General features: G+C 41.3%; 6 protein-coding genes and 1 pseudogene across 12 annotated transcripts in view; 5 read left to right on the forward strand and 2 right to left on the reverse strand.

Annotated features, from left to right (window-relative positions):
• Positions 1 to 33,974: 33,974 nt before the first annotated feature.
• LOC144536434 (somatostatin receptor type 2) lies at positions 33,975 to 34,997 on the reverse strand. The gene has a single exon (XM_078279577.1). It carries the CDS (start codon positions 34,995 to 34,997, stop codon positions 33,975 to 33,977), a length of 1,023 nt encoding a protein of 340 aa, XP_078135703.1.
• Positions 34,998 to 40,863: 5,866 nt separating this feature from the next.
• On the forward strand, positions 40,864 to 190,236 carry slc39a11 (solute carrier family 39, member 11). The gene is made up of 11 exons (XM_078278849.1): positions 40,864 to 40,962; positions 42,940 to 43,057; positions 43,833 to 43,871; positions 75,237 to 75,395; positions 132,675 to 132,816; positions 169,363 to 169,530; positions 174,213 to 174,226; positions 186,149 to 186,204; positions 187,628 to 187,726; positions 187,857 to 188,015; positions 189,393 to 190,236. The coding sequence occupies exons 2-11, from the start codon at positions 42,950 to 42,952 to the stop codon at positions 189,469 to 189,471; spliced, it is 1,023 nt and encodes a 340-aa protein (XP_078134975.1). The 5' UTR covers positions 40,864 to 40,962; positions 42,940 to 42,949; the 3' UTR covers positions 189,472 to 190,236.
• A 666-nt stretch (positions 190,237 to 190,902) lies between these two features.
• On the reverse strand, positions 190,903 to 198,738 carry LOC144535987 (ankyrin repeat and SOCS box protein 12-like). 3 transcript variants are annotated; one of them, XM_078278845.1, is made up of 3 exons: positions 198,649 to 198,738; positions 196,290 to 197,060; positions 190,903 to 191,199 (listed from the first exon to the last, which is right to left on the reverse strand). In XM_078278845.1, the coding sequence occupies exons 2-3, from the start codon at positions 197,050 to 197,052 to the stop codon at positions 191,048 to 191,050; spliced, it is 915 nt and encodes a 304-aa protein (XP_078134971.1). In that variant the 5' UTR covers positions 197,053 to 197,060; positions 198,649 to 198,738; the 3' UTR covers positions 190,903 to 191,047. The 3 variants fall into 3 exon arrangements, with proteins under 3 accessions (XP_078134971.1, XP_078134972.1, XP_078134973.1); XM_078278846.1 differs by having other exon boundaries at positions 196,290 to 197,057; positions 198,649 to 198,728; XM_078278847.1 differs by having other exon boundaries at positions 198,587 to 198,679.
• A 3,186-nt stretch (positions 198,739 to 201,924) lies between these two features.
• pkd1b (polycystic kidney disease 1b) lies at positions 201,925 to 252,435 on the forward strand. Its single transcript, XM_078279956.1, has 40 exons — positions 201,925 to 202,000; positions 203,702 to 203,882; positions 210,651 to 210,865; positions 210,970 to 211,088; positions 211,477 to 211,624; positions 211,711 to 211,976; positions 213,315 to 214,082; positions 214,932 to 215,063; positions 215,262 to 215,407; positions 215,579 to 215,715; positions 216,790 to 220,448; positions 220,980 to 221,120; positions 225,410 to 225,692; positions 225,845 to 225,947; positions 226,087 to 226,215; positions 227,101 to 227,251; positions 227,399 to 227,536; positions 228,443 to 228,587; positions 228,684 to 229,391; positions 230,095 to 230,248; positions 232,183 to 232,348; positions 232,475 to 232,670; positions 233,280 to 233,447; positions 234,243 to 234,383; positions 234,479 to 234,689; positions 235,732 to 235,855; positions 237,478 to 237,621; positions 238,159 to 238,576; positions 239,712 to 239,835; positions 239,918 to 240,132; positions 241,867 to 242,069; positions 242,515 to 242,712; positions 243,898 to 244,052; positions 245,640 to 245,840; positions 246,965 to 247,139; positions 247,261 to 247,443; positions 249,150 to 249,313; positions 250,159 to 250,347; positions 250,816 to 250,927; positions 251,009 to 252,435. The coding sequence occupies exons 1-40, from the start codon at positions 201,925 to 201,927 to the stop codon at positions 251,894 to 251,896; spliced, it is 12,174 nt and encodes a 4,057-aa protein (XP_078136082.1). The 3' UTR covers positions 251,897 to 252,435.
• A 3,535-nt stretch (positions 252,436 to 255,970) lies between these two features.
• Positions 255,971 to 260,063, forward strand: LOC144536157 (pepsin A-like). Its single transcript, XM_078279140.1, has 9 exons — positions 255,971 to 256,043; positions 256,899 to 257,049; positions 257,142 to 257,259; positions 258,295 to 258,413; positions 258,647 to 258,843; positions 258,951 to 259,067; positions 259,336 to 259,477; positions 259,631 to 259,729; positions 259,822 to 260,063. Exons 1-9 carry the CDS (start codon positions 255,988 to 255,990, stop codon positions 259,957 to 259,959), a joined length of 1,137 nt encoding a protein of 378 aa, XP_078135266.1. The 5' UTR covers positions 255,971 to 255,987; the 3' UTR covers positions 259,960 to 260,063.
• Positions 260,064 to 262,247: 2,184 nt separating this feature from the next.
• LOC144536724 (PI-PLC X domain-containing protein 3-like) lies at positions 262,248 to 266,346 on the forward strand (annotated as a pseudogene). The gene is made up of 7 exons (XR_013503770.1): positions 262,248 to 263,414; positions 263,528 to 263,647; positions 263,995 to 264,120; positions 264,215 to 264,396; positions 264,725 to 264,891; positions 265,024 to 265,232; positions 265,394 to 266,346. The product of XR_013503770.1 is annotated as a PI-PLC X domain-containing protein 3-like (transcript).
• A 90-nt stretch (positions 266,347 to 266,436) lies between these two features.
• spata20 (spermatogenesis associated 20) overlaps positions 266,437 to 288,358 on the forward strand; it is a 64,329-nt gene continuing 42,407 nt past the window's right edge. For 2 of the 4 annotated variants that reach the window (XR_013503717.1, XM_078278906.1), the window contains exons 1-12: positions 266,437 to 266,642; positions 268,155 to 268,283; positions 268,384 to 268,448; positions 269,565 to 269,719; positions 270,871 to 271,014; positions 272,678 to 272,879; positions 272,985 to 273,115; positions 275,149 to 275,253; positions 276,631 to 276,705; positions 282,196 to 282,408; positions 282,854 to 283,046; positions 286,000 to 286,168. Coding sequence is in view for 3 of the 4 variants with exons in the window: in XM_078278906.1 (XP_078135032.1) it covers positions 266,437 to 266,642; positions 268,155 to 268,283; positions 268,384 to 268,448; positions 269,565 to 269,719; positions 270,871 to 271,014; positions 272,678 to 272,879; positions 272,985 to 273,115; positions 275,149 to 275,253; positions 276,631 to 276,705; positions 282,196 to 282,408; positions 282,854 to 283,046; positions 286,000 to 286,168 (1,787 nt within the window). In the remaining variant the exon portion in view is untranslated. Of the gene's footprint in view, positions 266,643 to 268,154; positions 268,284 to 268,383; positions 268,449 to 269,564; positions 269,720 to 270,870; positions 271,015 to 272,677; positions 272,880 to 272,984; positions 273,116 to 275,148; positions 275,254 to 276,630; positions 276,706 to 282,195; positions 282,409 to 282,853; positions 283,047 to 285,999; positions 286,169 to 288,358 lie in introns of those variants that run through there. The other 2 variants (XM_078278907.1, XM_078278908.1) reach the window with 2 other exon arrangements.

Below are 288,358 nucleotides of genomic sequence, written 5' to 3' on the forward strand. Positions count from 1 at the left end.
AACACTATAGCCTACCTTTTAAAAGAGAGGAATAATATCCTGTCTCCTTGGTATAGCCCCCAGTTGGGGCTCTCTGGGCATCGGGTCATCTGGCTCCAGAACCCCACAGGCTAAAACAATGTTGCAGAATTTTTCTGCCGTGTATAGTAGGGTGCCCCCCCCCGCTGATGCAAGACCATGAGCCATCTGCCCTTAATCAATCCGATGGAGCGCTCCACCGTGGCCCGTGCGCGTACGTGTGCACTGTTGTACCGGCTCATAGAGGTCCTCTAAAAGAGCCAGATCTGCCATTGCTGATAAGTGATCAACTGATGACTTCTCCTTCTCCTGTTACACTGATTATATGCTGCACCGCAAGTCCACACTGACTCGAAAACCTGCGTACACGAGTTCAGACCAGACGTGAGATTTTATCGCAGCCTACGCTCACGTTCAAATTGATAAATGCCTTGCTTTGCGTAGAAATTGGCGTACGCCCGTCCTACGCCTGTTTTAGGTCGTACGCACGTTTCATAAATGAGGGCCAATATGATCACTTTAAAGGTTGAGTTTGACATTTTTGGAAAAACGCTTATTTGCTGTCTTGCTGGGAGTTAGATGAGAAGATGGACACCACTCTTACATGTTTACGCCAAATATGAAAGGAACCGTACAGCCGACAGCCGGTACTTTCATAATGATTGGAAACAGCTACCCTAGCCCTTTCCAAAGGTAAAAAAATAAATAAAACACACCCATACCATCACCTTTAAAGGTGTGTTTAGACAGAAAACAAAGGAAATTTCGGCCTTTCTTCTTTCACACAAATTTGACCTTTCATTTGGCCCAAACCAAGGTGCTGACTGTGCAGACATTAGCTGTAAGCTAGCTAGCACCGGCCGTGTCTGTGTGTTGTGTTTAGCTCAGCCTCTAACTGAACTCCATTTGCCAGGAAGTCAGGGTCTTTCTGTTATTTCCCTCCAGTCTGTGTCCTTTTTCCTGTCGTGTCTGTTTGTTTATGAAGCAGACTCATAAAGCCTCAGGACAAGTGTAATTCTTTTGCTTAAGCTGAAACATTTTTTACCATGCACCCTTTTACCACCCTTTGCAGATTTGCGTATATAATCGCTTCTTCTTTCCACTGACTTGGTATGCAATCGCACCACTTCTAAAATGTTCCTTGTGATTAGTGGTGGGGATTTTTGTATTGTTTGGCAACAGCAGACAGAGAAAAGTTGACTTCCTACATCCCCATCAGGAGAAACTTGAAATGGTGTCCGGCAAGAGTAGGAGGAATAGGAATAGCGAGGTCTGGGTTTTGACAAACAACAGCTCTTATTTCTTTATAGAGTTTATTTCATTCTATAAAAGTAATTTTGCAATTTCTAAAACTGCTTCAGATCACACAAATGAAGTTAAATAGTCAGATTTCTATGTGTGTTATCAGTAAAGCAGTACTCATAAAATTGATTTTACTGCTCAATACCAGCGCCCACAGAGTATCTTGCTAAAAGAAAATGATCAAAGTGAAGTATAGTACATTTGGCCTTCAAAAAGCTCACACGCAGTATGATGAATCTCAAACTTTCCCTTTGCTTTTGGCTCAACACAAACACACACATAGCCCTGAACGTCATCGGTCAACAACTCTCAACTTGGCCTATAACTCCGACCCACGTCTAAGTCAATATCAAGCCTTGTTTCAGGGTCAAGGTCCATATAAAGCGTAACTCTCGCCAAATTGCAACCTAGGGTCTTTTTGTGAATGTACCCAAGTCAAACTTTCGTTTAAAAGCATAATTAGGACGGAAGCGCCACTTTTGAGACTGACCGTATTTTCGTTTTCGGTCAAATGGCCTTTTGAATGGGAGTGCTAGGGGCACTACTATGATTGCATCAAAATCACTGTTTTTAAAACACTAAGAAGGCTCGACACAACATGAAACTTTGCTCGAAGTATCACCAGGGGCTCTACACATGAACTCCAGCATTGAGAACATTGTGTGTGTACTAAAAAGCAGTTGGTTTTTCCGCTCACCGCCATCTTGCCAGTCAAAAAGTGTCGATCTCCAAATACAAATGAACAGACTCCATACGAGGAAATGTCGTTCTTATATGAGGCTCCTTTTTTCAACTACAAGGTCAATAGTGTTTTTCACTAACGACAAAACAACGAATAATCCGTGCATTTATATGGAACTAAGCTTTAGGAGCTTTCCATCTTTACTCTCCTCCCTGTTACGTTGCATTCGGAGATCGATACTTTTTGACTGGCAAGATGGCGGCGAGCGGAAAAACCAACTGCTAAAGTGAGTTGTTCCTAACCTTTCTTTTTAGTAAACTGTGTACACAAACAATGTTCTCAATGCTGAGTTCATGTGTAGAGCCCCTGGTGATACTTCGAGCAAAGTTTCATGTTGTGTCGAGCCTTTTTAGTGTTTTAAAAACAGTGATTTTGATGCTATCATAGTAGTGCCCCTAGCACTCCCATTCAAAAGGCCATTTGACCGAAAAAGAGAATACAGTCAATCTTAAAAGTGGCTACTAATTATGCTTTTAAACAAAAGTTTGACTCGGGTACATTCACAAAACGACCCTAGGTTGCATTTTGGCGAGAGTTACGCTTTAAGACAAGGCTTGAAGTTGTCTTATTCTTTCCTTTCTTAATTTTCATAGACAGTAGAATCCAGCTGTCTAATCTATACAGCCAAGTTTATGATTGTGTACTTTGGGCTGTGAGGTCTGTCAAATCTGTTCAAACAGATCGAAGACAGACACTGACGGAGGACTGCAGCTGCTCACCTAGACAAGGTGTTACTGGAAAGAGTGAAGCAGCTAGAGAAAGGTGTCAACCTATATATGCCTCCTTTTCCATTTGCGGGCAGCCCAACGCCTCTTGCCTGCTATCCTGTCATAAGCTGTTCTTTCGCCTTCTTCTCAAACACATATCATGGCCCCTGGAATACTAAAAGCACAGACACATCTCCAAAGTGTGACTGATTAGATGCTGCTGCAAAACGCAGAGCATTGATTCTGTGCTTGTCGTGGAACTCTTCCAGAGAGAAAGTAAGCATTAATTGTGACATGATTTATCTGTTGTTTATTAGCGAGTGGCTTTGGGAGCTGAAGAAAGGAGCCAGAACCCTCAGGTGGACGGCCTGGGGGCAGGGCAGAGATAGAGCAGGAAACACCAATCAGACGGCCTGGGAACTGGACAGAGGGCCGCTATGGAGGATGGGCAGGAGGGCGGTAATCTCACGTTGCCAGACCTATTTCCTCAGCACTGCGGAAGAAGGTCTGGCTAGTCCATGCAGCATTTCTTGAAAGGAGAAAAAAAGTGCTCTGGTTTATTGGCATTTCTTTAAACCAATTACAATTGTCTTGGGCGGTGCTAAGCGCCGGTTGGAGCAACGGTGCCTCTGCAAAATAACCTCGGGAGGGAACTTGTTTTGGTGGAACATGTGTACGTTCAAAAGTTCTTTTAGTCGTCCAAGAGAAAACTCAGATTGGACAGATAGTCTAGCTAGCTGTCTGGATTTACCCTGCAGAGATCTGAGGAGCAGTTAACCATAGTCCTCATAAACCCACCGGAGTTTAGAATGCCAACGCAAAGAAAGTGGAAGGTGAGGGACATCTGGCCAAAAATGAGGGACATCCGGCGGAACCTCTGGCGGCACCGAAACTATCCCGTGAATGAAACGTCGTCGATATAGACTAGGCAGCTGGTAACTGATGACCATGCTGTAAGTCGGCCCCATGAAGAGCTAAGCAGGAGAGTAGGACTGAAGTCTGGTGGCTGGGAGACAGGCAAGTAAGCCGGTGGAATTGGGGAAAAAGGAGAATGAAGCACAGCCACAGGAGACTGCTGCAGCTCTGGAACTCTGGATTGCTGCAGAACAGCAACTGCCATAAATCAAAAAACAATTTCAAAGACTCAAAATATTTCGCGACTCTTGACCTAGTCTCGCATTGCCAGACCTTACTCCACAGCGGTGCGGAGTATGATCTGGCTCCTCCACACATACATTGCAGGATAGGAGAAAGAAACGCTGTGGGTTGTTTGCATTTCTTTAATCACAATCGGCCTGCGCAGCGCTAAGCTACGCAGCAACGGTGGCTCTGCAGAATGGACTCAGGAAGCAACTTGTTTTGGTGGAATATTTGAATCCCTCTCTCCTTATCAACCTGCACACAGTTTGATATCAGGCAAAAAAAAACCCCGGTTGGCTGTTCCCATAGCTAGATTTGCTTAACATAAGGGGACAGAGCTTTTGCTTTTAGGGCATCCCAACTGTGGAATGACCTGCCGATAGGGGGCCGGTTTCACCGTACCACTAAAAGATTCAGTGCCGGTACACTGTACTGGGAAGACGGGACAGCAGCTTCCTGCCAAAACCTACATACAACAACCGTCACAATCACATTTCCAACACGAAAAAGCAGTTAGTTTTCTTATCGATTGCTTCTAAATTGTTCTAGTGTCTGTGGGTATTAGCCCAGCACAGAGCTGTGGGCTTTTAAACCCTACTGGGGGGAACCGCACTGGCTTTCCAAAACTGTTTAGTTAGTGCTGGCTAAAGTCAACCTCTGCTGCAGCTAACTCCCTGGCATAATAACGGTGTGCTTTTTACATTTTGTTATTCAAACCACGCCCTTTATTCCTGTCATTTGCACTGGCAAGGACAAATGATAAATGCCCCCATCAAAATTCTAAACATTTTGGTGGTTGGTTGACATTCTTTTCACACCAAAAAAAATGGAATGCGTGTGTTCAAGGATGCATAGGCTGGGGACGGGAGGAGAACAATATGAAGCGATGAGGGTTATGGCGTTTTTCCATTACGTGGTACCTGCTCGACTCGCCTCGCCACACTGTGCGTCCGTTTTCCATTGCAGATTTTAGTACCGCCTCAGCGTGGCTGGTCGTCTTATATGCCGGCTCGACGCACACACCAGCGCACAAGTATAAACATCAGGCCACTTGAGCTGGTTTTACAGTTCTGTGGAGGCTCCACGCAGAGCTTTCGCTTTTGCGCTTGGAACCTCGACGGAGGTGGTACTAAAAAAAGTACCTGTTAGCAGGTACCAGGTACTTTTTTTCGTAATGGAAAACCAAAAAAGGCGAGAAGAGTCGAGGCGAGTCAAGTCAAGCAGGTACCATGTAATGGACACAATGTAATCAAATTCACCCCTGCCTGCCACACCAACTCTTTAGTATCAGATTTGAAATTGCTTCGGACAAAACGACCTGTTTTCACAACCAAAACAAGACTAAAGCAAATTTAAAAAAATACCTTTCAAAACAAAGAACTATGACAAGATGTGTCAGGTTGCATCATTGTCCTATTTAACGACCTGCATGCATCTGCGGAATCACATACTGTATTTTCGAGTAAAACAGAATCCTCTGACACCCACAATATAAAATAAGTGATATATAATTAAAGTTTATTTTTTTATGTTTATAAAATATACATATAATTCATTCTGAAAGATAGTGCTTATGCACCTCATATAGTTTGTAAGTAATTGTACGTATTTTAGATGTTTATGGTGTGATCCATGTGAACATGGAAGTCGGAAATGTACAAGTTTCCAGTCGGTAGAAGCTCACCAACTCTGACCAACGGCAACCTTAAAATCCAACATGGCTGCTCCGGGCACAGTAGTGAAAGCTGTAGTAGGCTAATATACTGTTTAGTAGCACTTCTGCTAATACAACTAAAAACTTGTTCCACATAGGTGGTCAGATCCTTTATGTAACTTAACATTAGTTTGAAAGTACTTTCAAAGTATTTCTAATGTCACAGAAACCACTTAGGGCCAGATGTACTAACGCTTTTGCGCCCACTTCAGGCGGATTTGTTTCGCAACGTGCGCGTAAAAGCATGGCGAGGTATGTACAAACAGGCCGCACTGAGGTAAAAACGCAGACTGCCTGTCGCAGGAACTGAAAATGGCAAATTGCGCTTTTCCGTGTCATGGGCAAAGTGGGAGTTTCCCATAAAGAGATGGGAGGGGAAGCGTAAAGTGCGCCTAATTATGTATTCCGCGCTATGTACAAAAACCACCCGTGACAGCTCGCCTATATTTTGCAGTGAAAATTCTCCGCCTCTTAAAAGCAGGTGTAAACCTGGAAGCGGGTTTCCTCGCATATGCCTCCTGTTGAAATGGCAGCAGTAATCCGAGCAAGACGAAGACATGGGCCAAGGAGACGAGCTGAAAGGATTTTTGCCACAAGGATCACATTTTTTTCAGTTGAGTGAACACGAAATCATTAAGCGTTACAGATTAAGCAGCAATGCAATATTACAGTTAATGGAAGAAATCAAAGATGACACTGAATCTCCGACTCAGCGTTCGCATTCCATTCCAGCAGTTGTTAAACTGCTCGCTACATTACACATATTGGCATCAGGATCATTTCAAACAGTCATAGCATCAGCAGTGGGAATATCGCAGTCTGCACTCAGCCGTATCATAGCACATCAAGTACTTAATGGTTTGCTACAGCGCAGTTTACGGTATAGTGGGTAGAGAAAGGCGCTGATTACCCGATGAACTGCAGGTTTGGTAAATACGACGTAAGCTGAAGTATCACAGCATGCGCTTTCTGCGGGTTGGACATGGCCCTGAGAGTGAAACTGTCGGTGATGTGTCTGTGTTTTTGTTCCGGTGCTCTGCCCAGATCTGACACCCACCCGCCTGCTCTGATCCCCGGCTCTCTGGAGCTCTGTGCGCCCCTTTGCCTGGAAAAAGCAGCAGTGTGTTTGTGTGTCTAAAAAATTGCTGTCTGAAAATGTGGAGTTTTCAGCCTGTGGCGTGTGATTGGAAATGACTCTGCTGTCTTGTTTTCAGTGGGGAGTTCATTCACCCAGAACAGAGATGAGCCTTGTTAAAGATCAGTGTCCACAGGGACCTCAGAGCAAAGGAGCGGTCATCAACCCGCAGGCAGAGCGCTGCACCGGTCGCACCACAGTGTAGAGTTTGACCATGGCTTGGAGGCAGTAGCAGTTCACGTCATTGTGTTATAATAATAATACAGAAACAAAAAGACAAATCTGAACAGTACGATACAAATGATGAGCTAGAATTTTTCATAACAAAAGCCCTATTCTGTGCACATATTTTTTTATTTACTTTTTTAAACCTAATATCCTCATCTCCGCACTCCGTAAGCAAGCTGTAAGCTTACATAAGAAATCTCCACTCAGCCGGAAAACATGTGATGATATCATGACCACTGAAATCTGTTTCAAGCACAAACCTCCGAGGCCGTGCAGAAACATTTCTCAGAACGTGAATCATTCTTCAGATGACATGCTACTGTGTAATTGCTGTGGACAGACTGTGAGCTGAATGTGTCAGTGGACACATGTTTGGATGGCCTGCACGGTCACATGCTTGGTGCATTGATGTATAGTACTTAGCTGAATAATAACCATATGCCATCACTTTTACGATCCCAAACCGGAATCCATAGAAGGTTGTCAAGAAGCACACCTGCAGTATTGACAGTGAATGGAAGATCAACAGAAGGAGTGCTGGAGCCTTTAAAGCCTGTTAGCCTTCATTTTAACAACAGTGACAATCTGTGTGAAAATTATAGTCCTTTTCTGACCTCGGGTGTTATTGTTATCTGCTTTTATTTTGTTCATTATTTCAATTCATTCTCAGCAGAGCAGTACATCAATGTGGCATTGTAGACCATAGGCACAGTTGCAAGACAAACACTTTCCTCCTGAGCTCTAGGAAACACTCAATCAATATCATAGATTGTCAAAAAAAAATATGGATGTAGTCTCCGTGATGTCACCCATAGGTTTCTCGAAGAGCCAAAATTAAGCTCAAAGTGGATGGCAAAGGCATGGCAAAGGTATGACCCACCCTACTCTCCCTCTGATTGGCTAGCAGTCATTGCCTTCGTTTGTTGGGTTACTTGGGTTAGGGTTAGTGGAGTGGAATTGGTTAGGGTTAGGGTTAGGGTAAGAATTTCACGGTAAGCCAATTAGATTAAGGCAGAGAGGGGCAGGAAATGCCGTTGCCATCCTGGGAAAAAATACTCCGTCGTTATCTTGGCAGCGTCTGAAGTCGCCTAACTCCCAAGTGTAGATGGAGTTGAGACGGGACTGAAGGGAATGAAGCCTACATATTTATGCCATAGACTGCAAAATTCATGGACAGAGGTTCCAGGGCCTGAAAAGTACACTGGATGGTGTCGACTTCAAGACAGTGCTGCGACCGTCGACTTCAAGGCACCTAACCCTAACCCTAACCATTGCCTAATCCTAGTGCCAGGCAGCGCTGCCTGGAAGGCGCCGTTGGGGGCTTAAAACACCGAACACCGAAAAGTCCAGTCAATGTGGAAATGCCTTAAACCTGTATTCTATTTAATTTCCAGCAGGGGACGACTCCACGGTTTGCAAAAAGAAGTCTGTTCCAATAAAAGTCTATGGGAAAGTGACCCGTCTTCTGCCTTGATTTATCACCTCAATAAACATTTCAGGCTTCAAAATGGCAGACCACACACCAATGGGGTACGTCACGGATGCTACGTCCACTATTATTTCTATGGTCTATGCTCACCTCCTGTAACAGCAGAGACCTGTCGTTCAAAGTGGCACACCCTTAATTATGCATCCCCCCCACAGCTCTCATGAAGCTATAGAGACCAAACCCTTTTTTTTTTTTTTTTTTTACCAGGCTGTAAATGCTTATTCTGCTGTAAAATTGACCATTTTAACATGGGGGTCTGTGGGGATAAAATTTTCGTTTTTGGAGCCAGCCTCATGTAGCCATTCAAGGAACTGCAGTTTTTGGCACTTCGGCGTTGGCTTTATTTTTTTTAACTTGACTAACATGAAGCAAACTGTTAGGCAGTGGTTCATATTCTTTAGTAGCTTTTTAGCTTTAGTGTGCTCTTGCTGTATTCTTATGCTGCCGATGTGAAAACATTCAAATTGATAAATTGACTTGACGGAAAAGCTATTTCAAGCATAATGGACTTTAACCATGTTCACCTTCATCATTTTGTGTTTTTAATTCAACTGAGATTGTAACCTTCGAAGGTTTGCTGATTAATCATTTACAGTTTCAGTCAAGATGGTATTACTTTGATTGGCTGATTCAACTTGATTGTTTAGTTTTGATGAAATAATGAGAGAAGATTAGGGAGTACAAGTATGAATTGATTCACAAAGACAAATTCACAAAAGAAAAACTATATTTTTGGATCACACCACAAGTGGTACATTGGGTGCTGTGGCAACCTTCATAGTGGCCTACAGCTAGATGCTTTACATGTTCTATTTCTCTGTATGTACCAAACCAATACCAAAGCAAAACAACGTATGTCCTAAGACTCCATACAGAGAGCTTTAGAATCAACGCCACACTAACCACAAGGATGTCTTTCGCTCTGACCATGGATTGTTCAACGCTGCAATGCTCAGCTATCATTTTCTTATTCTTAGCATTAGATTATGCACAGCCACAACGCAAGTGGCATTCAAATTCTGGCTGGCCCATTACACTTCAATAGGTACTTTTGAATGTAATTAGGTGTAAGTCTGTCTTTTATGTGTATACGTGCAGCATCATGGCTGCGAAAGAGACAAAAAAAACACACAATGTATCCATACTTGCCTCGGTAAAATATTCAAATTACACACAGATGTTAGAAAAAACATTTTCCGTCGGACCAAAAATGTTACTACAAATAATGTTACTCGTATAAAGATAAAGTAAAAAACAAAACAAGGCTTATCAACTGGAATTGATTTCTCTTTGTATTTTAAACGTGCTGATAGTGATTAACAATGTAATTAGCCACAATTCCGGTTTTACAAAACCAACTAGACACAGGTGACAGGCATACATACTGTACATTAGTACAAAGCTGTCTAACCCACAAGGTTTACTGTTGAGCACAAAAGTTAACTCATGACTTTTGAAACTAGTTTCTCTCAAAACTCAAGGTCTACTCTTGAGCTTTTTCCACAGCTTTCAACCCCATCTCGCAGTCAGTGTCACCTAATGGAGCTTGTGCAGTTGTCATGATGATTCTTGCTGTATTCTTATGTTGCAGATGTGAAAACATTCAAATTGAAAAATGGACTTGACAGACAACCTTTTTCAGTCCTAATGAACTCTAATCATGTTCACTTTCATCATTTTGTGTTTTGAATATGACTGAGATTTTAACCTTCAAAGGTTTGCTGACTAATCATATACAATTTCATTCAAGATGGTATTACTTTGATTGACTGATTCAACTTGATTGTTTTGTTTTGATGAAATATATGAGGGAAGATTAGGGAGTACAAGGATGAATTGATTCAAAAAGAAAGATTCGCAGAAAAAGATGTGTAGATGTCATGGCAATTGTCATACTGTAGTTGTGTCAGGGTTTTGGTATTGTTCTATCTTATTGTGGTAGTCTTGTTTTTCTGTTATGTTCTGTTTCCTGTTTTTATTTTGTAGTCTGTCTTGTCTGTCTTGTCTAGCTTTCTTCCTGTCTTTGTTTGTTTCCCGCCTTTTTGATTGTTCTGCCCGACCCTGATTTGTTTCACCTGTTGTGTCACCTGTCCAGTGTTAGTCCTCGTTACCTGGTGTATTTAGTTCCTGTTCTGTCTTTGTCTCTTGTCGGCTCATTGTATTTTGTTGTGTGCTGTTTCTGTATGTTGGAGTCTGTGTTTCGTTTGTTTCCTGCCTGGCTACCTTCCGGAGGACATTTTGTGTAAGACTGTTTTTGTTTTAATAAAATACTTCTAAACTGCATTTGCGTCCAATCCTCGCCACACACTTGACAGATTGTGACAAGTTGACATGATACACTGACAGTGTCTTTGTCGATAGTTAATAGTTGATAGCTCTTTACAGATGTTGGGATCTGTCACCTTTTTAAAATCACCCTGTATCCTGCTGTCTTTCTCCGATGACTCGTCATGAATCTGTTAACTTTAGACTTGAGATGACAAAATCAAAAAAGACTTGACAATGATTTTTGACTTCACTTCAGGCCATATAATGACATGTATAGGACTCAAAGCACAAAGTTTAAGACTTCGACTTGACTTGGGATTTGACGTGCGACTTGTTGGTCTTGACAAAGGCTGGGTATCCTTATAGAAAAGGACTATAATGTAGAGTAAATAAAGTTATACACATACCAATAGAGTACTTCATTTGACACCCTTCTTCTTCGATCATTTCAGTGGTAGCATCTCGGCACGCTACGCTCGACTTCACCACATCACAGACTGTATGGGTTGTAGCTGCTGCGATAGTGGACCAAAGGATATAAAAATCCTATTTTTGAGATTTAATTTGACCAGACAAAATGTCACCTTTTAAAAAGAAATTCTAAATAAAGTCACACTAGGAAGGAGAGTTATTCAATACATGTTTGATGTATGATGATGTTTGATTCCATCCTCCACAGAACATTCTGTCAAGGCTGTGCAGGAAGTGAGAAAATGCCAGACTGGAATCAAAAGAGTCAGCCATGCATCAACTTGTATTTAATGGTGGTGGTAGAACATAGAAAAATGACATACAAACCATCCGCTACAAGGACAGCATACAAAGCACTGCAAATTATGCTTAGTGCGACAAAGCAGCCAGTAACAAAAAGAACTCAAGACACATACAAGATGCACTGGCTGGTTCTGAAAGGAAAGTAAATCAATTAAAAATGTTGAACCAAAATGCCCAAAAATGACATGGATGCATGGGTTCTTTGCAGGTAAAATAATGATTACGTTCATTGAATTTTGGCTGTTTTATTCAAATTTAATAGCATTTGAAAAAAGAACAGTATCCTGACTAAACTTTGACATAAACCAGTCTGTGATCCACTCAGCATCCTCTGATCATGTTGAGGACAACAAGGTCATGGTTGACGGGAAGACAAGACAAGGGTTAAACCACATATTGGAAAGAAATAATGGTTAAAGCTATAGTGCGTAGTTTGTCTCCCCCATGAGGAAATGTATTGGCGCTTACCCACTGCTAGTACCAGCTCGGCCGCGCTGCCCCGTCCTCCATTTTCCATTGCAGATTTTTAGTACCACCTCATGCGTGAGGCGAGTGTGGAACGTCGAACGTGTGTTTTTGATTCTCAGTATGTGGCTGTTGCCACAGCTGGAAGACATTTTGTTTCAAAAGAAGCTGGTGGCAGCAAAAAAACAAAACACGCTGGCTAAACTATTTAAAAATGGCGGGTTTGTTCAGGACACCCCCGTCTGTCGGTAGCAATGATGACGCAGTGATTAGTGACGATTCTCTCCGACCAATCAGTAGTCTGCAGGTTTTCACGTCACCTTTTGGTATCGCCTCAGCTCGCTCGGAACCTCGACGGAGGTGATACAAAAAAAAACAACCTGTTAGCTAGTACCAGGTACTTTTTTAATAATGGATAAACAAAAAAGGCTAGTAGAGTCGAGCAGGTACCATGTCATGGGAAAACGGCATAAGTAATGACAATTCTGTCAGTGCATCCACATGATACAGCCTTCCGTGATCACGCACCACCCCCGACCCTCCCCCACTCAGTTGCTAGTAGCCAAGGAGGACACGGAGGATTAAAAAAACACATGATGGACTCTTCAGAAGAGGTCATTATCTTCACTCGAGTTTCTGCGCGTGAAAGTCGCCGGACGACATCCTATTCTAAACACAGCCATGCTGATAAATACAGAGTTTGGTGAAGCTGTCTTAATTAACTTTGTAGTAACTCATTTGGCAACGGCTTGAATGGAACGGACGTTCATTAATATAAAACAAAAGTTACGCACTAAAGCTTTAAAAATTAAAGGCAAAGAAGTACTGGAAACAAAGTACGACAAATTTACAACATGTACAAGAAAGAAACAACCATTGTTCAGATAGTACTGAATGAAAACCCCCCCCAGAGAAATCAATGAGAAAGTATTGATCCATTGGAGAGGACCTGGCTTATACAGACAGAACAGGGAGGTCAGGGTGTGTTCAATTTGTAAAGGAGTACCTCTGACTGCACTGTCATGGTACAAAGAAATACGAACAAAGTACTTTGATAAGATAATTTCCCCCGTCTTCAAAAAGATCCCTCTGGAGATGAAAATTAAGCTACTGTGTTTGAGGACTGTCACGTAGTGAAAGACAAATAAAACTCCAAATAATCCAGTGTGTCCCAGTTATGCCTTTGTCACACTCTGCTGTGATTACATGTCTGTAACTCTGACTGAGGTTAGCCGAGTTGGACCGAGATGACAGAGAGGGACAGGTGGGAGTTTTGTTTGACGTAAAATCCAACCCAAACATGGCAGTGTCTTGTTATTGCTCTACAGTTTGAATCAATAGTCGAGATCTCTCCCATGCCCTCTAAAAGCACCCAGCAAGTATTTAGATGTTGAAATGATAAGTACCAAAGTGCAATACACTGGTAGATGTCGTGCTACAATCTGAAAACTGAGATGATTAACTGGCAATGTCCTCTCTCTCTCTCTCTCGCTCTCTCTCCAATTCAAAGGGGCTCTATTGGCATGAAAGGTTCAATATACAATTGGTCCAAATATTTGGACAAAGTAAACAGTTATATGAACATTAACACAATATTAGAATGATTTATATTAATTCTATATATTGGTATGGCAAATATGAAACACAAATATGGAACCAAAAGTTCTTAAGCAATATGAAGGAAAAAAACTAAAAGAAAAAGACAATAATGAAATAAATTAAATTCTCTCCCTGTCTCTTTGTATGTTTCCCTTTCAAATTGTCTACATTTTTTCTATGTTTGAGCTGATGTTGAATATTATTTTCACTTCTGGAAAAGGGCAATCAGAGAAGATTTAGACAGGCTCAAAAAGTATTTTTGGTGCATTTGAGTAATCTCTAAAGATGGGCAGACACTCTGCAGTATTATTGATCTTGTACATTGTGTTTAACTGGCCTTTCTGCACAGTCAGAACCTGGGACTTAAATGCTCACACTTAAATGATCACATTAGATCAATTGACTGGCCAACGTGGAGCTCACATGTAATTGTATCATCTTTCAGATTACTCAGTTTGAAGGAAAATGCCTATGCAATCCTAGTGCTCTCTTCTGCTCATTCATCTCAGTGTGGCTGGGTTGGATCGGAGGGGAGGGGTGTATTGGCATGGATTGCCATCTGGATTTTTTTGCGATACTGACAACTATTTATAGAGGCAAAGGCCTCATCATAAACTAACTACATTTTTAGGTTAAATAAATACATGATCAGGACTGGAACATCAACCCTGTGGCAGCCAAGATCAGAGTTTAGAGTAATGACAGCATTGCATTAGCCTATCCCCTCAGTTAAGCAGTGTTGGGCAAGTCATTTTTAGTAAGTAATTAGTTACTAGTTACTTCTTCCAAAAAGTAACTACATTAGTCAGTTACAAATTATGAAAGTAATTAGTTACTTCAGAAAGTAACTATTGCGTTACTTTCAAGTAAATTTTTAAATGCTCAAATGTGACCCCACCTCCACCTACCCCTCTTTAATGGAACTTAAAATACATGTGCATGTTCAATTATTTATGATAAATCTGATTATAATGAAATGGACACTTAATACATTATTAACAGTACAATACATTAACTATTGTAATGTTGCTGTGGGACATAGTGAGACTAGCCTCCAATCAAATGCCATGTATGTAGATATTATGTTTATATAGTGGATCGATACAAATAAAACACCTCAAACAGGCCACAACTGGGCAAAATTAAATTATGCTCTATACCAAAAATAAATAAGTATATACACTCTGTAGTGCAAATAACGTAAGTGGCCTGATGTTTATATTTGTGCGCTGGTGTGTGCGTCGAGCCGGTGTGTGTGTGTTATAGGTGATAGAGCGAGGGAGAAGTGAGAGTGTGATGGCGATTAGCTTTGGAGCGAGTACCAACTCTAGAGTCATAGTGAGAGAAAAAGTGTCTCCCCTGTTCTGACCACGGTGGAAAATCTGTAGCAGGAAATGTTAACCCTCTCCTTGATTTCATAACGCCATACCCGTCTCTCTCTCGTTGACTGACTCGCTTGTGTTGTGTGTCCGACTATGCGTGCTTTCGAACAACCGCCCAACTCTACCTCTGATTGGCTTACAATGACATTTTACTCAACCTCAGCCAATCGTCAGCATTTATGCGCTTGCGTCGTGCACTGCCCACTAACCAAGGAAGAACAGTAAAAAAGTCTTTTCCTCTCGGCTCAGACTCAGATCTAGTTGGAAAAAACAGCTTCAAATATAGTAACGTGCCGCATTTTTTGGCAGTAATTAATTGAAGCGTTATTAAAAGGGGAAGAGTAATCAATTAGATTACTCATTACTGAAAAAAAAAGTACCATTAGTAACGTCGTTATTTATAATGCCGTTATTCCCATCGCTGCAGTTAAGGCTCGGCTATATCCATGCTCCGACGTATCAGTCGCACAAGTTCCCATTCATAATACAATTGAGGGTGTGTATCATTCTAGTGTTCCACGTATGCCCATTTTCCCACTCCTCGATCCATTTGCATGACTTCTGGCCAGGAGTCCAATACCAGTTGGCTGTCTGTGTATTCTTTTAAAGTTGAATTATATAAATGTGGGTAATGGTAGATATCCTCACACAACCGCTCTCCAAATCAAGCATTTAGTTATCTTCTTGGCAAACAAGCCAGCGCTGCAAACGCCACCAACTGGAATGGAGTGTGGAACGAGAGATGGAGAATTCAGTTGGCGTGCATGCTTTGAGTCCACACGGTCACAAATATTGGGCTGCACGCGGGCGTCCACATAAGGGTTTGTGCGGACCCTTGCGGACATGGGCGAATGACGGCCTTCACGTCATGCGGACCCTTGCAGAAAGTATGAAGCTTGTGTGGCGAGGAGTGGAATATTTAAATATAAATACTAGAAGGGGGAACTAAAGATAACTAAGGAGAGAAACTAACTTAGGAACCGACAACGCCACCTGGGGACTTGCACCCCGGGATATGAAAAACAAAGTCTGATAAGGACACAGGGTCGAAACTGATGAGGCAGAGACAGTAGGTAAAACAGAACAAATGTTTTTATTAACAAAAATAATCTAAAAGAAGACAACTATAACAATACTAAAAACTCTAGTGAAATACATAATAAACTCAAATCAGTGGGCTGGGGCTTCAGTGGAGGCAGACTACTGAAAGGATACCCCGTCTCCGTAGTCTGGGGGGCAACACTACAACAAAACATGCACTAACAGAGTCCCAGTGCCTACTTGCATGCAACGGGAGCAAGGTTCAACACGGTGCCTAGCCACCCACCTGAGGACACCCAGGCCACACCAAAAACAGCAAGAGAACAAAAGAAAGACACTCCTGAAACAAAGAATCAAAAATTAACAAAAACCAACAACCCCATTGGTAACTAAACAATCTCAGAACATATACTAACAGAAATATATTCAAAGTAAACAAACTTATTAAATAAACTAAAGAAAAGAACAAGCAAACCTAACAAAAACAAAGTAAAACAGAACAGCAACAGGTGAACCTAAAACACATGTTAGTTGGGGGTGGGACAACTTTAAATCACCAAGAGAGACTAAAAATGGGGACCCTACTCACCACCTTCAGCAGGCAACCACCACCAGGGACCAGCAAAAGGCTAACCTGAGCCAGCTGAGGGCTTTTATACTGCACCTGGGCAGGGGGAGGAGCTAAGGGAGGAGTTTTGCTGGACTACTGGAGTTGCGTTCACAACACCTCACTGTGGTTTACTACACTAGCTTAATTCCTCATTCTCAATTCCTTTTGTCCTGTAAAAGTGAAACATACCCTTTTGAAAATATGACCATTAAAGCATGAATAACTAACTACCGTGTTGCCTGTCCAAGTATGTTTTTCTAAAGTAATCATCCAAACCACCAAAGAGTTATGCTAGAACGAATAACTCTTCAATTACATTTCATATAATACTGTCTCTAATACAACTAGCTTTACCCTGCAATAGATGAACAGTGACACTCTTTCTGTACATGTCCTCTGGAAGACTTTTTGCCTGGGACATGTAGCTATAGCCTCATTCTTTTAGCATTATATCGCAATGTATGTAGACAGCTTATTTAAGACCATTTTACAGGATTCTAGCTTGAGGACAAATGCACTGTAATCACTGCAATCACAAGCTGCTGACAGCGTCTTTTCAGCCGACACAATACACGGTTGTTGGCTGTAAAGAGGCTTTTGTTTTTTTGTGGATTCGAGGACCCATTGTTTCAAAAGATGATGTGAAATTTGAGGTGTAGATCTGGTTATCATTGTAAACTGCATATGTGCTGTATTAGAACATAAAACTGGACAGTTGTAGCAACAGTAACTAAGGGGTGTAGCATTTAGCGAACCGTCGTTTGGTAGCTTAATTGTGTGGGAAAATAAATCTTTCCCGCACAGGAAGGGATGAGACGTGTTTCCGGTCTACTTTGGCTAAACCCGCCTTAGAATTCGACGGAAGACCAGTGAAGTCAATTAGAAGCACTTTTCCGGTGAGGGCTGAGCGTTACTCCAGCTTGACGACGTAGATGTGACGTGAGCAACATGTCTGAAAGTTGTAAGCCTTCTGGTAGCTGTGCCAAGAGAAATCTCAATCATTCCCAATCTAGCAGAGATGGAGAGCGTAGGTATAAGATATGTAAGGAGATAACATAGGCACAGGCTAATTATTGCTAACTAAAATGCTAGTTAACATTAGTAATTAAACTTAAACAGCTAATGTAAGTCGAAACTGCCTGCGAGCTTCTCCTGTACTGTACAGTAATTTCTCTACTATGTGACAGAAAGTCGCGTGGTTATGACACAATTGTTAGCCTATTTTTACAAAAAAAAAACGTCTGCTACGGAGCCATAACGTGAGGTACAAGGTAATGGAGCCCTTTATACAATGTCGTGTTTCTTTAGCAATAAATAGTGGACAAATAGAGTCTTTGAACGCTTCCGATGTAAAGTTATTCTCTGTCACAGTGACGCCAAAATGAATGGGAGTCAATGGAATGCTAACGGCGGGTGATGGCTTGTTAGCCTAAGAGTCTCCCCATAGGAGGTACGCTTTTCGGATGCTCGCTTACCCTCTTGTAACTCTAAGATCAAATATCATCAACAGAAAGACATCACAGTGCAGCCTACACATATTGAGAAGTGATCTCTGAGAAGTGTAGTGCAAAAACAGCAGATAGAGAGAGAAAAAAAACAGAGGATCTCAGCACTATATTTACCATATTATCTGGACAGCCTCTGTACCTTCTGACAGCTGAAACGAGTGGAAAGTTTTTCAGGGTGGATCAGTAGGTCATATGCGGCAAAGCAAAATATGTTTTCTGCAGCTGTTTCTGTATTAAGCATAGACTGAAGAGCCCATGGACTCTTATAGGGCCAATTTAAACTAATCTCAGTACCTTATCGCCTGTGAGAGTCAACCCATTGCCGGATCCCCATAGCACCTAAAAACAGCTCATTGATAAACCTAATTTGGTCCTGTGCTCTGCCCTTTGCGTGATCCTGGGACAATTTCCAATGGGAATCTAGATTTTGTCGTTTCCTGGCTGAGAGGCACATTAATTGAGATGGATGGTTTAAGATGCAAAGTGAAGTGGAAAGATATGCTTTTAGATTATGTAAACAGAAAACAAAAACCACCACACAGTGTCCTTGAGCAAAACACTGAACCACTGTGCCTGCTTGCAACAAAAGGAATACAATGAAAATCCTCTCAACCTGAATCATTTGTTGAAACATTGATTTAGTTTATCTATGCAGCAATGGTTGCATTGTCTGGGTCCACCTCTGAATTAGCAAAAAAAAAAAATTAAAAAAAAGTTATTTCTGTAGTTGAAATGAGTGCAGACATTTCTAACTTTGCCGCCCTGTCTGAAAATAAAAGTAACTCTCAGGTCCAAGTTAGCCCCCTCTCCAGTGCATTTTGGCATTTTATGATATTTCATAATTCTTTTCATTTCCTAACAATGTAGACTAACCACACTGTTTACTAAATATTTTTAACAAATCACTAGGTTTGGGAAACAAAACTACTTAGTTACATTTAAGATACAAAACGTGGTTAGATTTGGGCAAACAAAACTACTTGGTTAGGTTTAGGAAACAAAACTTATGTTATGTTAGAAACATAGTTATTTAACCCAAATCTGTTTTGTTGGCTCAACCTAACCAAGTAGTTACGTGCGTAAGTTAAAATAAGTTCAACGTTGACTTTTGGATTCACAAGGGACCTGGTGAAACAGCGGTCTTCTGGGTGAAAGTCCCATGTTTGTTTGACCCATCCTTCCATCCTGTCCTCCTCCCAATGTGAACTTTGCCTCTCTTTATACTACGCCATCTGACTTTCTCTATTGCTCCCGCCTCGCCTCCTTACAATAAAATTGTACAGATGACCTATACTGCCTTTTTTTGTTGTGAGAACAGTCTGTTTTAGATGGTAATCAGTTCTTTATAGTCTCGCTTTGCCAGACCCTCCTCCGAAGCACGCTGGTACTTTGTTCCCGTTAATTCCTCCTAGGAATAAATAAAAAGGGAAACTATGTAAATTGTGTAGTTGTATGTAAAATGTAGTAGTTTTTAATGAGTACAAATGCAGTCATTTCTCCACTCCGCTCTGAAGCAGCAACCCGTTGGGGGTGGTGGATGGGTACACAGGACTTTCACCCAGGAGACCGGGATTGGTATCCTGTTCTTGACCCGCTTGTCACTGAAACGTACATTTTGTAACCCCACCCACGATCTGCTCCTAAACCTAACTGTCCCATTTTTGTACCGCATGTCAGTTAAACGTACAGTACGTCCCGACCCAGAGCTTCAAAAAGTGGCGCCGAGAGTCCCGACCAAGTGCGTCTAAATATGACGCTAGAGGAGACTTTTGGCACCTGACCAACCGTCACCAATGAAGTAGAACAGTGCGGCACCTCGCTTTTGAAGTGGTGCTCGTGCACATCTGTGTGTGTGGGGGAGCGTCATGGGCAGAGGGAGCCCAGTGGAGATGCTACTTTCAAATGTCACTATAGCTTTTCAAGCTTACCGACCCTGCCTTTAAGGTTGATTTAACATTCTCTGATCCTTTGTATCCCTCCAAATGATTGACAACCCTCTTCGTTCTCTTTGATGCTCATCTTATGTCCACATTAAACACAAGGTTACATGACAAGATGAAGCAACAATGACCTTATCCATAAATTACAAATGTAAAAGAACAATTACATGAACATGCCTGACCATGATGACCATGACATGTGCAGAACTCCAACTCCTGAAATAAATACCTATCTATCCATCCATCCATCCATCCATCTATTAATGAATAGAAAGCTGACCGAATAAAACAGGCAACAAATACGAAATGTCACCTTTAAAATGTAATATTTTTAAAGCAATACATATTGGAGCAACCATATATGGAAACCTTCCAATGACACAAAAACACAACCATAACGATTAAAAGGGGCATTGGGAGTTTTTCTTCCTATATGCTCTCCACTTTACTAAATCTGGGCCTGCAGATGCAGAAGCAGCCTCTGCAGATGACCATCATCATCCACTCAGTCAGAAAGCATGCACAGAAAGCTGAATCTGTACTATGTGCCGAGTGAAACTTTGACTAGACCCGGAATCCTTTCCTTTGTGAAAAGTAATTAAAACCTTTGGTAAAAGAGTTCTACAGAAAAAAAACATGAACATGAAAAGTGATCATAATTCCTGGCTGGTTCTGTTTGCTGTCGCCTGCAATACAACCCTGGCTCAGCATTGTCTTGTTTCTGTCATTAACATGTAAATGTTGGCCAACTGTCAGCCCTGTTGCACAAACAGAATGAAATGGGAAGTAGACATTTAAAAAGAAATGAAATCCATTGTTGGGAAATGAGCTGAGGGAATGACAGGAATGGAGGAGGAGGAGGAGGAGGAGGAGGGAGAGAGAGAAAAAATGAGTGGGAGGAAATTGAAAAAGAGACATGTGACAGAAATGAAGAAATGCCCGACACCGAATCGTATGTAAATTGCGTAATTGAACTTTATTGATCTGTTCCTCTAATCATGTCATGGACACACACACACACACACACACACACACACACACACACACACACACACACACACACACACACACACACACACACAATCTCTCTCTCTCTCTCTCTCTCTCTCTCTCAGGGGTCCCATCAATATTATTTACTGAGAAACCTCTCAGGCAGTTTGCATCTGGTCCTAATCACATGTAAAGGGTGAAGGTGGGATCAGTCAGAGTAAAGAGGACCAATGAAAATAACTCCTGTCTGCTAGTGCATTAATTAGGACCAACACACACACACACACACACACACACACACACACACACACACACACACTGGCCCATTCAATTAATTTGATCTGTTGGACCGTGGCTCAACAATACGTCTTGTATCATTCGGCACATTCGATCGAATGGTGGTTGATTGAACAATCTAGTTATTCCTGTTTTTGTCACTACAGTTGGTTGTTTTTAAAGTATTAAAAAGCTGATTCTAGTTTGTGTCATAGCATGTGTGTGGAAAAAAAACACTAAATAAGCCAAGAAAACCCCATTTCTTCATTTTTAGGTCTCAAGATTAATACCACTCTTATATTTATCCTTTAAATATAACCCTACAGCCAGCTGCTGCTTAGCTTAGCTTAGATAGCGTTTCACAGGAGTCACTGCAACTCCTGCCCGAAGTCCTACTTGAAGCGTAGAGAAAATAATCAATTTTCTTGTGTTTGAATACAAGTCCGTGATGGTTTACAACAACACATTCTCACTCCCAGCTTGTCAAATACTCGACAGGACCCGTTGGCGTCACTTTTATAACGTTTAGTGTCAGGACCCGTTGGCGTCACTTTTATAACGTTTTGTGTCGGGACTCCTTGGCATCATTTTTCAACGCGCAGGGTTTGGAAAAGATCGTGGGGGGACAATCATCAGTCAGGTGGGGTGGCCGGGGGGCATTTTATCAGAATACAGCATAGAAAATCTGTTTAGGAATAAAGGAAATATTGGATAGGATAGAACAACACAATGTAATTATGTTAAATAAAACATAACAATGACTATTCATTTCACTTGTTTTCATTTTAAACAAATTGTATCTGAATCATGTTCACAAGTCATTTTTTGGAAGTCCAAGTCGAGTCTCAAGTCTTTGAGCTCGAGTCCAAGTCAAGTCTCAAGTCTCTGGTCGTCTGATCTGTCCCTAACACTGTATTGTTAAATCTTATGAATTCAAAGCATGTCCTGTCGCTACCATCCATACAGTACACTATCAAAATCAGTTTTAGGATAACGTCATGGGGTCTACATACAGTTTTTCTCAGTCGCTTTGGTGCGTTTTTCACATCATGCCTAACGTGCAAAATAATAAGTGCATTTCTCAGAACAATTTGTACGAACTGCAATATACATTAGATATGTTTCTAAAGCTAGTCAGTCACTACAAATCCTTAGTACATCTCTCAAAAGTAAATATTCATGCCAGTGATCATGTCAGTGTCATCAGAATGATAAGTCATTGAGTCATTGTCTGTCAAGTCAAGGTCTGATGTAAACTTAGGCTACAGTTTGGATGACAGTTACTGTGTTGAAAATGCAGAAGGCTGCACTTCTATGGCATATATCAATTTCAACAGTACTATTTACATATTACTGTATGTGGGTTATTGATTGAAAGAGACTGGACAGGATTTTGTTTTTCACAGCTTCTACTAGTGCTACTTTATGAAAGAAAAAAACAAAATCATTTACAGTAAGAAAAAGACAAGGGGCACAAAGGAAAAAAAAATAAATTAGAAAGAAACACAGGAAACACCCCTAAGGCAAAACTTTGCCCGCAGCACTGTTCTAGTGCTGTCTCTACACTTCCAGACGTTCCTGTCTGTCGGCCCACATATTCTCATCCAGATCCCACCGGATATTTTCGCTTGCAATGCAACGTGGAAAGAATCTTTTTGGAATGCCTTATCCATCCTCTGCATGCGTTTACTGTGATGTCCTAACATGCTGCATCCATTGTAGCCAGCAGGGTCACCTTTGTGTGTGGCTGACAATCGTACACCTTCCACCTCCATGCTGAAAATAACTCCTCAATTGGGTTAAGGAATGGTGAATAAGGTGGGAGGAATTCTATGAGCATCCTCGGGTGGGTCGATGTTTGATCGATGGAAACTCACATTATCACAAATGACCACATACTTTGGCAAATACTCTCTAAACAGACCCCTCTCAGGGATGAGAGCCCTGTAGACAGTCTCTAAAAAGTTGAGCAGATGCTGGGTGTTGTATGGCCCTATAAGGGGGATATGGGTTAGGACACCATGCTCCGAAATAGCAGCACACATGGTGATTTTATTTTGGACTGGCAAATCCACAGTAGCTCTGTGACCGATGATATTCCGACCCCGTTTTCTGCATTTGGTCAGGTTGAAGCCAGCCTCATCCACGTATACAAAGTTGTGAGAGGGTTCACTTGATTCCAACTATTCCTATTCCTATATCCCAGAACACACAGTTGAATTTGTTTTGGTAAGGAAGAGTGACATAAAATGTACATATATTGCATGTTCCTTCCACAGCAATGGAAATGTGTGCAGTTTATGCTTACTGTACTATGTATAACTATAAAATGTTGCTGTAAAGTAGTTACATAGATATATGTTTTACCTGTACATACTGGTACCGTAGCTCCTTAACTCTGTCCTCATTCCTTTGGAATGGTACACGGTAGGGTCAATTTCACCTGCACAATTCATCAAATCACGTTTTTGTACAAAATGCCTAATAGAAATGTGTAAAACTATGCTTGACAGTTTATGACAAATAGTTCAACAATTTTGCATGTAATGGCTTATGCAAGGAACTAATGCCTAGATGTTTTGACGGGTAAGACTATTCAACAGAGAACCATCTACTATATTTTGAAAAAATCTGACACTTGTACATTATCAATTGCTATATGTACAAAAGCAATTGCAATTTGTTCAAAGGAATAAGAAATTGCTTTAATGATGTGCACAAGTGACTAGATGATTTGGAATTTGTACAAGTAGTATCAAGAATTGCACTTTTGATCTAAGAAATGCACCGAAGCGACTGAGAAAAACTGTAACACATCCCTCTAGCCCTCGGACCTGGTGAAATATTAACCCAAGTCTGTCACATCATATGAATACAACTATAAATATACAATTTGCTCGTTCCCAGCATTAGTACAACACTTTGCGATGGTTAGCTTGTTACCTGTGATTATATATGCTAAATGTAACGTCTCTTTCACTCAAAAAAATGTCCAATGTCGAAGTGGAAATCAAGAGAACAGTGGCAGCGCCACACCAGTTAAAGAACAACATGCATCTCAGTGTCAGTCCAAATTACGCACAATAAGCAGTTTGAACTCACTGATGTAATGCCATTTATTTATTTTCTAAGTGTTAGTAGGCTCAGTGAAACTGAGTCCAGCGCGAGGGAGATCCGACTCAGAGGAGGAGAGGTTAGTGTGCAGCGTCTCCACGGCAGGTGACAGTGTGCACGGATCTGCTGCGCCACGCATGGATGAAATAATGAAATAGTAAATAGGACTACAGTAACAGAAATATGTGCAGAATTAAGACAGTCAAGACGACCCAGTGTTTGATGGACCGGGTACACCTTGTTCACTAAATAGCATACAAATCATCCACGGGATCAATTACGCATCACGTGCCCCCCCCCGACACAGCGTTTGTTCCTGGGGAGATGGATTTGTGCGTCCCAGAATTATCACAAAACATTGCGATGGTTAGATTGTTACCTGTGACGATATATGCTAAACGTAACGTCTCTTTCACATTTCAAGTGACTGACCTCGTTATACGTTTTCCCAACGTATATGCGCCAATAAAAAAACAAATAGAAATACATGAATAAATTTAGATTTAAAAAGCAATTATTGCATGAAAACAGGTTGTTGACGAGTCTCGAAGCTTGAGTTTGAGTCAAGTCTGAAGTCTTTTGGGTCGAGTCGCAAGTCAAGTCTGAAGTCAGCTGTTTGTGCGACTTAAGTGCGACTCGAGTCCAAGTCTCAGATTCAAGTCTCCATCTCTGATCTGAATATAATACACATTTTCTATACTATAGGCTCAGTCTGTCACAAAATTCCAGTGCCGGTTCCATGGTATCAGAATTTCGGACAGTCATGACATGAAAACATTAATTGGTCATGGTGACAAGGACTAGGAAGACTGGCAGAACAGGCAGCCAAATGACAGTACTCTGATCCAATGGAAATCACAATTGTCAGATTGACAGCACTCTGGCCCAATGGATTGGAGGGGGTGGGCAATCCTATTTCATGGGAGGTAGCCACCCTGTGTCCCCCTTCTAGCCCCACCCCCGTTTAACGTTTAAGTGACACACAGGAAAATAATGGACACAAACCCTGTTCTCCTTGTTTTAATACTACTCTTTACCGCCATACTACGTCACCACACCATGCCATGCCGCTGCGTCCCATAGAACGGCTTGTTTATAAATGATCACAAGAGGATACTGTGGGTACGCGATCTGTGCTGCCTGCCTGATTTTCTTTTTTTTAGGGACATTTTGCACTTTATTTGATGCTTATCAATGCAAACAACTCCTGGGACCAATTCAAACCCAGATTCCATCATTTCAGGCAAATTAGAGTATGTATGTTATGGATTAGTTATTTCATATGAATATATATATATATATATATATATATATATTTATTACAGTAAGTAGTAACAGTGTAAGCAGGTTCCAAGGTGAAATTATCACTTAAAACCTGATCAAATATTTAAATATATAATATATATATTTAATATTAATATTTTAACCCTAACCCAAACACCAGATACTGACTGGTTTTCAGACCCCCCCAATATAGTAAAACTGCACATTTTAGAGTGGCCTTTTATTGTGGCCAGCCTAAGGAACACCTGTGCAATAATCATGCTGTCTAATCAGCATCTTGATATGTCACACCTGGGAGGTGGATGGATTGTCTCGGCAAAGGAGAAGTGCTCACCAACATAGATTTAGACAATATTTGAGAGAAATAGGCCTTTTGTGTACGTAGAAAAAATCTTGGATCTTTGAGTTCAGCTCATGAAAAATGCCCTATGACGTTATGTCAAAACTGTTTTAAAATGATATATATTCTAGCTGTGCAACAAAACCCCCCTTTGGGCTGACACTGAACTCGGTTCACTCTTATTGTCTGTCAAACTCTTCTTTTCCGTTGGTACACGAGCATCGTTACAACTTCCCGGAGATGTGGGGTTTATTAGCTAGCCGGAAGACACAAGTGGGTTTCAACAAGCAGGCATTACATTTACAGTCTTTCCAGTTCAAAGGATGCCCATCAGCAAAAGAAGACGCTCCAGAACACACTCAGTTTGCTTCTTCGTCTCACAGGAGCAGACCGTAGTGTATAATCATTAGATTCACCAGAGAATTTCAGTATTTTACCAACCTGCTATTTTTCACATAGATCCTCCATATAGTGGTGGAACGCATACTGAGAGTCTTTGCTTGAGTAAAAGTAGGCCTACAATACAATAATGTGGAAAGACTCTGTTAGTTAAAGTCCTGCATTCAAATAGTGCATATGTATCATAAGGGGCTTTCCAACCGGAGGGATTTTTGCAGTTCTTAGAACTAAACGTTCCTAGAACACTTGTTTCGTCGTGTTTCGACAGGAAAAATTTGGGGATTTTTAAGTTCCTCTGGCCGCAGTAGCGTACTTTTTTAGCTCCTACTTCAGAGCAGGGTCTTTTCCCTTTTCCCTTTTCCTAAGTGTACTTGGATTGGTCGAACTTATAAGTCACGCCCACTGCCAACTCGGAACTTGAAGACAGAGCAACAACCAACAACAGGACATTTGTAACAATTTTCACCATCTTATTCATCATTAAATTCACTTCTGACAACGTTTTAGGCGAGAAATTAACTGTTTAGATTTCGAATATAGGCAGTCTTGCAAAAATTTGATGCCGAAGTGACAATTTGCTTAAAAGTTTTCGGAGTTGAGAACCACCATGAAGTGAGGCGACAGCCAGCAAGCGCCTGCCCCGGCCTCTAGCTCGTCGCTCGGCCAGTCTTGCTCAGACACCTTCGCTGTGAGCTGGAGGTCTCTCAGACCGCTCTCGTAAATAAGAGGCTTTTGACGGATCGTTTGTTTAAATATCACAACACATGTCCATCATAAGATTAACGGGAACCTGTGGTTAACTGTCTTTTCGGAGTTAAACTCCACAAGCGTGTCCTGCGGCTCACCGGCCGTCACACACACACACAGTCACAGTCACACACACACACACACACGTCCACAGCGCAGCAGGCAGAGGCGGGGTCTGTTCCGAGTATAATGAAGCCCCGTCTGTGTTGAGCAAAACATTACGTGAATTACTACGAGAATGGACGGAATGCTGCTTTGTTGTTGTTGTATGTGGCGCTAAGGTCTAGTGTCACCTCCTTACCCCTCCTACCAGTCCCATATGGCCACTTGGCCAGTGGGAATGCAAACGGAAAAAAAAAGATTTTGGGGGAGAGTAGTTTTTAGAACTGCTTAGAAGTGTACTTTTCCTCTAAAAAGTACAAGTACTATCCGGTCGGAAAGCACCTATTATCAAAACAGACCTAAAGTATTGAAAGTAAAGTACTCGTCCTGCAGGAAAAACAACCCTGTGACTGACATTTTATCGTAAATGTTATTTTTTAGATTGTTAGTGCTGACGCATCAATGTGAAAGCAGTATTTCACTGCTGTAGTCGGTCAAAGTGGAGCCAGTTTACAGTCAGTTTATGTCAGTGGTTCTCAAACAACGGGTCGGCCTCCGTCAAAGGGTCACGCAATAAATCGGAGGGGTCGTGAGATGATGAATTGGCTCGGAAAGAAGATAAAACAATTGCTATACAAATCTCTATAATAACAATCTCAATAATTTCTTTCTGAGATTTCGGATAATGTCACCTCTTTGAACCTCAAACTGTTGTTTTAATTAAACGTCGAAGTTTAGAGCAGAGATCTTCAACAGGGGATCCGAGACCCAACACATTCTCACTTCCATCGCGTAAAATAAAGACGTATGGCCATGTGCCTTTGGTGTTGTTATTGACGCTAAAAGTCTCCTTTAGTGTCATATCTAGACGCGATTAATCTAAACGCGCTTGGTCGGGACTAATCGCGTCACTTTTGGCGCTCTGGGTCAGGACGTACACTTAACTGACATGCGGCACAAGACAGTTATGGAAAAGATGACTGTTTTAGTGACACGCGGGACAAGAATGGGACACGAATCCCTGTCTCTTGGGTGAAAGTGCTGTGTGGTTTGACCCTTCCACCATACCTCCCTACGCGGCATTTCAGGCTTTCATACTGCTCACTACCATTGATTTTTTTTTTGGCCATTTTAGGCCTTTATTTTGATGACAGCTTTAAACACGAAAGGGGAGAGAGAGGGGGAATGACATGCAGCAAAGGGCTGCAGGACGGAATCGATCCCGGCGCCGCTGCGTCGAGGAGTAAGCCTCTGCATATGGGCACATGCTCTTCTAGGTGAGCTACCCAGACGCCTAGTACTACGTCATCTTAAAGCGCCGCAGAGCTGCTTCTCTGCCCTGTGAGTTCCATACAGACGCTGAAGGGTAATTGATTGATGAAAAAAAACTTTGAAAACAGGTTGAATTTGACCCGAGGACAACAGGAGGGTTAACCCTCTGAGGTCTAAGGGCATTTTTTAGATGTCTTCTTGAATTCTCATTTTAAGGGTATTTGCATATAACCTGATCCCAATGTGTTTCATATCAAAATGTTCAGAACAAACTCACCTTTCTGTATGGTGACGCCCAAAATTGTTCCAGAGCAATGTAAAAAGAGATCATTTGGCCCTAAAGCGGAAATATGTCTCAAACCTCTTGTGAAAAAATACCTACACTCAATTGTTTTGGTGCTTGAAATAAGTCTGGGTTCACAAAAGTAGCGTAAAACATGAATAAAATAGTAAATAAATGTCTAAAATGAAATTTTTGACTAGGAGTGTATGCGTCTTTTGTCCTCAGAGGGTTTAGTACAGTGCTTGAGTAAACATACTTAGCTACTGTAATTTACACTGCTATGTTTTGTATGTTACATCTTAATCTGTAACTGTAACTATGGATGTCCAACAATGTACTGAGGATAAAGGGCAATATTCCCCTCTGCAATGTAGTGGAATAGAAGTATCACAAAATGTTGTGGACCAGAAGTATCACAAAATAGAAATACTCAAGTAAAGTCTGAGTACCACAGAGTTGTATTTGAGTAAATGCACTGAGTAACTTGCCACTAATGCTGTGACGTCAAGAGTGACAGAGTGGTCAGAAATTGGTAAAGAATCATAGTGGTATTTCCCAACACTTGTTTATGAATATTTTCAAAACATTTCCTTGCATCCACATAAGAAAACTGAGTATGTGACACGGATGTATGCCTGGTTCACTCCATACTTTGCACTGGAATATAATAACAGAAACAAATCAAACACAAGCAACTATGTTTATTTACAGTCAATATAGCAATAGCAATGTGAGAAATGCTCATACACAGAGTGACTATATGATTAATACGTATAAGTAAAATCCCAAGCCCGTGTCTTGATCAACAGCCTCAATAAAACTCATGACATGACATTTTACAAAATGTGTTTTTGTGTGTTTTGGATGCGGCGTGAATGGATTATAATGATGCACTCGCATCACCGATACACACTCTAACACTATGTTTCTGTCAACAATATACAGATTGTCACACACACATCATTTTCTCATTTATATACAATTACTTCGCTGATAATTGACAGCCAACATTTGTTCTGACAATCCGCTTTTGACAAGGGTGTTTTGTATATGATCTGCCTGTTTTTGTGTCTACTCCTCTTTGCATCTGTGTGCACAAACGTATTTCTGTCAATGTATCTCCTGTTTGTTGATTGATGAAATGCTGTGATTGGATCTATTTTGTGTGTGTGTGTGTGTGTGTGTGTGTGTGTGTGTGTGTGTGTGTTTCATACCAGATTTTATGTGATCACTGTTATTTAAAGTGCTCATATTATGCTCATTTCAGGTTCATAATTGTATTAAGAGGTTATATCAGAATAGGTTTACATGCTTTAATTTTTTAAAAAAAACTCCATATTTTTGTTGTACTGCACATTGCTGCAGCTCCTCTTTTTACCCTGTGTGTTGAGCTCTCTGTTTTAGCATCTCACTTCTGTTCCATCTTTGTTGGGTGTCGCACATGCGCCGTAGCTAGGTAAGGACTACTAGCCAGTCAGTTGCAGAGTATGAGGGCGTGCCATGCTAGTATGGCGTTATATATGTGTCACATTCCTGAGCGAGTAATTGTATGTTTTGAGCACAGAGAACTATATTTTGCAAGCACATTACATTACATTTTGAACAGAAATTAACACTCGCAAAAAATAATTTAGTTTCATGCGCTCCGGTCATGTCTCCCTCGCTCTCCACCTCTTCTCTCTGCGCCCTCAACTCTAGACACGCTCGCTCAGATTTTCACAGCGTTACAAATGTGCCACAAAACCAACCAATCGGAGAATTAAAGGTCAATTTAGATTGTCTGTTTATCTCCAATTAGATCGCAAGTAGCAGGAAACACATCTACAGGGAAACAGTCTTTGACACAACACCTGCAGTGATTCCCCAGCAAGGGGTATCTCTGCTGTAGCCAGTGGGTACTTGGAAAGATTGTGGAGCAGCTTAACTAATCACAATAATAATTGAATTATGATTGATTTAAAAGAATATATCAGCTAAAACAGCTCAACACATATGTTTATACATATATTGGGAATTTATAGGGTGGGGTATGTGAGTTTATATGACAGGGCTGTGGGGGAACCTCAGACCAGAAAGGTTGGAAAGCACTGATCTACAGTATTTATATTATTGACCGACCGGTATATTACAGACATGCCTTAATAGTTGTGTTAATCACAATACCGTCGTTTGAATTACATATCTCCGTGTGTGACTAACGTCATCCTTCCCAAGCAATCTAACATTAGCCCAGAATGGATAAAGTCTATGCATCCAACATATTCATCCGAACACAACTAAAATGTCACAATACAGCTACTTGTAAGAAGTTTGTAATACTGGTTACATAGCTAGTTATCATGTTTTATTAACCTTAATTCTGTTTGCCAAGGCTATATTTTATTGGCTTGCAGCTCTCCGTTGCTAACGGTAACGTTAGCTAGCTAATTTATGTCAAAAAGCAGTAGCTAACTAACGTTACTGCCAAGATATGGTTTCATTGTAAGACAGTGTAAACACATGACAACACTGCTTTTTGAGATAAATTAGCGTTAGCAACAGATAGCTCCTTCGCAAGCTAATAGAGCAACAGAATTCAGGTTAATAAAATACGGTAATGTAACCAAAGTATTAAAAACTACTTAATGTGGCTATAGTGTGACAGGCCCGCTGCTGTTAAGTCTTGCATTGCGTGACCCAACTAGCTAGCTAGCTAGTAACTAGCTAGCTAGCTAGAGCTAGAGAGAAGAGGTTGAGAGCGAGGGAGACATGACGCAGCAGCGTTTACCTGTGAGCAGAGAAAGACATTACTGTGCACAAAATAGGTTTTTGTTTACTCAAACAAAATTATTTTTTGCGAGTGTTAATTTCTGTTCAAAATGCAATGTAATGTGCTTGCAAAATATAGTTCTCTGTGCTCAAAACATACAATTACTCGCTCAGGAATGTGACACATATATAACGCCATATGCTAGCAGCTAGGCAAGCATTATAACGTGTGTTACAAAGTGAAGCACGTTCATCACGGAAGTAAAGGCTGGACTACAATAGAGCTGTTTGGAGCAGTTTGTGAATAGTGTTTTCTGTTGGAGATGGTAAGTTCCTTTGTGGATGTATGTGGAATGTATGTGTATGTGGAAAATATACTTACTTAAAGTAACTTATATGTAAAAGTACTCAATGCAGAAAAATCCTCACATTTTAGAAACCGGAAAGGATCCAAACAGTCCAGTGTTTAATCAGCTAATCTTTTTTAGCTGTAAATGTAGGTCATTCTATTGCTGTGTAGTTTAATTTATAATACAACATTGTGTTTTATAAACTACTTGTGTGTTTGTGTGCAAAAATCTTAATTTGTAAAGTAACTAGTAACTAAAGCTGTCAGATTAATGTAGTGGAGTTAAAAGTACAATTTTTTGTTTTGTGTGGCAGGGCACCTTTAAGTACAGTACTTGTAGTAAATGTACTAAGTTACATTCCACCTCTGCCACCCAGGCAGAAACACAATGGTTGGATGGTCTCCCACACCTGAAAGCACTATAGGACACAATGCAGCTGTGAGAGTCTGGGAGCTGTCTGAGCGTGTCCTTGTGCCAGTGTTTGGCCACAGGCATGTGTCTCATGTTATTCTGTTTACACTCCACCCGTCCGCACTTCATCCCTCTTGTGCATCATTGTATTAGTTCTGTCCAAATGCCGTCTAACAGGAGATACAGTGGAAGGGGGGTGCCTCAGCCAACTGAGTTGTTAGAAGACAAATTATACAACAGGCGTACACCGGCGAGACAGGGGATTTGTGTTACGGAAAGTCAAATTGTATTGTGCTGTTCAGTGGTGGAAGAAGTATTTAGATCCTTTACTTTAGTATAAGTACTAATACACTGTAAAAAATACTCTGTTATAAATAAAAGTCCCGCATTGAAAATATGTATGTATCATCAGTAAAATGTACTTAAAATATTGTAAGTAAAAGTACTAAAAGTACTATAAAAATCCTCACATTTTAGAAACTGGAAATGATCAACAGTTCTGTCGATCAACTGAGTGTTTGTAATCTTTTTTGCTGTACTTGTAGCCCTGTACATTGTTGGGTAGTTTAATTTAGAATAAAACATTGTATTTTATAAACCACGTGTGTTTTGTGTGCAAAAATCCTAATTTGCAAAGTAACTAGTAACTAAAGCTGTCAGATTAATGTAGTGGAGTTAAAAGTACAATTTTTCTCTCTGAAATAGAGTAGAAGCAGAAAGTGGCATGAAAGGAAAAGACTCAAGTAAAGTACAAGTACCTCAAATTTGTACAGTACAGTACTTGAGTAAATGTACTTAGTTACATTCCACCACTGATGCTGTTTGAGCTTTTTTTTTTTTTTTTTTACCTGTTTGGCTATTCTGTGAAAGAAACTCTGAGAAGAGGGAACATTTTTCAGCCGGGCAGAAAGATTCAAGGGCAGTACTCAAACAGTGAACTGTGTGATCGACCGAAGTGTAAAAATCTCTTAATCTTAACAGACACCTGGTCGGACATACATTTGAGACAGTGATTAACAAAATTCCCTAAAAGTCTGCATAACAAGGACAAGAAAATCTTTAAAAAAAACATGTACGACCTCAATCTAGGGTTGGGCATCGTTTGGATTTTAACAACTCTGATTCCAATTCCGATTCTTCCTTTCGATTCCGGTTCTTATTGATTCTTGATTCTGATTCTTTGAGGTTTGTTGGTTTGCAGTTTTACAGCTTTTTCAATGTAAAATAAGGCCACATTAGAGCTCCAAGGCTGCAACACAACAAACGCCTGGCCGCTTTGGGAACCAAAACTTGCTCGTGTTAAATTGGGAAGCGATGATCGGATTTGAAACCAAATCCTCCAAACGATTCTACTGGAATCATAATTTTTGAAACGATTCCAAATAGGAATCGGTTCTCGATGCCCAATCCTACTTCAATCCCTTCCAAGTTTAAGTGGAGAAGATTAAAGAAAAAGAAAACGAAATCAGAATGTATCACATATCTACAAACCATCAAATGAGTGAATAAGTGGCGAGAAGTTGACAAGTATCATGCGGTGACATCGTGACAGGCAATTGAGGAAAATAAAGAGTCAGGTTTTTTTATGCAGTGTCTCTATGCCAGAATGGTCACATCTCGCACACATGTGTCACTTAAGTCATACCGTTCAGTGTTGCAGTGCATGCTGGGAGGCGACTTGGCGGCGGGGCAGAGGAGTGTGCGGAAGTGCCTCCTGAAGGTGTCAGAGAGGCAGGCGTAGAGGATGGGGTTGGCGCAGCTCCAAGAGTACGACAGCAGCACCACGAAATCGAAAGCTCTGGTGAAGCTCAGGACCAGGCCGGTTTGAAACAGAGAGTAGAAGTTAAACGTGTAAAATGGCAGCCAGCACATCCCAAACACCACCACCACCGCCACCACCATGTTGGTGACCTGTCGCTCTAGCCGCTGGCTCTCGTGGTTGGGCGGCGTCGTCGCCCGGAGCCGCTGGGACCTCAGGGTGAGCAGCAGAGCCGCGTAGGACGCCGTCATGACCGTGAACGGCAGAGCGAACCCCAAAACGAAGGTGTACGACAAAACGCCGAGCCACCAGGCCTCGGAGACAAGGTACGGCATGCACAGGCCTCCGTCGGCCGAGAAGTGGAGCGCCATCGGGAGGATGGTGAGCAGCGAGAACAGCCACATGAAAGCCGAGACGATCTTGGCACTGCGCGGAGTTCTCCAGCGGGCGAACCGCAGCGGGTCGGCCAGAGCCATGTAGCGGTCGAGGCTCATTGCCGTCAGACAGAAGACGCTGGTGAACTGGTTGATGCCGTCCAGCACCATAACCAGTTTGCACGCCGCATCGCCAAACATCCAATAGTTCTGGAAGTTCTGGCTCACGATGAAGGGAAGACCGACCATGAAGAGTCCGTCGGCCAGCCCCAGGTTGAAAATGTACACCGTCGTGGAAGACGACATTTTGTCCAACTTCAGAATGGCAACGATGACGAGGGAGTTCCCAGCGAGGCCCAGGATGCAAACCAGCAAGTAGAGTACAGCCATGGCGATGCCAAAGCTGTCCATCTTGCCCTCGAAGAAAAGATGCTCATCCATGTAGGTATGATTGTAGTCGCCGTCTGTTAAAAATGAGGCCTCCATTCTGCCCCCCCCCCCCAGCGCGTCGAATACTTGATCAAAAAAAGAGAACAAAACCACAGATTACAGTCAGAACAGTGGCAGCGCAAAGGGAGAAAAAACTTGGTTACACTTTACTTGAAGGTATCTACATAAGAGTGACATGACACTGTCATAAACGTGTCATGAACATTACAAACAAGTCATAAACGTTTATGACATAACGCTAATTTTAGTAAGTGCCATTTGGTTTTTGTCATGACAAGTTATGGTTATGGTTATGGTTAGGGTTAGGGTTAGAGTTAGGGTTCATGTGTCATGATAGTGTCATATGTTCAAGACAGCGTCATGTCACTCTTATGTAGATACCTTCAAGTAAAGTGTTACCAAAAACACTTCTTCTGTTTAAATTCCTCAGCAGTCACCTCTTGACTCCTCACGGTGAAGGTGAAAAGTATTCAGACGGAGAGGAGTAAACAACCAAAAAAAAAAAGAAAATCCTGCAGATTTTTTTTTTAGGTTCAAGAGCAGCCAGGTTTCAGCAACTCTTCAACTCTCCCCCCATCCAGTCAATTCTTACTTTCCTTTTATCTTTTAAAAAAACCTTTGCGGTGGAGTCACCAGCACGCTTGTCTCTGATACCCATGCACACACGCGTGTAAACACACTCAGTGACGCACAGAGTTGTGGATGTGAGCAGGACAGCCACTCGGACGCTCGCCTGACCACTCTTTCTCCCCGGGAGCCCTTTTATATCTCTTCCTCCCACAGTGTGCAAGCCAGGGAGTGTGTCTGCTGCTGTGGGTGTGTGTGTGTGTGTGTGTGTGTGTGTGTGTGTGTGTAACCCCCCTTGTTCATCACTCTCCACAGATTGTGATAAACTCCAGCTTGGCTCACGCCCCTTCTCAGTGCTCCCCCCCCCCCTCCAGTCCCTCTGCCCTTAATGCTGTTTCCAAGGTAAACCCTGGCCCCATCTGCTACAATACTTTTGTTTTCATAACTTTTTTTCTCTCCGCTCTCTCTTTTCTCTCCCCTCTGCTTCTGTTTACTCCCCCCCAACACCCCACCATCATCCATTTTGTCTCACTCCACTCCCACTCCTTCACAGTTCAGTGGGGGGTCATGCAACTAGACCTAATAACACTATCTCTGTGCTCGGGGCCACCCACCATTACAACCTTAGACTGAGTAAATCTGCCGAGGAAGGAGAAGTCTGTTTTTCCAGGGCTTTTTGTTTTTGTTTTTTTGACATTCGACATGAGATGCTATTCATTTCCCTCCACAAAAGGAGGAGGTGAAAGAGGAGATGCAAAAGGTGAAAGTCAGACGAGAGCAGAAAGGGAAGGGTGGAAAAAAGAAAAGAGGAGACAGAGAGACGGGTAGATTGGAAAGAGGACAGGGGAGCAAAATTAAAGACTCTGGATGAGCGATGACTTCCATCCTGTTGCCGCTCTGACACGCATAGCTAGAATAACCCGGGAACTTCCCTCAGAAAACACCTCCAGTGTGTTCCGACACCCACCAACAACACTGCAACAAAAGGCTCAATTAAAACAAGTCAATCCCACACCCCACCCTTTTTTCATGTTCTCTCTATTTGTTTGTTACTTACTTTGCTTTAAAACTAAATAAATAAGAACTGGAAAAATTTAATATTTATATGGGACATAGTCTCGCATTGCCAGACCTTCCTCCACAGCGCCGCGGAGGGGGGTCTGGCTAGTCCACACAGCATTCTGGGATGGGGGAAAAACGTGCTCTGGTTTATTGGCATTTCTTTAAAGCTTTAGTGCGTAACATTTTGATATAAATGAAAGTCCGTTACGTTCAAGCCATTGCCAAATGAGTTGCTACAAAGCTAATTAAGACTATCAGCTCCACACAACTCTCTCTGTATTTCTCAGTATGGCTATGTTTAGAAGATTGTGGCGTCCGGTGACTTTCCTGCGCAGAAACTTGAGTGAAGAGAACGACCTCTTCTGAAGAGTCCATCATGTGTTTTTAATCCTCCGTGTCCTCCTTGGCTACTAGCAACTGTGTGGGGAAGGGGACGGGTCACGGAAGGCTGTATCATGTGGACGCGCCGACAGTGTTGTTGTCATTACTTAGAATTCCTCATGGGGGCGGCAGAAACTACGCACTATAGCTTTAAACCAATCACAATCGCCTTGGGCGGCACGGAACCCCGGTGCCAGTACAAAATAGCCTCCGGAAGGAACTTGTTTTGGTATGCATGTGTCCAGCAGTTAACCATAGTCCTCGAAAAGAAGGACACAGAACGGAATTTCTGGCCGCAACGGAGCCATCCCGGAAGTGGACGGCCATGGATATAGACTATATGGGACATTACACCAACTAAATGAATACTTGATGATAACTGCATCGGTATGAATATTGTAATATTCCAAGTCAACTGTTGTTGGTAATCTTATTTTTTTTTCTTCCTTTATGTATAGTATTGTTTTTGTGTTTTTAGATGTGTTGTATATTTGCAGAGACCTTATCTGAGAGCTCATTCATCAGATGTCCCAGCTTTCCCCAGGACATACAATCTCAAGACATACCTTCACTCTGGCTTTTAACTGGTTCCAATTAACTGGGAAAAAGAAATGCCTTTGTAGTCCCAACTCCTGATTAGGTTGTGGCTTAACGTCCCCCTGGAGACTATAGCACTTCATAAAGAGAAGCCCACCTCTCCACCCCCCCCCCCCCCCACCCCAGCTTCCCGTAAAAACATCACTGCAAACACTGCTCCGTGGTGCTAAATTTGGAGACTTTGACAGCTCCGTGTTTCACGGGCAGTATTTCACTCTGGTGTTCAGACAGACACGCTGCATGGCAGAGCTCTCTACAGCAAAAAAAGGACGAGCCATGTGGAAACAAACGTATGACATCTGTCACATTGCCAAGGCTACTTCACTGTTTATCACAAAAGAAGCTTTTAAGAAGTCTTCTTTATTATTCTTTATTAGAACATTTGAAAAACACACTTAAGAGAATCCAGGTATTTAACTACTGCAATTCCAGGAAACACACTTTTTAAGATGCACAATCTCCACCTACAACATTGCACAAAGAGAACAAAATTCTGCACAAAATATGACAGTATAAGTTATCAGAACTTACATAAATATACACTGTATACATAAATGTGCCAAAAATATTACCATGTTTGCCATCTTAGTTTTGTGGGTTAGCGTGCTAACACTTTTTAATAGGCACCAATTGGAATGTCCCTAGTTTTGCAGGTAATTCTGCATTTGTGTGTATTTCCTGTGTGTGTAATATATATATTTTCACAGCCCCTACAGCTTGCATACAACAACATAATTCCAGTAAAATGGGAATCAGACAGTGTTACTGCAGATTTGCCAAAACCGTTTCACAAGAAGGCATTTTAAGTAAAAGATATTATGGAATAGCATGCGGCACCAAATGCTTTCAGCACACTCTGAAGTGAGAGGAAGCCACAGAAGACATCTGGAAACTCTACGTCTTGCTTATTGTTTCTGGGTATCAGCTTATTTTTCATCTTATTGTTTTCGTGCGACACAGAATCACTCATGAGCAATACAAATTCAGGCTTCCTGCAACTGCAACACAGAAATGTAAACATGTTAAGGGATTGTTGGTCCCAACTGCACTTTAACATCTGTGTTGCATTAATACAATAGATAGGACTGTCATAACATAATCTAAATGCATTAGTGGATGGATTTATTGTATCCAGGTGGACATATTTACATGTTCCCTCTTGGTTAGTGATTTTAGAAATTATTTTAAAGCAGTACACCTGATTAGAAACAAATACTCAATATCTTTTTGACACTGTAAATAATAAAAATAAAAGGCTAGGCTGTTGTTGATGTTTTTCTTTGGTGGAGTATTCCTATTATTATGATGCAAAACTGCCCGAAAATATGCAGCGTAGGATATTTCCAATGCAGGTGTTTTGAAGTTGTGTTAAGGATGAAATAGAAGGGTTTTTTTTACACATCAGTCAGGTCCCCTCAATCCCGTGAGGACAGAAGTCCATTGGAGAAAAAGACTAACTTATCCTCAGACAGATCATAATGCAATGGATATTTAAGATATTTAAGTGTTTGGATGGCGAGTTGTGATGAATATACCATTTTTATTACACGTAACCATCAGTGTTACAAAGTTATTGCAGCAGCGCTTTACAGGCAACGTTCAAGAGGTGGACGATGTAGAAACTTTGAGTAGGAGGTATTGGAAAACAGGAAATGGAGTGCTTAGTGGAAGAGTGGAATCACTTACTGCTGATTTAGCTGCGGGTCAAAGGTCAACATGCTTAAGAATTACCACTGAGAGGTGAAAGAGAGCAGCATACCTGGAAAAGGAACATCCCAGAATCTGTTACTTGTCAGAAGCCAGTAAAAAGTCCACACACACACACACACACACACACACACACGCACACACACACACACACACACACACACACACACACACACACACACACACACACACACACACACACAGAAACATTAGAGTGCTCATATTATGCTCATTTTCAGGTTCATAATTGTATTTAGAGGTTATATCAGAATAGGTTTACATGGTGTAATTTTAAAAAAACTCCATATTTTTGTTGTACTGCACATTGCTGCAGCTCCTCTTTTCACCCTGTGTGTTGAGCTCTCTGTTTTAGCTACAGAGTGAGACATCTCACTTCTGTACCGTCTTTGCTGGGAGTTGCACATGCTCAGTAGCTAGGTAAGGACTACTAGCCAGTCAGTTGCAGAGTATGAGGGCGTGCCACGCTAGCAGCTAGGTGAGCATTATAACGTGCGTTACAAAGTGACGCACGTTTGTCTCTGAAGTAAAGGCTGGACTACAACAGAGCTGTTTGTGAACAGTGTTTTCTGTTGGAGATGGTAAGTCCCTTTGGGAATTGTCACTTTGTGAACCTATAAAGTGCACAAAAATGATATATAACACAATAAAGGAAAGGGAAAATGACAAAAAGCATAATATGAGCACTTTAAAGTGCTCATATTAGTAAAACTTGTACTGCCACCGTGTCAAAATACACTAATACAAGTCCATTATTGAAAATGTTACTTGAGCAAAGTAGTAAGTATTGTTGACAATGATGATGTTCTTAAAAGTATAAAGTACCCAATGCCGAAAAAATGCCCCTGTGTGTGTATACCATCCATATTAAGGAATTATTACTGCTTTATTAATGTGTCAGTAGCATATTAACATTGTGGTTGGTCAAGGTGGACCTACTACTGTGACTACTGTGGCGTAGTTTAATCTATAAGAATGCAACATATTTAAAAAAATTTTTTTATAATTTCTGTTAGTTTACAGTTTCTGTCAGTTTTAAATGAAGAGTCTTAATTTGTGAAGCTGTCGGATAAATGTAGTGGATTAAAAATCACAATATCTCTGTGAATTGTTGTGGCATCAAATGGAAACTCTAAAGTACACGTAGCTCAAATTTGTACTTAAGCACAGTACGTAGTTACATTCCTCCACTGTCCACACCATACATACATACACATGCACCTTGTAGTTGTCACAGACCTGTGACAGAGTGGTGCATGCATACATGAAACTGCTCGTAGCCTTTTGCTGTCTTTATTTGCCATCTTTTCTCCTGTGTATTCTCGTCAGATCCTGACAGGTTTAAAAATCAAGTTTCAGATTTCATTTTTGTTCTAACCAACTGAAATATGTTTGATTTAATCCCTGACAAGACAGTAGAATGTGGTTGCACTTTATATTTCTTATATGTAAAAAAAAAAAAATAATAATAATACTGAATTCAGCTTTCCACACTCCTCTGTGGTTTTTCATAATATCTTCAATGAATTAAGTCGCCCCCAATGCTATCGCTGCGATCAAAGTGATTGACCAATAGGCTGCGAGCAGAGGCGGGTCTTAAACTGTCATAGACACGTGTACCGGGAAGTAGGAAGTAAATACAGAAGAGTCGTGGTGCCACTGGAAAGAAGTGAGTAAACCTGATACTAATGCAACAAATTAACCGATATCATAAACTAAGGGTAAAACTAAAACTTGCCGAATGAATGCATGTTGTTTCATAGTACCGCAAATAGAGTTTGAGTGAAATATAAGAGCGTTTTTGTTTTATAATATCATTTTAAGTTAGCCGGTTGGCTCTCATTTACAGGTTAGACACACGTCAGTTACCTGTACACTATGAACTGTATGTCTGTGTTTGTAACTCCGTTACACGAAGACCAGTTAGGCTATATACCACACAGAGCAGTGTTAACTTGTCATTGGAAATGTATTGCGCTTTTATGAAATGAATAAGTACATTAGTAAGTCATATTTACCATATTGAGTTGTCAGCCGTCAATACATTAAAGCAGCTTTCCCGGCTACTGTGTGGTAAATATTCCCATTGCATGTTTTTTTTTATTTATGTGCTCATGAAAATTCGATAAATACATGAAAGCAGTTCCTCCAGCTTACATTAGTAAATACACATGTTTATTTATTGCATATGAATGTGAGAAGTTGCAAGTTCAACTACTTTAAAGTTGTAACTTTTGAAAGCAGAAATAGAACTTTTTCAGGACAGACATGTTGACATGTCATAGTAGGAACAGCACAGGTGTATTCAAAACCATTAATGGTGGCTGCATTCCACTTAGGAGAGGCCCTGGTGTTGTGTATGCTGACTCACTGAGATAGCTCACTGGGACACTTGATGGAACTGAGCCATCGTTAAGGTTATACATTTCAGCTGTGCTTTTCCTACTATGACAAGTCAACATGTCTGCTGTGAAAAAGGGCCATAAGACAAGCTCATTGTGGCTAATGTTAGCAAACTTCATATTGCTGACATGCCATGACTTTATGACGCTTATCTTCTTGTGCTACTGTTACACTATTGCACTAAAACACTTACCTGAATGCAAACTCATCTGTACCTCCAAATAAACACATTGTAGGGCTTACGCTAACTAACATGAATGTAAAAGTCCCACTTAAATCATTGGAATTAAAAAAAAAAGTGTGTTTTGGAGTAGAAATGACTAAGTCACATCCCTAGTATTCACAGCACCTTCTGTACATTGCATGTGTTGTGTGAGAAACATATAAATCATCAACATTAATTTAGGCTGTACTATATAATCTTCTAATTGGAAAAGTGATGGGCCAACCCCAACAGGTTTAGCTACACCAATTACAATTCGAATTCCAGGATATTCAAGTCCTGAGCAAACAGGATTTTGACTCTCTGTTGACTTATTTAGTTTAGTGTGCTGAAACAAACACGGCGGGTGTTAGTGCCAGACTAGTAATGTGAGGGCGTAAAGGCACACATTTAGGATGAGTCAGCCTAAGCACATTTAGCCCTGTTGTTGGGTTCTGTTGTTTGTTCTCTTGTCATTCTTGTCTAAACTTGGGAATCACAAATATAAGCCTAAGCCCTGGTAGCTCACCTGGTTGAGCGTGCGCCCCATGTACAAAGGCTCAGTTCTCACCGCAGCAGCCCGGGTATGAGACTAACCCATGGCCCTTTGCTGCAGGGTAGTTACTGAAAAGATTTTCAGACTCCAAATTCTCAAAGTGGTTCCTGGAAAGATAAGAGCGAGATATTATCAGCCAGATCTTCCAATATAATGTGAATGTGCCGTGGGATTGCGTTGAGTGTATGTGTGTTGTTTGTGTTGAATGCTCAGAAATAACCCCTTAAATCTCAGACTATACTGATATTGCACTATTCCTTCCCTCTCTTCAATTGTTATTGTATATTTCTTGTAAAATTGTAAATTGTATTGTTATACTGTATACTTAACATTATTTTTTTATATTTCTTACTGTCCTTTCTGTTTTTTTTTTTATATGTTAAGTGAGTGTTGTACTTTGAGAGCTAAGATTAACCGGAGTCAAATTCCTTGTTTGTTTACGCAAACCTGGCCAATAAAGCTGAATCTGATTGTGATTGGTCCAGGTCTGGCACCATGCTGGAAGGCTACAGCCCTGTGACCCAGGCCCTGCTGGGGACTCTGTTCACCTGGGGTCTGACTGCTGCCGGAGCAGCCCTGGTCTTTGTCTTCTCCAGTCGACAGGTATTGTCCCGTATGAACCCAGAACCCCCATACACGCACAGCTCGAGTAAACACTTTACACATTGTTTTAAAGGAAAGGTTGGCATTTTGGTATGTGCTGTACGCTTATCCACTGACATGGCAAGAGTTGGATGAGAAGACAGCGCTCCCCCACCCCTACCAACTAACACATTGTATCTAATTTGTACAAACAAAATGAGGTCCAACATGTTGATTAGTGAGCTCTAGAGGTGCTGGTAGGTGGATTTAGTTACCCCTGGACCCCCCCACCCTGCTTCCAATCTTCATGCTAAGCTAAGGCCACTGTCTCCTGGCTAAAACATCAAATTTAACAGACGGACATAAGAGTGATATCTATCTTCTCATCTTACTCTTGGCGTGAAAAACTATTTCTTTAAATGTGTGGATGTTCTTCATGTTATATATATATATATATATATATATATATATATATATATATATATATATCATGCCTTGGCGGCGCTCTAACTCTTCGAGTGCTCTTCTAGTTTTAAATGTTCTTTGCCACGGAGCAGCTGATGCCAAAACTGAGATTTTCCAATATTACCGCTGGAGTCAAAGTACATCACGTGAAACAACTCATGACAGAATGGTTTCACTGGTTGATTGAGTTTTTTTGTTATCGCTGGACTTCTGACTCTCGGGACATGTTGCAGTTTTGTCGCTTATGTCAACAATAAGAGGTTTATGGAGGGGTTTGAAGATACTGATTTGACTGACTCGCACAATCTCTCTCCTTATCTGCCTTTTTCAGAAACGCATTCTGGATGGAAGTTTAGGCTTCGCAGCTGGGGTGAGTTAGATTTCTTTTGACGCGCGCACACACACACACACACACACACACACACACACACACACACACACACACACACACACGCACACACACACACACACACACACACACACACACACACACACACACACACACAGCACAGGTAGGAGGATGCTGCTATGTGATTGGTTTTTGGACAGGCAGGCTGACTTTCTTCCAGAGACAGACAAAGCCTGACATTTCCAGATGGCACATTAATTCTTAAAAGTTTGAGATTATCCCCCCTCAAAGGAGTTCTTGGCCTTATCATGCCTAAAGAGGTATTATGCTGCAATAGAAAATACACTGCGTAAACCTCACTATGTGACTCTTACAATTACATATTTGATTTCCTGAGGGGTAAGCAGTTCACGGCCGATATTTATCAAGTGTGTCAGGGTAGGGAATCAGTGGAAAATTGGCAAAGTGTGAAGTCTCCGAGAGACGTCTATTAAAATATTAAAAATGTAATAATAAAAGCTGTCATGTACTATATCTCTGCTGGGATTTAGGCGAGCTGCAAAGCTGCTTAACTTATTATAAGTTCATAAAAGAGGGAAAATTATAGGATGAACAGCTCCACACAGTGTGTGAGGTGCAGTACAGAATGTAAAACATAATTTTTTGTAACCTATAGGCGGTTGCACAACAGAACAAGCGTAAACAAAACTTGGCTGTAGACCTTTTTTCACGGCAGACATGTTGACATGTCATAGTAGGAACAGCACAGGTGTATTCAAAAGCATTAATGGTGGCTGCATTCCACTTAGGAGAGGCCCTGGTGTTGTGTATGCTGACTCACTGAGATAGCTCACTGGGACACTTGATGGAACTGAGCCATCTTTAAGGTTATACATTTCAGCTGTGCTTTTCCTACTATGACAAGTCAACATGTCTGCCGTGAAAAAGGTCCATTGACGCGTATAGCAGACAGATGAGCAGAGGGCAGAGAGCATACCAAAAACCAAAGAAGTGTAATGTCATTTTTAATTTTGATTTAACCTGTGTGGACTTAGTTGCAAAACACTCGCATAATTTCCATACACCACAAAAACTAATTTAGTTTTTCCTACATTAAGATTTACCCTGTACGTTATATCTGCCCTTCAGTCTTTTGAATGCATCCACTGAGAAAACTATAATGGCGTGTTCACACAGAATGGGGAAATTTGCATTTCTCTACTCATGCAAGTTTGATTGCAGGATGATATTGGGATCATTTGTGTTTATATGCGTTACTCACACCGGTGCAGAGCTGTAGGCACCGACAGCATTCCGGCAACATTTTCTTTTACAGCCATTGTTTATTTCCTTTTAATATGTTTATGTTTATGTATGCACCATCCACCATGGCAAATTCCTTGTAAGTGTTACTGACTTGGCAATAATTCTTTTTCATGATTAAGATTTCTTTCCGTCGTCAACCTAGCCGGTACCTGTTGTGGAATTCCCAGATACGTCAAACGCCGTCGTGTCTTGATCAAGATTATAATCGTTAACGAAAACGAATGAAATAACGAAAACTAGATGGGGGGAAAAAACATTGTCGTTAACTGAAATAAAAATAAAAACGAGGCATTACAAAAAAACGATAACTAACTAAAACTGTAATGTGAAAAAAAAAAAATTAAAATGAAAGTTTTCGTCTTTGTCAATGTCTTTCATAGAGCAAATAACGTTATATCTTTCAGAGTTGACATTTCCGACCATAGACCTGTTTTAGACAGTCTATGCCATAGACGTATATAGTTTCCGACTGGGAACCCAGAAATTCCGACATTCCATGTCCATTTGAACACAACATAGTCCATGCCCCTTGCCTAGCATCAGGTACCGAAAGTCGGAAGAAAGCGGCAGAGTCCTATTTGATTATGACTGTGTCAGATAAAAGCAAGTGCCTTGCAGTGGAAGGTGGTAAAATATGTGGACAATTTATTAAAGGGAAAAATCGCACAAATTTTAAAGTACATTTGAGAAGCGCACACAAGGAGGCTAACCTAGCTTACTTTAACAAGGTAAAGGAGAACGCAAAGCCCCCTTTCCCCAAAACAGAAGCTAACCCCGGTACAGCCAAGATGGGTAAGCGAGCATCTGGAAAGCGTACCTCCTATGGGGAGATTCTGAGGCTAACAAGCCATCACCTTCCGCTAGCATTCCATTGACTCCCATTCATTTTGGCGTCACTTTGACAGCGAATAACTTTACATCTGAAGCGTTTAAAGACTTTTTCCATTGTTTATTTCTAAAGAAACACAACATGTATAAAAGGCTCCATTACCTTGTTTCTCACGTTATGGCCCCGTAGCAGCCGTTTTTGTCCAATTTTGTCATAACCACGCAACCTTCTGTCGCACAGTAGAGAAATTACCGTATAGTCAGGAGAAGCTCGCAGGCAATCGGAGGGGGAGGACGTGAAGGCATACAGTCAAGGGAGAAGCCCATAGAGAGTCCATGAAAGCATCGGAACAAAATATTTCAGCAACGTTTTGCTCCTGCTCCTACGCTCATGGACAGCTCCTACTCACGCTCTCCGTCTCTGCAAGATTGGGAATGATTGAGATTTCTCTTGGCACAGCTACCAGAAGACTTACAACTTTCAGGCAGGTTGCTCACATCACATCTACGTCGTCAAGCTCAGTTTGAGGCTGTGCAGTACGCTCAGCCGTCACTGGAAAAGTGTGTCCATTTCTTTTACTGTATGGGTACAGCGCATGGATGTATGGGTACAGGGCCAGGCAGCATGACGGAGACAACAGTAGGACACGCAACAATACAGGCGTGCTTTCACTGGCGACCTGATAGCTGCTGGTTAGTAAATGCGCAGGAACACCAAAAGCGGGAGGAAGCGTGGGTTAATATGTGGATTGATACTGGGATGTCTACACAACTGTGTGAGTCGACACTTTCCCTCGAACCAAAGTTCAAAACACCTGTTGATGTATGTCTTCTTTAGTCTATTGGCTGTTTAGGTTTTTTTCCTGGCACACTTACACATTTTGCACTTACTGCGGCATCATATGTACATTTTATGTACCGGTGTTATTGTTGAATACATTATGAATAGCCTACATATTTCTAAAATTGTATGATGTTTTTGTTGAGTTATAATTACGCAATACTTTTTTTCTGACCTTTTTGAATCTTGCTCCTACCACATTACAAAAAAAGACTAAAACTAACACCAAAACTAATAATAAAAATTTTTCAAAAAGTGAAAACTAAACTAAACTTGCAAACTCGCTTTAAAAGCTAATTAAAACTAAACTGAATTTGAAAACAAAAAGTCAAAACGAAATAAAAATAAAGTCTAATGAAAAATGCAAAACTATAATAACCTTGGTCTGGATACAAAACATCATCCAGAGGAGCTCACAGCTCGGCAAATTTCCCCACCTTCCCCAGAATCTCCCTGTTGAAACATAATTGCGATTCCTCATAGTGATTCTCAGATTGTTTATAATGGCCCAGATGAGTGATTTGATAAGTCTAATGCCAAATGATGAGAGATTGTCCACGCTTCCTTAAGGAAAGAGAATGGCAGATAATCTAGATTCCATCTCAAATTGGCCCTAATCTTAATTATCTATTCTTTGGTCTTAACTACTTTTCAATTATGTCCCAGGCAGTGCTGATGCTCTTACACATTCCAATGACATGATATAGACAGGGAAAAGCTGAGGGGTGTTTCTGTCTGATTTTTGCTTAACGTCTTTCCAATTTTGCGAGGAGCATATCTTTTTTTTTATCTGTTTTTGATGAATTTAGCCACTCAGCATGAACACTGTGCATTATTGATACGGTCTCTCCAGTTGTACAGCCTCTTGTTGGCATAATATGCTTTGCAGTAATAAGTAAGTAATAAGAAACTCAATTTTTCATTCTGTTCCTTGCATATTATATTTCGTTTTTTGGCTGTGATAGTCCTGTAGCTAGACTCAGTTATAAATAGCTGGGCCCGTAACAGCATATACATATGTAGGACTGGTAGAAGTACTAATTAGGAAAGTATGTGCAGTATACTTCTCTACCTTGGTTGCAGTTTGGGTTCTCTTACTGGAAGTGTGTGCTTTAAATTTAATGTTGACTTCTCAGACATCCAAAGGTTTTGTAACAATTAAGATAAGAAATAGGAGCTGTTGTTTTTACTGTGTACCTGGAAAAAATGCTAAGAAGCTATCAGTATTAATAATACGGGATATATGGATGGAGAGAGACTAAGTGATGCGACTAAAGGTACCCAACTTATGCAATTTTGTGCTTGTTGAATGCAGGCAGTAAACGGCAGTCCTTTGCACTCCCAGATGTTGTGCCTCTGCGATCTGGCTGTGCTGAGTGACAAAGTTACTGCTCCATTGGGCATTCATATTGGACAAATTCAACTATTCAGCTATATCAGTTTCAGAGAAAAAAAATGCCTGAGGGGCTTGAATGGAAATGGAAAAAGGAGGGAAGTAGATATCTTCTCCCTTTATGTTGTTTTCAAATAAGAATGTCCTGAGCAGCCTTGGGATTACTTTCTGGCTGCAGATGGAGAATAAAAGAAGTTCAAACAGATAGGAGGCAGATACTGACGGAGGGAAAGTTACATTTAGTGATGGGGATTCTTTTTCAGTCCTTGATGATGGTCAGCAGAAGCAGAAATAGCTTTTTATCATTCGTTAAACAATTTCTTCCTGCCCTTTATTCCATAATTTTCTCTTTTCCTTGTGCAAAGCATAGCAAATACACCCAGCTGCCAAGCGTTGTACCTCTGTCTCACATCTACTAGCATGGAGTCTCACCTAAAGAGGGATTTCGAAAACGTCAGAGTAGGGCTAAACGATTTGGGGGAGAAAATCTGTTTGCGATTATAGCATTATAACATGAAAACTGAAATTTCTGAAATAAATGAAATAATCCACTGAGAAAAAGGACATTTCTGGTAACAATCTGTGATATGTAACATTATTCCAGCATTTAACTTATGAAAAAACAGTAAATATAATAATAAAAATAGGAATAAAAAATGTTAAACCAAATGTTACACCAAACTAATTTTAGTTAAATATTGCACATTCTATTGATTGCGGTCTTCACCATTAGCTAATTGCACTCTTTCAAATTTCGATTTGAAAACGAGAGGGACTATGGATGACGAATGAATTGAAAGAGATGTCGTTGACCCCGCTCTTGTCCTTTTGCAGCTGTTTTCAGAGTTTTAAAGTTGGAGGAGCAGAGATACTCAAATTTGTTCTTGCAATGTGATCAAAACAATTCAATTCATTTCATAATTATAGCAGTTGGAATGATGAGCAGTGGCAGTTATAGTAACAATAAAGATAGTGGAACTATGACTAGAAATAATAGTTGTAGCAGTTCAGGGTGTGGCGTGGCAATGCAGGGCGTTGCGGTGCATAGTAGGGCATAGTAGGGTATACCAGGGCATTGCATGGCGCAGTAGGGCACAGCAGGGCGTCGAGCAGGACCACGGCGGCAGCTGCCTGCAACCAGGATTTAGGTGTCAACCCAAGCCTTGCCTGCGAGGCGAGAAAACATAAGGACTCCGGGGAATAAGCTCCCTGGAGATAAGTTAGTGACAAGCATTTCTGGGACATCAATGCACGCAGATGGAAAGAGGAAGGAGATCAGTGTGTCAAAGGAAGTCCCCCGGCAATCTAGACCTATAGCAGCATAACTATGAGCTGGTCCAAGGCAAACCTGAGCCAGCCCTAGGTTGGTAGATGAATCGGACGACTATGAAGAGAAGCAGAGAAGAGGAGGGATGCCGTGTCTGTAGAAATACACTCTCCCCCGCCAAAACAGCATACCATATTGCCCCAGAATTTTAAAGGGATGTGTTAAAAAAAAAGCTAAATATATTATAAAATATTTGCAAGAATTTTAGCTTTGATTTTTGTTTTTTTGTTTTTTTGTCAATGTGTGATGTAGTCAACTCCCCCTTTACATTTTAAAGTACTGTACACACGCTTGCCCCTTGGACTTTTTTCAAATCACAAACACCAGGGGCCTCATGTATAAACGTGTATGCACAAAAAGCTTGCGTACGCTGGTTGTCACGGACACTTTGTGATGTATAAAAAATTAACTTGACGTGAGAATGTGCGGGCCGTCACGCAAACTGTTGAGCAGACGTTCAAGGCCGTCCGCAAAGTCTTTTCTGGCTCTGCAACGTGGCGAATTCTAACTGAAAAGTGCCGAAAATCACCAAACCTCACAAAATAAAGTTTCTACTTTTTCTCATTTATTGGCACACGTCTGTAAGGTTGTCTATGAAAAAACATAATTTTATGCGCTGATACTCCATAAAAGTTTGATCATTTATGTGGATAATGTTTCACATTTTTCACACTATTAACTGTTTACTTCGCAGGCTACTTAACCTCTGTTAAACATGAGGACGGGAAATCCACTTAGAAAATACTTTCAGTCATCCTTTGTATTTCCCATAGATGAAATATCTTATTCACTGTGCAACAAAAAGATCGGCACGGAAAAATGCAATAGTGCCTGGGATTCTGTAGTTGCTGAGGCTCAGACATCCATGGCGCACAGCAGGTGGGACGCACGGCTCCATCTCCCCAGGAACAAACGCTGTGTCGGGGGGGGGCAAACTCACGTGATGCGTAATTGATCCCGTGGATGATTTGTATGCTATTAAGTGAACAAGGTGTACCCGGTCCATCAAACACTGGGTCGTCTTGACTGTCTTAATTCTGCACATATTTCTGTTACTGTAGTCCTATTTACTATTTCATTATTTCATCCATGCGTGGCGCAGCAGATCCGTGCGCACTGTCACCTGCCGTGGAGACGCTGGCGTCACTAACCTCTCCTCCTCTGAGTCGGATCTCTCTCACGCTGGACTCAGTTTCACTGAGCGTACTAACACTTAGAAAATAAATGGCATTACATCAGTAAATTCAAACTGCTTATTGTGCGTAATTTGGACTGACACTGAGATGCATGTTGTTCTGTAACTGGTGTAGCACTGCCACTATTCTTTTGATTTCCAGTTCAACATTAGACTTTTTTTTTAAATTTTTTTTTATTTCTGCCATTGTTTGGTGCATTCACTGCCCGGTCACCATTTTCCACTCTGGGCATTTTCTTTTATTGCTTATCCAAGACGACAAACCTCCAAACAGAACTTTTTTGTTCTCGCTTCTACCTCCGCGATCAGCACCTCAACCTCACAGTCGGTGAAGTTTTTTTTCCCGTCTGCAGCGGGATAACCCGTTGTGATTGGACGAAGAATGACGTCGGGGGCGCATTTATAGTAATTTCCATATTAATTTATGGGAGGAGGCAAGGCGGGGTCGGTGGCTCATTCATGTGCGCTCAATTTCACGTTGATTGTGATGTATAAAGGAAAGGTGCGCAGGACCTGGCGTACGCCCGGTTTTATACATGTGAATATTTCTGTGTGTAGGTACTTTTCAAGTTTTGGCCGTACGCCATCTTCTGGTATGAAAGCTGTGCAGTTTTTTATACATGAGGCCCCAGATATTTTCTAATGTCAGCACTAAGTTTATTAAAAAAAATGAATAAATGAATGAATAAATCCAAGTCTCACACATGATTAAACCAGAAGAATTTCACATGTATCCAAGCCTTGTAAGTGTTCCAACTTCCAGTCACTCAGGCTACATTTACATTGCTAGGTTTTTGTTTTTAAGCGGAGTTTTGAGCCAAAAGCGAACTCCGTGCTCACAAGTGTTTTTAGCTCCAGTAGAATAACTAATCTCCGTTTAAACTAACACCCCCAAGCCGCATATCTCATCAACATTCTTGTATACTGGGCATGCACGTGCCAGGGTAAACAGGAAGCATCATGTATACCCTGCCCGTTGCTGGTAGTTGCCATGGTAGTTTAGTCTCAGAGTTGGCATGACCCAATCAGGCGGCAAAACATTGGCGTCAGTGTTGCCAAAGGCCTCTGTTTGCTGCCGTTGAGAGTGCAACACAACCCCGGAGGTTCCAAACCAAAACGGGGTCAGAAGTGTTTTCAGATTTCTCTGATGACGGGGCAGTGTGAATGTGAGGTGGAAACGTAGCAAAAGATAATCGCTTTTAAACCAAAACGTGTTTTCTTTTTTTCTTTTTTTGAAGCCCTTCTGAGTTTGCAGGTATGTCCATATATGTGCGCCTGCTCTACCAACTGAGCTAACCCGGCCACACAATACAACAGGAATACCTCCTCCCACTTCACAACGTTATTGGGCTATAGAGAACTTTCAGCTCACCTCTTTTAGTCATTCAGAATGCTCAGAGGAAACCACAAGTATTCTGCTTTCAGAAATGAAAATCCCACTTTAGTAAATATTTACAATATCCTAATCCTTAGCTGAGTGTGTTGAAATGGCATATTGGAGAGAATAGATGAGATAGAATCCATCAATCAAATCAAATGTTGCAGATAAAAATCTTGAGGTGACTCATGAAGATATGGCTTTCTCAGAGAGACTGTAATGTACAGAATAATTGTTAGTAAGATGAACAATAGTTCAAAAAGTGAGAGGAGAACCTACAGATAATGGTCTCTGTCAAGCATATATGCAGAAAAAGAAAAAAAATGAGTAACAAAAATCAACATAACACAAGCCCTGTTAGGTAGAGGCCTAAAGTCCTACCCCCAGTCTTCACCACAAACACAATCACAATCCAAGTTGATTAACCAAACATCAGTTTAACTATTTTAAACGATGCAAAAATATTCCTCCAATTTTTGTTTCCACTTGATCAAAATTAAGAACATAAAGAACCAAAAAAAAAGCACCATTAACATCCTGACATTTTCACTCTCCTTCCTCACTTCTGTACTTTTAAAAAATATATCCTTTGTACCTTTTTTTTTTTTTTTGATTTGCACTATATTTATACTTTGTTTGATTGATTTGGCCAGACTATTCCACAAAACCACCCCACAAAACGAAAAACCCTGAATTTGGTCCGAGCGTACTGCTGTTTCAAATTGAATTCCCCTCTTAAGTTATAACTGTCTGTGGACAATTGACAGGCAACTGTTTTTTTTTTTGTTTTTTTTTCTTTGCTTCATAAATAATTTGTGCAGTTGGTGGGTGTTTCACGACCTGCATGTCATTCTTTTTGCATGTCGTGATTCAGATGCCATCCTGTTCCCGTGCTTTACATCTGCTGTCCCCCCAACTCACACACCCTGAAACCAACCCATGCAAACACATCCTCAGATTCAGATACAGATGGACACACATACGCAGGCATGCCATACGGTCTTTATCACAGCAGATAATCACGTCATGCTGTCCCAGAACACAGCATCTCTCAGCTGTTATTGTTGGCAAAGAATAGCAACAATTAATAATTTCCGTATAAATCTATGCATCTCTTCTACCTATTCTTCCAGTCTCACTTCTCTTTGCTTGTTTTAGGTAATGACGCTGTTTATTCTTGGAAGGAAGTGTCCGAGAAAGCTGTTAAAGCGAATGACGTTAATGGGCAACATTTAAGCCCAGTTCTCTGTTTCTTTATGTTATTTTCCAGGAACATTTGAAATAAAGTTATTTTTTCTAGTCAGGGCTCAGTTGAATAAACACAACAGTATTTTCTCCACAGACAGTTTATGAAGGCGGCTCCAAGTCATGTACAAACAATTTTCATTGGCTGTTAAGATTTCACTGCTGTGTAGCAACGTCACACTACCCGCTGCATTGGAACAAACTGTTGCCAGTGAACGTAATGTGGATGATATTATGTTACGTCCAAAAGGTATTAGCCAATACAAACTAGTTATATTAGCGTAGGTGTTTCCTCTCCTGGTGATTGGAAGAAATAGCAATGCAACCTATTTTGTATAGTTCATTCTAGGGCTGTTGGAACAAATTCCGAAAGTCGAATATTAGTCGAATATAAAAAAAAAATCAATCCTATTTGAATGCTGAAATTAGTATTTGATTGTGATTTTGTGATTGTGATTTTTTTTTATATAAATATGTTTAACGTTAGCTAATCTCCCTCTTCTCGCCTTGGCCTACCCGCATGTAAAAAACGAAATGCTTTTGTCATGTCACGTCTGATGAACTGTAAGTTGAAGGGAGTGAGAAACACAAGGCATAGTGAGGTCTTAAGATCACAGAGCTATAACGTTACGTACCAAGTAAGAAACCAAGAAATCGGAAGACGGATGGGAAATACTTTTAACATGACTTTAAAATCGACATCCACCCAGCCAAAATGCTTATGTTATCATTGGTTAGCTCGTTTTTGTTTCCTAACTGTCGCATGTTATAGGAGCTTAGCTGGGAGCTTCATGGAGACAGCTAAAGTTAATGTTAGCAGCTGTATTGTCAGTGATGTGACAATCTGCAAGAAACAGGTTGCTTATAAATCACTAAAATAGTAGTGACAACAACGTTTGGCTCAGTTATTAATGCCGTTACTTATTTTATGACAAATTGTTTTGCCTGTGCTTCCCAACATGATGTCATTGTGCTAGCCGAGCACCGTTAGCCTTAACAACAGAGCCGCTTCAATACATTTGTAAGATAATGTTGCAGAGTTCTCTGTTGATTTTGGTTTGTCGCTGTGTGTTCGTGGTGGAAAATGAATGTAAACAAAGTGGCGTGCAAGTAATGCAAAGCACCGTGACGTAAGTTCCCTTCAAGGCCAGGCTAATGTTGGAAGTCCCTCTAGAGGACAGAACGTGTAACAACAACCACATGCTTATAGTGGCATTGACGATGCAATAATGAAGTACATATTATTAACAGGCTGAATTTGAGCATTAAATATTTGAGTATTTAAAGAAATAACAAATTAAAGATTGATAGCTCTAGGTCATTCATCCTTTTTTATTTTGAACAGACCAGAAACACAGTTCCAAAAAAATCTAATCTCCATCATCAGAAAAAAAGTTAAACAGTTAACAGTTAATAGGGGTCCCCTCTCAACAAGAACAGTGTGTACACACCGCACTACTAATAAAGAAAAATATGTCCCTCAAGAGCTCTCGCTCAACACTGCACTGCCTTGAGTCCTCAGCTATACAGCCTCCAAGTGTGAAGACGATCGGATAAACTGTTGTCGAGAAAATCGAAGGACAGACAGACTCCTTCCATGTTAGTAAAAACAAAGTTACTCATTCCTAAAAATCCTTCCTCTGCTTCCTACATTGAGCACTCATAATGCATGCCATTCTCTGGCTCCACAATGGTTGTTTGCCCACCAATGGAAGACACTGAGATTGATTTTATAAATGCAATTGCTGAAACAAACCAAATTGCATGTGTACTGTAATGAACAGGGGGTTGTAAGCCAGTGTAAAGGAGAGGCCAATAAACAGCATTTAATGCAATTCTACCATGTGGGTTTTTCTTAGGGTATTATGTTTCACAGAATTCAGCCAACACCATCTCCAAGGCTCTTCAGTGATTTTCGGCATTCCGTGCACAGTTGTTGAAAACAAGCCTAAAGAAGCTGGAGCAGAGGTCTAGGCATTTGTCCATATGGGCATTAGTTCTTTTGCCGTGCTGCTGCAAAATGCATGTTGTGTGTGAGGTAAATAAGCGCCCTGAGGGGTAGACGGTATCTGCCAGGAATACTTTGTGAGGGTGGCATTAGTGCTGCAGCTATCGTTTATTTAATCGAGTAATCGGATAAGAAATACTTTGTTTTATTGAAGAGCAATAATATACATCAGTTTGGTTTAAATTTCGGAAAAAGCAACATTTTTATTGCCTGCATTGCTTACAATATCATCTCTCAAAAACTCAACATATTAAGTGCCATATTACATTGTTTTTAAAGAAAACTTTCTGAAATGCAATAACAACCTCAAACTAAGGCATACATTAAACCTACATAAACGTTACCTTTAAAGGTGCAGTAGGTAAGCCTTATAAAACTAACTTTCTGTCATATTTGCTGAAACTGACCCTATGTTCCAGTAGAACTACATGAAGCAGGTCATTTAAAAATAAATCTGGCTCCTCTGGCTCCACCTACAGCCTGTAGTGTGATACCTGTTTAGATGCACCAATCAGGGCCGGGGGGGGGGGGGGGGTTCTAACTGCATGTCAATCACTGCTCATGCACACACATTCATTCTCCCTTGTGGGTGGAGGGGCTTAGGAGAAAGGGGGGAGGGACTGAGAAGTTGTTGATGTTTACATTTTTTGGCTAAGTCCTGGATCTTCACAATCCTACCTACAGCACCTTTTAAGTTTTGCAACTTAACTTTCAGAACTACAAGTTTGAACCTCAGAATGATCTTGATATAGGCCTATATGTAAATATTAGTTATACTCAACCTATTTTCATTTATATATTTGATTACAATGCTACACAGCTCTATTACACTTATGCTAGTAGATCGTTGATCAGCTGTTTCTCCGTGAAGCGAGAGTGTGAGAGAGAAAATGGTGCTGTTCAACAATCAGCTGTTTTTCCGAAGGGATAGTCAACATGTCGGCTCTTTAGATCAAATTGTGGTCACCTCTACGTATTTTCTCGTCTTTGTTTTTGGTAGTTGTTCTATTTGGTGTAGTTTCATCGTCCATACGACTCTGTGATTTTCTTTTGTCGGGTCCGCTTCGTGGAATGGATGATTAAGTTAGACTCAATGTTTTCTGTTGAGATGCTGAAGCATTGACGTCGTGCTGTTATTGTGGTAAGCTAGTTCGGTTTTGCAGTAGACGCACTGTACAGAGTTCTCGTTTTAATTACGTTTGAAGTGATCCCAAACTTTGGACACTTTCTGTCGTTTTCTTTAGCCTGTCTCTTCTCTTAGCCCCCCACGCTCTTTCTTCATTTTGTAATCAGTCTTCATGGCATGTGTCGCAAGCAGCGTCGTCAGCCCGGTGTGCGCCAGTAATAATCCTCTGTGCGCAAACACCGTGAGCGATACAACGTTGGTAGCATTAATTAAACGAAGCTTCGAGGCAAATCATTTTGCATCGAGGATTTTTAGTAATCAAATTATTCGAGTTACTCGAGGAATCGTTTCAGCCCTAGGTGGCATGTTGTCTTTTCTGTCATGGATTTACACAGAATATAATATTTGGATGTATTGGGAATGTAATAATGAATAGCTGCTACTTTTTAATTGCATGTCAATGAGTTATTTTTGGTTTTAAAAGCAGCAGATGAGCCATTACAGTAATGTTCACAGTATTTTACCCACACATGCTTGCACATTTAATAGGGAAGTAACGATGCATCGTGAATTGGTTATAATCGATATGAATGTGTAAATATTACAACCGCTTTAGATGTCACAGATTTGTTTGATGTGGGATTTGTTTTAGAAATCTTATTTTTTTAATTTAATTTAATTATTTAGGATAAAATACAATTTCAGTTGCACTTTTGATGGGAGGACACATCTGTTGTCTTGCATAGTTTATATAAATAAAGGGATATTTTTCAGTCATTTGTCTGCAGCTCAATCTGTCTAAAATTGTGAATGAGTTGAGTATAGCGTTACATCCCTATCATTTACAGAACATACAGACACCACACGCTCCTGTTGAAGTCTTCTCATGGTCTGTCATACTATTTACAGTTTTTAGGTGGAAAAATTAAGGCTCCTCAGGACGAATTGGAGTGAATTCAGTCTTACAAGGCCTTACTTAATTATCAAGGTTTTGTTCATCCTCTCTGGATGCATATATAGAATTTTAAATATTTTTTTTTTCAAGCCATCCTTCCAAACGTCCTTCCACTCTCCATCACGAGTATCTCTCTCACTGCATCAAATTCACCACTCACTGTCAGATTGCAGTTTTAAGCAGTGCAGAAGCTGTGACTGAATGAGGCATGAGAGTAAAAGAACGAAGGAATGCAGGCAGCAGAAAAGGGGGACTGTTTTAATGGCACAATTGCAAAGACCATAACAAAGCACGACATTGTGTGCAGTGCACAAGGTTGCCGAGAGCGTATCTGTTTTCATATTCTGTAGGTGCAGCACGCTTTACGTAAAGTGATGGATGGTGTAGAGTATAAATCGTGAGGCTTGATATGCTTACTATCCTCTCAGCCAGTCACATTACTTGTTAATTATGTTTACTACTTGCTTTCTGCTTTTCTTTCCCATATTTCTCTGTGGAAGTATTCTTTAAAAGATAAAGAACTAACCCTGTGTGTAATGATATGGAGATGGATGACTTGTTATCTGTACAGTATTAGTGAACAATGTATTACTGAAACTATAGATGTTATCTTGCAACTTTTTAAACAGTCCTCTGTTACAAATAGAGCAGTATTAGTTCAATAACCGTGACATCAAACTGTGGGATTTCAACATTTTTGACTAAAATATTTGTATTACCTTTGCGTGAATAGTCAGGATATGTTTATTTCTTTACATGGATGAATGCCAATCAAATTAATTGACTAATTCCTTGTAGGATCCACTGTTTTCACATAAGGAAAAAGAAAACCAACAAAGTGACAGAATTAAAGTAAACATTGTCCCTTTAATCACTCTCGGGCATTGCTTTCCTCATCGTTTTAAGTCAAATGTGAGACGTTACTTTATAGCTGATGGAGAGCTGCAGGCTGTATGCCTCTCGCAGCATACTGAACCAGCCCTGCAGCAATACATGCTGCAACTGGAAAATTGGCTGATTCAATTCAATATTCAGAAATAGATACGCCATGTTTAACTTTAATTTGTATCGCCACCAGCTAGAGCACAGGGCTGTGAGAATAGCAGGGTAGCTTCTACAGACTGCTATCTTGGCTGTTTGACTCTTACTCCTCTTTCCGTGACATTTGCTCAGTAATCTCAGTTCATCTTTGCCCTCGGTGGAATAACTCTTAAAGGGTAACTACCCAACGGTAGAGTTATTCTTTTTCAACTGGACTCTATTTTCCTATGTTTTTGTGTGTAAGTGACTGAAAGGGACAACAATCTTTGAAATTAGTCCAGTATTAAGCGTGAATGCTGTAACTGGCAGCCACAGACCGGGCTGCAATGTAGCCCTATGGGGCAAATGTTCAGTCAGTTTGGTCCACTAAAAGTGTTGTTTTTGCCATTAAAAGATGCTGCTCAGATACTTATTCTACTTATTCAGATATAGACCTTTTTAGTACCTCTTTGAGACCTATCTGTTTAACCAGATCCGCTCTGAGGTCGCTAGCGCTAAACCCACCAGACTCTGACAACCCATAATGTTGTCAGTAGTGCTGTCAAACGATTAAAATATTTAATCACGATTAATCGCATTAATGTCATAGTTAACTTGCAATTATCACACATTTTTATCTATTCTAAATGTCCCTAGATTTCTTTTTGTCCCATTATTTTTTCTCATTTTAATGCTCTTATCAACATGGAAAAGTGGATCGGCTTGCTTTGTGCGTTTGTCGCCTGGCTTTGACAAGGGGGCGGAGACTTCGCATCAGCTGTGTGCTTGGCCGTCAAGTGGTATTTCAGACTGGACGTTCTGCGATGATAGCTCAGTTCACAACGACAAAACACACAGATCACTTTGGTCTTGTCAATGGAACCATTTGGCAACTTTTTAAAAGTAAACTTTCCATTCAGAATCTTATTGGCATCCATTTCGGCGTCTCGCGCTCGCCATCCACTCAAAACGTAACGCTAGCCTACTACTCTTTGGCTGGCTTGCAAGCCCAAACAAGTGTGTGCGGCGTGCCTGTTGTTTCATTTCCGGTCTAGCTAGATCCAGTGTCGTGTTGTAGTTTTTCTAACGTTACTAGTACTAAAAAACTACAAAGTTTGCTATGCCAAAAAGAAAGTTAATCTCGCAATAAAAAAATTGACGTCGTTAAAATGGGTTTGCGTTAACGCTGTTAATAACGCGTTTAACATATCTTATCTGACAGCACTAGTTGTCACACTTTGAATATTAACCTAAGCCTGTCAGCGGCAAAATAAGCACTTTTGTGAACCTTAATACAAGCTGCATGATTTCCCTACTAACTTACATTGTAGCTTGTTTCGCCGCTGCCGACTGCAGCGATCTCGCTTATTACTGGACCAATTTCAAAGATTGTTGTCCATCAGTCACTTAGACACAAAAACATAGGAAAATAGGGTCGAGGTTGAAAAGAAAATGGTTAACTCTCAATGTTAGCCCCTTAACACCCAGGTGTAAAGGCTAGCTGGCAACTGGCAGCCTAAAGTTTAGAGAAGTGAGTTTATGCGGGAAGAATCTGTCTGAAAAAATCTTGAGCTGCCCTTTTAGAGAGGCATATAATCCTCCAGCTGCACCATGGGAAGATGTTTGGTTGCTAGCAGGATGGTACTTGTCAATTGTTTTTGTAAGTGAATGTGTGAAACTGTAGGAATGTTGAACTGGGCAATGCTTGGAACATGAACTTTTGTTCTGCAGGGCAAGAAACTAAGACTGTTGAAACTTCTGTGGGACATTTTAGCCCCGGAATGGCATATCTCAACAACTTTTGATGGATTGCCTTCCCCTTGGACAACTCTTGTTAAAAGGTGCCGCCCCTCGCCCCCCTCTTAGTTTACTTGCTTAGTAAACTTACCTTGAAACAGTTTGAAGCTGCCCTGTGGAGGCCCACCTCCCACTTTGAAAACATCTGGTTTAGTGCAACAACGGGTCAAAGTTTTCACTTACCCAGTAAACTAGCTCAACATTTACTGGATGGATTGGCCCAAACCTCTGTACAGACATTCATGTTTGCCCAAAAATGTATCCTAATTAAAAAGACTTTGATGATCCTTTGACTTTTCACATGTTTGGTTCAGAGTGAACAACTATTAGATTATTTGCCAGGAACATTGCTGCATACACGCAGGTTCCCCTCAGGATGAATTGTAACAATCTTGTGCCATCATCGAGTCAATTCAGTCTGTCCAATACTTGGGTTTATGATCAACTACCATTATAGCTGTATGTCTCAAGGTTCTTGGGAGTAGTTGGTTACTTGTATTGCTCGCACATTGTGACTTTGTAATTTTCAATTCAAAGCTTTTCTACAGTTGTGTTAAGGTTCAGTGATAGGTTTCAGCTGAATGCTTAGAATACAAATGTACTTGACCTACAAGTAGTGTACTTTTTTGTGACCTGAACAGGGAAAAACATTTTGTATGTCCATTGGGAAGTCTAACTAAGGAAACGCAACACTAGCAGTAGCATATGTTTTCTCACTGATGGCAACTAATGGCATACAATGACCTTATTTCAGCGCTTAAGTATTCTTTTTGGAGCTGCAGCATTTAGATAACACCGGCAGAGGCAGGTCTAACCTGGTTAACTTTTACTTAAGCAGTTTTGGAATGTGTGACTTAAACTTCAGCATTTGTGGTTGGCATTATAGCTCCTCATACTGTATTTTATCCTGCATCAATATTCTATTTATACCAGAAATGATGCAGATTTCTTCAGTAATATTGGGATTGATCTCTGAAAGATATTGTAGTGTTGGCTTTGATGAATGTGCTTCATAGCACTGTAGAATTACAATATCTAGCTTTCTCCTGAATGAGGATTAGTGGAAGGGTTTTCAACTTGCACAGTGATAAGTGCTTCCTGTTTTTCTTCCGACTCTCAATAGAAGCATGCACTATTTGATAAGCACCTCAAAACTCACAGGTGATTGCCTCCTCAGGTTTTCTAGTGTCAGAGAACAATCTGTTACTGTTTGTCAGAGTGGGTAATGCAAAATGTCATTAATATTTAAGGTAGAAATTAATGTGTACATGTGTACGTTCAAAAGCTGTTTTAGCCGTGCAACAGAAAACTCAGATTGGACAGATAGTCTAGCTAGCTGTCTGGATTTACCCTGCAGAGATCTGAGGAGCAGTTAACCATAGTCCTCACAAATCCAGCGTAGTTTAAAATTCCAACACAAAGAAAGCGGAAGGTAACGGTCATCCGGCCGAAAAGAAGGATATCCGGCGAAATTTCCGGCAGCACCGAAGCGATCCCGGAAGTGGAACGTCGTGGATATAGACTACATCCCACTAAATAGCTAGCTAGCAAAAACTAGCAGAATATGTTAAGTTATAAACCGTCTACTTTGCTTTATGCTACTATCTGCTGGTTGACTGAAATATCATAAAATGAATGGAATGAAATATGGATGGAAAAGCAGAGCAGCATGTGCGAAAGGAGAAAAAAAGTCGATTGCGGAAAATAAATGGACACCTCTTCTCCTTAGTGGAAGATTTTGCACAGGGCAATACAGGCCATTAAAAAGGAGCGGCGAAATAGGGAACATTCACATGGCTCACCATTTGTTTCTGTATGGTGAGAGGAAAGTCTAAGCAGAACCCCCTTGAGGCTCAATTTAGTCTAGTCATTATATGGACAGCTGGTGAGGTATGGACAGAGGAACGGTATAGATAGTGACATGAAAACATGCATAATGTAGTCTGTCTTGCTCCCGTAATGAAGGTCATATTCGCCTCACTTTCCAAGTACTTCACAGAGCCAGTTAACGCTCATTTCGTGCAGGGCAGTAATCAAGTTGTTTTATGTCTGTCTCTATCTTTGCAATCGATCAAACTATCTGGATCCATCTCATTTCTACATTTGCCACAGGCTGTGATTAGATGATAGAGCCACTAACCACAGCTGGTGAAAAAATACTGCAGTTGCTTGAGAAAATGGAAGCGCTCAAGCATTCAAAAGGCAATGAACTGTCCTTAGGAAAGATTATATCTCTATTTATTTTTGCTCTACACAGCAAAGGGACAGAAATCATCAGCACTATCCTCATGCTTCTTTTCAATTTGTGCGCTTCCTGTAAATAAGTCATTTTATTTACTTTATGTCAGACTGTGGGTCCAAGATAACAATTCAAAACATCACAAATACATAAAACACTACACATCCAAAGCATACTAAACACATAGACCAGAGCTGCCATATCTCCAATGCATGACCTTCAGCATTTTGTTGGGATCAATAACGTTTTTCTCTGCCGCTCTGTATGATTTACACATACAGTGCAACCATTAAGTATTCAGACACTTTTGTCGTCATGCTCCAGCATATTTTATTTCAAAAAAGTCAATGACTTTCTTTGAAAGGACATTAGCAGGACTATAGTCGGTTATCTTTTTATGACGAGAACACAGTTTTACAACAGTAACTAACAGAGATCATAGATTCTAGCCTGGCATAACCAGACTAATTCGTAAATGTGTATTAGTCTGGAACTTTTCTGTTTTTTTTTGCTGCATTAATGGTGCAGACCAAAATTAAATTGAAAAGGCCAACCAATTAAAGCAATGAAATTTGACCTACAACCAATCAGGGCGACGTAGCGCTGTCGGCCACTTGCAAGTTTGGGCGGTGCTTGGTCTGTTTTTAATTTTTTTTTTTAAAGATGATTTTTTTGGGCTTTTCCGCCATTTATGGACAGGACAGGTGAGAAAGGGGAGAGAGAGGGGGAGGACATGCAGGAAATCGTCACAGGACGGAGTCGAACCCTGGACCTCTGCGTCGAGGCATAAACCTCTAAATATACGTGCGCCTGCTCTACCCACCGAGCCGACCCGGCCACAGTGCTTGGTCTGTTTTTAAAGCAGGACAAAAATGGCTGAGTCACAAACCTTCTCAAATTACAGCTAAACATTAGGCAAGAAATATGCAATACAGTAAAAAAAAATCTTAATTTGTAATTGATCAGAATGGCCTGGTTTGACAGCCTAGTGCTTTGCCAGTTACGTCCAGTAAGTACGTTCAAGCATCACACTCGTCTGTCAGTCGTCGTCGTAAACCCCCGCAATGGGAGGGGGGGCCGGACGTATCTATCGGAGCAAATGAAACACGAGCTGGCAGATTGGTCTGGTTTAAAAGATACATAGATTAAGGTACACCATAAACTTAAAAGTAGAGCTGAAAGTGATTGATCGATTAGTCGAGTGAAAAATATTTGTCAACTATTTTGCTAATCGATTCATAATTTGAAGTAAATTTTCAACAACAATGTTGAACGTTTTGAACTGTTAGTCGCTCATAACAACAGCTGATGACATCGACTTCGTCTTCGAAGAATTGGGATGAGCCCTTTTCACAACTTTTTTTTTGACATTTTATAGATTAAACCCCTTTTTTTTTTTTTTTTTTTTTTGCAACTTTTTAGCGAGTGTATCAGACACAGAAGTTCGGCCCCAGCCCAGCTCACCATAAGATATTTAACACTTAACCTTTTTTTTTTTTAAACAGCACAATTTGCATTTCTGCCGAAAGGTAGCATCTTTAGGAAGATCTACACTATTTCAAAGTAGCTCTCTCTACCTTGCATACCTAATTCTATAATTTTTCATAGCAGGTATATACTTAAGCAATAGCTCACACCAGGCTGTAATATGGCAATATGAAAGTTACAGGCACAATACGATTTACGACAAGGTAAAGCGGTGAAAATATTCTAAATATAGCGTATATTTACCGGGAAACTTGGCCAATTTTAAACCAGGTCTTTGTCATGGCAGTGTGTGTGCAGATGATCGGCTTCCCTCCAGCTATCAGTTCGATAGTAACCTCTTTTTTTCAGATGCAAAGTGATACTTGTTGTGCAAATGAATTATATGCCATAGCCATTGTATATGGCTATTATATAACCCCCGCGACCCGACCCCGGATAAGCGGACGAAGATGGATGGATGGATATTATATAACGGCTATAAACCAAGATTGCTTGAACAGATTGTGTTGATTTGAGCTACAGCTAAACAAAAATTGTTCAACGTGCAATTGTCAGTGGTGCAGCTTTTGTTCCAATCCCCCAGCACCACAGTATCTTGCAAAACAAGTGCACTTTGAATGTTATGCACTATGCAACAATGGCTGCCAATCCTATTGAATACCCTCCATGGCGACATACTGTAATATAAGCACAGACATACAGTAGGTAGCTTTTTCTGATAGGAATGTATTATTGCAGTTGTGGAAATGGATTCTTTGCCATACTGGTATGTCAAGGGATGCAGCGAATGATCCATTGATTATATTCGTGATTAATCATCGAACAAGTCTCAAACATAACCGTTTGGGGTTTTGCTGCTAGACAAATATCCTGTGAACAGCATTATTTGGTATTGAGAACTTGCACTTACTGTACATTCAGATCCAAACATTTCCTATCAGCCTCAGCTGTTCTTTTTATTTAGTGCTAATTAGTAATGCTAATGTGTTAAACTAAGATGGTGAACATGATAAACATTAAACCTGCTAAACATCAGCGTGTTAAAATTGCCATTGGCATTGAGCTCTAATCACTGCGGTGCCCAAGTTCAGCCTCACAGAGCCGCTAGCGTGGCGGCAGACTCTTGGTCCGGTTATCTTCTCTGATGTCTCTCTTATTTTATTCAAAACTGACCTGGATTTCAGTGTAGAGTTCTCAGTGTTTCATGTTGAGAATCAGTTTTTCCTACCACAGATGTGAAGAAATCATTGAGTACATGAAGTTTTCACTGTGTAATTGTGGAATGAAATAGAAATAGGATTTATGGCAATTGATTACACAGCATTTGTTTACCTGCTATCTGCAGAAGTGGTTTCTCTTGTAACGGCAAACGCGTACATCGGTCCAATTTGTATTGGTCCGTTCTATAATAGCAGGTACAACAGGTGGCCTGTAGAGTCTGTAGTAGCCTTCTTAGAACACAGGGGCCATGTGCATCACATGTAATGACCACTCTATGTAAAACTATATAGTTATGAAGCCATAAAATGAGTCAGTGGTGGTTCATAATATTGCCGTTCATTGGTCATATGGAACCTCCAAGCTCTGCAGGGTTATAATCACTGATTGCACGATTGAGTACACTGCAACATGCATCTAGAGGAGTTCCCTCAAGCATTGCAAGATCAGATCACCCATGTAGAGAGTCCGTAATGATGAGAGCATTTTGAGATATTATCGACAGTAGTTTGATTAAGCTAAACCTCTGACGTCTGTCTTCCTGTTTATCTTGGACAATAACATGGAAAATGGTTATCTCTGTTTGTTGCAGGGAGGAATAGACCATATATTGGAAAAGGTCCTGCTAATACTTCTATCATTATAATTCTGAATAAAGTGACCCCAATGTGACAATGGAAATCTCAACAAAACTGAAAAGATAGAAAGATAGTTATTTAAAATATATTGTAAACCACTACCATTTGGGGCTGTCAACAAAGAAGTTATGTCACGGTTAGGATGGATGGAGTTAGTTTAATAAAGCATTTATTCTTGTACTATTTCTGTGATTACACGTAAGTTTATGAGTAATGTGTAATACTATTATTGCTTACAGCTTTGTGCAGAGTTCAGTAGCTGCTGTTATGTTTCATTTACTCTTTCCATAGTATGTTTTTCATCATCATTATTATATTTATTCATGGACGAGACAAGAGAGTACACGGCCACACTAGAGGCCGTGTGGATGACGCTCTAAATATATCAGTCTGGACCAAAACCAGTCAGGCTGCTAGTGTGGCCAAAAAAGTTAGAGATTCTTCCTCCATGACTTTTCTCTCATCCCCATTGTATGTTTTGTAGATGTACAGTTCAACACAAATCCAGGCCTGAGGAGGATCCTGTGTTTTGCTGTTTGTCCTGTCTGACATATTATTTATCGCTGGAGCTACCTGTGCAAATGCAACAAAGCTCCAAGCTAATGAGAGCTTAACGGATACAGTTCACTCTACACAACAAGGTCTTAATGTTGGAATAGAGTAAAAATAGCAATAATGATGACTACACTCATTTCCAGTTTTTGCCCGATCGTCCCCTAAATAACTATGCTCATACTCTGTTCAGATGTTCATATGCTAACAGGGATATTTCTTGGGCACAATGCTCCATACCTCCATCTAAAACTAGCTGCGAAAGGCTTAGTATTTGGCCCCGAGTGAGATAACAAAGCAGTAATTGGGTGCTGGCATCCGTGTTAGACAGGTGTTTCAATAGCCCAGAGACTGTTGATTTGAGACTTAATGAGTAAGCCTTAATGAGGGAGACTTGAGATTGTGAAATGGGCCTGGGGTTTGGCTGTTGCACATGCAAATTAGAGAGAGGAATCTTAAAGGAGGAAGGATCAAAAGTACTTTGCTGATAGTGGAAACAGAGGAAGAAAGAATATTGCTAGGGCTTTCCAGAATATCACTTTTTGGGCTTCCAAGCTTCGGTGGGCGGGCTGAGCGAGGATGTAGTTTAATTAACTTTAACTTTTTAAGTTTAGTTCACTTCTGCTGTCTGTCAATCAGGTTAGCCAGCCGCTATGCAGTCTGTAGCTGCTGAGAGACGTTTACAGAAAATCACTAGGGGCGCAACGGATCACAAAGCTCACGGTTCGGATCGGATCACGGTTTGGAGTCACGGATCAGATCACTTTTCGGATCAGCTCAACAAATTTGAATGATTTTATTAAAAATTTAATGACAATATCTTTTAACAAAAATAACTTCTTTCACCGGTAAATTGCTGTTAAACGACAAAAACAGATGAGAGAAGGGTATTTTACAATAACTTTGAATGCCTGGCAGTCATACTTTATTACATATAACAAACAGCGCTCTGTCTGAGAATAACTACTTATGATGAATGTTGATGCTATTATTTTTGACATTATTTATTATTTTATTATCAATTATATATATTTTTTTATCTTGGCTATTCAGAATTTTTGGGGGTAATGCATATGTAATAAGAGAACAATAAAAAAAAAAAAAAAAAAGACAAAGCATTCATATACTGATTTGTACGTCAATTACCATGGCAACGATCGAACTTTCGAAGCATTCAGGTCAGCCCTAAATATTGGAGTGATTAATATTGAATTTTCCACTATTGCGTCACAGGTGAATTAAATTGATTTATTTATTGACGTTGAAATCCTCAGAAATAAGCATCTATACCCATCCCTTCAAAAGTGCCTTTTGTCTTGGGCTCAGAATAGATTCCTTGTCTCTCTTTGCCCTCTTGTATCACAGATCAGCAGAGTTGATATGAGTGTTCTGTGTGGGGTTAACTGTTGTCATGCTGTTATAGAATGTTTGGGTAGTGAAGTTATATGTCAAACTGTTCTCCGTCACTGCCATTTGGAGCCGTCAGCATGTGAAATTGCCTATTGCTGCTTTCAACCTTTGATTATAATATTCAAACTATTTGAGTGATGAAACATAGACTCCTTTTCTACTTCAATTCAAACATATTGTTATTAACCTAAACCATTCCTTTGGGCCTTTTTTTGTTTGGAGCTACATTGAGAGGCTTCTGAGCTGATTTGTCATGTCCCAGTTGATAAAAATATTTATTTTGTGAGCATATATCAGTTACAGGAAAGCAAAATCATTTATCTTTCATCATTTGTAGCTAACATTTTCTTGCAATTATATAACTTTCAATTGCAGTAGTCAGGATAATTAGTGTAGCCAAGTGGATATGGGTTTAGGGTATGTTGTTGAGGTAGGTTTTTGTATAGTTGTGTTGAACCACTAGAATCTGCATCAGAGTTGTGAGTGGGATTTGCTGTGCAAATGGTGGACCAATTCGCTAACAGACCGATATTGCTGTCATCAGAGCCATGCCACTATACTGTATGTTGTACAGGTTATTATATATGATTTTGGGATTTGGTGCGCTTTAGACTATCACATAAATAGTTTACTTTGAGAATTTGCCCATACTTTCTTGAGGAGAGTTAGATTAAAATAGTGATACCACTCAGCCAGTGTTCTAGGGACTATATTTTGTCTGGATGCAGTTATCAGTGTTTCCTGTATTACTTTTATCAGCAGCAGGGGGAAATTGCAACAGGAACTGTGCTGATCCTGGCGGGTTTTGTTACCTTTGGAGAGAGCCAGGTTAGTTGTTTATGCATGTTTCCAGTCGTTATGCTAAGCTAAGTACAGCAATTAGTGTGGTATTGATATTTTCATCTAACTCAACAATAAAGCAGATAAGTGTAGTAACTTAAATTGAACACCATTGATCCATTTTGTAGCTCTTTGGTTACATGTAGGGGTGTCGCGATACCAAAAATTCAGTAGTCTGTGCCAATACCAGTAAAACAACAAGATTATTGATGCCTATTTCGATACCACGGTAAAAACAAAAAGGATTTTCTAAGATTCCATGTACTTTAACTTGAAACATGGACTTCTTTATTAAAATATTTGAAAAATATCAAATTGTCATAACAAGACATACAAAACATGTGCAATAGAGCATAGAACAACATAATAAAGTGCAATTAATGGTCATACTGCAACAACTAGTGTCCTTAGACATATTCCAGACTTCCAGGCATCTTTTCAAAAGGTACTGTGCAAAAACAACAACCCTTGCGTGACCAGAGACTTTACAAACCCCGGGTAAATATTGGAGATGTATTTGAAAGAGTTGGCTAATTTCCTCCTGAACAGGTAGCTAAGCATTAGCTTCAGGCTAATTTATCACAGCTACAAGGGACGGGCATTTTATATCATTTCAACATTTGTGTACTCACATTGAATTATATAGCTAGAGTACCTGAGTTGGTTACTCGCAAAAACAATTGAGACACTGCCAGTAAAGTGATCCCGACAGGTCCTGGCTAACCGTGGCTAACGCCGCCATGCTAACCCTGCTAACGGCTAATGTTACTGGAGGAGCAGGCAAGTGGGCCATGGCTGTTTACAACGTGTAGCCTGTTCAACAGCCGTAGCCAACAACGGTGAGTTATTTGAAGCCAAGAGAGGGAGGCTGTAAATCGGAAGGAGAGGACCGTGAGTTCGCAGTGAACATGCCGTTTTTTTGGGTCGGGTAAAGTTGACTCTCGGCCACTTCTTCGTGACCTCCTTCTTCTGAATGTATCGACTGGAACACTCTGAAGCGTATACTTCCCTCATCGGTTCCGGAAGAGGCGCAGCACCAATGCTGCTAACACTGGCATCGTCGCTAACGGTGCCTACGGTTCTTCAAAAAATGGGCATCGTCGGTGTTTTGTCATTTTAGAACCGGAAGGTGTCGGTGGTATCGGTTCTTGTGACATCCCTAGTTACATGCAAGCCCCCAGGAACTTTGCATGGCGAAAGAAACATCTATATTTCAGCGGATCATTTGTTTCGGGGTATATCAACTTACCAGCCCGAATAATTAAAGGGTCCTTGTTTAAAAGTCACGTTTTTAAAATTTTTAACATTCACTAGTAGCGAATCCAGAATTATTAAATTAGGCATCATGAACACGCATAATGGACGCGAGCAGAGCCGCGGGACTGCGCCCGCCCGCTTACATGACTGTTCTCCCGAGGTCATGTAGCTAGCTGTAATAATGGACATAGGTAATGGTTGTAATTCACCATGTGTTCTATTAATACGTCCATGGTATTATCTTATGAAGTTATGATTCATCCGAGGGATGTATGTATGCTGTAAAGCCTGTTCGCTATGTGGATGTAACGTCATTAGCATTTCCCAAACTGGCGGGCTATCGGCTAGCTAGCTAGTTGCTAACATCAGGGGTAGCTAGCATGGCTGTATTAAGATCTATAGCTACATAGCTAGCTATATGCCTACATAATGTTACTACAGACATAGTGATTACATTGCATTGGTTCTCTCTTATGATACATCCGAGGGCCGTATGCTGTAAAGCTTGTAACGTGGATGAGAGCTAAAGCCATGGATGAGCTTTGTTCACAAAACTGCAGGCTAACTGCTAGCGCTAGTTATTAGCTAGCTAACTTGTAGCACGACATCATTATTAAATCTCCTTGGTTGTCTAGCTAAATACATCTATCGTTTATTTAGCTAAGCATGTAAATGATCGGGAACAACGAAAACACAATGTTTAACGTTGGTGAATATTTTAGACAATAAAAACGGCGAGTTCATGAGTTTTCCACTTGTAAGAGACACGAGAGATAAGCTCATGAATGAGCATGTTGCTACCGGTTGCTAAGACAACACAAACAAATTGTTGCTAGTGCGCGTGTCCATCGTGACGTCATGGGCCAACAATGCGGAAGATCCGAGCTCCATGTTTGCTTTATGCGCTTTTGAGCAGTCTCATTGGAATGTACGGGGCTTCCCGCCGAACACTGTATCCAGTTCTCTTAATACATCCATGGTTACATGCATATCTTTTGTCCATGATACCGTCTTGAAAGATTGAGTGAAAAGGTCTTGGAAATTAGATACATTTTTTTTCTTCTGAAAATACTGGAGATGGCTTGATGTCAAAATCGATCTCAGGTCATTTTATATAGTTGAGTTTGTCCCGTTTCTAAATACTAGTTGTAGTAATTCTGGAATTTTAGTCGGTGGCTCAATCCTGTAAGAGATCAAACGCATGAATGTATTGTCATACACAACACACATGCAAAGTTATGTTTGTGCATTTACATTTTGTTTACCTTTGGGGTTTGGCAGCTGTAATAGCAGTGTGTCAAACTGCACACCTTATTTGCACTCTGGATTCCTGCTGAATAACATGTAGACAGCTCCCCTCCTTGACTCAATTTGCACAGAAGTACGTGATATTCTCCGGATTGCAGAATTGCACCCTTGATTGGTTGACGAAGGGAAGTTAATATGGAGAGGGCCGGTGTGAAAGATAAAAAATAATCCCCTCAAGAGTGTTTCCTTTCTGGGATTATGGTTTTATGTGCTAGGTATGAGTCAAAGGTGAGAAAGTGAGCAAACTATCTGACAAGTTTGCAAGTTAAGACAGAAGCATGCATAGCAACTAAAGCGTACTACTTTAAGGGAATTATCAATATGGATGGAACCAGTGGCTGTGTATGACCAAACTGCATGGAGGAAACTACCTTTTCTAATTGGAAACTAAGTAAAGTGGAACAGTGTGGAATGGAAACTTGCTTTGCAATTATTAACCAGGCTGCTGATTCTACGATAATAAGAAAGCCAGTGCTCCCATTAAATCATTGTCCAGCAGTGTGCTTTGAATAATATGTTAAAATTTAATTCAAACCAAAGGCAACAACATTCCTTCCTCTCCGGTTGCCAATTAGACAAATCAGTTGATGTACTGATTGGTTGGTTTGAAAACCTGGATGTGGGAGCATGTTTTAAGTGCGTGGTACAAGACTGAACCATGTCGCTGCAGGCTGCGTGTAAACGAACATTCACGGCTGTTGTAAGGAGTAGTTCGTTTTTTTTTGTGTGATTCTGTGAACATATTTATTTCTTTTTTTCCTTCCATTCTGCCTCACTACAGAAGATTGGAGCAACCATTCAGCTTATTTGACTCATTAGATACACCTCTCAATAGGATAGCCAGTACAACACCACTGCAAACTACAACATCAAAAATAGTTGTATACTACTACTTATATATCTTCATGAATATTGTTACAACAATATTCAATCTTTATTTGTATATATTACTTATCTTTTATATTATAAAATAAAAAAACACACTGTACGTGTCCTTATTGCACCATGGGTCGGAGAGATGTCTGGCACATATTGCAGAATTGACGATGAAGTTGACTTGATTTGACAATATTGTAATATTATTTTAAGGCCATGTCCCCCACCCTTAGATTCTTAGCTAAATTTGTTTCAAGTGTAGTTTTTGTCTGACTTTTCTTTGATATATTTGCTAATCTTGTTGTGCCAGTGGAGAGATGAAGATGCCAAATAAATACAAAGAAATGAATGAATGTTTATATTCCATACATTGTGTCTTTTGAATCCAGCTTTCTGCTTCTACCTGAATAACTCTGTTCCCTCTCCTTGCTTATTGCCTTGTGCAGCCAACTAGGGATTAAGTCGGAAAGCAGTAACGGAAAACAATGAGAATCGGTACATTCACATCAAATAAACTGTAAAAGTGAGTGTAGATTGTTTTATGATTGCTAACATTAAAGAGGCATGAACCCTCGCTGGGGCAAATGACTGAGAAACTCTGTTTGACAGCATCAAGACAGGTTATATTGTAGATGGAAAAGAGGATGGGATCAGTTGTCGTCTGCAATCATGGCGAGGATTTGATTGCTGACAGGCAGTTCAATATGGATAAGACGAGAATAAAACTGTCAGGTTTTTCATGTTGTACATTTTCAGCTCCCAGAGTTTCATTTGGAGCCAAACCAAGTGAGTTGCAATCAACTTTTGCATTGTTATACTCTGTCTGACTAACTAAGGACTAGATTTGATGCTAGCAGTACATTACTTTGGAGATCCAGAGCTGACTGCAGCCCAACAATGGGCCTCCATTACTTTTGATTGGCAGGGCTGAACACCCACTCGTGTTAAGCATTTCCAGGGCTGATACTGTTTCAGGAGGAAGCTGTGAGAGGAGTTCAAAACTGAATAAGTTAATTGTTTTTATTTTAAGGCATTTTTGACAACATTAAGACAAGAAAACACGACAAAAAAAAGGCCGTAACATGTGGACATCACTACTCATAACATAGACCAGGGCACTCAGCTGGGAAAACAAGAAGAGAGAAAATAAAAAATAAATAAATAAATACAACCTTGTTACCGTACAGGACCTTCATTAACTATTAAATTCATTAAGGAGTTTGATAGCCTGTGGATCAAAAGAGAACTTGGATCTGGTTTTTGTAAACATAGGAGCACAGTACTGTCGTCCTGAAGGCCGCAGTTCAAATGAGGAGGCAAAGGTGTGCCCCTGATTACCCACAATGCAGTTTGCCAGTTTGCCTTTCTTAGTGTTCTGAATAAGGATTGGCATGTGGCAACTTTTTAGTGATAAACAATAGAAGCTGCAGATACTACTATGTGCATATATGAAGCTTGTAAAGACACACTTGTGTGTTCAGACATACAGAATCCTCCCCTCTCTATTTACACTTTGACAGCTGACACAGACAGACTAGGTTTGTGTTGTCAGGGTTAATTACCTATGAGAATACTGAATACACTAGAGAGTCACACTGACTCGCACACAAAGACATAGGATACATATCCAAACATGGACACACCCACACATTCGCACATGTGTGCACGCACGCATGCACGCACGCACACACAATAGTCTTATTTGACTTTAGCAAGATCAATGCTCAGAGACTCTCTCTTCGGACTCCATGCATGTTTTAAATTATGAATACCAACTTCTGCCTTCTAACGGGCGATTTAGAGTCCCTTTGTTTAGATACAACAGGCTTAAAAACTCTTTTATACATCAGTCTATCCTGTTGCTAAACCAAAATCAGTGTGCTGCCAATTAAGATCTGGACCCGAGGAAATCATGTGTCTTTGTCATGGCTGTTGATATGTCTTCATCTTTGTACTATATGTGTAATTGTTGTCTAGCTCTGTGTGTATATGTATTTTTTTTTTCTTTCTTCTTTTTGAGCGGAGATGCTCGGTAACACGAAATGACAATAAAGTTGGGCCTCATGCAAGAACAGTTTCATATTTTTTTTATTCTAAACCTACAATTTCTTTGAGCTTTGCTTGTTCCATATCAGATTCACCAAACTCTCTATTATTACAATTCTCTCGTATCAAAGGTGCACTGTGAGTTCCTGCATGGTCACTTCTCTTGACGTTCCAAGTCATTTTCAAACAAGCAAGCTCCGGTGGCAAATAAAGCAAATTCAACTTGGTCATCAACTTTGGTGATCTTTGACCAGAGAAATAGCAGCCTCCACCAATAGCAAAGCAGTGTGTGTTCAAAATGTTCCAGTGAACAATATAAGGAGCCTGACTAAAATGTGCCAATAAAATAATACAAATTAGTCTATAAATTGCCGTGATAATCATGATCTAACAAACAAAAAATGAATTTAGTTTCTTTGTTGTATTGTTGTATTGTGTATGTTTGTACTGCTTTTACCTTTTCTTTGTTTTTATTTAAAGTGCCTTTGAGTACTTTTGAAACACTATATCAAATGTACGTATTATTATTATTATTATTATTATTATTATTATATATACCTATTTCTTTTTTAGATTTCAGTATCCTATTTAAACTCAAAATTTATTTAAATTATTAGTTCATAATTCTTAAGCCATACAAGTTTGGTTTCCCTCTGTGGTGACAGGCGGCCCATCTGTACATGACTGTTATGACAGATCTCTGACCCGCACGTCAATTGTATTCGTGAGAGAACATTTTAAGTAGAGAAAAGGTGCAAATCAGTTAGAGGTGCAACGTAAGAACAAATATTTTTATTAGTTTATACCAGCGGCTCCTGCCTAAGGCCCAATGGATGAGATATTTGGGCGAGATATCTTAAAAACAAGAAAAGGTCACTTTCAAATTGGCTCATGTGCAGTATTTTATTTTTGAAGAGACTTGTTTGCAATTACATTTCCTTGTGCATAATGATAATTAGTGATGTCTCATTAGGTTGCTATATTTCTGTGTTTGATCGTACAAGGGCTCTCCTGATATGGTGCTAGTTTTTTTTTTTTTCATTTCCCCTTCTCTCCCTTTCCTCGACTCTCTCAGGTTATGCTGGCTGCTTCCTATTGGTCGTTGCTGGCACCGGCGATCGACATGGCGGAAGATTCCGGGAAGTACGGCTCGTTTGCCTTCTTGCCTGTGGCCGTGGGATTCACACTCGGGGCAGCCTTTGTTTACTTTGCTGACCTGGCCATGCCTCTGCTGGTAAGACCTCTCCCCTACCTACACTATAGTCCGTACTGACGATAGTAGGTATGCAGCGATTAACCGGTTTCATTATTAACCGCGCTTTAAATCGTTGCGGTTAATTAATTGTACCGGCTCCGCTACACCCAGTGTTGACTGACTGCACGTTCTGTGTAGCAGTGTGTGCAGTTCTTGTTAAACCTCCTTGACAACATATACGTAGGGCCCTATAAAATCCGTTTTATTTTTTTTCAAATTCCGTGTTTTCGGATTTCTTTTTAGCCCTTTTGGAGTTTTTGGATATGCTTGTTTTCGTTTCACTTCTAAGCAGTATTGACCTTTAAAAACTCAGTGACACAAACTCACAGTTCAGCTTTTTTATTTAAATGATAATATATTCAGCAAAGCACATTCAGAATGACCTAAATAAAAGCTTTGGATGCTCACCTATAACAATGTTGGTCGTCAGAGGCAATATGCCAAGAATTCACCTGAACACACCTCCCTGTAAGACCAGCACGCCCATAGGCGCAAAGATGGGCGCAGGTGCATTTGCTATTTAAACGACGTGGGCGCTTGACGGTCTTAAAATAGCAAAGACACTTGCGCCGGCCTTTGCGCCGTCTTCTCTCGGTCGTCAGAGGTTTCGTCGACAACAATCTCTCGCAGCACTTTTTGCGTGTGCTGGTCAAAGACCCGCGGCAGGTGGGTCTGCTTGAGGCTGCTGGCGTTTTCTGGAAGCGCGCCTCCCTGCTTGCAATGTTGAACAAGAAACGGATGTATCCTCTTCATTTTCTCAAGTGGTATGTCAGCTTCAGCACACGTTGCAACAAAATCTTCCACAAACTCACGCCTTGCATCTATTGAGTTTGTCATTGCCTCAATGGTAACCTGGAGGGATTTGCCCGCTGTGGATTTAGCTTAGTTCTTGAGATGAGCTAGGAATGGCTTTCTAGACGTATCTCTTCTGAGGAGTCCAATATGGCCTATGGCATATGTTGAACTGGATCTGCTGGTGATTTGGGTTCTTGGAACAGTGGGAAATATCCCAAACTGTCTCCCAATTAATTACTTTCCCCTCCGAGCTCAGCTCTCGCTCCCATTTCTTTAGTATTTGGAGTTCTCCTACGGATACTTGCATCAGTTTAGCATAAATCCCGGACACTAATCCTCTCACAGGAGAATCAACAAGCCATTTAATGATTGGGTGCATCTCAAGACTGTTCCCCCATGGTACTCCATAACATTTTAGGGCTGATCTTAAGCGAAGATAAAGGAAGAAGGATGTCCTAGGGACCTCAAAGCTAGCTCTCAGGTCTTCAAAACTTAACATACCTTCATAATTGAATAGCTGGTCTCAAGAGTATAAATACCTCTGTCACTCCACTGGTTAAACAAAAGGTTTGTTACCAGAGATTAAGTGTATGTTGTGCCAAATTGGGGTGTTCAAATGCCACTTATTGGTGTACGGTAGTTGCTCCTCGACCTGTTTTAAAGTTGGTCAGTGTGTTGGTAATAATAGGGCCATAGGCTAGCATACCCCTTTTTTGGACACACACCTGCAAAGGCAAGGTCTTGCAGTCTTAGACTTCCAGTGAGGTTTTGCTCTATTTCTCTCCATGTGACTGTAGATGAGGGGTCCATCCACACTCTAAGAGCCCGTAGCTGAAAGGCTCTGTGATATACGTTAAGGTTGGGGAGGGCCAGGCCTCCCGTGTTTGTGGTACGTTGCAGGGTAGAGTATTTTAGCCCAGGTTGTTTATTATTCCAAATATACTGCTGAATTAAGGTATCAAGTTTCTTCCAGAAATGTATCAGTGGTGGTAAGGGGATCATTGTACTTAAGAAATTCACACAAGGAACTATGTTCATTTTAACAACAGCAATCCTGGACCGTAGTGATGCCGGCAGCGCAGAACAATTGGCCAGATCCCTTTGAACACTACTTAATGTAGTTTCATAGTTGTCCTGGACAACTCGCTGTAGGGATGCATGTATGGTGATGCCCAAATATGTCATTTTGCTTTGGGTTGATATTGTAACACTAATGGCTGAAGCCACATGCCTGTTATTCAATAAAAGAAGATTAGATTTATTCCAGTTAATTTTATAGCCAGAGATTGAGCCAAATTCATTGAAGATCTTAAGAATTTTTGGAGTAGAGTCCTCAAGATCAGAAATGTACAACAAATGATATTGAGCTGCTATTGGATTTAATCTGGACATATTTTATATTTTCATATTTTATTTTGCCTAATGGCTTGGGCTAATGGTTCAAGAGAGATTGCAAACAGCATGGGGGAAAGCGGGCATCCCTGTTGCGAGCCCCGCTCGATGGGAAATGGCTGAGCGTGCAAGCCATTGGTTGAGACTATGGCCGTGGGATTCTCATATAAAGTACGTACCATGTCAATGAATTTGGCCCCCAAACAGAGCCTCTCCATTACTTGCCACAAGTTGTCCCACTCTAGGCGGTCGAAAGCCTTTTCCGCGTCCACTGATAAAACTGCTGCCGTTGTTGGAAGGTTTTTGGCTTCTTCTATTTCATGAAATAATCTGCGTACATTGTCTGCAGCATGACGCTTTGGTATAAAACCTGATTGGTTGGGGTGGACTAGCGTCTCGATAAAGCACTCTAAGCAGAGAGCCAGGACTTAAGTCAGGAATAAAGCTTAATATAAGTCCCGATGAGGCTGATGGGCCTATAATTTGAACAATCCATAGGATGTTTGCCCTTCTTTGGCATAACGGAGATCAGCGCAGTGTTGGTTTGTTGGTGGAAAGTACCCTTCTCTATGGCTGAAGTTAAAGCTTGTAAAATATATGACAATATATAATAAATGTTAAAATAATGTAGAAGAAGTTCTGATGGAATTCCATCCAACCCTGATGTTTTCCCTTTTTTAACTGTTTTTAATGCAGATTTAAGTTCCTCTAATGTTATAGGTCGACCCAGTTCTTCTGCCTCCTCTGGGTCAAGAAGAGGCAGATTTAGCTCTTTTAGGAACTCTTGGCACTGTGTCGGTTCTGAGTTGCAGGAGGACTCGTACAACTTTGAGTAGAAGGATTGAAAAGTGGTGCTGATATCCTTAGGATTTTTTGAGATACCTCTGGATTTGCTTTGTTTTAATTTCAGAGCTAGCAATTTGCTTTAAAATAGTAATTTTGCCTCACTCTGTGCATTATGAACTCAGCTCCCCTTCTTAGCAAATCATTTAGCTCTGCTCGATTTGTGACTAGAAGAGTATGTGTAGATTTAGAAAAACAAGTCTTAAGAGATTGCTCTAACGATTTACAGTGTTCTTTCAACTTCTTTGCCTCTCTTTTCCTCTTCAAGTTGACCCCGAAGGAGGATGTGAAATCCCTAATAAACCCTTTAGTTGCTCGCCATGTATATGCGGGATCAGGAACTGAGTCTGTATTAACTGATATAAATTCTGCCAGTTTGGTTCTAAATTCTGCACCAATAGCTGTGTTCTGGAGAAAGGAATTATTAAATTGCCATCTCCTAGATCTTTCTCCTAACATATCACAACAGAATGTGGTTATCAGCGCGTTGTGGTCAGACAGAATTGCTGGTTCTATTGCTATCGTGTGGAACATTGCCTTTAGTTCACTGGAGCACAAAATATAATCAATGTGGGAGTGGGTGAGGTGACGTGTGGAAAAGAAGGTGTAGTCCTTGCTAGTAGGATTGTGCATCCTCCATACATCTGAAAGCTGGTGGGATTCCACAACTGCTTTGAACATGTCTGATATATGTTTCTGGGCTTTGGTGTGATTGACCCCTGATCTATCCTGATTTAAATCTAGTACTGCATTCATGTCTCCCCCTATAATTAGTGAATATTCGTTGAGAGAGAGCAGTTCATTGGTTAGGCGCAGGAAAAAGCTTTCATCATATGTAGACGGTGCATATACCGAAACAAAGGCTATTTTCCTACTCCTTATCGTCGTACATGTATACGATATTCTGCCTGATAAGTCCTTACTGCTTTTGTCTACGGTGAGGGCGCATTTCCGCGACAGCAACACAATGGAGCCCTTGGTTTTGGTGTCGTCACTAGATGAGGCAACAACCTTAAAGTATTTATTTTGTAGACGATTTACATCTCTTTTACGTAAATGTGACTCTGAGCGCCACATCTATGTTCTTCCTTCTTAAATAGTCCAGGAATTTAGCTCGTTTGATCGGCCCGTTTAGCCCCCTGATGTTAACTGAAAGGATTGAAAGCTCAGCTATATTCAAAATTTACACGCAAACATGTCTTGAGTACCCTACCGTAATTTGCTGAAAAAAATGTAGTAAAGGGTGAACTGTTAGCTCTGAGCAAGGTGTGACAAAAACATAAATAAAATAAATCTTAAAGGCAGCAATAAATGACGTGTTAAAATCTAGAGTGTTCACGTGATTTCAGACATTAGTAGTGAAATTAATGAAGGCATAATTATCGTGATAATCGTGAAACCGTGATTATTCTTCAGACTATAATTGTACCAACACAATCCATAATCATTGCCTCCCTAGACGATAGTAGGAACAGTGTTTGCAGTGGGATGTGAACCCTGAATGTAGCAGGCGCACATCCGTGTTGATCTACGAAGGGACACACAAACACAGCGAAGAGAAGAGGTATAGCCATTATGTTATCATCCAGATAATTATAAGGGCATTTAAACACAGGCAATTAGAAAGGACAGACACTTTACCTTTGATGACGTTCCGTTGGACAGGAACAACAAGCACTCACAAATTGAATTACTGTTTAGTTTGTAATATTTAGATATTTGGTACATGCTTCAATTAAATAGTTCAACAGCAGAAAATGAACAAAAGGACTCTTTGGGGTTACATATCAGTAGTAGTCCTGTTTAGGGCACAGATTATATGAGATGTTTGTAGAAAGAATAGGATGTTGCCTGAGGTGATTCATAGTTGTTGCTGCACTGAACAAGATTGTTCTTTTGTTCAACTTTGCCTTCACTGGTCTTTTGTGTGGCTTACATTGTGGCATAATTGCTCCTGAGAGCTACTGCTGGTTGATGAAAGGAAAACGAGAGAGAGGAAATTATTACCGGTGCCATGTTAGAAACACTCATCATGCAGGATTACTCAGTAAGGAGTAACCTGCTGCAGTTGCCAGTAACTTTTGAATGCCTCAATTGTATGTAGCCCTAGCTCTTTGACAATCTAATGGTGCTTTTCCATTACATGGTACCTGCTTGACTTGACTCGCCTCGACTCTTCTCGCCTTTTTTGGTTTTCCATTACGAAAAAAAGTACCTGGTACCTGCTAACAGGTACTTTTTTTAGTACCACCTCCGTCGAGGTTCCAAGCGAGCTGAGACGATACCAAAAGGTGACGTGAAAGCGACAGACGGGGGTGGGGTGTCCTGAACAAACCCGCCATTTTTAAATAGTTTAGCCAGCTGTGTTTTTTTTTTTTTTTTTTTTGCTGCCTTCAGCTTCATTTGAAACTAAATGTCTCTTCTGGCTGTGACAACAACAACACACCTTCCACGTTCTGTGTGTGTGTGTCGCGTTAGGTCACGGCAGTTTACTGCGGCGCCGCTTGTTTTACAGTTCTGCGGAGGCTCCAGGCAGAGCTTTCGCCGTAGCCTACGTACACACACATGCCGGCTCGACGCACACACCAGCGCACAAGTATAAACATCAGTCCACTTACATAGGCTACGGCGAAAGCTCTGCGTGGAGCCTCCACAGAACTGTAAAACCAGCTCAAGTGGCCTGATGTTTATACTTGTGCGCTGGTGTGTGCGTCGAGCCGGCATATAAGACGACCAGCCACGCTGAGGCGGTACTAAAATCTGCAATGGAAAACGGACGCACAGTGTGGCGAGGCGAGTCGAGCAGGTACCATGTAATGGAAAAACGCCAAAAGCTAAGCCGAGTGAGCATTGTTGCATAATCATTCACAATAGAAAGAATACTTAGATTTCGTCCAAAGTAACATTTTAGAGTTACGAAATATTTAAAAACCAATTGCTGTCTAATATGCAAAAGCCTGGGAAAAAAATCAAACCCTGAAAGCGCAGAGCTGACTTATCAGTACAGAGAGTGAAAACAACATCGTGGTGTGGTGGGAATTTTAATACGTAGGGTGAGCTCTGAAATAAAGCTTCGGTCAACAAAGTCTTTTAAGTATTTATTCTTTGAGCAAAGAAGGTTCAGTTCATCATGAGAGTCTGAGAGAATGAACACGGAAGGCCCTATCAACACCCGGCGCAGCGCAGCGCAAAGGCCGACGCAAAGGCCGGCGCAAAGGCCGGCGCAAAGGCCGGCGCAAGTGTCTTTGCTATTTTAAGACCGTCCAGCGCCCACGTCGTTTAAATAGCAAATGCACCTGCGCCCATCTTTGCGCCCATGGGCGTGCTGGTCTTACAGGGAGGTGTGTTCAGGTGAATTCTTGGCGTATTGCTATCTTGAGACAGTGATCGCGCCATTGACCAACAAAAACCTGGTCTAAAGTCAATAGCGCAGCATTTCATTGTTATTTTAACAGCAAATTGGTAAAATGTGTCTAGGCTTATGCACAGCGCGAGCACACTATGCTTGTTACACACACACACACACACACACACACAGGGAAGCACAGCAGCACACAAACATGCAAAAGATTACAAATACAAATATTACCGTGCAAATCCACCATCATAATAGCGATGCGCTAAGGTACAAACGCGCCTGGCTTTTAAAGGGAATGGGAGATGACACTCTGGGAGGGTGTGAATGATTAGTCCTCATGAGCCCCTCCATCCTGGGAAAGAACAGCGAGGTTCTGTATATACACATCAAGCAGAGGTAAAAAGTTCAAGTGGCTAAAAACTAAAAAACAAGTCAATAACATATGTTAATATTCAGATATGTGATTTTCGATTACAGTACGACACTGAGTCTAGACAGGACACCAAAACGATCACTACAGATCACGAGACAGCTGCGGAGCTGCCCAAAATGGTTAACATGGGCGGCGTAAGGAGGTAGGCAGCACTTTCCGGGGCTTCGGGCGCTTCTGCCTCCAGTCTGAACCTGGCATAAGGCTCAAACATATACCGTTTGGGCGCCTGGGTAGCTCACCTGGTAAAGCGCGCTCATTTATAGAGGTGTACTCCTCGACGCAGAGGCCGCAGGTTCAACTCCGACCTGCGGCCTTTGCTGCATGTCATTCCCCCTCTCTCTCTCTCTCCCCTTTCTTGTCTTCAGCTGTCCTATAAAAATAAAAGCCTACATTTAATAAAAAAAAGGGTAGAGATGGGACAGAGAGAGACAGAAATGTGATGCAGCCGCTGCAGTCGGAGTAGCAGAGAACAGCTGTTGCCTTAAGCTCCTGCAGTCACACCAGGACAGCAGCAATGACACGAATTACATATGAAGGAGCGGCTGACACATCACCGTCATGCACACTCATACCACATGACACACACAAACTGATAAATACACAGTATTCTTAGGACAGTGGAGGGTGAAGAAAGAGGATGATGCATCCCATCGATACATACATAAACAAGCTGGCGCACTCGTAAAGGAAGCATGTTTGTAGTTTTTGTACGGTTTCAGTTTTTTGAGATTAGTGCTGGGAGCTGATCAGGGTGTAGGTTGCCTTTCTGCTCTAATTCACATTGTGTTTTGAACATTTCAGTAACAAACTGTTTTGAGCTAATTTACCCTTCCAAATATTAATTCATCATCTGGATATGTACTCTAGATACAAATGTATTGTATGTGTGTATTGTGTGTGTGTGTGTTTGTGTGTGTGTGTGTAAGACATATACATTACATGTCACATTAGATTCTGCCTCACAGGGATTTACTGGTAATTGACAGCTATGATGGCATGGTCCTGCCGCCCCTTGTTGCAATCTTGTTTGCTAATCCACTTCCTTAATATCAAGCTTTCTTAACCGGTGAGGCTGGCACAATAAAAAAATTATGAAAACTTCAGACCAAAATGGAGGCAATCTGCTCTGAGACTTCCAGTTGCACTGCAGGTCTGCTTAGGCTTACAGGTAGCCATTAAGCTCCTACCCAGTAATTTCCCGGCTCTCCACTGAACTCAGCAAGGGCTAATTGGGTGGCTGACCTCCCTGGCCTAAAACCACCCTTGCGTAACAGTTCAGTAACTTCACTCTATTGGTAGTCTGAGGCAGAGGGGAGCTCTGAAATGAGATCTGTATCAGTACTGATGGTCAAACAAGCCAATTGTCAAACCAGTTTCTCAAGGCTTGAGGCCTTCACCAGGGGCACATGCCAAAAGGATTTACAGCAGGCAAGCAATTTGTGCAATAGCTGGATCAATTAAGTCTCATACATTAAACTGATGATAAAATTAACAATACAATTGGAATTAATACATAGCAATCATTGTTTAACCCTAAAAGAAAACCATAATTGACCTAAACACAAAATCCTGACATGGCAGAAATATCACTGAAATTAAGATGTTGAAGCCCGTGATATACTGTAGCAATATGTTATACATATACTGGAGGTGTATTTTTCAGACGCGGCTATAACCCTTGCATTTGTTTGTATCGGAAAATGTAAGTGTGGAGAAAAAGTACGTGAATGTGCTTTGATCGCAAACATGCTTGTGATAGGGAGTGAGCAATGGAAGGACAAACACAATGGGCCTCATGCGAGAACATTTTTGTATTGGTAACCCCGAATCTTTCTTACTTTTTGGTTGGACCGCAGCAAAGCAGGGGAGGGTCCGTCACTGACTGAGTGAGACAGAGAGTGAGTCAGAGAGTGATGAAGTTACACAATTGGTCGGTCGAGTTGGAGTTTCCACATTGGGCATTGCTCTTTCAAAATGCATAGGCGCGAAAGTGTGTCCGCTGGTGACGTCTTTGCCTCCGCGATCAATTATCTATTCTACTTCCTCCGTCCATATGCCGTTCTTGTTGCTGTGCTACGTATTTGTACTTCAGTACAATTTGACAACAAATTACTGGGACCGCTATCAGTGGTGTAGTCTTATGTATTGTAGTGGGTATACTGTACTGTATATACATATATTGGCCTATATATATGGGCCAGAATCTGTCTTTGGGGGAGGGGGGGATTATCATAGTGGGGGGTCTGGCTGTCCTCCCCCCAGGGATATTTTGAGTGTCAAAGACTTCATTTCCTGTATTCGGATATACTTTTACTCACCAATTTACGGTGGAAATACCTTTATTTAGCCTATGTGAAGAAGAAAAACACAGATGACAATTCAAAATATATCAAAAATATAATGGAAAGTATGTTGTTGCGTGTCATTTTTAAGTGGGTATATGGAAATCCTGGAGCTTTCTTAGTGGGTATACTACGTATACCTGCGTATCACGTAGACTACACCACTGGCCACAATTTATCACATTGACTTTACACGGTGCAGCCATATACTAGGTTTCCACCTATTCTTGTTCATGAGTGTTCCAACTTGGATTCACCAAACTCTCTTTAACAGCACAAACTGATGGACAACCTTTGTTCAGGAGTAGGTATAATAGCATATTTGTAATGCCCCTAAACTGCTATATAAGGCTGCCTGTTCCGCTCCAGGCAGTTAGTTAAACAATTAGCTAAGGAAATGAATACACCTGTCAGCAATGTGTCACTGTGAGAGAAATAAAGAGCTGAAAAACATGAAGGTATAGAAAAAAAAACCCTGCTTAAGCAAAGCAATCCATGACTTAGATTGCAGGCATTTGGAAGCGTTCGCTAAATTGGCAAGCCATGATGTCCGAAATGGTAACATGGAATAGAAAACAGAATTTTGCACCAACTTTAATTTAGGTTCGTTAACAGATTGAAATATATTTAAAAGGCATTGTGATTCTGAAGTGTCCAAGTGTTCTTGACTCGAACGACAGGCCTGGACCACTTGTGAATTCCATTGAACCCAATAAAACTAGACACTAACTAGAAACAACCCTTTCTAACAAGTCTTGCTCACCTGGTAGAGCAGGGGCCCATATGCAGAGGCCCAGTCTCTCTCCCCCCTTTCCTGTCTACAGCTGTCCTGTCTATTAAAGCCTAAAATGCCCAAAATATTAACAAAAAAGAACTGGAGAGTAAACTGCACCACGTTCTTGAATGCATGTCTAAACAGCTCCTCTCAAGCTCCTGTATCAAGCGTAACATCACTTGAGCAGCTGACTAATATTACATATCCTCCTTATCTCCTTCTTTTCTGTGCTACATCACGTCATTCTTGTCATTTTATCCTTCATGCCCCTCATCCATTCAGTGTCATTTCTGTCATTTGAATTTCCCACTACATCACTCATCCACTTTCATCTCTGCTTTCTTCCCTTATCTTTCGAGTTCTTTCCCAGCTTTGCTTCATTTTCATTTCTCCACATATTCCGTCGCTTGTCTGTCCTTGGCCATTCCTTGGTGCCATGGTGACAGTAGCAGAAAACGTCGGGGCTGTGATAATAGCTAGCACGAAATCAACTGGGAACATGGGGGGGGTCTTCCACACACAGCGGGGGGCCATCAGTGTTTGGACAGCTGCTGGTGCCACTTTTACTGGCTCCTCAACAAACACTGGGACTGAATGAGAAGAACGATTGAGGAAGGGCAAGATGGACAGAGAGGGAGAGCTGGGGTTGACGGGGAGTGAGGGATGGGAGCGATAAGATAACGGACACAGGAGATGATGAGAGAGGTTGGATGAGAGCAAGAAAGGAAGAGGAGCTTAGAAAGCTTCCCAGCATAGTGATGAAAACCAGGTAACCATGACACTGTAATGGTTCCAATAAGACATTTTATCACCACTCCTATTTCCCTCTTTCTTTCCACACGTCTCTGTCTTTCAACCTCTCACCATAAGGGAATCTAAAGGGCATTGCATTAGCATCTTAAAATGTCTTAAATACAGCATATTGAGTTTTTGTTTGGAACCATGTCATGCAGATTAAGTTCTTATCTTTAAAAAAGCAGTGAGGGGAGAGTTTTTGTTCAAACAACGACGACAACAAAATATGAGCTGGAGTATTAAAAGCCATAAATCTTCACACCTGAAAAATTGAGAAATTGGTTTTCGTATTAGATAAGAGATGGAGTTGGTACGGTGTACCAACTAATTTGTCTTCAGCTTATCTGCTTTCATAGATTCGTGAAGAAAATCACATTTCCTCAGTTTATAGGGTCAGAAATGTTAGTAGTTTACAGTCACAGTGCTTAGCACAATGCGCCAGGTTAAAGGTGCTGTAGGTAGGATTGTGAAGATCCAGGATCCAAGAATTTGAACATCGACAACTTCTCAGTCCCTCCCCCCTTTTCTGCTAAAGCCCAAATGGTCTCCTAAGCCCCTCCCCCCACGAGGGAGAATGAATGCGTGTGCATGAGCAGTGATTGACACGCAGTTAGACACCCCTTGCCCTGATTGGTGCATCTGAACAGGGAGCTGTGGGTTTTTGCAAATCGCACTACAGGCTGTAGGTGGTTACCTGCTTTATGTAGTTCTACTGGAACACAGGGTCAGTTTCAGCAACTATGAGTTTTATGTTTTAGGTTACTTACCTACTGCATCTTTAAGTGTGCCTTGACAATGCAGACAAACCAAAAGGGCACCCTTTATGTATACTCGGTTAATATCGTAGGGGCGTGTTTTGAATAATCATTATAGTCTCAACTAGTCGCAGTATCTCATCTCAACAACCGTGCCAACCGCAGTTCAAGTGGAGAGGAAAGTTGAGACTGGCTTCTCCAATTAGGAAAATAATACTCTTGTCTGAGAGAGGTAGGGTAGTAAAAAGCAATGTAGGTGTCTTCCTGTCTTCATTGTTTTTGTGATTTCCATTCATAGTGGTGCAGATTACTTTGAAATACAATTTTCACACTTTTTCACATAGCACGTTGCCTTGCACTACTCATTTGCATGGAGTGGGGTAACCTAGCTGGTGAACATAGTGGAGCATTTAGCAGCTAAAGAGACAGATATTTCCCTCAGGAGTTGGTGGAGACCACACAAAAAGAGCTAAAAGAGAGTGAATACTTGACTTGCATTCATCTGGTGCACAAAAACAGGACTCCACATGAATGCTAATGATGCTCCTTAACTGCTAAATGTGTATATAAGCAACCGTTCAACTTAAAAGGTGATTTTATGTCAATGTTGCATTCACAGCTTGTTTTTGTTGTAATTTAATCTGTCCATGTATATAGTACAGCACTTTTCGCATCGCATATATGCGAAGAAAGGCCATTTCAAATTGAGAGAACTGTGTGTATTTTACTGACTTTACACCAGGTTTTGCAGCCAGAGTTCAATTAAATTAAAACTTGTCTGCAAATAAGCTGACCTCAACAATGCACGTCCAGCGGGACAACGGGCAAGTTGTGGCAGTCACAATTTTACTGTAAAGTAGAATGTTGTAACCCTGTGCTCTGGTCCCAACAGGACTTCAGTAGATATCTCAAGTATTTGGTAGAGGACAGATGATAAGTGGCCAAGCTGTTGAAGGTTTAAGTGGTTTTAGGAAGCAAGAGCAAGAGTGTTTCTCAGAAGAATAGATAGAGCTAGAGAAAGGGATGGTAAAGAGAGTAATGGAAGAGAGGGAGAGAACCAGGGGAGACTGTTCCAGTTTCACATGTTCTTTTCAAACTCCTACTTGTGCTCCTCAGATAGTATGTGTGTAGTGTTTGCTTGTATTCACAGGGACTCTGATGTGTCGGCTCTCGCTTGAAAGAAATAAAGTGCTACTGTACTTTCTCACCATATTATCTTCTTAATCCCACCAAAGTAGTCATCACCATAACAACACATAGTGATCGTGGGCAAAGGCAGTGTTGGCAGTGGAGCATTGCATCTTGGTATACACTATATCACCAGGTCTGGGTTTCATGTCCACAGTATACAGGAGGCACTTAGCCGAATGGACAGCAGTAACAATGACCAGAGCACTGCACACACATGACATCTATACTGTTTACTGTCTTACTGGAGTGACTGACTGGGATGGTTAGTCATGGTTACCCAGGGTGAAAGTCTCAACCTTCGGACGCTAATTTTGAGAAGCTTCTTTAAGCCCTGCAACCTTTACTACATTAGTTTGTTGCACAAGTGAAGACAATTTAATTTATACCAAAAAGGCACTAGATAAACACAACAAAAAGATATGGATTTGAGTCATCTTTAAAGTGAATTTTAGTAACTCTCAGGAATACAGTAGGGCTGTGTTCAGGACTACAGTAGGGCTGTGTTCAGGACTACAGTAGGGCTGTGTTCAGGACTACAGTAGGGCTGTGTTCAGGACTACAGTAGGGCTGTGTGTTGAATCTCAAAACATTTGGTCGACCAAAATGTGTACGAGTATTGGAATCTTTTTAAGCACCAAAATATTTGTATTATCTGGTCAGATTTCTAATCCTGTTACTCGCTCTTTGATCAGATAGTTCCTCATTTAAATAAAAGTTGTACCTACTTAAAGGACCACACCACCGTTTGTTGAAATAGGGTTATTCACCGTCTCCCCTAGATGTAGATAGGTGGGTGAGCATATTTTTGTCTCCGTGATATGCATGCACTGACTAACTCTATTTCAACAAACGGTGGCGTGTTCCCTTAAGTAGGTACAACTTTTATTTAAAAAAACTGTGGCGTATTCCTTTTAAGACTACTTTAATTAGGCAAAATTACTTGTACTACTTCTTGTGTTTAGGCAGCATTTAACTATAGAGAAGTGTATCTTATTTTGTTAAATGGAGCAAAAGGGTTTTCTAAAAAAATTTTACTGAAAGTAGAGTATCAAAGAAAGTATAGTTTTGATAACAGTACCAACACTTAATATCTGTCATATGAAAAAAAAAAATGCTACCTCTAATGCTCTTTTTTTATTTATGTGTTGTAGTTCTTTCTTTCGCTTGTCCAAATATAATTTTGCTGTATTGAGACCAACATGCTTATAATGCAGCCAATCAGCTTTCGTGTTATTGGTGCGAGTCTTTTACTGATTGTACCACAGACACAAAACAGATTTTATTCTTCAGCTATGGGGAAGTGCAAGTTTAGCGATACTTGGCCATTAAATTTGACATGGTGAAACCTGCATAAACTCTGTTAATGGACTTTTGCTGGCATAGGCAACAAGAAAGGAAAACTCGAGAGTGTTCCAAGCATGGTAAGTAAAAAGTTGAAAGAAACGGAATCTGGTAATAAATCACTTAGGCATAGTGAGGCTAAAGGGCAGACCACACCGTTAGTATCTTGTGGAGCATTTCTGGAGCGTTTCAGATGCCCGTCACTCTCCTGCTCCACAGAACAGTGCACATGTATCAGTCTACACCAGCTCTGAGAAATGTACGCTAATCCCAGTATCACTCGGAATGGTGTTCGAGGCACTAAGTAAGGATGGTGAGGCGGAAAATAAGTCTGTAGATGGCGAGGTGGTGGATGAGCATGTAGTGCATCCGCCTTTCAAGTTTGCAACCTGTCAAAGATCTGAAATTTATAATACCTTACTTTGTACCAATATAAACAATCTTTCCATAATCACACCGTAGATTTGTAGACCGTCATTGTGGTTTTCCGAAGTGGTAACCTGAGTTTTGCCGAATTATTCAATAACAAAGCTTTTGTCTGATACGTGACCCAGTTAATTAACCCAAGAAAAAAACCGTGTTGGTTTTTTATGTATGCGAGTTATTCCCCATTCAAACATGGGGCAATCAACTCTAGAACCCTTGTCTTTGTCTCCTGCCTGGCCTCTCAAACATCAGGATACTTACCTCCTCAATGGCTCAGACGAAAGTGTTAGCAGGACTCCAGAGTTGTGACCCGGATCCTCGCTGAGTAGTCATGATAATATATTGTGACCAATGGACCAAGACCAATGGACCAATCTTTTTTATTTTATTTTATTTTTTTATTATCTTGTAGTGAGGGCATGTTTGTGATTCCACTGTAGATATTCTGCGGAATTTCTCTTTCGTATGATGCAGTGTGACTTCATAATTGGTTAGCATTTTTAAAGTTCTTAGTTGAGGTCCCCATTGGAGCCATCGACACAGGGCTTAGCTTTTTGGAAGAATGGCCAGAGACCATCTTTAATGAGCACACACAAACTATGTCTCTGTTTGTGTCATTCTGTCTCACACACACAAATCTGAGAAGAGTGCTGAGCAGACATGGCCTAGTTACCTTTCCTTGTCGCTTCCCTCCCACGTCTGCTGTCAAACATGTTCCATCTTTATCAGAGGGACCTGATCTTGTTCTGACAGTACACTGCACCTTATTAGTCCTCCACACATACCGTAAGAGCTTTGCTGACTTCATTACATTACTTTTCATCCATTTTGAGATGAAGTATAGCCTTCTGTTTGTTTACTGTGCACTTGTGTCACTGTATAATGAGGGAAATATGGTTGTTGGGAGATTTAGTATCCCTGTCTTGTTGTTTTTTTGTTAACCCGTCTAGCTGTGATTGACACACTCCTTCAACCTTGTAACGATTCACTGAGCTTTGATTGGGAATGATTGTCTGAGGCAACGGAATTTAATCAAGCAGAGTCTGGATTTCCTTTCCTGAAGTGTTTTTCTTCATTTTGGCTGCGTTTATTTCTCATTCTTTTTTGTCAGTGGTTGAGCATGATTGTGCTCTTTCTTTGAGGAAATGTCTTACTGCCATGGGTATAGGGCTGCAACTAACTAGAGATGTTCTGATACCGATACTGCCTAAAACGCTGGTATCGGGAAGTACTGGAGTTTATGCACCGATCCGATACCACGTGATAAAGCCCTAAAGAAAAAATACGTTAAAGTAGTTTATTTATGTTCTTTTTCCGTTATAACTGACTGTCAAACTGCAGAATAAAAGAACGTTCTGTGGCATTCATGTTTCACAAAGAGTTTAACCTGAGCCAGACCGACAACAAAGATAGAAATCATATCACATCCATACAGGGATAGTAGTATACAGTTCTTAAAACATAATAAAATATATGACACACTGGTATCGGATCGGCACTCGGTATCGGCCAATACGCAAGTTCAGGTATCGGAATCGGTATCGGGAAGCAAAAAATGGTATCGGACCATCTCTACAATTAACGATTATTTTTCATTGATGATTAATCTGGAGATTATTTTCTCGATCAATCATTTCGTTTTGGGCTATAAAATGTCAGACAATTGTGAAATATGTAGATCTGTGTTTTCCAATGCCCAATATGACGCCCTCAAATGTGTAGTTTTTTTCCACAACTCAAGAATATTCTGTCATAGAGGAGCGAAGAACTAGAAATCAATTAGGATGGAATTTGGAAATGTGTTACTTTTTTCATAGAATATAACTAAAACTGATCCGATTATTAAAATTGTTGGCAATAAATTTAATAGTTGACAATTGATAAATCAATGAATGTTTTCAGCTCTACTTGGGTATTAGAATACCTCACAGAACATGATTAAATACTGCACTAGAAAAATATTAGTTTTATAAGTGTTCTAAATTTGATTCGTAAATATTTGAAATGCATTTTCTGATATTAAAAGATTTTGCACAGAAAAGTCAAAGTAACTTATGAAATTTCAATAAATATCCCTCAATAATATATTTTATACTCCATATACACATACAAATGAGGAAAGATGATGAACGGTCAATTTTGACAAGGATAATAGTTCTATGTAAAAGCATGATGATGCATTTTAGTTATGTTGGCCTATTGAGTCTTGACACTCATGTACTCCAGCAGTTTAGTATTGTAATTACCCATAGTTGTGGGACTCACAAGACACAGATTAAAAATCCTAACATATACAACATACTGCCTTGAGTCCCAAGTATGAGTCCAGCCCCGCAAAACACTGGATCCTACACAGTTGCACTTTGTCAGGCACCATGTCAACTGTCGGAGTCGGAGATGACGGAGAAACAGCAGAAAGTCCTCCTGCTTCCCTGAAGTCAGTACCCTCTGCCACAGTATCTAGTGGCCAACGCAGTCTCGTGAACGCGTTCGTATGATATCGTACGAAAAGTTGTGCACACAAAAATGTATGACATCATACGAAAACTACGAGACCTCCGACTAGTCATGTGACATCGGCTACAGAGCTCGGTGCTGCAGACCGGCAGTTGCTAGCTGTTTAAGCTGCTACAGAGCATGGTGTTTAGCGGTAGTTGCTGGTCTAGTTACCCCAGAATAGGTGACTGTGCACTGGGTACAGAGCACCGCGAGCTGCCGGTCATTTCAGCGGAGATTACGGTTAAGTTTAGGCAAGAAAAAGTGAACGTTATGCGCTGACCCAAGTTAAAGTGCTCATATTATGCTGTTTGGCTTCTTCCTTTATAGTGTCATATATCTTTTTTGTGCATGTAATAGGTTTACAAAGTGAAAAAGCCCAAAGTCCACACCAAAGGGACTTACCATCTCCAACAGAAAACACTGTTCACACACTGCTCCAAACAGCTCTATTGTAGTCCAGCCTTTACTTCAGAGACAAACGTGCGTCACTTTGTAACACACGTTATAATGCTCACCTAGCTGCTAGCGTGGCACGCCCTCATACTCTGCTTCTGACTGGCTAGTAGTCCTTACCTAGCTACTGCACATGTGCGACTCCCAACAAAGATGGAACAGAAGTGAGATGTCTCACTCTGTAGCTAAAACAGAGAGCTCAACACACAGGGTGAAAAGAGGAGCTGCAGCAATGTGCAGTACAACAAATATATGGAGTTTTTTTTGAAAATTAAACCATGTAAACCTATTCTGGTACAACCTCTAAATACAATTATGAACCTGAAAATGAGCATAATATGAGCACTTTAAGTTGAGGCACCAAAACTAAAGTTTAGGAAAGGATCGTGGTTTGTATTAAAACACTCCCAAGGAACATGCATTTCCTGGGTGAAAGTCTTTGGTTTTCTCCGGGAAGCGAACTGCGCTCCCTGGCTTGTAAATCCTGTATGCTAACGCCCACCCATCCTCCCCGACCACCGCCGTACAGCGGCAGTCAATGTGGTGCACACAGCAAATAAAAACGTGTAACTCAAACAAATTACAGTGCTTAACTTTTCGTAGCTTTTCGAACATATGGTTCATGAGAACAGGCTGTAGTGGCTGTTATTGTGGCATTATCGTTCCTGTTGAAAACAAAATGTGTAAACCGAAAATGTAATCAAATTGTGACCTTATAATCTATTTAATATCTAAATTATATTCATCAATATGTTAAGATATTATATCTAATTTAAACATTATCGTCATTGTGACGTCATGAAGACACGTCAAATCTCTTCAGAGCCACCGAAAAGTAATACTCCCCATGACTAGTAAACTGACTTTCTTGTGTGGCGTGCCTCTTTTATAACAACTCTTAGGAAAGCAGATGAGCGATCAATGACCTCTGAATAGAATTTTTTTTTTTTTTGGTACCTTTGTTCGATATTATAGATACAAGAGGCAGACAAGAAGTGAGAGGAGTATGAAATGTAACAAAGGTCCTATTGACTCTGCAATCACCACATATCTGAAATTCGCCTCGCGTTCTGTCTGAACAGCCCTTTAGGCTGCTAGACCATGTCACCATTATGCCCACTGACAAAATAACATCTGCTCTGACAACTCTCTTTGTTTTTTTCTTTTCTCACTTTGGAATGTAGACTCAGAAGATTGGTGGAACCAACATAAAAAAAAAGAGATTAGTCAGAGTAGTGTTTGGAAAAACTTATAAAGGCAATATTTTCACTTGAGAAGTTAATCCAAACAGGTCTGACAAACCTGTGACCTGCAGGGAGCAATCTCCGGTCACTGCCGGGCTTTTTAGAAATGAGTTTTTCTCCCTTACAGACTGCACTGAGCTCTCCTGTCTACCTTCAGACTGTAAAATCACTGACACTAGGAGTCTAGCACCATGCTAGATAAGAGTTCGTAGAAAAACTGCAGCTTGTTGAATGTGCCTGACTTTTTATTAACTGGCCTATTTTAACCAAACTCTGCTGTGAGTCATATCACGTGTCCATGCATATTTAGGTGGTCCCAGTGGAAATGAAACTTGAGACAGAACCATTCTTAACACCTGCATCCCTGCGTCTAAGAGATTCAGACGGTCAATGTTACACAGCAGCGGAGATTGTAGCGCGAATAAGGGAGTGTTTTGCCTGAAAGGAAAAAAATTGGACACAGCTGCATTGTCCTATATTTAGCAGATTTTGATGGCCTGCTTTGGCTGCTGTCTTTTTTTTTTTTAAACATCATACAAAGGTAATTCAAGTTGACACATAATCAAAGGGACTAGACTCAGTCATTTACTGCACTAGTTTCTTGTTTGTTTTCCTTCTATGGCACTTGAAGATATATATGATGCTAGGTAGTACTGCGGCATATTTGCTTATCCTCCGAAGAAAAACAACAGCATCAGCAAATGGCCAAAAACAACATGCGTTTAGAGCCATGTGGCCATTGTATTTATAACTCGGACAACCATGAAAGTCAGGTGTTATTGCATGACAGTGCTTGTTCCCCTAACCTCAACCGCGTTTTTAACTATAACCATGACACCGAAGGTCCCCTAATCTGGATCAGCGGAAGTACGTTTCCAGGATAAAGCCTGACATGATGACTGATGTCAGGCGTTACCCCTCACCTTCCGCCCTCTGTGTTTTTCTGCCGTGCTTAACATCCCTTCGCTATGGGAAACATCAATACACTTCGAGCTAGTAAGCTACACGCTGAAAGTGCCAAGTTTCATAAAAAAGTTTGGACAATGCAAAAAGCCATGCCTGCTTGGTTCTTTTGAACGGTTGTGATTGGTTTATGGAAATGTAAGACCTTACTCCACAGCACTGTAGAGAGAGGTCTGGCAATGCGAGACTAAAGGTCCCCTAACATTAACAAAGTACTTGTAACCAAAACCATGATCTTCCCCTAAACTTAACCAGGTATTTTTTGGGCCCTAACCCTAACCCTGTGCACGGTTCGCAGACATTTACATGTATCTTTGTAAAAGCTTAAAGATCAGCATACTGTTTGTAACGGTTTTGACTGACAAATGTTGTCATGCCGATAGTATTGCTACATTAAAAAACACACACACACACACACACACAAACACACAGATGTTATTGATGGCAATTACTTCTACTACGTATTTTGTCGTAGTTATTGGACATTTTTTTGTTTTCATCCGAATCAAAATGTCTTTATTTACCGATAATCGTAAGAAAGTTTCCCACTGATGCTTACACACATTCATGCACAGGTGTGCACACACACACACACACACACACACACACACACACACACACACACACACACACACACACACACACACACACACACTCCCTCACACATTTGCGTAATTCCATTAGTCAAATTAATTTGTGTGGACAGCTTCTAACAAAGAAGAATAGCCCCCGGTAGAAAACCTCTGAGTGCACCTGTCACAAACCTGTAAGCAGTAATATTGCAATTAATCACTGTGTTCAAGGCTTTTACCGATGCAGCTTACGTACACGCCACAGAAAACCTTGAAAAACCCTCTCTCTACACCGTGCTCATTTGTTGTCTGCAGACGTTTATTTAATAAATAAATACAATATTTATTTCAAGCCTTTTACAGGCCATGCACCTATTCACTTTTTTGATTGGCCATGGAGGCTTTCATCTTTGCTCCGTGTGTATTTTGTTCCGTTCAGCAAAGTCCTCCGTGGCTCTCGCTCTTTGACTCGCTCTTACACCTGCCTTTTTGAAGTGAAGCCATCGTTATTGCGTCTCTGAACTATCATTACTTTTCATCTGCCCCTTAATCCGTCATCGGTGTCCCAGCTTCCAGCGTTGTGAATAGTGGAGCGCAGTGACCGTTTAATGAGCACACACTGTCTATCCGTGCTCCATCTAGTGCGTTTGTTATATCCCCGGTGTTATGGAGATTTATGTTGGCCTGTGAACAAGTGATGACTTGCTTATCTGAGGCGTCTGGCCGGGCTGTAGAGTTCCTCTGTGTGTGCATGTTTAATGAATGATGCTGGCGAAACACTGATACGCTATCTTGTCGGTGTTTTCGACTAAAAGGGAGATGGTGACAGCTGAGTGTTCCTCAGAGGCGTTTTCAAACGTTTCCATAAACGCTGAAGGAGGTTGGAAGGACTATCATTTTTGGCTACATGTCCAGCAGGGAAATGGATTGTCGCTGATTGTAGTTTTCATTTCCCAGTGGAAAGAATGTGTTGTTGTGTGTCATCACAGTCCTCAGGACAAAATGTAGTAATCAATCAGTGTTTTCAGTCATTTTCTGAAAGAAAAAGACTAAAGACTTTTATGAAATGCTGTTCTAAAGCGGTGTTCTACAAAGAGAGGCGAGGAAGCTGCCTTGTGTCAATTTTTTATTTCTTTATTTCACCTTTATTTTTACAGGCAAGTCATCAAGAGCAGGTTCTTTTTTACATTGGCGGCCTGACAAGTGGCATAGCCACTTAGGGGAAGGGAAGGAGGGCTAGAAAATAAATACATTAGAAAAACATACAGTTTAGAAATTACATAAAATACAATTTGAAATACTATGCAGACAACAGTAAACACTTAAAACGAGATACGTGCACAGGTACACGGGTAAATATTCAGCCTTTTAAAACCATTCAAATGTAAAATATTGCCTTCAATTTCAGAATGAAGTGAATAAAATACACATTTACCATTAAATTGGAGATTTGTTTTTGTTGTCGGTGGCTATGGCTCAGCAGGCACAGCAGATCGAGTTGGCAGTTTGATACCCGCTTCCTCCTGTCTACATGTCAACATGTCCTTAGGCAAGACACTGACATCCAGTTGGTCCAGCTAGTTAGACCAGTTCCTGGCACGGTAGCTCGGTGGGGGACTGTGTGTGAACGGGTGAATGAGAGGCAAATTGGGGGGGGGGGGCTTAAAGGTGCTCTAAGCGATGTTGGGTGACGTCACTTCTTGATGACGTTCGGAGTATTTTCAAACAAAACGAGACTAGCTTGCCCCTCCCTCCTCCTCATCCCGTCCCCTCCCCCCCCCTTCCGTGCTTCCGCGCACAAACCCCCCAACCCCCACCCCCAAATCCTTCTGGTCGGTTATTGGCTGGAACGCTGAAAGACTTGTGTATGTTTCGTGGTGCAGATTGTTTTTGTTGCAGTTTGTGGAGCCTGGGCTGTCTACAGAGACCGCGTTTTTACAGTGTGTTCTGGGGACTTTGACATTGACTTTTGGAAAGATGTTGCATTTATTGAACTTAAAAAAAACAACTGTGCAAGAGTTACAATTCACCAGTAAAAAAAAAAACCCAACTTGAACTGTGAAATTTCCCCTTTGTACTTTTTCCCGTTCTAACTTTTTTTTCTTTTCTTCAGACAAAATAAGAGTATACTCGCAAAACGTAATGTGCAAAATAATTGTTATTGTAATCGTTAGGAGCGGAAATCGTAATCGCCATTAAAATTAGATTCGTTGCACAGCCCTAATTTGACACAAACGTACATAAAACTGAATTGATTAGATATGGAAGTTGTAGTGAACACATAAACAACAAAAGCTATGTGCAGACGTGTCAGCTACAAACGTTTCTGAAGATTCAGATGAACGTCGCACTGCAATCGCTTTTTTAAATAATGAAAATAAAGCATGTTTAGTATATATTATAAAGCGTACAAATTGCACCGCAAAACCTAAAAAAAACCCCTCTCAATCAACTTATTTTAATCATTTAAGAATTAAAGGTTAAAGCTGTGCTGAAAAAAAGATACAAATTGTCTGTTTAGTTTGAATGCCCTGCTGCCAGGGATTTGGCTGCTCTCTGCACAACTGACAACAGATTGCCTGATTAAGATAGCACCGAGGGTGTTGTACACTCACGCATCGACTACCTGCCTAGTCATGTTGAGGATAGTCCATTTATTCTGTGTGTGTGTGTGTGTTGACTGGGTGTGTGCGTGTCGTGCCGTTATTCCCCGTTGCTGTGTCTCCATCGATCACGTAGGCCACCTCTTCCCCTTCCTCTCATGTTTCTATTCTAAGTCTTTCTATCTCCGCACATCCACATCCACCTCCACCTCTCCTAGTTCTATTAGTCCTCCGCAGTCTGCACACCAACATGCTGTTTACTGAAGTACTGTGCATACCCTGATTATTTAGAGTTACTTCCAAAATGTTAGAATCCAAATTAGAATGAGGGGAAAAAAAAAAAGGTTTAGTGCCATAATAAGTACACTTACGTGGAATTTGTCTTGGTGAATGCTGCAAACATAAACCAACATATTGGACATTACTATGAAATAAACAATAAATACAGTAAAAGAAATACATACAAAAACGCTCAGAAACCTAAGGTCATTTTTACAGTTCATCGTCCGTCTGGTTTTATTTTCTAAAAAAGCTTGTAAAACATCAACCCTGTTGTCTACAGTCAATTTTGTTCAGGAAAAACTGGGCTATTAGAATATTTGTGCTGCAGTGAGGTCACTTGAATGTAAAAAAAGGTTGTAAAGACAAATAAATAAATAAAACGGAACATGAATCTCACAGATATGTATTGATATCACACACATATCAATAAAAGCTAAGCCAATCTCCTGTCTAAATCAGTTCCCATATGTATTAGGTAGTTATAAACATTATAACTTATACAGTTGACAAAATATATACATTTTTAAAAAACAAGTCCAGACGCTTTTGCCCTAATGACATTCACTTATGCCAATAATCAAATAATAATGTCATATTTATTGAAATCACACACACACAGCAATGTTCTAAAACAGTTCTCCTATATATTTGGAGTCATGCAGTGCAAAAATAAACATAATGAACATTATAACTCATGTAAAAGGACAAACTATTTACATTTCTTCAAAAAAGGCCCAAATGTGTGCCACATCTCAAAACATTCTTCTCTGTAGAACGGTAATAGACTGGAGTGACCTATCTTGATTCGCTGGAGTGATCCATCTTTCCACTCCGTATACTCTTTGTATGACGGACCTGCCTTCCCATTAGTTGAAAGACGTCAACACAATCTCGCAAAGCATCATAGGATATTCAAAATGGCAGCTAGCATCGAGCTAGCGGCAAAAATGATGGAAAATTGATAAATTATGGACATCAAGTGGATAAATCTTAGATATAAGTGTTTGGATTTATTGCTGAACAACTCCCAGTCTGGATAGAAAACCTTCTGTAAAGGCTACAAAGACACCAAAGACACCCCCGTGATGGCTAACTCCTTAGCTTTTAGCAGGAAAAATCGTTAAGTGGCTAAATTAAACGGTTATCAAATTATCTAAATATTAATCAGAGGTTCCCTTTCGTACGGTACCGTATTGTGGACGATCCCTTAGGGCTCGGAGGCTTAGTGTAATTTGACAAACAAGACTATCAGTGACAAAAAGCCCACCAGCCCCCACCTGACATGTGATGTTACCCAGGGAGTTGTTAATTCATGTTTTATAATGAGAAACGCATATACATTTTCCATTTCAACTTTCAAATTCTACAGTTTCATCTCCGTGGGACCCCGTATCACCTGGATGCAAAGAGCCAGGACTTCCCTGGCAGCTTTTCTGCTTTTAGTGCTTTATGCAGCATGTGTTTATTGCCTGAAGGCAGAGCTACAAGATTAGTCGCATTAAAGTCAGGATTTTGATTTGTACCTCTTCGCAATCTCATTTTTTGTTATTTTACATGGTGTGTGCTGTTTGTGCATTAGCAGGGAAGATTGGTTGTATCGGACCAAGCAGGTTGCATCACATACTGTAGGGTAACGACCCAAATTCATACAGTACAACTACTTGAACATTAACCCCACAAGCTCACCAAGGCCATGAAAACCAGCAGAAAATCCCTCTAACAGTAGAACAAAATCCAACAGGCTCTCGTGATGGCCATAAGGACATTTTATAATTGAACAGTTTTCCAAAAAATAGCAGGGAGAATGATTTTTACATTGTCCAGTATTGTACAGCCCTAGTTAGAGGCGTGACACTTAAATTGGGAAATAGTAATTTCGGCGCGTTTGGGCTACCAGGGTATGAATAACATGAAAAGTGTTTGTTTGGCATCTCACGAGCACCAGGACCTTTTAACAGATCACGCTAGAATGAAAATCTAACTGAAAGCCATAAAATCCCATTCAGAAAGTCTGCTTCATTTTTTATTTACTTTTAACTTCTATTGTGTATTTTTTTTCCCCCCAGAGTCCTCTATCTCATTATTGCGTGTGTGTATCTGCGTCTGCATTTGCAGGTGTACGTGTGAGTACCAAGTCATCTGTGACTGTGGTCCAGATTTAGGTACAAGAAAGCAAAGCACCGTTCCTTTAGTTTGCATTCAGTCTGCATGTGATTAGCTTCTGATTATCTATAGCAGCAGCAAATTATGCAATCAGTGGGTTGGAAAGCCTGTACCGCGAGTTGATTACTGAAGCCTTAAAGACGCAGTCCAAACAGTTTGCCTTTTCAACTTTGATTGTTCATGTCCCATCTGGGATGCGAAGATTACATCGCCACACTGACTGTATCAAGTGCTCATTTCATGTTAGCATATTATAAATGACAGTGTTTCCTCTAGAATTTCTTTCAGCGGGGGGGGAGCGTGTAGTTTCTTTTTAGCATCTCACATCACATTTTCAGTCACTATGACCACTTTTACGTTCAGAAACGTGCCAAAATATGAACAATAACGTCGCTGTCAACGGTATAAAATCTGAAACGATCAGTTGGTGAATCAATAAATCCATCGCAAGAAACATAATCGGAAAGTACGTGGATAATGGAGTCATTCTTTTTGTCTTTTTTTTTTTTTTATCCACAATGCCAAACATTTGCTGGTTCCAGTTTCTCAAAGTGAGGATTTGGTGATTTCTGTATCATATACGTTTATTCATTAACTGAATATATGTTGGGGTTTTTGACTGTTTGGTGAGATAAAACAAGTTGACCTTTAGACAAATCTGAAGATGTCATTAATAGGCATTTTTCACTATTTTGTGACATTTTCAAAAGACGTTTAAAAAAACCCACACATTTCTTTTCATGTCATCTTGTTCAGTGCAGCTCAGTTTCATGAAAACAACAAGGACACACACGTTTCTTCATACACCTGCGGCAGTTACATCTTCTTTTTTTGTAGACCGCGGAAATGACACGCAGACCGGAACCTCACAAATGATGTGAACCTCAATTTTCTACCCCACTTGTAATCTGCATAATCTTCCTTGAATGCATAATGAATATAATGACAGAAGACAGGTCAATTGCACTTCCAGGTGTGTGGGCCTCTTCCCCGCCCCAAAAAAACAAAACAAAAACCAGAGAAAACATGTTCTTTTGCAGAATGCGTCTGAAACAAAGAACAGAAGCCTTAGTGAAATTTTCCCTAATGGGGGGGAGTCAGCAGAGAATCATGCTAGTCAATGCATTAATAATGGCCACTGCCTTACATCAAGACCACCTCAAGACCACCTCTCCGTGTGCTCACGTCATTAGACAGCAGCTCTTCTCTCCCGCTGTGCCTGTGTGTGGGAGAGAAAGAAAGAGAGAGAGAGCGATGGAGTGAGAAATACAGGGGAAAGAAGACCAGAAGAGGTGATTGATGGGAAGGTAATTATGTCTACGTGCAATTGGTGTGCCACTTTTCTACTCCCCCGTTTCATTGGCCATCTTCAAAGAAAGCCAGTCGGGGCATCAAGTCATCATAACACATTATGCTCATGAAGATCAGTTTTCCATTTCTGTTGTGACTCGACCATCTTACGATTGGCATACATTGTGATAATTGGTTAAAATGTAAATGACATACCTCAGAAGTGGCTCACACACGCAACAACAATTGTAAGTATTTTAAATTGTTGAACCACATACTCCTAATACATAATTACATTGGAATAATTCTGAAACATTGCTCCCTTTAACATGCAATCATTGTGTGTTATTGCGATAATATATCACGAGGGGTAGATAGAAACAATTAGCAGGAAGGATTGGCCGTGTCAGACCAACTGCAAGTTGCAGCACGTAGAGCCACAACACACATGACATCATCAGGTAAAAATAGAAACTATCGACGCTGTATTAAATGATGGCGTGCTGTGTCTTTGCTTGTGTAAAGAAACACAACAGTGGGTGGTCAACTGTAGTGGGATGCTATAATGTGAAACTCAATCCTGTTCTAATGTTTCATACAGTATATGAGAAAACAATTTCTCAGCTTGAATATTAAAGCATGGTTTTCCTCTGATGTCGAGCAGAGGCTTTTGAATGCGTTGTGTGTGTGTGTGTGTGTGTGTGTGTGTACGGAAAAATGATTACACGTTTTGGTGTGTGGGGAGCGAGGCGTGTGATTATACCCGACTGATTGGCTTGCACCGGTTAGCTAGAGATGAAAAACCAACCCGGTAATGAGGTGCTTCACCTCAATGTGTATAAACTGTAAATACTATAATATTTAACCTCTGCATATCTTTTTTTTTTTTTGTTAACCGTTAGGTATATGACTAATGGTGGGTGTCCATACAGTATACGCGTTGTTTTCACGGATGCGATCGCCCCGTCTTCATTTCAGATCGACAAAGGTCAGTTTAAAAGATTTTCGTCAGCTTTTTGAGAAGCGGAGAGGCGAGCCAGCCGCTCCTCATTTGCATAAAGTTGGCTGGATTCAACTGTATGCAAATGAGGAGCGGGTGACTTGACGCGACGCTACCAGAATTCATTGCACGGCTGCTCCCATCGAAATGAATGGGAAGCGGGGAAATGACGCTGACACACCATAAGAGACAAGATGTTAGCCTACCAGCCGAGGTCATTTACCTTGGGAAACAGAGGACTATACAGCGTGTTGTATCAGACCTGTGCTGTTTTTTTGTTGTTTTTTTTGTTTTTTTATACTGAAGCACAAAAAAAGCAGTATAAAAAGCTAAAATGATTTCATGATTGTCATGAAGGGCGACAACAGCAGCATATACCATGCGTCTAATGCTCATCAAGATGCGTAACATCGTAGGGTTTTTCGCCGTTGTCATCTCCCAGCGTTGATGTGTACAGCGTTGATGTGTACAGTTCTAAAAAAAAAACAGAAAACACAAAGCACCTGTTTGATTTGTGCTTCGGGTGTCAAGTGACTCAGTGCTATGAGAAGCTGTCTGCACCCCCTAAGGTTGGTTTCCAAATATTGCTGGCAAACCCCAGTACACTGGCCATATTCGTTTTATTACATGACATACTGTACATCAGAATGTAGAATTTCAGAATGGGATTTTTTAAAAGCATCCACTGCGGAAAGGGCAACATGTGGTTGTGACTGCTCCATAGTGTGTTGTGTGAAGTCAGCGAACGAGTTGTTGTTCATCAGTAGAAACACGGAACAGTCGCAGATTCATTTCTTATGACTTCAGTGTACATCGTACATGCAGACGAGCAGATGCGTCAGCTATCGAGAGTGTTCTTCAACCTTGCAACATCAACAACTAGGGACAGGTGTTGCAAATTAGCCATGGCTATAAACACTGTGATACAGGCATCGGATTGTTCTTTGTGTAATAATCTATGTTTTTCGTATCTGTCCCTATTCAAATAAACCAAAAAAAAATAAAAAAAATAAAAAAACCTTCACTGATTATACAGGATGTGGATGATTTGCTCCCAGTGGGTGTTGGTGGCTGGTGTAGGTGTGTGTGTGTGCGTGCGTGCGTGTGTGTGCTGAAGCAGTAGTGTCCCAGGGTTAGAACCTGACCGGCTTTGCAGGTAACAAAGGTCAGACGGAGCCCCATGATTCATGCAGCCACCAACGGTTCTCCACCTCATTTATTCACCACATGGTGACAGAGCTCATGCTCCATGCTGAATATCTCATGACAAGGGGCACGCTAGCCACTGTGTGTGTTTGTGTGTGTGTGTGTGCGTTTGTCTGTGTGTGTTTTTCCTACTGTGCTGGCTGCTGCCCGGTTTACCTATGAATAATCATTCCCCTTTGAAATGTCACCTTCCAAACTCAGTGCCCCAAGTGCTACTCTGTTGTTTGTACGGCAAATTGCTTTAACACTCATACTTGGACATACTTTAGGTCTGAGGAAAATGAGGGGATGGAAATGTAAAGTATACGGTGGAAAATGTAATACTTTTATTTGTGCGGAAATGTCCTTTCAACACCCTTTATTATTGGTGCAAGACAGAAAAGAGGACTCATTGGAGAGAACGTGCAATACACTTTGCTTTAAGTTGTAGTATGGAGTCTATGGAAAATCTTAAACAGTTTTTCAGAACAGAAAATCAGGTTGTAGATAATATGTGAACATATTATCTACAACCTGATTTTCCATAGACTCCATATGACAATATATGTAATGTATAGCTTTATTCCATTTATTTCAGTCATTCGTCTTTTCTCATGGTTAACATCTTGTTGTAACAATGAAAACTATATCATAGCTATTGAAATTATACTAACGATAATTTACATACAACTAACATAGACACCAACTTCTGTTGTGTTTTGTGTATGTACAGTAAGGGACAATTTTACATGTTTTTTGCTGTTCTGGGGACCCTTTGAGTCCAACAGTTGACAGCATCTGCCTCTGGGTAACACTGAGCATGATTAAGTGCTTCATTAGTTTCGAGGTGTTGGCAATCTTGACAGTTATTTTCCTGTCACAAATATTACACCCTGGTCCATTGCTGTCAGTTCAGTTCACTTTTCATGCAAAACTGTTTACTTCCAGACAGCTGGGAGATTAAGGCTCAGTGACTTCTGGACGGGATTGTTTTTTCTAGCCCCGTAGGAGAAAGCTACTTAGCTTAAGATGTACCATTCAAGTATCAAAATTTAGCACCCAGTGCGTATTTTTACACTGCAAAGTAGCTGGCAGTATCAGTCTGACTCAACAGTTCCATAAGCCAGTTTGCATGCTTTTGAGGCTACTCTCTAAGCCAGAGCTCTTCAACAGGGGGGTCCGGGGCCCCTAGGGGGTCCTCAGAGTCACTGCAGGGGGGCCACCAAATTATTGTTAATTTTTTGGAAGTAAAACAAAAAAAAATTGAAATGTCTTAACATGAATCCAACATATTATTAGCAAATATAAATCATCCTCTTTGAGAGGGAAAAAAGAGATGATAGGCTTACTGGCCTGAAGGTAGTCACTAAGGTAGCCATCCACAGATGCCGTTAATCCTGAGGATTCACTGTGCCACATGTATGTTTATCATTAAAACATGATTCATAAAATCATGCCAACAAATACTTTTAATAGCTTAGTACTCTATGCACTAAAAAGGTATGTCTAAAGGCTTTAGGCTGCCCACACATTATTGTAGGCCCAGCTTATTATGCAACATGTATCAATTTTAATCTCGCGAGATTCTCGTCACACTTCTAGTTATTTGTGGTAGATTTTGCATTATGTGATATTAGTCTGTTCTAAAGGCAACTCAAACACAGTAAAGTGTAAATGTATATTAGCATAAACACACCATCTGTTGCGTTGTCATTACATCAACAGTTGCTTTAGGGTTACATAGAGCTGAATTTATTTAGCTCTTACATTTTGATGTAATTTAATGTAATGTGTGTATATGTGTTTGTTGTGTTATGGTTGTCTAAGCTACTGGATGCCTAAAATGTCCTTCGGGATGAATAAAGTATTTATCTATCTATCTATCTATCTGGAAAAAAATAGGAGATATTAATAAAGACAGGGGAGAAAATGAAGAGAGGGCTCTGACAGAATGGGATCAACTTAGAAAGGAATTATCTGGCAGAGTCGAGGTCTGTCACGACGTTGCCTCTTCCCCTGGCAAAATAAACATGCATTTTATTCAGCGTGAGGTTAGTAGGGGATGTCAGTTATACTAAAAAACATCAAGGAAGTCAGGTTTATTGAAAGGAATACCAAGTATATTGATATGTTGTTTGTTTATTCTTGCACTGGTAAGATTTCCTCCTGAATGCAGCAAATAAAAATGTATTCCTAATGGAGACCCAAATTCCCTGGCATTCTTCTCAGGCTCCTGCTTTGTATGCAAATTCTTCTTTCAATTATTGTGCCGGCTCGGCCATTGTGAAAACAGTACTTTCCATTTGTTAGCAGCAATTCTATACATGACACCTTAATTGTATCTAATGTACTAGGTGTGATGTGTTAGTATGAATAAGAGTGCAGAAAACGTCCATCAAAAGACAATGTGATTGTGGATGAATAAAACTGTTTTAGCGCATTGAAGGTGCATTAGTGTAGCTATATTAAGCTACTGTATTGTGTTCCTCACTTAAACCTCTCGACAAGATGAGATGTCTCTTTCTCCAAGACGAGAATGGAAGGTATTGTGAGCGTGCTCAAGGATGTCTCTGTACGCGTTTGCTCAAATCAAAGGACGTAAAAACAGCAGACATAATAAACAAGAAAAAATGGAAGACAAAAATAGAAACAAGTAAAAAGCATCACATGTGAATGATCTGAAAACCTTTATCTGTGATTGTAGGTAGTACAAAAATAAGTTGCCGTTTTTGTTGTTGTTGAAACTATCATTTTCACCCCCTGAAATAAATCTCTGGATTCTTCTATATTCCACTCTATTCATTTATCACAGTGTAAAAATGTGAATACAAAATATTACTAGCAAGATGATGCTCTTCTGGTGTAAATCTGACCAGACATTGGGGTTTTGTCAACAGTCTATTTGTTTCTCAGAATAGTGTTCGTCTTGCCGAGAGGATGTGTAATAGAGACGTGGAGTCATGGAAAGGCATTTCAAATCACATGGTTTCATTTTCATTTAGCCATTTGGCTGTCTTAGCGTATTTGTTTTGTCATTATCCACTACTGATATTTTTCTGTTCAAATATCAGTGGCATGTTGTGTGCTTTCCATCACAAGAGGAGGGAAACAATTATTGTGACAAATTGACTTTGAGTTGGAGGTTCAAATCTAGGGCAAATATGGATCTAAATTGAGTAAGAGCCACTGCTGAAGTTCAGTTGCACCAGTGAAATCAAAAACAAAGACCACATTTTGCCCTCATGAATTTACATAACTACTTGGTCAGGCAAAGCAATGATTGGTATAATCATGCATACAAAACACGCTCAGAATTTGCATGAAGTGTTTGGTGTTTTAAGCCCCCAATGTCGTCTTCCAGGCAGCGCTGCATGGAAGGCACTAGGGTTAGGTTAGGGTTAGGTGCCTTGAAGTCGACGGTGGGGGCTTAGAACACCATTGAGCACTATCTCTGCTTTATTGGTTTCTATACCAGAAAGGCATTTTTCCTAGCCTGACATCGCCCGACCAAAATCGCAAATGGGGTTAGGTGTGGAACCTCTCAGTTCATTTCCGATTTCCAATGGACGTTATCGACGACCTTAGACCCAAATGCCCCTGGACACAATTGGAGAAACCTACAACCAATCAGAGCAACGGAACATGACGTAGCGCAGAGCGACGGACAAATGTAAACAGACTACAGCATGCAGAGATAAGCTGTGGTGGTGTAGCATCGATATGTCTGCGAACAAGTTTTGTCGTTTCTGCCATCAGAATTTGAAAATAGAACTTCAACAGAGAGTTCTACATCAGCTGCAGCCATCTCGGTTGTTTTCTAAAATGCCTCAATGGCTCTCTTCTCTACTAAGCTAGGCTTATGCTGGGCGTAGTGTCCCAGGCGTGAGCCACAAATGAAGTCATCACATATTTTGCGGAAGGCGCGAAGGCAAGTTGAGTCATCATATCAAACCCTCCCCAAAGGAGATAAACGGTTGTGTTTGTATTTGTGTGACTTTGAAGACACCTTTTTAACCCGTACACAGACCTTGAAAACTATTATATAAATGCATAGACCCACTTATGTACGCCTTCTGGCTCCTCTTTTTCTCAGTTTCTTGATCTTTCTTTTGTCTCTGGGGCCTTTTTCATCCCTAAGAGACTTGCATCACTGTGTGTTTTTATCTCTGTGTGAAAACACTCCTCTGGGGCTGCATAGCAGACATAATCCTACTGTAATCCTGTCCTATCCTTACTATGATTATATGGGTTAGGACCTGATGGGTAAGAGGGATTTAAGGAGATTTTAGGTTGCTTCTTGAAGATTATTAAATAACCATCTGACATTGAACTCATTTAACTTATGACACTAACATTTTAGTACGATACAACCTCTTGTCTCCCATGGCACGGTGGCTTTCTATCAACTTCCTGTGTGTTTTGAGCTCACTGGCCAGTATTTTGGTGTTGACTTGTTGAATCGGCCAGTGGGCAGTCGGACTCAATGACCAATCTGATTGGTGGAGTGCTAGCCCTTGACTAGCGAATTAGTGCACTTATGGTAAAACACTTAACGGAAATGACGAGCGGGATGAGCGTGGCGAACGCCTCTCAAAATCTGACGAAAATCTTTCAAACTGACCTTCGTTGATAAAAAAAAAAAAAACAGACCGATTCAGCAACCGTATGGCTTATGTATATTTTCAGAAACACGTTTCGGTGAACTATTTTGAGTCGCCATTATGGTCGGCTTTGAAATTCGGAGAAGCCAGACCCACGCGACGCGTTCGTCATTTCCGGTTTTCATTTTTTGGGCAACAATACAGATTAGCGCCGCCTGCTGCTATGGAGACGTATTACGTCTTGCGCACTCGCAGAACGTACGCTCAAGTTGGCGCCGCTTCGGTGCGTTCCGAGGCACTTTTTGGACCGACGGGAGCCGAATGATCAGTCCGACTGGCTTTTCTGCTGACGGTCAGCCGTCGGGTTGGTGTATCATAGCCTTTACAGATAGAGTAGGTCTAGACCACACTCTATAATTCACAAAGACCCAACAATTACTCCCCAAGAGCAAGCATTTGGTGCGACAGTGGCGAGGAAAAACGTCCTTTTTACAGGCAGAAACCTCAGACAGAACCTGACTCTTGGTGGGCGGCCATCTGCCTTTGCAGGTTGGGCCACAGAGACGCCGATACAGATATAGAGAAATATATGCTGCAACTGGGCACTGCACTAGTAGATGTATAAAGTACAAAAAACACATTTCACTCCAAATGGAGCTTTCTCTCCCACAGCTAGCACTTTTTCTCAACTGCCTGAAAGGCCTCGTCTGCATTCGTCTCAAAACCCTAATCAGTCAATGTCACTGACTGAGGATGCCCGCCAAGTTTTTCATAAGTGCTGCCTGAGCCAGAACAGCCCACCCAGCAGCTAGTTTTGCAAGCCCTCAAAGAAAGCGATTTTGAGCAGAGGCCAGGGAGCTATCATCATGTTGATTGTTGAGTAGAGTGTGGTTGGGTGCGAAAGCATATAACAACTGTATGGTCTTCCAAAGAAAGAAGAAATGAAGAGTTAGTGGCTAAAATATATACCACTCTTCCTCAGCAGTAGAACCCCAACATTCTTTTGTTTTACTCATTTCACTGAGGACTAAACCAAGGCCCTGTTTACACGATGACGCTCGCGGGTGAAAACGTTATCTAAAAGATTTTCAATGTAATGGCTCAATATTCAAATGATTTCGACAGTGTGGATAAGGTTGTTATAGTTCAATGACCATATGTAGGCTATTCATTTGAGGCCAGAGTAGGCTACCACTTTGCGGATGGAGAGAGAGCGAGTGGCAGCAGCCAGCGGGCAGGGGAGGGTCTGCTTCAGCCTCCTCTGCCCGCTGCCGCTCGCTCTGAAGCAGCGGCTGAAGGGCAGCGAGGCTCAGGATATTGGTAGTGCTCCCGTGGGTGCTGTGCTGTGGCTTATCACGGTCGACTGTGTCGGTCATCATCAGACAAACATGCAACTCCACCTAAACATGGACTAAAAAGTGAGAACGCGACGCCACTTTTGCGTTTTCTCTTCAGATCGTTTCCGTCTAAACATAGCCCAAGTTTTTGATTCAAACAACCTTTAATACGAACAATGGATTCACATGAAGTGATAAAGAATATAATTTTTCCGATCGTGGGTGCTCATGGCCTGATGGGAAAAGGCCAACTAACTGACTTCTTTATTAAAACAACATGGGTTTGTTTGGCTGCACTGTATACTGACCTACCAGTTGCTCCTCTGGTGTATTTATGTGTATCTAGTCAAGGCGGTTTTGCTGTAGTATGAAACCCCACTTGCTGTTAACACAAGTAACCAGAACTGCAGTCCAAAGGATTATGGACCCTATTTTAACAATCTAAGCGCCAGGCGTGAAGCGCAGGTGCGTTTAGGGCATGTACGAATCCACTTTTGCTAGTTTGACGGCGGAAAAAAGGGTCCATGCGCCAGGCGCATGGTTCAAAAGGGTTGTACTTAGTGTCTTAATTGATCATAGGTGTGTTTTGGGCGTAACATGCAATAAACCAATCAGTGTCATCGCCCATTCCCTTTAAAAGCCAGGTGCGTTTGTACCTTGGCGCATTGCTATTATGATGGGTGGTGCAGTGGATAGGACACATGCCTTTGGTGTGGGAGATCTGGGTTTAATTCCCACTGCGATACATCAACCAATGTGTCCCTGAGCAAGATACTTAACCCATAGTTGCTCCAGAGGTGTGCGGCCTCTGACATATACAGTATAGCAATTGTAAGTCGCTTTGGATAAAAGCGTCAGCTAAATGATTTTCAGGAGAAGAAACTGATCTGCTCATGCGTGAAGTGAAAGCGTGCAACAGATCATATCATAATACTATTTCACATTGTAATATTTTTATTTGAGTCTTTTGCATGTGTGTGTGCTGCTGTGCGTCCCTGTGTGTGTAACAAGCATAGTGTGTGCGCGCTGTGCGCGAGCCTAGGCACATTTTACTAATACGCTGTTAAAATAACAATGAAATGCTGCGTTATTGACTTTAGCCCAGGTTTTTGTTGTCAATGTTTGTTGATCACTTTCCGCTGCCTCAAGATAGCAATACGCCAAGAATGCACCTGAACACACCTCCCTGTAAGACCAGCACGCCCATGGGTGCACAGATGGGCGCAGATTAATTTGCTATTTAAACGACATGGGCGCTGGACGGGAAATTGACAACTGCCGACGGTCGTAAACTAGCAAAGACACGGGTGCAAGATAGGCTCTAATATCTTTTATGATTTTGAAATGATGGATTTGAGAATCTGATACAAAGATAATTGCTAAATGTGTATACTGTACCAACGATTGTTGAAGTGGGAGAGAAAGTGATAGGAGAATATAGAACATAGAATAGAGGCAGATGAACCTGAACCCTCCATCACACTTGTGAAAAACAGCACCGACAGTGAGCAAACTGCCAACAATGAGTGGGAAATCTATAGGATCCCCGAAACACACATTCATGTTTCTCCCTGTATGGAACAAGGAACACATGTACTGAAGATAACAGGACATGTTTATAAGGAAAAGGGTATTGGACCACCCAAGATGTGTTGCCAGCCGGCATTCCACTAATTACCCTTGTCAGTGGGGTTCCTAGTTTGTGTTTGGTTCATTTAATTTGTGTGCTAAAAGGCTGTACTTCCTTTGATCAAATCATTTCATGTTTTCTCAGGTTTTTTCTTCAAATTGCTCTCCAACGTTCTCATTGTAATAAGCAAAAAGGGTTTGAGCGGCAGATCAAAGACATTTTAAAGAGAATGTCTCAATGAATGTCTGCTTTTTATCTCTACGTTTCCCCTTTTTGTATATCCTTACTCTGCTGAGAGTTCAGGATTATAAATTCAGGGTTTGGGTGTCCCCTATCCAGATGTTCGTCTTCGTGTTTTACCATCAACCTTTTGTATATTAAACCTGGCATCAAACACATCAAAGTATTCTTAATACAAAGTGCTTGTTGGATTGTCGCACAGCATCCGAACCCTCTGTTTCCAACACCCCTCCAATTGGTGTTGGCAATATAATATGGCGTTATACATGTGCCTCATTCCTGAGCAAGTAATTGTATGTTTTGAGCACAGAGAACTATATTTTGCAAGCACATTACATTACATTTTGAACAGGAATTAAAACTCGCAAAAATAATTTTGTTTGAGCAAAGAAAAACCTGTTTCGTGCTCAATAAATGTATTTCCATATTAACGTGCAATAATAACCCCTCTCACACAGTTTCCTCATGTGCCCTCTCAAAAACTATTTCTCTGCGCGCAGGTAGACGCACGCTGCTGTGCTCGGGTCATGTCTCCCTCGCTCTCAACCTCTTCACTCGCTCGCACAGTGCACGCTCAACTCTTGACACACAGCGTTACAAGTGTGCCACAAAACCAACCAATCAGAGAATCAAAGGTCAATTCTGATTGGCTGTTCGTCTCCAATTAGATGTAGTAAGTAGCAGGAAACACATCTACAGGGAAACAGTCTTTGACACAACACCTGCAGTGATTCCCCAGCAAGGGGTATTTCTGATTGTGGAGCAGCTAATCAAAATAATAATTGAAATTATGATTTATTTAAAACAATACATCAGCTAAAACAGCTCAACACAGATGTTTAAACATATAGCGAAGTAATCAATGGTAGAAATAAATAGCTAAAAGTAGGTCTACTGACTTAACAGTTCAAATGATTAGCTAAAAGTAATGGAAGACTGTTGAAACATTAACCACACTTCAAGTACTGACCAAACCAACCTAAATGTTTACAGTTCAATTACATGAAAATGTAAGAATATTCACTTTAATATAATAAATAGTGTGAACACATTGGGAATGGATAGGGCGGGGTATGTGAGTTTATATGACAGGGCTGTGGAGGAACCTCAGACCAAAAAGGTTGGAAAGCACTGATCTACAGTATTTATATTACAGACACGCCTTAATAGTTGTGTTAATCATAACCCCGTTGTGTTGTTTGAATTACAATAACATATCTCTGTGTGTGACTAACGTCATCCTTCACAAGCAATCTAACGTTAGCCCAGCATGGATAAAGTCTATGCATCCAACATGTCATCGGTCACACCTAAAATGTCACAATACAGCCACATGTAAGAAGTTTGTAATACTGGTTACATAGTTATCGTGTTTTATTAACCTTAATTCTGTTTGCCAAGCCTAAATTTTATTGGCTTGCAAAGTAGCTAACCGTTGCTAATGCTAACGTTAGCTAATTTATGTCAAAAAGCAGTAGCTAACTAACGTTACTGCCAAGATATGGTTTCATTTTAAATACATTTTAGAAAAATAAATAAGGATATACTATGCATTGTGCAAACACATTTGACAAGTCTTACAACACCTCTCTGGTCTCTAGTGAAATCATATCTTGGCAGTAGTTAGCTAACGTTTCTGCTTTTTGAGATAAATTAGCGTTAGCAACAGATAGCTCCTTCGCAAGCTAATATATCAACAGAATTCCGGTTAATAAAACACGGTAATGTAACCAAAGTATTAAAAACTACTTACATGTGGCTATAGTATGAAATGTAGGTAGGCCTACTGCTGTTCAGTGTCGTATTGCGAGACCTAATTTAGCTACAGTGCTGCGAGGCCTGTTCAGATGACATGTCGGCTGCATAGACTGTATGTTATGCTCCGCTGCTGTGTGCTAAATTAGCTAGATTGCTTGTGAAGGATGAGTCAAACTAACGTTAGTCACATGAGGAGATATCAGTCAAACAAAACAATGGCATTATAGTACACACAAATATTAAGACATGTCTGTGATATAGCTAAGTCAATAATACAAAATACTGACCGAAATGTGTTTTAATCCAGTAACGTTAGTTGAACAGCTCCACTGTAGTCAGTATTTGCTGTACCAGTATTTCTGACCAACAGGTGTTGACTGAAAAAGACTGTTCCTCCTAGATTTTTGTTTCCTGCTACTTGCAATCTAATTGGAGACGAACAGCCTATCAGAAGTGACCTTTGATTCTCTGATTGGTTGGTTTTGTGGCACACTTGTAATGCTGTGAAAATTTGAGTGAGTGTGTCTAGAGTTGAGCGTGCACAGAGTGAAGAGGTTGAGAGCGAGGGAGACATGACCGGAGCACAGCAGCGTCCACCTACGTGCAGAGAAAGAGTTTTTGAGAGAGCCCATGAGGAAACTGTGTGAGAGGGGTTATTATTGCACGTTAATATGGATAATAGAAAACATGCAAATACATTTATTGAGCACGGAACAGGTTTTTGTTGGTAAAACATCAACAGCAGTTTGCTGCAGATGTTGAAAGACCGCAGTCTCCTCAGGAAGTACAACCTGCTTTGTGTCTTTCTGTGCAGGTGGCTGGTGTGTGTTGTCCAGTCCAGTTTATTATCCTGCCACAGCCCGAGGTATTTGTATGATTGCACAGCCTCCACCTCAGCTCCCTCTAGCAGGACTGGTCTTGGTCTGGACCTCCCAAAGTCAGTGACCAGCTCCTTCGTCTTAGAGGTGTTGAGCTGTAGGCAGTTAGTGCGACACCAGAGAGCAAAATCCCCCACCAGACGCCGATAGTCCTCCTCTCTGTCACCCCTGATACACCCAACGATGGCTGTGTCATCGGCGTACTTCTGTATGTGACACAGCTCTGAGTTGTAACAGAAGTCCGAGGTGTACAGGGTACACACAGGGTAATGTAATGAACACATGATTCTTCTGCCAGTTCTTTTCGTACGGCGTCTGCACTGGTAGGTACTGCCTCCAGGAAATAGCCATAGGCGTGCACTCTAAAGTCTGACACTGACCCCTCTAGTCTTTTATATCAAACTAACTGCAGAATAAAAAAAATAATAATCATAATACACTAACAGGAATGCAAGGTTTTATTACAGGGAAGTATTTGATTGCTCACATTTTTTTTATTTCTGCCTCCTTGTTGAGAATAACAACCAGTAATGGCAGAATGTTTTCCTGGAAACAAAATGATGGAATTCTTTCTTTTTAGCTTTCTATCACAAAGACTTTAAGTAGTAGGTTTCAACAAGAACGTAAATTCAGTGATTGGTGCAGTGCAGATCCCCACAGCCACCGGTATTGATGGGAGCGTAGGCATCAAGAGGTCCTACTATGAAAGCGTTATTTTGAAATATGACTTTAACATGAGTGAATTTACTTTAGTGCATCCCCACGATGATGTGAGGACTGAAAGATTTGAAGCCCAGACACTGCTGCCACTGCAGATTGCTGCTGCTATTTTCTCCACTGCGGGATGTCACTTACACAGAGGTAGCTTTTCTGACACAATTATGGGAGGCCCCCGCACACAAACATATGAGGGCTGCACATTGTCTTTTATATCTATCAAAAAAAATCACACACTGATTTACAGATTTGCACTTGAAAATGAATGGAAATGGTGGGAGTCCACAGAAAACAAACCAAAAGCAAGCTTTTAAAGACCTCCATATAAAACATATGAAAATACTCTTCTTTTTTTTTTTTCTTCTTTTTTTTTACTTGCTTTAAATAGTCATTTGTTTCTGATATGGGTTTTCCCACAAAAAAGGTTCAATTGCCTTGTTGAAAATTCTTAAAAATGGCATTCCCTCCTTTTTCCTCATTGGAAAATCAAGAACCTGTTGATAAGTACATAATGTTAAATTTCAAAGGTTTGACTAGACAGTCTCCTATTTCACTGAGAAGTCCATTCTCAGTGAACGTACATCATACTAAGTTGCAGACTGAACCATGAGTGGCTTCCAAACTGGTTTTGACATCACAACATCCTTGTGCATTCCCGGTTTAATGGTGTGGAGTGTTTTGGTTTTAACAAACTTAGTTTCTGTCTACATTCAGTGTTACTCCCCAAGATGCTTTGTGAGCATCCTTGAGGTCTAACAAACATGTCGAATGCATGTCCTTCCTCAATAAACATTTGCCAAAGCTGATTTCAGAAGTTTGACACCGGCATTGTTACCTAGCTTGCAGTCTTCTTCGCTGCCTTTGTTGGCACATGTGTGTCTCTTGACATGTGACATGTACTGTGAAACCAGAGTTAAATGTATCTATTTGTAGCTCAAACATCCAAATCATGTAGGAATAAGCAAAAAACATTTTTTTTTAGAAGAGGGTGACTTTAAGTGTCTTCAAAGGGATAGCTTGATTTATTGGGAAATATACTTATTCACTTTTTTGCTGAGAATTCACAGAACTTTACCCAAATGCTCAACTATTCCTTTTTATATATCTTAGATTGATTGACCGCCCTAATATGAACAAATTTACATACCATGTTGCCTTTGGATTGAGAGACAATTACACTGTAGTTTTTGTGTGTGTGTGTCTGTGTATATGTGTGTGTGTGCTTTGTTGATTAAGCTTTCATGTGACAGTAATTAATCATGTTTTAATGAATGCAGATTTGCTATCTTGAGTAGCGTCCGGTCATCAAGTGCCGCATAGATCCTTTCCCTAAAACCTTTTTGATTAGTGGGTAATCATCACACATGCACACACAACACACAGTTGCATTCCCTGGATCAAAATGACATTGGGTGGACATATGACTACAGTACTGTTCTACTGTGGTTGAGGCACTGTGCTGAAATTATTACACCTAGTTGAATTTGGCTTTGTTTTTGCTGCATACTGTGCTTAAGTCAAAGAATTACGAGATACTTTTGTACAAAAGGGAACACGGTAACACTGGTGTGTGCAGTGCTGCAGGCTGTTCTCATGAACCATTTGTACACATAGCTACGGAAAGTAAAGCAGTGTAATTTGTATTCCACGTTTTCTTTTCTTTTTTTTACTCTGTGTTCCACATTGACTGCTGACGGCGTAGGGGGAAGGGAGGGGCGGGGGGGTTTCAAGTAGGTAAGCGGAGTTCAGGGAAACACATGTTCCTTCCTCTGGAGTGTTTTCAATCCAAACCACTAACTTTTTCCTTAACTAGTCGTTTTGGTGCCTAAACCTAACTGTCGTTTGCCACATGATGCTCTCTTTTTAGTCGGCTAAACTCAACTGCCACGCAGTTCACAGAGCTCTGTAGCCGGCGTCACGTGACCAGCCGGTGATCGCCTAATTTCGCAGGATATCGTACGAATTGGTGTGCATAAACTTCCGTACGATATTGTACGAACCCGTTCACGAGAATGCATTGGGTGCTACATCTCAGCTATCGGGGGGGACTCGGATCAGAGCAAAGTGTCACTTTCTTGTTTGTTGCATCTCTACACGCACTGTGACCCGACCCCTGACCTTAGCATAGTGCTAGCCATTGTCTTAAAGTAGTTCTGTTTCTAAACTATAGCTTTATTACAATAATAAGACTTCACACCACTGTAAAAAAAAGTACGTATAAGTCAAGCCATGCCATGGAGTTTAGATACCAGCAGTGATTTAAGGAGCCTTTGGGGATAACACCTCCAGCATGCTGAAGACAAATTAGTTTTTGTCAGCTGTTGGGGAGTGTCTAACAGGAGAATTGTTGCATTATTAATATGGTAACTCTCACAGCACTGCACTTTATAATTAACCAAAGTATTTGGAGGGATGCATTGCCAAAGATTGCACATCCATTTTCAAGATTCCAAGCTGACCTTTTCTTATTTAACAATGGAAAGAAAGAAAGAATAAAGATAAAAACATATACTTGCTCTTATAAGTTTATGTTCAACTTCCACTATGTATTCATTTTGAGAAGGGATATTTCACGTACTGGGTTCTTGTTGGTATACCAGTAGCTCTACGTTACAAACCTCAGAAATATGCCATCATACCAAATCAACAACTTTAAAGATTCCTTTTAAACCAGCCATACCAAAGGTATGTGTGTCTTCATCATGCATATGCACTGGTGGCTATTTTAAGAAAAAAAACAAAAACGTGGAATTTGTCATACTAAAGCATTCTGTTTGAACGATTAATATACTTTGTTTCTCACTCACAACTCACATTCGCCCCAAACAATAAGAAACAGGCCTGATTTTCTTGTTAGTAATAAGCTCTTGCCAGCCACCAGTTGCCTTCTTGTAAATTTGTAGGTGCAGTCAAACATAAACATATTTAACATTATTAACTTTCAGTTGAACATACTTAAGGAGATTAAAGAATTCAAACAAAATTCAAACACATACAAACCCCCCCCGCTGGGGGGGGAAGTATGTGTTAGTTTGCGTAGAGAGGAGGTTGGGGTGGAGGAATGGGTCCAACAAACTCAGGACTTTGTCCTGTGAGGAACCAAAAGTCAGTTTGTTGATTTGTTTACCTAACGTACTTAACCTACGTCTAAGTCACGTCCATGACTTACTTAACTTACTGTATGTATGTAACTTCAAGTATGTAAAGGACAGGCTTGTTTAGCTTATATGTGTGAAGCTGTTCACAGACATGATACATTTCTATGGCATATCAGTTTCTAACATAGTAAAACAGACATCAAAATGTCAACTCAGTTTTGACCAAAGATGTAGTTACTGTGGTTTGGCTTTTTATGGCAGTATGTGTAGCTATATGACTTTGTCTGTTTGAATTCTTTAATCTCCTTAATTTGTCTACCAAGTTTTACCAAGGCAATTTTAAATTTAGAACAATGGCAATTTTCCTTTTGTTTTGTGTTAATACCAGTTTTTCTGTGATGCCTTTTTATGTTGAATTGCCAAGTGTTTTCCAATCTGGGAGACCTCAGTGAGTTATACCCTTGGTAAGACTGATTGCATGTGGGGATTGAACACCACTGATGTACATAAATGGATGCTGATGAAATGGAAAAGATCTGACTTGGTGTTGGCAGGGTCTGGCCACTTTTTCAGCATTCCTCTGATTTAACAACAGAGACACACTGAGTCCTTCGAGCATTGAGCAGCAGAAGAGACTCATTTGTTCTGCTTGCCTGGCCGCTAACGGCTCTGTCTTTGTCCTAACGATAGTTTAAGCAGCCCCAAAAGGGCTCACTTTTCAATTTTAAGCTTTACTGAACATGTTTGCCATTGAGGGGGATCATTTTAGGAATAAAGCTAAACGAGGCGATACATAGTTGACTCCAGATATGTTTTAGAGTTTAATCTGTTGCACCTTTCCAGAAACATGCATGAAGTATTTGCAATAATGTGCTAAACGCTACCCAAGGTATAATGGGATGTTATGGTAAAAGGCCTGCTGTTTCATTGTACCCATCCCTTGATTATTTATAAATGCCAGATGCTGCGTCAGAGTAGAAAAGGTCATTGAACCTTTGTGCCTCTATGGCTAACATCATTGGCTTAAATGTCCATCAGCGAGCTCAGTGAAACAAAGCTCTGTTCAACATCTATTTAGATGCAAATGAATTCACTAGAAAAGCAAATGAAAGAGGGGAATGCATTACAGCTCTCTACCTTTAATACATCTGTGATACGGGCTGCATTTATTTTAATAGCTTTGTCAATGAAGAGTTGTATTTCTGTGATGATTACAGTCCCAGGTGCAGCTCTAATAACAGTCCCCAGGGACCTCTCAGCTGAAAGGTGTGAATTTGGATTGGAGGTGCTTTCTTTGGACATACCATTCAGATTCAATACAAAAGTCAGTTTTTAAAGGGCAATGACACACTCAGCTGTTGTTAGTTAAAACTGCTAAAAATAATTTGAATAGAAAACTAACCAGAGGAGCAATTTTTAAAAGTGGGAATTCATCAAAACAAATGTACACATGTAGCTAATCAAATGGCTACGTCCAGGTTTCCAAATGTACCACAATCCCAATACTTTGAACAAAATGTTACGTAGAACTTGGTGAGCTTGGCAAATGAGAGGTCTGGCAATCTGAGGTTATGGAGCCCGGAGAGCCTCAGCTGGAAACAGGTGATTGCATTGCTAAACATACGACTTGGCAAATTATACATCATTAGATGTAGTTAGTTTCTCTGCAGCTGTTTTCCAGGCTTCATGTTTGTTATAGTCTGCACCTGCAAAGTTCCTAAGAAAGTGTAATCCTTTTCAAAAACAGCATCCTTATAGGGAAGTCACGGCACCTTCAGTTGCCGGATTGCACATCTACATTTTTTTGCTGGTGAGAACTGATTTATATGGAGTATGAAAACTAAACTTGCTGGCTTCCAGCTGATTAAATTGTCATATTTAGATCTAAGTTTTTTTTGGGCAATTGTGAACCCCAGTTTTGATTAAAAAAACAAACATGAGCAGACATTTAAAATCATAATCAACAATGTTGATAACCGAACTATGGCACTTAGAGAATAAGTTAAAGGATGAGGTTTTTTTTAGTTGTCATGTCAACAAATCCTATACAAAGACACAAAACATCAACGTGTTAGCAAACCTATAGTCTATATCCTTGACGTTCCACTTCCGGGATTGCTCCGGTGCCGCAGGGAATTCCGCCGGGTGCATGTATTTTTCGCCGATGTCCGTTTCCTTTTGGCTTTCTTTGTGCTGGAATTCTAAACTCCGGTGGATTTCTGAGGACTATGGTTAACTGCTCCTCAGATCTCTGCAGGGTAAATCCAGACAGCTAGCTAGACTATCTGTCCAATCTGAGTTACGACTATTTTACAGCGGCTCCGTGGGGAGCTTAGCGACACCCATGACGATTGTGATTGGTTTAAAGAAATGCCAATACACCAAAGCACGGGGTTTTTTTCCATCCTGGAATGCTGTGTGGACTAGCCAGACCCTCCTCCGCTCCGCAGCGTGTACGATGTCTGGCAAAGCGGGCCTAGCAAACCTAAAAAGAAGGTAACAGTGCATTTGTTTGGGCTGTTTTCAGCTGCAGATTTGGTGCGCTGTTGAGTATTTCTGGCAGCAGGGCGGTGTCTGCGGGGTCAACTACAGGGCCCATGTCCATGGTTATGAAGGGACATAACGCCCTGTGCAACAATATTGCTCATTGGTGTGTTTTGTTATAGGCAGGCGTTGGCTGGAAAGGCAATACTTTTTTAAGCTGGAATTGTTGTCCTGCAGAGATTCACATACACATCTTTATGTGACACACACACACACACACACACACACACACACACACACACACACACACACACACACACACACACACATATATATATATATAAGGTACACACCTTTTCAGATGCAACACTGCCAAAGTAAAACTAGATCAGTCATGGCAGTACAATTGCAGATAAATGTATTGATACATTTACAGTCATATTGTAGTTACCTACAGTATATTTGTATTTACGCCTGTCAAAAGTAGTCCAAACTATGTTAGAATATTATTTTTATATCACATACTGTCAAACTTACAATATAAAGCTCACTCAGTTGTCGACATGGAAAGAATGGGAGTGTGTACGTTTCCCCTTCTGTTGTGATGGAAATCTCCGGCAGAACATAATCTTTTACTTGAGGAAGTTCTCGGTGCTTGGTGTGTGAGCACCAGTAAGGCTTGGTTCTTCTTGAAAAAGTTGGTCTCAGTGATCAGATAGACTGAGCCCGGTCAATAGTCTGAAGTGGAGATAGCAGGAGTGTATGAATCAGAGCACAGGAGTCATCTAGAGAGTGCCAGTGTGGGTGTGTGTACTTGAGTGTGTGAGATTGAGCGATGGCGTGAGTGTGTTTTTGATGAAAGCGGGGCTGTTGCGCCTTGGACTTTTTTTTTCTCTCTCTCTCTCTCTCTCTCTTTCTCGACTCCTGCTATACCTCGCCGAACTGCGACAAGTCCTCTAAGACATCTCTCCCCCTGCAGCGTTCACACAGAATGAATCACACAGACATTAGATAGCTGCAGCGCTTTCATGTAGAGTCCAGCTATAGCACATCAAAGTCTGTACTATATAGGCATCAGCAGTTTCTTCCTGCCGCAACAAGGCCTGGGTGGATACATCGACCATGTTGTTGTTGGCCAGTGGAATGGTAAACCACACTTCAATTCTTTAAATGTGTAGCCATAAGTGGGTTACAACAATTCACTTCAACCAGTTCTCTGCATACCATTTCCAGTGCTTCATGTTAAAAATCCATTTCTTTTTTTTCTTTTTTTTTACCGCTGCCAACTCATCTCAGTAAAGGCAAGATAAAATCATCATAATTTTTTATTCATGCACATAAATAATTTGTATTTGTTAAGAGAGCCAGTGAGCTTTTACTACCACCACCTCCAGCTGGGACAGAGTCCAAGCCTGTGATCTCCATAAAGGAGGAGTTTGTGGTTGCTTTCAGCCAGCTGAAAAGGTTTGTGTTGCGATTGCAGAGGTTTGCTTATTATTCATATCACAAAAAAATAGTCAGTTAACTACAAGTTGTATATATTTGGCATACATTTTACAGTACAAGCATAACTTTTACTGGTAGTTTCACAGTAAATATACTTACAAATACAAGTATGATCACTTGTATTAAAAAAAAATGTCACTTGGTCTAACTGAAGTATTTGTGATTGTGAAGTTGTTTTCTATTTTGAAAACCATATCACTTTTACAAAACAATCTCAAAATATAAGGTGTGTTTAATATATTAATATGGCAGCGGTGACTTTGACATTACAAAGAAAAATGTATTCAAACATTTTTGTTATATTTCATGTAATATATTAACATGAAAATATTGTTTTGTGAAGCCTGCTTTACAATACAATGTATTGTAATGTATACTACGATAAAATGAGGGCATTAGCACTGTGAACTTTACCTTACCTTTAACTTTTTAAGGGGTCCGAAGACCTATTGAGGAACTCAGGAACTTTCCCCGTGTGTTGACCGGACCAACCAGGGACTACATTTATTTCCTCTTGACAGTCGCGCCAAAGGGCGCAGCACGGCCCCGGGAAGCACAATGTCGGGGCGGGTGGCGCTGTCAGCCGCGAGCTACCTTCACACTGGGAACACACCGCCCACTTAAGTGTTGCCTAGCGTAAATAAAAGAGTGCCTGATCGTTCACCTGGCCTTTCACACTGGACGCGTGTGTGTGCGTGTCACTGTCACTTTCTCTGTCCGTCCGTCGGTCTCTCTCTCCGTGTGCCTGATCGTGTGTCTCACTTTGAGAAGTCAAGACAGCCAAAATCACCGTAAACCTGGCTGTTTTATTTTGAAATATGTTTATTTTGGTAAAATATCCGGGCTGCATTGTGGTCTTCCTGTATGTGATTACCTGCCTGGCTTGACACATACGCTCGCGTATCTCGTAACAAATAGAGGCGACGCCGAAACTATCGGACGAAACGATGTGGCCGGACAGATTGCATTACATGGTGTGTGCGGTGTGTTCCTGGTGTCACCCTGAGCTTTTCCAAGCCGAATCCAAAGCCTGTGTTGTGGCGAGTTTTGCATGCCTGCCGAGTATTGCATCCACATTGCAGGCAGCAACAATAACCCAATTTAAACATCATAGTCACGGCAAAGAAAATTACAAGGCAAAATTGGTCACCGCCAGAATCCCCAACCTCAAGCTTGTGTCAAGTCTCTGCAGGTTTATTTGAACCGGACATTAAAATTACTTGGAAGCTCCTGGAATTAAAAAAAAATGAGAAGAAGAATAAGCATCATTATGTAAAATGGGTCGTTGGTCCTTTAAGGTTACCTTTCCCTTCTAACCCCATTTTTGCATTGCCTTGTGTTCCCACTTCCCTTCTTCCCACACTTTAATATTTCGTTCTTCTTGACTGGGAAGGATTTGGAGTGATTAATAAGCAGCTTTTCACCTAATAATTATCATGAATAGACGCGTCTCTTTTTGATATGATAAGTGGTGTCAGACATATTTGCGCGGTAGCCCTGCAGATTGCACCTGCACGTTTTGAAGTAAGGTGATCAAACAGTTCCGATGTGAAAGTACACTTAAAGAGGCTAGAGAGAGAGAGAGAGAGAGAGATAGAGAGAGAGAGAGAGAGAGAGAGAGAGAGAGGTGACTTTCAGCGATCGACAGAGCCAGACCGCTGCTGGAAGCGGTTTAATGGCGTGCTGGGACCTGCTGATGAGACCGTTTGTCGTCACCAAAGGTCACCGTGGGTTAATAATGTCCCCTCGAGATGGTACATGAACTCCATCATGCCACACATACACACACACATTTAGCTGAATACACACTTACTCAGACATGCCCACACACGTATCGACACGCAGTACGTGGAGGTGGTATATTCTGCCCCCAATAACAGATGCATACAAATGGTCAGGAAAACGGCAAAGATAGAAAATAATTCATTATTTATGAATTGAAATGAAGAAGTCTCTTCCCCCTCTAGTAACAGCTTGTAAAATACATGTATTATTAAATACAAGTGCAAACTGTCTGCACATGAATTCATAAGAAATGGATAAACTGTATAATTGTGGCTGTTGGTCATTGAGTGTTTTCAGCCTAACAATGATCCCACATCATTCACCCCCCCCCCGTACTAAATCTGGGCTGCATCCTTCTCATACGTCTCATTGCTGCTGCAACCAAAGAGCAAGAATGACAAATGGAAATGTAAACAAATCCATGGGTCACAGAAAATGTTCCCATAACAATATTTTATTCCAGCATTATTGCTTATTAAAAAAACTGTTACCTTCTTTTTAAAAAACATTTATTTAACTTTTTACCCTCATCATCGTTTCATATTTTATAGCCAGTGGAAAGATATGTAGTATTCTCCAGTGCCTATAAAAAAAGTATTTACCTCCCTTTTAAGATTTCGTGTTTTATTGTCTTACTTATAACATGAGTCAAAGTAGATGTAATGTGGCTTTTTAACACCGATCAACAGAAAAGAGAACAGATGTACTTTTGGCAGCATTTACAGCCTTAAATCTGTCTGCACATTGCAATTTTCCCCCATGACTAGGACACCTAAATCATTATGGGTGCAGCCAATTGGTTTTAGAAGACACATAACCACTTAAGAGGAGACACTGCAGGTGAATAGGGAACATATTTGAACTAATATCACCATTAAACTTTCCCAATTGATTACTTACATTAACACAAATATTTTTTTGTATTACATGTTTTCTGAAATTTTGGCGCAAAAGAGGCATTATACTAATCTCACATGATATCTCGGCTTCGGTTTCCAGCAGCCATTGGGGAGACTCTGAAGTCAGCTGGAAGAAGCTTCTTTTGGTCTGATGTACACCACGTTACACTGCACATCATCATAAACACACTGTCCCCTCACGGTGAAGTGTGTTGGTGGCAGCAACATGCTGTTGGGATGGGCAGCAGATCAACTGTGTTGTCGAGGGGTTCCAGGCTGATGTGGGCAATGGGTAACATGAAAACACGGAGGAAAAAACCTGATACGGTCTGCCAGAAACCTGTGACATTTGGAAAAGATTTGTTTTCCAGCAAGACACCGAGCCCAAGCGTGAAGCTAGAGCTACACAGGAATGCGTTCAAAACAACACACAAATGTTCCGGAGAGACTTAGTTGGATTCCAGATGTCACTCAAATCCAAAGTTTGCAGCTGGACTTGGAAAAGGCTGTTTCCCCCCTGATGAAACCTCAAATTCCTTATCCATAGATTATAACTTACAGTAGATGGCGGTTGGCAGGCGACCGCTCTACCACTGAGCCACAGCCGCCGCTTGTTCATATGCAATGAAACTTGCTGTGTTCATGTTATTTTGCTTGTTATTGCCCTCATACGCATCTCATGATTGCAAAAAACAAACATTTGCGTTGCTAGTACTGGAACATTCTGTGCACTGACGCAAACAAGCTCTACAAGAACTTTATCTGCTTTAACACATCCTGTACCTGGGCAGCAATAAAGATGTTGAAGCAATAAAGGGGCTGAAAAATGGATGTCAGGGTTTTTTTAGCCCATACTTTTAGACATTACTCATCTAATGGTTTGCTATTCAATATGAGGGCCTTCTGTTTTCAGTAATTTGGCAATTTTCAGTGACGCTGATTGATTGTTTAGTCTTGTGTGTATTTATTGGCCTCAGACAGTGTCTGACATGAAATCCTCTGACAGGATTATTTATTTGTAGTGGGTGTCAACATTGGATCTTTTTTCTGAAATAAGTGTAGCGCAACTGATCATTTTTTCCTTTTCCAACAGGAAATTAAACAAACTTTTAAAGCACTCAAAAAAAAAAAAAAAAAACCCTTGTGCTGCTGATTCACTTCACGCTTCAGTAGCCTGGTTTTGCGTGTTAACATCCTATCTCTGTCATAGTAACCCAAGTAACATTGCAGGCAATGAACAACCTGATTAACTTTGTGCAACTGTCAGGGGTGTGAATCTTCACTGGTGTCACGATTCAATTAGGATTATCCTGTCAACGATTCAAATCGATTTGATATCACCATGCGTCATCTCCTCAATATTATTATATATTGCTACACATGGTTTTCATCAACAAATTCAAGCAGTCAGATATGAACTCCCATAATCTGCTCTTAAGAAAGACACTTCCAGATTAATATTATGATTATGATGTCTGTGGCTTGCAAGGATTGTTTTTCGGAGTGATCTACACACTGTTTACCTTTTCCTGCTACAAGGGACTTCAGCGCAAGACTACAGCTAGCCTTCTCTAACGCTATCACTGTGCAAGCCACATACATCATTTGGCCCGTTTCCATGTAGTTACATAGTCACTGATATGGTCATAACCACTATAGTGCTCAATTACCTATTTTTGAGGGGGAATAAACTTCAAGTTTTCGTCGCGAAGGCATGACCTGGAGGACATAGCCAGAACAGCGGGCGCTAGGTGGATTGATGTGGGGAGCGGGAGGCGATGAAGGCGGGGAGGAATCCGATCCAAGGATGCCGGTCGGGCCTGCTAGTCCGGCTAAGGGAACTACCACACAGATCGCCACTGCCAAGCCTCCTACTCAACAACACCAGATTGATCACACACAAAATGGATGAGCTACAAATACACACGGAACTGCTGCGTGATGATCATCCAACTCAGTCTCACGGCAATTCGTGAAATGGTCACATTATTTAAAGTGCCCATATTATGAAAATAACACTTTTTCTGGGATTTGGGGTGTTCTTTTGTGTCTCTGGTGCTTCCACACGCATACAAACATACAAACTTACAAACAAAAAAATCCATCCATGCTGTTCTGAGTGAGATACGGTTTCTGAATGTGTCCTGCCTTCAGTCTCTGGGTGAGCTGTTCAAAATTGGCACGACTTGTGACGTCACAAGCCGAAACAAGCTGGCTAACCGCAACCGTTAGCTCGTAGCGTTAGCATGCTAACGCTTGTGCTAACGCTAGCATACTACCTCGTTCTCAATAGCAAAGCACTGCTACAACACACACGTTCACCACAATCTACAAAAGAACTACTTACATGTGCGCCCTCATTTAGAAGTCTCCCAGCTAATCCTGCCTTGTAACTGACTGAAGTTGTAGAAACAGCCTCTCTTTTACTGTCTATGGAGCTAGCTAGCTGACATGATCTACATCTGAGCTACTGTGCATGTGCGAGTGCAATCAAAGATAGTACAGAAGAAGAAAAGAGGTCTCACTCTGTAGCTAAAACAGAGACCAGGTGAAAATAAAAAATATGGTGTTTTTTGAAAATTAAATCATGTAAACCTATTCAGGTACAACCTTAAAATACAATTATGAACCTGAAAATGAGCATAATATGGGCCCTTTAATCTATTGATTCATGTTCACGGGGACGTTTTTCTCGTTTCTTTCGTGGTGGCCAGCACGAAAATGTAAAGTAATGTATTTCACGCATATTTCGGGATCACAGCACGAATACGATAGGAAGTAGTATTTAAATCAGCGTAGGGAGGTTGGTCGGGGATCGCGTCCCGCGTGTGATGCGTCCTTTCCCCGTTGTTTTTTTCCGAAACCCAACCTCTGAATAGATGGTTCTCATTTCGTGCTGGCCACCACGAAAAAAAACGAGATAAACCAGTTGTTGTACACGAATCAATAGATTAAAAATAACGTAACAATTACACAAACTGCCGTGAGACGGTGTTGGATTATCACAGAAGCCTGGCTGAACACACGGCAGCTAGCAGCTAGCAGGGCGAGCTAGCTACCAGCAGAATAGAGACAGGGTAGGTGAATTTAAACAATGTCTGAGTTGAAAACGCATCTTGTTGTCACGTAAGGTAGGGCGACCAGACGTCCCCGGTTTCCGGGGACAGTCCCCGGTTTTGGTGACCTGTCCCCGGCTGGAGCTGTCCCCGGAAATGTCCCCGGTTTTCACTGTGACTGACAGACCCGAAATTGGAATGAAATAGTCGTGCACCCTACACGCACAGGCTCAAGACAGCCAGAGCAAGCCTCAGAGCTCAGAGATGTTCTAGAATGCCCATTTTACGATAATATTACTGTTTATTTACATGGAGTCTGGTGGGTTTAGCGAACGCAATTTCGCGGACTTTTTATGTTTTAAAAAAGGATCTTACTCTTTAACAGAAAGGTCGACCTCCTTAGAAATACTTTCCATAATGTTGTCAGACACTTAGAATATTAATCTGAGTCTGTCAGTGGCAAAACAAGCACTTTTATGAACGTAAAAACAAGCTGTACAATTGACGTCCTATTAACTTACATTGTAGCTTGTTTCGCCGTTGCCGACTGCAGCGATCTCGTTTAATACTGGACCAATGTCAAAGGAAAATATTTCCTCAATAGTTTTAATTGTATCCGATATTCAATGAGCTGTTGCAGAAACGAGCCCAGCGTGAAGCAATAAAGCAAAAGCTGTCAGATAAATGTAGTGCGGTAAACATTACAACATTTCCCTCTGAGGTGTAGTGGAGTACGTATGAAGTAGCAGCAGGGACCATTCTAGGATCAGACCTTTAGGGGGGGCTCAGCCCCTAATGAGAATGTGACATGGATATGGCGCATGCAAAAGTGTTAACCCCATTGCTGTGACAAATTGCAAGAAAATTAACATGAACTTACATGAAATGTTATCATATTTGCATTCTGCATAAATCTCTGCACACCCATTACTCTCTGTGAAATATTTCACAAACTCTTCACTCAACACATGCATCAGTACAAGCGGTTCCTGAGTAATCCGGTTTTGAAATTGCAACATTTCTACATGATCTACAAAATTATAATGTATTCTCATGTAAACTATTTATGTCAGCACAGATATTTTTTGTAAACTTTTAGCCAGTGCATCCCACCATAATGGTTATTATATTGCCAGATTCCAGACAATCCCACTTACTTATATATATCCCACTTACAAATATGAATATATATTTCTACTGGTATGCTTCCTAGTGACATTAATGCAAAAATATGAAGAAAAAAACAATTTCACCTGTGTGTGCATGGTTAAAATTCTGAAGTGCAAAATAGCTCAGTCTACAGCACAAATATTCCCATCCATAGATATATGAATAATCAAGTCTAACCTCTGAATTTCTTTTCAAAGTGCACCAGATTAGTGCATTTAAACGTTAAAATACACAAAATCTTCTTACAGGGGAGCATGTCCATGGACCCCCCCTAGGGGAGCTTGTGTCCCCGTTTTAAGTTTACAAAGAATTACCTGTTTTGGAGGTATTTATGCTTCTGAGCTGAAAATGTCCCCGGATTTTGTCTCAGAAATCTGGTCACCTTAACGTAAGGGCCCTGTTCATGTTGCACAGACATTTTAATTGCTTTTTGTGTCTGTTAAGAGGCACAAAGGCACTCTAAAACCTTGCCCCGACAACTGCCGTTTTAGCTCAGTGGAAGCTTGTACACGTAGCTGCAGCTACTCCATGTTGACCGCACCGATTTGGCTTGTTTTGTTGTGTTTTTCTATCGACTGTACTCGCATATTTATAGCGATCAAGATTAACGTAAAAATTGGCCGGAATTCTCCTTTTTAAGCTGCGTTTTTCATCAAACACTTTCGGCATAGTACCTTTAGAACCGTAGGTAACCCGTACGGATGCGTAGCTAAACACTAGATGTGCTTTGCGTTTCCACCGCAGACGGTAATCTTACAGTTTGTCGCGATTGCTAGACGACAGTGGGCACAACTGGAGTAACGTGTGCAAAACTCTTACAGTCTGAACAGCAGCAGTTCATGTGAACCAAACTGTAGTTAGTTTGTCATTGCTTGAACACAGTTTTCAAAACTCTACACACTTATCCCATGGCTTTAACCACAACCTGCACAACACTGTGGATTCACAGCACTTTGTTCAAATGCTAACACACTGCTGTCAAAACTGTTAACCACACATTCAAAACAGAATGGATTTCAGCCCGGTGCATTTCAAACACTGCTGATAGCAATGGTTTCTTGTTTTAGTTTGTAAATAGGGAAAAACTCATGAAGCCTTTTTTGGAAATAAAGAAACACCAAATAAGAATGAAGCAGTCATACACTGTGCCGTTTGTGAGAAACAGTGAACATGTAAAAGAGCAAAGATACCAATATGTCCAGGTAAGATGTCTGAGGTTACATACACAGTTGTGAAAACGTGAAAAACAATTCCTTTACTGTAGTAAAACTGTGCACTTACTGTTTTTCATAAAGTAAGGAGGTGGAAGCAATGGGAACAGCACAGTCATTTGTATTTAGAGATAATGTAGGTTCATGGCAAGAGAAGACATCCAATTTGTCGATAAAAACTTAAACCGACGATGTGGAGAAACGTCTGCACCAATCGCGGAATGCAGTGTTTCAGCTCCACCTTTTAGTATTGGATCAGTGTGCTAGGTATCTCAACAGAGGGGTAAGGAAAACACTGGATGGAATGAAGCGGTTATATTGGTACTATCCACAACTTTTGACAATGGAATCGCAAAAATAACCATTCTAATGTGTAAGGAACTGAACTGAACCGCACTGCTTGTTGGAAACAAGGCTTTAGGTTTTTTTTCTAGCTGTGTATAAATCATGTGCAAAGAACAGCAGCTGTTTCAGAATATGTTACAGAGTTCTAATAAGCATTATTGGGAGTTGATCATTGATGTTACATATTTACATGTTTCTCCTCCTTTGTTGTTCAAATACTCAGGTGTGTGTATGTGTGTGTGTTTTATTTAATGTTACAGCTGGTGTTCTTTGCACATGATTTATACACAGCTAGGGAAAAAAACCCTGTTGGGCCCCTTCTAGCTACAGGGGCTTCTTAGGGTTTTTTTTTTGGCAGCGGTGCACTTTAAAGTGCCTTTTTAGGAAGTTTAAAGGGGTTTGTAGTTGTCATTGCAAAATCGGGGGCACGTTATGCCAATTTTATTTTATTTTTTTTAAGGGAGGCTGTTTTCGAATGCGAGTGTTTTACAGAGTTCTAAGCATTATTGATTGATATTGATTTTTGACACTGAATTGAAGGAATCCATTTCTATGGGGGCCCACCAGAGTCTAAAGTCTCGACACACCTGGCAAGGCGATTGATCAACTGGCTTGAGATTGATTGTGTTTGAAGGAGGCTGTGGGATAGTGGATTTTTTTTCTTTACGCAACAATCAATGAACCTTTCCTATTGAACACACCACTCACTGGATTATCATTGGTCCGGTGAAACGAATGAAAGCTGCAAGTTTTAAGAATCCAGGGACCTGGATTACCAATCATGCAAAACAGGAAACTGCCCTGGGATCATAGATCCCTAAGAGTCCCTGTGTTCACTGTGTGGCAATTACTTTGTGGCAATCTGTAGTTTTGTGTATGGGAACTAAAGCTAAAGCATCATATCAACTGACAGAGTGCCTTAATGTAGGTCCAGATGTATTACCTGATGTTGAGTCCCTGTCTTTAAAAGGGTCCTGGTGTCAAAATCTATTTTTAAGCTGGTACTAAGACTGTGCTTACATGGTGCATATATCTATATTCATATGTTGATAATCAAACAATGCCAATTTACAATATTGTAATTTAGGAATATGTTGCACAAAAAGTTGTCTTGTGATGGAGTTTTTAATTTACATTGAGGCTACTTTTACTTCAGTAAAATATCTCAATGCTTCTTTGTCCAATGCAAATTACACTGCCATTTTGAGCATATTTCTAAGAATTAACAGTTACATACCAGCTTGTTTTTAAGGTAATAAACATTTTTATAACAGTAGTAGGTAAACTAAGTAGTCTATATCTTCAACGTTCCACTTCCGGGATTGCTCCATTGCCGACAGAAATTCCGCCGGATTTCACTCGTTAATGCCGGATGTCCATTGCCTTGGGCTTCCTTTGTGTTGGCATTTTAAACTCCGGTGGATTTATCAGGACTATGGTTAACTTTTTTTTCAGATCTCTGCAGGGTAAATCCAGACAGCTAGCTAGACTATCTGTCCAATCTGAGTTTTCTCTCGCACGACTAAAACAACTTTTGAACGTACAAGTTCCTTCCCGAGGCTATTTTGCAGAGGCGCCGTTGTTCCGTATTGCACTTATCGCCGCCCAAGACGATTGTGATTGGTTTAAAGAAATGCCAATGAACCAGAGCACGTTTTTCTCCCATCCTGTGAATGCTGTGTGGACTAGCCAGACCCTCCTCTGCAGCGCTGTGGAGGAAGGGCTGGCAAAGCGAGACTGGTAACTAAGGCACCCATAAAAATAAAGGGTTGCCTGTGATCTTCGGTACATGAAATGGATTTTAAACCCCTTCTCTCTCGCTCTCTTTTTCTGTCATCCACAGGGTGTAGGTGCTGACCCCCACATTGCCTTGGCTCTACCCCCCGAATCTAAGCTGGCCAAGGAAAAAGCAGACGAGCCCCTGTTCCAACTCTTGGACTCTGATGAGATGACCATCAGGATAGGTAGAGCTGGACCTCTCTCAGGCAAGCCTCCCTTCATATACCCACATCAACTCTTACCATTTGTGCGGAATTTCAGAATAAAAGGGTATATTGCATGACATAAAAAAAAAGAAAGTCATACAGCTGTAGCCACTGTCGTCCCACTTTTTTCAAGTCAATGCACGTTTTAGGCACCAGATCACACTGAGGCAGAATTAAAATGCATGAAGAGGGACTACATTGGCCACCACTGTCAAATCTCACGTGGAGCTTCTATGATGGCTTCTTTTAACTGTCCGGATTCTTCTGTTTCCCCTTTTCTACCTCATCTGTCCATCTGTAACACTTATTGGGTGCTTTTCCTAACTTTGGATGGTCTTTCAATCTTAAGAAATGATCCTCATTGGTTTTCCTGGGTGTGGGACACTAACATGCTGTCATCTCACACATGCACACGCACACAAAGTCACGTACATCTTGTAGTACACTTAATGTTGTCACTCTCGTCTAGACCGTTTTAAAGCTGGTAGGCTTTTGGTGACCTAAATTATGTTTTTTTTAGTCTGTGAGAAAAAAAACCCCCAAGATTAACAATGTGACAGACACATTAAACACAGTAAAGCCGAGGCGCTGCAAACTAATTTTCCAACAAATCAAAGGAAGATTAGAGCGTGATGAGCAATTGCAAGCAAACTGCACAAGCATCTATATGACGAGTGCAGCGTGGTGGAACATTCTAGAACAAGTAAATGCAGAAAAACAAATCGCGTAAAGTGGAAAATAGATTATAACAAAGGAAACGGCTGTTTCCGTGTCGAGCCGTGTGTGTGTGTGTGTGTGTGTGTGTGTGTGTGCGTGCGTGTGTGTGTGTGTGTGTGTGTGCGTGCGTTTGTGTATTAGCACACTAGTTGTTTTTTTGCACATAAATCAATGTTATTTCCTCGCCTCACTGGCTTGTTACGTTTTAATTAATCTGTTATATTCAGTGTGTCCTTAAACCTTGTCCAATTAAATCCAAGCACAACAACAACTCTGTATCATACACACCGTAATTCGGTTCAATTGGTACGGACCAAGGAAATAAATGATACATACAGTCTTTTGGTTCATGTTCACACCAACTCAGAGAAGTCAAAATGAAGTCATATGGACTGATGGATATCTTATTAATTTCAAAGTTTTGGGGATGTCATCCTGCATCAGAGCTACATGGACCCATGTGGGTAAATCCAAACCTGGTGACTGACAGCAGGTGATGCTGCACTTTACACACCTTACATGTTTATTTATCTTCTCTGATGGTCACACAGTTAATGAAGAAATAACTCATTATGATAATTATTAATCCAGGGTGTAACTCAACGTAATTTACTGAACAATGACCAGGTAGAAACAGGAACAGAAATAGTTATCTTTTCTTGTATTGTTACCTGAAGGAGTTTCCCTGACTTTTAATAAGAAACGGGGAAAGTACAGAGTAAGACGAGACTGTCCTCCTTTGTCCAAAAAAAACGACCCCATAGGTCGTTTGTTCAAGCAGCTTATTATGATATTACAGCCCATATTATGGTTATCTTGGTGGGCGCCCTCTAGTGGCCGTAGTAATTATGAGGGGCGCAAGGGAGGAGGTCGGGGTGGACTTTCACCCAGGAGACGGCTGGTCGTGTCCCGTATTTAACCAAAAGTCAACGTTGACTTATTTTAACTTACGCTAAGTTACGTACGTAACTACGTCAAGTAACTGCCTCATGTATGAATGTACGTCAATTAAGTTACTTAACAAATTTTTATTTTAACCCAAACCACGGTATTTTCCAAAACCTAACCAAGTTGTTTTGTTGCCTATACCTAACCAAACGCCAACCATGTGTTTAAGACTGTGACTGTTATGTTTAGGTATGAGGATGTGTTGATCTGCTGTCAACAGTAGGGGTGCTACTTTAGGAAACGCTCCTGTGGGTCGTATAAGAGGGTAGGAACAATTGACCTTTGTGGTCGTATGGGTTGGACGACTTGTTGGGTAGGACACAAGCTCAACACACTTCCTCCCCGTATACAGATTGTTTATCACAGGTTACTTCCTGAACAGATCACAATAAGCAGATTCATTTAATAGTACTTAAGCTTTTGTCATGCTTACTCATGCTATAATCGCACTACTGTCACAAAATCCGGTGGTTGCTCTCTGTTAAGGAAAAACTCAGGAGCAGCACAACTTATTTCACACACGTGAAGAAGGTTCGGGAGACTTTGATGACTGACACAGGAGCATTTAATGAATTACCAATTGAGGAGAGAATTAAGCAGGCAGTACAGTTTAATCACGATGGGTTATTGTGTCCTGTCTTCCTGAAGGTGTATTTGAACTCATGCTGGAGGCGTTAAGTTTAGCTGAACCTTCAAAGTAAACAAAGATATTGCGGGCTCCTAAATATCTCAGCACAAACAAAATGTGTTGTGTGTTTAGTTTCAAGGCAGGTTGAGCAGCACTGTCTTATCATACAGCTGTTACCCATCTTCCATGGAGGCACAGAAAGGAACAACTCCTCTGGGTTATGAGGTTATGTTGGCGACTGACCTGAAGGAGACCTGGGGTACCACTGTCTCAACTTACATAGCTTTAGTTCGTAAGCTGGAAATTCACTCTGACTTACCAATAAAAACCGGACTGGACTGTATCGGTGCACAATAGGGCAGCTGACCCAGTTTGTCCATGCATCACTATTTTTACAAGGATGAAGACACTGCAGCTAGCCTCTTGTGGGTCTTTCTGCAACCCCACTCTTTCTAAGTTGTTACTAAGTCCAAAACAACAAAACTAAATAATGCACCTTTCTGGGATATTCTTGGCGTAGCACAAACTTAACAGCTCATCTGACTTGCATGAGAGCAACACTCCCAAGCTCTGTCAGGTGTGTACCATCAGTGCCCCTCCTGAGTTTCTGTTTATATGGTAGATATGGATAGGGAAAACTGTAGCAGCAGGAACCTGCATGTGTTGTTGTCTCTAATTATGTAAAGTAATATATTCGCTATGTTGATGTGTCACAGCAGGGGAAGCACAAGTGGAAATAATAGCATTAACAATGGCTCTTTTACAATAAAGTGTTCATGAAGCAATGTTAGTGAGCCAGCATACATAATAGCAAGGCTCTTAAACCTTCCTGACATGCAGAACTGTCTGTTGTAAAAAAAAAGTTTCAGGAAGACTCAGCAAACTTTTATTTTTTTAATATTCAATTATCAGAATCATTTGTCATTATAAATGATAATAAGATAGTATAAGATAATAAGATAAGATTAATGCTACATTGTTCGTATTTTCAAAAAGTATATATATATATTTTTTTTTTTAAGAAATGGCTTTTAGGATTGGATTAAATGTTTGGCTGGAGTTGCTTTAGTGTTGCCTTCCCCAAATCAGTTCAGGAACAGCTAATGTTAGCCTCTACACTCTGATTAGCGGCATCCAGGACCAGCTTCCACACAGTGGGGAGATATTAGCTACACAGCCGATGTACTATCATGATCACAGCTTTTTAATCACATAATCTGTAACCCCTAGACATAATATATTGTAGTATGCAATGCTGCTGGCCTTGAATGTAATGCTGGTTATAATACCGCAAGTTTGAAGTAAGTTGGCTGGATATGCTAGTGTTAGCAGCTGACATTAAAGCAGACAAATACACTGTGTAATCCATTCCTTCACTGCTGCGCTTGTATTTCTGGTTTTGGAAAGTTCTAAAGAAACCATCCAGACTCTTTCCATACATAGAACTTCTCTAACTACAGCCCCATTCGCACCAGTTCAACATGTAACTAAAATTGAAGGAGTCTCTTGTCTTGTCTGTCCTTCGATTTTCTCAACAACCGTTTGCGGGTGTATTGCAAACATCAGTGATGTAACTTTCGGAATTACCCTTTTGTTCCCAGACATAGCCCAGTCCCAAATCCCTAGCTATTAGCTAATAATGCGTATACTTTAGCATTGGTAGGGGATGCAAATGTCATGGCAGGCGTATTGTTCAGGAGCCAAAGAAGGGCAGTGTCGAGTGTGAAGTTGTTTGGATGTGCGTTTTTCAGAAAGCTGCAAGCAGCAATACCGGAGGCCAAGCAAGTTTCAAAATGTCCCAATTTGAACGGGCACTGTGGCAATGGTGTGCAAATAACAGATCAAAAACATTCATGTGTTTCAGTCATGACTCATCGGCATCATTGTCAGAGTCCCTGTTTTCCTGCGTAGAATGACGGCCACAGAGGAGAAGCTGATTATAGCCTCAGGGCTCATGCTGACATTATCACTACTCACTACTTCACCATGTAGAGTATAAAATTGCATTAGGTTGAGCTCAACAGGTTGTGTCTTAATATGGATGTCATTTCAAGTAGCTTGTACAGTGCAATTGATATACAGTTCTGTCTATTCACTATGTAGACAGAACAGTTAGGTTAGTCTATATCGAAGACGTTTCATTTCCGGGATTGTTCAAGTGCCGGTGGTAATTCCACCGGATGTCCCTCATTTCGGCCGGATGTCCGTTACCTTCCGCTTTGAGTTTTCTGTTGCACGACTAAAACGACTTTTGAACGTACACATTCCACCAAAACAAATTCCTTTCCAAGATTTTGCAGCGGCACCGTTGCTCGGTCCGACGCTTAGCCCAAGCTGATTGTGATTGGTTTAAAGAAATGCCAATAAACCAGAGCACGTTTTTCTTCCATCCCGGAATGCTGTGTGGACTAGCCAGACCCTCCTCCGCAGCGCTGTGGAGGAAGGTCTGGCAATGCGAGACTACAGTTAGGTCAGTCTTCGATGCTCAGTGGGTAGTCTCCAAACTTCAGATCGACTTTGCCAGATGTCATCCATTATTGTGAGGCTTTCATTAAATACCTCTTTTGCGTCATGCACAGGGACACATCTTCAAATATTCAAACCCTATGGCATTAGTATTACACTCTTACACTGACTCACACTGTTTCCTCTTTATCTTTCGACGTCTTTAGAGATTTTCTATTTTTGTGTTTGGAAAATATTTCTGTCTTCAAATTATTTAGGAGTTTCGGTGGTTGGTCTCTCTTTTCAATCTGAAGATACTTGATTCATTTGGGGATTTATTTCCTCCTGTCCTTTGAAGTGCCTTCTTGGTTTTTAAAAGCCTCTCTGTGAAGCAGCAGTCGCTGTCTTTTCAGCCATCACGGAAGATAAAAAACCAAAAGCCCCATCCTTTTAGTCCTTCAGATGTGTGGTATATGAATGTGGATGGTATGTTTTGCCTTTTTTCTAACCTTATATTTCTAACTACTAAGCAGGATGTTGGCCGCTTAAAACGTACGAATTGATTTTCTGTTCAAAGAAAAAAGCTCTAAGAAGCCCTCCTCGGCACTATCAATAAAACACACAGGCTGGAAAAACATGATTTGAATATCCATTTAAAAAGCTATAATATGTTGGTCCCTCCTGAAGCGCAGCAGAAATGGAAAAACATTTTCCCCATTGATTTTTGAGTCATTAGACGATTCAGTTCTCAACTGGAGCAAATATATTTATATATTTTTTATATATATATATATATATATATATATATATATATATATATATATATATATATATATATAAATAATATACGTTCCTAGTTCATTTTTACATGTTTATCCTCAATGTGGATTGAGATGTTGAGAATTGTTAATTCCTAAATGAAACAGGTTGAACATTTGATCTGAGTGTAGCGTTTTGGCCACTACTGGAGTTTAGGAGCTAAGCATAGCAATTTTTGTTAATATTTAAAGAACAATAGTTATTATTTCAAGACTTCCCTTGAAACCCTGACCCTAACCCTTCTCATATTTTTTGTTAAAGTTCTATATCGATTAGAGATGTACTGATACCAGTATCGGTATCGGCTCCGATACTGCCTAAAACGCTGGTATCGGGAAGTACTGGAGTTTATGCACCGATCCGATACCACGTAATAAAGCCCTAAAGAAAAAATACGTTAAAGTAGTTTATTTATGTTCTTTTTCCGTTATAACTGACTGTCAAACTGCAGAATAAAAGAACGTTCTGTGGCATTCATGTTTCACAAAGAGTTTAACCTGAGCCAGACTGACAACAAAGATAGAAATCATATCACATCCATACAGGGATAGTAGTATACAGTTCTTAAAACATAATAAAATATGACACACTGGTATCGGATCGGCACTCGGTATCGGCCAATACGCAAATTCAGGTATCGGAATCGGTATCGGGAAGCAGAAAAATGGTATCGGACCATCTCTAATATCGATTAACTTATTTTGATTGACAGCTGGGCCACTGATTGGCAAATCAGCCACACCATAGTAATTGTGGGTGTGGTATAATTAATAGAGGGACGTTGGAAACACCAGTGGAAGTTTTGGAGTCTTGGCTCTAGTGGAGACCAAACAGTTTTAATCATCTTTTTTCATCTTATTTTAATATCTTTTAAGAATCCATCAATATTATTTATTTCCCCTCATTCACACACATGCTACATTAGCCTACAACGTTTTGGTAGGATCATAGAGATTTCTATGGGTAGGATATTCAAGTTTAATTTGAGTTTAATGATTACTTTTAAACGTTGTACGCAAGGTGCCTGGATCGACGACAAAAAAAAACAACTCTTCTGTTGCTGGGGCAGTGGCTATCATTTTGAAAATGAATATCCACCACATGGAGAATTGCCCTGTCCCACTGGAATTAGACTTTAAATACACACTGCCCCATAAACGCCGCAACACTCAATACAATAACACCACTGTACTGGAATGTTACACCTGTGACCAGGTGTAGAAACTGGGTAAAAAAAAAATAAATAGATACGCACACTTACATACATACTTACACACTTACGCTCATGCATAACTCAGACCATGCATACACATGTTTTTCTGGAGTCATTTACAGGTGATACGATAAGGTGGAGTTAAAAAATAAGGTGAGAGACTGAATTGAAATAATAAAGTATCATTTATGTTGGGTGACAATCAAAAGCACATTCTAAAAACTTCATTTCATTTGATCCTTTTATGTTGAAGCACTTTGAAAAGACTGTAAGAGTTAATTATCTCCCATTTTTGATGATGATGATTGAGATGTCGTTGTTCGCAGGTACATGTCCACTGTGAATAGCCATAGCCCTGTGTAATGGTCACGCGTAATTGCAGCTGCTCTGGCATGGTTGGAGAACTTCGGCGATTTGATACAAGAGGTAAAAACTGCCTTGCGGTTTCTTTTCATTGACAGATCTAATTGTTAATTAAGGCCAGTGGAAATAAGGACTCAAGTCCCGGTCTGGTTCAAGTGCAAAGCACTACTCCGTACGGTCATTGCCATCAGTTAGAGCTGGGTGAAGTGAGCTGCAAAGGATATTCTATTAATTGGTTTGGTGTAAGATATGAAATTAATTGCCAACTATTTTAATAATCGGTTTGAGTAATTTTTCAAAATTCTCTGATTCCAGCTTCTTAAATGTGAAAATGTTCTGGTTGCTTTACTCCTCTGTGGCAGCAAACTGAATATCTTTGAGCTTCCACAACTCAAAGACAAGACTTTTGAGGACGTCATCTTGGGAAAAGTCAGCTTTAAAAAAAAAAAGAAAAAAGGTTGACATTTTTAACCATTTTCTGGCATTTTAGAGACAAAACATTTGATTTATCGAGAAAATAATCGACAATGAAAATAACTTATTTGCAGCCCTAGTGAAGGGAGCCACTTTAATAGACACAGGCTATCCTCTGACTCTTCAAGCCATGCAGCATGTTTAATAGATCAGCGCTTTGCCTCATGTGGTTCTCCAGGTATTTGAAGTGGCAGGAAGCTCCTTGTAATTATGTACCCACTTAAAGAATTCACACTTAAACACATGCAGGCACCAACTATTCCAGATCTTTCTAATACGTAATGCATGGCGTCCTAAATAATTCAGTCAGCGTTAGGAGGAATCAAAGTGTGCCTTATGGCGTTCTATTTATTTAAGTCTTAAAAATTTGTCAGGGCATACTAAGCAACAAATACCTTGTAGAATATGAACATCCATATTTATGTTACTCTCAATTTATGAGAGTATATAATATCACTCTTAACTTAATGAAATCTTTTCTTTTTTTTATCATGTTTTTTTTCAGGCTTTAGGGCAAAAGCTGCAGCCAACTACAGTGTACATGACCTATCTTTTACAAAGAGGAGGGGTTGCCATAGTTGGGATCAGAGGAATGTCTTAATGCATTTGACCAACCCCATCATATCTGCACGATAGATTTTCTGAAAATGTTCTGACAAGAGGAAGCATACAATGTTCTTTTTAGATCCTAGCTGTGCCCTGAAAGGACTTTAATACCCCTGAATATGTTCTTTAAAGTTTAAGAACCAAAACTGACCACAGCATTACAGCAAACAGCTCCTGTAGCAGAATCCCATCCATATAACTGCACTTGCTAACCTGCTTGCATACACACATTGACTTTGTTATGACTGACCTTAGGGAGTGTAGATAATGAGAATTTCCATGTCGGGTTTAATAATTCCTTTAATGGAAAGGGCTGCATGGGTAGATGGGCTACTTGCTAATGCTGAAACAGTCCAGTGGACAATGTTGTATTGTGGCTGGGTTAGTTGTCTACAGGGAGTGATTTTCTATTAGGCTTCACACTGATTAGCTGGAATGTTGGTAACACAAAGATAGGGTTAGGTGTTTACTTGTCAGAGGTTTAATTCAGGTTAATTCGCCCACACCTTAAAGGTGCAATATGTAACATTTCTGCATTAAAATGTCTAAAAACGACTATACCTATGTTATATATTTTGTTGAGTTGTGTACTTACACTATCCTAAATGTTTCCAACAACGTTCAAACCCAGAGAAATCTGTTATTTTATTTTAATGAGTTTCACGGGACGTTTCATTGAGTCGCCTGTCAGTGGCGTCATACAACCTTTGACCCCTCTGGTTCCTCTAACTTCCGTCAAAACACGGGAACCCAGATGATACATTCGAGAGATTATACTCAGTTACCGTAGTACAGCTTGCTTTCTGCCACACAGCATCATTTTGTCATTGATTACATGCCACTTACAGCACAGTAATACAGCAGAGACCTTATTTATTGATACATGTAAATAGCTTAACATTATGTGCTACGTTGACAAGTAGCTCATGCTAATGCTTGGTGGGGGACATTCTAAGGTTACATCGTTCAACACTTTCATGAAGTTATTTTAGGTATAATTGTTTTGATCAAGATAAAGTTAACATTAAGCAGCACTGGGCTAACCCACGATTAAGTTCGCAAGCTAGCCAGCGTTAACGTTGTATAGATAGAGGACAAATCTAATGCTAATTTAGCTAGCTATCCCACCCTGGTTTTTCTGCCTCACTCCCCACCGCTAAGGGACTTCACTCGGGACAAAAGTTAAAGGTGTGGAGAGTCCGGCAGCAACACCCGGCAGCCAGCCCATTGATGTAGGCGTATCCTCGGCTGTTATACTTGGTGGCCAGCCCTGAAGATACTCGTCGGCCAGTCCCAGCCGTGAAGTGGTCTCAAGTGAGACCAGGTGAATGGGACTTCTTTTGGACTATTTATGTGGACGTTTCTGTATTGGTTTATTTTATATAACATAGTGTTTACATGTGTGTCAACTGCAGCGGCTGTGCAAGAAGGAAACGAGATGAATGAGGACAGAAACGTCCACATAAATAGTCCCAAAGAAGTCCCATTCACCTTGTCTCACTTCACCATCAACGGAAATGTTCAGTTTAATGTGAATTAGAGCAGTCGATTGCCCGCTTGCTCACTTAACAACGCCTCAGCTAATGTTGTGTTAACCCGCAGTGATTAAAACAGCAGCTGGGTTAATGAATTTGTCCACCTATAGCTAGCGATAGCACGGCAGCACCCCGTAACAGCCGACTCATAAAATATACGGCTACTACCGCAGCCCCTAAGGGGGGGTAAAATGTGGCCTATATTATAAATGTTTTTGCCCACAATAGCCGTACTCTTTAGCTCAATAAGTAAGTCAACTCACCTAAGGCCTTTTTCGGCCAATCTCCTCTGAATCGTGCTGGATGACACACCAAACAGATCTGCGATTTCTCGGGTCGATAGACCGCACCACACAAAGTTAGCCAGCATGTCGCCTAGAATATCCGGAGGCGGGCGTCCAGCACCTGTGCTTGTAGTACCAGCGGTAACGTTGACTTCTTGGACTTGGACATCTTCCACACGAACACGGTGCTCAATCGGTCTTAAACAATTTTAAAACTTTGTCGTCTGTGTATATTTCTTGAAGAGCACTTATCTGCCCTAGTATTTCCAAAAATTCTTCAATATGTGCCAAAATAGTATCTGTTGATAAACCATGTTGATCAATTTGATCTGCTAATGATAGCATGCTATCTTCCATTCTCTTCACTCTCACTTCGCCAGCTTTTTTTTGCCCACGGCTCTGTTCTGAATGTGAGAGATAGCCACGCCCCCTGATTTGCATATAAGAACTGGAAATAAATAGAGAGGGAAATCAATAAATGTGGCATTAGGAAATAAAAGTCCACGGAAATAAATGTGGATTTATGAAATAGAAGTGTTGAAATAAATAAATGTGGACTTATGAAATAAAAGTACCATGAAATAAGTAAAAGTGAAACCTTTTAATATATTTAACTAATTGATTCATTATATATGAATATTTACATTTATTTAATTATGTATTTATTGCCTCATTTATTTATTTCATGATGTATTTCAAAGGCATATTTATTTATTTATTCATGTATTTATTAATTTATTTATGTATTTATTCATTTATTTAATATTGGCATAACGACATTCCATAATAACCTCCTTCATGTGCTTCACAATAAATGCATTTTGATGCAAAGGTCGTGGTCAGTCTGTACTGTGAAACCAAAACTGTTGACAGTAACATTCAGTGTAAACTAAATATAGTTCTTCATAAAAATGTAATTTCTGTACTTTTTGACAGGGAGTTGTTCTGAAACATTTATAACAGCAGGTTGTTTTGAGTAAAGCTTTTTCCCGTAGCTGTGGTATGGACACAGAGGACAGCAAATGCATCATTGGTTCTTATCACAGCAACTCTGTCTCCCTACACAACACCAGTAATTCCCCAATATGAGATGTGTGTTTTCCATAGAGCGTTGAAAAAGTTGAATATGATGGTTTATCTGCACTTAGGTCAGGATATAGTATTGATTTAACTAAAGGTGTTTCCATAGTCCTAAGAAACCCCTTTTTATTGTGTGCACACCACATAAACTAGTAATGATCATAGTTCTTAGAACGCCGTTTTGAGGGACTTTTTTTAGCTCCTACTGCAGAGTAGGTACTCTCCCAGCACAAGAGGAACCTTGAATGGCATACAGTAAGTGTACAGTGATTGGTCCAGACATAAGTGTACGTTGATGATTGGTCAAACACGAGCCAATGCAGCACCGGCAAACCCCATTTTAAGCGCAAGCTAACTTGCCTTCCACTAAATGGCTGCTCTTGTGTGAAGTAAACGCGACATTTTTCACACTTCTGCTAAGATATGTGTGACTTTTTTGCAACGAAAATGCGGGGATTATGAAATCATGCAAGCCCTGCATATTTTGCGCGGAAATCGGCAATTTACGAGCTAAAGGCGTGGTTGGAAAATTGAGGCTCTAACCTGTTAACATCTCTGAAAGCCATCTGTTTCAAGCGATTTCACTCCATTCAGATGCAGAGAGACTGTTTTTTTTTTTTTGGGGGGGGGGGAATAATTACTGAGGTCCAGGACCTCATTTACCTCATAGCTGGCTACAGTCATGTTTTGGCTGTTTTTCTCAGACTGTACTCCTAAGAGGGCTTTTCTGCGCTGAGAAACCATGTAAACAAGAAAGAAGAAACAGTTTTTTACTGTGTATTCGCTACCACTTTTTGGATGTAAAGCTTCATGGGGATTTCACATCACAACCACAGTGGAAACCTTGTTAGAACTTGGAGCAGATGCCTACTACAATTAGACACTTAACAAATAAGCAGCTCATTTTCTTTTCTCCACACACTCACACTGGAGGCACAGCAGGAGTACTTTATGAGACCGTAAGCACATAATAGGCCCTTGCGAGACCAAAAGCTTAACTTTTTCACTTCAGTAGTAAAGCATTTTTCTGACAGTAAAAGGTACACATCTGTTGCAATTTCTCTTGAAACAAAGGTCCAGTGGCATTTTGCCAGGATGTTACAGTAATTACAGTTACAGTAATGTGTCTATGTATTACAATGCTGGCTAGTTAAGATTCAAAATATAATGCATAATCACAACTTGAATGGCATCCATATTTGGCCATTTCCAATTAGGACCAATATTTTAATTTGAACTGATATTTGAATTATTCTCTTTTGTGCAAGACACTATAGCAAACTATAGTCGTACTGCAGCTATTGTGCATATTCGTCCATCCTAAAAGAGGATAAAACGTTGTTTGGACATATTTGCTAAAACAGCGTCAAGCCTCTGGGTGAGCATTAGCTATGGCAGTGGATGACTGACATCTTGTTGTCGATCTTGCTAGGAAGCATGCTGTCCAATTTGGTGGTGCTTTACTGACTGGAGCATTTTTCCCCATTTTTTTAATTTTTAATTTATTATTTTTTTGACCATGCCACACAGTGATGACGTCATGCTGTTACCTTTGTATTCCGCTATGAAAGTAGAAGCTATACTTGGAAAGTGGATGCTAGTTATCCTAGCTTGCTATCGTTAGCACCGATTCCCACTAGACGCTAGTTTTTATTTGTGTTATTTCCGCACCGTCTGAGTCATCATCAGTTCCAGCACACTCAATGCTGTCTGGCTGTGTCTCCAGGGCTCCAGACTAACTTTTTGCCTTGGTCGCACTGGTGCGCCTAACTTTTTTCATTTAGGTGCATCCTCGCGTCACCATTAACGCCACAATTTCAGGGTCACCTTTTTATCACGCTCCATATACATTCAAATATATATATATATATTATGTCAATTATTTTAAACAAGAATAAGGAGTTGGTACATTTTTTTTATTTTTTTATTCGAAGCACAATTATACTGTACTCAAAGTCTTATAGCAGGTCCTCCCTTGCTGTCAAATGCCCCTCAGATGGCCAGCACCTGTAATCTGGCCTTCTTCCCCAATTTGGCCTTGGCTAAACCAGCTTGCCACACTCCCTAGCATCAAAATTCTCCAAACTGGGCCCCTCCACACTGATTCTTATCAGATCTCCCACTAGTCCAGGACTACAAATCATATCTTTGTATTTTTCGGCTGAATGGCGATACACAATATATATCTCTATCTCCTAATATATATTTTTTACAAAGTGGGCTAAATGTTCAGTTTTATGTCAAAGACACTTTTCACAAGCTCTTTTATTAAAACAGATGCGATTTAAAATAAAATGCAAAGACAGGGTTTCCTTCCCAATTTGAAAATATACAGCTCCAACACATGTAAATTATCTGAAATAAATAGCCTGGGATATATTTAAAAAAATATATCTCTGAGAAAGCTCCTTCACTTGTTTTCAACAACAATAACGGACCCGGATAGCCCAGAAGCTCATATAGGGTGAGAGGGGGAGTGCGCTGGACTGAAGCGTATGCTACTCACAGAGTGACGGCCGACTCATCATGAATGGGTCCAGCACGGGTCGAATGCGCTTTGGCGGGTCACAGCGGCGTTACACACGTCTTGTGTATGAAATGTCTGTATCGCCACTGGCTGCGCTGCATTTTTATGAACTATGATATTCTGGCCATGGGTCACATCTCTCGCCCAGGTCCAGCAGGCTCCGTCTCACACGCTATTACTCAACGAACTGAAGTTAGTTGCATTTAATAACTTCTTCTGTGTTTTTTGTCGTGGCGGCCGCAATAACAGAGAGTTACCAGCGGAAACACTGGTACTAATACGGTTTCCCTCTCATACTTAACAATATACAGCTGTGTTAATAACAATTGAAACTGTAGACAAATGTTAGCAGTTTGGACCGGCGGCGCTAGCTATGTCTCATGTTGCAGTGGAGCCGTGAGTGAATGGGGGCGGGGCTGCACGGAGGAGCGATCCAAACACGGGCACGCCTTTACAGAAGTAATGGGTCATGTAACGCAACATTAAACTATCGATATAAACGACATCGCTTCGTTCGTAGAGAGGCAGCAGATGCGAGGACGTTAGGTGCACCGGTGTGACCAACTTGGTCGCAATCGAGAGCCCTGGTCTCTCTTCTATGAATCCAGTTATTGTAATGCCATGACCAGACAGTCAAAGCTCACAACAACAGGTAGTCCTGGAACTTCAGCCTTATTACCTCGTGATTTGAATCACGACACAAAGTAACATCGCAGAGTAACATCACAGTTTGCACTTTTTATGCCTCCACGCCGGCAATAGACATGGCCTGAGGCATTATGTTTTCTGGGGTTGTCCATCATTCCATCTGTCCCATTCTCGCAAACGTGATACCTCAGGAACGCCTTGATGGAATTTCTTTAGATTTGGCACAAACATCTACTTGGACTCAAGGATGAACATATTATATTTTGGAGGTCCTCACAAAACACGTTTTGGGCCATAACTCAAGAATTCCTACGCTAATGATGACCAAATTTCACACAAATGTCCAATAGGCTAAAATAAAAAAAGTGATGACATTGTCGATCCAAAAGGTCAAATGTCAACTTCACTGTGACATCAAAATGTTCTGCAAAAAAAAGGCTTTTCTGGCCATTATTCAACACCATAACTCAGGAACAGAAGGGGAGACTGTGACCATATTTCACATTTAGTCAGATACTGAATTGGTGACCCTAATCTGGGATTCCCACTTTGAAACTGTGGTGATTTTATAGATCTTCTGTGCTGCGGGGTCGAAGAAGTTAGTGAAGCATCCACGTTTTTCAATTTGTAGCAACATCCATGTTTGAAGCAGTGTCTACTGTCATGGCTATTATGTTGTGTTCTATCCTGATCCTCTGGTAGTCCAACATTAGCTTGTTGGTTTTGCTGATTTTGAGCTTCAGGTGATTGTTGTTGCAACGCTCTCTGTCAATCCTCTGTAAAAGAAATACTCTGTCTTTTAAGTGTTGTGGTGCTGCAGAGACGTCCCGGCCTACAAATCGTATCCTACAGACTAAAGAAAAAATCTTTGTTTGGTACAGATCCTCGCAAAAAATCACACTTCAATCGTTATTATTTTTATTTTTTATTGAGAATGAGAATAATGATACAAAAATGATCATTCCCTCCAATATCGTGAAATACATCGCAATCGCAACATCAGTCAAAATAATCGCAGTTAGATGTTGTCCTAATATCGTGCAGCCCTACCAAGGATATATATATATATATATATATATATATAAGTACGCTTATCTCTCAGCAAGACATTTTAATTTGACTTCAAAGATACATTTTGATTGCTTAAAGTGGCTATATGTAACTTAGCGGTCACTTTGGACAAGAGCGGTAGTGTTTTTACCATACTTGCTGTCGTAAAGGTCTTCTCTTTACAGTGCTCTATTGCCCACTGTAGATTACTGAGTTAGCGTTACGGAGAGGTCATATAGTCGCCATGAATGTTTGGCTAGGACAGAAAATCATTCATTTACAATAAGAGAATAAGTTACAGATGCATCGCTGCATTTCAAGTGTTGCATACTTAGCCTGGATGTATTGTGAGCTAAACCAGGGATCATTGTCACTGTCACGAGCCAAAGCATTAAGAGGTTGTTGTAGCTACCAACGTTATAATAACTTAAATTAATATAGCGCATTTCATGAGACCCAAGGACCCTTTACACAAGTACAGGGGGACAAGGAAAAAGAAAGAAAATAGTAGGCCAACACAAACACGGACTAAAAGGAACAAAACGTCCGCGCTAAATGGAAGTGGGACGTCATTTAATGTAGGCTACTGACGTACAACCACATTGTAAAGGTAGGCCTATTTTATGAATGAAATGGATATTACATACCTGAGGGCTAATTCGGGGACGTTTTTTTAAACATTTACAATCCCGTAATTGTCTCCATCTGTTCACCGAAGTTGGCTCGCGTTTTCGCTCGTCATCTTTCCCTTTTAGCTTTTAGTTGTTCTTTGTTTAATGTCCTTCTTTTCTGTGATGGCCCTGCCCCAGCATCAGCCATGACTACAACAGATAACTTCCAAAATAACATTGAAACACAGTTAGGCCCAACGTTGGATACGCAAACACAGGCTTTTCCGGTGTTCAGCCGAAATGTGTGACCCATCAGAAAGTGTGCTCTGTAGCGCCGTCTACCAGCCGCAAATCATTTTGTGACTTCGCTCCAGCGTCAAAAGGTACAATTCTACTCTTGAGTGTAGTTATCAAAGAGCTCTGGATTTTTCAGCTGATCTGAGATTCAAACAAACCTTTCTGGCCAGAAGTGTGCTCCTCTCATCTGTATGCTGCTGTTCGACTTCCTGCCGGTGTGTTTCACGCCAGTTCATTGCCTTTTGATGAGGAAAATTATCGCTGCATCACCTTCTCTCAAACCTCAAAGGACATGGCGGAGGAAGGGTTGATGAATGTGATAGAGGAACGGATGTTTTATGTAGAGTGAGGCCAACAGGGGAAAGATGTGAAACTCTCTGCGACTGCCTGGGCTTAGTTTTTCACCAATGTGCATCTCTCCTTCTAAATTATTTATAGCTGTCTTCCTTTTCTTTATTTCGTTTTCTCTCTCAGGCTGTCACACACAGATTTAAAGACAGAGGGGGGGAACTTTCCCTGTACTTGTTCATTTCATTTCATTCTTGTACTCCTATTCCTTTTGGAGTGTGTCAATCTTGAGAAGTTAGGAAGGAATGGGAACCGCAGCACTTAATTAATTGAAGAAATCTACGTGGAATCTCTCCCTGTCTCTTCAGTTCTCCAGCTCAGCAGGTTTCTTGGCAGCCACTGAATCAACAGGTTGTCCAACACGAAAGCGCCTCTGGGTCCACACAGTTTTTTCTTTTCTTCTTCTGCTCACCGAGAGGCTAATTGATCTAATTGTTTCTCTCTTCTTTCTTTATTTATTTATTTTTATTTATTTTTTACTTCCCTCTCTCGTCGGCCTTCCAACACTGACCGTTTCTAATTAGTCTCCCTGAGAAAAACCTGAGGCATTTTCAATAATGATGATTGTTTGGACAGCCATCGCAGATGGAAAGCAACCAAGGAAAACAGAAAGATGGTATCACACATCCATTTCCCGTGCGCCAGGCCTCCAGTAGATAGCTTTGTCACTAGGACGTGTTCATTTAATGAAATGGTAAAAAGGTATACAGAGTGATAGGTATCCATAACATCTACACAGTACAGATTTATAGTTGTCAGACAATGTGTTTTTAAAGTTGTATTTCTGTCAGCTAAAATTTGATAAACATCACATGGTTATTGCTTGCTGGAACCTTCATTTATATGACATTCAGTTTATTGCCTGCACACTTGAGTTGATTGGCAATTACCGGAGCAGGAAAAAAACAGAGGGAAGGATTGACGTTTCAGGAACCTCATATTGAGCAGTTGTTTTTTTTTAATCATGAGAGAGTACTACTCAGTACAATGTCTTCTGTGGATCGGGAGGATTATTGGATTATTATATATGTTATAGCCGCTTATGATGTCATCAAAGTTTTCTTGGGTGAGGCTTGGAGTCTTTAAATGTTTACCAGAAAGCCTGCACTACAAAGTGAGATATTTGAAATACATGGGTGTTTACCAGGCAGGGCGGGGATCTGGTTGTATTGCAGTAATTGCAGGATTCATACTATGGACTAAAAGTAAGGATATCTCAACCTCTGCTGCTTTGATTTTGCCTTCATTTTTTTTTTTTATATTTTCTTTTTTTATCTGAGTCACAAATCCCCCAAGTCCCAGTATAATAGCATGCTGGAGTATTCGTAAAGGACAAATCCTCCTTCAGGCATTAAGAATGGCTGTGGTGTACCTTGCATACTTTGGTGCATTTTATTGGACAAATGTAGAAGTTACTTCAATGTCTTTTTTTGAAGGTTTTTCAATCAATGGCCAAGGGCATTTTTTTAAAACCTCCTACCACCTAATTATGCTTTAAAGGAACACGCCGACATATTGGGACTTTCTTATTCACCGTAACTCCCAGAGTTAGATAAGTCCATACATACCCTTCTCATCTCCGTGCGTGTCTCTGTCTGACGCCCCCACCGCTAGCCTAGCTTAGCCCAGATCCTGGAGGTAACCGGCTCCCTCTAGCCTACTGCTCCCAATAAGTGACAAAATAACGCCAACATGTTCCTATTTACATGTTGTGATTTGTAGAGTCACAGCGTGTACAAATAACAAGGTCACATGAGACACAGCCGTCTTCTAACCGTATACAAACTGGGGACTAGATTCTCAGAAAGGCGAAGCACTGCTAAGTGGGCGGAGTGATTTGCTTGCAGCACCTGAGAAGCCCCGTGGTGAGGAGCAGAGAGAGTAACAACAGTGCTTTTAAGGTGTTGCACTAATTTTTCATGTGGCCCAGTAGATTTATGTTGGCACAGCCTGATACCTACCGCAGGGCCTAGTGACAGATCAAACAATCATTTAAAATGAATACTGGGCTTTCCATAGGAACCCTATTTTTGGCACATTTATCTCTGTTTGCCCCTGGTTAATTGTAGGCCTTTATGTATACAATGAATGTTGGCCGATTTCCATTTAACTGCTTCAGTTGTCAGTCACACCGGTACACTTGAAATGAAGGGGGTAATCGGTAACGTTATTAGTATCACATGTGCCTTCTCTTCTATGACAAGTCCTAATGTCTGCTGTGAAAAAGGTCCATGGCTTTGACCCTGATGAGCGTGCGGGGCTTCATGGTCCAACCTTTTGTAAGTGTTAATGAAATAAAATCCTTTTGCTTTTGTTCTACAAACGACATGAAATGTATTTAACCTTAATTGACACAGAAAAATAGCAATTCTGACTGCGAGCCTTTTGCTTTCTTGCCTGTTTCTATGCTCACTAATTAGCATTTTTCATTTTGCGCTTTTAAAAAAAAAAAAACTGGATGAAAACACAGAGTAAGAGATAAGGAGGAAAACCGAGTTAGAGACAGATGGACAGCCAGGCAGGCAGGAATATATAGAGCAGATGAACCACCCCGAAGCGCGGTAGGAAGATAATTCTCCTCTAACGATATACTAAAATCCAAGTGTTTGTGTTTACCCCATGATCCGTGAGTCACAAACTCAGATGATATCTAGGCATTCTGTGCTTGATCTGTTTTTTCTTCTTCTCTGCAGTCCTTAGTGTTTGTTTGTCTTTTTTTATGATGTGCCATAAGGTTAGGTTACAGGTTAAGACATTGTAGTAAAAGCAAAGACATTAAAATGTTCAAAAAATAAGCAGCCCATGGTCATGAATCAATGTTCAACCCTTTTCTCTCCTGCGAGGGGTTGTGAGTGTATATATATATAATATATCAGTATTATAGTAGGGTTTATTACTGGACTGGTCTCCCATTGCCAGACCTATCTCCACAGCACGGTGGCGTAAGGTCTGGCTACACCATTCCTCCTCTTCCAATCACTGATAAATAGTGACATTACCACCCTATTATGCCCATCAGATGTTACAGAAGAGATTAACTACCACCTGGTCACAAACCAGCGGGAGACACACTCTTGCCCAAAGAGGTGGTAATTATTCTCACTGTGATATCCACAGGAAGGCTGTTTCCTGCAGCACTGCAGATTTGTTTAGACAAAACCAGAGGTAATAAGGAGGAAAAACATTCAGAGCTACAACAAAAGAGAGTGGAGGACAGGAAGAGAAAGCCCAGTGAACCACATCAGCACTAAACACAAAGTACAGACAGGCTGATGGAAATGTCAGTAGCTGTGTAGGTATTTGGTCATAAAACAAAGAATTGGACAGATGAAATGATGACCATATGGTGGCGCTGGGTGAAAAGTCAGGGATACCCAATGTTATTCCAATTCATCACCATGAATTAATGTAAAAAGATTAGATGGCAATCCATTTAGTGGCCAAATGGTGAAACAACTGACTGACGTTACCATCATTCTAATAAAAAACAGAAAGGAAAAAAAACAAACACTTAAAGCAAGCTTCAGCTATACCCAGAGGAACAATATGAGTAGGATCCATGTTGAAATGACATAGCTTTTCTATGTTTGAGCTGTCTGTTTATTTTCATGCTCATAATGCATATTGTTCCACTGAAAGTTGTGCTCTGTCCTTTCAGTTTCTCAAAATAATTTGGTGCCGCTTGTTGTTGTTGAAGCGATGAATGATTACACAGGATACCTAGATCGATATTGATGGCAGAGAGGTATCAGAGGAGACAAATGGCATGTGTCATTTAGAAGCGTAGTTGGATCAATGGTCTCTGGTGCAAGTTGTTGCAACACACTATCTGTTTCTCTCCCCGCTTATATGATTAGTTTGTAAAAATACTTCTTTTTTTTCCCTCATTGGAGGTGTGTGTGTGTGTGTGTGTGTGTGTGTGTGTGTGTGTGTGTGTGTGTGTATGGTGTCTCTCTGCACACGGTGCCATGATATGCCCATCAGGGTCAGACAGTTGCCTGGCAACAATGGCCAATGGACCCATGAAAGTTTTGCTGTTTACTGGTTCGTTTTGTGTCTTTCTCTCTCTCTCTCTCTCTCTCTCTCTCTCTCTCTCTCTCTTGCCATCTTGCTCTCGCCCGCCGTCTGTTATCGTCCTCTTTCACATACCATCACTGTCTGTCTCTCACACGCTGCTAGTCGTCCTCTCTGTTCCAGTTTGGTTTGAAAGCAGTGATAATAATGTTTTGTATCCGCTGGGTGTGTTAAGAGGCTATGTTTGCTTCCACCGTCGCCATGATAATATGTCAGGGCTTTGTATCTGTCAGCATGATTTGGAGTTATTTTTGGAGTGTTTCATCCTGTTCTCCCACGTGAACGTCAACCTGTTGTTGCTATGTCCATTTCAAAACAAGATGGAAACTGTAACGTGGCCGGTGTCGTGTGATATTTTCATAATACATTTTCTTGTGTCCTGACTTTTTTTTCTTTCTTCCATCTCTGCTGCTTCTACAACAGCAGAAGCAGGAGGACAAACTGACACGTGCAAAACAGGTGGAATATGGAATACAAAATTGCTTGTTCTCTGTCCTCCTTGGCGCTTCAGAGGCAATTACAACAATAGCTACCTTACAGTTTGCCCTTGTTCGGCTTTTGTGACTTTATAATGTGGTGAACGCTATTGAAAGAGGCTACAAGTTGATGAATACAAAATGTGGCAGAGCATGAAGGCGTTTTTTAAATAATTTGTTCCTCTTATAGCTCTTAGTTAACAGTTTGGATTGACATTATAGTTGCGGAAAGGATAATGTTAATGTTACCATAAAGTCAGTGGCCCTCATTTATGTAACGTGCTTACGACCTAAAACAGGCGTAGGACGGGCGTACGCCGATTTCTACGCAAAGCAAGGCATTTATCAATTTGAACGTGAGCGTAGGCTGCGATAAAATCTCACGTCTGGTCTGAACTCGTGTACGCAGGTTTTCGAGTCAGTGTGGACTTGCGGTGCAGCATATAATCAGTGTAACAGGAGAAGGAGAAGTCATCAGTTGATCACTTATCAGCAATGGCAGATCTGGCTCTTTTAGAGGACCTCTATTCGCCGGTACAACAGTGCACACGTACGCGCACGGGCCACGGTGGGGCGCTCCATCGGATTGATTAAGGGCAGATGGCTCATGGTCTTGCATCAGCGGGGGGGCACCCTACTATACACGGCAGAAAAAGTCCGCAACATTGTTTTAGCCTGTGGGGTTCTGGAGCCAGATGACCCGATGCCCAGAGAGCCCCAACTGGGGGCTATACCAAGGAGACAGGATATTATTCCTCTCTTTTAAAAGGTAGGCTATAGTGTTATGTTTGGCAATGATACTCAATACAGGAAACATGACGATGCACAACATTTTTATTTATTCTTCACGTTTCTCTTTTAAAGTGTCGTTATATGGCCACAAGTGAACGATTTATTTCTGCCATTGACCGAGTTATTTCGGCTTGTTTTTCCAGCCCCTCTGCTGTCAGGAGACAAGGTCGGGGTGGTGGTCCAGCACGGGGGGGCAGAGGACACGCGCTGTCCCTCACAGCTGTTAGCTCTGATCATGAAAAAAACACGAGAAAAATAAAAGACACTGCATAAACTCCGCTACTGTGTGTTTATTTAAATATAGGTACACCATGTAGGCCTAAGAGATTGCAATATAAGCCTCTATATTACTATTAGGACTGTAGCATACATATGTCAAGGATGTATACATTAAATAAACTTCAGCTGGAGTCCGATTTACCACGGCAACACTGTTCACTGCATCAGTGATCTCTTTCCATTACGCTTTCTTTCTACAGCCTTTAATACCAGTTTTCAGGCTGCCAAATAGTAAACACGTTGAACCTGAACCTGAGATATCAGGGTTTCAATCTCCACCTCTGAAAAGTGACGCTTCTTAGCCGGATTACGTCTCGCCATGTCGTAAATGACAGGATGAGTGGCGAAAACTGTGGTAATTGTAGCCTATGTGTGGCTGTGTGGCTGTGTGTGTGTGCGTTCGCGCTCGCGTGCGTCACTCTCTCTGTCCGTCCATCGGTCTCTCTCTCCGTGTACCTGATCCCGTGTCTCGCTGTGAGAAGTCAAGACAGCCAACATCACCATGAACCTAGGTGTTTTATTTTGAATGTTTTATTTTTGTAAAGTATTTGGCTGCACTGTGGTCTTCCTGTATGTGATTACCTTCCTGGCTTGACACATACGCTCGCGTCTCGAGCAAAACAAATAGAGGAGACGTGCGGGCCGACGTGGACACTACGTGGACGCTCTGTGCCCGGTATGAACAGACAGATTGTTTAACATGGGCGCCGAAATGAAAATACCTGCGCTACGCTGCTATACGCGACGCATACACGACGCATACGCCCGGTGTGTTTTGGCTGTTATACTTTGTCTCCTCACTTCCTTGTTTGCTCTCGCGATAAATACTACAGTCAAAATCGCTGCCTGCAAAACCGACCCATGCGGCCGTTTTCTGGGTGAGGACGGGCTGACCCGTATAACTCGCAGTGTTGAGTCAGAGCTTTACAATTGTTAATGAACCTCAGGGAAGTATAGTAAACCATAAAATCACTAGTAGACATAGGCATGCTCATGATCTAAACCTTACCGTTGTTAACGTGACGAGGTGCTTATATTTTCCTAGAAAGCACAATAGTAGATACTGTCTCACATTACGTAAAGAAAACCCAGGTATAAAGTCAAGTTTATTTCATCCACAGAAATGGAAATGACAGTGCTCATACCCACCTTAATGCCCATAAAAAAGATAGAGCATACATACAATACAAATAGACCATAAATACAAGTACAGAAATTATAGAAATGTATGTTTAAAGTGCTTGTTGTGCTGATAGCCTGAGGTATAAAAGAGAGAGCATACCGCTTAGTTCGTGTCACAGGAGGCCTTAGCCTACCACTACGTTCCATAACCCTACCAGTCAAATTACCATGAAGAGGGTGACCCGGGTCCCTCGTTATTTTCTGTGTCATTTTAACTCTCCCACCATTTTTCCAGCCCTTTTAATCACTCTATCAATCCTGGCCTTCTCAGTTGTCCCAGCATTCCCACCACACAGTAACTCCAAACACTACATATCACTGACATAAAAAAAACATTCTCACCACATCAGTATTTACCTTAAAAGATTGCAACTTCCTCATACAATATACACATGGACGTAATCTTTCCATCAATAAGTCAACATGATCAGACCATGTTAGCCTATCATTAAAAACAATGCCCAAATACTTGTATGTGTTCACCCTTTCTACTACTGAACCTTTGATTTCCACTGCCTCAGTTGTCATCTTATTTCTCCTGTAATCAATTACGAATTCTTTAGTTTTCTTAACGTTGAGTTCTAGGAAATGAGTGTCGCAATAATCAACAAAGGCTTTTATCTCATTTTGATAGTGACTAGAGTCATCATTTTCAATTAACCCAATGAGCGCTGTGTCGTCAGCAAATGTACCAACTTGACAGCTTGCCTGCTGTGGACTCTAGTCTGCAGCACATCGAGGGTGGGCTTTCGATTAGACCAAATAAATACACCCTCGATGTGCAATGGAAGTCTGTTGAACAATATGCTCAGCTCACAGTATTCAGGGTTCAATCTTACAAAAGTTAACAGCCAAGTCAACATAGAAATGTTTCAAACTTTGCACTTGTCACTCAGCATAAATGATGATGTTTATCTGCTCCCTTGTTTCTGATGTTTGTTTGTTTTTAAATATATTTAGATATGTGAATGTCTGTATCCATCATCCATTATTAGTGGGAGCACAGGATGTCCTGTCAGCTCTGTCTACATCTGATCTTAACACTTTCTCCTTTAGTGTCTTGATATCATTGGACATGTTCTGTTATTCTCTCCCTGCCTTTGTCTCTTGATCTCTGCACTGATAACTAAAAACAGTTTCTCATTATTCCTGTGCTGAAATTACTATATTATGTTTGTAATCTCTTTGTTATTGTTTTATTGTTCTGATGCTGCATTACATACATCTTTTTTTTATTTACATTTTTACATTTTCTCAACCGTCCGTTTTACGTGCAGTACATCTTTATTATTTATTAGGCAAGGCAAAACAAAACATTAAAGAGCAGTTAAAACAATAAAAAAATTAAAAACAGATAAAATACGAGAATAAAAGTTACAGTGCAGTATAAGAAATTAACAATTATTAAAAGAAAGGCAGCATCAAAAAGAAAGGTCTTCAGCCTTGATTTAAAAGAACTGAGAGTTGCGGCAGTCCTGCAGTTTTCTGGGAGTTTGTTCCAGATCTGTGGAGCATAAAAACTATTAAGCAGTCCTAGATTATGGTGACATCATTTATAGACATGCCACTGCTTCCACTCTCAAACCCCTGGACTCGGTTTATCACTCTGCCCTCAGATTCATCACGGGAGATCCCTATGACACCCACCACTGTACTCTGTATAACAAAGTTGGTTGGACCTCTCTGGCACAAAGGCGCGAAAAAAACAATTGTCTCTTTTCATCCATAAAACTCTCGTTGGACTGTCACCACCATATATAGCATTTGCACGTTTTAAGATTGTAATTTCATATCACTTCACTTCTGTGTGTGATTATTTTCATTGAGTATTATTTACTTGGTTTGTGCGTCATGTTTTATGTGTCGTACATCTCAGGCATCATTGAAAATGAAGGAATCCTCAATGATTTCCGAGATTCTTAAATAAAGGTTATGATTGATGATTATCGTTACACTTTACTTGAAGGTATCTACATAAAAGTGACATGACACGTCATAAACATTATAAACAAGTCATAAACGTTTATGACATAACGCTTCTTTTAGTAAGTGTCATTTGGTTTTTGTCATGACAAGTTAGGGTTAGTGTTAGGGTTCATGTGTCATGACAGTATCATGTGTTTACTGACACTCTCATGTCACTCTTATGTAGATACCTTCAAGTAAAGTGTTACCTTATCTTTCTTTCTGTTTGATTATCATATCCATACATATGGGCATCCAATAAAAACTGTAACCCTTATCCCACCAAAAAAACAAATAAAAAAAAACAAAACAGTAAGCCTTATCCCACTAAACAATCAACCAAAGAAAAATGTATCCCCAATCTCCCCAACAAACCAACAACCAAAAACTCTGACCCTAATCCACCCAACTAACCAACAAAAAGAAACAAAACTCTGATTCTAATCTCTCCAACAGCTGACCGACCAACCAACCGTAATATTAAAAAACAATCCAACTGATTGTCATTGGAATGAAAAGCTCAGTTGTGTAGCTAATAACATTAGTGATGTTCCATATAGGTGTGCCAGTAATCATGTAAGTAAGCCAGCATACACTATACCAGGCACTGGAGCTGGCACACCTGAATGGAATGCATCAAATATTAATGTCACAAGCTACACCTGTGCCAAGTGAACACACACATCATCTAATTAGCCTCATGTGGAGGAGCAGACTAGCAGAATGCCCTCCCCATTGAGGATTTCTCTAAGTAGGTATTTTTCTTCTGGTAGGTTAAATTGGGATTAGTGCCGGCAGATATTGTATCATATTGCATAAATCATTCTTGGTCATGGCCACATTAAGCCGTGACTAAACCAAATGAGTTCATTAAATTAGTTGCAAATTTAGATTGAGAAGGTGCACTTTTAAATGAAATGTATTGGCTTGAAAGTCAATTTGATTATTATTGAATTTAATGTTTTCAGCGTTGGGCATAACCATAAACTAATGACTGTTTAGGGATTTAAAACCGTAGTTAAGAAGAATAGAAATTCACAAGCCTCCGTTCTATCGGCGTGTTTACTTTGGACACCAAGATGGAGAAAATGGAACACAAAAGGCACAAAAAAACTTTTGAGTTGGGGACAATACATGACCCCAAAGTTAACAAATGGCCCTTCAGAAACAGCATAGACCAAGCTTTGTACAGCTGCTGTTCCATTCAGTGGATGGATGTAGGAGAGCTTTGTGGTCGCAATAATTAGTAGATATTCATGCCAGGCTGAAATAATTAGTTGGCACTTGTTCATTGACTCTGTCATTGGACAGTCACTCAGTCCAGTGAGTGAGTTTCCTTCGCTAGTATTTCTCTCTGCAGGATTCTGAAGATTCACTCGATTATTAACAGTATTGTATTTTTAGGTGGTAGACCTTTGCTGACCTGTACTATAGAGCTCAACAGTGTGTGGTCCAGAAGTGAACATCCCATTCATTTTCTCCATAAGGATTTTGATTATCAGCCATAATGTCTAAACCACCCAAGGTAAACTCACCACAAGCTACGAAATTGTAAAAACAAAGGTTAATGCTTTTGTGGAAGCCACAAGTCATGATGTCCCACAATCCGAAGCTTACCAGTGATAGTCTTTGATAAGTGGAGCTCGCTGTTACCATGGAAATGTTTCCCGAGCCCACGGACAGCTATAGCGAGCTGCTACCACTGAAGTCTATGATCGCTTATGTACACAGTCTTGTACCTTTGCCTTTTTTGCCGAATCAAATGGTCTATGATAACGATTTATCTTGTAGCCGGTTGGTTTCAGGCTTCAAGCTCTTTATATAATCATTTAATGAAACGTCAATGAAGATGAATTGAATGGGGAAAATCACTTCACAACCAGAGCTGTTCAAAAAGTGGGTGGTCGCTGTTGAGCTCTCTTAACTGTTTAATCAACTTCTTCAAATATTCTCCTGCCTCACTGCCACCCTGTGCCACACAGTTTTTTTTATCTCCTCTTCCTTCAGTATCCCTCCTCTCTCTTTCTCTCCCATCACTTACCTCTTACACTGACCCACAATGCTCCCCAACCGTCTCTCTTTATTTTCCTCAGTTTTTCTCCTGCTTTTACCCTGTCATGGAAACCCATCTTTCTACCTCATCTTTCCTCCCTCACAGTCTATTTTCCATCATTTTTTCTCAAAATTTCATATACCGTATGTCTGCATCTGTTTAAATCCATCCAATCCTGTCTATCCATGGTTATGTTTGACTGACAGAATCTGCAGCATCAATGTAAAGGCCCATTAGCTTCTCTACTGCAGATAATGTCAGCGACCAGTACCTTTCACTGCCTGACTAACACAAATAAATGTGGGTTGTCAAAAACCAATACCAAAGTGATTTATTTTCCTTCCTTATTTTATCACTCCTTTTTATCTTTCATATTTATCTTGCTAGTCTATGCAGTGTTTAGCCTTCAGGTACCAATTTTGTTTTACTGCAGTAAAACTTTTGACTGCAGCACTTTTTTTGAGTTCACAGAATCAAAAATGTGAACATCCCATTGGTTTTGACACTGTTGGGTAAGAACACTCGATGAGAAATGACCTTAAGCACTCCTAAGCGCTAGAGCTGCTAGCCAGCGGTAGAACACTCTGATAATGCTGAGCAGCTCCCAGGAAGCTGACAGTGGGTGGTTGGGGTTACTGGCTGAAAGTGGAGTCACGATCACAGCGGAAAGAGAGCAAGTGGGCTTTGTCAGTTTTGACAATAGGCTTAGATGTTGCAGGCTGCCTTCATTTAGTTTTTGTGCACTGATGGTCAAGCAGATTATTTGACACAGGGAATGCTTAAAGCTGATTTATGGTTGTAGACATAGGCTCTACACAGGGCCTACTCCGTAGCCTAGGTAAGTGGCTTACGCTGTTGTGAGGATTTATACTTGGTGTGACTGCGTCGTTCTAGCGTGTCTCTTTGAGTGAATAGCAGAGCCAGTACTGTGTGTGTGTGTGTGTGTGTGTGTGTGTGTGTGTGTGTGTGTGTGTGTGTGCGCGAGACAGAGAGTGACAGGGGTTAGCTCCGGAGCGAGTACCGACTCCGGCAGTGGGGACGGAGAAACAAAGTGTGTCCCCTGTGCTTTCTGGATAGTTGCATGTCAGGCTACGGCGTAGGGTCCGTAGCTTCATCGCATAACTATAAATCAAGCTTTAGTGATGAAGCTGAATTATTGAATGAATTATTATTAATAATATATATTTATTTATTATTATTCACTTTTAGGAGCCAGCACTCAGCCTTCAATGCTTTCTAAGTAAGTCCTATTTTTTGTCCACTACTAATATAATCATTCCATCTCGATCATGTAAAATGTATACTGTTTAGAACACGTCACATTACAAGTCATTCGGTTGACGTTCCACTTCCAGGATTGCTACAGTGGCAGGAAATTCCGCCTGATGCATGTATTTTGTTATTTCCCTTCCGCTTTCTTTGTGTTTGAATTTTAGTTTCTGGTGGATTTCTGAGGACTATGGTTAACTGCTCCTCAGATCTCTGCAGGGTAAATCCAGACAGCTAGCTAGACTATCTGTCCAATCGGTGTTTTCTCTCGCACGACTATTTTACAGCTGTTACGACAATGCCAATAAACCAGAGCACGTTTTTCTCCCATTTCGGAACGCCGTGTGGACTAACCAGACCCTCCTCCGCAGGGCTGCGGAGGAAGGTCTGGAAATTGGATTTGTAACTCAAATGGAATTTCTGACATAGAATTACATTATGAGATACAGTTTAAGTTTAATAATAGGAATGTCGCCGAGAGCCAGGACAGAGCTCTGTAGGTGAAGCGTGACATATAAGAAGATGAGGAGGAGGACAAGGAGGTGGAGGGTGATTAAGGAGGAGCACTGAAGGGGGAAAAAAAATAAGGATTTAGGGTCAGCAGGCCAGTGCCAAGAAGAGGGATGAAAGAGTTTAACTTGGGGGTTCTGGAGTTAGAAATCACCATCAGCTCCGACAGACAGGGGGAACGCAGGAGAGGGGAGGACACAGAACTGAACTGAGAAAGAGAAATGCTTTTTTTATTTTTTATTCCAAATAACTAAAATATTTTACAGCTAATTTTGTTGTCAAGGAGAGTGTGTGTGTGTGTGTGTGTGTGTGTGTGTGTGTGTGTGTGTGTGTGTGTGTGTGTTTTCAAAGGTGAGTGAGGGCAGTGGAAGACCACTGCAGAATGCTAATCATCTGTATAAAGTGTTTCCACCCACCTGTCAATCAAAGTAACAGGCTACTTTCAAAGTGTTTGGAGGAGAATGAAAAATATGCTGTAAAGGAGGGTGTGTGTGTGTGTGTGTGTGTGTGTGCGCGTGCGTGCGTATATCTCTACTTACTGTAAATCTAAGCTACCAACTGGGAAGTAGTTTTCAGCTAAACCTCCTTGTGGTAATTAAATTAGGATGTGGGTGATTTTTATTTTGTGTGTCTCCTATAATATCTACTTGCAGAAATTTCCTATCACATTAATGTTTGCCAACAGATGCACTGGTCTGGTTTAATGAAAATCTAAATGATTTGTTATGATCTAGTTTTTTTTCTTCACTTCTTCCCTGTGCCATACTGCATACCAACAACACCATGCTATTTTACACTGATCAATGGTGTGACATTTTAAGATTTCCTGTGATTTATTTCCATCTTGAATGCTATTTTATACAAGTGTGTTAGACAGTGACAAATTACCAGTAATGTGATAATTTTCTAAGCAACAAGTAGTGAAGGGGATCAGAATTTCAAATGTAGTACTTACATTACATTAACTGATCTAGGTAAGGTGCCTTTGACATTTTATCTCTCACTGTGTCTGTTGTCTTACTGGGAGTTTATGTCAGTTTCTTTTCCAACACTTATTGGCTTGGTGCTGGAGGTCTAGGTAACCGCCTGACACTGTGCAGATTAAGCTTGATTTGAGCTCTGAAGTTGTTGTCACCGACACATTTTAAAATTGGGCCAAATTAACAAAGATATACTGTACATAGAAATACATAGATGCAAAACAAAAACCTGCTCCCTGCTGGTTCTCAACTGTAGCACACACCAACTATAGCACACACTGACAGAAACTGACAGTCATCAATCAAATGAAATCAATTTTGTAGCATACAGGTCAGTGGAACCAATCCCAAGAGACCAAACTGAGGAAAAGCCAAAAAAAAAAGAGAAATTACAATACAAATCCGTTAATCCATTGGCAAAAGGATAATTACTATACATCAAACACGTGCTGCACTTACTTACCTCATTCAGGAGACTGGCCTTGAGTAGATAAACAATGATGAGCCAACATGCTACACTTCTGGAAAGGCTGGAAAAATAATCTTCTTCTCTGCAGTATTGTGATAAGTGACAAACTTTCACCTCCAAAACACAATTGAATACTTAATATGATTCAAATATAGCAAAGCGGAAACAGTACAGGTCATCAGCCACCAATCGATGGACCTGTCTTTTGCTATGTGACCCAAAACCATCTGCCCTGAACCAAATAGCAATCTCTCTTGGCCAAATAGTCCCCAGGGAAAGTAAAAATTCAATGAATCTTAAAGATACCCCAGCAAACTGCCCTTTCCCTTCATCTGATTTAGTCTACCAAAATGAAATAGCAAAAATGGAACTGCACAGACAGCGCTGCCTCTCCAAACAAAGTGGCTCAATGGAAGGAAGCAGACAAGAGTCGGGGCTCCGTACCCACTCGTACTTACAGCAACAACATCTAGTCACTAATCAGACTGGTCACTGAAATACAAGAGCACACTCAGACACTGAAGTGCTTGAAAGCAGCTCCAGTGATCATGTAATCCCAAAGCAAAAAGAACTATCCTTAAATCCTAAATAACTCAGAAAAACAATTTCAAAGAATCCTCTAAGATGTTTTTCAAAGCTACAGAGACTATAGACGCTGGGGGGTTCACCAGGCCAGGTTTGGAAAGAATGTTAGAAAGCTGACATCTTCTTATAGCTGACAGATGTACAATGAGTTTTCTATAAACATGTAACAAGGACTGAACTTAAAGGATAAGTCTGGTGATATTCTAATGTATGTTATTGTCAACAAAGCCCATAAAAACACAACAGTGAATTACTAAAAGTATTTGTAGCCAAGCCTCATACTGTATATCTTATTCCGCTGTGCAATAAAGCTCCATTGTTGTCCAGAAACTATTAAAGGTCCAATATGTAACACAGACAGCTAGCGTTTAAAATAGTTACTGCAGTCCAAATTCAAAATAACTGGAGAGAGTCGTCTCGAAGTTCACGGAGGTTGCCAGGTTGAGAACACAGCATCATCGTTGCTAGACGCTAGTCTCACATAGCCAGACATTACTCCACAGCACAGCGGAGTAGCTAACATTAGATGCTGGCTATGTTGACAGTCATAAAAGCCTGTGCTCACGCAAAGCTCTTTATCCGTCTGACAACCCTTTCTCGGCTTAAAATTACGGCAACAGCCGCTAAAAACACCACCACCTCGCCGTCCTCCCTCCCCGACTGTCAGACACACTATCTTGGCTTAAAATGACGGAAACAGCCAGTAAAAACAACACTACCTTGCAGTCCTCCCTCCCCGACTGACAGACACACTTTCTTGGTTTAAAAATTACGGCAACAGCAGCTAAAAACATGACTACCTCGCCGTCCTCTTTACCCGACTGCCAGACACACTTTCTTGCGTGTTACTTGCTTCGGCCACTGAACAGGCTACATGCAGTAAAACGGGCGAGGCTCGCTTGCCTGGTTCGCCAGTAACGTTAGCAGCCATAGTGTGTTAGCATGCTGGCGTTAGCCAGGACCAGACGGGTCACTTCACCACCAATATTTACCCAGGGTTTGCTACGTCTCTGTTCACGCAACTGTTTTTTAAGTCGGGTAGAATCTATTTCCGTTAATCCCGTTTGTTTGTTTGCTGCCTCCATGGCTGTACTACAGCTGTAGCGCGCTGGGTTTGAGTTTTTACAGGTATATCTGGCAACCCAGCCCAGCTGTTAAACTGGGCAGTAAATACCAACGCACAGGCCAAAACACAAACAAACATTCCGTCACGGAACATAAATTTCAAAGGAGAAAATACTGGCATCAGCTTTACATGTTTCCTTAAAGCTATAGTGCGTAGTTTCTGTCACCCCCATGAGGAATTCCAACGACAACAAAACTGTCGGCGCGTCCACATGATGCAAGCCTTCCGTGACTGCGCACTAAAGTTATGCACTAAAGCTTTAATATCTGATGACATATTGTGGTCATTGTTGGATTTAATACTGTAAATATATTACATATTGCACCTTTAAGGGCCTTTTCTCACCTGAAAATCCGACCAAGGTTCATGTTTTTTTTTAAGTTGCATACATTTGATGTGTTTAGTTTTGGTTTCACACTGCAGGTATGCAATTGCACTGAAGAACTATACATGACATAACTACGTCCTGTCATCATATACGTGAGCCCCGTTTCCCGATACTGATTGTTTGTAGACAGGCTTCCCCTTCCTCTCCTATCCATCCCTCTTTTGTTGCATTACCTCTACTCGGAGGAGCTACGGCAGAGACAAACTGAAACTATACACTGTGCATTTACTACCACTTCAGTAAACTGCCAATTTATTCTCTGCTCTGATAGCCGACAGCTGTTTGCTTTGAGCGCATGTACCGCCACTGTCTCTTACACACACACTAAGCACTGAGCTATTCCTTAGGGAGCTATGCTTCTATTATTTCACAACAACAGCCTGCCAGAACTTCAGGTGCATTCTTGGCGTATTGCTATCTTGAGGCAGTGGAAAGTGATCTGATTTAGAAAGTGGTCTGAAGTCAATAACGCAACATTTCATTGTTATTTTAACAGCGCATTAATAGAATGTGCCTAGGCTCGTGCACAGCGTGCATACACTATGCTTGTTACACACACAGGGACACGCAGCAGCACAAAAATAAAAAATAAAAATATTACAATGTGAAATAGTATTATGATATGATCTGCTTGCTCGCTTTTACTTCGCCATCACAATAGCAATGCGCCAAGGTACAAACGCGCCTGGCTTTTAAAGGGAATTGGAGATTGATTTTTTGGTTACGCCCAAAACGCACCTATGATTAATTATGACACTAAGTACAACTGTTTTGAACCATGCGCCTGGCGCACGGACCCTTCTTTCCGCCGTTAAACTAGCAAAAGTGGATTCGTACACGCTCTAAACGCACCTGCGCCAGGCGCTTCACGCCGTGCGCTTAGATCGTTAAAATAAAAATGTCTTTTGGTCGGACCAAATTTTGGCTGTTGTCCTCCTGTAATTAAGTCCGGACCAAAGAGGAAGTATGAACGTGCCCTAAAAGACATCAGTGTGTTAAAAATATAGCAGTATTAGGTTTTATCACAGCGTACACTATGCTAGTCCTGTAAATACTCACTCAAAATGTATATTCATTGGAATTGAAAATAGTCCCCAACAAATGTTTCTCAAACAGGAGGAAACTGGACAAGAGTGAGAGAACAGGAACAAGAACAGGCTTAGGTTTGAATTAATTTAATATTGACTTCCCCTAATGCAAACCACTGACATATTAATATTCAAGTCCTGTGAGAGCCATTTCACTCCCACTTATGACAGTCCTCCTGGCCTCGGCCTCAACCTGACAGGCTGTCTTGTCAGGTTTACTGTATGTGGCTCCTATTATGTCTCATTATCTTGATTCAGTGCAGCTCAAGTCTGCCTTTTTTTATTTGTTGTCCTTTTTTTATTTTAGAAAACTAACAGTTCCAAATTTGTCACAGCCTTGACTATGTGCTAAAGACCTTTTAAGACCTACACCACTGCCATCAGGTGCCGATTCAATATAACCTTGTCATGCATGTGTACCTGCATACAGTATGCATTCACACACACACACACACACACACACACGCTCAGTGGTGTTTTAAGCCCCCAACATCTCCTTTCAGGCAGCGCTGCGACCGTTGACTTCAAGTCACCTAACCCTAACCATTGCCTAATCCTAGTGCAGCCCGGGCAGCGCTGCCTGGAAGGAGACGTTGGGTCTTAAAACACTGATAAACCACACACACACACCAGCATTGTTGGACTTTTCAAACACCTCTCCTCATATTCTGTATTTCTCTATTTTTTTTCCATTTCTAGATGCATAATTAGCTGTGTCAGTAAAGAATCAGTAAACAAATAAAGACACACACAAACGATAAAAATGATCCTGACATTAAAAAAAAATTCCCCATTTGATGTTCATCAGTTTGTAGCGTGATGCATGATTTTGCATGTAGAGTAGCTAAATCAGAAAACTAATCTGGTGCTTACTTTATTTTAACAGTGTGAAAATAAAGTGTGTTACATGCACACTTCTTTTAATATGATTGGAGTATTTCGTTTATATGTTGTGGCTGAAACTGTTGTATTGGACTTTGCTGCAGAGAAGTCTGGGGCTCCATTTTTTTTCTTTTTTTCGTTTTACTTTCCTTTCATAGTAGAATAGAACAAGTAATGCTGCCACTTTCTCGCCACGTATCCATTCACGTATTTTTATGCACATTTTGAGGATGTCCTTTTCGACCGGATGTCCGTTACCTTCCTCTTTCCTTGTGCTGGAATTCTAAACTCCGGTGGATTTCTGAGGACTATGGTTAACTGCTCCTCAGATCTCTGCAGGGTAAATCCAGACAGCTAGCTAGACTATCTGTCCAGTCTGAGTTTTCTGTTGCACGACTAAAACAACTTCTGAAAGTACACGTTTAGCCAAAACAAGTTCCTTCCCGAGGCTATTTTGCAACGGCACAATTACGACTGGTTTAAAGAAATGCCAGTAAACCAGAGCACATTTTGTTTCCCATCCCGGAATGCTGTGTGGACTAGCCAGACCCTCCCCCGCAGCGCTGTGGAGGAAGGTCTGGCAATGCACGACTAGAGATGATGTAATCGAATGCATCGACGCCACATAGTGAAACATGTAAAGTAAATATTACTATTATAATATAGTTGAATCAATACTCCTGTGTCAGTCTCAACACAAAGGGCACAGTACATGGTTCACCTAGCCAGTAATTTGTGTGACGTGTGGGTGTAGCTTGCAGCACAGGCTCTTTGTAATGTTTGCACACACACACAGCCCGTAGTTATTGTTAAATGGTTCCAGAAGTTCAATTAAAAAATGGATTTAGGGCTGTTGGCCTTTGAAAGCGTGCACTGGCTGAGGAAGCACCCCAGGCATACTCCAGATCATTTGACCTTTGCATGTTGGATAATTTAAACTTACAGCCGTCGACATGGCAAAACAAGACACTTGGAATGCACTAATAGAGGTCAATTGCTTGTGTCTGACAATGCATTTGAGAGGGAGAAAAGGAAGGACGTGGAGGGGAGAGAAAGAGAGATGGAAGAAGATGGTGATTAGAATGGACAGGTTGCAGGAAGGAAAGAGCTAAAGATTATGGAGTCTGCAGTGGTACCACTGAGATGATTACATGCTTAATGGTAAAGTTAAATTATAATTAAGAAATGGATATATTAAAAAATACTTCATTTGAAAGGGGTGTGCATAACAGTGACATGACACCTGTCATGAAGAAGTCTTTATGAATGCATCACACTGCCTCCCTGATTTCTCTCCGAGACTTCTGTGTCTTTGTAGTCTCGACACAATGGATTGTAGAAATGGGAATAAAGGCCTGGGAGAGAAGCTCAAACCTTGCCTAGTTTCACACTTCTGCGCTGGCTAATCACTCTGCAGGGTGGCTGGTATTGGATTGTCTTGTTTGGTGGAGTTACGAAAAGATTGTCTGTTGTCTGTTTTGCCAGTTACCTTGCATGCCAAAATGATGTGGGAGACATACCACATGTCTCTGTGTATGAACGTGAAACAGTGTTTGCATCATTTTGTTTTCAACATTATTCGGTAACCCTTTACTTGACGGTATCTACACAAGAGTGACGTGACACTGTCATGAACACATGACACAGTCATGACACATGAACCCTAACCATAACTTGTCATGACAAAAACCGAATGACACTTACTAAAAGAAGCGTTATGTCATAAACGTTTATGACTTGTTTATAATGTTTGACACGTTCATGTCAGGGTCATTTTACTCTTATGTAGATACCTTCAAGGAAAGTGTAACCCATTACTCTCCTCTGTCGTGCAGATAAAGTCGATAATGGAGATGTGTACCAGAGGAGGAGAGGACCTCATTCGGTCAACTCAGATGGACAGGAAACAGGAAGTAAACAACAGGAAGGGGTTGGGCGGACAGGAAGCAGCTGGCGGCGAATTGTTCTACTCATTGTTGCCATCACCATCCACAACATCCCAGGTGAGTACGAGCCATATGGTTGTCCAAAGCAGCTGCAGTAAGGAATTTGTCAATGTCACTGATGAAGAAGTTTGCTACTGCAGTTAAATAGAATTCTTAGAATGCGCTCCCACTCTGTCAATGCTGTTCAGAGAATGTGTCACCCAGTGACTCACGAGAGGTTTAAATGTAACTGCAGTTCATTGAGTTCCATATGACTGACTGGGGGGGGGGGGCAAGTACAAGTCCTGCATTGAAAATGTTACTTAAAGATGCAGTAGGTAAGACTTATAAAACTAACTTTCTGTCATATTTGCTGAAACTGACTCTATGTTCCAGTAGAACTACATGAAGCAGGTCATTAAAAGAAAAATCTGGCTCCTCTGGCTCCACCTACAGCCTGTAGTGTGATTTGCAAAAATCCACCGCTCCCTGTTCAGATGCACCAATCAGGGCCAGGGGGGGGGTGTCTAACTGCGTGTCAATCACTGCTCATGCACACGCATTCATTCTCCCTTGTGGGGGGAGGGGCTTAGAGACCGTTTTGGGCTTTAGCAGAAAGGGGGGAGGGACTGAGAAAATGTAACACAATGTAAGTATGATCAGTAAAGTGTACCTAAAGTATTAAAAGTACTCGATGCAGAAAAATCCTCACGTTTCAGAAACTGGAAACGTATCAAAGCCGTTCCGTCAGTCAACTAAGTGTTTGATCGGCTAATCGTTTTTAGCTGTTTCTTGTAGGCCTGTATCTCGTTGGGTAGTTTAATTTACAATAAAACATCGCATTTTGTAAACTACGTGTTGTAAAAAGTACAATATTTCCTTCTGAAATGTGGCTATGAGATTAAAACGAGATTTCTTGTCGAGGTAAAAAGTGTCTCGTGATATCAGTACACAAGTGCAGAGCAGCAGCCTCGAAAGAAGCATAGAAGATCTCCCCGCCCGTTCACCAAAGTTGAATCTGAGTTAACTTTTGCAGAGCGATAGCGGAAGAAAAAAGCAGCCGGTGAAACCCAGTGTTAGAACATTAGAGGGTACGCCGCTCTTTATCTCTCTCTCTCTCTCTCTCTCCCTCCCTCCCCCTCCCCCCCTCCCTCTTGGCCGAGACACACACACGACTGCAGCGTGCAGGTCACTGTGGCGCTGACTCGCGCAGACCACTCTCTTTCTCTGTTAAAATGAGTCAGGAAGCGAACAGCAAAACCTAACTTTACTTTTAATGCTATTAAACATTCGTCCTGTAATGGTCATAAATCAGTACTAGAGTAGCCTACTTACTTGTTCACTGCTGCAAATAATAAAATGCAGAGGAGAAGAAAAGTGCATCTGTCTTCACAAAAATCATTTATTTAAACATATTTTATATAAAGTGACCTGGGTATACGCCGTCCATAAAAGGCCAAATGAAGGTTACGTTTTTCTTTTGGTTCTTCTCGTTGATTCTGAGCGGCGGCAACATTCTAGCAGTCACCTGGCACCAGAACGTGATGAATACTGTACCAAGGTTGTGGCTGAAACAGGAAGAGGACCCGCTGGGGAAAAAAGGTTGCCTACAGAGGTCCTCAATCCCGACAGCTACGGAAGAGTTCCTAGACCTAGACCTATAAGGCACAGAAGCAAAATGAGGCAAACACTGGACAAAATCTGAGCACACAAGGCCATATGATCGGTTGTTGACAAGCATTTAAAAAAAATGAAAAGGGGAGAGAGAGAGGGGGGGAAGACATGCAGCAAAGGGCCGCAGGGCGGAGTCAAACCCAGGGTCGCTGCGTCGAGGAGTAAACTTCTGTATATGGGCGCCCACTCTACCAGGTGAGCTACCCAGGTGCCCAAAAGTCCACATAAAACACACCGCAGCTACATTCACTTCCAGCTAACTTCACAGAGATAATAAGGGCCAAACAGCATCACCGTTCTATTTTAACCGAATATTCGCTGTCTCGCTCAGCTGAAAACACCGGATCTGCAGCATGTTACCATGTCATTCACTAACGAGCCTGTTTGTAAAGGGTAGGCTACTGGCAACGTGATCTTCACCTGTTCAACTGACTTTAACAGATAGTATGCGGCTCTCCTGCTATTTTTACAGACACGTGCCCTTTGAAAACACTTTGAAAGGATATTTGGCGAACGGAAAATGTTGATGTGTGAAGCTGCTAATTCGTTTTTTTTTACTTAATGATCGAAGGGGCCGGAACGCCGTTTTGGATCGTTCCGGCCCACTTTAACTACTGGTTATGACTATGGGAAACTTGGCCGATGCTCATTGAACAAACATAAACAAACAAATTCAAAATGACTTTGAGCCAGGTACAGAGCACCTCGAGCTGCCGGTCGTTTCGCCAGACATTACGGTTAAGTTTAGGCGACAAAAAGTGAGCGTTAATGCAGTGACGAAAGTTCAGTTTAGGCACCAAAACAACTAGTTCATTTTGGGAAAAATATCGTGGTTTGGATTAAAACACTTCCAAGGAACACGCATTTCCCTGGTGAAAGTCTTTTTATTTTCCCCGGGAAGCGAAGTCTGCTCCCCGGCTTATGTTTTATGACCACTTTTGCTTCTTCATCACCTGATCAATTCAACACAACAGCTCAAGGAAGGCCAAACAATTCACCATTCATTTAGAAAGACTCACCTGGTGCTGAGCTCCACAGAGGGCCAGCCATGGACTGCACTAATCCTTGTTTGCCAGCCTATGTTGTTTTGTACCAAATGTAGGCTGAAATCCTAACTAAATGTCAATACTTTGTTTGTTTTTTCTCCTGGAACAAGTTGTTTGAATATTTATGGTGAAGAATCTTGTCAAATAGACAGGTTTGTCCTGGAACACGCATTGCATTATTGAACTCTACACAGATGCCATTCAGTCAAGTCTAATGAGCTAATTAGACTAATGGCATGTCAATCAAACATCAAGGTGACGTCTAGCGAAGAGAGCTGTGTTCACTATTCAAAACTACACTCTTGAGAAAGGAAACAGATGATTTGATTGATCTAAAAAAACAACAGGGAAGCAATTAACAGTCATTGTTGACATTTCTTGGAGCTGACTGCAAAACCACCAACTCAACACCTGTTTATTTAGAAAGTCAAGGCTTTAACGCCGGCTACACACTGCCTGCGTTTTTTTTTTAACTGACCATTGTCGAACTAAAATGAAGACAGATTTTGCAACTGTATAGCTTATTTCTCGGCACACGCACCACATGAAGAAAAGAGAGAAATGAACGTAGATTGCCGCTGTTCAGAGGATAATTAGCCGGTTACGATCGAGTGTGTGTGTCCTTGAGACCTGTAAGTCCTATAATTAATTCATTTAAAGTGGCTATATGTAACTCTCAGTTTGTGTTGATTCTAGCGGTTGCTTTTGACAAAAGTGGCAGTTTTTTTTTTTACCACACATGCTGTCGTAAAGGTCTTTTCTTTCCGGTGCTGCATTGCCCACTGTAGATTACTGAGTTAGCGTTACCGGGAGGTCATATAGTCGCGATAAATATTTTGCTCAGACAAAAAAATCATTGTTTCACAGTTTCGCCCGTTGTCATTCACTTTCCCTTTTAGCTTTTAGTTGTTCTTCGTTTAACGTCCTTCTTTCCTGTGATGGTCCTGCCCCAGTATCAGCCATAACTACAACAGATAACTTATTAAATCAAATTTAAATACAATTAGGCCTACATAAAGACATCTCCTGCTACCTTTTACCTGGCTCGATACTCATTAACACAGGCTTTTCCGGTGATACACCGAAATCTGTGACCCATCAGAATGTCTTACTATAGCGCCGTCTGCCGTAAATCATTTTGTGACTTGGCAGGAAAAATCTGACCCGGGCAAAGGCCTTATTAAAAACTATATAAAAATAGTGTTCTTTTCACTGTTAGTCTTATTTGCTGTTCAGGTCATTTATGATCATCATAAGAAAAATTACACAGTTTCAGAAACATTTCAAAGTTACATATAGTTACTAAGTATCAAAAGAGAGAAGTCTCCGTTCGTGTTTTGACGGACACACCTGGGGCGAAGTTGGAAAACCGAAATCAACAGTAAAGTTCATACAGTCCTAGTCTAGCCCTCACTGACAGCCACACTGCCGACATGTCTGCTGCATTTATAAAGCCTGCGCACCTCTCTCTCTACGCTGGCTGATATTTGATCGCGTCATCAAAAACGCAATTGTTCAGGCAAATTTATTCAGCCATTTTATTTTCTTCACGTGTGTGTTTGTGTGTGTTGTGTTCATATAAGCACTCGTGTCTAGACTATGCTTTACTATAATATGTCTAGTTACCCATTATTTCTAAATGATTATCATTACTAATAAAAGAAAAAAGTCATTTTTACCATACGTAACACGTAGTGGAAACTACCCTTTTGCATTTTCGTGTTATGTGTAATTTTGCTGCCCCCAAATTGCAGTAAGAGGGATCTTTTTGGCTTCACTGAAGTGCTTCTTCACCCAGTAAACATGTAATTTAACATTAGCTAGAAACATTGAGGACCTTGCATTCTTTCTCTTAGTGGCTTTGTGATAACCCCATTTTGTGATTCAGGCTGATGAAAGAGGTGTATTTTATTTTGGCTTTAATATCGATATCAAACAGTAATTTGGTCCATTATTTGGTGCTGAATAAAGTGAGTGCTTTTCCCCAGGGCATGATAAGTGCACTTATTTTTTGACACCTAGCTGAACGAGTGGGAATAGAAGCCCTCACCCTGGTAATGCATAGTTTTCTTCCACTCGAACAACACAAACGGCAGCTGCATAGTAATGCACCGATGTTCAACGAGGCTCTGGACTCTCCATTATACCGCACAGACACAACTTGTCTGTGTTTGGTGACGGTCCATCAAAGCAGGAGATTGATGGTCTAGGGTTGATCCCTGTTAGTGTGATGGATAAAGCAAGGTCTTTGACAGCTACTGCTAGCAGCTGGTCTAAGAGGAATACGAGATAAACCTTCATATCATGATGTATAGGGCTGGGTACCCAAGTCAATACTTTTTAGGCCCCGACCAAATTGCCTCCTTAGTATCAAGTATCGAAAAATGCCTCGTCATTCATTACCCAATTTCAATACCAAAGGAGTAAATCTCATCAGCGTCAGTGAGCCAATAAGCATGCAATAATGCTTGTGATTGGCTTTTTAGCGTTACGCGTCTTAGAGACACGCAGGAAAAACTCTACATTACCCACAGAGACGGGGTTCACGTAATAGGAGCTGAAAAACAATTAAAAAGATTTGTGCTGTAATGTGTAATGTTGTAATTTCTTTTTATTTAATGAAATTGGCATCGAAAAAGTATCGTTTAGGAATCTGTATCGAGTTCACGCTATTGGTATTGGTACCGGTATCGAACATTTTTTAACGATACCCAGCCCTAGTGATAATAGTGGATATACAGTAGAGTTGAGGATTACTCAGAAATCAAGGTAAAGGCAAAGGTCTCTTTATTTGTCTCCCTTGGGAGAAATTTGTGTTGGACAAGGGCAAGTTGCGGCATTGGCAATACAAAAACATTAATTTAATTTCATTTAATTTATTATAGAGGAAAGTTTAAAAGCAACAATTAAGTTGACTCAGATTAAAAACTGGTTTACAGCAGGTTCCTGTTCTGCAGCAGCATAGGACAATGAACACAACCTCGGCACATCCACACAGGACATCACCATTGACTAGACAGATACAAACAAACAAAATATTAAATACGGAAGAACAATACATGAACAAATCAGTGTGTGCAAGTATGACTATCAAGAAGAAACAGTTTATATGACTTTTTGAAATATGTGATGGATGATAATGTTCGAATGTGATGGGGAATGTCTTCCAAAATGTTGGTGTAAATATAGAAAAAGGATTTCTGACCGTAGTTGTTTTTATATGGGGGAACTGAAAGGAGTGCCTGTGAGACTGACCTAGTGACGCATAGTGGTCTCATATTGTGTGTCGGAAGAAGAACTGTAAGTGCTGGTAAAGAGCTATTTTGAATCTGAAAATGAAATGCAATAGCATGGCTGTTTACGTAGTTCTGGTAAGTCAAAGCATTTGTGCGTGTGAGCACACTGCAATGATGAGACCACTTTGGAAGATTACTGTGAATCTTAAGTGCTCGGTAGTATAGTCGTGCTATTGGTTCAGTAATGTCCTTAGTGGTAAGAGACCAGATAGGAAGACAGTAGGACATTGTTGAAAGCAAAATGGCATGTAGGTAGGTTTCAGAAACCGAAAAGGAAAGATATGATCTAATCTTGTTATACACATAGAGTTTCTGATTCAACTTTTTTGTTGATTTAGAAATGTGTTCCCGATATGTAAGGTGTGAATCAAGTAGCACATCAAGGTAGTTGTAGGTCTTTGTGACAACAAGATCTTGGTTTGCAAAAGTAATAAAATCAGTAAAAGAAAAACTTTTTCTGGGTGAATGAAAATACATACTTTCAGTTTTCTTTACATTGATGGTCAGGTGGTTCTTTTTCAACCAATCATGTAAGAGGTGAAGATCAGATGATAGTTTGGAATTTATGACATTAGGATTTGAATCGGAGAGATAAATCACAGTATCATCAGCATACAGTAAACATTTTGAGTGTTTACACACTCGAGGGAATTGCCTAAAGTTGTCAAGAAAGTATTTGAGTCAGGCCCGGGATTAACCTCAACATTTCCAATGAACAGGAGAATAGTTATTAAAAGTCTTGATGTACTTAAAACGTATTTAGACTTATTTTCATTTTCATCAGAGTCATTTGGTTTAACATCAGTTACCCACTGGTGAAAAATAATAGTTTGGATGGAGAACACAGACCTCTGGTCAGAACAGTGTGGGTTGTTAACCGGGGAACTGGTCCGTGGTGCAGAAAACTCTGCTGTTGCAGAAAACTCCGTTGACGGCCGGGTACGTGGCAGTCGGGCACACCCACACAGAGCAGCCGCCCCGGGGGGCCAACAACTGTCCGTCCCAGGGGGCCCGCCGCTCCCCGAGGCAGGCCCCAACACAGCGCAGCTCCAGAATCGTCCGCAGCCCCCCGTCCCGACTCCAGCAGGGCGGAACCTCCAGGCATGGCTCCCCGGTGGGCAGCAGCCCGGCTCCTGGAGCACCCCCTCCAGCACAGCCGGCAGCGCTGCAAACCATCCATCCAGCCGGCCCAGGCAACCTGGCTCCTCACCTCCCAGGCAGCCGGGCAGGCAGCAAGGGAGACGACCACGGATAGGAGCAGGGACTCCGACAGCATGCAGGCCCACCATGAGGACAAAAATCACACCGACAAGACCACCCGAGAAAGTGGGCGAAAACCCAGACTTTGGTGGAGTTTGCGTTGGTGTGCATGAAGATTTTTGCAGTCTAGGACTGATCCTTTGTTTGTTTATTGTCCATGTAAGGCGGCTTTGGCGGGCAGCCATGTAGTACAATCGGAGCCAGTAGAATGTCAATATTGCAGCACAAATATCAGACCTGAATTGTTGCGTATTTGCTGTTTGTTTGCCGTAGTAATTCACAACCACCTGCGACTGCTACCGCCGCTGCTACTGCTACCGCCGCCGCTACTGCTACCGCCGCCGCCATGCTTTGCCTCCGCATAAAGAAAACATCAAACAAAAAAGACATTGTGGATAGTAAAACCACAGGCAAAAAATACCAAATCATAGACAACGTGCAAAACATCAACTCATGGACCACTGCTACTTCAAATACATACTAATTCTTTAAATAATTGCGAATGACAACCATTGTTTATGCAAAGCAACCTGAACCAAACAAATGTGGATCAGTGGACATGGAAAAAAGGCTCTTTATATGCCATTGCCTACATTTTAAATGGATGTCTGCCAATAGGCCTAAAACATCACATATATGATTATTGTGACAGAGACTGGGACTCCAGGTTAATAAGATTCTGACTGAGTAGCAAGATATGAATTCAATTGTGATTCACAGATCCAGTTTCTCTTTTTTAATCTTCCCCTTAACATTTAAAGGAATCTACATGTATGTGTGTGTGCTCAAATATGGCTTCTGGAAAGAAAATAAAGGATAAAATATGAATTACTAAACCGACATTAATTAAGAAGTTACCCATACTTTAAGAGTTACAACTAACAACCACTAGATGGCCGTTACCGCCATCAAGCCGCAATGATTTGCCGCGAATGAATGCCGCCCAATCTGTTGAGTCGTCTTGTAGTGGTGCGTATATAACGTATATTCCCATCCGATTAGATTTAATTCGGTATTGATGACGCGAAAAATAACGGTAACTCCACTGAAATTATTTTAAACTAAAGTAACGAGCCAATTTTGTAAAATGTAAGGAGTAGAAAGTACCAATATTCGTGTTAAAAATGTAAGGAGTAAAAGTAAAAATATCTGAAAAATCTACTTGAGTACAGTAACGAAGTATTTGTACTTCGTTACTTCCCATCTATGCATACTGCTCATCCATACATACTGCTAAGTTACCGACCATATGCAGATGCCTGTACAGATATGCTACTCAAATATAAGAGCATAAATATAAAAGCTATATGTATATATATATATATATATATATATATATATATATATATATATATAAAAGAAGCATAAATAGAAGAATATAAATTCTTTAGTGCAATAAATAAGTAAATAATCTATAGTCAAAACTATGGCGTGTTTCCTTTCATCCTCTATTATTTGCTCGTTAACAAGGATGTTGAAGGAAAATTGTAATAGGCCATTTTTTATATATATTCATGTCCAGGAAAGTTTGATTGAGCAATACTGTATATTATTTTTTAGCAAGGTCACTTTCTTGGACCTAAGGCTTTTACTAATGGGAATAATTAACCACTTTACTTTATTAAACTATGTTTCTGTAAATGATGAGAATCACAGTCTTTAAGTACAAAGTATCAAATATACCAAAACATAAGTTAGGGAGTTGTAAGAATTATCCAGGAACTACCAGTCATTTAAAAATAATATCATATTATTCACATCAAATATATCAGATTGTTTGTGTTTTTCATATTGTACGCAAGACTGGGGCTAAAACGATTAGTCAGTCAATTGATTGGTCAACGAAAATTGTATATTAATTAGCCACTTATCAGGCAAAAAATGTCAAACATTCTCTGGTCCCAACTTCTCCGATGTAAGGATTTGCTGCTTCTCTAACATGACATCTACTGATTGAATGAGTGCTGAGGAAATTCACATTCTCCTAAATTTGTCAGAAACAACAGGTAAATGCAAAGGGTGTTTTGAGTTTGCATTAACGCCAAATGGCATAAGCAGCGAATTCAAACAGAAGCATATCAGAAAACAGGGAGGCTTCTAATAAAGTGGAAAAAAAATACTAATAAAATGCGAAAAATAGGAGTAAAGCCTCTAATAGAAGCCTGTTACAAATACAGGCCTGAAGCTTAGGTAAACAGAGTCCAAGGGGACACTATTTAAGAATTCACAACATGCAAAGTAATTGAGAGCTAAGTGAATCTAATATTTTCCATGGGAACTGAAGCAGACACAGTGGCCCAAACCCAAAGTCCAGACTCAGACTCACAGACTTTGGTGCGCATTCTCGCGAAATTCGTAAGGGCTTAGGGTTGTCCCAATGTCGAATTTCAAAGGGCGTGAGGGTTTGAGTACACACTTACCGAGCCCTTTCCGTGAGTCTGCATCGATGCAGACTTCACCAAAGGGAATTACCCACAGTTCAAAGCGTTGTGACGTTTACCACGGAGACCATAGGGAAATTCGAAAAATTGCAAAGGTAAACAACAGCACGACACACGACCACGGAACACAGACCAACCTGTTGTCCAGCTTATAAAACAAGAGTTTGAAAAAATGTGGAATCAGGCAGCCGTCTCCTGTGTCTTGGCCGTGTGGAAAGCAACAAACTTAAAATGAAAATTCCCAAACCGGAAAGTGTCAGCAACATCTTTGTTATTAAAAGTCGCCAAGGTAACGTGATCTCGTGAAGTGCTGTCCCAATCCCATTTATACCTTAGTACCTGAGATCAATTAAGTCTGTGAGTCTTTAGTCCTTGGTCCTCAGGGCTCACTTTGGGATTGGGCCACTCAGTGTAGGAGTTACCGCTAATTCTTCAGATGTTGAAGTATTGCAGGGGATTTAGTCATGGTTTTCATTAAGTCATTTGTGTTTTATGATCCAGTAGATTATTGTACATATACTAAAATATCATCTTGCTACCCCTGAAAACGGGAGGATGAAAAAGCAACAGCATAAAGAGCAATGAAAGGAGACTTTGATCTGCATGAGAGAAACATCTCACCAAAAAAACAGATGAAAAGAAAACTGTAAAATGAACTTAACCTCGCAGTTCTGCGGTAAGAAAAAAAGGCCAGGGAGCTGAGAGAGAGGAGGTAAAGTAATGGCAGGCTCAGTGGAAAAAGAAGTGTAGACTGGTGAGGAGAAAAGATTAAAGGAAAGTACGATGGAAATGAGCGGCGGCTGTGACAATGGGCTGTCAGCAGCAGTATCGTCAGACTCGCTTAAAAGAGCATACATCATTAAGCAGGAATTTGATAGGATCACTGCTGCATGCACACAAACACACACACACACACACACAGACACACACACACACACAACCAGCCTACACAACGTGTAGTGAACATAGTGTGGATGGATGAAAAGTTATATTTAAATCATTTATTAATATGTTCTTTTGCTAACGTTAGATATTTACACAGCTAAAAGACATATTTAGCATCACAGAGATTAGTTTTGTTAGGGCGTTCACGAACGTTAGTTAGTAGTCTCTGTGTTGCCAGATCTCGCGAGAGTTTGGTCCTGAGACAGAAACATGTCTCAAACAACGTTAATTTTCTCCTGATGTGTCCGTCTGAAAAATTTCATTTTAGTGTCTCTGTTCTGGAGATATGTGGCTTGTGAAAAATGGGTCCAATATATACTTTGGTGACCATGGGGCGATAGAATCGCTTCTAATCTGTGTTCACGTTCACTTCTCCCATTGGAATCAATACACTCAGGACCTGCCGCTAGTCTCCTAAAGAGGTGTGGCCGTGGCAGAGCCCACGTGACGCAGATACAGGAAACTACTCTGAGTTGGAGCATCTCGGTTCTAAACCATCTCTGGTTTTACCCTGCACACAATTACGGCAATGGGGTTCTGACCCAACATGTTGAAAAATGACACCAAAGCGTTAAAAAGTGATGCCAAGGGGTCCTGACCAAGCGTTAGTATTTTACGAGTTAGGAGTGTGAATGTGTTGGATTCTCAGTAAGATTTGGGCCACCATGAGTCTCCAGAACAGCTTCAATGTTCCTTTGCATAGATTATCTTAATCTGTGGAACTCAAGTAAAGGGGTAAGTGCCATTCTTCTGGAGGATATTCCCTCATATTTACTGTTTGATAATGGTGGTGGAGAGTGCTGTCTAACATGATCTGGTGACATGTTCATACTTGCTGATTGTAATGTCATTCATTTTACGGGTATTTGGTCATAAACCAAAGTATTCAATAAATACAAATTTTAGACCTGACGATGGCGCTAGATCAAAAGTCAGGGGATCACCAAAGTAAATACAGTTCATCCTGATGGGAACAGTGTCTCTACCAAATGTCATGGCAGTCCATCCAATAGTGTTGTTGCTGAGAGGTTTCACGTAGAACCACAAATGTCAACCTCATGGTAGAACTAGAGAAAAAGTTGGGGGATCCCCAAAGTCATTAGGATCCATTATCTGGGAACCATGGATGTCTATACCAAATTGTGCCATAACATCAAGTAGAAGTATTGATTGGATTAGTGAAAGCTTTGAGCTGGTGGAATTACATGAAAAGTCAGGGAATCGCCAAAGTAATTTGGATTCAATCTCCGGGGGCTATGGATATTTGCACCAGTTTCATGGCAGTCTATTCATTAACAATTAAGATATTTCATTAAAATGCAAAAATGTCAACCTCATGGTGGCGCTAGAGGAAAACTCTGGGAATCACCAAATTCAGTAGGATTCACCCTATTGGGACCATGAATGTCTGTACAGAAGCCAAGGACAATCCATCTAATAGATTTCCGTCAGGACTAAATTGATGGACTCAAACAAACCAGCATTGGTAAAACCTTTTGCCAAATGGATGCGATGGGAAAGTGTACAATTCTGCATTGACTTCCTCCAACCATTTACTCAAAAGGGAGAAAAAATACAAAGAAAGGATTCTAGTGTCACATCAAACGTCAATTTTGAGTTCTTTGTTGTGGAACCAAGGCACTGCTTTCTGCTCCAATGCAGATTGCTTGCTGGTTCAGCTAACTCTACTGTCAGCTTGGTCAGGAGTGCTGCAAACAAAGCCAGCAAAGTGCAGGTTTGATTTAGTTGAATATTGTAACAATCCACAAGATATTCCTTTAACTGCCATGAGATGCCGGCAGACACTGAAACACGGGTCTCATGGGTAAAAGTTGACAGATGTGTGGGCGTTTAGTGCTCCCCTACTAGCCCTGAACTCTGTTTTAGAACAAAAACTTCCAGCTCAGTGAGCTTACAAAAAAAAAAAAAACCCCGGCTTACATTTCCAGCTGTGTAGCAGTACTAAGGGTGAGCAGCTGTTGTCGGAATTTTTTTATTCTTAAACCAAAAGGGCAAATAATACAACTATTTTTTTTAATGATGTATTACCTTTTCCACAGGCCCAGCAGCTTCATATCAGTGATGCTACCATCTGTTGGACCATAAGACAAAATAGAAAGTTGATTGTTGTGTAAGATCAGTTAAGATTTTTTAAAACTGCTAGTCTTCCCCTAGCCTTGTACCAGCTGTCCCAAATGGTAAACACACACACTCAGCACATGTTTTATTCAATATCAGTTGAAGGTTTTTCAGTTTCTACTGGCCCCACGGCATTTCAGACAGTTCCAGAGGATTGAGATGAATAGTAAAGGGTCACACAGTCTAACTGAAGGGTCCTTTGCTCATAATGGCTTTACAGTATGTCTGCCTGTAATGGGCCGGTAGGAAGTGTGCATTATTATCAGAGGTAATGACAGGTGTTAGATTATGATGAAGTGGCCTCTGGGCTCTTAAAGTCTGCAGCTGCAGGTCCATCAGGATAGTTTCTTGCCTTTGCATGGTATCTATACTCTTTCTTTCATCTCTGCTTTGCTTCTTCCTAATTCTCTCATTCTCTCGTAACCGTATTGTTATCTTTGCTCCTTGTTCTAAGTGTAAGGCAGTATAGCTTGATGTAGGCTATTAATATTGTAGGAAGAGAAAAAAGATAAGAATACTAAGGAATGGAGAGATGGGATTGTAAGAGATCAGTTCCTGCATAAAAGAGAATAGATGTAATATAATACTTTGACGCCTTAAAAGCCTCACTTTGTTTCGGTCTCATGACACTGTCTCCATTCCAAAAGAAAACGAGGAATAGTTTTAGCAAAACTAAAAGTCTGCTGTTACACAAGTAGTTCTGAGAGGTTGTAAGGGCGTTTTTCATATTTGGTACGATTCATTCATACCCCCTCCCCACTCCTCCGCTGCTCAGCTTTGCCATTAACAATGTTGTTCTATAACCGAGAACAGTTGAGTCATCATCTACGTGACATTTGTTTATGTTGCTACAGTGTAGAAAAGAGCGCCAATCTCGAGATCCCAGTCCCATACAATGGAGTCAACCTTTGCATTATGCCTACTATTGGTTATATGTTGGAGACAATGTCAAAAACAACCCTCTCAGCTGGGTTTCTACTTTATTACCTATGGCCGTGCAGTTCAGAGGATGGTATCAGTACATGCTGCACACATATGCAGATCCGAAGGAGACATGCGGCGTTGAGAAAATTCTTTGCAACTCTACTCGCATTAAATAGCAGTCTACTTCAGTGTTTTGGTACAGGTGTTTTTTCACACCTGATGCAAACCCTACCCGAGGACACATGAATCGTACTCGAGACCACCTTTTCAAGTGGCCCCGGGCACGGATCGACGAACCGGACCCGGGTACGGTACACTGTGTTCACACTAATCAAACAAACTGTACTTTGGGGTCAAGTGTCCTCAGATCTGGGCCCTGGTCCCTGATGTGAAAGCTTCCTTAATGTGCTTTCACAAACATGGCGACTCTATGTTGGCAATTCTTGCCCAAGTTGAGGACCTTTCCAGCTGGCTGCTATAGCTCGCCATGTGACTCCAGCAACCACAGGAACCTCTAGAATAGTTTGACATTTTGAAAAGCGCGCTTGTTCACGTTCTTGCCAAAGTTAGATTACAAGATTGATTGATTATCTGACATGAGAGTGGTACCAATCTTCTAATCTAACTTTTGGCAAAAAAAGGGAATAATACTACCTGATCCTTATTGTATCCTGGTATCCTAAATTAGCTATATTACACCAGTGTACAAAGACAGCAATTTAAAAGCAATCTGTTTGGAGGAACATTGTCTTCAAAATTAGATTTTCCGGTAGTCCAATGAATGTTTATTGTATTAGTGTCTATTAATCATGTCATAGTGCTATCCATTCCCTCTCTTTTAAGCTACAACTCTATCTCAGTAATGATTGGATGACATAAGCAAGTGGAGAGGGAGGTGGATCCTAGTGGACGTGGCCTGTAGCCGCTGGAGCACAGTTGCCCCGTGCAGGGTTAACCGCTGTATGGAGGCATCTTAATTAATTCTCATTAAGCACCAGAAAATACAATTGTTGAACACTAGAAAAGTGGAGAAACATCTAAACTTTTCTCAGGTGATTACCACTAAATGGGCAAAAAAAGATTTAAAGGGTCTGAAGGTGGCCCCAAAGGTGGTTTATCTTCTGTGGTCCTCTCATGGTAGGAAATTTAAGACTTGGCTCTACAGCTGTGTGCTAGTGATACAATTGTGATTAAACCACTCAACTCTCTGTGTGCACAACCCTTTGATGCTTGCTCTTATGTAAGTAAATTAGCATTTTTTAGCATTGTAATAACCTAGCTCTCAACGGCATGGCAGCACGTCGCTGCTTGTCAACGTATGAAGTAGACATAATACCGCTACTCTGCCCATTTGGTATGAAACGCTAAATAGCCTATAGATCTGACTCCCCGTGCACATAAACACTCACACTTACACACACACACACACACACACACACACACACATACTTCCCAAACACAGGAACACGGAAGAGAGAATCGAGACCGGCTTGATACGGTGGTCACAACTTTTGACAGCTTTCCTGTTGTAGTACTCTATGTATTTGAACCTTACAGCAAAACGACTTAATTTCTCATATTTCTGTCTCAGTTTTGGGTCAGTGGTTCAGCAGATAGGTTTCATTCTACAGTCTGCATTGCCTCTGCAGATATGGTTAGGGAGATAAAACCTCAGTAGCAATGTTACACCAAACCTGACTATAGAAGGTGAGACCAAATAAAAGAATGCAGTGCATTTCTCAGAGTGAGATACCCGCTGACTGTTGCTGTAAGAAGATCACAGTGTTCTATCTAAAAGAACAGACCCAAGCCTTTATTTGCTAAATCTCATGTCATTCCAGGCCCGTAGTATCTTCACTAGTCTGCATACTGTCTTGATACCTGTTTCCACCCATACAGATGTGTATTAACTAGGGCTGTCAAACGATAATTGTTTTCTTAATCGCAATTAATTGCTGAAGTTCTATAGTTAATCGCGATTAATTGCATGTTATATCACATGATTAAAATTCTATTATTTTGCATTTCAGAACAGTTTTTAAGTACATATTAACAATGGAAAGCAATTCTTACCAGTGTATCTTGATTGGGAAACAAATGAATGCAAAGAAAGTTACTTTATGAACTTGACTTTAAGATTTGTATTTGTTTATTTATTTATTTATTTATTTACTGTAAACAAAAGAAAAATGTGTTACTGTCATTATTGCACAATTCAGAACATGCCAACCGTAGTACGTCTTTAAGACCCGAGTCCTCTACGATGCTGACAGGTCTGCAGTTAGTTGCCAACCATTTTGCAAGAGCTGTAGTAATTTCTTTGGATTTGGTTTCATCCACAGGTCGGCAAGTAGCACTCTCCAAAATACTGCTTTGCCTGAGCCCGCTAGCATCAACCTGAGTCACGTTGACTGTACTACTGTGCTTAGCTCCGTAGGTGGTAGCTCAAGCTTGACGTGCTTCGGTGATCTTTTAACTCGGCTTTACACAACGTGCATGTGGCTTTCGACTTGTCTACGAGCCGTCCGGGAGTTTTGGAAAGTAAAAAGCACCGTTCCGAATCGTGTTGCTGCTGTCTTCCTCCATCATGCCTGCAGCCTGCAGCAGCAGGATGTGTTACGAGGAAGTGGCAGCTTGATGATAAGTAACGGTGCGGCAAAGGGTCAAAATAGTAGCCTGTTAGGCACGACACAAAGCCGAGTGAAGTGTAAAATAAATTAATAAATGGCGGCGCGAATAAAAAAAAATGTACGCGTTATGCTCGGCCCTTAATCGCATCGCGATTAACGCGTTAATGCTGACAGCCCTAGTGTTAACTTATTTTTTTATTGTACCACACTTAGCCAACACTGTTCCTTCGTCTTTCTTCAAATGTTGTTTTTCCTATATAACGGATGGCTTCAAAGAACAAATCATAGACTAACAGGGATCAATTGTCTGTGTTTTTCTTCTGCAGAGGGTTTGGCTGTAGGGTGTTGCATTCGGAGCCATTGGAAAGACTTCATCTGCTACTTTTGAAAGCGCCAGGTAAGATTGGTATCAAGGCAAAGAAACACCCATACAGTACATTTTCCCTATTTAATATGGAAAAACAGCAGACATTCTGCACACAAGATTATAGATCCCACAAGAATGAGGTTTAAAAGCGCTGTGATTGGTTTTCCAAAAAATTGGGTTGTTTTTTTTTCCAGTATAAGCCTTAAATAGTTAAGTTTAGTTATAAAGTTAATACTTGTGGGAAAATTTGGTGTGTGTCACGATAAGACTATGGTCAGACTTTACACCTGTGCCCACAACTGTGCTGCTGTTGTGTGCTGCTAACATCTAGTGGCTAACATTGTAGTACTGCAGACAGATTTCAGGTCAGTACATGTGGAACTCTAGTCATATCCACTTTAATAACAAATCAAGCCCAATCTGGGGAACCAGCATCTCATTATGAAAGTCTATTGGACCCATTTGACAGAAGCGCAGTGAACATAATTATTTCTTGAATGAAGAGACACACACTGCAAAAAAGGGAAACACTTTGTAATACAGCCCGTGTTTTACAGTGTAATTTCATTGTATGAAGCAGGTACCAACACAATACTCACCAGTTCCTACTGGTACTTGAATGTAGGTCCAATGGAAGAAAAAAAATAAACTTAGAGTACAACATTCTCTTGCTGTCTAGTTCATCCATAACTTCACCTTTGCTCAATGCGAAGTGCACCAAATTGAAAGATTAAGTGGTCCAAAAAAAGTGATGCGATTTGGAGACGTTTTACGTTGATTGATGTCATAGTTGGGAATTAACCTGCTGTCAAATACAACTAAAAGAATGGTGGACATACCGTAGTGAACAGTATTGCACTTGGGGATTACCAGAAAGGGTGCGTGCAGAAGCCCCGTGGCTGGTGTTCCAATCGGAAAGGTTGGGCTGTCATAAGATTAACAGGACATGCTATACTCACTCTGGCTGTGTTCAAAATCACATTCTAACGTAATGCATACTACATACTCAATCAGTATGTACTGCATACTGCCTACTAAATCGATGAAGTATGCCATTAGCAGTACGTCTTCTCTGCATCACCTGACTGTATCCACCACGATGTTACTGGTCCGAGCTACCGTTAAATGAAGATTGTTTATCACAAATGTGAATTGACATTACCTCTTTCACTCAATTTAATATTTTGCAGCAAATTAGTATTATAATATATTTATATGTTTTGGTTTTAAATGTTTTTGTGTTAAATGTTTTTCTAAATTAGATTAGATATGCGAGCTCCCGAGCATTCCTCTTAATTGTACCTTAAAGTCTCTCGCCATCATTCATAATTATTTTATCCAATGGTAAATTATTTAAAAAATGTATTTCCCTCCCTAAAATTCATGAAAGTGAATCGTAAGTGTTAGTCAAAAAGTATTGAAGGGAGCATTCTGACTGCTTTTGTTTCCTCAGAAATTTGGCCATCGGTATTGGCATCCAGAATTTCCCAGAAGGCTTGGCAGTGAGCCTGCCGCTCCGGGGTTCAGGAGTCTCAACATGGAAAGCCTTCTGGTAAGGACAAGTGTGTGTCTGTGTCTAAACACTGTGTCAGAGAGTACAATAATGTAACAACCCTTTGCAAAAAGGCTCAGACAGAGTACAGACACTTTAATTTTTAATTCTGCTATTGTTTTTCGGTCAGGTATGGCCAGCTCAGTGGCATGGTAGAGCCTATTGCTGGGTTGCTGGGCGCCGTCGCCGTCGTCTTGGCAGAACCTCTGCTGCCGTATGCGTTGGCGTTTGCTGCCGGGGCGATGGTTTACGTGGTGGTGGATGACATTATACCTGAGGCCCAAATCAGGTGAGAAAGAAAAGAGGGATTAAAGTATGATTTGTGCGAGAATGGATGACAATGTTTACTATAGCCATTATTAGCCATTAGATTAATGAGTGAATCACAAATACAGTGTCTCTAACATAGACCGTATATAAAGATGGTCAAAGCATCTCCACTTCCTCCCACTGTACAAAAGTGAAACCAAAACATCCCAGATATGGGCGCTGGCCTCTTGTAATTTTGGAGCCAGAGTCTGCGCAGTAGGGATCGGGCGATAGAGACATGGTATCAAGGTCCCGCCCATACACCCTTCTGACCAATTAGTCGCCGAGTATGTTTACAAGCACGCTAACATTCCACCATTATTCCCAACATGACAATATTCCTAATTTGACACGGATCATGTAAACCAGACCTCTTCAACAGGGGGTCCGCAACCCCTAAGGAGTCCTCAGAGTCAATGCAGGGGGGCCGCCAAATTATTGATTATTGAATGCTTTTTTATTTTTTTAAATATGTCTGTCAATATACATTAACATGAATGCAACATATTATTAGCAAAGATAAATGTGTAGAAAACAACAACCACCTCAACATACAGGTGCCTGCCACATGTATGTTTGACATTAAAACATGATATATGAATATGTAAATGGTAGCTAGTATTGTCGGGCACCATAAAAAGGTAGGCCTCTGTGTAGAGGCTTTAGGCCAACTTACACGTTATTGTAGGCCCAGTTTAATATGCAACTTAATTTTATACAATATATGTAGTAGGGGGTCCCTGCTCGTATCTCTCTCAGGTTAGGGGTCCTTGGCCTAAAAAACGTTGAAGACCCCTGATGTAAACAGCATATTCCGTCTAGATATTCTGAATAAGGCCGTGCTAGTATTATTCATGTTTTAGAAGCATTCTATGGACATGTATACAGCGCATTCGGAATATGCGTCTATATCAGGATTATTACCACAGTTTGCGACATTTACTGCCTCTTGTCTGTTGTTTATGGGTTACGGTCAGCTCTGTGCGTTGCTATACAATTTCATTAGCCATGTAAAGAACTTGGTTGGAATATTGTCTTTTTCTGAATAAGGGAAAAAAACTGAATATGTTGTGCTTGTAAACGTCCCAAAAAAAATGACACTTGAACAAACATCAGCGTGATAAAACTACTTAACTACCTAAAATGATAGAAACCATCTTCGGGAGAAATGCATTTGACGTTTACTTCGGTTTTTGAGTTTGGCTAACATGGAGGGGGCGGGATTTATGAGCTATACTGCAGCCAGCCACTGGGGGGGAGAGAATCCAGATGTTTTGGCTTCACTTATGCAGTCTACGTATGTATCAACCACTGGTCTCTAACTAATGTCCCATGTCTTCGCTCCAACATCAACCAGTGGAAACGGGAAGCTGGCCTCCTGGACCTCCATTCTGGGCTTCGTCGTGATGATGTCACTGGACGTTGGGCTGGGCTGAGCTCACCTCACCCGGCACCGTGTCAGCAGAACACTCAATGGCCATGATGTCATCATTGCTCTGCTGACCTCAGTTTTTAAAAAGGGGACCAAATGAAGTGTTTTATTCTGAAACACTATTTATCCATTTTGTTTGAATTGTTGAAATCCAGCAGTGCTTACAGCAACGGAGCTCTTTTGTAAAGTTGTTTGTAAAGTTGTACGGGTGACTGTACTTGAAGTTCTCTTTAATGTGTGTTTGGTTTTCATGCTAGCAGTTATTTTCTAAGAGCATCTGTCTTCTTCATCACTTCTTTCAAATGGCAGACATCTAATTTAGGAATATTTAATGATTATTCTAATTCCAGAGCTTGTGGATTTTTTGTTGTGTTTTTTTGAGTTCTTTTTCAAAAGCATTATTTCAAAACAAAATTTCTCAATTTTTCAGTTCAATTAATGGTTGTTGTTTAGTTTTTTTCATTTCCTCATAATGGCAATACTTGAAGTCTGGTGTTTGATAGTCTGTGATTTAATGAATGATTTGTTTTGGTTGACTCCAGCTGTATCATTGTTACTGCGAAACAGCAAGGTACAAGAACACTTTACATGCACTTAACCCTCTAAAATGAAAGTTTGCTTTTCATCCAAATGTAGTGCCTTCTCTTGTTTAGGGCTGCCATCTACAGGCCAGTCTGAAGAATCACATGTTGTGGTCTGTGTCTAATTATTTAAATGCTGAAGATAACGTTTGAAGTATTTGTATAATTAAACAACCAAGTGATCCTGATTCCTTCGGCGTGAGGTTTTTAACTCGGTGTTCACTTGCAGTGAAAAACTGACAGATCCTACAAAAACCTTAAAATGAGCTCCTGTGGTTTATATTGTGTCTTTGAATCGGTTCTGCTCTGAGCCAGTATGTATAACACTTCTTTAGAGTGGTCGGTAATCTAGCTATATTCTGATGTTAGCATTTAACTCAAAGCACTAGTGTAAAGCCTCCCAGAGCCCCTAGCATAGCTGAAGGTTTTAGTCCATTTCCCATACAGAAGACCCAGGGCTTCACCTAAAGGAGACCTGGGGAGCAAGACTTCGATAGGGTTATGCATGGCTGCTATTCTTAATTCTAAGAATAATAACTCATGCAGTTGCCATTGAGCTGACAGATCTTTGTCTTTGAATGCATGCAGCTCTGAGCCAGTTGGATATAAGATAATAACACTTCTATGGAATAACATAAATTCTAAGATTTCACATTTTTTACACACGTAAAAATGAGTGGTTTCACACTGACCCTGATTCATTTTAAGAACTGTTTTGTTTTCATAGGACAAACAGCTCTTCTCAAACTTGTGATGAACTTGTGACTAAGAACTGTAGCTCCGAGAAACTGCTTCCCTCAGAGAGGTCTTCCACTAACCACAGGGTGCAGTAAGTACTAACAGTAACACAAAAGTACACACCACTTACCACATTTAATGTTTTGACTTAAACAGTCTTAACAGTACAGCACAGGATTAGACAGGATTTAAAACAATGGTGGTTCATAGAGTTAAATAAAAAATGAATTAATTCACATGATGTGCCTCCAGCTCACGTGGCTACAGAACAGTGACTGGGACTGCCTTGTGTTGCAAGAAGTTAATGAGACTTGTTGGCATGTCCAGATGCTCGATACACTGGATCTTGTTGATCTTTTTGAGGTATCTTCGGACAGCGAGTCGGCACTGTGAAGTCAAGGCCTTTGGATTCCCTAGAGACAACAGAGGGAGGGGGGGGGGGATCTTTATTATAATATGATAATAAATGGACTCTTGTTGCATTTTAGTGCACTCCTTTTTCTAACAAGATCTGTCTGAAGCCACAAGAATATTTTTTTTGCCTGTTTGTGATGTTCCCTCTTGCAGTTTAACTACTGCAGCAATAACACGTCCATGCTCAAGTGTGTCCTCGAACACGTGTAATTGCTAACCTGGGAAAACCCTGACGTACTTCCGGCAAATTTGAGATTTGCTCTGCAAGTCCGTCTGGCCAAGAGCCCATTCAAGCCCATTTCCAATTTTTCCAAATCGAGGCACCAATCACAACCGTTGAGGCGGGTTTTACACGATGACGATAGCGCAGCGACGGAGAGCAGCTTTTTGTTTACATTCAACATGACGGCCACCGAAGCGCAGCAACCCGTTGATGCCGCTGTCGCGTCACCCGGATCGTTGGTCTGATTGGTTGAAGGACTATCCAATTGCGCCCAGAGGCATTTGAGCGGCGTCCGTTGGTGACGCCGCTTTGGAAATGAGCTGTGAATGAACCTTGCCCAGACCCACTCAGTTACAACTGAGAAGGGTCTGGTGTCCAGGCTATGTAATAGCTGGACTTCAACTTAAAGTTCACCATCACGAAGAGTATAATTAGACGGTCTTTATTAACAACTTGATTAGGTACGCTAATTTAGACTTCTTTTTTTTTCTTCTGACCGATAGCCGACCCTCGTTCATAATCATTAGTCTCGCTTTACCAGACCCTCCTCCACAACGCTGCAGAGGAGGGTCTGGCTAGTCCACACACAGCATTCAGGGATGGGAGAAAAACGTGCTCTGGTTTGGCATTTCTTTAAACCAATCACAATCGTCATGGGCGGTGCTAAGTGCCGGACGGAGCCACGGTGTCGCTGCAAAACAGCCTCTGGAAGGAACTTGTTTTGGTGGAACATGTGTACGTTCAAAAGTAGTTTTAGTCGTGCAACAGAAAACTCAGATTGGACAGATAGTCTAGCTAGCTGTCTGGATTTACCCTGCAGAGATCTGAGGAGCAGTTAACCACAGTCCTCATACATCAACAGACTTTAGAATGCCAACACAAAGAAAGCGGAAGGTGACGGACATCCGGCCGTAAAGAGGGACATCCGCTGGAATTTCCGACGGCGCTCTAGCAATCCTGGAAGTGGAATGTCGTGGATATACAGTAGACTAACTGATCATTAACTGTTTACCGACGAGCAGGCAACAGTTCACCCGGGCCGTCCGGGAGGCTCAGTCATACACTTTCTGCACTCTGTCTGTGGACTTCATTTCAGTCACTCTCTGTGTCTGCGTGGCATGTGTGGGACGGCTGATTTTACCTGCCAGTCCTCATCTGTTTAGTGCCACTGTTATGTGTCACTTAGGGCGTTTTCACACCTATCGTTTGTTTGCTTTGGTCCCAATCGGTTGATGAGTTTGTAAACTTGGAGCGATTTCCCCTTGGTTTACTTTAGTTTCACACTGAGAAAAATCCAAGCGTGCCAAAATGCGTCACTACAAACGGCGCAAGAAAGTTCACTCCACTCATTGGTCAGATGTGTTTGGGGCGGGAGCAAGAACGTCAACACAGGAGGAAGGCCCTGTGTTCTGGACTAGTGCTCTTCCATCTCCGTGGTCAAACCAGCTCATTTCATTTAAATAATCAGACATTGTTTTTCGAGAGCGACGTTACTACGTCTGCTCTGCTCACCGAGACTGGTTTCAACGCGGAAATGCGAGTGACGGACGGCGAGCTTGACCGCTGTCTAATTCTGCGAGAGAAACATTGCAAGCTGCTACAGTTTGTATGTTGTGTACGCTTTTGGTGCACATCGGAGCCCGACTGCTGCTTTAACACTAGGGGTGCACGATATATCGACTCTATCGTTATCGCGGTATCACGATGCCCAATATTATATTGAAAGTGTCGCGGTAAGTATGCAATATTTTTTTATATTTATTTGTATTGTTTCTACTATGTCCTGTTCTGGAGACATGCTCTTTATGTATAGTTTGTTAAACTGTCCAACCTGTACATGTCCTGTTCTGTAGACATGGTCCTTATTCATGTTGGACCAGTCCAATATGACCGTCAGTTGAAATAACCCTTGTGTTGTAAGAAAACTTGTTTTATTTGTTATGAATCTATTTTGATGCGTTTTCCCATAAGTTTAGTAATTTGACATGTTTTAAAATATCGGTGTTGTAATATATCACATTTTGTCAATATCGTGCAACCCTATTTCACACCCGCCCAAACGAACCGCGCCAGTGGAGGAAAACCAACTCTGGTGTGATTCATTCGGACCAAAGGAGGCGAGGCGTGGGAGCGCCGTCCAGCTGAGAGCCAATACAGTTAGAAGTAGCAAGTTACCTATCAGTAAAGAGATAAGATTATAAAGCCTAGGGTGTCCTCGGATCAAATTTGACATTTACGTAAAACTTTCTACGTCAGAACTATGACAAAAGAACATTGAAAAAAGTGACAAATGTTGGAAAAAGCTACAAAAACGCAGGGAAAAAAAAATCGACAAAAACAAGTGGAAAGTGACTAAAAAAAACCCATCAAAAACATCGCCAAAGGTGACAAAAACCTGTTAAAAAAAGCAACAAACAACTGTTTTTGTCACACAAAAAAAAAAAAGAATCTGTGACCTGCTGTGCACCGACTAAAGCACTATCTTTGGGGGGTGGCAGTAGCTCAGTCAGTAGGGAGTTGGGTTGGGAAAAGTATGGTGGTGGACTGGTAGCTGGAGAGGTGCCAGTTCACTTCCTGGGCACTGCCAAGGTGCTCTTGAGCAAGGAACCGAACCCCCAACTGCTCACCCCTCACTCTGACAGCTCTCCATTAGTGCATGTATAGGTACTGAGCACGTGTGTGTAATTCAGGCCTGTGTATAATAATAATAATAATAATAATAATAATAATAACATTGTAATTTCCCCTTGCAGGATTAATAAAGTATACATTATTATTACATTATCTAGGTTAAACAACAAATTCCTTTTGTCTACCACTTGAAATCTGTTTTACTTCCCTATAATACCTACCAAATTACATTGTCCTTTTAAGGAAACTTATTAAATGAATCAAAAATGACAGACCCATAAAATGAAGTGGTACCACTATGTATTTAACTAGTTATAAACCTAATGTTATGTGCAACTGCTTAATCACTTCAGTAGTCTATATAAAGGAAGGTTTATTTACGGGATAGTTCCGGATGTCTCTCACTTTCCGCTTTCTTTGTGTTTACTTGAAACTCTGGTCGCATCGAGCAACATCAACCGGAACCTCTGAGCAAAGAGGTGAACACGCTGAAAACGGCAAGTTTTTAAGAAGATTTGGATCGTGCAACAAGGCGGGCCTGCTTGGTTCTTTCGGGGAATGATGGTAAAGATTTACAAAGAAAATGTTTACGGCATTTCCTCTCTAACTGGGACGTTTTGGGACCGATTGGTGGGCATTTGCTATGGACAAAATACACACGGCGATACACTGGTAAGAGCTAATACATTTAACCATGTATCCAGCTAATTTAAATAGCTCACCTTACAGTATTGTGTAAACAGTTACCTTCATTTAATATTGTACATGGCGTTTCCATTTGCAAATGTGCAAATGTTCCACCAAAACAAGTTCCTTCCCGAGACCGTTTTGCAGAGCCGTCCGGAGCTTAGCGCTAGGGGTGCGTGATACATCGACTCAATATCGTTATCGCGATATCACGATGCGCAATATTATCTCGAAAGTGTGCAATATTTAGTTTATTTTGTGGAGCGCTGCGTCCCGTCCGTTGGCTGTGTGGCTTAGTTGTGTTTTATTTAGAGCCCTCTTCAAACGTTATAATGATCGTGTTTCATTGGCGTACCACGTGACGTGTGTGCATATTTGGACAGAGTGACAGTGTAAGTGAAGAAATGGATAGAGACAAAAAAAAAAAAAAAACGGAACGAATCAGAGAAGGGAAAGAAAAGAAAGGACCTAAAGAGAGAGCGAAGGGAGTCAGTGGAGCAAAAGAAAGAAAATGATTGCTCAGGGAGAAGACGAAATAACAGATTGAAGAGGAAACTTTAGTGGCCAAAAGTAATCCCATCCCGCATCTATTTCTCACCGGTAGCCATCCCGCAACTTCATAAACACTGTTTATATGAGGCAGAGTTTGGAGTCGGAAAGATTGAATATTTTTCATCCAAGACCGACCTGTGGTCCGGCCGCACCACGTAAGTCTCAGTGTGCACTACAATGTTGTGAATCTATTTTGATGCGTTTTCCCAAAACATTTGTAATTGTACATGTTTAAAAATATCGAAATTAATATCGATGTCGCAATATCACATTTTGTCAATATCGTGCAACCCTACTTAGCGCCGTCCAAGACCGCTGTGATTGGTTTAAAGTAGTGCTGTCAGTTAAACACGTCATTAACGGCGTTAACGCAAACCCATTTTAACGCCGTCAATTCTTTTAGCGCGAGATTAACGTTCTTTTTGGCCTAGCAAACTATGTCGTTTTCTTTCACATGCTGTTGCAACTACTAATACTAATATATATATATATATATATATATATATATATATATATATATATATATATATATATAAAAATCTTTCAGTTCAGGCACCGTTTTAAAAGTATCGTATCATGTTGATAAGAGCATTAACATGAGAAAAAAATAATGGGACAAAAAGAAATCAAGGGACATGAATAGAGAACAATGTGCTAAAATTAATTGCTAGTTAACTATGACATTAATGCGATTAAATATTTCTATCGTTTGACAGCACTAGTTTAAAGAAATGCCGATAAACCAGAGCACATTTGTCCTCCTTTTCAGGAATGTTGTGTCAAAGGGCCAGACCTTTCTCCGCAGCCATGTGGAGAAACTATAACTTCAGTAAGTATGCGCTGACCTTAGTTATGGTCTTACTTTGTTGTGCCTCAACATGTTCAAAAATGACCTGTTGCTCCCTAACATCCTGTTTGAGGAAGAACTCCATCACACTACAGGAGCAGGGCACCATCCAGCAGGTCTGAGGAACTGACGTGTAAAACGTGCGATACCTCTTTCCCGCAGAAGCAGCTCCACAGCCTCGTTCTGCTTCGTGGACTTCTCGATGATCAGAGTCGGGAGGTAGACGTTTGCGCCAAAGTCGATCAGAAGCTGGATGTACTCCACGCCACAGCCGTGTCTGAGGCACATCTCCAGCACAGTTTTGGGCTGCTTGATGGAACTCAGCAGCTTTGCGTCCGTGCAGTTGTAATCGGGGTCGGCCCCGTACAGGAGCAGCAGTTTGAAACACTCCATGTGTCCGTAAACGGCGGCCAGGTACAGCGGGCCGCTGGACACCCTGGCGCTGGAAGTCCACAGCAAGACTTTGGAGCGGGAGTTCACCTCGGCGCCGTGTCTGAGCAGCTCCTTTAATATCTCCGCGTTCCCCTCCCGGGCCGCAGTGAGCACAGGGGAGCAGTTGTTGGATGAGTTGCCGTTGGGGTTGGCGCCGGCTCCGAGGAGCGCTAAGACACAGTCCAGGTATTTCCCACGGACGGCTGCGAAGAGAGGCGTCTGAGCCTTGACATCCACGCAGTCGACCAGCGCGCCGTGGCCCAGCAGCACCTGCAGACAGCTCAGGTGGCCTTTGGACACGGCGGCGTGGAGAGGTGTGCCCGCGATGCCCCAGCCTCCTCTGCAGTTGATGACTTTCTTGTAAACTTCTTGGCAGAGCATCTCATCAAGGAGTCTGGCATTGTTTTGGAACACTGCTTGTCTGAGCTGGGAAATTTCACAACTACTCTCTTCTTCTGCAGAGGTCCTTAGTTGGAGCATAGAACCTGCTGAAAATAATGTAAACAAAGATGGAGTTTATTTCAGACTATAGAGCCGACCAACAACAACGTATCAGCAAATTCTATCAGCTAGGCGTGTAAATCACACGTTTCATCAAGATACGATATATCGATCTATGGACAACGATACAATATTTACTGATATCACAAAGTCTGCCACGATACGATTTGGTTCAATTCAGGGGCCTGCAACCGATACGAGATGATACATAAGCCCATTTAACATAATCAGTTACATATATATATATAAAAAGCAACTCATATGATTTGACAATTTCATTTCTAAGCTCTTCCAGGAATTTAAATGAAAAACAAACTACTCTTTTGAATACAAAAAATGATTATAAAATGTGAATTTCAAAAATAAAGGCACACCTTAAAGATGACGATATGTATCGATATATTTTCACTTCATCGATAATCGATAATATTGGATCGTTGAGGATGGAATCGATATATCGCGATCCAGATCGATGTATCGTTACACCCATATTATCAGTTGTCTGAAACAGGTGTAGGCTGATGCCTAGCTACCCTTTTAAATCTGATTTGAGGAAAAAATAATAATGGTCTTACTTCAGACGATTGTAAACAAACAAGAATAAACAAGCCAACACAAAACAATCATATACAGCACAGTTGCACAATCCAGATCAGGATAAACACACACAAGATATACTAAATGAACTTAATACCAAATCTATATTTGACAAAGGCTTACTTTAAGATATGTGTAGTGACTTCTTGTAGCTACACCCCCACAACAGGGATATTTCAGACTGAACAGAAAACTATTCAGCTCTTGAATATGGCTGACAAGTTGCAGAACCGTTTATGTCATATACAGTAACAATGATTTTAATAGCCTATGTAAGTGACCATTTTAAAGAACGTATGTTGCCAGCTGTAACAATTCATCTGTGAAACTGTCATTCAACAACGTGTAGGCATTGTTCTGAGTTGCAAACATATAAGCATAGCTAGGTAAGAAAACGTCAAGACACAAAGTATTAGCTACATAATCTCCAAAGAATACCCCTTCACCAAACTCCCTTCAAAATGTTACCCAATTTAATGTTTAATAGCTTGTCGACTAAAACACACAACCAGTTGGTCACGACCTATTCTTGTTTATGAAGCATTAACGTGAATGTTAACCGGGAAATTCAGCGTACAAATAAATAAAATATGACATAATTGAGTGCAATGGCAATTTCTAGAACGTTAATGTGTCTCCTAGTCCTAACATGTTGTCGTTTTGAAATAAAAAAAAAAAAATGTGTGGAAATCAAACGTAGCTATATAACTGCGACTGAATGAATGCCGACTGGCTGAACGTGTTCTGTGTAACTGTTACACAGGAGCTATTTGTTGACTTCCCGTTTACAGTAGGGTCACGTAAATGCTAATACGCGCTTCCCAGCAGGAGGAACTCCGCTAATATTCGGCTCAAACAACCACCGACAACTACTGCAAACTTCGCGTTGTAAAGCTCGCGTCTCCTTGCTTTTTACATGCCGTGTGGCAACAGAAAGAATGTGTTCTGTTGCGTTTTCTGCGTTCAATATTCGCCTACCTAAGATGTGTCAGCAGCTGTAGCTGCCTTCTCCATCTTCCCGTTTCTTCATCTTCCTGCTTACATCTTCTTCCTCGCCGTGTATCGTTGTGGCTCACATTGAGTTTAACGGCGCATTGCTTCCCTCTACTGTTTCTGGCTGCTGTAACAACATGGAGCCTGCAGTGTGCTTAGAGAACCGGGACTGACCTGTTTAAATAGATTTAATGCATTTAAAAAGAACCATCATGAATGTGCTAATGACACTCGCATTCAAGGAATGCATAGCAAACCTCCATTATTAAATCCACTAAGTCCCAAAGTGTTTAATATTGAGTTATTAAAGACGGTTGGAATAAATAATCACATACATACAGCCTGTAAAATATATAAAATAAGCATTGCGTTGTTATTAACGGTGTTATTATAGTGTTTTATTGTATTTTTAATACACAAAATGTCAGATTGTAGTCACTTAAATGGTCAGTTATGAATAAGTGAAATGGAAAAATGCTATTTTGAACTCAAGGTGTGATTGAAACCAACCTTTATATAATTAAATGAATCAAACCTTCAGACCTGAGGATGAGAATGATGAAGCAACAAATCATGCTGTTGAGTTCTTAATATTTCATTATTATTATTTATTATTTCACAATTTTTTTTGTTTTATTTAGATATTTTACACAATTTATTCGTATGATTTTGTTTTTCAGAGTTAGTTTACTTTTAATATCTATTCATCATTGAACACGTATGGGTTGGATTGTGTTACGTTTTAGGTGTCACTCCCACTGCTTGTATGGCTTTAAATTAAAGAGAGCTATGTTCAATCGAAGTGATTTCAAAATGGTTAAATGTTAAAGCAGGAATGATTTGTGTGATGGGTTATAATAGGCAGACACATTAGTGAACAGAGTAACAAGGAGATATTTCAATTATTTATTCATCATTTAACAAGAGCGTAAAGGAAATAAAATGACTAATTGACACATTTGAAAATCATTTGAATGCATTCTGTAAAGGCACACTCCGGGCTCCGTGAAAGTCTCAGCTACACAAAGTGAAACCATTACGTAGAGATGCAGACTTGCAGAGGATCAGTTGTGGCTGAAATAAAAGCGAAATAAATCAACGAGGGCCCAGCTGGGGCCAGTCACACACTGATGGCAGCATTCATCTAGAGCCCGATAGTTTCTGTGATAACAGACTCATGGACGGAATCGTCAAATTGAGAATGTCAAAAAGCTAAAAGACCGATTCTATCGGGCCCAAAATTAAGTCAGAAAGCTGAAAGCTAACTGGAGATTTGAAAATATGTCTACGTTTCCAACCGAGCCGCCCTACTGTAACTGTACTTTTTTTTTTTTGTTTGTTTTTTAAAAGTCTTAAAAATACATTACAAAATAATTCCCAGTGGCTTAGTCCTGGTGATTCACTGGGGATCACGCAAACTAAGATTGATTTTAATTGGAGAATCATGTACTTTAACCCAAACATTTAAACAAACGCAGGACTTTTTTTTTTTTTAAGTTGTCAAAAGTGTACTTGAGTGCAGTGGAGTAAATGTTTAAAATACTGATTCACTAATAAGCAATCTATCTGATGTAACCAATACAACTCCCTCGTGCTGATTCTGCTGCTCCTGTGAGGAGGAAAAAGTTCTATCTCACAAAGAGAAATATAATCGTATCCATGGCAATGGACTGACAATTGTCAGCTATGGCCGCCTTATCACTGCCTTCAACTTTATCTGTTCCTTCTCCAGGCAACCCGGATGGCATCCTTTCTTTTAAAACTGGGTCTATTTGTTGTGCATGTGCGTCACAGAGCCTTTGTTTGGTTAGTGATTAGGTCTTGGAGTTAGTGCTCGGACAATAGGCCGTGGGCACAATGCAGGAGGAAAAACTTCCTTTGGCAACCCAACCCAAGAAAAAAACAGATCCCTCTATATTCCTAAAACCAGTCTTGTATAAAGTACTTGAAAGCAATACTTGAGTAAAAGTACAGAAAATGTTAAAGGTTAAAGTCTTAAAGTATCTGATATTGACTGAGCGTATCAACTACTACCTTACTTTTGATCAAGTATCAAAAGTAATTATGTGATATTAAATGTACTAATACAAGTAAAATTGATTATGAACTTTATTGTTGCTTCCTTATAGTAAAGCATAATATTCAGGGTTACCATACCTTCTTAAACATCAAATTCACAGTCGTCTCCAGGACTTTCCAGGCCCCAATTCCCTCAAATTAAAGGACCGACACTGCATATTGTTAGAGAGCTGACGTCAGTTTCTTCTGATTTCATTTTGTAGTAACGAGTACCCAAGATGCTTAGGGGAAATGTTTCGGAGTAAATGCATGCATTTTATTTAGGAAATGTAGTGGAGTGAAAGTAAAAGTTTCCAGAAATATAGATTAAAAAAAGTAGAGTACAGATAAGTGAACATTCGGTTACACTTTACTTGAAGGTATCTACATAAGAGTGACATGACACTGTCATGAACATGTCATAAACATTATAAACAAGTCATGAATGTTTATGACATAACGCTTCTGTTTATAAGTGTCATTCGGTTTTTTTCATGACAAGGAGAGTTAGGGTTAGAGTTAGGGTTCATGTGTCATGACTGTGTCATGTGTTCATGACTGTGTCATGTCACTCTTATGAAGCAACATGTATGTAGATACCGTCGAGTAAAGTGTTACCGAAAATTCTACTTAAGTACAGTAACAAAGTATTTGTACTTTGTGACATTACAACACTGCCTAAAACATGTAAAAAAAAACAACAACAACAGAGAAACTACAATGCGTCTTTGGCCTCTGAGGCGAGTTTCTTTAGGACCCTTTTAGCTGCATCCCGCCTCAGTGAGCCGGCCTGTTTCTATTGAGCGCCAGGGGTTTTACAACATGGTAATGAGCCGCGCTGGCCTCTTCTGTCCACTCTGCTTCTATATGGCTGTTGCTGAGTTACAGAGTAGAAGTCACCCAGGCGCTCAGAGAGAGTGGAGAAGAGGCCTTTAAAACGACACCACCGTAACTCATGGTGTGTTTGCAGGACAAGTGGGGGGGGGGATGAGAGCATGGCAGAGAGATTGAAAGGAAGACAGCATTTCCAACTTGTACAAGAGCACTGAGGATGAGGGGAGAGTCTTGTGGCAATGACGGGGGAACATAACACATGAGACGAATCTGCACACTTCATGCAATGATGGGAGGGCATTGATTTCTACGATGCTCCTGTGGTGATTGTTTTCTTTTTCTTTGGAAGGATGTGATGTGCTCCACAAGATGACAGGTACACCCGGGAGGCAAAAAAAGCAGCAGCTGTGGATTCTGTGTGTGGTTTTAATTACTGCAGCTGGAGGTGAGAAGCTTCGTTTTGTATTGTATTAAGTTTTTGTTTTGGGAGTTTTTTTTGTCTTACTTGCTTCCTTCACAGTGGTGGAAGAAGTATTCAGATCCTTTACTTAAGTAAAAGTACTAATACCGAACTGTAAATAAATATTCTGTTACAAGTAAAAGTCCTGCATTGAAAATGTTACTTGAGTAAAAGTATGTAAGTATCATCAAGTGTTAAAAGCAAAAGTACTTATAAAAATCCTCACATTTTAGAAACTGCAAACGATCCAAACAGTTCTGTCAATCAACTAAGTGTTTAATCGGCTAATCGTTTCAGCTGTACTTGTAGGCCTGTACAGTGGCACTCACAAGTTTATGAACCCATGCTAAAGTTGACTAAAAAGAGGAATAAAAAAAAAACATCTTTTGGAAATTGATCTTAATGCCTTAATAAAAAAATGAGGAAAAATCCAACCTTTAAGGACACCAATTTTCTTTGTGAATGAATAATGTATTGTAAATAAATAAATGTTCTTCCTTAAAATACAGGGGGCATCAGTAAGTACACCCCTATGTTAAATTCCCATAGAGGCAGGCAGATGTTTATTTTTAAAGGCCAGTTATTTCATGGATCCAGGATACTATGATCCTGATAAAGTTCCCTTGGCCTTTGGAATTAAAATAACCAGCTATTAGACTAACTGAAATAAAACCATGCCAATCTCTAGGTATGGTGAAGGGTCTGTGATGATGTGAGGCTATTTTAATGTATATGGCTTGAATGTAACGGACGTTCATTAATACCAAAAAGTTACGCACTAAAGCTTTAATATTTTAGCGTAGACGTGGCAAATATAAATGATGGTAGCAGTTAGGAAGGAGTTGGTTGTGCTTATCCAGGTATTGTGTTGCACATACAATAACTCAACTTTTCATACAACCTTTTTGGCTTTTAACCCCTTAAAATGCAGGGATATACTTGTGACCCCTCACGGGACATCACAAGAATCATTTCTCCATCTCAGATAGTTTGATTTAAAGGATTTATAAAGCCTGAAGGGGTAAGAATAGTCAGCATTTAAACAAAAATATATATTTTATTGGATTTTCATATTGAATGCATAAATGTTTAAGCAGAATTTCACTAAAATGCTGAATTTGGTGTTACTAAAAGTCTGAAAGAATGTACAGCGCGATGATTTTGCCGATAATTCCTCTGTACTGCAGCCTTCTTCCACTGTGATTTAAATCTAAAACTTGAATTACCTCTAAAATATTGTGCTGCTTAGGACATTTTACATGGAAAGTAAAACTACTCACTTAAAACATGCAGGGTTGTAGTTCTCCAGCTATGGTATATTATAGTATTGTATAGTATTGTAGTAATAGGTTTTTCCCAATATGTTCAGCTCAAATTTCCTGATTAGAGCAACAGGAGTAGGCAATAATCACATAATCTCAAAATGAAACATTACTGGGGAAATGTTAGTGTGTGTAATCAAAGAAAATATGCAAAATGGGAAACATCTGCCCTGTAACATCTGTTGTGACTGCCTGTTAAACTCATTGTGACTCTTCAGAATAAGCTAAACCTGCTCTTCTCATCATGGGACTTATGATCTCAATCACCCCGGTTTAATTAATAATACAAATTGACACCATGAACAAAAAAAACGAAACAAGTGGAGACATTTTAACTATCCATATTTCATGGCTTGCCTTTCAGAGGACATTCCTTGTCCAAAAGGTGGCCGGATCCACTTGACCGGCCGGCGATGCTATTGGCTCTCTGAGACGACATCTTCGCGGCCTGAAGCGCAGGATTCCTGCAGAGAGACTCGGGGAGGAGATCTGGCATCTGCTGACAGCCTGGAGCTGCAACACTTCATCCACCACTCCTTTCCAGTGTGAGTACTACAGACAAATGTCTCCTTTCTTCTTGCGTTTATAAATGCTTATCGATTTATTATTTGTGATGCAAAAATCATATAGAAATACAATTTCAGTGAAATGTAAATCTAGGGTCTTCATTTTATGCATTAAAACAAATAATTAAAGCTGCAAGCAGTGTTGGACCAGCTCTTGCACCTCCTTCCACGTCGGGTTTACTGGCGGACGCCGCTCCTTCCAACAGTGCATTTGCGCGGCCCTCAGACACTGCAAATCGCCACCAATGAAAAGGGAACACTCTGCTGAGTTCAGTGACACCTCACTCAAGATTCTGTCATACAGTGAATTAGCTGTGAAAGGGGGCGTGGTTAAAACATAGGGGGCGGGCCAAACCATGACCAATGAAAACGGAACCGTGCAGGGTTTCCTCCCACCTCTCAGCTCTTTTGACTCCCCTTCAGTTAACTACAAACAACACAACAAGTCCACAAACACGTCGGCATTTAGTAATTCCATATTTACTTCAGGTGTTGATTCATATCACAGTTTCAACCTCCGATACCGTTTGGCGCAGACAAACTGCTGGAAAATATGCAGTATATACACGTTTGATCTGTATGTTTAGGAGGAAGAGGAAGACTCAGCTCAAGATTTAAGCTAAACCAAAATGTATTTACATATTTAATAAAAATAAAAATAATTAAAAAAAATAAAAAACACTCTCCGCTGCGCGCAGCACCTCAATATTCTGATATACAGAGAGAAAAGAAGGGTTAAACATGTGTGGTTCATATAAATACAGTCACAGACTGTATTTATAACCCTAACTAGCTGCAGGTCCTGACTGTATTGATTCCAATGGTCAAACAGCTTGTAGTCATTATGTTGCCCACTGCTGGAATCAGCCAACTGTAACCATTTTAAAACATTAGGCGGTTCTCTTTTCCAGAGCTTTTAATTAGGTCTTTTTTTATGGTCATTTTAATTATTTAAGGTTTTACACTTTGTTATATAGTAACTTTATGAAATGTGTCTGTCCTTGCATTGTATCTTTTGCCTGTAAAGCACTTTGAATAACCCCCGTGTACGAGAAAGGTGCTCTATAAATAAACTTGCCAACAAAGGTGAATGAGAACACAGATTATGAGAGATTATTTAACCCCATAGGTCACCAAAATAAATATTGGAGCAATTCTTTACAAGCCACATATCTCCAGAACATTCTGACAGTAAAATGGTATTTTTCAGACGGACACATGAGGAGAAATTTTACTTTTTTCCAGACCCGTTTCCGTCTCAGGAACAAACTCTCTCCAGATCTGGCAACACAGAGAAGCTAACGTTCACAGCACCATGACACAACTAATGGTCCTGATGATAAATATGACTTTTAGCTGAGTAAGTATCTAATGTTACAATACAACGCCCATTTAGGAGACAGGAAGTGAGGAGTGTTTCATACTGTTGGTGCAGCATGTGATGTGCCAACTCTAGTCCACAGAAAACCTTTGATAGAGCTACAGTTGCGGTATGAACGTGTGAACATGATCACTGACCAGCTGAGTTGTCCTCCAGCATCTCCTTCTTGCTGAAACAGAACATTCAAACATTTACAGCCCAAACTGTTTGCAGCTCCAGCTGTGGAGCCTGTCTGGGTCTGACCCAGGATCAGCTCAGATAAAGTGATATCAATCCATGGATAGTGCTGTTTGGAGTCACAAATTCCGATCAAATAATATATTTTTCATTTCAACATTTTACTGCATCATGAACACCGTTTGAGATCAGCGATAGACTGCTGTATCTGCTGATATTCTTTAATATTTTAACGTGGCGTTACCTTTGCAGAGGATATATCGGCCAGCCAGCTGGAGGTGGTCTGGGTCATGACGGATGCCGTCAGCCGAAGTGGTGACACCGGTGCTAAAGCTGCATAAACAAATAAGTTAACACTTAGACATGACATTTGTATCTTTAAGAGAAAACCGCTCAACAAATCTGCAGGTTTTAAAACTCTGCGCCACAAACAAATGTCATCTTCACTTCACGGAGATGAATAGACACTGTAACAACACAGTAACACTGACCAATCAACATCCAATACCGATGCTTTTGTTGTTTAGCCGTAATACAGTATCGTCGACAGCTTTGTCACTACAAATCAGAATGTGATTGTTGGTGTGGGGGCGCCATCTTGTTGAACTGTGCATGCTACGGTAGTTACCTGTTCAGAAGGAAAGCTAAAAAGTTTTTTCAAAAATGGTCAAATCTGATTGCTTTTAATCTCGTTGTACATGTGTATAGTGACGATAAAAGGCAGTCTATTCTGAATGTAAGGAAAAAAAACGCAGGCACAGCTAAACTGATTCACTTCTTGTTTGAACCTGTTCTGCTTTGGCGTCTAAAGGCTAGCAGGGATGAGGAGTTGGGCTCTTTTTCTAACCGCTCTGTATGTAAAAAACGGAATACAAGATAACTTTGAACCGGCCGATTGTTAAACCAGCTGGGGTTGGGTACCGATCACATTTTACTGATACCTGAAATTAGATTCTGTACTCAGTTTTTATCGGTGTTTTAAGCCCCCCCCCCAAACGTCTCCTTCCAGGCAGCGCTGTCTGGAAGGCACTAGGATTAGGCAATGGTTATGGTTAGGGTTGAAGTCAACGGTCGCAGCGCTGCCTGGAAGGAGACGTTGGGGGCTTAAAATACTATCGAGCCTCAACGGTACCTTTTTTCCCGGTACTTTCCCCATTTTTATTTCAGTTGTAAAAAAGAATTCCAATCCTATTTATTCTATTTACTTGGAGCATTGTCATTTATTTAGACATTAACATTAAACACACCACACAATAAAACCCCTCCCAAACCCATCCATACAACCTATTAAAGCAAATAATTATTAACTGCACTCTTTTACTCTTGTTGTGTCTTATTCTCCATTAGTTTTTTACCTCTTTTTAATTGCTCTTTAATTTAGTTGTATGTAAAGCACTGTGAATTGCCTTGTTGCTAAAATGTGCTATAGAAATAAAGTTACCTTCCAACCTCCAGCCTGGTAACAACAACTCAAACTAAAGAAATCAAAAAGTATATCAAATCTACCTTCTAGGAGAAGCTTCTCCTTCTCCATGTTTTGGCGCTTCAGGAGCTCCTGCATCTCCCTCTTGTGCCTGGTATTCATTTTTTTTCCATCAATCTAAAGTATTTAAAGATTTGTTTCTTTCAATTTCCTCTTTAGACATGTCGTCACTGCTGCTGCTAGTCTCCTAAAAAAAAATGAAAAAAAGATTATACATTATTTTGGTTTCCATCTGATGGCAGCGCAGACTCTGCATGGACAACTACAGAGGTCTCTCAGAAGGCCAAAAAGCATGAAACATCCCAGATGCATATGGACAGTTGGCTTAAACTTTGGGCTTTCAGGAGGGTCAGCATTGGGTGCACTGGGAGCTAGAGGAGGGTCAGCACTGGGAGCTAGAGGAGGGTCAGCACTGGGAGCTAGAGGAGGGTCAGCACTGGGAGCTAGAGGAGGGTCAGCACTGGGAACTAGAGGATGGTCAGCACTGAGAGCTAGAGGATGGGTCAGCACTGGGAACTAGAGGATGGTCAGCACTGAGAGCTAGAGGAGGGTCAGTGAGGGTCAGCACTGGGAGCTAGAGGAGGGTCAGTGAGGGTCAGCACTGGGAGCTAGAGGAGGGTCAGCACTGGGAGCTAGAGGAGGGTCAGCACTGGGAGCTAGAGGAGGGTCAGCACTGGGAGCACTGAGAGCTAGAGGAGGGTCAGCACTGGGAACTAGAGGATGGTCAGCACTGAGAGCTAGAGGAGGGTCAGCACTGAGAGCTAGAGGAGGGTCAGCACTGGGAACTAGAGGAGGGTCAGTACTGGGAACTAGAGGATGGTCAGCACTGAGAGCTAGAGGAGGGTCAGTGAGGGTCAGCACTGGGAGCTAGAGGAGGGTCAGTGAGGGTCAGCACTGGGAGCTAGAGGAGGGTCAGCACTGAGAGCTAGAGGAGGGTCAGCACTGAGAGCTAGAGGAGGGTCAGCACTGAGAGCTACAGGAGGGTCAGCACTGAGAGCTAGAGGAGGGTCAGCACTGGGAGCTAGAGTAGGGTCATCATTGGGCGCACTGAGAGCTAGAGGAGGGTCAGCACTGAGAGCTAGAGGAGGGTCAGTACTGGGAACTAGAGGATGGTCAGCACTGAGAGCTAGAGGAGGGTCAGTGAGGGTCAGCACTGGGAGCTAGAGGAGGGTCAGCACTGAGAGCTAGAGGAGGGTCAGCACTGGGAGCTATAGGAGGGTCAGCACTGAGAGCTAGAGGAGGGTCAGCACTGAGAGCTACAGGAGGGTCAGCACTGGGAGCTAGAGTAGGGTCAGCACTGAGAGCTAGAGGAGGGTCAGCACTGAGAGCTAGAGGAGGGTCAGCACTGAGAGCTAGAAGAGGGTCAGCACTGGGAGCAGTGAGAGCTACAGGAGGGCTGTGCGTCGCAGAGACTTTGAGAACTGAGCGGTATAAAAGTGGAACTTAATGCGCTTTTCTTTAATAAAAGGGAATCCGATGAGACATTCACAGGCAATGTGATTTCATTTATTTGAGTAGAAAAAGTACACTAGCTTTTTGAATATTTCTACTTCAAACTTTAACTGTAAAGACCGCTAAACAAAAAAAGGGGGGGATTTACAGCACAACACCCTTATTCAGGTCAAGTTTCTGTGAATCATGCGATGCATGTAATCCTGCAAAAGCTATTGAAACATGCTCCAGTAACAAAGACAACCCATTCAATCTAAGATTATTAGGTTATTCACACACACACACAAGCTGCTAGATACATTTTACAGTTCCACATATCTATTTTTAGGATGTGAACTTATCTGCGTACAAGTCACCAATCTGCTGTCCGGTCTGCTTCTCGTTTTCTTAGTATAATATTCCAATTTAACTGCGTGATTGTTCTGAGCGTTAAAGTTGTGTTCTTGTTTTGAGATTAAAAGTGACTCACCATATTTAGTTTAGCTTTCCAAGAGCTCTGGATCTGGATCAGGCTGATTGTGTAAGCGCCGCCCACCTTCAGCCTGAGCAGAGTTTAATCAGCCAGAAGAAGTGAAATCCCCTGTGTGCTGTTCACTGCTGGAGTGTAACTAAGTACATTTACTCCAGTACTGTCCTTAAGTCCAAATGTTGAGGTACCTGTACTTTATAACTTCATATTTGAGAAATATTGTACTTTTTACTCCAGTACATCAATCTGACAGCTTTAGTTACTTTACACATTAAACACATGTAGTTAATAACAGATTTATTCTAAATGAAACTAGCCAACAATATAACGGCCTACAAGTCCAGCTGAAATGATTAGACCATTAAACACACACCTGTTTGGGTCTTTTACACTTTCTAAAATGGGAGGATATTTCTTCTAATACTTTTACTACATTTCCCTGATGATACTTAAACACTTTAACTTTCAATCCAGGACTTTAACTGTAACAGAGTATTTTTACAGTGTGGTATTAGTACTTTTACTGCAGTAATCTGAATACTTCTTCCAGCGCTGACTGCGCTTCATGGTTTCAAAGGCCAAAAAGCTGCTGAGTCTGATTGGTCGAGGGTCACAAAGGAACATCCTGATATTATGGATGTTTTTTCCTCCTTTATTGAAAGAGCATTCAACGACAGACAGAGCAACAATCAGAACACAAAGAACAGAAACCCAGAAGAACAGGAAATAAATCACTTCATCAACATCTGCCAGAGAACATGTCTTTTATCTGACTGTAGCCCTGACTGTAATCTCTCCCACAGAAAGCACTTGTTCTGCCTTAAAGTGCCCATATTATGAAAAAAATCTCTTTTTCTGGGATTGGGGGTGTTATTTTGTGTCTCTGGTACATCTACACACGTGTTTCTGAATGTGTCCTGCCTTCAGTCTCCGGGTGAGCTGGTCAAAATCGGCACGGCTTTCTACGTCACTAGCCGAAACGTAGCATGCTAACGGTAGCATGCTACCTCATTCTCAATGGCAAAGCACTGTTCACCACACACGTTCACCATAATCTACAAAAGAACTACTTACATGTGCGCCCTTGTTTAGAATAAGTCTCCCGGCTAATCCTGCCTTGTAACTGACCAAAGTTGGAGAAACAGCCTTTCTTTTACTGTCTATGGAAACAGCTAGCTAACACGATCCTTACCTATCTACTGCGCATGTGCGACTACAAAGATAGTACAGAAGAAGAGATGTCTCACTCTGTAGCTAAAACAGAGACCTGAACACAGAGTGAATAGAGGATCTGCAGCAGTGAGAGAGAGCCGTGCAGTACAACAAAAATGATGTTTTTTGAAAATTAGACCATGTAAACCTATTCTGGTACAACCTTAAAATACAATTATGAACCTGAAAATGAGCATAATAAGGGAGCTTTAAAACGCCTCGCCCACACTCCTGTTCGAAATTCCTCAATTCGTGATGTCATTAATTGAGAAAGCCAGCCCAGTTATTCATATGTGCTCCCCATTGGTGCTGCCTGAGCAAGCACAGCCCGCCCAGTGGCTTGTTTGAAATTGGTTGACCAATCACAACAGAGTGGGCCAGCTGACCAATCGGAGCAGACTGAGTGTTTCAGGTGGAGGCACTGCAACAATGGGCAGTATGAGAAACATGTTTTTTGAATATCAAAGCATGTGAACCTATTATAGACCCCAAAAGTACAAATATGACCCTGAAAAGGAGCATAATAGGGGCTCTTTAATATACCTTTTCCCTGTTGTTTTCGTGTTTGTTTAGGAAAAGCACTGTGTGGGTATGGCTGAAGGGATCAGCAGGAGAGGGCTCTGTCCAGGTCCAGGTTGGGGTTGCGGTGCCAGTAAGTCCTGCATGGTGGACTGGAGCAAGTGAGAGCCAAGGGGGGTGTTCTCAGATGGCCTTGGGGACACAGGGACAGTGGAGGAAGGCGCAATGTGCTGGACGATACCTCTTCCTCTGTGAAAAAGATGTAACTGGTAAGACTTTTATTTCACCAAAAAACAGTTGGGTTTTATCCTCGTGTATGGCTATTATTAGAAATGTGTCTTTAGGTAATTTTGGTTATTCCCTCTTCATGCAGAGTCTTTACCGTCTGTGGACAGTTACCTGACTGGATTGGTTCTCATGACCGGCATCTATGCTCAGACCCAGATACACCCCTTTCCAAATGTCCCAGACATCGGAGCACTCACAGTGGAGGTCAGTATAGTGTCAATAGAAGAAAAAAAGATCAACAAGATCAATATGAGATGATGTATTTAAAAAGTATCTGACAAGAGAACATCACTTCTTGGTTAAACGTCAGCTCATAGACCTAAAAAAGCTCTAATGAGTGGTTAAGGGTTGGCATTGTGTGGTTATAAAGGGTCGCAAGCTAAAAAGATTGGGAATCGGGGTGCCTGGATGGCTAACCTGGTTAAGCGTGTGCCCCATGTGCAGGGGCCCAGTCCTTGCAGCAGCGACCGCAGGTTTGATTCCGACCTGCAGCCCTTTGCTGCATGTCATCCCCCCCCAATCTCTCTCTCTCTCCCCCTGTCATGTCTTCATGCATTTTATTAATTTGCACTGTCCCCTTAAATAAACACAGATGCAGCTGTTCCCAGGGATGTGGTTCAGTCATGCAGGTCAGTTGGCATCAGTGGAGCTGGTGGTCCAGCCCAGCCCAATGTCCTCTCTGGCCCGGGTACAGATCCTCCGACCCTACTGCAATCCCAACCACCACCTGGTACCACCAGGTACAGTACAACGGTAGTATGGAGCTTTTCTGAGAGCTCCTGTTTGCTCGATACTGGACGTTGATAATCTCCTCTTTGCCCCTCAGGCTGCAGCTCTCTCCTTAATCCGTTCAGCTGCTGCTCAGCAGTGCCGCTGTGTAACACCACAGGGGGCTGCAGCTTGGGCCAGCACTGGTGCCACCTGCTGGAGGCCTGTGTGCCCACCGCCAGTCCCTGCAGCCCCTACGACTCTGCAGCAGGGGCCCGCGGCTTTGCATTACCGCCCAGATACCCTGCGATACCCCCCTTCTACCACATGGTGGCAGACCTGCCTCTGAGAATTAACCCCAGCTCTGAACTAAAAACTATAAGCGTGAGTTGACATTTTGTTGCACGTTATTGGCTTTTCCTGCAGGCATTATGGATTAACGATGTTTGAATACAAAGTATATCGTCACTGTCAGACCAAAACCTTGTATGTCCAACACTGTTGCTCTACAGGAAATGAAAAAAAAAGGCTAATTTGAAAACATTTAATTGAGGCTTCAACAAAGTCAGATGAAATGGCTTTGTGACTGTTTAAATATACAGTATGTAAAAGCCACGACAGATGTAAAGGGTGACCAATAGCATTGATTGGTGATTAACTTTAGTGCACCTGACTCCTGGAACAAATTACAGCACTTCCTTAAAATCAGCTCACGTGTGCCTTTTGGACATTTTAGAAATCTGGTTTTAAACCTGTAAATTGCTTTACATAATTGTAATATGAGAGCTTGTAATATATATGATATAATATGATATAATATGATATATATATATATATATATATATATATATATATATATATATATATATATATATATATATATATATATATATATATATATATATATATATATATATATACTGTATATATGTATAAACACACTACCGGTCAAAAGTTTGGGGTCACTTAGAAATGTCCATTCCACTCCATTACAGACAGAATACCAGCTGAGATCAGTTGCATTGTTTTTTTTAAATCAGGGCAGCAGTTTTCAGATTACATTATGTGTTTACATAATTGCAAAAGGGTCCAGACTATTGTAGAAAGAAGAGGCTGATTTTTAATGCAATAGCTACATTGCCCATTATCAGCAACCATTCATCCAACGTTCCAAAGGCACATTCTGTTTACTAATCTGATATCATTTTAAAATGCTAACTGAGAAAACATTGGAGAACCCTTTTGCAATTATGTGAGCACATAATGTAAAAACTGCTGCCCTGGTTAAAAAAACAATGCAACTGATCTCAGCTGGTATTATGTCTGTAATGGAGTGGAATGGAAATGTCTAAGTGACCCCAAACTTTTGACCGGTAGTGTATATATACATATATACAGTATATATATATATATATATATATATATATATATATATAAATAATTGTACTCTCCTTTAGATCCTAATTATCCTAATGTATTTATCAAATAATGTTTCCAATCCATAAAGTTTTAGTAGCTTTCTATTGTTCCTATAATGGTGTCGCTTCTTTTCTGTGTTGTTTTGTTTTTTTGTCTTTGTAATTGACTCGATGTCATTGTAGATCAGGGGCTGCCCCTCAATGATCTCTTGAGTATAAATAGAGGAAAAGAAAATGACGAAATTTGGAGATATGACTGTTTTCATAGATTCCTTTCATATTTTACTGTTTTTTTTATTAACAGCTGCTTCTTCCAGATCGAGCGATCATGGTCTACCCTGATGATATTGTGGCTATACAGCACACTCGTGACTCTGGTACTTTCCTACATTGCCTGAACAGTGAAGCATCTCTAAACTCCCCCTGGCGACAGAGTTACATGTCCCTTAGGAGGACGGAGTGGGGAGGCTGGTGGGAGGGAGGTCTCACTTCCCTGCCACACGGAGGCCAATGGGTGGACGGGGTGGTGTGTGATCTGAGGATGCTGTACGTGGACAAGAGTCTACACAGAGGTACCGAGCACGATGATAACTTTGGCTTCACCCACAGAGAGACAACCGCAGCTCCAGATATTGGGGTCCTGACAGCTGGTCCTACTCCGAGTCTGCGATTTAAATTTGGGCTTAATGTCGTCCACCCTGTGCCAGATGAAGAGAACCAGATTCATGTCCAAATCAACGTCCCAACACGTATCGTTGTCAAGGTCCTGTCTGGAGAGAAAGCCAGGAGCTCATGGTCAGCCCCAGTTCTGCAGACCGGGGTCCCCTTCCTTCCATCTTGCCCTGAAGAGGTGGCTCTGTCTTGGCCTGACTGTAGGAGAAAGTCCCCTGATGCCTGGTTCTCCTCTGTGACCCTGGTGTTGCCCTCAGCAGGGGTTCAAACGCTGATCATCAGTGTGATGAATGCAGTTAGCTCTCAGAGTGTGAGTGTGAGGGTTTGTGGCTATGAGGCAGTGACAGGGCTTACTGTAGAGCCACTTGGATGCCAGAGGATGCTAGTAGACACTCCACAGGTGAGAATGCAAAAATGAATTTAAACATTCTGCTTATTTGAGCAATATTTTTAGTAACCATGTTGGCAGCACAGCAAAGCCAGCTGGTCGGTCCACCACTTTGGTCCCGACTGAAATATCTCAATTGCCATTCAGGTTTTGTACAGACATTCATGGTCCACAGAGGATGAATCCTAATGATTTTGGAAATCCTCAGACTTTTCACCTATTGACTAACGCTGATGCGTAAGCTGGTTTTGTTACACAGAACCATCTGAGAAGCCGTCATTGGAAACGTTTTGAAAAGTGTAGGCACTTTCAAAAAATACCTGGCAGGCGATTGGATGAACCATCTGTCTGTCACGTCTACTATTGTTTTTTTTGAGCCAACAGTCGCCGTCACACACACACACACACACAAACCACACACTTATGAGCTGCTTGCATTATTGACCTTTGCTATGGATTTCTGGGTGAGGACGGGCTGATGATTTTGGTGTTCTTCTGGCTTTTTCTCGAGTGGCACCAAGAGGTTGAAATCTGTGGTTTTCAGTGAAATGCCTTGATAACTGTAAGATGGATTTTTGTGAAATTTAGTACAGACATTCATGTTTCTCACAGGATAATTTGTATTAACTTTAGGGATCCTCTTACTTTTTTAATTTCACATTGCCATTGTGAGCGCTTTAGCATTTAAACGTTAGTGATAGAGCTTATAGCCTCAGAGCTGCTACCGTGGCTGTAGACTCTTTCACATTCGCGAATGTGGACATAATTATAAGACACAAAGTTTGCACAAAGGCAACTTAGTTTGATAACATATTCTCTGACATTTGTTTCTTTTTGATGATTTTTTTTTTTACATTGTAGTCATTTCAAGCTAAAGTGGAGAGTGGTTCCGCAGTAAAATTCAAATGGGTGATTGATGACCTGGAGAAGTTGGCCTATGAAGGAGAATCTTACAGTGTAGTGTTCAAGAAACCTGCAGAGTATAAGCTCAGGGTAAGATAATTTAGCCATCTCTCTGATGTTAAATTTGTTCAGTTACTTATTTTTTTATAATGTTTCTTTAAAAATATAAAATTAAATTTCTCGATAAATCAATAAATTACACTTCATTACATTCTGAGCCTCTTTTATAAGAAAAGTAACCTGTTATCTTTCTGCTAGTTGACAGCTTCCAATCATGTGAGCTCCCAGAGCCAACAAATCCTCCTGACTGCTGATGAAATGACCCCACTGGGTGAGCCAGAATTCCTGTTAGTCAGGGAGGTCGTAGCTGTGGATGCTACACACCTCTACACCCTCAGAGTCAAAGTTGACATCTCCCTGCCAGTCACATTCAGGTAAGGCATTGCATTTTTCATAAATAACCCCCCAGAAATCATCAGAGACCAACATATGAGATGGCATATTGTATACCCTTGACTTTAAAATATAGACTACCACTTGAAATGTACTTGTATGTCATGTTTTGTCTGGTTATTCTAAATGTCCATGTGCTGTATTTCATATAGATGGGATTTTGGGGATGGCAGTAGCAAGGTGATCCACACCCAGTCTGCTCCTTGTCAGAACATGGAAGGGCTTATGGAGAGAGGAGGGAAGCAAGTGTATGTCCAGGACTCAGTGAACTATACCTTTTCTATTCCAGGTAAACACACTCACAAAAACAATTAAAGCTGCACTTATCATTATTTTAGATGAAATGAGTGTAATTTCAGATGGAAAACCCCATAGTACGCCACCTGCCCAGCACTAACAACAACAGACACAATAACTTAGCATCTAACTAGTGAACATAGTGGAGCATTTAGCAACCAGATATTTCCCCTAAGGAGTTGGTGCAGACCAAACCAGAGCTAACAGGAGCGTGAATATATGACATCCTTGGCTGGCCAGAAACAAATTGATGCTAATGTTGCTCCGTGTCTGATGGATGTGCAGTGTGTTAACTAGTGTACCATATCAGGTTTATAAGGTGATTATATGCCAGTGTTTACAGCTAAGATATCCTGCCCCCAATTGGCCACAAGTTCTATCAATGCAGGTTAATTACTGCTTTAAAGATACATACAATTATGCTGGCATCAAATTAATTGGCTGTACTAGACATTCAGAACATTAATATAGAAGCAAACACAATTGCGATGTAAAAATGTAGTGGAGTAATGGCGTCCAGAGCTGAGAATGAAGTCACACTCTCTGTGTGTGCTGTAATTCAAGCTTCTCTGTTCTTTGTTTTGAAAGCCGGTCCGGCCACGCATGCATGTTAGTTCATGTGGCCGTAAAAAGAAGCTAAAAAAGCTATCTCACATATTGGGGAATGGTCTGTGAGAGCACAATGAATGGAGTCATTGAAGTCCATTGGATTGGAGGCAATTTGATTGGAAGCAAACCCAGCACACTTTTTTTTTCCCGGTATTTTGAGTACAAGCCCTTTAACGATACAGCCAAGTACACAGGCGTCATTGAACCTTTAGCAAGTATTTTAGGTTGGTTGATAAAACTATCTTTTTGCTGGTATTTTGACTAAATCCCATGCAACATGCGACATTTGTTTTGTCCTTAAAATTGATTTAAGACTTTTTAAAACCCCATTTTATGTAGAATTTGAAAATTGCTGATTTCGGTAACATTTGGTGACAAGAATAAAACTGGTAGAAACTGTGCTTGGTACTTTCTTTTTCAACGTAAAAGCTTCTTTCCTGCGTATTTGTTTTTGCAGCTGACTACAAACTTCATGCCCAAGTCTCCAACCAATATGACAAAACTGATGCGTCAATGAAGATTAGCGTACGCCCTCGATTAAAACACCTCCTCGTTTCCTCTACCCCTCCCGTGCCACTCGTCAAACAGACTCTCGTTCTGGAAGCTTCGGCAGAGCCCTCCACCCATGCTGTTGTCTACACATGGGACTTTGGCGATGGCTCTAAAGTTATCCAAGGCATTGACTGTAAAGTCAACCATACTTTTGCATCTGCAAGAGTGTATAACCTCACAGTGTGTGCCAACAACACTCTTACAGTCCTGACCACTTGGCTCATGATGGAAGTTTTGGAGAAAATCTCTGGATTGACGGTTAGTTACAATGGACCCATTGAACTAAGCTCTGCTACAGATTTCAGAGCTACAGTGGCCACTGGTACGAATCTGCTGTGGAATTTTGACTTTGGCGATGGATCTCTGCAGGGAAACGTTACAGATGGTTCCATCTCCCACATCTATAAGTCGCCAGGGCACTATACAGTAGATGTAACTGTCTTGAATTCTGTCAGCCAAGCTCATCAGTCTCTCTGTGTAGAGGTCTATAGGTTGGCTGTTAGTGGAGTTCTCCCTACAGAATGCGTCATGAGTGGAAGAGACATACAGTTTACTGCTCTGGTGAAAGGGAACATATCCATTTTGACTTTCCATTGGCTGTTTGGAGATGGATCACCTCTGGCTATAGTGAGGGGACAGTCGACAGCCATGCACACATTTCAAAGTCAAGGGATCTTTCATATTAGTCTGACTCTGTTTAGTTCTGTTACATCTGTATCATTTAATATGAGTATCTGTGTCGAAGCGCCAATAACCAACATGACAGTGCAGTCATCAAAAGAAGTAGTGGCAGTAGGAGAAGAGGTATGCGTCAGGGTGTTAGTTTCCCCCGTACAAATCAGAGGTTATCAATTGAAGTGGTTAAGCAGCCCCTCTAGTCTCATTTCCGTGACAGAAAACACTCAAAAGTGTTTTATCTTTAAAGATGAAGGTGTCGAAGAGGTATCAGTAACAGCACTTAACAAAGTCAGCAACAAAACGGCGAGAGCTAGTATCACCATTCAAAACCTTGTGGGTAAGCTGTCTGTGGAGCATGATAGTCAAAGTGGCACACTGACCGTCAATACATCAGCATCATTTTGGGTTGCCAGTTGCACTGGTAGCAATGTGTTAGTGCTGTGGGACTTTGGAGATGGATCCCCAGTGGAGCAGAAGCGAAATGTGTCACACGTCTTTACCTCGACGGGTCAGTTCACAGTCACCGCCACAGCATTTAATGCTGTTAGCCGTGATTCTGTGTACCTTAAAGTCAATGTTTTACTTCCTATTTCAGACCTTTCACTTCACACCAACCAGCCTTATGCTGTAGTAGGAGAAGAAACTCTTATCTCAGCAATTAGCAGTGCTATCAGTAGCACCAGCTACTACTGGACTGTAGACGGTTTAAACTCAACCAAACAGGGGACTTATCAGTTTAGATTTGCTTTCCTGAAACCAGGAGTGTATCAAGTGAGGGTTATTGCACAGAACTTGGTAAGTAGAAAGGAAGCAGCTATTTTGATTGAGGCCTTCGAAAGTATAGAGGGTCTTCAGATTGAATGTCAGAGTCTGACCAACGTGAAATACATACCAACCCAAGAGGAACTGCTGTTTATTGCTTCAATCACCAAGGGCTCCAATGTCAGTTATCACTGGCTTGCTTTACATAGTGGAATAAACCGACAAATTACTGGTGATGGAGAGCTTTTTCATATGTTAGTTGAAACTCCTGGTGGGGTTTCAGTTGAGCTAAGAGCTTCCAACAAGTTGGGTGAGGCCACCAGCATTGTTTCTTTAGTGTCAGTACAGCGTGTAGCAGGTGCACACATTACAACACAATCAAACATTGTGGCATTAGGGAAATTAGTGAATATCTCTGTATCCGTGGTTACCGGGTCAGACCTACAGTACCTGTGGTATGTGAAATCTGATTTTACACCCTTGCAGACACACACACCCTTTCTTCTCCACACTTTTACAAGTGTTGGTCATTGTCTTGTTAGAGTTTCAGCTCAGAATGTCCTTAGCCACAGCAATATCACCAAAGAGTTTAATGTTCAGGAGGAGGTCCAAGAGATGGACTTTGAAATTGAAGGAAAAACGCATCCCTTTTATATCACCACACGTACTGCAGTTCAACTCCATGGGCTTATTCGGAAGGGAAGTGATCTGCATTGGAACTGGGAAGTTAGAGGTGTTATGCTTTTTAATTCTACAAATCAGACCTTTATCTACACTTTTCCATTGGCAGGCATCTATCGGGTGTCTTTAAATGTCTCCAATGGGATAAATTGGCAGATGGTTTCACACAGTGTCACAGTTGAGGATGCAATCAAAGGTCTAATGCTGAACATTTCCAAGTCTTCCTTTTGCACCGAGGAACCAGTTACATTTATTCCAACAATTTCCCAAGGAAGCAATGTAAGCTTTGCCATAACATTTAGAAACAAAGACTGGATTCATAGTCAGGGCATTCTTAAAGGACGGTTCACCACATCAAGCCTTCCAGCAGGGACACATCTAGTTACAGTGAAAGGTTGGAACCAGGTCAGTAGTGCTGAGGTGTCTTCCAGCATTCTGGTTGCTGAGCATATTCAAGGTTTGCGCCTTGTGAACTGTTGTTCTGATGCTCTAGAGGCTCAGAAAAGAATCCAGTTCAAGGCAGAAGTTAAAAGTGGACTTCTAGTCAACTACACCTGGATATTTCACTTGGTAGGGTCTGAGCCCACCTGGCTCAAAGGACAAGAAGTGATTTTTACTCCACCAGAAAATGGTTTATTGACGTTTAGCGTGCTCGCCACCAATGGAATCTGCTCCAAGATGGTAAATGATACTACCACAGTTCAGTGGCCTCTGAAAAAGGTAAAGCTTGTCTGTCATTCAGAAAGAATATTTGTTGGACATGCTGTCAGGTTTTCTGCCAAAGTTAATGAAGGGAGCAATCCCAAATACCTCTGGGACTTTGGAGACTCCACTGAAGCATTGGTGACAGACTTAAGCACAGTCAATCATACTTATTATATTCCTGGGAAATACAGTGTTATGGTCAAAGTTCAAAACAGTGTAAGCCATGTGTCCACACTGCTCGACCTGGAGGTGGAGGAGCCCCAGTGTTCCAGCCCTCAAGCTTCTCTTGTCCAGAGCCAGTCTACTATCTTCAGGTCTAGACCGAGTTTCTTTGAAGCAAGCACGGACATTACCTGCTCTGCTTACAAAGCCACGTACCTATGGGAGATACTCAAAGACTCTGATTGTACCAATTCAGAATTCTCTGGTAACAAAGTCATTCTTAGAAGTCAGGTAGATGCAACTTTGCCTTTTCTCTTACTCCCGAAGCACACTCTCGATTTGGGACAGTATTGCCTGGTATTCAGCGTTTCCCTCCAGGGAACTCCTCTACTTGCCCAACAAAAAACCAGCGTTACAGTGGTCCACTCAATGTTGGTAGCTGTCATCAAGGGAGGATCCCACAGACTGTGGCCCAGCCTCAGTGACCTCGTCCTGGATGGATCTGAGTCTGAAGACCCTGATGTAGATCCAGGAGTGGAAGATACACTGCAGTACCATTGGACCTTCATGCCAGTGGTAAAGGCCTCTTGATGTTAAAGCAACCTTTGTGTAATGGAAATTATATTAATTGCTATTATTATGAGCTGGATAAAGAAGTATAAGATAAGTTAAATTCTTTGATAGATGTATTTGATACTAACACTTGGGTGTTTGTATTTTCAGAACTCAACGGAAACTCATTTTGCAAAGCAGGCCATTGGGAGTAACAGCAGTATAATGACTGTACTGAGCACCCAGCTGCACCCAGACACAGTCTACGTTTTCACCCTCACTGTACACAAGGCAGGGAGGAGACCTGCCTCTGTCAACCAGACAGTGAGTATAACCAAAATCACCCTACATTCTCACACAAAAGCATGCTTTATCACTTTAAAATATATTTTACAGTTTTTTTCTTGCATCTGCTGCAGTTGAGAAAAGCTATGTTGAATATATCTCGCAAAGTTTTGGAGACATGGGCAATCATGGCGGAACTTACCATAGGCACACCAACTAATTTATTCAAATAAGACACTTATCACACACACCTCTGTCTCTTATCTGTAGGTGACTTTGTGTGAAGCTCCTGTGCTTCCTGTGATTGTGGAGTGTGTGTCCTGCTCTGTGTTGTCCTCCGCACACCACGTTAGTTACACCGCCCCCATCATCCTCTCAGGACAATGTGGACAGTGTGACGACCAGGCTCAGGTAACGATTCCAATACTAACATCAAGCTTACATGTAAAGTCATTTTTTTCAGTAAATTAAATTTTAATACATTTTTGTGAAATATTGTGTACAATAGTAGTCAGCATAAGGGAAAAGCTTCTTTTTTTTTTTTTTAAAGCATGACACATTACAATGCAATTGTAGTGCAGATGGAAAGAAAAAAACAACACACCGTTCTCCCCCTGCTGCAGTCTCGGCTGTTCATTACCTTTTAAGTCAACAAACCATCCATCCATCCATCCATCCATCTTCATCCGCTTATCCGGGGTCGGGTCGCGGGGGTAGCAGCTCCAGCAGGGGACCCCAAACTTCCCTTTCCCGGGCCACATTAACCAGCTCCGACTGGGGGATCCCGAGGCGTTCCCAGGCCAGGTTATAGATATAATCCCTCCACCTAGTCCTGGGTCTCCCCCGAGGCCTCCTCCCAGCTGGACGTGCCTGGAACACCTCCCTAGGGAGGCGCCCAGGGGGCATCCTTACCAGATGCCTGAACCACCTCAACTGGCTCCTTTCGACGCAAAGGAGCAGCGGCTCTACTCCGAGCTCCTCACGGATAACTGAGCTTCTCACTCTATCTCTAAGGGAGACGCCAGCTACCCTCCTGAGGAAACCCATTTCGGCCGCTTGTACCCTGGATCTTGTTCTTTCGGTCATGACCCAGCCTTCATGACCATAGATGAGGGTAGGAACAAAAACTGACCGGTAGATTGAGAGCTTTGCCTTCTGGCTCAGCTCTCTTTTCGTCACAACGGTGCGATAAATTGAATGTAATACCGCACCTGCTGTGCCGATTCTCCGACCAATCTCCCGCTCCATTGTCCCCTCACTCGCGAACAAGACCCCAAGGTACTTGAACTCCTTCACTTGGGGTAAGGACTCATTCCCCTACCTGGAGAAGGCACTCCATCGGTTTCCTGCTGAGAACCATGGCCTCCGATTTAGAGGTGCTGATCCTCATCCCAGCCGCTTCACACTCGGCTGCGAACCGATCCAGTGAGTGCTGAAGGTCACAGGCCGATGATGCCATCAGGACCACATCATCTGCAAAAAGCAGCGATGAGATCCCCAGCCCACCGAACTGCAACCCTCTCCACCCCGACTACGCTCGATATCCTGTCCATAAATACTACAAACAGGATTGGTGACAAAGCGCAGCCCTGGCGGAGGCCAACTCTCACCTGAAACGAGTCCGACTTACTGCCGAGAACCCGGACACAGCTCTCGCTTTGGTCGTACAGAGATTGGATGGCCCTGAGAAGGGACCCCTCACCCTGTACTCCCGCAGCACCTCCCACAGTATCTCCCGGGGCACCCGGTCATACGCCTTCTCCAGATCCACAAAACACATGTAGACTGGTTGGGCATACTCCCAGGCTCCCTCCAGGATCCTTGCGAGAGTAAAGATCTGGTCCGTTGTTCCACGACCAGGACGGAATCCGCATTGTTCCTCTTCAACCTGAGATTCGACTATCGACCGAACCCTCCTTTCCAGCACCTTGGAGTAGACTTTACCGGGAGGCTGAGAAGTGTGATACCCCTGTAATTGGCACACACCCTCTGGTCCCCCTTTTTAAAAAAGGGGAACCACCACCCCGGTCTGCCACTCCTTAGGCACCGTCCCAGACTTCCACGCAATGTTGAAGAGGCGTGTCAACCAAGACAACCCCTCCACACCCAGAGCTTTAAGCATTTCTGGACGGATCTCATCAATTCCTGGGGCTTTGCCACTGTGGAGTTGTTTAACTACCTCAGCAACCTCCACCAGGGAAATTGATGCCAATCCCCCCTCATCCTCCAGCTCTGCCTCTACCATAGAGGGCGTATTAGTCGGATTTAGGAGTTCCTCAAAGTGCTCCCTCCACCGCCCTATTACCTCCTCAGTTGAGGTCAACAGCGTCCCCATCCTTACTGTACACAGCTTGATGGTTCCCCGCTCCCTCCTGAGGTGGCGAACGGTTTTCCAGAAGTACCTTGGTGCCGACCGAAAGTCCTTCTCCATGTCTTCTCCGAACTTCTCCCACACACGCTGCTTTGCCTCTTTCACGGCAGAGGCTGCAGCTCTTCGGGCCCTTCGGTACCTTGCAACTGCCTCCGGAGTCGTCTGGGATAACATATCCCGGAAAGACTCCTTCTTCAGTCGGACGGCTTCCCTGACCACCGGTGTCCACCACGGTGTTCGTGGGTTACCGCCCCTTGAGGCACCTAAGACCCTAAGACCACAGCTCCTCACCGCAGCTTCAGCAATGGAAACTTTGAACATTGTCCACTCAGGTTCAATGCCCCCCAGCCTCCACAGGGATGCACGAAAAGCTCCGCCCGGAGGTGTGAGTTGAAAGTCTGTCGGACAGGGGCCTCCTCCAGACGTTCCCAATTTACCCGCACTACCCGCTTGGGCTTACCAGGTCTGTCCAGAGTCTTCCCCCACCCCCCCTGACCCAACTCACCACCAGATGGTGATCGGTTGACAGCTCCGCCCCTCTCTTCACCCGAGTGTCCAAAACATATGGCCTCAGATCAGATGAAACGATTATAAAATCGATCATTGACCTTTGGCCTAGGGTGCTCTGGTACCAAGTACACTTATGAGCATCCCTATGTTCGAACATGGTGTTCGTTATAGACAATCCATGACTAGCACAGAAGTCCAACAACAAACAACCACTCTGGTTTAGATCAGGGAGGCCATTCCTCCCAATCACGCCTCTCCATGTGTCTCCATCATTACCCACGTGCGCGTTGAAGTCCCCCCAGCAGAACTATGGAGTCCCCCGACTGGAGCCCCATGCAGGACTCCACTCAAGGTCTCCAAGAAGGCCGAATACTCTGAACTCTTGTTTGGTGCATATGCACAAACAACAGTCAGAGTTTTTCCCCCCACAACCCGCAGGCGTAGGGAGGCGACCCTCTCGTCCCACCGGGTTAAACTCCAACGTAGCGGCGCCAGCCGGGGCTTGTGAGTATCCCCACACCCGCCCGGCGCCTCACACCCTGGGCAACTCCGGAGAAGAAAAGAGTCCAACCCCTATCCAGGAGTATGGTTCCAGAACCAAGACTGTGCGTAGAGGTAAGCCCCACCAGATCTAGCCGGTAGCGCTCCACCTCCCGCACAAGTTCCGGCTCCTTCCCCCACAGAGAGGTGACATTCCACGTCCCCAGAGCCAGCCTCTGCTGCCCGGGTCTGGTCCGTCGAGGCCCCTGACCTTCACTGCCACCCATGTGGCAGCGCACCCGACCCCAGCGGTTCCTCCCACAGGTGGTGGGCCCATGGGATGGAGGGATGTCCGCCACGTAGCTTTTTCGGGCTGTGCCCGACCGGGCTCCGTGGCAAACCCGGCCACCAGACGCTCGCTGACGAGCCCTCCATCTGGGCCTGGCTCCAGACGGGGGCCCCGGGCTTCCTCCGGGCAGGGTCACTTCATCCCTTCCTCGATTTTTCATAGGATTTTTGAACCATTCTTTGTCTGGCCCCTCACCTGAGACCACTTTGCCTTGGGAGACCCTACCAGGAGCACAAAGCTCCAGACAACACAGCCCTCAGGTTCATAGGGACACACAAACCTCTCCACCACGATAAGGTGATGGTTCCCGGAGAAGAGTCAACAAACCGTCCAAACAATAAGACAATATGGGTCGTATATTCCTACCCTAGGAGCGTGTCCAACCTCATATCTTAGCCAGAGAACCTCAGTCGTGGTTTTGAACGTCAATGTTGCGTTCAAGGTTTAGGCACAAAAACTACTTAGTTAAGTTTAGAAAATTTTTTTGATTTGGGTTAAAATCAGACGTTGAGACTTCACTTCCGGTTACGCATGTGACACTGAACGTGACGTTTGTAAAGTTTAAAAAAGAAAAAACGGTCTCCTGGCTGAAAGTCCTGTGTTTGTTTGACCCATCCACCACCCCAACCTGCCTTGGGGCGCTCTTCACTTTGTCACCTTACTTCCTGCTTTGCTCCCGTTATAATTACTATGACCACTAGTGGGCGCTGTCACTATCAACGTAAATATAGGATGTAATTGCTGCTTGAACAAATTACCTATGGAAGCCTTTTTCCTGGGGAGGACAGTCTCTTTTTAATTTTTGTGTTTATCTGCTCAGAGAATACATTTGTGATTGGACAGTTTTATCTATATTTAATCTTAGCAATGCTTAATTGGTTAGATAAATGAACAGTACAATGTTTTTTTTTTTTTATTTGCAGCCAAGAAACACAGACAATAAGTTGCAGATGCAGTATTATTATGATTCATGTACATGTCTTCTCACAGTACAAATGGAGTGCTGAGGACCAGACCGGCATTACCCTGAGCCTTAACGCGGTCTCCACCTCTACAGGAAGACATTCTTCTAACTTGGTGGTGCGTTCAGGTGTCTTGCAGCCAGGGCAGAGTTATACCTTCACTCTCAATGTATCCCAGCCTGGCAGAGGGCAGTGGGGCAGCGCCAGCCTGACGATACTACCCAACAATCCGCCGCACGGAGGCCTGTGTGATCTCAGTCCAGAGTCAGATATACATCTGCTGGAGACAGTGGTCACCTACAACTGCTCAGGTAACATTGTGGTCTTAGTAGACGTGTTACTGAATCTAATATCTTTGTCACTTTCAATGGAGAAAAAGCAGCAGTCATCCTGCAAGTCAAAAGAGTAAATGCTTCTTCAACAATCTGATTCTGTTCCGCTAACATCTGTCCTCTTTTTGCAGGGTGGCAAGATGATGAAAGCAGGACCACTCAGCTGATCTATACCTTCCAGGTAGCACCATGCCAGCCCATTGGCACAGTGTGCCCTCTGCTCACTCTGTACAGGTGGATACAGGCCTCAACCTATAGCAATTAGTAGACAAGGAAGGGTGAATATTATAAACTGCGTTTTAAAAAGTAAGATTTGGATTTACTTACTGTCAAACTTAAGCTGTTTATCTTTTGTCTTCATTTCTCTCCCTAGGGGTACCCGTTCAACATTTGGCAGCCTGGTTCCAATAGGAAGTCCTGGGCAAGAAAAAAGCATGTCAGTTATCACAATCACATTGCTGGTAGAAGACCATCTGGGGGCAAAGGCCATTGCTCTGAACAGGTAAGCTACCAAGATTTGATGCAGCTGGAGCAAAAAAAACATCAGAATTATGTTTGTTAGTCTTGTTCTGGGTGTTATGTGCAACACCTGTCAAAGCACTTTATTTTTCAGTCAAATGTTGGACAAATCATTTAGGTTATTCCATGTTAGTTAGACAATGTACGATACCTTTTTCAGTACAAATACCAGTACCCTTAAAGTGATGATACCGATACTGGTATCACGTACTTCCTTTGATACCTTTTTTAATACTTCATTCGATACCCACCATGTGAATGGAGGCTTTCAGTTACGCAAAATGCTACCACCACTCCCTACCGTTCAAATGAATTTTACAAGTGTTAAAATTATTAAAGTATTGGGGGGCCCTGGTAGCTCACCTGGTTGAGCGTGCACCCCATATACTAAGTATATAAGTACTAAGTACTAAGTACAGTGCCGCGGGTTAGAGTCCAACCCGTGGCTTTGTCATTCCCCTTCTCTCCCCTTTCTTGTCTTCAGCTATCCTGTCAAATAAAGGCAAAAAGTAAAGTATTTATTACATAACTGAACAAAACTGTACAATGTATTACTATTTGGGCTCAAGTTTATCACACCACAGACTGTATGGGTTGTAGCTGCTGCAGTAGTTGGCCAATCACATCTCGCATTAAATCAAAGAACGCTTGCAGTGATTGGCTGCAAACTGAACCATGTAAATAGTAATTTCTTGGTAGATCTGGGTACAAAAACGAACAAATTAAGGTATTGTTTGACTGGACAAGTTTCAATACTGCTTGGTTATGGGTTGCTACAGTACCAATACACAGCCCTATTCCACGTCATGCCAATTGTCTTTGTCATTTTTTCGTGAACTTTCACTCTTTCTGATTGCTCCTTTCCTAGAATGTTGACAGTTAAAAATCCTGCAAGAGACGGAGTTGCCTGTCAGTGGCTCAGAATCAAGAGCCAGACAGAGCTGTGGGCTTTAGTCCAACATGGCAACCCTCAACAGATCATCCCTTATTCCATTGCCCTCATCAGCCAGCTCAATCAGGTAATGTGTCAGCATCATATCTCATCTGCCAGTGCATAAAATGACACTTTATACGGATTCTGATTAACTATAACCCAATGAGTAAATGAGAATCTTGACAGGTCTGCTCGGAATATGGACTAATGAGTTTCACCCACCTGTCCACAGATGGAGCCTGTACGGACTGCCATGGAGCTCATGGACAGAAGGGAGATCCGTGAAAATGTGACCCAAGCCCTGGCCTCTCTCCCCGTGTCCTCCTTGTTGCATGTTGATCAGATCAGCTCAGCGTTGTCACTGTCAACTGTAAGCAATCGCCTAGTTTGTTTCCTCATCATTCTCAGCCCGAAACATTTATCAAATGATAACTAATATTGGAAATGCTTCATAATGAGACGGCTGCAGAATCTCAAACATCTCAAAGATTTTGAATCCATTGAGAACATTCTCATATCGGCAGTGGTGGAAGTCCTGCATTGAAAATGTTACTTAAGTGAAAGTATGTAATGTATCATCAGGAAAATTTACTTAATGCAGAAAAATCCTTACATTTTAGAATCTGGAAAATGGCTAATCATCTCAGCTGGACTTGTAGGCCTGTATATTGTGGGGTAGTTTAAGTTATAATAAAACATTTTTTATAAACTTCATGTGTGCAAAAATCTCAATTTGTAAAGTAACTAAAGTTGTCAGGTGAATGTAGTGGAGTAAAAAGTACAATATTTATCTCTGAAATGTAGTGGGAGTAGGAGTAGAAAGTAGCATGAAAAGACTCCGTAAAGTACAAAAAGGCAAGAACCCCACATCATACTTTTGAAAATGCTCCTTCATGATTGTGAAGATCCAGGACTTAGCCAAAAAAATTGAACATCGACAACTTCTCAGTCCCTCCCCCCTTGCCGCTAAAGCCCAAAACGATCTCCTAAGCCCCTCCCCCCACAAGGAATGCGTGTGCATGATCAGTGATTGACACACAGTTAGACACCCCCCCTGGCCCTGATTGGACAGGGAGCTGTGGATTTTTGCAAATCGCGCTACAGGCTGTAGGTGGAGCCAGAGGAGCCAGATTTTTCTGTAATGACCTGCTTCATATAGTTCTACTGAAACATAGGGTCAGTTTCAGCAAATATGACAGAAAGTTAGTTTTATAAGGCTTACCTACTGCAGCTTTAATTCTGCAAAAAATGTCATTATTATCTTTGTTTTCCCAAGTCTGTTCCTAGAGAATTGGTATGTGAAAAGTGCCAGGAGAAAGTTCTGGAGGCTGTGGGCAAGATGATCCATGTCATGGAGGACCAGATGAGTCTTGGTGTTTTGTCAGCTGTGGAAACAGGGAAGAACATCCTTACCATCATAGGTGCTGGTCAACCACCATCTCCTGCATTCAAACAGTCATGTGCTAATGGTGAACTTTACCGAATGGGTGAATATTCTGTGTTCTCTTTGTTTCTAGGTAGCATCCTGGCAGCTGCCTCTGAGTCTGTCAGTGCTTCCAGATCTCACCCAGCCCACACACGCACTCTGCACTCAGCTTCCACGACCGCCCAGTCAGCGCTGGGTCACGCCGGGGCCCTGATGCGCTCTCTGATGCGTTCCCGTGTTCACGGCGAGGCGCCCCTTTCGCTATCCACCGATTATATCAACACAGTGGGTTTCCATGGAAACCCCACTGACCTCCCCTGCAGTCCCCAGTCCAACCAAAACCAGATCATCCCGTCCGAGTCATCATCAGCTGACAGATCGAAGAGTTCTCGCCCATGTCCGTTTCATATCCCCAGCTCCCTTACCGCTCACCTGAAGAGTCAGAAGTCTGACGTGGTGCAGGTACTGTTTGGTATGGATGCAGAGTTGGGATCCAACCCATTGCTGACTGGAGCCGACCCTCCAATTTCCACCGCTCTGGTTGCCATGGAGCTCAGCACACCTCAGGGCCAACCCATCCCCATCCAGGATCTGGACCTGGAGCAGGCCATACGGGTCACCCTGCCCAACAAGTTTCCTGTGGGACAGGACGATGGGAGGGTAGGTGAAGCTGGGAATGGGACATGTCTGACTGTGACGCTCTCCACTGAAGGAAGGTTGAACCTCACAGTCAAAGCCGTGGATGGACTGGATGAAAACGCAGGTTTATTTCTCTCCTTCAACTTCAGCCTGGACCCAGGTACAGTAGATTCATTTCTCCCTCTGGACCTAGCCTGTTTTTTTTTTCCTGATTTTTAAACTTTTGCACTTTGATAATGCTAATGACCAATTGGCCTTAATGCCTATTAACTTAAGGACCTACTTCTAATGGGTACAAAGCCACAATTTATCTATTTTCTGTGTGAAGAATGTCTATGTCATTATATTATTATCTTTCAAATAACTCTGATCTATTTTCTTTTAGCTCTGTTCTTGTGCTCTACCAACTTCTGAGAAAAAATATATTGCTCTATAGCTGCTTAATCTTGCATTGCCAGACCTATTTCCATAGTGCTGTGGAGATGGGTCTGGCTACACCACACATACATTCGCAGGAACTTGTTTTGGTTGGCACCCAGCAGACCCTACTATCACTGGAGGGCAACAAAAGTCAGACATTTTCACATTTCAGACACACCGTCAGACACATCATGGCTGTAAATGTCTATTCATTAGGAATAAAAACAGACTAGCTTCCTTTGTTTTTAATACATACATTCAATTTTGAGAAGGTGTGGTGCATCCAGCACATTTCAGGATGTCTAAAGTCATCTGAACGAGAGTGAACTGGTCGATCATGCAGCGCCTACATAATAATTTATTATCCCTACTGTATATCTGTGAGTTTTTGCATGAATTTTAAATTACAAAGGCTGTTTTCAAACTGCATTATGCATATCTAGGAGCTACTCCAGTGAGTCTGGGACATGTTAAGATAGAAGTGCGCTCTACAGTGCCAGGGACTAATGCATCCCAGGATTCCCTGGTGAGAGAGTGGGCTCTCACTCTCTCTGCTCCGACCACCTCCACAGAGGAAACCATACTTCTGTCTCCACTGTGAGTCACTGCTCTTTTCTGTAACTCAGTTCTCTGTCCGGTTGCTCATTTACCTGAACAAAGAAGTGTTGGTTACACTTCACTTGAAGGTAGCTACATAAGCGTGACATGACACTGTCATGAACGTGTCATGAACATTATAAACAAGTCCTAAACGTTTATGACATAACGCTTCTTTTAGTAAGTGTCATTCGGTTTTTGTCATGACAAGTTAGAATTAGGGTTAAGGCTCTGACACACTAACCCGACGGCCGACCTTCGGCAGAAAAGGCAGTTAGACTGACTGCCTCCCAGAGTTGGTAAAAAAAGTGCCTCGGAACACACCGAAGCGACGCCGACTTGAGCGTACGTTCTGCTCGTGCGCAAGACGTAATACGTCTCCATAACAGCAGGCAGCGCTAATCTGTATTGTCGCCCAAAAAATGAAAACCGACAGCTGATTGGACGAATGCGTCACGTGGGTCTGGTTGCTCCCGGATTTTACATCCAGGCATTTACGAAGATAGTTCACCGAAACGTGTTTCTGAAAACATTTTAAGCGAGAAATAGACCATGCAGTTGCTGAATCTGTCTTCATTTCAGATCGACAAAGGTCAGTTTAAAAGATTTTCGTCAGATTTTGAGTAGTTTAGTCACACTCATCCCGCTCGTCATTTCCGGGTTAGCACTCCACCAATCAGATTGGTCATGGAGTCCGACTGCCTGCCTTCCGATTCAACAAATCAAATCGGTCAAAATGAAGGACGACGGCCGCTCCGACGGACGACGGCACGGAACACACCGAACAGACTCGAGTCACCGACCTCGCCAAACTGTCCGACGGCCGATTATCGGGTTGGTGTGTCAGGGCCTTTAGGGTTCATATGTCATGACAGTGTCATGTGTTCATGACACTGTCATGTCACTCTTATGTAGATACCTTCAAGTAAAGTGTTACTAAAGTGTTTTACATGACTGAATTTCATAACACTTTCTAATAACCATCCCTAATAAATGGTACATTGATAGTTAATTCATAGTTATTTTACTGTTTACAAACAACTCAATTTTAATAATGTTTACTAATTATTAGTAATGCTATAATTGAAGTTATTCTAACAGTTTATTGTTACACACGTCATAACATTGTATATATTATGTTAAGCATTTATTAATGATGACCAAATGATTTGTAAACCTGTAAGAAATCTTTTGTAAAATGTTAATACACATCATTTGGATGCTATTATAAAGTTGCAATTGATGATTTTAATATCTTGTTAATGGTTCATAAATACTTAATGTAAAGCATCTAAGAAAATTATTTAGATAGCTATAATCGGTGCACGATAATTAAAATCATCTCTTTTATAGATCACCAAAAAAGAGTTAAATGGGCCAGAAGAATGTTACTTGATGCTTTATAAACCACTTAGTAATCATTTACTGATTATTATAAGCCTCAGTTGCAACTTTATAATAGCCATCCAAATACTGTTTATTGATGGTTTACAAAACAATTATTAACCATTGAAGTATTAACTATCTATCTAAATTTATGAACTCATTATTTTATAGTACACTAACCTAATGATAAAATAACATCAATTATAATATTAATGAATACACATTATAAATAAATGTATTTTGTTAACAGTGAAAAAGCATTTTACTAAAGTTAAAGTAACGATCAATGTATAATTTATTAATGGTGGTTATTATAGATAGCTGATAGATAGAGATAGAGAAATGGATAGAAAGAGAGAGAGAGAGAGAGAGAGAGATAGATAGACAGACTTTACTGTTTTACAGCAGCAAGTTACAAGGACATATAAAGTGTTACCCTGAATTATCATCCCCAACAGTTTGGACAGGACTGACAAGCCTCTCTCTGTCAACCTGACCTGGTCTCTGGCAGACGGCTCTCCCGTCCATGTGTCGGTGTGTGTGTTCAGCTCTCTGTGCCAGTACTACAGTGTGAAGGAGAGGCGTTGGAGCAGTGAGGGTCTACAGCCACTGGAGGGCAGCACCCTCCACGCAGCACACTGTCTCACCCAGCACCTCACCATGTTCGGGGCCAGTGTGTTCGTCCACCCTGGGGCCGTTGTTCTGCTGCCACCGGTATGTGAGAACACAAAGCTATTATTGAGTGCATGTATTTTGAAAAAATACATTCCCCAAATGCAAAGTCAGGATTAGAAAGCAGGCTCTTCCCCCTCTCCCTCCATCTGTGTCTTATCTGTGCAGCCAGGCGGCCCCGTGCGTAACGTGCTGGTGGGGATTGTGTGTGCTGTCCTGGTTCTGATTCATCTTCTGGCGGGGCTCATCGCCCATAAACTGGACCTCTTGGACAGCCTGAGACTGAGCCAGGTCCCTCTGTGTGGCCGAGCGGGGCTGTACCACTACAGAGTGCTGGTCAAGACTGGCCGGAGGAGAGGAGCAGGTCAGCCAGGGACAAGTCAACACGATGTAGAAAGGAAAACAAGTAGCAAAAGCAGTTTCATGTTTGAAATAATGAAACCTCTAACTGGGGCTGCACGATATGAGGAGTATATGCGATATGCAAACAGACACAATCTAAACAGATATTAAAGTGTACTCAGTTCTGCTACTTTCAGTATTCTGCTAAATATAACAAATGGCTTGTTACATTTCAAACAAATGAAAGGAAATACTTTCTAACATTCTTTTATTGAACAAATTGAACATGGAATGGTACGGAAGAAGATTAGTGCCACGTGGAAATTGTATTTGAGTTCTGAGTTTAAAGTCAAAATTCTGATTTTAATCTCAGAACTCAAATACATTTTTTCATGTGTGGCCCTAATCCTCTTCCGTAGAATTGAATATAAACCACTAAGAAAAGAATGAGTTCCATTTCAAAGTGCAGTTTTCTACTGATATTTTCTTTAAACTAACACAAAAAATCTCCAAGTGTTTTTTCGCGATGTGTCGCAGCCAGTTGATATGGCGATGACGATAACAAAACACGATATATTGTGCAACCCTACCCCTAACTATATGTAATGGAAATGATTAATGCGCCCATCAGGTACCACGGCACACGTTGGCATCAGTCTGTACGGTGTAAACAAGAGCGGCTCTCGCCATCTGCAGAGGGGGGGAGCTTTTCAGCGCGGCAGCCTGGACCAGTTTCACCTGGAGACAGATGACAACCTGGGAGAAGTTTGGAAAATTCGCATCTGGCATGATAACACAGGTTCAGTTTCATTCAATTTTATAGATGGTGTCAAATCATAACTGAAGTTATCTAAGGACACTTTACCGGTAGAGTAGGTCTAGACCGCACTCTATAATTTACAAAGACGCAACAATTGCCCCAAACCGCAACATTTTGGTGCAACATGGGCGAGGAAAAACATTTAACAGGCAAAAACCTCAGGCAGACCCTGACTCTTGGTGGGCGGCCATCTGACGCGACCGGTTGGGGGTGAGAGGGAGAGAGGAAAGTGCAAACATATTCTTTTCAATTCTTGTTTTAAACATATAATCTAATATGGGATCTAAATCATATTAAATCAAGTAATTTAGGATATTTTGGGAGTTACGTTTCAAACTCCAAAAATCTTTGGTTCATTTAAAAAAAAAAACCTTAAAAAAAACTTGTAGAACACCAAATAATTTGTTGAAAAATCAGATATTTTGTCTTTTGGATGTTGTGCACCCTTGCTGGTGTGTGTCTGTCTGTCTGTCTGTCTGTCTGTCTGTCTGTGTGTATGGGTCTGTGTTGTCTGTCCCCTGTCTGGTTTGGACCTGATCTGGGTTGGGTTGCAGGTGGGTGGGGGATTTGGGAGGAATTGACATGTGGTTTCTCCTATGCTTCGTTCACCACTGCCTGTATGATGTATGTCATTTTTTCTGAAAATTAAATAAAGAATAGTTGAAAAAATCAGATATTTTGAATAAAAAAAAAAGAGAGATCAAACTCACCTTCTTACTTGAGACTATAAGTAGTCTGGATGACTACATGTGAATCTCATTTATGTAAATGTAGGTCTGGACCCGTCCTGGTATGTTGAGCATGTGGTGGTTTGGGACCCTCAGACAGACAACATGTTCTTCTTCCTGCTGGAGGACTGGCTCTCTGTTGAGAATCCGAAGAACGGCTCTGTGGAGAAGGAAGTTCTAGCCTCATGTAAGCGTGTACACTTACTTTCAACTGAGTAATGTGTACGTCACGTATCCACTTGTGTTGATAACAAAGTCCGGTGGCTGTGTTGTTTCCCCCAGGTCCCGAGGAGCTTTCTCAGTTTGGACGAGTCTTCACCTCCCAGCTGATGTTTGGGATGGTTGAGGACCACCTGTGGCTGTCACTATGGGAACGTCCGGCCCACAGCCGCTTTACCAGGGGTCAGAGGGTGACGTGCAGTGCTCTCATGGTGCACCTCTACCTGGCACTGGGGGCTCTGTGGTACGGGGCTGTTGGCATCGAGGGCCACAGGTAGGGTGGCTTATAGTAGGGCTTGGCAATATATCGATATTATATCGTTATCGATCTATGAGGCTAGATATTGTCTTCAATTTTGGATATCGTAATATGACACAAGTGTTGTCTTATCCTGATTTTAAAGGCTGCATTACAGTAGCATACAGTATAGTACATTTTCTGAAATGACCAGACTGTTCTAGCCGCCCATTATTTGCCTTTACCCACTTAGTTATTATATCCACGGTACTGATGATTATTTGTCCAAAATCTCATTGTGTAAATATTTTGTGAAAGCACTAACAGTCAACCTTATAATAGCCCAACAATACCGATATCAATGTATTTGGTCAAAAATATCGTGCTATTTGATTTCCTTCATAATGCCCAGCTCTAGCTTATAGGCCTTCAATATAAACCCATAAACATTTCTTGCAAGAGAATTAATAATATAACAAATGTCAGATAATGTAGAGTAACTATCGAAAGCTTTATTTCCATTTGATAACATTTCAATTAAAGGTGCAGTAGGTAAGACTTATAAAACTAACTTTCTGTCATATTTGCTGAAACTGACCCTATGTTCCAGTAGAACTACATGAAGCAGGTAATAAAAAAAAAAACGTCCGGCTCCTCTGGCACCACCTACAGCCTGTAGTGCGATTTGCAAAAATCGCACTACAGATCAGATGCACCAATCAGGGCCAGAGGGGGGTGTCTAACTGCGTGGGTTTAGCGGAAAGGGGAGAGGGACTGAGAAGTTGTCAATAAGAAGTTTTTCTTTTTAGTCCTGGATCTTCACAATCCTACCTACAGCACCTTTAAGATACAGTTCTTATTACTCTTTTATAGTTGTGTAATATTATAATTTAAGGTAATATAACATTGTCAGAAATAAATACAATGTAATGTGTTATTAGTATTTTTGGCTTATTCAAAAGGTACATTATGTAATTCTTTGTGTCATTGCATGGCATTACATTGTTCCAGATATAAACCTAAGTCTGTCAGTAGATTCTGACAGGATGGAACTGATTTGTGTCCCCTTTGCCACAAGTGGACCGGTGTCAGCCCAGCTGCTGGTTAACTGGGAGGCAGTTGCCGTGGGGATGACTGTTGCGGTACTGGTGTTTCCTCTCCAGTGTTTCCTCTGTTTCCTGTTTAGGAGAGCTCACAGTCAGGTAACTTAAAACAGCTACTTTATTACCATGATACATTTAACTGCTGAAAGAAACCCCGTCTCCAACCAAGGTTATACTAGTTTAGTTATAATAGTTTAGTATATTTCATATCAGTTTAGTTTTGATTAGTTTTCAGAGTGCATTTGTTAGTTTAAGTTTTTTTTAGAAAGGTTTAGTTTTTAGAAGAATGCCTTTATTTATCCCGCGAGGGGAAATTCACAATTTTCACTCTGTTAGTACAGTTGCACACACATTAAACACAGGCCTGAATTACACACATGCTCAGGACCTATACATGCTATACACACTAATTGTTGAAACAAGAGCAGAACCCAAATGTAGACATAAACGCAGAGCCAGAGTAAGAGTTAACAGGTTCATTCAAGGTACTTAAGTCAAAGTCCAGGTTTCCCGAAATGGGAAAGCAAGTCGAGGTTTCCAGAGAGGCGAACAGGTCCGGGAGGAAAGGGGGGTTCCGAGCAGGAGTGGTTCCGTCAGAGTTATCCAGCGGTCGGCTAGTGGTGAGGTCCAGTGGTGGTTGTCTGGTCCGGTGGTGGCAGGAGTCAGGTTCCAATAGTATCTGAAGCACAAGAGAACGGATCAGGACAGGCAAAAACACAAATAGCAAACAGATGGCAAGTTCGGTCATGAGCGAGACTAACTGTAGTCGTGTTGACTATGATCTGACGCAGAGTGGAGGGTTGACCAGCTATATGAAGCAGAGGTTGATTGAGGTAAATGAGATGCAGCTGGAACCCTGACTCCCGCACACCAGACTCCACTCCTGTAATTAGGGACAGACAGAGGGGAGGGAGAGAGGAGAGACAGAGAAGCTACCTAGGAGCAGCAGGCCTAACACTAATGGAGAGATGTCAGAGTGAGGGGAGCGCCCCGAGCAGTAGGGGGTTCGGTGCCTTGCTCAAGGTCGCCTTGGTAGTGCCCAGGAGGTGAACTGGCACCTCTCCAGCTACCAATCCACGCTCTGAATTTTGGTCCGTACAGGGGCTTAAACCAGTGACCCTCCTGTTCCCAACCCAACTCCCTCAGACCGAGCTCCTACCATCCCAATTAATAGATTTAGTTTTAGTTTGTTTTGTTAGGACCAGGTATAATGTCTCTGAAGTATGTACCTACATATACAAAATATATATATATATATTTTTTGAGACTGGCCACGATGTTTAACTTTAGTGTCCGATGTGAAGCAATGACGGCACAGCGCCATCTCATGTCAAGTCAATTTCTGTGGTTCAATGTGACGAGAGTTGACGGAAAGTTTAACCTGGCTATACAGTTCAGTTTAGTTTTTGTCTTTCTTGAAGGTTTCAGGGGGTTTTTTATTACAAAAAAAGTTTACAAAATGTTTTTTTTCACTGCTTATTTTCATTTTAGTTTACTATCATAACCCTGTTTTCAACCCTAACCTTTAGTTTGACTCAGGATGGATGAGGTTTGTTCCTGTCCGCTCTTAAGCGTGCCTTCAGTGTGCTGGTGATTAGAGGTCATTACGATGTGTTAGACTTGCTTTCTTAATTTGTTTGTGCAAGTGTTACAACATACATACATAATGTGTGTGTTTGTGTGTGTGTGTGTGTGTGTGTGGGTGGGTGGGTGTAACCCAGGTAACCGTGGACACGTCAGTTCCTCCTTCTCCTGTTTGTCACTCTGTGGAGATGGACGTTTACCTCAGCCAATCGGAGCTCTCTGGCCCTTCTTTCCTGTCTCTGCCAGACTCCTCCGGCCTAGTCCAGGACAGTCCTTCATCGGTGAGCACACACATACACACACACACACACACACACACACAGAAAAAGAATTGCTATTCTTCAGATCTGTGGACTTGTGACTTGACAAAAAAGAAATGACTAGAGACTCGCCTTGACTTGAGGCATGATGACTCGGATGACTTGCGTGTATTCGTACGTTTGAATGTTAGCTGTTTTGATTGGATGACTGGCTTGTCAGTCAAACTCATCGCTATGGCAACTCTTAACATCCAAGACCCCTAATGAAGCCTCATTAGTTGGACCAGACCACCACAATGGCTGCATCTGTGCCACGACTAATCACTTTTAGTTTAAAAAATGTCACCAATCAAACATTTTAAGAGTGCTTTATCTTGGGTGTAGAAAAAGGGACTAGTTTTAACTTGCCTTAACTAAGGACTCAATTTGACTTGACATAACCTGTGACTTGACTTGACCAAATGACTTGAGACTTACTTGGGACTTGAGCAAAGATGACTTGGTCACAACACTGCTATTCTCCTCCTGCTTCATGAAGTGTTCTTCCTGTTTCTGTAGTTACTGGAGAGCAAGGGCTTGGACTCTAGTATTCTGGACTTTTGGGCTGCGTCTGGCTTGGTGCCCCGGACAGATGGTGCATGTCAAGAGGAAGGAATAGCGACATGGCCGTCCTGCGACAGCCTCCTCAATCTGCCAGTAGGCCCATGCCTCACAAAGACGAGCCCAGCCCTCAGCCTCTGCAAGGCTTCGCCTGCTCTGGGCCCTGTGCGCCAGCTAAGGAGAAAAAAGGCCCTGATGCAGCTCCGCCTGGCCTCACCTACTGCTCTTCCCTCTCCCCTTTACACATATCCACTTTCAAAAGAAACTTCCAGTTCTCACCGATCCCCTGCTTCACTGGACCAAAAGGTCTCCACCACGAACGTTACCTTAGAGCGAGCTCGTAACCACAATCTGACAACACTTCTGACTATGTCTGGTGAGAAACTGTTGAAATCAGGGGCAGAGCGGGAAGGGGGGGGCGGGGGTTAGCGTTTGTTTTTCTCAAAATCCCTGAATATTTTAAGGTTTTTAAAATACCTTTAACTTTGTGTCATTTCCCCTCAGCCTCTCTGACAGATTACTATAGCAAAAGTTCTAGTATCGCCATCTATAGGTCCGCCCTAGTCTATATTCACGACGTTCCACTTCCGTGATTGTTCCATTTTGGCCGGATGTTCATCACCTTCGGCTTTGTTTGTGTTGGCATTTTAAACTCTGCTCGCTTTGTGAGGACTATGGTTAACTGCTCCTCAGATCTCTGCAGGGTAAATCCAGACAGCTAGCTAGACTATCTGTCCAATCTGAGTTTTCTGTTGCACGACTAAAACAAACTTTGAACGTTCCACCAAAATAAGTTCCTTACAGAGGCTATTCTGCTATTCTCCGTCCGGCGCTTAGCATCGCCCAAGACGATTGTGATTGGTTTAAAGAAATGCCAATAAACCAGAGCACGTTTTTCTCCCATCCCAGAATGCTGTGTGGACTAGCCAGACCCTCCTCTGCAGCGCTGTGGAGGAAGGTCTGGCAATGCGAGACTAGGTCAGCCCCAACATTGTCACAGTGTCACGGAGGGAAGTTCTATGCTACTACTATGACTACTACTATGCTATTCCCATTCAATTATATTCTATTATCTCAGTTGGTTTGAAAACTAGTGCATCTAGCTTCCCACCGGACCCCCCTAGGTTTGGGCTAAGCCCTGAATGTTCAATGTCTGGCTCCGCCCTTGGCTGAAATAACCTCAGACGATCATAATATATCAATAATGTACATGTAGAAAGTCTCTTGTCCCCCAGCCATCAGTTTCTATGTTCCTATGTTAAAGTGAGTTCTGTTACTTTAAAGGGAAAAACATGTTTTCAACTTGTTCTCTGAAGGTTGAAAGCTGTTCAATGTTAGGAAGCATCAACTCAAGCAGTGCAGCCAGGCTTAGGAAATTCCACCTCATCACTGCAAAAGTACCACATTGATTGAAACTAAAACATTTTAAGAATAGGACAGTTCCTTAAAAATATGTGGCTAGATACAGCGTATGAACTAGTCTGGTTGTGTATTTTTGTGCTTGATGCCAGAGGAGGATCTGCTGATGAGTATTGCAGCAGCAGCAGCAGCAGACGACACAGCAGAAATAACTAACTCTAGCAACTCAGACAGCGGCCGGGATTCCCCTAGAACCACCTCCTCATTCTCAACCACGTAAGGATCTGTGAATCATGAAAATGCCATGTCATGCACTTCTGTTTTGCTCATAATGATCTATGTTACTGTCCTTTTTTAGCCAGAGCACCTCCTGCAGCAGCTGGTCGGAGCGGAGTGAGGAGAAGTCCCTGTGTGGGGCAGAGATCTACAAGCCGGCCCCACAGTCCTGTCTGTCCCTGTATGTGGCAGGACTCTACAAATGTCCCTCTGTGCTCTCTGTAGACTCCGTGGCTAGCACCTTCCTGCCGAGCCCTTCTCCTGACTCCACACGCTCCTCCTCCACCACACGCATAGGTACTAGACCCACAGCCCTCTTGGCTGAATTATACACAATCCTTCCATGTTTTCCCTGGCAGCTGCATAATAGGTATAGGAATAGTTAACACCCAATCAGTATCTTTTTATCCACGTCTGGTGTGTATAGCAACAAGTACTCCAAACTATACAAAGACATAGGTTGTTTATTCCTACCCTCTAATACGGTGGCAGAAAATATAACCCACAGGAGAATCTTCCAATTCTTCTATTTAAAAAGTGCCGTAGGTAGGATTGTGAAGATCCAGGACTTAGCCAAAAAATTTGAACATCAACAACTTCTCAGTCCCTCCCTCCTTTCTGCTTAAAGCCCAAACAGTCTCCTAAGCCCCTCCCACAACAAGGGAGAATGAATGTGTGTGCATGAGCAGTGGTTGACATGCAGTTAGAAACCCCCCCCCCCCCCCCCGCCCCCCGGCCCTGATTGGTGCATCTGAACAGGGAGCTGTGGATTTTTGCAAATCGCACTACAGGCTGTAGGTGGTGCCAGAGGAGCTGGATTAGTTTTTTTTAATGACCTGCTTCATGTAGTTCTACTGGAACATAGGGTCAGTTTCAGAAAATATGACAGAAAGTTAGTTTTATAAGTCTTACCTACTGCACCTTTAAACCATGGATGCATTATAAGAACTGGATACAGTGTTTGAGGTGGAGCCCCGTTCATCCATATGACAGTTGCTCAGTGGCGCATGAAGCCTTCATGGAGCCAAAAATGATGGAGCCAATGATTTCATTGTGCGGCTCTACTAGACTATCCAAATGTTATCGGACCGAATTAATTAAATTCTGATAGTGAAACGAGTCATTTTGCGGGGGTTCTGACACTCAAATGTCTTTTTCCCCATGTTAGTCTATGAGAAAAAGTCTTTTTGGGCCAGAGGGCATCATGTGACGGCCCAGGAGTTGCAATTCCACTGTTTGGACACTTTGTTCAATTTGCTTCAAAGTCCAGCGCACTTCCTGGGGGCCTGATCTAAACGACAGAACGTAACGGTCGCGGTTTTAGACACGTTAACATTGTAAAACACTCGCAGTTTGGTGATGTTTAGGCACCAAAACTCCCTCCCACCCTCACCTATGGTCTTGAAGTCTGGGTCATAACCGAAAGAACGAGATCCAGGGTACAAGCGGCCGAAATGGGTTTCCTCAGGATGGTAGCTGGCGTCTCCCTTAGAGATAGGGTGAGAAGCTCAGTCATCCGTGAGGAGCTCGGAGTAGAGCCGCAGCTCCTTTGCATCGAAAGGAGCCAGTTGAGGTGGTTCGGGCATCTGGTAAGGATGCCCCCTGGGCGCCTCCCTAGGGAGGTGTTCCAGGCATGTCCACCTGGGAGGAGGCCTCGGGGAAGACCCAGGACTAGGTGGAGAGATTATATCTCTAACCTGGCCTGGGAACGCCTCGGGATCCCCCAGTCGGAGCTGGTTAATGTGGCTCGGGAAAGGGAAGTTTGGGGTCCCCTGCTGGAGCTGCTGACCCCGCGTCCCGATCCCGGATAAGCGGGCGAAGATGGATGGATGGATGGATATACTTCGTCACCTTACTTCCAGCTTTGCTCCTGTAATAATTACGGGATGCCACTAGAGGGCGTCGCTACTATAAACGTTAATATGAGTCGTAATTGCTGCTTGAACAAACCACCTATGGGAGTGTTTTTCGGGGACGGACAGTCTCGTGAATAGTGTTTGAGATATCTGTTGCTTAATTCCTACTTCCCAGGCGTTGCTCGGGGTCAACCAAGCTGGCTGCTCCCTCCCTTGGCGCTGTGTGTGATATACCCCCTGGTGGCGGTGCTGCTAGGAGCATGTCTGGCCGTGGCCGGACTCTACGGCAGCTTCCTGTCCAGAACGGTAGTCCTCATGTGGCTGGTATCGGCTCTCTCTGCCTTCCTCGCCTCTGCTCTGCTGCTGGAGCCTCTCAAGGTGATTTCAGACATCTAATTAACTCTCCGATCTTTGGCGGATAATTCCTCTCATTTGCATTAAGGCTGCACGATATGAGATTAATATCTAATTGTGATTATTTTCACCGATGTTGCGATTGCGATATGATGCGCGATATTGGAGGGGATGACCACTTTTGTATCATTATTCTCATTTACATTACAAAATATCAAAATAAAATATAAATGAAAATGATTATAATGTGATTCTGTACCAAACAAAGAAGTTTTCTTTAGTCTGTTGGATATGATTTGTAGGCTGGGACGTCTCAGCAGCACCACACAATTTAATTGAGAGTGGTTTGACACATATTTTGCCTATATATTTTTGCGATTTGGATATTGCACTAGTTCATATTGCGATTTCGATTAAATTGCGATCAATTGTGCAGCCCTAATTTGCATCTTCATCTTCCTTTGCTCAGGTGTGTGTGCAGGCCTTGATCTCCACAGCCCTGTGGAGGCCCGTGGATCCAGAGGTGGAGGAACAGCTGGCTCAGGAGACCACGGTGGTGAGGGCGTTCGGAGAGCATGGCGGGAAGGTGCGGCCACCGTGCGGCTACGGGCTGCTGCAAGCTAAAGAGGAGGCCCGGAAAGTCCAAGCTCTACGCTCACTAATGAGAGTGAGAATTAAACCAAACTAAATTGTGTGGCAATTTGTGTCATTAGGGATGTAACGATGCATCGTGAATCGGTTAAAAATCAACATAAATGTGTAAAGATTACAACCGGTTGGGATAAAAAAAATGAATCGCAATGGAATTTCAAAAGGTTCTAGGGCGTAATCTACTTTTTTAATTTTTTTTTTATGATTACTATTTTTATTATTTTTAAAACAAAAAAAATCCCTATACACAACTTAAGACAAGTCACTAAAATAATAACCTAATAGACGACAAACTGTAAACCAAATAAACATATTATGTATATGTGTTACCACCATACTTTTGACTTCAGACATCACTAGGTCTTCTCACTTTATTTATTTGAAGAAATTTTTCTCTATTTATTTATGTATTTAGTTATTTTGATGTGAAAAAAATACTACTTTTCAATTGCTGTTATTTAAGATAAAATACAAATTCAGCTCTTTTGATAACAGGATCTGTTTATATCACGTGTCAAACTCAAGGCCCGTGGGCCAAATCCGGCCCTTGGCAAATTTTGAACCGGCCTGCATCTCTGTTTAGGTTCTCAATAGATTTTGGCCCCCCTAGTTGTGCACCAAACCAAAAACTGTTTTTCAAACTGATATTATGCGACACTCAAAGCAGAATTTGGCTGATTTGCCATCTTTGAGACTCAGAAATTCCCACAGAACCAGAGAGTTTTCATATTCAGGCTGTATGGTGGCCTACTTGTAAAAATGTAATCATTGTTTTGCTTGATTTGCTAAACTCTATAATGGCTAAGGAACGTTTTTGCTGACTTTTTAAGGGCTTTATGTGGACAAAACTGTAAGCGAGAAGGCTATATAGGACATGCGACAATACAGTCAAAGATATTTGCGTTTTCGATAAATAGCATGTCAATAAACCTTACACGTCTGGCGCTTGATGTCATTCTCATTTTCCAGTGTGGCCCTTAGTGAAATTGAGTTTGACACCCCTGGTTTATATGAATCAGATATATAGGAACATCATGCATTCACTTGTCTGCACCTCATTCTGTTAAAAAAAAAACGTGAGAAAATCGTACCGTGAACTAATGGTGGTGAATCGAATCATGGGTTGATGTATCTGTATCGTTGCATCCCTATGTGTCATGATGCATCTTTTTGTTAATGATCTTCTGCGTCTTTCCTGTAGCACTGTGTGTGCCAGCTGTTATTGCTGCTGGTGGTGCTGATGGTGAACTACCAGGACAGCGTGGAGCAGAGGCAGGGCAGACTGCTGCATTCAGCTGTCAGACGGCATCTTCACACAGCACCCTCGGGGGTCCCGAACCTCACCTCACTCAGACAGTAAGGAGAACACTCAGCTTCCTGCTGTCAAAACACTACACCATAACAAATGCAGCCGCACACTGAATGATCTGGGGAGGAAACCTGGTGCATAGGAGTCAGGTCAGGTGTGCACACGACTTAGCTGCAGGGGCGATTCCAAGATTTTTTAAGTGGGGTGGCACAGGGGGGTACCAATAATCAGTCAGGGGGGGCCTGGAGGGGGGCATTTTATCAGAATACAGCATAGCAAAAGATAGCTTAGAAATATAGGAAATATTGGATAGGATAGAACAACACAATGCAATTCTGCTAAATAACACATCCCATTCATTGTTAATTTCACTTGTTTTCATTTTGAACGAATTGTAGACGAATACAATACACATTTTCTATAAGCTCAGTCTGCCACTTTAAAAAAAAAATTCCAGTGCTGGTTCCATGGTATCAGAATTTTGGATAGTCGTCATGGAACCATGAATTGGTCATGTGCCAAGGGCTGGGAAGATTGGCAGAACAGGCAGCCAAGTGGCACTATGGAAATCAAAGTTTTCAGATTGGCAGCACTCTAGGGGGGTACCCGGATTGGGGGGGGGGGCTACGGGGCTACTTAGCTGTCCAACATCTATGACACAGGTAGTTGTGCACATCCTGGTACTGTATTCACAACATTTTTAGGCATTAAAAACTTGTTTCTTGTTCACCCTTTCTATCTTTTTTTAAATGCTACACCATTTTCATCAACCCTAAAAAACGTAATCCTAAAAAATAAAACCCCTTTAGCATACAAGAGCAATATTCCTAGTATACCACAAATGATATTCTTATAGTCTTATTGTCAGAAGGATGGGAGTGAGTGATGGAATGCGAATTGCTATCAACCATAGTGTTTTTGATATTATCAGTGAGAGTCAGACATTGTCAAATCCTACATGTTATACTAACACATATAATGTAATAGCCATGATCCTTAGCTGCTAATCTAGAACTACATTGTATACTATACTACTGTATAAAAGTATGTATACTGTATAAAGCAACACGGTCTTTGGTGTCACTAAGAATGATTTTGTGCTGATATTAAAAAAGTGCGTTCTGCTTGGTGGTTTAGATCATGGTAGATCAAGAAGCATGTGGAATGGGAACTGTTTTTAACATTTTGGTTCCCAAGCAGTACTATCCATCCCAGTATAGATAATCATCGGAAAATCTGACGCGTCTCAAGTTACCTTGTATTTCATTTAGTTTTTTATGCGCATGGTGGCATCAGGTTCATCATGCAGCCAATTTATTTTCAATGTGGTGTCATTAGAAAAATATTCATATCCAGATAATAACACGAACAAAGACCACATGGTGTCCTTTCACGACAATAATGTCTGCGCATGTACTTAGTACAGCTTTAATTCTGCCATTTGACTAATGACCTAGATGACTTTTTAAAATTTCTTTTTCAAAAAGTATATGTAATCTAATTATCAGAAAGTAAAAAGCTTGAAAATCGACTGTCCCGATGATGCGCATCGTTCATCTGTATATATCTGCATTTTTACTTGCATATACACACACACACACAATACAATGTATGTCGCCCATCTCTTCATCCAGCTGGTCGGATGCAGAGCAGTGGATCAATAACACCTTGGTGCTACACCTACACCAAAACCCCGCACTGCGCCTGGTTGGACTGCCACGGCTGCAGTACACACATACCCTCCGTCCTCTTGCACGTGTCTCTCTGGGAAACAGCAGTGTGACAACACAGCAGCTCCTCGCCGACTTGCACATGGCAGACTGGAGCGAGAAACAGTAAGTGGATTAGTTACGGCGAGGTTACTGCATCTCCAAGACATGCTGAGTGGGTATTTATTAATGCCTTCATTCTTAAGTTGTTGAATCCTCTGAGAACAAGGCAAGATTGAAGTACTCTTTTGAAAATAATGAGGCGTGCCATCCCATTAAAAATGTCTAAAAAACAAAGCAGTGCAACTTATTTTAGGAACAAATGGTCCATTAACATAACACATAATCTACATCAGTGGTCCTCAAACTTTTTTCAATAATGTACCCCTTTTGAATTGTTTCTTTAAGCCAAGTACCCCCTGACCAGCGTGAATCATTTTTGGTAGAAAGAAAAGTCTATATGAAGAGGAACAATACAGCGCTGTCAGCGATAGATTTACTAAACAACAGCCTTGTACCTGGAAAACATTTAAATGCTGATGGGAAAAGGAAACAAAAACTGTAAAAAAAACGAAAAAAAAACGACAAAACCTTGGAAAAAAGATGGTAGAAAGAAGGAAGGAAGTAAGGCAAGAATAGGTCGAAAATAGTATCAAAAACTTCAAAAACAGTGACATAACTTCGAAAGAAACTTGTAAAAAGTAGAAGGAAGGCAAGAATAGGTCCAAAGAAGGCGATCCAAATGTCACGTTTTTGGTAGGAAAAAAAGTCTACATAAAGAGGAACTATGTTCTGGACAACAGCCTTGTAACTATTAAACAATGTGTTAAATATCTCACGTACCCCCTGCAGTCCTCCAAAGTACCCCTAGGGGTACACGTACCCCCATTTGAGAACCACTGATCTACATGATCAATTTCTCACGTAGAATACCAAACTACTTTGCATATTTGCATGGGGTACTGAATCTTGTGATGTGATTTTTTTTCTTCATTAAACTGATTTCTTTGCATCATCTCAGTCCTCTGTCCTAACAATGATATCTAAACTTTAAGAGATACATGGGATATATATTGAATTTGACATATTGCTGTATCCAGTTGACACTCCGTAGGAAGCAAAAATGTTTAATAAAAAATCCAATTTAAAAGTAGTAGAATATTGATGTATATACAGTGCTAAGTATACTTTATATTACTTTGATTTGATGCTTTCAAATTGTGTGTTTTTTTTTTATTCCTTTTTCCCAGGTTTAAAACTCTTTCTATGGACTTCACACACTACCACCGAGAGTCTGGTTTATTCGTGTGTGTGTCCATACAACTAGAGTGGTCTCAGACACAGAGAGTCGTCCCCTTTCTCTTCATCCATCCAATCCTCATCCCTTCATCCTTCTCTGGACCGGACCTGCAGGTGCCACTTACGGTAACAAACACTGCCATCCTTTCAAATGCATAAATAATAGAATTTAGGAGCAAAACAATTTCTTAAGCAAAGGATTCAAAAAATAATTCCAGTGATAAAATCCACTGGCTTTCTACTGCAGGTTCTCCTTCTCATCTCTGCTCTCCTCATCTTGTTGGGAGAACTCTGGTCCGTTGCTACTGAGCGTGCCCAGTACCTGCGTCAATGCAGACACTGGTTCCAGCTTCTCTTGGCCTTGTTGTCCCTGGCAACGGCAATCCTGCAGCTCAGCTTCCTGTCCCAAGCCACGTCCTGTGTTTCCAAGGTGAGAAACACAAACAGAAAACATTTACGATCCACCATCAGTATAAACTGAATAAGCCCTAGTTATATGTTAGCCTAATAAATCCAAATTTGACCAAATCTCTCTTCAGATTTACTGGTAATTTGATAACCTACATCTGAGAAGTCAGTGTCAGTTCTTCGCTTGTCCCCGAGTCTTTATAGGTAAATTTAGCAGATATGAGGGAAAAATGCTACTTAATCCTAACTTGACACACCAGATGGTTTGTTACACAGAACAGTATTTGAAGCCATCATTGGAAAATGTTTGTAAAAGTGCAGGCATCCGCCATTGTTGTTTTAAACGAACAGTCGCGGCCGTCACACACACCTAAACCACGGCCGAAGCTGCCAGTTGTTCCTCACAGGATGCTGATTGGTTCGGTAGGCTGGTAGTTCAGACCATAGACTGTAAATAAAGATGGACGACGCGTCTTCACTTCCTCCCACTGTGCAAAACTGAAGCCAAAATATCCCAGATATAGGCGCCGCCATCTTGTAATTTTGGAGCCAATTGTGATTGGGCGGTGGAGCCACGTTATCGAAGTCCCGCCCATACACCCGCCCGACCAGTCGCGAGTAGGGTTGGGTATCGTTTGGATTTTTACGAAATGCCGAACTGGTACTTTTAAAACAATTACGATTCCTAAACCGATTCTTGAAAAACTGAAAAATGACATCAAAGATGTAATATGTTTACTAGCGATCACATGCAGTGAATGGTTAATATGCCTTTACGACCATTTTGGTGAGCCCAGAGGGAAAATATGGCATTTTAAAAGTAGCCTACATTTACGGTAGCTAGCTAACGGTCGACTACAGAGAAAGTGTGATATGTTTACGTCCGTTTCGGAGCGACATAGGGAAAATATTTCAGTCGACACATTAAGTGGAACCGAAATGAGGAACCGAAATTTGAGTTCTAATCCGGTCCGATTCCTACTGGTTGCGTAGGAACTGGTTCCATAGTGGAACCGGGTTTCGGTACCCAACTCTAATCGCGAGTTATTTATAGTTGTCAATCACGACGTTTCACCCCCTTTTTATTGCATCAAATAACTAATAAAAACTAAACTTATCAGAAAAATGAACATTTGAATATCAGAACTACCTAAAATGACAGAAACCATTTTTGGGAAAAATTTATTTGATGTGTACTTTGACTGTTTAGCGCTGCCCATTTCCAATCCGCTAACATAGAGGGGGCGGGGTTTACGACCTATACTGCAGCCAGCCACCAGGGGGCGACCGAGATGTTTTGGCCTCATTTATACAGTCTATGCATCAACCCCTGGTTCAGACACAAACACATTACTTGAAGCCTGTCAAGTTGGATTTTTTTTTGTGATCCTGCGTTTCTCTTTGAGCTTGCGATATCGAGAGAATCCAGCTGCCATGCAACATCAACCTAATCCCCCTACATGTACATAAAACCCGTATCCTAACCCTGTATTTGTTAATGAAAAATGTACTCTTCTATGTTTTGCTTTGATGACATGACAGTAGCCTGTATGTGCCATTTAGCTTCGATCCCAGCCGGACAGCTTCATCGACTTCCACAGTGCTGCCCTGCTGGCAAAGAGGAGTTCTCAGTGTGCCGCTGTCCTGCTCACTCTGCTTGTTCTAAAGGTAAAGGAGGGCTCGGCTTAAACATTTTACAACTCTATACTGGTTCATAGCTTTCCCCACTCTATTGAATTTCCCTTGCTGTGTGTTCCAGCTGCTGGGAACCTTGCGGTTTGTGCGGAGGTGGGTGGTGTTGGGCAGAGTGCTGCAGAGAGCCTGGAAGCAGCTGTGGGCTCTGACGGTCCTACTGACTTTGCTGCTGCTGCTCTGCGTTCACCTCGGAAACACGGTACGGAGAGAAGAGTTCAGCTGAGTCCAATTTTCATGAAGAATATATATATTTTATCAGGCTATTCTCATGAACCATTCATACATATAGCTAAAGTAAAGCACTGTAATTCTTATGTATTCCATGTATTTAATGCTGTATGCACCACAATGACAGCTGCTGTATAAGGACGATGTGATTCACGTAAGGAGGAGGTCATGTCCCGGGGAAAACACAAGACTTTCAGCCAGGAAACATGTGTTTGTGTCCCGTGAGTGTTTTAATCCAAACCACGATCTCTTGTCTAATCGTAACTACTCATTTTGGTGCCTAAACTTGTCGTCGCGGCATGACGCTCACGTTTTGTTGGCTAAACTCAACTGCCACGGCCCCTGAATGAACCAACACCACGCGGTGCCATGTAGCCGGCTCAAATTCACCTTTTGTCAGTTAAACTCAACTAGCAACAGCCTCTGAAACGACTGGCACTTTATGTGGCTCTGTAGCTGGCTCCCAGTAACATTTGCTCAAAATTTAACTGGAAAGACCGCTAAAACTGTAATTCAATTCAATTACATTTTATATATAGTATCAAATCATAACAAGAGTTATCTCAAGACACTTTACAGATAGAGTAGGTCTAGACCACACTCTAGAATTTACAAAGACCCAACAATTCCAGTGATTCCCCCAAGAGCAAGCATTTAGTGCGACAGTGGCAAGCAAGTGTACAAGTGTAGCAGGGCGTAGCAGGACGTAGCAGGTCATCACATGCCTGGCCGGCAGTCGCCTAATTTCGTAGTATATCATGAGAATGCGTTGATATGATATACTTATGTCTTTCTTTCAGCTCTTCTCCCATTCTGTGGAAGGTTTCCTGTCAGTACGACAGACCGGCGTCTCGGTGCTGTCCATCCTGCGTGGCCGGATGGCTCTCCAAAGACTGTGCAGGCTCCACACAGTCCTGGGCCCTCTCTATGGGCTGCTACTGATGGGTGGAGGTGTCTGGCTCTTGGCCCGACTCTGTGGAGCTGTTCTCATCCGTACATACAGGTACACAATCTGTATGTTCACAAAATGAACACAGCTATTTAAGGGTACCACGGGGTCTTAAAAGTATTAAAAAAACTCTTAAATGTAATATCCCATAATATAAGGCCTTAAAAGTATTAAATGCCATTTACAAAGGTGTTACATTTTGTCTTGTCCTTTCATAGGATTAAATAAACACAGTAAAGTCAATATTTTATATGTATAATTATATATTATTATTCTATTTTATTATTATTATTATTATTATTATTATAAAATGTTTTATTTTATTCAGGTAACATTATTTGGTAAACAATTTTTTTGTCTGGCTTAAAATCCATACTGATTTTCTGTTCTATGGCCTTGAAGTTGGCATTTCATTTTGTCCTAGGTGGTATTAACAAGGTCTTGAAAAGTCTTAAATTGGATAAACCCTGGTAAATATTGCATTAAGTAGGTTTCATTCCTATCTGTTGTTGTGTCCTTTAGGGCGGAGCAGACTGAGCTGTACTGTCCAACCATTGAACCTCAGGACTATGAGATGGTGGAGTTCTTCATCAAGAGACTGAAGCTGTGGATGGGACTCACCAAACCTAAAGAGGTAGGTAGTGCATTGGTTGTGGTGCAAAACCTCCACTGTCAATTCATGTTGCTGATTCTAGACATTTCCTGTCCTTTCTAGTTCAGGCACAGGGTGAAGTTCGAAGGTATGGACATCCCTCCTTCCAGGTCCTCACAGGAGTCCCGTCTTTCCACCCTGTCTTCCACCCTCCCCTCCTCCCGCTCTCCTTCCCAGTCCTCCTCATTTTCATCCCCCTGTCCTCTGTCCTCGGCTCTCTCTACGAGGTCTGAGGACTTGTCAGTGTCCGAGCCTGGTTTGGACGTCCAGTCCTACCTGGACCGTCTGCTGCCCTGCGTCAGTGCACTGCTGTCTCGTTTCGACCAGGTCAATCAGATAACTGAGGACGTTCACGACCTGGAAATTAAACTAGAACAGGCTCAGGCGAGGAGAAGGAAAAAGCAGAGTAACGGGGACAAAGGTGCAGAACGATTCCGAGAGCCAGCAAAGCCAAAGGAACTGGAAGGAGAAACAGGAGAAGTGAGACTGAGGAAGACAGGTTTTCTTTACCCCAAGCCACGAATCTCCCTTCCATCCTCGTTCTCTTTCGCTCCCTGCACACTTCACTCCTCCGCTGCATCGGTCTGTAGCTTTCGCCGTACACGTAGCACCTACTCAGAGCCTGAATCAGTACCATTCCAGCCTCAGGGATCTAGCAACAACTATGCTTCGGAAGCAGCCAAGCTTGCATCTGGACTTTGTGCTATGAATCCTGCAGGTTCTCCTGGATATGCCAGGTTCCCTAGGAGAAGAGCTTGGCATTCTGGGAGCTCACATTCAGCTGATGCAGCTCAGAGAGTCTTCCAGGCCAATGGTGAAGTTGCTCCATGTGGCAATGGAGGAGAGTATTTAGCATTCACTAACACCAGACCCAGGAGTGAAGAAGGGGTGGTAAGACGGAAGGATGACGGAGTCCCTGTGAAGAGGAAAGCTTGGACAGAGCAAGACTGACCATGTGTTTACACTGGAACCAAACTTAGTTATACTTATAATGTAGAAGTTGTATCATATTTGTTGTATAAATGTGGTATCTGTGGTTCTGGAAGACTTTGGTCAAGTCTGAGAAAATGAGAAACCCCCCACGACGTCATCAGGGGTATATTGGCTTGAGCTTGTAGACCATTGGTTTTTAAAACAAAGCCTGTAGGGTTGTGGAGTTTAAAATATGTGGTCATTTACCAGTCAGAGATCCCTTTTACACATGCACTGCAACCCTGACATGATCTAGACGTTACCCAGAAGAGCTGTATGTGAGAACGCAAATGTCTGAATCAGTTGGACCGGACATTAAATGACTTTACCCTGCCAGCTCCTTGGTACAAAGTATGTATAATGTCCAATTGAGTCCATATGAATGGAGCAGGTCATTGTCCTGCGTCCTGTGTTGATTGCTTTTCTATGATGCGATTGGCTCGAAACAACAAGATTCTGGGACTTCTGTCGGTAAGGGACGATGCTGAAATCATCAGACACATTCAAGGAACGGCAAGAGACTCATGTTGACCAAATTACGAACCGGCTATGTGACCGAGCTTCTTCCTTCCTTCTTTTTTTTTACAGCTAGAGTGAGTCAAGTGGAAGTCTCCATTTCCGTTAGTGCAGGATTTTACAATCATGGTAATTGTAAAATCCCATGTTTTGCAGCTTAACGCATATCGGGACTACAAGTCAGGATATCTTGGACTCGGCTGCCTTGGTTTTGACCATTCTGAAAGTCCCAAAACTTTATGGAAGTACAATACTAAATTTCTGGAGTACCATTAAGATATTCCTCAATACAACAAAACAAGTGAAGGGCTTCCAGTTACATTGTCACTATTTATGGACTGAAACTGTTCTTCAAGCTCCATTTATGAGATTAGTTAAATCTTCTAGTCTTCCAAAGCAAAATAACCTGGACGCTTTGAAAATGAGTGATACAATTTTCAATTACACTACACTTGCACATAAGGCATTTATTGAATCAATCCATCAAACTAAGTTTCCCTTCTGGCCCTCATTAGAGCATGAGTTCTCAAAATAAATGTCTTGTGTGCAGGAATTTCTAAACAATTAACCCATCTAATGCACACATCTGCAAACAAAATAATGGATGTCATTTTTACACCCCAGTTCTTATTGAATCTATAAAGCCTGTTGACCATAAATTGTAAAAAATGTTAATTACTTTAGGAAAGTTTTCACTGTTGTCTACTATTATTCCTTACACTTTTCCATACCTCTAAATGCAGTTACATGCTGACATATTTTTGTAAGAGACTCTGGGGATATTTTACTCTACAGATGAATAAAGACAAGTGACCTTTGGTCCTAAAGTGGAGAAGTGTGTCATTTCTTCAAACATTTTATTTGTAATAGGACAGTTGAACAGTATATACAGTGGTGCTCACAAGTTTATGAACCCATGCTAAAGGTGACTAAAAAGAGGAATACAAAATTTCTTTTGGAAATTGATCTTAATGCCTTAATTAAAGCAATTAGAAAGAATCCAACCTTTAAGGACACCAATTGTCTTTGTGAATGAATAATGTATAGTAAATAAATAAATGTTCTTCCTTAAAATACAGGTGGGATAAGTATGCACACACCTATGTTAAATTCCCATAGAGGCAGGCAGATGTTTATTTTTAAAGGCCAGTTATTTCATGGATCCAGGATACTATGCATCCTGATAAAGTTCCCTTGGCCTTTGGAATTAAAATAGCCCCCCCACATCATCACATACCCTTCACCATACCTAGAGATTAGCATGGTTTTATTTCAGTTAGCCTAATAGCTGGTTTGATTTGCATTGAGAGATGATTTTATGGAAAGTACCCCATGCCAATCTCTAGGTATGGTGAAGGTTATGTGATGATGTGGGGGGGCTATTTTAATTCCAAAGGCCAAGTGAACTTTATCAGGATGCATAGTATCCTGGATCCATGAAATAACTGGCCTTTAAAAATAAAAACCTGCCTGCCTCTATGGGAATTTAACATAGGGGTGTACTTACTTATGCCCCCTGTATTTTAAGGAAGAACATTTATTTATTTACGATACATTATGTCCTTAAAGGTTTATTTTTGTTGCTCTTTTTAGTCAACTTTAGCATGGGTTCATAAACTTATGAGCACCACTGTAACGGTATTGTGTGTCATTGTATTTTAATGTTTAGTTTAAACAGCTCTATCAATATTTTATTAGCAGTAATTCATATTACTCACTATCAAAGGGAAAAGACCTTGATAAAAGAGTACACACATGATAACGTAGCAGCAAACAGTTTTTGCTGAGACCTATGTGACTGTGGTGTCAGTGTTGCGATGTTTTGCAGTTTTCGTTGGTCTTTATTGCTGTATGTTATAACACAATCTACACATAACGTTCACAAAAATGTGGCAAATGCACAATAGAAAAAAACATATTTAAAACATAGAATACAGATTTAATAATAAGTTAAATTTAATAGTAGTAATACAGCATGTACTGTAGTATGTAGATACAGAAGCCAAGACTAGCCGTGCTTGCAATTTTTGTTTTGTTTTATGCCGTTAAGAGTTACTTGTTTTGTTATTTTGAGAAAATTAAATAATTAACTCGTTATCACGAGAAAACAAAAGATTGTTTCCTCTTATTACTTCTAATATTACTATATTAGAGATCAGCAGTGTCCATCATGGACTGCGGTTAAACCAGCGGTCACTGGCGTCTGCATGGTCAAATCAGCCGACGCTACAGCTGTATTGCAGCCATACATGAATGTCAGATGTATTCAAATAGCCCAGATCGAGCTGACGGGACTTTTACTTTGGAATGTCTCTAAATTCATATTGTATCTGTATGTAGTCAGAGATGTACTTTACTCAAAATGTGTCTGTCATTCTTAGAAGTTATTCATTAATTGTTTTTTTTCTTACACCATACATGGTATTTTAGGGTATTTTCTTTTATTTAAGGGACACAGGTAACATATACAAACATATTTATTGTAAATATAATTCAGGTAACTTTAATGTTACTATTACATTATGTATTTTGTTAACACCCGGAAAACCAGTGTATGTCTGTCACTGTCAGCTCAATCTGGGCCTATGAACTTTTGGTCTCTGATAAACATAAGAGGAAATAATCTTTTATCTTTTTAATTTTTTTTTGGGGGATGGCTGTACCTCAGTCCGTAGGGAGTTGGGTTGGGAACCAGAGGATCGCTGGTTCAAGTCCCCGTATGGACCAAAGTGGAGTGTGGACTGGTAGTTCCCTGAGCGCAGCCCACTCATTCTGACATCTCTCCGTTAGTGCATGTGTGGGACCTGAGCACCTGAACATATCTGTGTGTATTCTAACAAACAGTGTAAATTGTAGTTTCCCCACTGGGGATCAATACCTAGTAAACATTATTATTATTTTCAAGACTACAAAGCTTGTTTTCTTGAGATAACGGCATTAAAAACAAAATGTTTAAGTTTTCGTATACATGCTGAGGCAAAGGTTTTAAATAAAATAAAAATTAAAGTATAAAAAGCATGACATAAAATTAAAAATATACACAAAACTGAAACATTAACCCAGCTAAAACACTCAAATGTAACAGTTTCAAATGTACTTATGAACATAATTATAATGCATCACCGTTTGACCTAGCAAAGAGAACCTTTGCGGTTTCTTTTAGCGGTTGGCACCTTCAACATGAACACAAATATTACACTGTACTGCACTCAAGCTTAATCGGAAAGTTTGTGTACCTTTCTTTAATCATGTAAATGACATTGTCTTGAGGTCATCGATTACTTTGTCCATTAGTTATCTTTACTAACTTATCACTTGTTTGTGTGAATTGCCTTATCATTGTGTAATGGTAAAATGTCAGTCCACCTGTATAAAAGAGGATGCATGCCCGTCTGTGGGCACTCAGGTTTTGGAGTCTTCAGGTGAGTACAGGATACTAGACCTACTACTGTGTATCACGATTGCAGTATTTCAGTTTGAATGGTTCTGTAATGTGACCGACTTTAGTGACCGAAATGAATTTTCCCTATACAGTTGATAGCCGAGCCAAGACAATGAAGTGGGCCGTCGTCGTGTGTGCCATGGTGGCACTGTCCGAGTGCTTCATCCAGTAAGTCAACCTCACCACTCAAACACGTTTCCTGTACCTGTTGTATTTTAAATTGTTCCTGCTACCTGAACTTCATTAGCTCCTACAAAATAACTGCAGACATATGACATTCAGGCTACATCTACACTACTACGTTTTAGTTAAAAAAAAAGAATATTCTTTACGTCTCTTGTCCACACTACTTCGGCGTTTCTGAGCCTCTGAGAACAGAGACATATGGAAACACTGCTGACTCTGTTTTTCTCAGAGGTTGCATTGTAGTCTGGACGGGCGCTAAAGGAGACCTTTGGAAACGACGATGCACGTCAGTCGATCTTATCGGCTACGTAGGCTTACATAGCTTTCAGTAACAGTTCCACCTCGTCGTCGGTCCAAGCAAATAAATCCCTGGTCTTACTTTTTGCTATTGTTGTTCTTTCTCCAAAGTATTTTCTGTATTTACAACGTTTACATCCATGATTTTTTAACTGCAGAGTAATGTCAAGCAATGCCTGTGTACGATGATTATGATATGCGAATGGTCATGTGATATGCGTTGCCACACGTGTTAATATGGATGGAGATTTGATCAGCTGCTGGACCTAAAACTCTTATGTGGACGCATGTCTCAAAATGCCACTTAAAGTAGTAGTGTAGATGTGGCCTTAAAATTAGCGTGTGTCAGGCCTCTTTGTATGTACTGCCCTCAAGAGTAAATCTGTATTTAAGTTAAGGCAGCTGGGTTAGGCTCATATACGAGTATTAAGAGGTTTACGAGGAAGGATATATGAGAAAAACCTCTTTATAGATCAATAAAAGGCTTATAAATGTAGTTGAAACAACAGAATTTAAGTTGCTCCCTTTGGTGACACCTAGGGTCCCTCTGGAGAAGGGCAAGTCAGCCAGGGAGAACCTGGAGGAGCAGGGTCTGTGGGACAAGTACAGACTCAAGTACCCATACAACCCCTCAGCCAAGTTTAACCAGCGCTTTGCCGTGGGCAACGAGGCCATGACCAACGATGCTGATGTGAGTAACAGGTGCTAAAGCATAAAAAGACGAACTTTGCCAAATGGCTCATTTGCTCATGGGTAATCTAATTTTCTCATTGTCATCTTCAGCTGTCTTACTATGGAATCATCTCCATTGGAACTCCTCCTCAGTCATTTAAGGTCATCTTTGACAGTGGCTCGTCTAACCTGTGGGTGCCCTCCATCTACTGCAGCAGTGCAGCCTGCAGTATGTACAACTATACATGAAAAACCACTTTTAGACAGATGTTATACAGTATACTGGACTGAGGTTTGGTATCCAGTTTGCCATCTTATTTCTCTGATTCCGGGGTATTTCGAACATAAACAGTTTACACAGTTTTTTTCTTAGCTTCAGATTTTAGGGTGAGGATTAGGAATTTTGTGAAGTCCTGCGTGCCGTGACTGACACCTACCGAAGGTAAAACGGAATCAAATGAAAGGCACACGCTGGCACATGTCAGCTAACCACCAAGGACCCTGAGGGAACTAGGTGACCATTAACTAATAAAGCTAAGCTAATAAATATTGAAGAAAGAAAAAAACCCGATGTTAGTTAAATCCTATGAGTAATGATAGAGTCATCCAATAGTCCTGTAGTAGGATTTAGAGGCATCAAAATCCCCATGGTTTGGGTTAGGTATCCAGAGTTGGAATGGTTAGGGTTAGAACCTGAGAAAATGAAAGGCTGAAGAACTCTGTAAGGTAATGCAGAACCTGGGAGCATCTAGTCTAAAGAATAGGAGGGTTGGGGTTAAAAAGTCATTGGAATAATTGCAGTGGCCTACTGATTCAGATGTGGTGATGACTGTAGAGGTTGTTTGTGCTGGTGGTGCCAGTGGGAAGGCCTCCTAGGGTTCCATCCCCGAGCAAAGCGTTCCCTTACCAGACTGGTAGACAAAGGAAAAGGGACAGAGCCAACCACCTGGAGCGACTGACTTTTGGGGTAAAAGAAGGGTCGTAATGATCCTTATGTTCTAAAGAATAGGAGGGTTGGGGTTATGGGTAGGGACGCTTTAGACTTTTGCCTAGCTATATCTGAGGCATTGTGACCCCTTTCGGCCAGATCAGAGGTTGTCAAACAGTCTCCGATTAGTTGTTCCCATGTCTAGATTACAAACGATAGATACATATTGGTTGTCCATTAACTTTTGACTTCTGCTATGTTGCAAAGAAATATATTTATACATCCACACTACATCTGCAAGCCTTAATTCATTTTTTCACATCTGTACCTTCCTAGACAACCATAAGAAATTTAACCCTGGCACAAGCAGCACTTACAAAAACAACGGCGGAGCTCTGAGTATCCGCTATGGTACCGGCAGCATGACTGGTATCCTTGGATATGACACTGTGACGGTGAGAAATAAAAGCATATAGTATTACTTGAACAGGTAAATTTGTATTTATTCACAGTTCCCATGCACTGATTATTATTTTGTTTTATCGAGTTAAAAAATGAAGGCTTTCAGATTCTTTCAATATTAAATATCTGCTTGCAGGGTCATATTCAAAGCAAATGAAGGGGGTAGGCTATTCAGATTATAACTTTGAAAATCCCATTATAATTTGAGATGCAATTTGTCCGTCAGGTGGGTGGGCTCCCTGTGACAAACCAGATCTTTGGCTTGAGCGAGAGTGAGGCTCCCTTCATGCAGTACATGCGTGCTGATGGTATCCTGGGCCTGGCATACCCACGCCTGTCTGCTTCCGGCGCTACACCCGTCTTCGACAACATGATGAAGGAGGGCCTGGTCAACCAGGACCTCTTCTCTGTGTACCTGAGCTCGTAAGGACAGCCATAACTTTGCAGGATCGTACTACTTACTTATACCGAGACAGTAGTGCAATGGATTTCTAGGAGGTTTATCAGTACATTCTCGCTTTCCTCTGCAGTAACTCTCAGCAAGGCAGTGTGGTGACCTTCGGTGGAATTGACCCCAACCATTACTCTGGTGCCATCTCCTGGATTCCCCTCTCCAATGAGCTGTACTGGCAGATCACAGTGGACAGGTAAAGCCACAGATACAGCATCCCAGGTCATTACATTGCATTTAATTTTATTACGGTTTATTCCGAAGCGACTGCCAATAAGTGCATTTAACCATGAAGGTACAAACTCGAAACGGCGAGAATCACATGGAAGAAGTACATTAGCTTTAAGTAAGCCAAACTACAAAGTGCTACATGTAAGTGAAATAGCAGGTCCCCTGAAAAGTATCTAAACCCAAGAGATATTGGCAAAAGTGTTTATGCACGCTGTACTGTGTATCCCTTTCAGTGTTACTGTCAATGGTCAGGTTGTGGCTTGCCAAGGTGGTTGCCAGGCCATCGTGGACACCGGCACTTCTCTGATTGTTGGACCTCAGAGCAGCATCAGCAACATCAACCAAATGGTGGGAGCTACCAGCCAGAACGGAGACGTAAGTTCCAATAAAAAGACACGCTCTTTGAATGAAACAGATTTATGTAGCCTCGCATTAATGCAACCTGACTTGAACAGTAAAACCAACCAAATTTGAATACTCTTTCATACCGTTTTCTTTAATGTTCTTCTCTTTCTCCCTCTGCCTCAGTATATGGTCAACTGCAACAGCATTTCCCAAATGCCAGATGTGACTTTCCACATCCACGGACAGGAATTCACCATCCCAGCCTCTGCCTACGTCCGTCAGGTAAGCGTTTGCTTCTATGCCAGACTTTGTTTTATCTCACCTCACCATATTTCCCCTCCTTCTGACATTATTCTCCTAAATCTCTCACACAGTCTCAGTACTATGGTTGCCGTACTGGCTTTGGCAACGGAGGAGACAGCCTGTGGATCCTGGGTGACGTCTTCATCAGACAGTACTACTCCATCTTCAACAGAGCTCAGAATATGGTGGGTCTGGCCAAGGCTAGATAAGCAACCTGAAGTCACCTTTCCCAAGAGCCTTGAACCAAATCATGTATACATCTTAGTATTACAGTAGAATTTCCAATATGCCTTGTCCGGTATATGATATAATTTCCTCAAATCCAATAAAATGATTTAAATCAATTTGACTGGTGTTTTATGAAATTGCACAACAAATATACATGCCTCTAAATCTGTGTCAATGATGAGCTACTGTAATATCTCATTTAACATGGCGGAAACCCAATGGAACACACCCTTTGATGCAAACACACACGAGCTTGCTAACAATTAGCCACTGAACTAGCTCATCGATTTGAAATGTGTTGGATTGGTTGGTACTGGAGGACAGACAGTAGTATCCCATATAGGCTCAGTTGTAGTAGAAATGTCAACACTGGAGTTACAAAGAGTTAAAATGATAATGTAATGGTGATCATGCTAACAATATTAGAACAAATTCTTTTGCCTGATATGACTGAATTGTCAGATAATCAAAACCGGTATTGATTTAGTGACTACATCTTGGTTTTGGACAACTTCTTTCCTCACTGTTACTAGACCTAAGTGCACATTGTTGGTATGAGGAAGTTTCACAAGAACTCCATATCATATCTTCATCAAACATTCCAGTCAGAATCAATTTTATTTTTAGATTTTGTCATACAATGGGCTTACTGATGACAAAAACTTGCAGATACCCACTTTTGTCTCTTACCACGATAATATTAAAGCAGTAACTTGAATACCGCAGCCTCCAAATGAGCAACAATATACGACAATATCCGTTCTTATGGATAGATGGATGGATGGATAGATAGATAGATAGGTAGGTAGGTAGATAGATAGATGTATATGATGTGACAAGAGTGTGTGAATAAAAATTAAGTTGTTACATTTAACTAATTGAAAGGCCGGCCGGCTGGCTAGTAAGCTAGCTTGCTTGCTAGGGGGCTAATTGTTTAGCGGTGCAGACGGTGCAAAAAGACAGCCGTTTGTTTGCTTTCCTCACTACCATTTCCAAGCTGAACAGCCAATCAGATGGACTGGCTGTTCAGCCGGCCAATGCCGATTAACATGTGGAGTCCCAAATGGGCTGATGGCCCACAGACGCCTTGGTGTGTCAGTGCCTTAAGAGTGTAGCAATGTGATAGCAAGTGGTCGTATGTATGGGAGTCTCACTGCGGAGACTCTGCGGTATCCTGGTCCTAAGTTGGGCCTGAGATTCTTGTGATCAACTCCTTTAACTGTTGGCTCGGAGTGTCCTTGAAACGGCTGCCTATCCAGGGCCGTAAATATAGACAATGCGGTTGCACTGGGGCCCGTAGGGTGTGGGGGCCTATAGACAGAGGGGGCCCTACAACAATGTGTTGGGCAGAGAGTGAGAGTGACTTCAGATTGCCACCTAGGTGTTCAAAGAAACAACGTTAAAAAAAATACGGTTCAACTTTCTGTACATGTCTTCGGAAATCAAACCCATCTCTTTCATGGTGTTATTTAATATTTCTGTATATCAGTCTGCAGTGATCTATAAAATGTAGTAAAGTATGCAGACATAGAAGCGATGCAAAAAACATACGGAAGGAGAATAAGTATAAAGATTCTGAATCAGCATTCACACAATAAAATTGTGTACATCCATAATGTCCTGCAACTATTCCTTTCACACACAGCTCTAATAGTCATCACTAATGGGTTTTGTCCTGCACGTGTCTTTATAAAGTCTATCTGAGATCCTGAGTGTCTACATTTCTAAATGTCCTTGTTTATTTCTGTTTGTTTTAAATGAGTGATCAAGAAAAGGTTCTCAATGTTAACCTATGTTGAATACAACTGTACCTGAAAATGTACATGAAAGCGTGAACTTATCATTATTTCGGTCGGATTTTAGCCCATTGATTCGAAATGCATTAAGACAGTAGTACTTTGTCGTCCCATATAGGCTCAGTTGCAGTACAAATCTCAACACTGAAGTTAAAAAGACTTAAAAGCACATTTTAATGTTGATCATGCTAACAATATTAAAATGAACTCTTTTGCCTGATATGACTGAATTGTCAGATAACCAAAACCTGTATTGATTTGGTTTTGGACAACATGTTACAGTTACTCCAAATGTGTAAACCAGTCAGAAACATACATAGTATAGAGTTTCTTTCCTTACTATTGTTACTAGACTTTAGTGCACATTAATGGATAAGGAAGAAGGAAGAAGAAAAAAAACTTCATGTGTTCTTTAAACATTCCTGGCAGATTGTCTAGATTTCCTCATACAATGAGCTTCCTGATGACAAGGACTTGTCTGACCACAGCAGATACCCACCTCGGTCTCTTACCACGGTGCTATAGGCAGTCACTGAATGCTGCAGCCTCCAAATGAGCGGCAATCTACGACAATATCAGTTCTTTGTATATTTCTACACTGTCAAGTCTGAGGTAGGAAAGAACTCAAGACAAGCTGAGAATCACCTTTGCAGGGTAAGTGGTGTTCCTCTAAACATCTGAACTTAATGCCTGTGTTTTGTTTTCTTCATTATTAGATACAAACTACTGTACTGGTTTTTAAATCCTAAAAAGGGAAACAATAATTGCAGATATATGGTTGGATAACGTTTGGAGGTGTATTAAGACAGTGGCATTGCTTTGACACGTGTGTGTGTGTGTGTGTGTGTGTGTTTTCATAACTAGTAGACCTATCTAGCGTGCCCCCGGAGCCCCTCAGTACTACCTTATCCCACTGTGTGTGTCCCTGTGTTTAACCTCCTCCTCACAGAGGATAGTTAGTAAGTGGACCTTTGAGCTTAGATTATTGTTATTTGCAAAAGTACCATAGATTAGTTTTAAGATACGTTGTGCTTACATTGGAAAATGTAACAATCGCAAATGTGATACATTTTGTACATCCTTAATGCCCTGCAACAATTGCTTTTACACAGCTCTAATAGTCATCACTAATGGGTTTTGTCCTGCACGTGTGTTTATTAACTTTATCTGAGAATCTTGAGTGTCTACATCTCTAACTTTTCCGGTTTTGTCTGTTTGTTTTTAATGAGTGATGAAGCAAAAGCATATAGGAATGTCAGATAACCAAAACCTGTATGGAAATGGCATTGGACGACAATGTGGTGTGACTGAGTCAGAAAAATAGAGATTCTTTTCCTCACCACACAGTGATGGCATGAGGAAGAAGGGAGAAGAAATGAACTCCATGTCTTCATTAAACATTCCTGTCAGAATGAATTCTATTTTTCTCATACAATGAGCTTCCTAAAGACAAGAACTTGTCTGACTACAGCAGATAAGCACCTTTGTCTCTTACCACGGTGCTATAAAGGCAGTAACTGAATGCTGCAGCCTCCAAAATGAGCAGCAATATACGACAATATCAGTTCTTTGAATAGTTCTGCACTGTCAAGTCTGAGGTAGGAAAGAACTCAAGACTGGCTGGGAATCACCTTGGCAGGGTAAGTGGTGTTCCTCTAAACATTTGAACTTAATTGTTTCTTTTCTTCATTATTAGATACAAACTACTGTACTGGGAAGAGATTGACAGTTGACTTTGCATTGTTTTATGTAGAATTTGAGATGACAATGTCTACAGGAGAAGGCAAAACAGAAGTCACAAGCTACAGTGACTGGATGTCGCAACTACCACCTGAACTCCACGACACTCCTCTCTATAAACTGGCCATACCAGGTATGTAGCTAAAATAATGTAGCTGCTTACGTTGCTACTTCATTCAACTAATACACAGCACTTTGCCCAGTTTTGACAGGGTATGAATCAAGGATTTTCAAGTGAAAAACATTTTCAACACCTAAAAAATAAGCAATGTTTTTAGCTTTCTGACAATCTGCTATTTTTTTTAGTTTTGACAATGGGTTTTTAAATCCTAAAAAGGGAAACAATAATTGCAGATATATGGTTTATTATTATGTATATGGAGGTTTATTAAGACAGTGGCATTGCTTTGACACGTGTGTGTGTGTGTGTGTGTGTGTGTGTGTGTGTGTGTGTGTGTGTGTTTGTGTTTTATTTTCTAGGTAGCCATGACTCAATGACTTATGACTTGGACATCAACTCCGCTTATAATGGAACCTGATGAACTGAAAAAATGTAGCTTGATAATATGTGCACGTGAACTAGTGCGCACATGGGCGACTAGTGAGGTAAATGGTGTTTAAAACCTACCAATTGGATTTGTGCATATAGGAAATAGAGAGGGGAGTGTTTGTTTGACTGCTGTAATGTCTTGTGATGCAGGGTGTGACTATCACACAGCAGCTGGATGCAGGAGTTCAGCTACTTTGACCTGAGGATCGCTCGCAAGACAAATGACCCCGACCCCAATAAGTACTAATAAAATAATACTAATAAATACTTTTATCATGGGCTGTGCACACGGACTGATGTGGAGGTAAAAGAACATCGCCTCTTTTCATTAAGTATACATCAAATGAATGAATAACTTACTGAGAATACAACTCGACACAGCCGAATAAATCAAAAGATACCTTAAATTAACATTTTAGAGCTTTTTTGGTGTCTGACAGGGGGATCTAAACTCACGGCCTCAGTGTTTTTTAAATCCTGTCTAAGGCCCTGAACATTGTAATGTTACACCAGTCAGTAAAAAAATGAAATCAAAAATGGACTTGTGACCAATGCTGTGGGGTAATACATTTATTTCGGTATGATAATTTTAGGTTTGTAGTTGAGCTTTTTCTTGATATTTGACCATCTATTAAATGAATTAGCATAAAAAGAAATGATGTGCAGAAAAATATGTCAAAGGAAAAATAAGTGCAATAGAGAAGATATCTGTATGTGATGCCAACCGTATTAAGAGCTATCATTCTGCCATCATCAACATCGTAGAGCTCCACCACAGTCTTATTGAATCCATTAAGACCGTGTTTGGAGCCAAACTCCGTAACAAGGTAAAGTATACAGAAACTTTCCGTTAAGATTAATAAGATCATCTCATATTTAAAGTACCCACACTAAGATACTATGGTTTTCAAATAAAAAGAACATGACCTTATACTACTACCAAAATAAAATCTTTGAAGGTATCAACACAGGACCCCTTCCCAACCCTGAAGAGTTGCTGGGACAAAGGCACAAATGTCATAGTTTCCTATGATTATGATCCGCCAATTCAGGACCCTAAGTTATGGTGTAAAATACGTTATTACTATGGCAATAGTATGGACCCCGCAACAGTTGAGTCAAAGCTTGAATCATATCTTCATATGAGAGGGCCTAACGCACAGGGTGAGTTCTTTCTGTTCCTGTGGCATAATGGGCTGATGTTAACACTATGTTATATGTAAATTACATCACACAAATCACATAGTGCAAAGTTATTTATGCATAAGAGCATTTAAGAGCAGAGCCATTTAAGGGAATTAGATTCTGTTCTATGAACTGATTGCTGAGCTTTCATTTGTCCCCCTTGACCGGCCTGAACCTGACACTGCCAGACGACGCCGGGGTACTCAAAGTACATCCTTAACCCTTTTGACAAGCTTACCAACGTCATACAGAGGAGTCTGCCAAGGATGCTGCAGTGGTTAAAACAGCAACATAGCCAAACACCTTATATGAACATAGTTGCCTCAGACTTGGTGACTTGTGACGACTTTGTCTCAACGGTAGTCCAGCTCAGTAGGCCTACTCCAAATCGTGTGGAAGCATAATGGAAACTCAACTTCATTTCTTTCTTTCTCTCTTTCTTTCTTTCTTTTCTAGTTTGATATCAGTGTGCAGTAGGGCAGACTATGCATACTTTACACTGGTCGATGATATTGTGGGGTTTTAGAGTGTGTGGAGCTGGAAGGGGCGCTGTGTAGCCTACTGTTGGGGAGGGAGGCTAGTCTGTAGACTATGTAGCCCAACTGTTACAGGCTAATAGGGCTGCATGTTATGAAATTCTTTGCCAGGTTTTCTGGTTATTAATCATTGTATATAAATATGGGGCTGGTGGAGTGGTTTTCTTCGGGGTTTTTTTTCTTTTCAGACTTTTAGTGGGTGTTTTTGGTGTAGCCTATGCACGCATGTATCATACATCAACACCCCTCTGTGAGTCTAGATGGGTGGATTTTACAGTAGGTGTGTATAGGTTTTACAGTTAACATTATCCTATGCAAGCCTACTGGTGTTTTTAGGTGAGATGTTTTATTAAAGAACATCAAAAGTATTTTCTTCTTTTTTTCTATTCATTCTCTTTCCATCTTTAACATTTACTGTCTTGCTCTCGCACTAAACATTGGTGTATTATGAGAAGAACCAACACGCACTCCTTTGATTGTTTTAAATGTCCTTAATCTGTTGGAGCGCCATCATGTGTCAACTCATGGTATTGCAATAAAATGTTCACCTCATGCCTGCAAGTTTTGGCTGGTTTATATGTGTCAACAAAGTGGCTAAGGCTAGCTTGCTGAAGTAACGTTAACTAACGTGAACACACTTGGTGGATTAGGATGATAAGACTAGCATTACGTCGGTCGGCTTCCAAAAATAGCTGCGTGAAGCCTGCACGCCTTTTAACTGCAGCTTTTTTGGGAGCAGACAGTCCACAGCAGAACTCAGGGAGTAACATTAACGTTAGGTGTTTCAGACAAATTCCCCACCCACCAAGCGACAAGTCACCGCTCAACCACCATCCCCAGCCGACCTACCACCTCAGGTAAAGCCACCAAGGCTAATATCATGCTAACGCTAACGTTAGATGTCCGTTACTTTGAGACGTTTCAGCAAACGTGCCTAATTTAGCAACTAAATCAATTGCACGTCAAATGTCGATAAATGTTATGTTACTTGCTGCGTGGTCAGTTGTTGTGACAATTGTGGACGTGCTATAGGCGAATAGAAGAGTTACGCGAAACTCCAATAGGGAATCATACAATTTAATATGCCCCTAACATAAACTATTGCTAGGAAACATGCCACTGTGAGAAAAGACATTCAGCGAAGGTCCAAATGCCTCGTATGTCAATTCGGTATTACTACATAAGCCACAATGCAGCACCTATTTATAATAATTTATCATCTTTTCTATTTGGTTTGCCTGCTAATTCCACGACCACACTGCTAACGGTAACGTTAACGGTAAAATCTAATGCTAGCTTTTGTAAAATATTGAATCGATATATGTCCATGTGTCATATTTATTGTTGGCCGAATTTTAAGACATGGTCTAATATTTCGGAGACTGTGTTCACTCATGTTTTCAGGGGCATGAGCTTATTCCTATAAGCAAAGTCACATTAAACCATGAAATATTCAAATGGAAGTCGGCATGACTGTCCTTTGGCTAGCTAACAGCTACAGTGCTTGACAGCTAGCTAACGTTACTGCAGCTGTAGGAGGGAGCAAGCTTCTTCAGCATCAGCTAGCTGGAAGCGTTATAACTCTTTGTTTAAATAGTATATCCATGCTGGTTAAACAACTAACGGCAGACTAATGTAGCAAAGTTAACCGTTAGCAGGGCTCCACGCTGTAAAACACGATTTGGTTTTAATGAGCTTACATTTAGTTACGTGACATCATTTATCAATGTTGCCCTTTTCTGTGACAGAAACTGCCATACACCTTTTTGACAGCAGACAGTTTCACTTGTCATACCAGGAAAGACACAGGTGTACTAATTACATTAGTTACTTAGTGATGGCCAACAATTGGTTTTTAACTAAAACATGCATAATCGCAAAAACCCTGCGATGCAGCAACCTTTAATTTAATACACCTGTGTTTTTTATCTGCTGTGACGTGACAAAAAAATCTCATACAAAACATATGTTTTATAATATTGCATGGACACGTCCTTTCCTACCATTACGATTTTCATATAATTATGAAAGCTTAATAATGTCGCCATCAGGGGGTTACGGTACCGTATTATCTAAATAGCATAGACACTGTTGATGAAAAAGATAACACAAGAGCAATGCAATACTTTTCTTGTATATAGCTGGTAATTCACACACCAGCACTGACATTATGTCATTAATGCAAAGCACCAAGATAATGATCAAAAATGTGTTTTGTAGCAAAAATATCCTACTGTATGGGATATCTGGAGTAACTTATGTCACACAAAATAAACATTTTTCCCCTTTCTGCAGATTTATGTAGATTTCTCGACATTGTCGCCAACAAACGGTGACTAAAATTGTAAATATGTTATGTGTGTTTCCAGTTCATCTCTCTTTATGAGCATGGCGTCAGAGGGTGAAGGGTCGTCATCCACGCCTCACAGACACACCAACAGGTTAGCCATGGAGAGGTCGCCCTACCTGCTGCAACATGCACACAACCCTGTTGACTGGTGAGTGCCTGTGAACTACAGATAGGCACACTTTTCTGAAAGCTAATACAATGTCAAACATAAACTAATGTCATGTTTGTCGATGTCTTGTTTCTTTCAGGTATCCTTGGGGACAAGATGCTTTTGACAAAGCAAAGAACGAAGACAAACCGATCTTTTTATCAGGTAAGACTCCCCCCCACACACACCTGAGAGTTATAACAAAGCCCAAACAAACAATGTTCCTTATTCTTACTAGCCTTATCCTTCTGTAAAATAAAGTTGTAGTAAAACTGAGTTACAATAGATAATACAGAATGAAATAAGGACCAATAAAGTAGCTTAAATAAAAATACTGGTTTACCAATAGAAAATGAAATACAAAATGGAAAACCAAACTTTATAGAACCAGAATGTTGGGAGTGTGCCTTCATGATAGTAAAATAACTTTACAAAAAGGAGTAAGAACAGAAAGAAAAGACATTCATCGGACCTTAATTCACTTTAAACAAATGATGGTTGTACGGGTGTAATGTACATAATCCAACTTCCCCATCAAGAAACTTGTCCTGTTGCATTCTAATAGACAAATTAATTCTTTGCATCCTAATCCAATCATCAATTGTAGGTATGTCTGATTTGAGCCACTTTCTAGTCATCGCTTTCCTGTCCACTTTGCTTAAAATTCAAAATGGATATCCAGCATGAGAGGTAATATTTTGGAATGGCAGGGCATACAAATACAGGATCTTTTTTTAATTTCTTTTTTTAAGATTATTTTTTTGGGGCATTTTCAGCCTTTATTTTGATAGGACATCAGAAGACATGAAAGGGGAGATAGCGAGAGAGGGGAATGACATGCAGCAAAGGGAGGAGTAAACCTCTATATGTGGGCGCCCGGATAGCTCAGTTGGTAGAGCGGGTCTCTAATTTAAATGGAATGTCCACCTGGAGTCACAACTGGCATTGACATGCATTTCATTTTGGGGCCACTCCACTTTGAATAGCGGTTTCAGTGTGAGAAAAGAGAAATGATCCCTGTAAATAGTATTCATAGAGTGTGGTCTAGACCTACTCCATCTGTAAAGTGTCTTGAGACAACTCTTGTTATGATTTGATACTATAAATACAATGTAATTGAATTGTAAGTCCTACCTACACATACCTCTGATATAGGATAGCAGTACCAGCTGGTAAATGCCGCCCAAAAAATTCACATGATGTCATACTGACTTACTGTAGTTGTGCTTGTACTGGAAATGACACATTTGTTTCCTGTGAACCTCCCTCTTTGACCATCAGTGGGCTACTCAACGTGCCATTGGTGCCATGTTATGGAGAGGGAGTCTTTCGAAGATGAGGAAATTGGCAAAGTCCTTAGTGACAACTTTGTCTGCATCAAAGTAGACCGAGAAGAGAGACCCGATGTGGACAAGGTCTACATGACTTTTGTACAGGTGTGTGTACACGTGTGCTCACATTTCCCACTAGAGGTGTGACAAGATCGCGTCCCACCAGATCTCGCGAGACTTCTCGTCGAGGTCAAAATTGTCTTGCGATATCAGTCACGAGACGCAGACTGGCTGGTCTTACAATACATCTGGCTTTGAAGACGAGTCTGGCTTTGACCTCTAAATTAGCATAGAATATCCCCTGCCCATTTCGCCAAAGTTGACTCTGAGTTCACTTTTGCGGCGCGGTAGGAAGTTGCAATTGTACAAAGCTGCCGGTAAAACCCAGCGTAAGAACGTAAGAGGGTACGGCCGCTCTCTCTCTCTCTCTCTCTCTCTCTCTCTCTCTCTCTCTCTCACTCGCGCCCGACACACACACGGAGATCGCTCTCTTTCTCTGTCTTTTTTTAAATGAGTCGGAAGCAGAAAGCAAACCTAGCTTTGCCTTTTAATGATATTTACCAAAGAGAAATGTTCTCCCTTCGTCTTAAAAAAAGTCCATACAAGAGCAGCCTGCTTTCTTGTTTACTGCTGCAATTAAACGCTTGGATACGTTGTAACCTTGGTTCTCTGAGTAAAGACCATTTTTCCTTGTCTGGCTATCACCAGATCAATCTTTTAAGATTGAACATTAGTCTGGGGAGCTTGCTCTGTATTTTCTACTGTACAAAGAGGCGTAACCAATCAGACCAACGATCCGGGTGACGAAGCAGCGACAGCGGCATCAACGGGTTGCTGCGCTTCTGTGGCCGCCATGTTGAATGTAAACAAAAAGCTGCTTGCCGTCGCTTCTCTATCGTGTTAAACCCGCCAATAGCGCGCCAGGTGGATAAGCCAGTTTGTGATTGGTCCCCACAGATTTGTAACGGAAGCAGGATAGAAAAATGTACAAAGTTTCCAGCCTGAGCTGCAGGGCGAAATCAAATTGCCAGATCGGGCTGGGTTTACCCAGTCAACATTTTTCCAGTCATATTTCTTAATTTATTAGTTTTCTTTAAAACCTTTCTTTAAAATCTCGCGTTCTCGTCTCGATGAACCCAGTCTCGTGTCTTGTCTTGTAAGCTGAGTCTCGTCACACTCCTATTTCTACACAAGCCTCTTATATTTTTGTTCTCTGCTGATAGTCTCTCATGACTTTTGCTTGCTTCTGTCTACAGGCAACATGTGGAGGTGGAGGTTGGCCCATGAGTGTGTGGTTGACCCCTGACCTACGGCCTTTCATTGGAGGCACCTACTTCCCTCCTACAGACCACGCTAGAAGACCTGGGCTCAAAACAGTTCTCACCAGAATCATGGAACAGGTAAAAGGTTTGACAAATGGTGTTTTGTGCTGTTCTTTACTTCCTGCGTTTGGCCCATTCAGACAACACATTTCATGAGATAGAATAGCTATCTGTAGGGAAGATGGGGCTTCACAACAGCAGCAGAGGACACAGTAAATCAAATCTAAGGCATCGACAAGTGAACGATGTTTACAATGCAAGAACAAGAAAATCTAGTGTTTTCGTCTGTTCTCAGCATCTTTGTCATCCCTGCCGGAGGTGGAAAGTAACAAATTAGGAATACTCATGTTACTGCAATTGAGTCGCTTTTTTTTTTTGTGTCTGTGTAGTTTTTAAAATCTGTAATTTTACTTTTACTTAAAGGAAAAATCCGGCGCAAAATGAACCTAGGGGTTAATAACACGTGTACCGAGTCGACCGTTCTCTGGGATATGTTTTCATGTTAATCGAATGTGACCAGTTTTAGCACAAAACCGCTAATTAGCTTATAACGCTAGTCGTCGGGGCACTGGTAAAGTAAAAACTACACCACTAACAAGGCTCAAAATAGCACCACACTTCCACGGTAGCATAATGAGAGTCCCTACATGTAAACTGAAGCATTGAGAACTTTGTTAGTGTACGGACAGTTTATTAAAAAGAAGTTTAGAAAGACATTACCGTTCACGTATACATGCGGGCACCATCTTGGGAAAACAGTCACGATCAGACGAACGACGAACGCCGTGCAACCAGCAACCAGTAACATAGCTCAGGCACGGCATTCGTTTTCCCAAGATGGCGCCCGCATGTATACGTCAACGTTACTGTCTTTCTAAACTTTTTCTTTTTAATAAACTGTCCGTACACTTACAAAGTTCTCAATGCTTCAGTTTACATGTAGGGACTCTCATTATGCTACCGTGGAAGTGTGGTGCTATTTTGAGCCTTGTTAGTGGTATAGAAATAGTGATTTGTTTTTACTTTACCAGTGCCCCCGACGACTAGCGTTATAAGCTAATTAGCGGTTTTGCGCTAAAACTGGTCACATTCGATTAGCATGAAAACATATCCCAGAGAACGGTCGACTCGGTACACGTGTTATTAACCCCTAGGTTCACTTTGTGCCGGATTTCTCCTTTTAAGTATGTTTTGTTTGAAGTATTGTACTTTGCTAAATTTTAAATCACCTCACGTTAGCGGGGAATGAAAGTAAATAAGTAAAGTCTTTAAGGTTGTGTTGCGCTGTCGCTTTGGCAAAGTATCTGTCAACTAACTAAAATCAAACACGCAGTATGGCTTTGTGCCCTTATCCAATCGCAAAATACTGCGATTTAATCAAATAAGTATAAAAGGTATACATAAGATATTAAATAAATCTAACTATGTTCTGCTGCTCTCTTTAGTTTCTCTCTAGCTCGGTCGACCATATACCGTGCTCGTGGGCGCTCGTTGAGCCTCCATCTAAAGTTATAGGAGACATTCCCTTATGCAGCTGCCTAGACTCCCTCAATCTCTAGAGACGCACATCAATTCATACTTGAACACAGGACAGGTTTAGTAAAGAAATAAAGATTATTATGGCTGTATAGATCTTCTCTTCCCCTGACCTGTGATTTAAGAGTAGGTTAAGTAAGTTTTCCCCCTTGTCTCATCTTACCATAACATCGTGTTTCTGGAAAAATTCCACCACAATCCTCAGTGGCAGAATAACCGTCCTACTTTGGAGTCCAGTAGCGAGAGGATCCTCGAAACTCTGAAGAACGGAACGGCCGTAGCTGCAAACCCAGGAGAGAGTCCTCCAGCGGCCCCAGACGTTGCTAATCGCTGCTTCCAGCAGTTGGCGCATTCCTACGAGGAGGAGTACGGAGGCTTTAGAGACGCTCCCAAGTTCCCCACACCAGGTAGACTCAGCACGGGGCCACAGTGGACATGTTTGAGGCTCCCAGCCCTGCTGGGCCTGTTGGATGCTCTTCATCTGACATCTCTATTCATCTTTCCCTCCATAGTGAATTTGATGTTCCTCATGTCTTACTGGTCTGTGAATCGCACCACCTCAGAAGGGGTGGAGGCTCTTCAGATGGCCTTGCATACGCTCCGTATGATGGCACTGGGAGGCATCCACGACCACGTGGCTCAGGTTCGTACACGTTTGAATTGAAAAGTGGGGTTGCACGATATTGACAAAATGTGATATTGCGATATCGATTATGAATATTGTGATATTGATATTAATTTCGATATTTTTGAACACGTAAAATTACAAAAGTTACGGGAAAACGCATCAAAAAGTAGATTCATAACAAATACAACACAAGGTTTATTTCAACTGACGGTCTTATTGGACTGGTACAACATGAATGAATAAATAAGGACCATGTCTACAGAACAGGACGTTTCACTGGTTGTACAGTATAAAATACATAAATAAATAAAGAGAACAGGACATGTTTCACTGGTTGGACAGTATAAAATAAATATCTAAATCTATTATAAATCTCTATCTATTTCTTCACTTACACGGTCACTCTGTCCAAATATGCACACACGTGGTACGCTCCATAGGGTTCATCACGTAGTGGCCCCGTGCGCTGACGTGCACTAACGTGCAAGTGGCACGGTAACTGGCCAATGAAACATGATCATTATAGCGTTTGAAGAGGGCTCTAAGTCAAACACAACTAAGCCACACAGCCAACGGACGGGACGCAGCGCTCCACAAAATAAACTAAATATTGCATACTTATGCAGCATAGTTGGTACCGAGGGATTCCTTAGGTCTTCTCAGTTGTATATGATACAGACAGAGATCGATTCTGGATTTTATGAATCGATGTTGGATCATTTGAATTGGAAAATCGATTTATTTTAAACCCAGCCCTAGTAATTAACTAATTAATAAAGGCAATTGTCATCCTATGAAGCTCTAATGAAAAACTGTTATTTGCCACCCTGTGTTGTTTATGATCAGACACACTCACACACACGTGATGTACTGTGTAGGGTTGGGTACCGAAACCCGGTTCCACTATGGATCCGGTTCCTACGCAAACGGTAGTATTCGGACCGGATTAGATCTTAAATTTCGGTTCCTCATTTCAGTTCCAACTGAAATATTTCCCCTCTGTCGCTCCGGACAGCGGCAGACTCTCTCTTTTTTTTTTTCTTTCTCCCTTTTCTGCCGAGTGACGCACGTGCCCGCTCGCGGTGTGACGCACGTGTCCGCGCTATTCTCGGACATGCCCTCTACTATCACTGCTGACAGACGGCTTTTTGTACACGCTCCGAAACGGACGTAAAAATATCACACTTTCTCTGTAGTCTACTGTTAGCTAGCTATCGTAAATGTAGGCTACTTTCATATTAGCCATTCACTGCACGTGATCGCTAGTAAACATATTACACTTGTTCTGCTAGCCTATCGTTCAGGACAAGACCCTGTAGCCTGGTGGTGGGAGAAGCGGGACAGCCTCCCCAAATTGTCTGCCCTTTCAAACTCATACCTGTGTGTCCAGGCCTCTTGGACACCACCTGAGAGAGTTTTCTCCTGTGCAGGACATGCCATAAGTCAGGAGAGGTGTAGTAGCTCGCCAGAGAAGGCAAATATGGTCATTTTTCTGCAAAAGAACTGCTAAAGTTTGAAGCTGGTTGGCATACCAACTCAACAACATTTATTTAGTTGTTACTTGTTAATAGTGTAACTGTTTGTTAAATTATTGTAGTTATGTGTTCAGTGACTTAGGTTTACTTATTATATATTTAAGTACTTTAAAACGTGTGTATATATATATATATATATATATAGTTACATTATATATATAGTTACATTTAAATCATTTTCAATAAAAAAAAAAACCCTCCTTAAAAGAGCCTTTCTTTCATTTTTCAGTTTTTCAAGAATCAGTTTAGGAATCAGAATCGTTTTAAATGCACCGGTTCGGCATCGGAATCGTAAAAATTCACACGGTACCCAACCCTAGTACTGGGTGACTCTTTGTACGAGCAGGATTATGTTTTGTGTTTTATTCTTTCAGTTCAGGTCAGATATGCTTTGCAAGTTGCATGACAGGAGAGAAGTATATGTTGCCAGAGATAATATAGAGTTCATTTTAACAGGATACTAGTATCAAAAAAAGTACACGCTGTATCTCTCTTTATGTCTCTCTTCCGCAGGGTTTTCATCGTTACTCTACAGATTCCTCCTGGCATGTTCCGCACTTTGAAAAGATGTTGTATGACCAGGCTCAGCTGGCTGTAGCCTACATAACTGCCTCCCAGGTGTGTGTGTGTGTGTGTGTGTGTGTGTGTGTGTGTGTGTGTGTGTGTGTGTGATTGTCTCTGTACTGTATCTGTGGCTGTGTGTGCATCTGGCAGGGTAATTATCTCTCCATCGTACTGTCTCTCTCTCATCCAAGTCATTCATCGCCAGATTACCCAGTCAACCCAGTTGTGAGACTTTGCAAACGTTATTCACGAGAATGTTTATTTCGCTTCAGAGTAAATACTGACTAACGAAGGTGCTAATGCACACATTTGTCGTCAGTTTTTTTTTAAACCAAAAATTTCTCCTAAAAATACACAGATTTCTTAATTTTTTTTTAAAAGGATCAATGCAAACTGATTTGAACCTGTTTCCACTCTACCGGACAGTTTTGAATTAAGATGCAGCAATAAGAACTGAGATCTGAATGCCAGTGTTTAATTTTGACTAATGAGTGTATGCTGGCCTCCCTACAAACACAGTAGGTCCCTGCAACGTCGTGATTATGTCGTTTGTTCGTGCAGGACGTTCAGGCGACGCTCCTGCAACGACTCCAAAAAGTGGTGGAAACGTTTAAAAGGACGTGCTGACAATGGCGCCTCTGGAATTTTACTTTGTAGGTCACTACGACGTTACATGTGACGTTCCGGCAACGTATGACGGTGCAAAAAGTTACGCTGCAACAACACTACTTCAACGACTCTGTGTTAGTAGGGCTGGCCTGTTTTTCAGGGAGGACAGAGACAGAAAGAAAAAGTTAATTAGTCTCGCATCGCCAGACCTTCCTCCACAGCGCTGCGGAGGAGGGTCTGGCTAGTCCACACAGCATTCTGGGATGGGAGAAAAACGTGCCCTGGTTTATTGGCATTTCTTTAAACCAATCACAATCGTCTTGGGACGCAATGACGGCGCCGCCGCAAAATAGCCTCGGGAAGGAACTTGTTTTGGTGGACCGTGTGTTCAGAAGTTTTAGCGGTGCAACAGAAAACTCAGATTGGACAGATAGTCTAGCTAGCTGTCTGGATTTACCCTGCAGAGATCTGAGGAGCAGTTAACCATAGTCCTCAGAAATCCACCGGAGTTTAGAAACGCAAAGAAAGTGGAAGGTGAGGGACATCCGGCCGAAAATGAGGGACATCCGGCGGATCTTCATGCAGCACCGGAGAAATCCCCTATATTAATTGTCGTTGATATGAGCATGCAGGCAATCTCGAACACAGACACATACCGTGCACACATACGTGCTTGTGTTTTAAGAGGCTACCTCAGCAGTTGCATCGGACTCTGCAGTTAATACCCTGCATATAAATCGCATGACGGTATCTGTAAGGTTATGTTTCGGTTGAATCATGACTCTTAGCAGGTGTGTGTGTTATGTCTTTCTGCCTTTCCAGGTATCAGGTGAGCAGCTCTTTGCAGATGTGGCTAAGGACATACTGCTCTACGTCTCCAGAGACCTGAGTGACAAGGTGAATCAGCTACACATGAAGCGAGGCTTGACCTAGTCTAATCGGTGCATCCTGGCTTAATGCGTTTCACGACGGCCAAGCCAGGCTGAGGAGGTGTGACTAGGTCGAGCCAGGCTGAAGTCATTTGGATTGATGCGCGTTCACGGCCTTCTCTATCAGACCGCGAGTTCAGTCACAGATATACTGATGCTGAAATGGAGAATACGCGCTGTGCGTACTTTACACAGCGTGAGCATTCGCTTCTTATGGAAGTATGATGAAGTGAAACACATAATTTGTAAAAAAAAACACGGCTGCTGTAATGGAACAGCGAGAGAAAGCGTGGCAGACAATCGCCGACAGCCTGAATGTGTAAGTAGCCTAAAAGTATACATTTACTGACCACTGCTCTTAGCCCAATTGAAACATTCAAGGCGTTATTTGCACCAATGAACTACTTAGAGCTGTAACAATTCAAAATTTTGATGTAAAATTAATTGTCTCCGAAATAATTGCGATTAAAAATATAATTGTCTCTTTCAGTCAAATTTAAAAATATTTACTATATTTATTACTTTTTCAAACAAGGTAAAGTTTTGAATGAATCCCAGGATACATATTTTGGTATATACATATGTGTGTGTGTATATATGTATATATATATATATATATATATATATATATATATATATATATATATATATATATATGTGACCCAGATATGCGAGTACACAGCCTATGAAGTAAACCACACCTCTTTATTATCATAAAACATAGAACATTACTGTCATAGAACATTTATCCCCATCAATAAAAAACAAAGCAGACGGCTACAGCCCAGGATGTATGGAGTTGCTATGGCAACAAGTGACAGCTGCCGCTAGAATAGCTTTAGCTCAACGGTCCGACCAAGAATCCCTAATATAATTACACACTAATCTAATCTAAACAAAATAAACAGTCATACCCCTTAAGACGGGTCATCAACTACATTTTTCCAAGGGCCAGAATGTTTCTAAGCAGACACTCCGGGGGCCGGACTTACAAATAAAGAAAATAAAATGAATTTATACCTAATACGCCTATTCTTGTTTGAAATTTTCACTTTCTTCCTGAATTAATGCTTTTTTTACATGTATTAGTGTGAGCAAACTCCTAAAAAAACATGGAAACTCCATAAAGATAACTAGCTCTTTAACTAGAAAAAGCTCTCAGACTAGGAGGCAGTTCACTGAGGAGTGATGGTTAAAGTCTGTGATTAGGTAAACGTGGTTGTAGTGTGCAGCGTCCTGATTGGTGGGAAATGCTTGCAGAAAGAAATGGCTGTTGTCAGGTAATGGTGAATGATGAGTGGACTGATAAGCAGGCTATGCATTCCTCATGTTTGCCCCATTTGCAATGAAACGATGCTGTTGCAAAATAATACAACCAGCATCATCATCATCAACAATGAAGAACGCATAACGATCGCGTCATTCACGTGCATATTAAGTAGCCACATGCGTCTGTTGTGGTCTTATAATACATCCATAGTTTACCTTAGGCTGCCTTAAGACCTTAGCTAATGTTAGCAAACACGTTGTTCTTTACAGATTACAAAAACAAGAGCACGAATCCCCGGGGAACCACGGTAGCCTAACGTTAATAAATGACGGCCATCTCCGCTACAGCGTCGTCATTTACGGTCTGTAGCGTGCAAAAATATAACCTGTGTTATGTTAATGCAGGCTAATAATTAGAAGGTAAAACCACTGCTGAGTGAACAGAAAATGCTCCAGGATTAACACATCCTGGCTGTTAGCCTGGCCAGGAGCAGGCTAGCTGCACGGAATTAATCTCTTGTGAAACCGAGTCAAGGCTTAATTCATCCAGGATAACTGGGAAATCATGGCCTAATCCGCTATCTAGCTTTTGTGAAATAGCCTTGAGTCCTCACTGGGGCACCGAGACCATTGCAAATATCCTGATGCAAGGTTTTTCTTCTGGAGTTAAGAAGATATTAAAGGGAAGTTAGGATAAGATTCATGTTAGGGTTATGATTTAAGTTCAATTCAATTGTATTTATAGTGTCAAATCATAACCGACATTATTTCAGGACACTTTACAGATCTTTACAGGCACTTTACAGGTCTTAGGCCACTCTATTATTTACAGAGACCCAACAATTCCCCCCCAAAAGCAAGCATTTGGTGGGACAGTGGCGAGGAAAAACTTCCTTTAAACAGGTAGAAACCTCAGACAGATCCTGGCTTTTGGTGGGCGGCCATCTGCCAGTAAGGTTATTGTTAATGTTGTGTTTTGGGATGCATGTTGGCAAAGGCAAGTCATTCAAAATAGTATCTGTATCTGTATCTTCTGCTGACAAAGAACGAACACTGACTGTAAATTCCACCAAATTGCACCACACGTCAGTGTGTTCGCACTCCCTTGAGGCCAAGGGGTGGGACGCCGCTGACAAATAGCCTTTTAAACCCCCTTGCTCTCCTCTGAGGGTCAACCTTTTTCCCCTTTTGATTAATGAGCCGACAGCAGCGAACAGGCACACAATTACAACCACAATCGTTGTGATCATTATATTCCCCAAGATTTATTATGTAATTATACGCTAATGAATTACCGGGGCAGAGGTAATTTACTTGAGACTGTATGTTGCTTTTGTGCTACAGTGGCTGGGATGTCCCCTCAGCGAGGTAGACTCCTCCAGTTCTCATCATGACTGGAAATATACTGTTCCAGATGTGTCTGCACACCCAGAGAGAGGGCTTACATGACACATTGTATAATCAGGTTCTTTTAAAGCTATCAAAGCATTCATTTATTCCTGTCACAGTCGTGGAGCCCTTCAGTGATTATTGATTGGAGGGCTTAACTTCAAGGGTGTTGAATGATTAATTGATTAGTGTCAGATTTTTCATTTCAGGTCTTTACTTTAGATTTTGATAGCTCTGTGAGCTGTCTGGGTAAAGGTCAGTCCAGTAATGAAGACTTAAAATCTAATTGACCTGTGTAGGGCTGCAACTAACGATTGTTTTCATTATTGAGTAATCTGCAGATTATATCTATATATCTTTAAAATAGAGTAAAATAGTGAACAATGTCCATCCCAGTTTCTTAAAGTCCCATGTGATGTCTGTGTCTTGCCCTGTAACAATTATTATATAATTGTCTATTCACAGTTTTACATAATTGCTTTACTTTAGCAATATATAAAGTGCTGTACACGTGTGTTAGTGATTCTAACAATGGCAGACTGGTCAGAGACCGATATGTCTTATTAGTAGGCCTGTAACAATTATTACATAAATGTCTAATTGCAATTCTTTTTTACATAATCGCCGTTTCTTTGTTTAACCGCAATTAATTGCTAACGTTAGCTAAGGTCCTAAGGGGTATGACTGTTGATGGTAATTGTCAGTTTTATGTTCATTTAAGAAAAAAATACTATGTTTTATGATAATAAAGAGGCGTGGCTCACTTCATAGGCAGTGTATCTGTGTTATTACGTTATTTGAGTCACATAACAGTGATATATATCAAAAGATGTCTCCTGGAATTCGTTCAAAACTTTAATTTGTTTACAAAAATGATACATGAATAAATATTTTTAAATTTGACTGAAAGAGACCATTATATTGTTGATCACAATTATTTCTGAGACAATTAATTGTACAGCAACATTTGGAATTGTTACAGGCCTAGTTGTGTCAGTCCAAAACCCAAATATATTCAGTTTAATATGATATAATACAATAAAAAGCAGGTAATCTCCATAATTGACAGGCAGAAAACAGCACGTCCTTCCATTTTGCATGACAAATTACTTTGTCGATTAATCAATTATCAAAATAGTCGGCAATTATTTTTCTGTCGATAAACTAATCGGCATCGGTTTTGTTTTAAGTTGTATAACGCTTAATGTGTCACGGCATGATTACTCTCGCCACGTTAAGGATTATACCAGAGCTTTTCCTCGTACATTCATACTGTCACACTCTCCAATTCTGGCTGTTTTCCACCGTCGCATCTTCTCTCTCCGTCTAAAACCTCGCTTCCGCTGTTTCCCTTCCGCTTTGAGCTCTGTGACCATAGACAGTAAAAGAAATGGACCAACAGATCCCGTTGCTCTGGACGGAGATCAGTGAAGGATATTAGAAGCACTTTTCCGGTGAGTGCTGAGCGTTACTGCGCAGCCTCCAACTGAGAGAGACGACGTAGATGTGACGTGAGCAACCTGTCTGAAAGTTGGAAGTCTTCTGGTAGCTGTGCCAAGAGAAATCTCAATCATTCCCAATCTTGCAGAGACGGAGAGCGTAGGTATATGTAAGGAGATAACATAGGCACAGGCTAATTATTGCTAACTAAAATGCTAGTTAACATTAGTAATTAAACGTAAACAGCTAATGTAAGTCGAAACTGCCTGCGAGCTTCTCCTGTACTATACGGTAATTCCCCTACTATGCGACAGAAAGTTGCGTGGTTATGACACAATCGTACGACTATTTTTACAAAAACGTCTGCTACGGAGCCATAACGTGAGATACAAGGTAATGGAGCCTTTTATACATTATCGTGTTTCTTTAGAAATAAACAATGGACAAATAAAGTCTTTAAACGCTTCAGATGTGAAGTTATTCGCTGTCAAAGTGACGTCAAAATGAATGGGAGTCAATGGAATGCTAACGTCGGGTGATGGCTTGTCAGCATCAAAATGGTGTCATTGGAGGTACGAGTTGTGGAGAGAGGCTTACCCCCTTGTCTGTGACGCCAATAAGCCACCCCCTCAGTAACGTGGACATAATGTCTTAAGTGGGCAAAAGGCAAATAATAGAACAGTTACAACAGTCTGGTAAGGTCAGAAAATGACATCACTTTACTGTAATGCAGCCTTTAAAACCAGTAAAAGACAACACTTATGTCATATCACGATATACGATATCCAAAATCTAAGACAATATCTAGTCTCACATCACGATCTCGATATAATATCGATATATTGCCCAGCCCCACACACGTGTTTAATTTCAACATGACACCCCTGAAAATCTTGTTTTGCACTGACTTCCAGTGGCTTAACTTTTCACCTAGTTGCTGTGATGTAGAAGTGTAGTCTGTGGTGAGTCCGTACACCGTGACGACCACGCCAGGCAGTGACGTAGAAGTGTAGTCTGTGGTGAGTCTGTACACCGTGACGACCACGCCAGGCAGTGATGCTGGGTGGGGTCAGAGGTGAAACGGACTCGAAGCATTCAACCAAAGAGGGCAGTAAAAGCCTGCTTTTTCAGACGGATGTTAATTTACTCTTTACAGTTTACACGTTCACAGTCATGTTCTCCAATAATAAATATTCATCATATATAAACCATGTTACTGCACCGAACGTTTACTGTGATGTCTGCTCTATTTACCAGACATTCCTCACAAGTCCTATATCTATCTCAAATTGCCTTGCCATGACATAGCAGCTGTGCCTCTCCTTCCACCTTCTCCATTCCTGTCTATTCTCTGAACCAGTCCGGAGGCTTCTACAGTGCAGAGGATGCAGACTCCGTCCCAGCATCAGGGGGGACAGAAAAGCGAGAGGGGGCTTTCTGTGTCTGGACAGCCTCGGAAGTTCGGGAGCTGTTGCCAGATGTGGTTGAGGGCGCCACGGGAGCTGCCACACAGGCAGACATCTTCATGCACCACTATGGGGTCAAGGAGCTAGGCAATGTAACTCCAGAACAAGTAATTTCAATTCAGTTAAATACAACATAACTTTATTTGTCCCCGAGGTGCAATTAAAAGGCACGAAGAGTAGCACATAAAAGGACAATTCACAGACAAGATACAAATATGAATAAATATCTATACTTAGTAATGCAATGCAAACGCTGTGCGTTCTAAAGTGCTAATCAGTAATAAAGTTATAGTCATTTCATTTGTATTCTGTCCCATGGATGGATTGATGAAAAGACTAAAGTTACACTCAGATATAATGTGTATGTGATCATCAGTCACAATGTCTACATGGAAAACAATCATTTACATGCACAATGCTTTATCACTCGTTATATCATATTCCGATAGCATTTCAAGGTGTTAAAGCTGGTCCATTAAGGCATTAACTTGCAGTCAGGATGAGTTCATTTCTGTGAACGCCCTCTTATCCCCCTGTACTGTTTGCTGCCAGGACCCCCACGGGGAGCTGCAGGGCCAGAATGTGCTGATCGTGCGGTATTCAGTGGAGTTAACGGCCGCTCGCTTTGGCATCAGTGTCGAGAAAGCCAACGAGCTCTTGGCCTCCGCCAGGACCAAGATGGCAGAAGTGAGAAATAGTTGGCCACGGCCACATCTGGACACCAAGATGTTGGCCTCCTGGAACGGTAAAGTCTAGATTAGTTTTCATACACGTTTACGCTACAATAAAATGTTTGTTTTTTTGACTTCAGGGTTTACTTTACTGGCCAGTACGTTTGATTGTTGATAAAGTTTGACAAGCACTCTAGCTATTTCGCCATGGGGATAATTGCTGCTCATGCTAAGCAGGGCCTGACAGTAGTATTCAAAAGTGGTTGCTCGTGGTTGTTTGATTTGATTGAAATTGATGCAGTTGTTTCCATTTTTTTAATAGCTTATATTTGGAGAGTTAATGCTATATGTGTGGCATTGTTTTGCATAGGTGAACAATGAAATACTGACATGAGGAATTGTTGAACTATATTTTTGATTTTCTTTTACACATATAGTAAAAGGTCAGCTGTAACGCAATGCAATTAACAGACTCACCAACAACACATTGTGGCTTAACTCGTGCATGGGCATGGTAATCTACATATTCAGTAGGATAAATGGGCCAAATAAATACAACACCTGCAGCCTAATCAGGTGTGTGGTTGTCGAGGTCAGAGAAAAGCCGTTTTTGTTTTCCATAGTAGCCAGTACGGTTGAAGAGGTTGCTTCGTTTTTTTCACAATGCAGTACTTGATGTTGTAAGGTACTTGAGAGCACATCGTGTTTCCTTTTGTTCAGTCGGTTGAGCCAGCTGAACCTACGTTTGAAGTTAAGTTCAAGTCCACGCCGTCTGCTAGGTTGCAACTAATTCTTTGTTGGTTTGCTCCATCTCTACTTATGGTACAACGTATCTAAGTTGTAATATTGTCTCATGGCTGTATGAAACATTAATACAGTGTGTCTAGTAGGGCTGGGACCATATGCTTTTGTCCCGATTCTTTCAGGATACATGGGTTCTGATACCATTTGTATTGGGATTTTCATTCATTGCGATTCTAGAAGTATTGCGATTCGATGGTGTTGAGTATTGCCTTTTTCTTTTCCTTCTCTATCAAAAACAAAAGTTGAATAATACACTTCTAGGGACAATATATCGTGAGACATTACTGAAAACTAATTGTTTTCTAAGAAGAATGCACGTCACATGTCAGTCAGTCTGACATTTGTTTCATTTGTAAAGAAGTACGTGACGTGTTTTCTGCATTTTCTGCTTCCGCTCTGTTTAGCTGGAAACGGATATGATGTAGTCGCCGTCGGCGGTACCTTATAAACAGAAAATATTGAATTGAATCATTGGTAAAAAAAAAAACAATTCTAGGGAATAGAATCGATTTTAAAAATTGTCCCAAAAATAATCAGGATACATACAATTTAGATGTTTTTTTTTCCCACCTCTAGTGTCAAGTTTCTATTACACGCAACCGGGTGGTGCCAGTTGGAATTCTCACCACAAGTGAATACAGCATAAAATCTAATCCAACTAACAATAACTGTCCAGCACAACATGGAGCGTGTAAACCATTTCATTATTAGAGCAATTAATAAGGAATGACTTACGTGGAAAGTGTAATTTAAAAATCTTACTATGTTGTAACTGACAGACTGTATTTTGCAAACCATTTCTCATTTCTCATTTTTAGACTAACTCTTACACTACACTCAAACTGAGCTACGTTTAAACTAGGGATGCACAATTATTCTTAGTTTTTATCAAAATCCCAATATGGAGTAGTGCAATATCCCCGCAGGGGGGCACAATATTTGTTAAAGGCAAAATATACAGTCAAAAAACCATTGTGAATAAAGGAGTGTGGTGCTGCAGAAATGTCCCAGCCTACAAGTCGTATTCTACAAGCTTAAAACAAATTGTTTGTTGTATTACATTATTCATAATAATGTATTTTTCAATGAAAATGAGAATAATGATGCAAAAATGATCATTCCCTACAATGTCGTGAATCATCTCGCAATTGCAATATCAGTCGAAATAATCACAATTAGCCCTAGTTTAAATGTACACATCACTGGTGCAACAGGTGATATATTTCTGGTCCTCTTGATCCAAAATATGATGTTCTCTGGTAAGCCCCATTTAGATGGAAACAAACTGGCAACTACTGTTTTTAGAGCAGTGAAGAAAAATAGATTTTCTGTCATTTATCACATGATGATCGCTTATTTACGCTACACAGGCAAACAACAACACACGCAGTGCTAGCAGAGAGTGTAACGCTAGCCTGCGTTGCCTGCTGATTTAGTTATATTATCCTTTTTATATGACGCGGAACAACTAGACCACAATAAATGAATTCTTTGATAGTGGTCCAAACGCGGTGTTTGAACCTAACTACCGTGTGCTTCTTCTCACAGAACTTACCACAGGCAAATATAAAAGTAGGCAAACAAGACATTTGTCCTTTGACAGTCTATTTATACACACATTTATTATTTTAGCAGTATAAAAATGTGTGGATTATTTCAGAGGCACAGGTTGTCACTTTCCATTAGTGTGATGCCAATTTGGACACTTCTCAACATTTGTTTCGTTTGCAGCACATTGTCCCAGATGTGATTAATTAGAAGAACACAAAGCACACACGCACGCACGCACGCACACACACACACACACACACACACACACACACACACACACACACACAGCAACAAATGTTGCTACCCCGTGAGGTAATGAAGCTCTGCGATCCCGAGAACTTTCCAATTAGACACAAGAATCTTCCTTCCTCTCTAATGAAGAAACCCCTCCATTAATCACCTGTCCTCCGCTGCAGTACTTTGAAGACCTGGCTGTGTCTCACCAGGCTTTGATGCGCTACATTAAAGAGGATTGGAGGGAGCAAGGAATGGATACAGAGAGAAGGAGTGAAAGAGAACAAGGAAACTTCAAAGGGCGGGGGGGCATATAACTAAGCCGGGACTGCGGTGCGGCTACACATTGGCACTTCAGCGGAGAGAGGACATGATGTTTTCAGAAGAGTCATTTTATAACTAATCATCCCACCGTCATCATCACTTCTTCCTCTTCAGGTCTGATGCTGTCGGCCTACGCTGGTGTCGGAGCCGTGCTGGGGGACGAGGCCCTGCTGGAGAGGGCAGTGAAGGCCGCCAACTTCCTAAAGGAGCACCTGTGGGATGCTGAACGACAGACCATCCTCAGAACATGTTACCGCGGAGACGAGATGGAGGTGCAACAGATGTAAGAGAATGATTAGTTTGTGTATGACTAGAATGTGCTCGCACTGTATATAAAGAAGATATAAACAGTTCCTGTGCTACAGCAGCTCGAAAGAAAAAAATGTACACACATCAGAATAACACAAATACACATTAAGTAGACATAGGAGAAACAATATACATAACGTATAGGAAATGGAGAAATAGAATTAGTTATAATAATAGTAATAAAACAAACATATTTACACAATAAACAACCTTATATAAACACAGCTATACAGATGAGTAAGGTGCTGAGGAATAGACATGACCTATTGCACAGTTGGAGGTAGCAAAGATAAATAAATATGCATAGTGCAGAATATTGTCCAGTGATGGCTCATATTGCAGAAACGGCTAGCAGTGCTACGTTATGGTGTTGCATTAAAGAGTCTGCCTGCTGCTGGAATGAAGGACCTGCGGTAGCTCTCCTTCTTGCACTGAGGGTGCCGGGGGTCAACTCCAGCTCCCAATAGCTTTCCCCAGAGCAGTGGTGGTTGAATTGTATTGAAAGCACTGGAGAAATAAAAAAACATGACCCTCACAGGTTGGTAAGCGAACTATAGGGGGTCCAGTTCTGAGCTCACCTGGGTTCTCAGGTGTTGCAACACAATCCTCTCCAAGGTCTTCATCAGGTGAGACGTTAAGGGCGCTGACACACACAGCCGATTATCGGCTGTCGGACCGTCTGGCGAGGTCGGTGACTCGAGTCTGTTCGGTGTGTTCCGTGCCGTCGTCCGTCCGAGGAGCCGTCGGCCTTCATTTTGGCCGACCCGACATGTTCAGTCGGAGACAGGGCAGTCGGGACTCACCCGGAAATGGCGAGCGGATGAGCCTCTCAAAATCTGATGAAAACCTTTGTCGATCTGAAATGAAGACAGATTCAGCAACTGCACGGCCTATTTCTCACTTAAAATGTTTTCAGAAACACGTTTCGGTGAACTATTTTAGTACAATATGAGATTGTATTCTGAACAAGCCGCCATGACAGTCTGGCTGTGAATTTCTGGGGAAAAAAGAACCACGTGACGCGTTCGTCCAATCAGCTGCCGGTTTTCATTTTCTGGGAAACAATCAGACTGTAAATGGAAACAATACAAAGCAGTGCCGCCTGCTGCTATGGAGACGTATTACGTTTCGCGCACACGCAGAGCGTATGCTGAAGTCGGCGTCTCTTCGGTGTGTTCTGAGGCACTTTTTGGACCTCGGGGACCCGACTGATCAGTCCGACTGCCTTTTCTGCCGACGGTCGGCCATCTGGTTGGTGTGTAACTACCTTAAGGCTACCGGTCTGATGTGGATGGGCTCCCTGGGATGCGCAGTTTTAGGTACTGGGACCACACACACAGTCTTCCACAGGACTGGAACTCGCTCCTGACTCAGGCTCAGGTTGAAGAAGAACTGAGCTGATCTGCACACTCTTTAAAGTGCCCATATTATGGAAAAAAAACACTTTTTCTGGGATTTGGGGTGTTCTTTTGTGTCTCTGGTGCTTCCACACGCATACCAACTTTGAAAAAAATCCATCCATGCTGTTCTGAGTGAGATACGGTTTCTGAATGTGTCCTGCCTTCAGTCTCTGGGTGAGCTGTTCAAAATCGGCATGGCTTGTGACGTCACAAGCCGAGACGAGCTGGCTAACCGCAACCGTTAGTACCGAGGTAGCATGCTAGCGTTAGCATTACCGTTAGCATGCTAACGCTAGCATGCTACCTCGTTCTCAATAGCAAAGCACTGCTACAACACACAAGTTCACCATAATCTACAAAAGAACTACTTACATGTGCGCCCTCATTTAGAAGTCTCCCAGCTAATCCTGCCTTGTAACTGACCAAAGTTGGAGAAACAGCCTTTCTTTTACTGTCTATGGAGCTAGCTAGCTGACATGATCTACATCTGAGCTACTGCATGTGCGAGTGCAATCAAAGATGGTACGGAAGAAGAAAAGAGGTCTCACTGTAGGTAAAACAGAGACCAGGTGAAAAGATGATCTGCAGCAGTGAGAGAGAGCTGTGCGGTACAACAAAAATATGGTGTTTTTTGAAAATTAAACCATGTAAACCTATTCTGGTACAACCTTAAAATAGAATTATGAACTTGAAAATGAGCGACTGCTGGAGGGAGTTGTAAGTGCTCCCTGGAGAGAAGGATGGGGGGGAAGGGTGAGAAACAG

This window comes from Sander vitreus, chromosome 21, assembly GCF_031162955.1.
Source record: "Sander vitreus isolate 19-12246 chromosome 21, sanVit1, whole genome shotgun sequence".
In the NCBI taxonomy this organism is placed as follows: domain Eukaryota; kingdom Metazoa; phylum Chordata; class Actinopteri; order Perciformes; family Percidae; genus Sander; species Sander vitreus.

What these genes read in the sequence shown, in the direction of transcription:
- LOC144536434 (XM_078279577.1), bottom strand. Translation starts at nt 34,997, where the DNA reads ATGGAGGCCTCATTTTTAACAGACGGCGACTACAATCATACCTACATG.
- slc39a11 (XM_078278849.1), top strand. Translation starts at nt 42,950, where the DNA reads ATGCTGGAAGGCTACAGCCCTGTGACCCAGGCCCTGCTGGGGACTCTG. An exon ending in ACCTGGCCATGCCTCTGCTG is followed by an intron (nt 75,396 to 132,674) that starts GTAAGACCTCTC and finishes TGTCATCCACAG; the next exon opens with GGTGTAGGTGCTGACCCCCA. An exon ending in ATACCTGAGGCCCAAATCAG is followed by an intron (nt 188,016 to 189,392) that starts GTGAGAAAGAAA and finishes AACATCAACCAG; the next exon opens with TGGAAACGGGAAGCTGGCCT.
- LOC144535987 (XM_078278845.1), bottom strand. Translation starts at nt 197,052, where the DNA reads ATGCTCCAACTAAGGACCTCTGCAGAAGAAGAGAGTAGTTGTGAAATT. An exon ending in GCTGCTTCTGCGGGAAAGAG is followed by an intron (nt 191,200 to 196,289) that starts GTATCGCACGTT and finishes TGTTGTCTCTAG; the next exon opens with GGAATCCAAAGGCCTTGACT.
- pkd1b (XM_078279956.1), top strand. Translation starts at nt 201,925, where the DNA reads ATGACAGGTACACCCGGGAGGCAAAAAAAGCAGCAGCTGTGGATTCTG. An exon ending in ATCCACCACTCCTTTCCAGT is followed by an intron (nt 203,883 to 210,650) that starts GTGAGTACTACA and finishes GTGTTTGTTTAG; the next exon opens with GAAAAGCACTGTGTGGGTAT. An exon ending in TTAGGAGAGCTCACAGTCAG is followed by an intron (nt 235,856 to 237,477) that starts GTAACTTAAAAC and finishes GGTGTAACCCAG; the next exon opens with GTAACCGTGGACACGTCAGT.
- LOC144536157 (XM_078279140.1), top strand. Translation starts at nt 255,988, where the DNA reads ATGAAGTGGGCCGTCGTCGTGTGTGCCATGGTGGCACTGTCCGAGTGC. An exon ending in CCATGACCAACGATGCTGAT is followed by an intron (nt 257,050 to 257,141) that starts GTGAGTAACAGG and finishes TGTCATCTTCAG; the next exon opens with CTGTCTTACTATGGAATCAT. An exon ending in CCTCTGCCTACGTCCGTCAG is followed by an intron (nt 259,730 to 259,821) that starts GTAAGCGTTTGC and finishes TCTCTCACACAG; the next exon opens with TCTCAGTACTATGGTTGCCG.